The following is a 203,274-nucleotide window of genomic DNA, read 5'->3' on the forward strand; positions in this document are numbered from 1 at the left end:
CCATCTGAGTAACCCGTATATATTCGGGACAAGAGGCAACCGCAATGATCTTGATTGAGCTCGAACATCGCGCCAGCCTCAGTCCATTTCATAAGAATATTATGGTTCAGAAAAAGCTTAGGCCTATGGCTGAGAAGATTTGTCAGTTCCTGCCTTATTGTTGGTGATGTATTGTCAGATACAAAGTCAGTATATAATCTTAGATATGTCTAATTCTTACGATATAGAACAGCCTCTGTTCAGCTTCTGCTTACTCTAAGGCTTCTGTCACCGAATCCGAGTGCCATTATATAGGATTGAATCCGAAATGGCGGCAGCATCAGCACTGACTACACCCGGCGGCGCCATCAGTTGTGCGGATGTAATAACCGATATAAGGCAAACTGATATGAATGCACAAGATGTAATACCCGATGAGATGCTGGTCAATGTCCACACTTAATTGCTTTTGAATTGTAATAGCATATGTTCTCATTATCTATAGTCATATTCGTTGAATGGAAACAAACGACGACCGCCTGTGAAATTGGATAGATTACTGATGCAAGCCACTCAAGATACAGGACTAAGATATGCCAGTCTTAATTATTGACAATATGTCATGCTATAATCATATTCTACTGGCTAGAATTGAAAACACAATACAAGAGCACCAGTATGATGGCAGCTAACAGAATGTGCATGTGACTGTCCTGAAGCTAAGTAAATACTGATGTAACCGAGGTTTTTCTTGGGGAAGTTTCCCTTGATTTTTCTCCAAACGCCACGGCGATATGCTCCTTAATCGGTGCACCACACCACTTGGTTCTAGGCTTTTCCTGGGAAATCATTAATAAGAAAATCAAAGCTGTGTAGATACGTCTAGAAGTCTCTTTTCCCTTTTTAGCAATCTTCTGAAGCCGGTTTCTGGCATGCCATTAGTAACACTCCCTACCATTTTGTATATTTCAGATTTCAACAGTGGGGGCTCATTACAGCCGGATAAGGTAGGCCGACCCCAGTAACCCGGCCAGTAATTGGTTAGCTCAATGGTGGGTAAGGGCTAGGGTTATTCCAGGTGCAACGAATGTCCTTTATTTTACAATGATGGACAGGTCATGGGTTAGAAAAGATCGGCCTGCAAAGTTATTAGCACTGAAACAACGAGGCTTTTTTTATCTGAGGGGACGCAAACAGCTCTTCGAGGACGAGGGGTGGGCCTAATGGCGATGTGTCCAGGAAGCATATCAGAATCTCTGTCGCATGGTTCATGTAACTGTATTGTAAGTGTAACTCTACTCGTCCATGTCAGTGACTGGATGTGGGTTTGTTAATAAAGACTACAACTATTCGCGGAAATTAACGTTTTTTCCTTTCTTGATTCACTTGCCATCACTCAGCGTGGGATGGAATGCAAATGAACGACTGAGGATCTAACTTTACAGTAGAAGCTTTTCATCCTGAATTATCAGGCGATTTCACCCGATGAATCCTTCTACTCCCTCCCGCCCGGAAACATGAGAAGGGCGGAGTCCTGTTGTTAGAGGTTGTTTTTGAGAGGAAGCTTCAGCTAACGTTACATCAACAGACCACATACAGAATTCGGATCCTGTACAATGACAACCGTATATCGCCACAAGACCATGACATTCATCTCCCGAGCAAATCGAATCACTATTATCACCATGCGCGCCTAATTGTCAAAACCATATGTATAACAATTGCATTATGCGCGAAAATTGTGTGAGTCTGGAAACAGTACAGCCATAAAACTACACAATCTTATACAACACGATTTATTGTGCTAATGTGAAATAAATTTTCGTGAGAGCATGATCATTTGATCGTCATTTGCTTCCTTATTGGAGATGAATCTGCCAACATGGATTGGAATGACGTATGGCCATAGGACTAGGATGATGAGGCTCTTGTGTTGATACTTTTTCATGTTGATGCGGAAGCGGTTGATCGGAGGAAACGACCAAAAGCTTTCCGATAGCAAACCCTTTTCTTATTGCGACTGCGTAGGTGCTGCGCCTGGGCTAAATGCCACGGGTGCCTCGTACGTATCATTTGGCTTCTGGTCATACCTCCAGGGCAAATCGGGTTTTCAACTCATTACCCGTGATTTAGTCGTGTGGATTTGATCCATGTGACAAATCTCTCGGCTCGGCCGTAACCTGTTGTGATTGGCTGCCGTATTGTTGTTATTCATGTTGCAAAGTCGACATGAGATGGGCAGGTGATAGGGAACTGGATTCAAAGTGTAGCTTCTCGAGCCGTGACTGACTCTCGCTGGTGCCTGTGAGCGCATGCACAGAATGAGCTTCATTCTGTGTCTGAGACTTTGCAAGTTGGATTCGAGGCAGCTGTAGTTAAGGCATCACTCGTAGTTCTCCATGGAGCAATATTTCACCATGTGGTCATGATAAGTGTGCCCCATAACGCCTGCGATCTCGCCAAGACAATAAAACCTTTCGTGAATCAAGACATGCTGCGAGGGACGACAATAGTCGATGACATGCGAGCACTCGCAATGACCTGTCTCAACCGGTGATTATAGCTTTTATCCTCGCTTACAGACACCAGCACACACATAAAGCTTGCTTAGACGACATCCCCGACAATAAATCTGGTGATTGAAAAAGCAATTATTGCCGCCGAGATACGGTTACATAAAGATGCTGATTACGGGTGTGGTCGTTACGGTGAGAGTAGAGGAACATGAAGCGGAGCCCTGATCTCCTGGAACCAGCAGGTAAAATGGACCGAGATTACACAATAAGCTTATTCCCCTCCAAGCCCCCTTGAAAAGACATTAGCGACATGTGTATCTTAAATAATAACTTACTATAGTTGTATAGTTGTTAACATTGACAATATAAGCACTCTTTCTCTTTTTGAGAAGAAGTTTGATATCATGAGCAAATACGTTGTAGCATTAGTTCCGTGTCAAAGAGAAGCACTGGAAAGATTTGATTTTAACGACTACCTTGAACGAGATGCCTCTCTAGTTAAGATATCTGATCGACCATCGAAGTGATAACTTTCCAGACATATTTATGATAAGCCTCGCCCAGTATCTGTCACAATAATTGATCTAAGATACGACTCCATTCTTAGTGTGTGTAAGATCTCAATCAGGCGCTCATGTTTGGTTTTAATCAGGAATTAGAATACATGTCATCAGTGGAAACCCCGAGTATACTGCCGCTCTCTTATCTTGAATCACCGCATACCCGAGGCGGGTGACAATCTCGACTGAAATTTCTACAGTTTATACTGCCTTTAAACAAAGATTGATCTTTATTTCAGCATTGTTGTCGAAGTAAATAGTGCACTGGCACAGTGGCTGTCTGTGGTATGTTCTCAACAGCTCTGGGCTGAAAAATATCTCTGCAACCCGCCACTTGCTTTATGGTAAGAATCGCTTGTGGAAGAAGCTCATTCTCCGTAGAATGCCGAGGAAGTCGTAGCTGATTGGTTTGAATATTACCATCGCTGATTGGTCAAAATATCGTATCGACATGTCGACGTGAACGTCTTCATGACCGTACCCAACACGGGACAGTGGTGAATGTGTGTTTGTGACTCCACGCATGTGTTATTGCATATTGTTTGAATATAATGAGCCACAATCAGGCAAACTGCTCATCTCAACACAATTAGCACTAATATAATCCTGATACGATCTTTTTCATGACATTAAAATGCTTTCACTTATTTACTCCGCATCCCTTGAGCCAGTATATCTAATTTGGGATGTATAAACTAATTTTGGACGCTTTTATATTAAAGTTTCATCCATCGTTACGGAGGTGCTTTGATAAATGACGCACAACTCAATGATATTGAATGATGTATACATTGCGAGGTAGAGCACAAGATATTGCGCAATAGAGTCCCCGGGCGGAGGCAGGTGGAGCTGGTTCCACAATCCGTACGAATGATGAAGTAAGAAGTACAAAGTCCCATGCGGGTTCATTTGCGTGAAACTCAAATATCATCTTAGTTGTACGAGAAATCGGCTTCGTTAAAATGCATTTCGTTCTTTGTCGTTTGTAGCACTTGGTAATGCTTGTCAACCTACCTACAGCGACTTGACTCAGGGAACTGGCATATACATGTACATAAAGAACCTCGATGTAGGCCTGAACCTGCAACCTCGACACGAGTACGGTGGCCAACTGTAGTAAAGCATTCGTTGTGGTGGGCGCACTCAGTCCGGCAGAACAGTGCCCGACGTTCACCATTCCTTTGGTTGAGAGCAAGGGTCATTGGCCATCAGCTGCAGTTCCACCATTGAACGATGTCCTTCTATCGAGAAAAGAATCACATGGTCATCTCATTTGGTTTTCAAATTGAGTTGTTTGCCATCAGCCGCAGAGGGCGAATGATCTCGGCTGGCCGCCGTACAGCTACTTGATTCAGGATGTGATACTAATACTTGTGAGTATGAATTCTTAGCTATTTAGGTTCTATGTCAGCAATGAAGCCTTATGCGGCCAATCTGTCGACCAGTTCCCCGATGGGTGATCAGTTACCCGACTGGCCAATCACCCTTGCATTTTACTCAATGGCGCATCTTACTGCCTACTGATATTCATATTCTGCTTCGTCGGCGGAGCTCGCAGTCTCTAAAGCTTTAATTTGTCCAGTGATTATACATTCATGACTGACCAGAAAGCTACTTACACTCTCTGAATATCTGAAAAATGATCGCAAACGGAGTTGTTACCAACCGGGTGGATTGACAGCGCCACTCTTTTTTGTTCCAGCAACTAATGTAATGAGGCGGCGCAGACGACCCGCGGTACCACTGGCAACGTATAGCATTTCCGTTCACGTCTACCCAGAACAATACTCTACGCGACACAAGCACTGCCGTGAACTCGTGACTTAAAGGCACGATGTGGTTGCCGTGCACCCCAAGCACCTCCCAATGGTGTGCTGGGTTCAACTGCGTGTCTTGTCCGTCACTATACCAAACAGACAGAGAAGAACGAATATCATCTGTGACGCCATTAGGCGAGTTACAAGATTCGCGAAGATTTCCTGATTTCCTCTATCAGTCAAATAACTTTCGAATAATTGGGGTCGAAATCATTATCTTTGTTTTATGGTCGCATGTCAAGTTAGCAATTCTGCCATCAATCAATAAATAACCTCACTGGAGTGCATGCCTTCTCTAATTGACTCGGTGGCGTTTATCAAAGTCACGTCATGTCCGCCATCATATTGTAACTGAGGCGTGCCAGCCTTCAGGGTGAATTTAGAATTTACCATGGTCACCATGGACGCAGTGGTTTGGCCTCCTTCCTTACCCCTCAGCATAAGGAGACAGGATGACGCAATGGACTGTCCAGGAGTCCAAATTCACCATGGTGAAATAGCTGTCAGTTTACCGTAGTGAATGATGAATTTACCATGGTGAAAAGGGCAAACATTTCCTCTAAGGGTTAAGGCTCAGCCAGCGAATTACGTATCGGGCCGCAGAGTAAAGACATGTTCAGTCTCACTTTCCTTGGTGCGCCTACCATCATGTGTAACAACGGTCGAGAAGATTAGCTATCAAATATCGAATGACCTGTAAGCTCTATCACAATACTATGGCCTCGGCGTATCTTAATCTTTGCGACTATGTCTTACATTGACAAATTCGAACTAAAAAGGGACCGCCTTAAGACAGCCACAACACGTAGAAAATCGTAAGTAATAGAAAAAGTCGCCTTTTGAGAGAGTTCATCATCACTGCCTGGATAGATTGCTAAAGAGGTTAGCACGTTCCACTGGCCTGGGAGGAAACCCTTACCCCAAGCATCGTATATCAGCTCCAGGCATAAATGACTTGGTTACTTTTTTGATGGTCCCTCAAGCACTGAGGGGTGGGTGTGTTTACGATCGTATCATTTATTCAGTAATCGCTGTTTTGGTGATAATGATTGTTTTATCAAAATAGGGTTTACTAACTAATTGCTATTGACAAGAAGAAGATGGCGGACAAACTCTGGCAGTGGATTTCTGTGTTTTGTATATGTTTCTCTAAAGGTAAGAGACAGCGAGTGTTCCTGATCTAAAGCGAGTGTCCCCACTGCTCTTCGCGCGATCCGCATCCAATTGACGATGAGCTCCTGCAGTCACTTATGCGGTGTAGGTTGGAAGTTGAGGGATGTAGTTTTCATTTGGCTTACTTCAGACCATCTAATGGATGACACAAAGCAGTGTACTGAGGTACCGCCGTAACGTTACCTCATATTACTCTAACGTTCCGTTTCAGGCTACAGTACAGCACCAATAGAATATGATATCATAACGTCACGGATGATATATGACGACTCGGGATCCGGATACCTAGTAATATATAAGCCGTACAAAAACTTGGCATGGGATACTCGGGCACTGTTGATTTCTGGTCCACCTGTGACAGGGAAACATCTAAAATTCCGAATTGATCGGTATCAACTCGGTCAAGGCTGCAGCTTCTCGCTTCGTGATTCTGATACCTGTGATACTTCAGGCATAATGAATCTGGATACGACCAACCTGCCTTCGTACGCATTCGCACAGTCGTTCAGGATTTGCGCCAAGTACAATTCCGTTAAGAATCATGCCGGTCCGGACACCGACATCAGGATCTATTTCGAATGTAAGCAAAGTAACTCATCTATTTCATTTATCAATGCCGAGTAAAATGAACAGCATGGGGATGTTTCAGAAAATATGGTGATATCGCATACCATGGATTCTTATCGCCCGGGGCCATCGTCACCAGTCACGGGAACGAAAGGAAAAGCGCTGAACCTTCTGATCTGAAGCCACCCTAAGTTTATCTTCTTCTCTTTTTCAGATGTACACTTTGCTCTTGACTCTGGAACATTGACCACACGACAAGGCAACATCGTTTCTGCGATGGCCTACTCAAACAATTACAAAACAACGTGGACAGTAGACTTACCGGAGGGAGTCTGGCTCTCACTCAAGTTCCTGCAATTCAAGATACGACTGAACTCAGATGATAAAGTCTCAGTTTGTTATGGTGATATTAACGCTGGCACTGTTTGTGTGAATGAATACGAAAATACTAACTCTGACTCGGAATCCACACTTCTTGCTCTGGCACCTCTGATCGTGCCCCAGAACAAAATAACCATTAGATTTACAGTCGGAAGCTCGGGTATCAGCGGGGCTGGTAAAGGCTTCTGGATGGAGTACCAAGGTAAAAGACTTATACCAAATGATAGATCTGCTGAAGTTGCAGGTGATTCTTGCCAGACTTGCATCAATTGCATTATACCTTCGGTTAGTGGCAATGAACGATCGATCTACTGGGGTATTCACTATCGATGAAATCATGCATCGAACGACTGCGTTTACAGCAACTCAATAGCGGTATCTTCCTGGGTGTATCTGATCTTAATAGGTTGGGTAAAATGTTTTACGGTCACACTAACCCACCTAAACATATGGTTCGCTTCCAGCTATTGGATGTCCTTTCGCCCATCCGCTGGATCCAGCCCACGCTCATCAAGTGACCGCCGAACCAATCAACAAACATTACGATACCAATGATCATGTGACGTTTGCCTGTGATCCGAACTATGTCCAGACTGGAACCAATGTTACAACTACATGTAATGAGAATGGAGAATGGTCGACCCTGGATATGCAATGCGAACGTAAGTTCAAATATCGCTGATAACTACCAATACCTTGAATTAGAACTTTTGGTGGAGTAGTCGTAACGTTACTTACTTCAGGACTGTGGAGTGATGATAGCAAGATAGGGCTTGGCTTCATGTAACTCACAGTTTGTAAAGGAGGCCTTGGTGACACCCCAGTGGGCTTCATGGAACGGACAGTTGCCAAGACAGGCGACATCCTAATGCACTTCATGTAACAGAAAGTGAGTTCTGTGGACGTTAATTTCTTCTCTTTAAACTAACAGCCGCACCAACCACGTCGACGCTAGCAATCACCACAACAACTACCACTGCTACGACCCTAACTACCACTACCACGACCCCAACTACTACTACGACGACCCCAACTACTACTACCACGACCCCAACTACCACTACCACGACCCCAACTACTACTACGACGACCCCAACTACTACTACCACGACCCCAACTACCACTACCACGACCCAAACTACTACTAACACGACCCCAACTACTACTAACACGACCACAGCAACGACGACCCAAACCACAACCACAACGACCCCAACAACGACAACACCAACCACTACGACAATAATCCCAACTACCACCCCAGCCACAACGACGACCACCCCAACCTCTACTACCATGACTCCAACCACCACAACAACCAGCACTGCCACAACTCCATCTACCACAATCTCAGCTGTGACAACTACGACAACCCCGACTACCACAACACCAGCTGGTGCTACAACATTGCCTACCACAGCTCCAACAACCACAACACAGCCTACCACAGCACCAAATGCTACTACAACACCGACTACCGAAACAACAACGACTTCGACCATCCCCGCCGTGCCAACCTCGATGGCTCCATCAACTGCAACTGTCCCATCAGTAGTTGGCACATCATCGACAGCTACCACAGGACAGGCCATGATTAGCTCTTTCTCCAGCACATCATCAGCAGCAGTTTCAACGACTGAGAATGCAGTTCAAATGACCTCATCTCAAAGAACTTCCACAGGGGTTACTGGTACTTCGACAGAGGTTACTGCCACATCGAGTGCCGGTACTGATAGTACTTCGACAGGGGTTACTGCCACATCGAGTGCCGGTGATGATGGTACTTCGACAGGGGTTACTGCCACATCGAGTGCCGGTATTGATGGTACTTCGACAGAGGTTACTGCCACATCGAGTGCCGGTACTGATGGTACTTCGACAGGGGTTACTGCCACATCGAGTGCCGGTGATGATGGTACTTCGACAGGGGTTACTGCCACATCGAGTGCCGGTAATGATGGTACTTCAACAGAGGTTACTGCCACATCGAGTGCCGGTACTGATGGTACTTCGACAGGGGTTACTGCCACATCGAGTGCCGGTATTGATGGTACTTCGACAGAGGTTACTGCCACATCGAGTGCCGGTATTGATGGTACTTCAACAGAGGTTACTGCCACATCGAGTGCCGGTATTGATGGTACTTCAACAGAGGTTACTGCCACATCGACTTGTCATCTCTCTTGTCTCACCTCTGCTCTTACCAGAGAGGAAGGCTGTCCATTCAGCACAGATCAGCATATCGACATCTCGCATTGAGGTGGTTTTCTCTTGAGTCTCTGTGCCGAGAGTGACGGCTGTGTGCAAGCCAATCCTGATGGAAAACCAGATAAACTGAAAGCAAGAGACATCAGTAACTCGCCCGGGAATGAAAACCTTCTTTCACTGAATTAAGAAGTCTTTAATCATTTCTGCTTTATTTCAGCGTTGATGATGGAAATTGGGGGAGGAATAATTGGCTTTTTCCTCATCGTCATCATCGCCCTGTCTGTGGTCATCTGCCGACGCAAAAGGTAGGGCAACAGCGTGCCACTGGCAGCAAAGTTGTCCTCAATTCCCTTATTTCCTAAAACCTTATTGTTCGGATCTGTAGCTTGGTTCATTTTCCTTGCCGAACCAAAATACTGATAGACACAGTCTGGATTTTCATTCTTGACTGATTCCTGGTTGAACCTACTGTGATTTTACCTTTCCAACAAATGTAGGCCTATGAACGTCTTGCAAGAGCAAGCATTTCATGTCATCTTTTATCTAGGAGAGAAAGAGAGACAGAGAAGCTCCAGAAGATATTCGATTCGCGAAACGAGGAACCAGACTACGCCTTGTATGAGAACCCCCTTTACAACGAGGGACTGGAGGAGGACCCTTATCACTTTGTTGAGGCAAAACAAACAAACCGCCTATCGTATGGTAAGTACCAATGATTCAGAGTCAGTTTCTGTCATGCAAGAAGCGATCCGATAACTCTCAAGGATATAACTGGATTCAGGTCCAAAGCCTTAGCTTTCGGGTCGGAGGGGGGCATGGATGGTAAGGAACATGTGTCACCTGGATGCCATCACGGTTCAGACGTTCCGTGCCACAGGCGGCCATCGTGTTTCGCCTCGTGGAGAAGATGACAGGCGGGTGAAAACATCTGCCCGAATTAATTGATACACAACCTTCAGAAAGACAATACTCATAGCACTAGTGGACGCAACTCTGCGTCAATTGATTGGGGACTGATCAATCGCGAATTGGTCGGTTGGTACTGGTGTAGTGTCACACACCTGTATGACGTGGTGTAATGATAGTCTGTGTTGTACGAGAGAATATTCTTTGATCGATGAAGAATGGATTATGTGCTTGGGGAGAGGTTCGGCCTTGAAATAACAGTCTCCTTTCCTCTCGTAGGTTACGATCAAGACAGGACTCAGTCCCAGCGTGATTCAGACAAGTACTCGCTTTATGACAATCCCTTCGGCCAACGTGCACCTCCACGGAATGATACCAGGCATGAGGAGTCGATATACAGCATGTCCGGGAATATAAGTGACTTTCAGGGTATACCCAGGATCAGGACCACATTGTAAAGAGGAAATGCCAAACAAGGCAACTTCTCATGCTGACCAACGAAATATTGGTGGAAGGAGTTCTCCTGTCCCGCCATGGCTTCGACCCAGAGAAAACTTTGAAATTGCATCGGTCCCGAGTTGAAAAATCCCGTATTTGGTAAATCTGAATGTATCTTATTAATCCAAGTCATGTCTTTCATTGGTTTGTCACATGCGGCTTGTTTTTGCAAATTGTAGGAGTGCTTATCGTGTGTCGTATCGTATACATTGTTCTTAGAATGAAATAAAGCTGATTGAAATAAAAGGAGCGGAGCGTCAACTCTGGTGGTGCTTGCAGCTAATGATTTTAATACATGTCAATCTCAGTAAATAAGGGAGGCAGTATCACTCCGTCGTGCATTCGAATGGATTTCATCTGGGACTATCATGACGTCATAAAAAAAACAGACCAGTAGATATTTAGATGACACAATGTACATTATCTATGTGTTATCACTAACGGTCATTACGGTCGCATTAACACGGCTTATGACCTGGAAGGCAAGAAAGAAAACTTGATATTATCATATACATGGCCTTATTCTACCATGACTAACGATATAAAAAGGGGGCATATAATTATCGTTTGACGATGATGTTTTCAGTGAAAACAGACGAGAAAACCATTGGAGTTAGATCTCTGGATGAGCAGGCGAGTGCATGGTGGCTGCAGTCCTGCCATCAGCCGAGAGCAAGTCTGCATCAGACTCGTTCACGTGTTTGGCTTGGAGTGAGATCTCTGGATGAGCAGGCAAGTGCATGGTGGCTGCAGTCCTGCCATCAGCCGAGAGCAAGTCTGCATCAGACTCGTTCACGTGTGTGGCTTGGAGTTGGATCTCTGGATGAGCAGGCGAGTGCATGGTGGCTGCAGTCCTGCCATCATCCGAGAGCAAGTCTGCATCAGACTCGTTCACGTGTTTGGCATCCTCCTTCTTTGTTCGATTGCAAACATAGGTAGGCACCATACCGTCTCTCATAGTTACAAATGTCTTTCCCAACAACTGGCTACCGGTGTGGAGTAAAACCAGCAAGGAGACGTCACAACCGTCTAGCCGGCGCTCAGTAAAGGAGGGCGGTGCTTCCCCCGTACCGAAATGCTGTCACTTTGAGCGATGGCCCTTTAAGGGAAAGTAAGACAGCGACTGTCCGTCTATAGTTTTAACATGAAGAGAAGACACTGACGTGTGCGATGGCCCCTGCACATGTCCACTTATATATAGCCTGTATCGTTTGATCAAACTTTGTGTATAGATTTTAATGGCGTTACACAATGTCACAGGAAAGACAATGCGGGAAATAAAGCAGCTCTGGATTGTAATATGTTGTGTCATCGTCAACCAAGGTAAGCGATCAAATTTATTACAAAACAAGGAGTTGTCTTACTGAGTAGAGATGTACTTAGACAAAAACGATTGTTCCAAAGTAATGTCTGGCGGAACCGTTCATAAAATGAGTTTCGAAGAACCAATCGGTTGTCTGGCGGTTAGTTATTTACAACTACATGTATTGGTTAGGAGCTGGTAACGTTTTGAGGGAATGCTGGTCGAATTGATTTCAACACAACTGGTCACTTACCATTGATACCAGCTTGTTAGAAAGGAGTTTGTGATCTGACAAATAAGTGAAACTTAGAGGGACACCCACTCCCTGGTCTCTAGTTCCTGGTGTTCTCCTTTCAGCGACACATTGCGTGGGTACACCCTCTCTGTCATCTACAGCTCCCACCACCATTACATCTACACTGACAACTGACTCTACGGCAAACTTCGAGACGACTTCAGTACAGAGATCGAAAACGACCGAATTCAATGAGTCGACAATCACGACACAGCCTACAACATCTTATCTAAATACCACACATTTTAATGAGACAACACCAACAACGTCGTCTTTGAATACGACGGAATATAATGGGACGACTACCATGTCACTACCTACCATGTTGCCTCCAAATACGACATATTTTAATAAGACAACCACCGCATCACAACCTTCAACATCGTATCCAAATACCACAGATGTTAATGGGACAACACCAACAACACAACCTATCACATCGTCTTCAAATACGACGGAATATAACGGGACGACAACTACATCACAACTGACCACGTCGTCGTCTTCTAATACGACAGATCTTAACGACACGAGCACAGCATCGCCAAGGTCAACATCTAACTTCAACACAACACAATCCGCTAGTGATACAACACCGAACATACAAAACAACACAGAAGCTACGACTGGGGCTTCGGAGTTGCCTTCCGCGCCCACAGCAACGACAGAGGAGACAACTACCACCAAGAAGACGGATGCAGCCTCGACATTCGCAGACACGACGTCACATCCAACTCTGCCACCTCGTGTTTCTACACTATCTACAAGAACAACAACAACAACGGATCTGACAACCATCACCCAAGAGACAACTTCAAAACCTTTAGGTAATTTCAAGAGAGAATTAATTTATTCGGTCTTTCTGTAGATTGTCCTCCGCTTTTCTTTCATGTCGTCTTCTTTTATTCAGACTGTCAATTTCTTTATTTTCTAGCCTTAGGAGTTGTCCATAATAATGGTAAGACTTCCCACGGCCCCCCGGATCTCGGCAAATGAGAAGTTGTCCTCAAGCTCTTCACAAAGCATGAGTATTTGTTGAAAACTTCGACGTGAGATGGCAGCACTGTGAAATTGTAACGCCGCCCTATCAATAGTTAGCTGCAGACGGTTCATCTGCTGGTAATATTCACAGAAAACAAGCCGCTACACGTTGACATGGGCGATGTATATCAACTGCTTTCAGATTGACTCATAAGTCGCCTCTCGTCTTGTTCTTGCAGCTCTTTTGTTTGGGATCGGAGGGTTTGTTCTCGTGTTGGTCATCATCAGCGTAACCATCTCTTTCTTAATTTACCGCAGAAAACGGTTAGTTGATGAGGAACTATAGACGTTTACTGTAAAATCGGTCAGGAGCTCTCAATTGTCGCAGGAGCATACTACTGTAATGGTATGGTCCATTCTGTAATGGTAATTGTATGATGATTTAATAGTCCATTACAAGGCAGCTTTGTGTTAATCTTCACGGAGGAAAGAACCTTTAATTCGTACGGACAGTTACGTATGTTTGTCCGATACCCATCATATGCATCGACGAGCTGTTGTATTTAAACCTCTCCCGATTTCTTTCTTCAGCCGGCGCAACACTGGTGGGCATCAGCTCCTGACCAATTCCTGGCCTGCCGACGATGACTTCCCGTTGTTTGAGAACCCCAACTACAACCATTCTAGTGGCGGACCAATGTTCAGACGGAACGGGCCAAGTTATACCTCGGTCTCATCCATTTCAGGTAGGTAGGATGCACCCTGTTTAACCCAACATATCTGTTAATGCACAACCGGAAAGCATGATGCTACATTAGACAACGAGCCCAGATACCAAGGAGTAACAGCCGATCGACAGGCCGGGTGAATACGTCTACTGGTACAAAGTAACTGTCGCTCTTTTGGGAGTGGTCATATTACTAATATGTAAAGTCAAGGACTTAGTGAGCCCCCCTTTAGGTCGGGGGAGCTCCCCCGAACCCCCCTACGAGCATATGTTAAGTGCAAGCTCTAACAACTACAGCTGTTACAATGGGGGGGGACACCCCCCAAACCCCCCCTCCGTCGACATAGGTTTTTACCAGTGCGTTGGGGGGAAGCTCCCCCCAAACCCCCCCGGTGGACAGTCAACTAGCCCTTCTGTGTCATACTGCTGGAGGGGGGGGGGTTGCGATGGGACCATCCATATAGTAATTATAGTTCCTTCCGACACATTTTTGTTTTGGTAATGTAATACATTGTGATTGTCCTTATTCACGGGAATCGGGCGTTTCCAGTGATATACGACACTTAAATGGATTGTCCTCATGCATTCACTTTGGAAACGCATTTTAAAATAGATGTTACGTCCTGTTAATGGGGCACGTCATCATCGCGTACATTTGGGAAAAACTCCCTAACGAGACCGGAGCAGCCGGCTGAAAGTAGTTTATTTATTGGCCGCTAGGGTGCAGAATGTACGCCGCTCACCCGAATTTTTCACGCAACTATAGCTGAATAGAGCCAGTTCTAGTTTGTGATTCAATTTGATACTTCAGATTTGGGCAGTAGACCAATATAACTTAGTCGTCAGTAACTTAGTCGTCAATTTCTTAGGCATATGATGTAGCGAATTCCCATGAAGATTTAAATTAATTTAAATTAATTTCAAGCAATGGGATAGCAACCACCACCGGAAGATCGCGGAGAAATCGGTAAACTCAACGGAGTTAATTCAGAAAAATACCAAAAAAAATTGTTTGTAGGATATACAATCAATAGTTACTCTCTTTATTTCTCATCATTCATTTACATTATCTACTCCCGCACACACGTGTATCTTAAGAGCCCCTCCTAAGAGGGGGGCTTATCAACTCGACCAAGAGACATCCTTCAGGGTTGTGGCATTGTAAGTGGCCGATGGCTTCTGACCGGCAGTGTAGCGCGATGGGGGCAAAAGATATAAGTTTCATTCACACAAGCAAACTTGTTCTTCGTACTGACAAAAAGGTTTAATTCTCTCGTTCGATTTCGTTAATTGATATGTTGTTTATTCATTCCAGCGGATTTTGATTACTTCAGTGTATGACGGATGTGCCAAGGTTCGTGGGGATTTACAACAAACGGCCTTTATTGAAGAGATTGTTATCCAAGATCGTGGCATTGCTCCAAGATCGTGGCATTGCTCCAAGACAATTAAAAAAGTCTAAACGTGACCAATGATGTCTTTGATTGACTTACATGTTTGTCACCCGGCTTCCAGATAAGATTAGGTCTATTGTGTCCTTGTTACCGATCACCCGCAGCTTTGGTTTTAAGGATGAACACAATCTTATCCGACTGACAAGGCGTGACATCCATTCATTGTATAAAAATATAACAAATGTATTCAAATTCATGTTGATTTATTCTTACAACAAAGGCACATTGACGATAATGATACAAGGAACATGATAAAGGAAATAAGGTAAAGTCGGTCTCAGATAGAAGGCTTCCTGAGTGGTTTTGATATGGCTATGGATGGAGAGGTTCACCCTGATGCAAGCACAGCCCCCGACAGTCACCCGATAAACGTTACATAAATGCTAGATGAATGAAAAGAATTTAAACGGCGCACATCTCTAGCCATTCTGTTGTTTCTAATTAGAAATGCGATTCGACCAAGAATAATTATTAGTAACCTACTCCCTGGCTTGTCTGGCCGAGCAAGGATATGGTCAGGATCCCATTATAAACGCTCGGGAGAACAAAACAAGTTAGAAAATCGACATGGCCATTTCATTTTCATTCATATCCTGGTCGACCACAGTCCATTTAACTCTCGTTGAGGATGTCCTTTGAGATTGGTGGCAACTTGACCAGTACCCTTCTCGGTGTTGAAGGTGAATTATAAATGGGTGTACCAGGTCTTGGTGAAGTTCTTTGGCGCGGCCGCGTGATCTGCATCCGCCTCCCGCCACATAGTCTATTGTCACTTGTTGGCAGAGGGCTGAGAGAACGCCACTTCATGATCCTGTCCTCGTTCGGATTGTCACACTCACAGTCTGAATCAACAGCCGAGAGAATCAAGTCATTTTTGGAAACAAGGTTTGAAGCTTTATGTTCGAGTTGCTTCCGGTGGCGCAGAGGACTCAGTGATTTAGATCGTCTGCGAACGAACAACCGGTCGCCATGTTGAATGTGGTCTTCGTCATCTGAATCGGTCAGATTAATCCTTAGATTTGAGTCAACAGTGCTCTCATCATCCTCTGCTTCTGAATCGAGAATCTTTGAGAAGATGTCCGAACCCTGAGGCAAGGGTTTCCGTCGCAAACGACACCTGTCCAATGAAGAGTTGCTGCTCAAACACATGTCTATATAATCCGTTGATGTGATTGGTGAGGACCCCACCTCCAAGCTTGGTACGGGGCAAGACCGTGTCACACGGCAGTCAAAACTGCTTGACGGTGAAATGTCACTGTTGCTCGAATCCTCTCCGCTCCAGTCTTCGAAGGACACTTTCTTGGGGGATCTGCTGTGGTTCATTGCAGCAAGTCGATGGGGTTTGATAATCGGTCGGGGTGAACTGGGAGTCCCAGCCACGACGCGGTGTGAATCCAACACAGGATGTCCTATTACTGGTGCATTGTCAATGTTCACATCCGCCCCCACATGAGGAGAATTTCCACTTGTTTTGGATGGCGAGACGCCGCTGATGAATATGGGTGTCTGAACGTGCTGTTTGCTTCTCATTAGTGTTGGAGAGCTGGCAACATCGATGCATGCCCTGGTGTGGTCAGGGGTTGAACAGGGCGTCCCACCCACATTCCTCATGCGTCCCATCGGAGCACCAGGCTTCATCCGTCTCGTGTTAACCGTCCGTATAAGCTCTTGGTCGTTTTCTTTCTGCACTAAACTGGCTTACTTTGGTTCTATATCCAGATTTTTATAGATTCCTCTTGGTGGTGCGTGGGCTGGTCCTCTCGCTCTCACAGCGAACTTGCCTGATCTAACTTATCCTCTTGGCGGTGCGTGGGCCGGTCCTCTCACAGCGAACTTATCCTCTTGGCGGTGTGTGGGCCGGTCCTCTCACAGCGAACTTGCCTGATCTAACTTCGATCTCAGTCAGAGTGACGTATTATTTATACCACTGGACAAACACGTTACACACTGTATGATAATAGTAGCGCGAACCAAGTGCGACAAACACACTTCCAAGAATCATAACTCTTCCAAAGTCGTATATCTGAATATATCGGAATTGGCCTTGCTCAAATAATCCGCGGCACCAGGCCAATGAAATGGGTAATCCTAAACGTCAAAATGTTGACATGACGCGATTGAACTTTCTCTGCGAGTTATCGAATGGTTATTTACACTCGCAATCAACTCCAGATGGCGTAAACATATTGACGCGCTTTCCCGGTGAAACAGTAGGCAATGTCCCCCTGGAAAAAGCGTCGGGCTCTATTGTATTCGGACGGATTATGGTACATAGTTCTACAATGATCATCAATAACTCATGCAGAGATTAAAGGGCATAATAGAATCCTTTGTTCACCGGACAGTGTACTTTTGGACATTTCAAACTGGCATCGTGACACAGGCTTAACTCATTTCAAAGTTACGAGACCATGCCACTTGGTTGTATGCAGTGATCCGTCATGACGGGCAGACATGACGGGCAGCTTGGGACAACACACGTTTGGAAGGGTGGGTTGGGTATTATTAAAGGGAATGGTGTGGAACGAAGCAGCTATTGTAAACCCACAACCCTTTCCGGCAAGTTGTTACCCCGACGCCCAATATGACGTCAGGTGCGGATCAAGGAAAGATCAGAAGGAAGGTCGACAGTATTTTCCTCTCACGCGGCTGTTCCTATTGATCGATCTGATTATCGAGCGATCAAGGAAATCATGAAATATGCATAAAATTCGCGAGAATACAAACAGCCGTTGTTTTGGTGGACTCCGTAACATGTTGATACAACCGTAGAACTATTGTTGATATTAATTATTGTCGTCTGAATGAACGTCACACTATCCGGTGACAGGGCCAAACGCCTTTTTAGAATACGATAATGACCTCCTTTATAACCCTACAAGTGAAGTCAAGCTAAGGGCAAATCTAGCCAGATCTCAAACAGCAACAACATAGAACATGGAAAACAAAGACTACAGTCCCGTTATATCATCATTGTCACAACATAAGCTTGACTTTGGTAGTTACTCCATTGACCGTCCTAGACACAAGGAGATGAGACATAACGGCTCAAGATGACTTAGACAGTTTGATAAATACTACTAAAATGCGACTTAGGTAGTTTTATATCCGACTTAGCCAATTTGATGAAAGCTACGACTTCAGCATATCAAAGAGTCCAATATTGCTTGATGTAAAACTACCTAAATTTAGGCCCAAGTCCTCAGTATGCCTTGACCCAGCACATGACGTAGCTGTCTTGTTCTGTCCTGGCACAGTCAACTATGAATAAGACAGTTTCCGCCAGTCACAACCACTGTGAATAACTTCTCTTAGTACATCTTTGTCACAACCTATAATGGACAATGGTGTCCTTCACAGCCAGATAGTAGCTGTGTGAATCTGGACATGGAAGCCGAAATATTACAGATTGGATGGTTAAAAAGAAGTAAAATAACACAGCAGCTCCTGCAAGTCACATTTTATTTGACAATGTGATAACATTATGATTTATGATCATTAGACAAACAAGAAACAAAGTATAGCATCATTATATTACATATGTACACATAGGACGGAATGTCTCATCACAGTCATTCAGTATTCAGTGGGTTGATACAAAAAGAAAGAAATATGGCTCAATTAAAGATGCATTATACACGGACGGACATCACTGATTCCATTGTTTACCTTTTTATGTGAAAGGATCCAGTCTGAGGAAGACCTCAGTGGATTACACCTATAAACATTTTTCAATAAGAAGACAAGACCATTTTAATCAAACCTCTCCAAGACGCGACACTGCTGGTTAGCAATGCTGTGAGACATGCTCTCGTGACAACTTTTCAATGGCAATCTGTCTGGCAACAGTTGGGTCCATCTGCTGGGTCAGGAACTTAGTGATCCCGTCCAATGCCGTGTCCATTTCAGTCTGTAGGGAGACGAGTTTGGCACCATTTTCATAGGAGACCGTCTCAAGCCTGGCTAACTCCCCCTTGTTGTATGCCCCCCGATACTTGTAGTACTCAGCTAGGGCAAAGTGCATCTTTTGTTGAAGGCTCTCGAGCTGAAAGAGAGAAGTATAGCAGTCAACAATCATGGCACATTCTCCAATTTGATCAAATATGACATTCTGTTTCCCGTGGGCTACCTCCTGCTACTCTGGCTTACTACTCTACTCTCCATTCAGCATTCTCAAATTCAGCCACATTGTACAGACCAGCATTCCGTGAGCTTATCAGCATGTCTCCACGACGTCTCGAGAGAGAATACAACAAGCGGCAAGCAGCACCCTCTTGTGCTCCCCAGCAGCTCACCTGTTTGAGATCCTTCACATCATTCTCAAGCTGAATCCTCTCCTCATAATGGTTGAGCAGTTTATCTTTCAGGATGATGTACTGGTTCTGAAGGCGGCGGTATTTGGAGGCCAGCTCCTGGTTTAGAGTCTTGTTGGTTTCCAAATCGAGGTCATGTTGGCATGCCACCTGGTGTCGCACTTCCAGATAGGATTTGTGTTTGTTTTCATAATCGCGGTTACGAGCTGGCAATGGAGAAAGAACAATGATGAGTAACAAGACTGTGGTACACCATCTGAGGTTTTGACCAGCAGCTGTTCTGATGTCACCTACGGTCAACATATTGTTTGTCCTTGGACAAGCTGCTTTACCATGCCTGGGCTAACTGATGAAAGAAAACTCCATGTAATCACAGACGAGAGACTGATGTTTGTACATGTATGAAGAGCACCGCAATCAATACTTAGCCATGATGAATCCTACTCATTGCACTCACCTGTTAAAGCATTGAGTGATATTCGTAGTTCATCCTCAAGTTTCTGACCAGCTTCAAACTGGGTGGTCACCTCCTCGAGTTCTTCCCTGCAAGGAACACATTTGTGATGAATGAGTAAAGGAAGAAAAACTGAAGATTAAGACAACATGATTTAAGTTATATCAAAACAATTTCAGTCTTTTCATCACTTCTCTGTAGCACTGTTGGCACATCCAACAGATCCATGCAAATCTCCTGCGACTCTACTCACGTGAGATGCCTGATCTGTCTCTCGGTGGTGTGTGTCAGCCGCGTCATCATCCCCGCAGATGCACCCATGTCGTCCATCTTCTTCTGCATCATCTCCGCCCGCCATTCGATGTGGTCGATCTTCTTCTCATAGCTGAGGATGTCTTCCTGGATGGTGAAGGATAAAGCATATAAGACTGGAGTTGTGGTAAATCAAAGCAGTGGGTTAAGGTTATGGACAAACTATGCTCAAGCTCCATCCATTCTATGTTATGTGGGATATGAGACACAAGCAATTCTTTAACCTATGTGGTCTGTTATTACTGGGGATACTGATCCGAGTTATATCTATCATATTTAATAGTACCTCCATGGTTATATGTGGCCAGAATGTGATATTTTTATGTCTCTATGATAGGAGCTATTCACAAACAGGACATGACCCCAGCCCCTGACTTACCTTCAGGTGCTGAGCGTGCGGTTTGAGGTCAGACAATCGACCATTCAAGCTTCCCTCTGCCTCCTGGTGCTTGCCCTTCAGCCCACTGATGTTGTCCTGGAGACCATTCACAATCTGAAACATCAAACACAATCAGCACAAGGAAAAAAGTCAATGAATGAACTACCACACCCACTGCACATCTTCATACACTACCTTGATGGTTACACTAGACCAGACAGTTCAAAATGACACAAAGTGTTCGACATCAGTAACGTTGGTACAAGGCAAGTGAATCTTTTGTGAACTTACTGCACTTTTCTCAGCATGGATGTCCCTGAGCTTCTCCACCTTGCCGAGCACAGTCTTGACGGCTTCCTCGATCTCTGCTGCCACCTTCTTCACCTGCAAGACAAACACAATGGTCAGCACAAGAAACCAAGATTCCTTTCAAGTCACTCTGGTGTATGCAGTGGAATATAAACCTCAACAGCCCCGTAAGTTTGGCTGCCAGTTTGATGTCTTCTAGCCATACCAGGTACCATGCACAACAGGCAAGGCATGACACTTGAGGGTCAACAGTAACCAAGAGGCCAGAAACACGCCACCCTCAGCTATTCTGTTGATGACAAGAATCATACAGGTGAGCTTACCTTTTCCTTCTTGCCTTTGGAATCAGCTTTTGACTTGATCAACTCCTGGCCGTCTGAGCCGATTCTTGCCTGCAGCACAGTCCGAGCATGGATCTCATCTTTCACTTGCTTCTTCAAAGCTTCAGCAGTTTGCTGCAAGCGACATTCACATGATTCAATATGGATGAGATAACTTAGATATTGGACTAAGATGACCGAGGACAAACTAGTGACCAACCACGTGTTCATTCTGTTTGATTATGAAGGCCTGGAATCAAGACAAATGCTACACCAGATAGGAAATGCTAGCTGTGAAAAACCACCAGGATACCACAACATACTACAAATCAATCGTTTGCATGGAAGCAGTGAACGAGTCTTGACCTACTTTCAGTGAATCCTCAATGGCTAATGCCTTCTCCTCCTCAGACCTAAGCTTCTCCCTGATTGCGTTGTTAACAGCCTCGACCTTGATAAACTCATCCAAGGTCACCTTCATCTGTTCATCTGTCTTCTCCATTTCTTTCTTGATGCGGATCACATTCTTCTCGTCAGCGATCTTCTGCCGAGCACTGCAAGGATGACATTTGACAATTTGATCAGACACAATCATGGATATTCCTTCTTTGGCTTTGATCAAAGATATCACAGCCTTTTAATTCTCTCACCTGAGGTGAGACATAGCAATGTATCTTAGACATAATGGTGTATCACACTGATTACTTCATCTCATTGAAACTGATCAGTCTTCTAAGAGATGTAGACATCTAGCATCCATTTACCAAGGTTAAACAATTGAATATCTCAAATCTTTGGAAAGTCCACCAACAACAACACAACTGTTACTCAAATAGGGTTTTTTGAAAAACTATGAAGAAACCTCCAATGCTGAAGATATCAATTATCTGGTGGATTTTCTATAGAAGAGGCCAGTTGATATGTGAGTCACACAGAGGGAAAAATGTGAATCTCCCTGAAGTGAAGCATGCACCATATAAAGTGGAGTGTTTCTTTAGTTTGTTTAGGGTGACCTGCTGCTGTAACAAATAGTTCACCACAAAAACAGTGAATTCTCTTTTTGTGCAAGAAATTCTTCTTTTGAAAACCGTGGAGATACAATTTGTAGAAAACCATGCTAAGGTTGATGTAGAATCAGAGCGCATGCATTGAGGGTTACACTTGGAATGAGAACATACACAGGATCAGGCATTTTATCGTGGTGGAATAAATAATCAAAGGGGTTTTCTTGGGTTTCATCTTGTTTCCTGGAAATCAAACAGTGTGAGTTTATAACCTCCTACAACTTAAACAGGTGAAATGTGGTTGATATGCTGTGAACTTACCAGTCAAACTGAATGTAGACATTGGGAGAGGCTTAGTAGTTTGGCTACAAAATGATATTATCCACTTATCGTGTACCTTTAGCTAACATAGTTTATTGACATCTAACACACATTGAACGTACAGATCTGACATCAATCCATGCAAATGTAACAGTTACAGCTTCTTGCATAGAGCCCTCAACCACCTGACCGGCACCGACCTGGTACATACCAGTCTTCAATGATGCAGGACACAGGAGCCCTCAACCACCTGACCGGCACCGACGTGGTACATACCAGTCTTCAATGATGCAGGACACAGGAGCCCTCAACCACCTGACCGGCACCGACATGGTACATACCAGTCTTCAATGATGCAGGACACAGGAGCCCTCAACCACCTGACCGGCACCGACCTGGTACATACCAGTCTTCAATGATGCAGGACACAGGAGCCCTCAACCACCTGACCGGCACCGACCTGGTACATACCAGTCTTCAATGATGCAGGACACAGGAGCCCTCAACCACCTGACCGGCACCGACCTGGTACATACCAGTCTTCAATGATGCAGGACACGGGAGCCCTCAACCACCTGACCGGCACCGACCTGGTACATACCAGTCTTCAATGATGCAGGACACAGGAGCCCTCAACCACCTGACCGGCACCGACCTGGTACATACCAGTCTTCAATCTTCCGCCTCATGTCCTCAATATCCATCTCATTCTCTGCAGCAACATGTGACACCAACTGATGCTCATCCTCCAAAGTATAGATCTCCTTCTGAAACTCCTCCTCACGGTGCTGGAAGCTCTTTTTCTGCAAGGAAGACGATGAAGACTGACTGACATTATGCTAGATACACACTTACCCTTTTGGTGGATGTGGGACACTCATTTACAGGGAATTTCAGTTTTACATCTTATTCAAAGGATGAGGCAATCACAGTAAAGAGACTTCCCTGAGAAACAAACAAGGTGTCCACAACTGGTATTGAACTAATGATGTTCAGCTTAGGGGTCCAACACCTCCTACGAAAAGATGGCTACCCTAGCCTGACTGCCTCGGTCTTCATCACCTACCTGTATGACTATATCGGACTGTCTCTGCAGGTTTTCCTCCATCAGCCTCATGTGCTCCTGTTCCTGAACCTCAATCTTCGCTTGGAGGTCTTGCACCTAAAGAACAAGACAGGAACTCACAGCTTGAATAACACATCACTTGAAAGTGTGTCAGATTTACACAGCAATCAGAGATCTTCAATAACGCCAAGTCTCATAACAATAACGGTAAAAGAGTAAAACCAATTTTCGGTTGCAAATTGTTGTGTGATTAGGGGGGCAGAAGCCAATTTGGAAAACAGTAACACAATGGAATGAGCGACGTTTGATGAAATCACTACTGTCAACTGAATCACCAACCAACCTTGGCAGCCTGCATGGCCTCTTGTGTTTTGGAGTTCTCATTCTTCACCTCCAGGACAGTAATCTCCTGTTCACAGTTCTGGAGCTGTTCCCTTGTCGAGTAGATGCGGTGGATGTATGACTCGTGGAGACTGTGCGCGTCTGCCAACTCTTGGCTGCAAATGAGACAGTACATGTATTGGCTAATGTTGACCGTGCACACTGCATGAACTTTCTTCTACTTTCTCTCTGCAGCAAATGTGATAGCCACATTATGCCACTGTCTGCGACTGTGAGGGATCTTTCCATGGCATCGTACACAAAATCAAAGTTTTGTATCTCCATCTGAACAATGATACAATCAACTGATAAAGTGACTTGCCCAAAGTTTAGGACCAATTCCTCACTGAACCCCGCCCTTTACCTGATTCTATTTAATTCCTTTGTAATGCTCTCGATTTCTTTTTTCATCTTGTTCCTCTCACTCTCTGCCTTAGCGTGAGCATCAGCTGACTTCTTCTCAACTCGGGCACAACGTTCCAATGTCAAATTCAATTCTTCTGTAGTCTGTAAGAGGGAGAAAAGTTTCATTCACCAACTAGGTAAATTACCTCCAATGCCGATACTTTCAATGAAAGACAGAGATGAAGCTAGCCAATCACCACAAGGTCACACATCTCATGCACAAGTGCGTACAAGTTCTCACCTCTGTCTGAGCAATCTGAATGCGTTCCATAGCTTCTTGCTCCAGCTCCAGCTTCTCTTCAACAAGAGGACTGAAAGGGGAACATAATCAGGTGACAATATGTAATGTGAAGACTATCAAAGTTGGTAACTTGTTTAGTCACAAGAAGCACAGTGGACGAGCGTCCATCTTGTGATCGGGTTGAGGGTTCCAGACTCAGTGCCACTTGGTAAGCAACATATACTCTGCATGTGAAACAGCCACATTTAATGAAGTGGTTTTGATTTGATTTTGCAGGAACATTGCCTCAATCTAAGTACATTGTACATACCAGTGTCTACTAACAAATGCTATATCATCCTTCAGCTTCTTATTGAGAGCATCAGCGATCTCCATTTTGTTTGTGATTCTGTCCTCAGCTCGTCCTCGATATGATACGTGCCACTGCAGTTCATAGATGTCACGTGAGCAAGCCTCGTGTTCTAGAGGGACAGCAAGGAAAAGGAAGATGTTGTCAAAAAGATTGCCCCATAACAAAGTTAGTAACTGAACCACTGCATCCAGCACGTACTGCTTTACTCTGTTACTTCTTAACTGTGTCCAACAGAAACAGTGCTCACACCAACAGCAAGACACAATCCCCTGAAGATCTCACCTGACACCATAGTGCACTCAGAACAACAACATGTAAAAGACCGTGTTCATCAGACACAAGTCTAAACAGTCATTTTCAATCGTTACTTTGTAATTCTGCTGGAGCGTTCGAAATTCTGATCAAAGCTTACCTTTCTGCACAGCTTTTGGCAACTCATTCATCCGATGCTCTGCAATACCATCAATCCTAGCACCAAGGTTCCTCACAAGGTGGATCTGCTGCTTGTACTGCGTCATACTCTCAATGCGGTCTGTCTCAAGTTTACCAAGTAATGTCATCACTTCATCCAACACTTCCTCCGCACCAAGGTAGGGGATGTCCAACTCTGAAGCTGCTCTTTCAGCAGATTGTACATCTGAATCAAACAGCAAGAAGAATTAGTTAGGTAAAACTGATTAGCAAATAGGGTTCATGTCCAGGGCCCAATGTCGCAGGAAAATTAACAAACTTAGACAGATACTGCATTAAAATACAACAGAGCTTCATGCCCACAGAAATCATTCCTTGTTAAATTTAAACCATATCAACATCCTTCCAAGTTGAATTTTTTCATAAGTTCAAAATTCTGAAATTTTTTTGAAAGCCAAAACTTTTTGGGACTGTATAACCTCACCACGATCAGCTTTCCCACCAACACCTTCAACCCGTAATGTCGTCGCTGTGCTTCGAGACTGTGATGTGAAGCGGAGCTGTTTTCTATCAAAAGCACTAGAATCACCACCTGCAGAGAAAAGGGAACTGGTCAATTAAAGACAGAGTTTGAAGAATCCATATCACATTATACAGGTCTGTAAAAGAAGGTGATCTACCAATGTGAATTCAGAAGGTTTTTTTCTGAACTCGGCCCTAGCAACCTTAGTTTTCAAATCACCTTTCATTGAAGCCAACATGGATGCTCTTGTTGAAGATCTACTTGCCACTTGCAGATCAAACCACTCATCGATGATATTCTGTAACAGCTCCAGGTGAGAAGACGCCTTGTTGACGGATGTTGACATTGCTTTAGTGTATTCTCGCTTGGCGAAGATTTCAGGCAGTCTCGGCCATCCTTCTGGGAGAGGAAAGAGGATATCTGTAAAACAAGGAAACATTCAACTCATCATCAAACTTTGATCAGGGCCATAAATGCAGCACATTCCATTAAATGACTTAGGCCAACTATTGGTTAATTGTTCATTTGACCCACTTTCAGCCACATTTTTTTAGTTGCTGAAAAAGGTAAAAAGCACAAAAACTTTCATTATTTATATTATAGAAAAAAGAGTGCATTCACTGCATATTGTCTGGTTCTCAAAAGAAGGCGATATTATTTTGGAAAATCATATCAACTCATTGTTAATGTTATATCCACCGTCAGAGGGACAAATTTCTCTTGTTCTTACCAGCTGCCTCTCCTTGCAATGATTCTGCGGTGGCCGGTGGAAGTAAGCCATTCTGCTTGGAAGACTTCAGAGAACTTCGGAGGCTGCCTTCTGAACACAAAAGGAAACGATATTCATTCATTGTTATTCTTCCACTTTATTTTTATTCACTCTTGGTTGGAGTTATCATTCTCTTTCAACCATCACAACATCCAGGCCAAGTCATGAATGAAACCAAACTTTGCACAATCACTTAAAAATACAGATATTGTGACTTGCTAAGACACAGTTCCAGATGGGCAGAAGACATCATTGTAGAAATTGTACAAACTGCTTTACAAATATACCGGGAGAGTGAAGAAAACAGACCAGCCCAGGAACGAGGTAGTCAGAACAAGAATTACGGCACCTGGACTGAAAATACATCTAAATCAACATGTAGTCTACAAACCTGATTGGGTTTTTAACCTTTGCAATCCATTGAGGTCAGTGTTAAGTAGACTCTCTTCTCTATCAAGCCTTCCTTCATCACCATCTTGAAGTGAGTTCACATCTTCTAACTTGACAACCTTTGAAGTGGCCATGTTCAAAACTGTCAGTTACTCGTTGAATGAATTTCTCTTTCTCATCTAGGCAACTACATCACCTGCAAGTGAGAGGCTTAAATTCTACTAGTTAGGACATGTTGGAGTTTCCCAAATCACTGCAATTCCACTGTGACTGTTTACCAGAAAGACTTCCCCTCCTAATTTTGCCAAGCCCAAGTTGCTGTTAGGCCTAGGGAATAGATAGATTGTGGTCCAAAAGCCATTTACACATAGAAACACCCGATGTTATCAGTACCATTAGATTCTCCATATCTTAATTTATTAAACTGATGGATTTATTTTGAGAAAAACTGCATAAACAAAAGGAGATAGCGGCCAAAAGATACCTTTATTTATTTTTCAAGAAATGAAAACACCGTCCGCCATTTTGACGCCATCGCGAGTTTCCAGGCACGGAAATTGCCGAAGTGAGCGAAAGGTTCCGAAGTATGGTCACGTGACATTTCCAAAATGGCGATGAGACCGTGGGGTTTTTTTGTTGATTTTTCTGGAAGAAAGGGTTCAAAATAGGCTCTTTATTCTGGCAAACCCAGAATAATTCCTCATTGAACACGGTCTCATGAATATGGAGAATAATATAGAAAAGAGTACAACTAGAAATAAGTGCAGGAAATGGGCCGAAAAGGCCAAAACTGTGAGCATTTTGGCCACTGTTTTGATGAGCTGTCTGTCTTCACAAAGTCAAAATTTTTCTGTGTCCATCATCATAAGCATCATCATCATCATCATCATCATTCTTTGTAGTCTAGCTTATTGCACTTGTCAACTAAGTACGTGCTTTGTGTGTATCTTAAGCACCCCTGCCTTAGAAGGGGGGGGGTAATTGTAACTTTGCCATTTACCGCCCCGGGTAGACGTATAGCCTTAGTATAGGCCTAAGACTTGTTGCTAACACGGCGGCAGGCTTGCTTCTCGTTCGAACATGAGCATGCCCGCATGGGGCTGTCCATTCACTGATGATGACAGTAGCCTTGACGCGCCAGGCTGGCATCACCGTAGATTTTAGAACTAAGCAGGTTCATGTGACACCCTTCCATTTGCATTTAGCTGATTAGCATGATGATCTTGTCCTGTAGAAGTTTTTTCTTTTGTAGGTTTTAGAGCAAAATTGTGGAAAAGCTCTTGACCACAATGAAATTCTCCTGACTATTCAGCATGATGAAGAAATCGGGTAAGATTAATTCTTGCTGAGCACTCTGTGATATGTAAGATGAGCTCGACTGAGGCATCTCAATGATCCAAGTACACAGTGTTCTGTTGCCTGGTGGTATCTATGGTGTTTTCTCTGCATGTTAGTGTCACATGCAGAGAAGAGATGGAAACAGGGCATGAGACATGATTTAATGAAGTTCAGCCAATTGAGTTGCAAAATTTCATTGATTTATCCTTTAAAAATTTGATAGCCTAATGGGTGTTTCGTTTCAGTGATACTATTCCATTGGAATTCCTAGATGCTCTCCTTCATATCAATTCCAAGGGAGCAGATTGTGCATTCTATAAAGTCTTGGGAAGACGAGGAGCTTATGGGCTGATGGTAAGATAGCTCTGTTTCAGTTTATGAAGATGTTATGCAGATCAACACTTCAGGCAAACCTATCACAATCAGGTTTAGACCCTCCATAACGTTTTAACGATTAACCCCGTCACCTTTTTCACTTCAGTCTTTACCGACATAAGCAGTGTTCTATTGATTTTGAATTAAATGAATTTGTTCACTTCTCATTTCATTGTGTTTCACTTCAGAGTTCTGTCCCAGAAGGTGGGATCATCAGTGAAATGGAAGATGACTGTAATGTAGATACCACAATTGACGCCGAAGAAGAACTTGTAGATTTACAGGATCGACCAGCCAGGGATAGGAAAAATGAAAAGGGTAAGCTGCATGCTCGTGCCTGGCATTACTAATTGCAAAAACCATATTTTTTGAAGTACACACTTGCTCTGTAAGCACTTCACAACTGAATCATGATTGATTGTTATTTCAGTTGTGTTTGTCAAGTTGACGGACGATGTTCCCCAATCCTCAGCTGCTGATCTACCCCAAGAAGAAGTGAAAGCGCCTTGTTTAGAGACGATTCCTCAGCTTCCTGCTTCATCTATCGCACAGAATAAGCCTTCCAGAACAAGCAAACGCAGTCGTAAGCATTGTATATGGCAACAGAAACGTAGAAAGAAGACTAAAGTTGTGCCTAAGATTACCATCAAGCCTTTACCTCCACCGAAAGAAAGTAAACAAGGTACGTGATCATTGTAAACAGTTGTGTGCTGACGGCAAGTCAAACAAAACTTTGGCAAATTACAAATTAGTAACCTGATTGGTACTGATATTGATTTGTGTCGAGGGAATTACAATCGTGTTTTCATTCTTCTCCATTTTAACCAAAAACAAATTTAAAATGTAAAGCATTGGATTATAAATCCAAGGTAAATGCATGGCTGCTTCTCTCTTCAATCCATTTGATTGGCTCTCTTAGAATTGATGATTTCTTTTTTTCAGATCCAAGTTACAGTATGATGACTTCAGTCAATGTGCCAGAGACAAGACAGCGCCCCTGTTTACGAACTAGCACAATGTCATGTAGCCAGAAGCCAACACTTAAAGAATTATTGTCGTCAATTCCTGGCTTTAGTTGGAAACCTCGCAAGAGAACTCACAAGAAACTCAGCACTGCTGCACAAATTGCTCAAACCAAAGAAGGATGCATTGATTTGGAAACTCCTGATTCTATACTGGTGAATACTAACCTCAGGGTAAGAAACACTATTAGATCAGCATTGAGCAGCAGTTTGGGCCTCCCCATCTGTTGGGCTTGTTTGATGCAGAGAGCATTACCTTTGGGATTCTAGAGGAAGAATGTTGAATGGAATGGTTGCTGTCCATAAAACAACTTCTATAGAGGTGTTCGTTGGTCTTATAACTTCTGGTGTTCTCCGAGATCTTGCCTGCATGTGGACCTGTAGTTGTAGTAAGGTTATGGTGATGATATCTTCAAGTAAACTTCCATTCTAACCAGCTTTGTTTTCTGCTTCAGGCCTTGCTCAACAAGCATAACTTTGTTGAACTACCTGTATCATATCAGTACAGCCTAATCCAGCTACTTCCAGACTGTGATAAAATAGTCAGTGCTGATGCAAGTCTGAGGTAAGGATTGTGATTCACAGCCACAAGCCTAAACAGCTTCGAGCGATAGGTCTCGGTGGGATCCTGATTGGTGCTCCTTGAGAATTGGGAGTCCTTGTGATGTTGTTAACTTTTGCTCTTATAAAGATGACAAGTATGATTCTAACTCGTCTGATAACATTGGCCTGGTTACTGTTACGGTTGAGCACCAAGAAGCAGTGTGATCAAAATCAAACTCTTACTTATTTCCACAGGTTGTCGCCTTCAGCTTTAAATAATGAATTCTTCACCAAAGCCTGCAATGAATGGAAACAAAGACTGGCTGATGGTAAGTCACATTGGTTTGGGTTTGTATCTGTGGGCCTTAGAAATGTGGCCATTTTGGGATCATCATTTGAAATTGGTACACCATCCTTGATCAATGATGATTAGGATATAGTCAAACACAAGGACACAGTGAGCACATTGCTGAGTTGGTAGGTGAATCTGAGTTTGAGCCAGAATGATAACCCAAAGAGTTAATGTCCTTGTTTTCTTGGTTTGTGTTTGTTCATGCTGATATGGATTATAAATTGTCCTTTTAAGGTGAATTCACTCCCGAGAATCAGATCAGAATAAAGCAAGAGGAGGAGAAAGAACATGCTCGACTTGACCCGTGGAAGGTAAGAGCTGAAGGTGACGAGGCGTGTGGTAGAGATTACCTGGATCCCCTTGAATGAGAACTTGCACGTCTGCTCAATCAAAGTAGCCTTAGTTCCCTTGGCACACTCCTCTAACAAGATGGCTGTAAGCTCTCTGCATTTTAACTTTTCTTTCACAAAAATAGGTTGCTTGAGAATCTGTCGGTGAACGAAAATGCCTCATATTTTTCTATCTCCTCTGCCATTTTGACCAAAACTTTGCTTTCCTTTCCAGGTGAAACACTTTGAGCCAGTATGGGGTCAAAAGTAAGTTTGATAGTACTAAATTCATTATATTTTGTCTGCCCCTTTGTTGCAGAGATTGAGTCACAAATTGATGAAAAGATAGATGTCATTTGCGCTGTGAGAGAAGCTCACCTGAAGTCAATACAGTGGTGTTTATCTACTTGAAAAAGGTCTGAGAGGCCTGTCAACATTCCTGGTCACATGACCACTTTCTCCATCATCCCTCTAATCTTGTTATGCCTCCTCGTTTCAGAACTCTTACAGTGGATCCTGTCCCAGTGCCGAGATCGCCAGTGCTATCATCAATGCTACCATCCACGCCACCCAAGACTACCTCGCAGATATATTCTCCTCAGAGGAACCTCGTATCGACACTCATCAAACAAAAAACACTAGCACAGAACGTAGCGTCAAGTATAAGTCAGTCATCGTCAACTATTAGTTCAAAAAGTGAAACACAGACTTCAGGATTATCGAACATTGCTTCATCCAATTCGCTTGCTAATCCGATAAAAACCGAACCGAGACCGGTGATGAAGAATACACTGCTTTTAGAATCATTAAAACGGCCGATGGACTTGAACACGGATTCTTATATTCCTTCAAAACGTTTGAAGTCGGCTCCTCAGAAGTTTGTGCAGAAGGTACAGGGGCAGGTAAAGTTCCACCGAGCCAAGACTCTCGCCCAGATCAAAGCACAAACAGCAGAACGTAAGGCACAGACGGCTGCTGCACAAGCACGCACGGGACAAACTCGAACTCTTGCTCAAATCAAAGCACAGACTAAAGCTAAGTTATTAGCTCGTGCTTCAGCCGGAAGTGGAGAAGATAAACAGCGCCATCTGCCAAATATTATTCAGCCAAATCGAAACAAAACTGAAATCAACTTGCAACGTTCGTATCAAATCTGTCAGGCTGTGATTGAGAAGAGTATCAGCTCTGGTAACATGGTCTCCATCCTGAATAAGACCACACCGACGTCTGACAGTGGTGGCATGGCTGCGCCTGCTGGTGTTCAAACTGAAGGAGTAGCAAAGACGTCAGTGGCCACTGTTACATCTTGTTCACCCCCGAGTCCGTTTGTACAGCCAGCTTCGCCATCATCAATCATACAGATCAGGTCTCTGACGTCTCCACCTTCTCCTGCTGTGTCACCAAGGAGTCATGTGCCTATATCACAGCAGATACAAGTCGTACGAACTGTCCCCTCTCCAGTCACTTCAGTGCCATCACGGCCACCATCTGTCACTGCGCTCTCCGCTGCACCTTCTTTATCTCAGTCTGTGAATCTCCAGGCTATTCAGACATCTCGGCCAACTATTCTAAGGATCCGTTCTCCCAGTGCCACTTCCCTGGTCGCGAGTAGTGTTCCTGGAACCATTGTTTCAAAGACTGCGCCTGTGTCACAGATGGCGGTGGTTAAGACTGTCTACGTCACCCAGGGTGGAACAACAACTGCTAAATCACAGGTCATCAGCACAACACCTACCTCAGCGGCCTCACCTGTTGTACAGATCAAGTCTGTAGCACCCAGCTCTCCAGCAAGACCACAACCAACAACCTCACCAGTCATGATAGCAAGACCAGCACCGCCTAGCTCTCCGGCAGGTCGGCCAACGCAACCAAGCTCACCTCTGGCAAGACCTGCACCAACCATCTCTCCGGCAATGCTTCGACAGATACCCACTGCCCAGATGATTTTAGTTCCTGCGTCGTCCATCAAGACTTCAACCTCGCAGACTGTTGGTAACAGTCCAATGGTGAATGTCTCCAGTGCGGTGGCCCAGAGCATCCAGAGTCAACTAGCCAATGCTGGCCTTCTTCCTTCAACCAGTAAACTTGTCTTGGTGACCACCTCTCCCTCAAGTAACAGTAACCTCTGTGCATTATTACAACCGGCCAAACAAACTACTGCCTCAACCAGTGCATCTGAAAATCTCTCCAATCTCATAAAAACTATCAACACCTGCAACATCAATACTAACAAGAACATTAATACCGTAAAACCAAGTCATTTTTTATCATGTACAATCCTAAAGAATAATAATCCAAAGTCAAGGACTATGATAAGTCCGCCACCTGGTGTTGGGCCGCCACGATCATCGAGTGTTCCTCCACAGACTAATGGTGTTGGCCCACCACGAGCGGCCAGCGCACCACCGCCGGTTGATGATCAGAAATCGGACAGTCTGCTTCGTTCAGTAAGTTTGAATGGGAGTGCTTTTCCTTTGCCAGGAATGAATAAGGAGAATGACAAAGTTGCTCTTGCTGGACCGTCGACAATCAAAGCAGAACTCGCTACTTCCCTGGGCGTCACTGCATCCCAACTTATAAAGATGGCTTCCAAGCCTTCGATGCAGTTACCGCCGAGTATACAGACTGTTCAGATCCCTGCTACAGCAACATTGAAGCTTCGGCAGGATGGGACAGGTTACCAGGTGGTGAAAGCTAACCCGCTCTCATTGGCGAGTGGCATTGGTGTGAAACCCCACCTGGTACAGTCAGCCAGTATCATGGGTGCAGTGACCATCCCAACATCAACAGACTCTAGTAATGGTAACTGTCCATGTAGCCTCAGAGCTATGGTGATGTGTAAGAAGTGTGGAGCTTTCTGCCATGACGACTGTATTGGACCGTATATATTGTGTGCTAATTGTGTATCTGCCACTTAGCAATCAAAGAAGGCAAGATTGAGGGCTTCTTTAATGATGACTCTTTCCAGTTTGGAAGAGACACTCGTAAAGCTTTTCGAAAAGTTGGAATATTTTCAAACCAATGTTTTGCAAGCCCGATGAACAGCCGTTACTTCCAAGCGTTCGACTCTGACTTGATTAGTGTTGCATATGAGACTTCAGTGTTGCCCTGACCAGGTGTTGCATATGAGACTTCAGTGTTGCCCTGACCAGGTGTTGCATATGAGACTTCAGTGTTGCCCTGACCAGGTGTTGCATATGAGACTTCAGTGTTGCCCTGACCAGGTGTTGCATATGAGACTTCAGTGTTGCCCTGACCAGGTGTTGCATATGAGACTTCAGTGTTGCCCTGACCAGGTGTTGCATATGAGACTTCAGTGTTGCCCTGACCAGGTGTTGCATATGAGACTTCAGTGTTGCCCTGACCAGCTGCAGTTGCATATGAGACTTCAGTGTTGCCCTGACCAGGTGTTGCATATGAGACTTCAGTGTTGCCCTGACCAGGTGTTGCATATGAGACTTTAGTGTTGCCCTGACCAGGTGTTGCATATGAGACTTCAGTGTTGCCCTGACCAGGTGTTGCATATGAGACTTCAGTGTTGCCCTGACCAGCTGCAGTTGCTTGTCTTTCAAATTTCCTTGAAGTGCCAATGTTGGCCTCGTGGGAGATGATTGAGAAATTTTGTAGCAATGGAATTCATCAAGTGCTATTTTGCCGAACAGAATGTCTTAGTAATAAGCATGTGATGTGCTTTTGGAGAAAGCCTGTCTATGTTGTGACTATCTGTTCCCAGGATGGGGATGGGCTCGAGGCTTGTACTTCAGAAGTGGTATTGTTGATATGTTGCTGGCCACTCCAGTTCTGCATTGTATATAGTGTATATAACTCTTATGATCCATGGCAATTCATATTCTACTGGTGCATTGATTGGAAAGCTTGGGGTCTGTACCAAGGCTAGTTCATGCAAGAGAATAATGGAGGGGCAGTGGTTGACGTTCCTTGCGTTGGTCCTTGTTCTATGAGCTAGCTTGGGTAGAGTGCCTACTTCCATTCAATATATAGTAGCTATCCCTAAGATAGATCTGTGTGTTCATGCATTTAGCACAAAAGGTGTCCAGATTCATTGGGAAAATTTTGAAGATATTTCAGCAGATCATGTGATGTATGTTGTGTCAGAGTTACAGTACACGGCATTACTGTCCAGTTATCATGCAACTACCTATTTTCAATTAATTAAAAACATGTACATATTTCCCTAATCGCTGTCAGTTTATTTAGTGTGGTATGCTTTAACAAAGTATTTGATGTAACTTTCAGTATAACTATTTGAATTTTTCAGTTTGTAAATATGTCTCGGTGTATTTGGTTTAATGTAAAGATGTGATTATTTCAAAAGAATTTGTTATTTATTCTGAAATATCTCCATCTAAGACAGGAGTTTGCAGTTCTGTCCTGTGGGAAAGTACACACTGGTGTTGGTAGGATTTTGAAAAGCTTGAATCATGTTCTTGATATGTTCATATGGATTTTTGATGAACAATCTCTGGGCTTACGAACCTACATTTATTCTGTAGCCTTACTCAATTTTCTCATGCAGACCAATGATATGCTGTGTCGACAGGTTTAAGCTGGTCGAGAGGCGTAGTTTCCACATTGGCATCATCACAGTGTGTTCAAGTATGTGCCTTGTCTTGCATATGTACATGTAGTCTTGAGTGTTGTGCAATGTGACCCCAAGGCGTTACATCACGGCACCTCTGTAAGAATGGGTTGGTATCTGAATGAGTATTGTAGTGAAGATTACAATCAAGTCTATTGAAAAGAGGAGAACATTTAATGCCACCTGAGCATGTGCTCTTGGTCTCCACTGCTCTCTATGTATTTTCATTGTCTAAAATGTGTGTCTTGTTTTCAGTGTTATTAAAACAATTGAGGAAATGATTGTTCTGCCCTATTTGAGTCAAGGTTTCTGTTGCCCACAGAACATTAATTGGAACTTTTATGAGTTGCTCCATCATGTTGATGTGCCAGATTACTAACTGTCCTGTTGCTCTTTTAGTTGGTATTGTAACCATGGTAACATGCAATTACTATGAGAACTTGTAAATAAATAATGTAAAACGAAGTAACTGGCTGCACTTTAGTTATTTCTGTCGTCATTGGCAGTTGCTTGTTATACACCTGTGTTGCCCATGTAAATAGAGCTGACATGGCGCTCGCCTCTCACCTCAGATGTTATATCAAAAATATTGCAAATTTCCTTTTGTCTCAAGTTGGTCTTTTGAGGAAAAAGACACAACCAGAATGCACGGATAAGTTCACTTTAAGAACATTCCTTTTAAGATTTATCAAATCGAGACAAAGTTTCCCTCCAGGGCAATAAATATTATTCTAACCATTGCCTTACATGTTGCCATCATTCGTCTGGGAGAGACTGATCGAATGTGCCATAAAATGGACTTGGCACGATTCTTCTTGTACGGAATTGTACTTCTCGCCTGGTCTCTCCATCAAGCTGGTGTTGGACGAGGAGGACCAGTGTTCAAAAAGGCCAAGGCAGGTAGGTCATGATCCCTCCTTGTCCTTGACTCATGAACCTCTGAAAGAGCTACTTCCCAGGTTCCAGTTCAACTCCATTCCTCGTTGAAAGTAATGGTATGACATGGTCCTCAAACAGTCGGTTATGATAGTCCAAGCAAAAAGGTTATACATGTACATGTATCTATTTCAACAGTCTTCGGGTCAAACTGAGTCTGTTGGCCACATCCGACAGTATAATAGTAGAAAATTGAGACATAGGCACATCCAAAGGTCTTGTCGTTTTCGAGCTCCCACTCATAACAAACGCTACCAACAAACTATTTTCTCAAGGTAAAGGCAATACATTCCTCGAGAGGTTATCATTTTCTTTCTTGACAAACCACCCACTGTCGCTGGAGGGAATATATTGATACCTCGCTTGAATCAATGTCCTCCCGTAATTGCCTGTGGGTTGTCTTGACTTATTCTCTACTTCAAGTGAAAGACTGTGGCGCCCACCACCGCGCATGGTCCACAGGATGCAGCAAGTCCGTGTGTTTCAAAGCCACAAGTGGAGATTATATTATCAATCACAAGTAAGGTCTGAGTTTATTATTATAGTCAACAACCATCAGATCGTGACGTTCTTTTTAATGGAAAGGCAAATTACCTCATCGAATGATGTGAGACAACTGACGTCTGCTATTGTCCCGTGGGCTGTGTTGTTTCCCCCCCCCCCCCCCCGCTCGGCCTTACCATAAAGACGTAATTGCGAAAGGATCCTTATGAAAATATTGTTGCAGATGCCGTCCAATTGCCGAGTACGAGAACCCGGACCCAAAGAACTGTCAGGTTGTGTCCAACAGTTCCCTTGCCTTCCCTGCATGCTGCCCAAAGGTGGATTGTCCAGGAAAACAGAAACGGCAGCAGGAGCCCGTCCGAGGTACGCACGCATTATGTGTTGATCTTGTAAGATTGGTGTCAACTCAAGATCAACATGATGTTCGCCAGACGTCGTGTGGCAAAAAGTACTGTAAAACCGGTTGTGAACAGACTCGACTTTCTGATTTACAGCATATTTGGCTCAAGATGCTGACCCTGACACATATATGTTGCGTTTATATAATTATCATCCTCGTTGCAGATTGTTTTGACAGTGGATCCCCTTTCGCCTGTAAAGTGTGGAAGGAACTTCACGGATGTCAGACAACCAATCGGCTTTATAACTTCACCAGGGACCACTGTAAACTCACATGCGAGTAAGGTTCTATCAGTTGGAGACCAATGCCGAGGTACCGTCCGGATCGGGGTTCATGACTGAAAGCGAGAGACATGGTCGTCCGCTCGACGAGACCACTGACAGAATAACCAACAGAATTTGTAAAGTATTTACTCTAATTTAGTAAAGGGCTAAAGATGCTCCTTTCACTACATTGCCGCCACTGTCGAAGTGCATGATGCGACGGATGTAGTCGATTGTGACATTTTCGAGGAACTTGACGAATAGAAAAGGTTCATCTCTGATATTCTGTTATTCCTCTTTCCATTTCAGAATCTGCTTTCCCGTCACGTAGACATGGTAAAGAGGCAACTTGATATGTCACAGAGAGCAATCTATAGAGACAAGAATAGCATTATTATAGATGAGGAACATGAGACTCCGACTAGAGGATCCGTGGTAAGCGAAGTGCGGCCGTCTCGGCCTGGATGTGACTGTCGCTGTCTCGTCGTCCTGGGTCGTCCTGCAGTGTCGCCACCGGGGAAGCCATGGGATAATGGAACATATTTCATCTGACCAGCATTTGTTATCCTGGATCCAACGGACTGCTTCGTTTGACCACCTTACTTTGTAAAATCTGTCCATCCGTGTGTTGGTCTGACGATAATATTATTGTTTGGTCTTCAGTTCGTTTATCATTGGGGAAATTGCGTACCATTGTATTTCAAAAGAGTATGTCCCTCAACGAAGAATAAAATATACGTCTATTTAAGCTGCCTGGTCATCATTTTGTGCCCTTAATGTCTTGGTTGAGAAATCCAACCGATTCTACAAATTTTAGCCACTTAGCATGACGTCATTTGGCACAACGTAACAGTTATGTCATCAACTTTAAACTTGTCGGACTTGATTGTGCTTGAAGGTATGAGTCACAGTCGGACACAACGCAGCCAGTTCATTACAATGTATACTGTGTCGAGGGATGTATGGCGGTAAAAGAAGGTACATGTGAGACTTATAAATACCTGTGGCGATTAGGTAATGACCGATCGATTATTGATCCAAGACCCAGAAAGCACAACCTACCAATAACATATCCTACTGTGTGGGGCCTTATACATGATATATATTTGGAGAAAAACCGACAGCAATGAGCTAGCTCTGACATGGGACTGAAGAGATTCGCCGTGTTCGCTGTTGTCATGTTAGCTTGGTGTCTCTACCAAGCTGATATTGGACTGGGCGGATCGGTGTTGACGAAGGAAGAAGCAAGTACGTATACCTCTCCTGCAGGCCCTAACTGTAACCTTGACGGTCACATCACTCGCATGTTCTAAGCCTGTCACCGGGAGAATGGAGGTAACTCTCCTACACGGTGACACTTCGACCATAAGCACTCTGACAACCAGGGTAACATACGTGGTTGTTCCCTATACTTCAGTGTTCCCGTCTTTTCTTCAATAGAGCGTAACGCAGAAAAAAAACATAGTCTCTTACGTCCCATGTCATATTACATCTGTTTTGTGTTTTAATCTTTATCCGCATGAATCAATCCCAATCCAATGTAAGCGTGGAGGACACTTCTCTCGGGTGATGACACTTCCGATCCCTCACTCAACCACATCATTTTTGTTGCAGCAAAAGACTGCGGTGCTCATCTATACGAGTGGTATACAGGATGTTCCAAGTCTGTGTGTTTCAAGGCGACAAGCGTGGATTACATCATTCACCACGAGTAAGTTCAGCGTTACAAGTGCATCACCACTAGCACTGCTTTACTTTCGTGTCAAGCGAAATCATATGTCGACAAAGAACCATATTGCAGAATACAATAGGGCCGGACACTTTTTCCAGGGGGGACACTTTTTACTTTTACACCGGCTTTCACCAGGTTGATCCATCACAATCATATATCTTTTTCTCTTGGCAGTCAGATAAATAGATGATGGTAGTTCGTCGTCATTGAGCAAGGTGTGGTGATTGTTCCTTTCTGTCTCTCAATTTGCAAGTTTGCCTTGCAGATGCCGTCCAGTTGTCCCTGAGTACGAGGTGCCAGACACCACCAACTGTGCGGTTGTGTCCAACAGTTCGCTGACTTTCCCTGACTGTTGCCCGTACGTCCAATGTGATGGCGACCAGGTAGCTCCCACGGAGACTGGATTAGGTGAGAATAACAAGACACAACCATCCACGTCCATTATGTTACAAATTCATGTCACAAAAACTTCTTTATTTGATTTTCGGCCGCCCATGCATCTCGGCTTAGCTGACCTGTGATTGTTTCCATATTTGAATTCTATGTCATGACCTGGTGTGTTTTATTACCTCTCGTACGAAACAAAGTACATGTACAACGATGGTTGCGACGGACGAATATTGTACGCATATCGTCCCCTGTCCGAAGACAAATTCCACCTCTGCCGCACATTAAGCTGTAAGGTTCAGTGGACAATGCAACTTCACATGATCATATTATAATTCCAGTTTGCTACGACAGTGGCTCAGCCTATGCCTGTAACATTTGGCGGATCCTTAACGGATGTCTGACAACAAACGCACTGTATAACTTCACAAAGGACCACTGTCAGCAAACTTGCGGGTAGGTCCAACTGAGAATTATTAGTTCTTTACTGACAGGCCGCTGAATCGAATTTTCGCACCTCATCATCATCCAAATCATGTCTTATATTAATTGTCTTCTTTATAAATCTTGTGACAACATCTCTCTTCTGAAATAATTCCATCTCAACTTTCTTGTCTCCAACTTTTCAGATTCTGCTAAGATCCGAGGAATACACGATTGAAAAGACGCAGATTTCGGGCTAGGTTTGGCTGACGCCTCGACAACCCAACAGGTCCGACTCTTCAAACAGCCACCCAGTGTGATGCCGGTCCATCATCTGATATATAGTTGCACGTGTGAGACCGACACAAACGGTACACAAACTGTGTCTCGAAGGACAGTGTACAAAACCGTGGTCATACGCTCGGGATCTACTCCAGGCGGCAAAAGACAATGTTTCGAAGTCCTCTACTCACTCGTTATTGATAATGAGCCAGCTGGCTGGCGTTGTCTACTGTAACTTCTAAACGTTCTTTATACTCTCCAAGCAACATATCGTAGTTTTTATTTGAACTACATGTACTCTGTAAATAGACATGAAACTTTTTTGATTAAATGATAGGTAACTTGAACAATATCATTTCTTTGTCAATCCTGAAATGTTTTGTGACAGCTTGGTTGTGACAGTGTCTTGGACGAGTGAAGACGGCTGGTAACTAGGCTACTATTCAGATATTGGACATTGTAGCAGCTATTGTCATCAGATTGGTTGTGACATGGTCTCTACAGGGAGACATACAAGACATATGCCGTCCCAAATCAAATATGAGGAAAATGACTAAAGGCTGTACCCTAAGTATGAAAGCCCAGTTGATTGCGACAGTGCTCTGCCGTGTTTGTCTCTGCTTAAGGTGGCGTTTTGTATGTGTCTCTGTCGACATGTATCGGATACTTCTCATTCCTATACTCTGAGCTATGGGCTAGGTCTACCATCAACATCGAGGTAAGATTATAAAGTTGATGTTATCCGTTAGTGGAATACCAGTATTATCTCATCCAGGAGGGCTGATTTGCCTTGAGTGGGGACGAAGGATCGATGTTAATTCGTATTTCCCACGTTATGAACTAATGGTGGCGTCACCTGTTGTTTCCAGTAGAACTCGCTCCGACATCGCTCGAAGTGTACATCGAGGATGTAACATATCGCATTTCTTAATTTCATGAAATTTTTCACTTATTTGTTCAGTTATTCTGTCGGCTTGTCTTTTTCCCTAATTTAATGCACGATTCTAGGATGACTAGCTTCGGTACATTATGGATGGGTGATGTTAGTATGAAATTTGTTCTTAGAAATGCTGAAATCTTGGCCATTTTTGTTGTCACTTTGTTGGTGTGGAAGGAAATTGTGTCCCCTGGAGAAAAAATATAATGCTTTTGCTAATGTCGATGATGTGGAGAGATGGGCAAAGGACTCTACCTCCGATGTGAGACACCTCTGGTAGGAGACACCTCTGGTAGGAGACACCTCTGAGGGTAGAGTGCTTGGTGACTCAGATCGGAGGTTAGGGATCACATGGATGGATGGTGTCTCAGATCCGAGGTACAGAGGTAGGGTGCATGGTCTCAGATCGGAGATGTTTCATTGTTTGACCCATTGGTCATTGGTCATTCCATTGGTGTCTCAAATCGGAGGTGTTGGATCACATGGTTTCTCACATCGGAGGTAGGGTGCAGTTCCATTTGGGTGATTTGATTTTGACTTGTTTTTGTATATTAATTTTGTATCTAAGTTCTATAATGCTGCTATTCTTTTTCAGCTTGAGCCTTACATGGATGAGAATTTCATCATCCGTGCATTCAGTGAGCTGGGTGAGATGGTGACCAATGTCAAGCTGATCAGGAACAGACAAACTGGGTGAGGCTTCAATCCTAAAATGTCCAGGACAAATATATCGGTGAAATACTAAAATTCCTGACTGAACTACATACCTGTACTGAAGATTCATATGATACTTGATGTTTATTCTCTAGTTTTATATTCCACAGGTTCCCTCAAGGTTACTGCTTTGTGGAGTTCAAGAATAATGAAGCTGCTCAGAAAGCCATGCTCAGGCTCAATGGCAAGGTGGTACCATCCACTGCACCGGTGCGTATACTAGAATTCCCAAGGGAATGTGAAGGCAATCTTGATATCTTCCATGGTGGTACATGTATGACAAGTTTAGGAAATCCCCAGAAGAAAACCTTATTTGCAAACAACACCATTCCTGCTTTATCAAGCTCAGGATGTTGATATGCTGCTGCTCTTACAGCACTCTTACACCACAAACTTCCATATTTGTCAATTCAATTTTCTTGTCAGTCCTAATACTTGCTTTACATTTCTTTTCAGCCGAAGAGATTCAAACTTAATCATGCCAGTTATGGGAAAGAACACTTGTTACAGTAAGTCATTTAGAAAGATGTAGTCCATGAATCATGTTGGAATCTCAGTTCTTTCACTGTACATGACAAAAAGACCCTGTCCGAGACCCTATGCAGCTGATATACTTCTTGGTGGTCATTTACAAACAGCTATTCTAACATGGTCATAACCTCCACCCCTCTCTCTCTTGGTATTCATACCCGTTAAGAATCCTGTTTAGTTAGTTTTTGTCTTTGCCTTCAGGCCTGAATACTCTCTATTCATCGGTGATCTCTCCGAGGATGTTGACGACTACACTTTATTCAATGCATTCAAGCGTTATCCGTCTTGCCGCACTGCCAAGGTGGTCTTGGATGGCTCCGGACGCAGCAAGTGTTACGGGTTTGTACGATTCAGTGAGGAAGTGGACCAGCATCGAGCCTTACTGGAGATGCAGCACGAGACAGGCATTGGCAAGAAACCACTCCGAGTTAGTCTAGCTACGCCAAAGAGGTAAAGGTTCATCATCAAGATACTCATTATTTTATTTCCAAATCAACGAGACAGTTAACAAGAATTCGTTGACAACACCTACCCCAACCAGCACAAAATGATTGACCTTGATAGTACTGCAGGGTGACTGCATAAAACACCTCATGATGGAGGCAGACAAGACGGTGAATTTTAATCTCATCTTTTCAGACCTCCATTCCAAGGCGGTAAAGGTGGTGGTGGTGGAGGAGGCCAGTATGACCAGTACTACAATCAGTACAGTCAGCAGTACCAGAACTACCAGTACCCTAACTACTACACGGGTAACCAAGCCGGCCAGCAGCAGCAGCAACAGATGTATGGTGGCTATGGTGACCAGAGTAACGCTGGAGGAGACATGGAGGCACAGGATAATGGAGGACAAGTCTTTGATGATATGGAAGTTTTAGAAGGTAGGTTTTAGTATTCAACGTTATATTGCTGGTGAAAGATCAGTCGGTATTTAGCAGGTTCTCCTGTAGGTTCTAGTATAGGGATCTTTGATTGTAAATCCTAGTCTTAATTCTCTGGCAAGAACAAACAACTTGACATTGTGTGCTGTGGTGTCAGACATCTTGCAATATTGAAGTTTTGATCAAACTTCACTCCTGTTCTTGACGTTTCGACTGCGATTGTCATTTTGTGTTTCTCTCTTTTAGATCCTGATGAGGAGTTTGATATTGATGAAGAGAATGAAAGATATATTGAAGAATGTGAGGTAAGCTGCTTTTAGAAAGTTTTGAATGAAGCCCTATCATTTGGAGCCTTTGAAACCTTTTGATCTGGCATATTTTACACTCCCAATAGCAGTGGCTTAGTGTAAAGCATCCATCACTACATAGGTAACTTGGCTGAACCGTAGGATATGTCTGTCCGCAGTTTCCTACCAAACTCAAGTAGATGACCCTGTCAACCAGAAGCTGTTTCAGAGAAGCATTTTGAAACGGCACAAGTTTTCTGAGATATATTTCTCCTTTTAGGAGCTATTTGATGCATTGGAGGATTCAAGGTGGACTGGTGTTGACAACGTTCTTGCCCAGGTGGAGTCGGCTACATCATGATGAAGTGAACGGTAAGTTCTTCTTTGTCTGACAGATGGCAGCACAGACATCATTGTTACCTCAGACCTGAAGGGGTTAACACTTCTGGAACAGATGATGATAGCATTGTTTTAATGACTTCTCCCATGTATTGTGATTGATAGCGGTACCAGCTGGTTGGCAATAGCTTGCTCTCATGTGTAGAATGATTTACATTTCTGCTGATGGGTAGATTCATGCCATGCCAACTGGGCTGTTCGATACACTATGTGTACTGAACATTGTATGACTCTCTGCGATCAGGCTGGATGCAGTGCAGTGGTGCAGCCAGAGTAGTCTAGTTCAGGTTTGTCGTGAAGAAATATATGCAAAAACTAGCCCGCTTGGTTCCTCGATCCCTAGTTGTTTTTAGTTTGTTCATTTTACACTTGGTGTCACTACCGTCTGTCAGCCATTCTATCTTGGTGTTCTTGTTGAATGAGACTGCACCAAGGTCAAAGCAGTTGAAATAATGATCATTGATATCTGTTCCCAATTACAGATCTGAGCTGATCAGAGAGTGCTGTCTTTTCATGGATCTCATAGCAGACTTTGGAGTAATCATGCTCTTGTCAAGAGATATGTTCTCCAGTTCTTTGGTTGTTAAACCTTGACCGACCGGTGACCATTGGTGGAGACAGCCTGAACTGACTCTCAACTAGTGTGTTTTGTTTCTGTGGTGTTTGGATACTGCCGTGTCTCAAGAGGAGAGGAGAGATGAACTCACAGTCAGCATTGTGAAGTACTTTCTAGGGAATCATGATCTACTTGTCATTCACTGTCTTTGTTCTACGAGTCCACGGTGTTGTCTAAACAACAATGAATGGGAGCGGATATCAAACATGTGAAATTGTATCAAATCATTTGAATTAATCATTACTGTGTAAGAGGATGTGTATCTAGGTATAACTTCACAACAGTAAACTGCCAGACTTGTTCCTGAATGTGTTCCTTCCAGCTAATCATAGACACAGTAGATGTCAACGGAAAGCGTCTTTGAACAAGGATTGATGATAATCAACTGTTTTTTTAATGTCAATTAGGTCATCAATAAACAATGTAATATTCTTCATTCTGCTTTTATTTATTCGTTACTTCATATTTTGAGTTTCTCAGGTTGTTCTCGTCTAAGCTGCAGGACGGGAGAGCCATGGAGAGCAGGAGACGCTCACAGTATAGGAGACCAGGGCTCTGGGAGAACTCAATCTTGGGGAAGTCCCTAGATAATGTGAAGACACAAACTGGTCTCCACTTCGAGCTAAACAGCAATTGAGACACCATCTCGAAGACGGGATGGCTGACCAGATATTCTTGTTTCCCATTCGAACCATTCGTCCACTGAGATGCCATCCTGTATGGCTGCATGTTTGACCACTCTGGTCTCGACTCGGTCGTTCATGATGACCCAGTCTTGTAGGCAGTACTATGGCCAGGACGTTCTCGTCTTGGAGACGGTATTGTTGACGAGACGTTCTGGTCTTTACTTTGAGCCAAACGTTCATGGTGACACAATGTGACTGTTGTCTAGGCGTTTAGATCAAGGCAATGAAGCCTTTACAGATAGTTGGATGAGTAAACATGAAGAGAATGATTTGAACCAAAAAAGAATTACCAAGAACGAAACCCGAATCCCCGCCTTGATCATTTCACTTGATGGTCACCAAAATAAAAAAGTCCAATCCATAAGACTATGTACCAGAAGATGAAAAAGTTTCCGCCCGGTTTCGAACCGGGGACCTTCTGCGTGTTAGGCAGATGTGATAACCACTACACCACGGAAACCGTTGGAAAACAACCGCACATGTAACACACAAATAAAAGCTAGTCAAATGACATTTCTGACAAGCACCTCCCACAGCATGCCCAGTACTGTCCCCACCACCATTATCATGTAATTCTTATGCAGACACGTGTGACCGCCACCATTAGCGAACCCATTAGCATGCGAGTGTGGCCTCCCGTATAGCTGCCCATCTTCACATCCCTAGGCAATGACAAGGCGATGATCACATTCAACAATTGGCCCGGATCTTTGCAACCTTTAAATGACTGCAACGAGACCAGCGCATAATGCTGTCACAATCACAATATCACAATCTATGACAATACGACATTGTGCTTGTTCCATCTTCAGCATTCATATTTTCCTAACCTTGACAAAATGATATTCCCGTTGTAATGTCACCGCATGAGCGGGGCGAGCGGGTCTCCCATGGTGGACGTATGAAGGGATAGTTTCACATTCCCGCTCCTGTGTCCTGCAGTTGCGTCTAGTAACTTGAACAATAATGAAGCCGGTGACATTGCATCCAGTGGCGATTCCAATGAGGTGACCATGCAGACCTGCGTTGCGTCGTCTTCGAGTTCGTCGTTGACGACTGGGTGTGGCCCGAGAGCGGGATCTTTCCCAATGTTTTGTAGATTATAGCTCCTGGGATATGACAGGGCGGTACAAGCAGATACGGATGTTTCCCTGTGGCACACTCAGGCGCAAGTTTGTTAGTAGAAATGGCGACCGCTCCCTTAAAATTATCAAATATGAAGCAGTTATTGCAGTTTAGAAGCTGGCGCTCGTGTGGTTCTTTCACTTCCTCCTTGTGCCTGTGTCGACCATTCCTAGGGAATCCCCAAGGCCACGTGCTGGCACTCAAGGTTTCCGGGTGTTACATCTTCCTGGCTGCATGCAGCCCGACGCAGAAGCCGGATGGCGGGAAGCTCATTCGTGTAATTAGTTTCTGGTGAATGATTTGTTAATTAGGACAGAAGATTGGCAGGAAATGGAGCACAACATTGTGAATATCTCAATAGATATAAAGCTTGCTCTTCCCGGGTTGTTTTTTCTCGGGTTGTTTTTTCTCTGTGGGAATATCCTTCTGAGGATGTGCATGGGGTCCCGAATCCGAATCGACGCCCGCCCATCCCCCAACGATGTCCAACGTCTTGGTTAGTAGTGGCGGCCAAAGACAAAGAACGACCTTCCGGTTGCATTTGCTGACCCCCTCACTCACCCTCATATTCAATTGTCCTATTGGGTCAGTCCTTCTGTGACGGAATAACTACCTTCATGGAGCACGACTGTACCATTGTTTTTCGCCTATGAGTGCCAGCCCATGTGTTGCCGCGTATTACCACTCTACTTCATGTCGAGTTTATCCCTTGATTTTATACCCACAGCTGCATATTTATTCATTATTTTGTGAAATAATCACAATCGCTAGGACAAGCCAACACTAAAGCGGACAGTTCTTTTCATCTTATGAGTCTGGTCGATGTGTCTAACATGCTAAAGTGAACAGCTGATGCGCGCTTTTCCAGACGGCTCACGCCATCCGGATGTGACATCACACGCCACGTGTCGCATCCATTGTGCGCGCTTATCTGCACTTTTGTGTCTGTCACTTGAAGAGCGGAAGAGACAGTTCATTTGACTTTTCATACGTAATTACTTGATACATGTACCAGAAAACAGCTGGACAAGTATTGAGTACTGATATGATATGGTATAAGTTGTCATCTGAAATTGGCCCATGTCGATTGCCAATGGAAGAAACCTTTGGCAAGCTCTTTAAAATGTTATATCACCAAGTTCCGATAAAATGGGAAATCGGCGGATCTTGGAGGAAGCGCATTGAAATTGCTCAGGAAAAGCGCTGAAATTTCGAAATCGATCATAAATTGCCTGTTTTTCTGGAAATATCATGTTGTCATAAAAATAACAAAAAGGTCCATCTCTTAAAAATGACGACTTTCGTTGATGATATAAAACAGTGCTGCAAAAAAATGAAAAACAAGTTTCCGCCCGGTTTCGAACCGGGGACCTTCTGCGTGTTAGGCAGATGTGATAACCACTACACCACGGAAACACCTGAAAGTGACCCCGCGCCACTAACGACCAATTCAAAGTAGCGGAACTTGGTCGTACTATTTACCCAACATGCACTGACAAAAAGCCCGCCAAAATCAAAAGTCAAGACAACCATGGATGACCCTCAACTGCTCTGCTCCATCGACATACTGAGAGTAACAGGAGTTCAATGAGGTGTCGCTGGGGGGGGGGGGGGGGGGGGGCTCTGGCTACGACCCTGATGCAGTATCAGTCTGGAGCCGCAAATTTGTTGCGTTCTCATTTACCCCGTACCCGTACTCCCCCTCCCCACCCTCCCCCCCCCCCCCCCCCACCCCACCCCCAAAAAAAACCTCCCCATAATCGTCCGACCCAAGATCAGCCGAGGGCGTCAAACCCACGTGTCATCCCAGTCCTCGAGTCGTTGCCCCCTTCCTACCATTGTAGGTTCGTGTACTTGTACCAAGCCCTCACAGCTTGTCCCCAAACATCTGTTGAGCTAATACCATGTAATTATCCCCATTTTCCAAGCGATTGGTCTCAGTCGAGTCACCTGTTTGCCCTGGTATTGTCCCCACCATACTATGAGGACGTCGTTGCGTAATCCGTCGTAACCGTACTGCGACAGGTCGACTTGCGTTGTCTCCGGCGCCGTGATGATTACCGAGGTCTGGTGGACTTCTTGCTCAAATATTTGTTTTGGTTCTTTGAAATCACTCACACATTCCTTGTTGTGTCCAGTGCATGAGTCCAGGACTAGCTTTCCTTGTATCATGACATGGGGTAGTTGTCTCGCCACCCAACTGTCACAACCGTGCGCCAGTTGATCGGTTGCAACTCTTCGTTGAGTCAGTGAGCCATACCGTTTGCTGATGATACTGGAAAGCGTCATCACATGTCTTGACAGTACATGTACAAGCTAAGTATTGCTGACCATCAAATGAATATACGCCCGGGTATTCCATTGATTGACAACACCCAATTGGCATGATGAGGGCGAGAAAATGTACCCTTATCCTACTGGATTTCCAGTGCTTGCTCGATCCCCTCATAATGCTAATCTAATGAGAAACTATCCACGAAATCACCCATTCTTGACCGAAAATGGTCCTTTTGACAGGATTAGGCCAGCCTTCCGAATATGCACCCACCACCATATTACTATTGTCCCCTAATCCTAACCCAGTTTTTCTTTTTGTTTGACCCTTTTGACAGAGTATGAGAGCATGGAATTTCGAATCCAGAGCAGATTGAGGCAAGTGCATGCCAAGAGCACAACGTGTGTACTGTGTTCTCGACTAGGAACCGTTGTGAACGAGCTCATTAATGATGTGGTATTGTTATTCAGATAGTGACAACGGCTCCTGGCCGATTTAACAGTTCGCAGTGAAGATTACCGCCATTACTCCCCACTGTTAACCTTTCACCAAATGTGCAACTCCAAACCAAACTGGAGCCGTCGCAAATGACACCCTGCCGGGACATGACACTTCAACCACGGATGTATCCGTACCTCAACTTATCCACAGGTGTGCCATACCGCCGCCGCCGTGACTCCACAACGTGCCTCCCTATAAGTACCACTGAAATTAAAAGCTCACCGCATTCATGTCGAGTATTTCACATGTTCAACAAAAGAAGACAATGGGTAAATATAAAAAATATCAATATTCAAGCATGCACATTTAAACAACTGTTGTCCTTCCCTGGGAACGCCGCAGTTGGACATGATATTAATCAATGAGTGAGCTTAGCCTGCTAGTTAACTATTTGTCACAAAAGTGATAAGATTGCCCGACCCTCAGCTTATGTTTGTGCATCAATATCCCTTGGGTTTCAACTTGATCAAACATGTCATATGAAGATTTTAATTTCCTTTGTCCTCAGCTGATGACTTCACCATCTGAATGGCATGGACCACTTGATGCGTCATGTGTTTGTTCCTCCTGAAGCAGCGCCTGGCCTCTTTCCCTCCTGAATAAACATGGCATGGGTTTCATTGGAGCATTTCGCGGATCATTGACGGGGGATGAAACCAAACGATGGATTACAAATATATAATATTTTTAACGAAAATGTATCCCAAGTCCGAGATGTTGTTGGAAATTATTGCCCAAAGGTCACTGCTTGTGCCCGGAGCATGGTTCTGCCTCTGTCTCGCCATGAAGGAAAGGGCTTGAGGTTACAGAGGTCTGATCGGACCTTTTTTCTGTGGACCATGCAAGTGCGGAGGAGTGCGGAGGAGATTTGTCTCCACCCTGCAATCATGAGTCGGGTTCCTGTTTCAGCGTCCCGAGGGAGACCGAGCTGGGTTTCCAGGCGCAGCCAATTAAAGCTGTCATTAAATGGTGATTCTGCAACTCCATGGTAACCGAAGATACATTGTATATCAATTATCTCTCTTTGTTTTACGAAAACAGCTCATTTTGTGAACTGATGCGAGACATGGTTCGCTTTCGGACTAATAAACATAGTCTTTGTTGAGAGAAAAGAAATACCGATGATTTATAGCCCGGCAAAGAAGCGAGGCTAATTCTCTGTGTCAGGCATGAAATAGAACATTGGTAAACTTTGGCGGCTATTCATTGTTTAGAAATGGCGATTATTAATCTGTGAAAGTAAACAAACAAAGCAGGCTTGACCAGGTGATAAAATCTCCTGGCATTGTGACTCGTATTTGTCCTCGTCATAATCATGGTCAGTCCAGGACACTCCACAACAGACCGATACCTTGTATTTGAAGATAGGCTGAGGTTCAATATTGATAATTCCTTGGTTTGTTGACTGGCCGAGAAACATGACAGTTCTCATTAGAAGAAACAAACGCTAAGCCTACGCAAACCTGACTGTCACAATGCCAACGTCACAAGAACTGCACAGATCTGTAAGCCTACGAATTTCATGAAGGTCAAGCATGACCATGAAATGACACAGTTACAATGTTTACATAGCCCCCCCCCCCCTCTCCCTTTCTTCACTGTGTGTTGCTGGCTAATCAATTCAGTAAGAGGAACTTAATGATCAACCCTCATTTGGATCAAATTTAAATTAAGACAAGATTAATTAGCTGGAATATCACGAAGGACCTCTGAATGATCGATACATCTCCATAACGCCAGGCGTTGGCCGTTGGTTGGATGCAGAGACCATGGCCACGGACAATAGAGACTGACTATGTCACGCTGATGTTGCATCAATAATTTCACAATCTCCTCGACTCCACCCATTGTCAATATGTCGTGGATGGAATATTGTGTCATAAGCTGATGATGAAATGCGAGGATGGTGACGGCCTCCGAGAACACTCTGTCCCTGCTGTCGCCTATTCTGCAGAGACGAGCCATTCGCCCCATCCATCTCAGGCGATTGTGTAATTCATTCCGACCTGATAACATGATAACATCACTATCATAGTTATAGTAGGCCTATTCATACCTCAAACATAATTCTATAATCATTCCACACTCACGAACTTATGCATTTCAAAATGATGCCCTTCAATCTCAATACAATAGCTATTACCCGGGGGCTGTTACAAATATCGTTCCAATTGTCAAATTAGAATGGCTGAGTATCATTCTTTTTCGGGTTTGAACCTGCCGTGGGGTCATGACGATGCCAGTGTGACATAGTCTATGTAGCCTACCGAGAGACACAACAAAATATGCACTCACACTATAGGCTGCAAAGTACTGTAATTTAGGTCGAGTAATAAGTAAGACGTGAAATGTTCGTTTTGTCTTGTCGAGACTTTTAATATGACACATGACTGCAGTGCAGACGAATAGATACATGACATGTATAAACCAATGAAAAGGCTATATGCCTTTGTGTTTGCAGGTAGAGGCCAGGGAGGATAGTTGGAGGTTGAAGCCCCCCCCCCCCCCCCCTCAGAGGGGAGCCGATTGTTCTTCTGCCTTGACGTCTTGCTGCTGCGTCTGATCCTTATCACCAAGAAATGTTTGATTCAGTCCCATGCGTTCACTCCGTTCTCTCGGTGACCTAAAGCAAAGCAGTGTTAAATGAAAGGAAGCCGAAACTAAGTCGGGGTTAATGAGGCACACCTGGTCCGGACGGGAGGAGTAGCCCTGCATCTCACCCGCACCACAAGTCACCAAAGACACGAGGCGCTTGAGCTGCAATAAACAATACATGCAACAACTGTCAAATTAAAGCATTGTGTCACTAATTTGGGAACGCGCTATGATCATTCCAAATGCAAGTGTTTCGCTGATTAGGCTAAAATGCGCCCCACAGCTGCGGCTTTTCAGTACAATGACACGGACTTGAGTGCTGCGCAACTGTCCAAGCTGTTTCGCTCCCTTTTTATGTAAATGCTTCATCTCAAAAGCGTTCTTGGCGAATCTCAGGTATACTGTTGGATATGTATCATGTGTGCACAATGACGTCCCAAGCTTTTGTTGTAGATCAGAGCATCAAACACACATTGGTCACGAACTGTCAACGCCGTCAAACCCAGATTGTCAAATAAAGTCGAGATGATTGCAAACTAATTAAAATGGTGATTTTGTAATTTGGAATGGCCGCGGCTGTTATATATATACAACTTCTAAAATGGGGCCTACAACACCAACAAAACCAGAATCAATGAGCATGTCCAATAATGTGCCTTACAATCATAGGAGACTGCTAAAATGTGGAATCGGGAATGCCAACTGACAAAGCGAGGGTGAAGTTTTCTTCATCGGTCATATTTAGGTGGTGTACGGCGATGACGTCAGATCAACAGAAAATCAAAGGCCAATAAAATGATTGCAACCAATACCTCCTCTGACTGTCAAAAGTAATCACTCCTGCTGTACATTATTACCAACATTTCGACCCCCCCCCCCGCCCTTGGCATACAGAGGTTACCAACCAAGCGTGGAATGCAGCATTGTTGTGCTGGGACACTCACAGTATAAGTTTCCAGTTCGCCGTGAGGCTTCCACCTCACCCTGCACTGTAACAGTAGTGCAATTTGTGTAGATAATGTGTACTTATTCTAGCTCAAGATGTTTTTGTTGATAATAGTTTCTCCATTTACCAGTTCTTGTCGGTCTACCTAACTGTTCTGGCTCATCGCTATGCATGCTATGGATCACACCTCAAGCAGGGAGCACACAATGCAGATAGCTTGGGAAGTTCCAATATCTGCAAGTATGGACCTATACAAAATATATTTAATGGGATTTATCCTCATTATCACGTATCGTCAACGAGTTGATACTTGACCGTTTATCGTTTATCTGGGACAGCCCAATATAATATAGCATTAGACCAGCGAAGAACACAATAGACCGAGTTCTTTACGTACGAAGGCAACGTCCACCGTAACTGGGCGAGATGCTATTTTTATCCTTCCACCTTTTCGTGAGCTCGCTGAGCAATCGAAAATTTGTGATATGTCCAACTTGTTAAGAAGCGGGGGTGAAATTAAAATGTGCAGATAAAGTGCGATTATTCGCAGCAGCTGTCATTTTACAATTCACAGGGCATTGTTTACAGCCCGTATTATTTAGATCCGTATTCCAGTTGTAATCGCTCTTGAGTTCTCGTCTGCGATGCCCGGATCTGATTGGCTGATTCCCAAGATCCTGGACGCTACTAATTGCAATTAGACCGAGGGAAACGTCACCATCTGACAGTTGTACTCTGTAACCTTGACGTGCGTGTTTCGTAAAAAGCGTCGGAGACGATTTAGTGAGAAATTCCTTCTTACTCTTGGTCACTGAACAAATCTCGGACTTAGAACCCTTTTTGGCATAAATGTGCTTCAAAGCGATCAAGGATTAAGTTTCCACCCCTCCCCAGCACATGGACTCTCCCTCGGCTCAAATGCTCCCGTTCCACGTGGCTTTGTCAGCTGTCAGTTGAATCGTTTGCCGCGGCGAGTCACGCCAGTCTTTGCGAAGCTTGTCAAATTTTACCATTTTTGACAAAAAACTTGGATTTACAGTGAAATATTGTTGGATACTTCGATAAGAGAGCGAGATTCATGATGTACCAGCCATCTCCGGTTATTATGCGGACGAAAAGAGGTGAGTTTGCAGTCTTTTGATGTGAAATATGTTTGACGTTTCGAAATGACATGTGCTCTTGAGCAATCTTGGTCAAAAACGTGGTTTGAACGTTTCCCCGTATTCACGATTTCTGTCGTATTTGGGTATTACTGTCTTAGTGCTGTATTTCATCATTTCAAGTAGTTTTTATCAACTCGATTTGAACTGTTGATCTATTTTGGTCTACAACGTGTTTCACCATTGTCAGCCATTACTCCATACAAAAGGTTGAAGCTTGAACTCGTCAGCATGACTTTCATGGTTGAGTCAGTAGGCCTTGAATGGGGATTGTATAAGATCTCGAATTGGATTGTGGTCACTACCGGGCCATGGATCTGTCCATTAGGGACCATAAAATCAAGAAAACGAATCAAAAAGTGTATTTTGATCCGTGGAAACTTTGAAACGTGTAGGCTACTGGCTGCCAACTCCGACATGGCTTGTCGATCAGCCTTGAGCACATGGCCGTCTGCGCGGCCGAGCTGTCAGGCCGCCATTGCTGCCACATTTCAAATCTGTATCAAACCGTCTGCCGTGCTGTCCAAACCTTCGGATATATCGGCACTGGTGTGACATTTATGATCATTAGTGTCACCATTTCTCATATTCTACTCGACCAGGGGGGGGGAAATTTGACTTTTGAAGTCAGAAGTGGATTTCCGCCAAAAGTTTGGCATCAAAAGCTGTCATCAGCGTGGCCTACTTTCTCCGCGTGGGTCGTTAATTTTCGATGACTTACTACCGGCCGTTGAACTTGTGACAGGCCTGGCTATCTTTAATAGTCGTCTGTAATCAATCCAGCTATAAACTATGTATATATTATCAGAAGATGAGGTTGCAGATCTACGGGGCGAGAGCACGTGGCTTCTGTCAGTTGAACTCGGATGACATTGACAGCTTAGCTTGACCTTGTTCTTCCACGAGGGTGAGGTTGGGCTGGGCACTGGTACTTTATTAGCCTATTTATATTTCTGTCTTGAGTACGATCTTATGAGAAATGATAAGTCTCTCTGTTGAAGCATGAGATCTTAGTTTCCATGTTGAACTCCACTCATCCATCATAAACATAATCCTTGGCTCAGCAGACGATCGCCGCCTCCTCAGGTAACTTGCTTTACGAGTGGAGGATGCCATTTCTTCTCAGAACCACAATTTACAAGAACTGTTGATTTTCCGTTTAGTTGTACATGATTCTTGACCCAAGTTGGGATGAATTGGGTTAAACATGTGTAGACAAGGAGAAGTAAATATAGAGCAGAGTATCGTCTGCTTCTGTTGAGAAGAATGCAGTGCATGCTTTCATCTCATGTGAACCCGGGTTGATGAACAGTTCCAAAGACAATGGGAACAATATACAAAGCTTTGTCGAGGTGAAATTACCCAGGGAGAATGGCACTCGGCAAGATTCAAATTTCAATATTTTATGAAATAATTAGTGAGGCAGGATGTTAGGCTATGTTATAACGATTTTATATTGGACCATGTGACAGCATGGACGGCTGTTCCATTGCACGACCATTATGGCACATCGAGCCATGTGCGCCAGCCATGCGGCGTTGTGGCCCAGTGCCAATCGATGCGAATCATAACCATGTTTGTGCAATGTCGACTAGACGAAGGGGCATTGGCTTTGTTGTCACAAGTAATGTCAGAAATTAGACCCGAAGCTTATTTTGGTCTGGACATTGTAGGTCTGGTTCTAGATTCGAAGACCTCGCGACTTTTGACATGTTTAAGGTGACATCTTCTGTCCCGCGACTTCATAGGTCGTTATGTGAATAATGTCACATACAGAAGAGGTGCAATATACTTACTTACATACATGTACTTCAGATTGTCAGTTGCGACATCCCCTGACCCCCCCCCCCCCCCCCCCCCCCCCCCCACTTGACATAACAATTCACTTGCATTTTAACAGGTCAGTGTTACGCAACACGTCTTAACTTCTTAACGTTGCCTCAGTCATCCACAAACAGCAAGGACGTTGTATTGTAGAAGCAGGCACTTTACATTGTCGTCTTCTTTTGCTCATCATCGTTCTTCTTTTCTAATTGCAGTCCGAGAGAAGTCATCGTCGAAAAGCGCCATTTGGCCATACGGGTCGGACTATGATAGTTCGGACGAACACAGCCGTGATTTTGACAGCAATGATCAAAATGCTAAGAAACGTCGAGGTAACCTTCCCAAGGAATCGGTCAAAGTGCTGAAGAACTGGCTGTACGACCATCGATACAACGCTTACCCCAATGACCAGGAGAAGTTAGAACTGGCCGCGAAAGCCAATTTGACGGTGCTGCAAGTCTGTAACTGGTTCATCAACGCACGCAGGAGGATACTGCCAGAGATGATCAAGCGTGAGGGACAGGACCCTCTTCAGTTCACGATAACACGGAAACACAAGCAGCCACCGCCCATGAGGAAGAGTCTGAATGGAGCGAAACGTGTACGGACAATGTCTGGTTCAAGTGAAGACCAATACTTCCCTGAACGTCTTGGGATGGGCTACTATCCCTCCATGACGTCTAGTGTGAGTGACTACGTCAGTGACTATTCAGAGACCGGTTCATGCTCAAGTGACTATAGTCAAGACAGTAATCTGCCCCCGTCACCATCTTCAATGGACTCCGCTTATCATCATGATGAAACAGACAGCAGAGTAACATCCCCTCATTTCACCTCAGAGAAGTCACAACCAACTCCATCACAAAGCTCTCCTTCCACGAACTCTTCAGCTCCGAGAGATTCAGTATTCAGTTCATTCAATATTCTTGTTGACGTGGCCATGAGGCAGCTCGAGGTGTTGGAGTCGGAGAAGCGGTTACAGCAACAGCATATGCAACAAGTGCAAGCTTGTTAGAACTCAAACAGTGCATTTCCATCATGTCGTCTTTTCATACGAACCAACCATACTTAAACATTGTGTAAATATACTCAACACCGGCGTGGGATTCGAGAGCCCAACCCAACAAACGTTATTTGGTCAATATGCCCTCCCTTTTCCAAGTCTTTTGGCTAATATTGATTCTGTGAGGTGTAGATGCGGACTTTAATTAGCATTTCGTTGGGAACAAAGGATGCTCGATACCTGTAGTAAGTTGTGAGTTGAGGTGAAACCGATCTGCATTGATCTCGATTTTGCTGTGAGGTTAGGAACATTCACTGGAATCAATGACTCAACCAATAAGGTATTGATCGAACCTGCACAGAGACAATGAAGACGCATACTCTGCTGATATTACAGCCTGCTGTCATCACCATGGAGAATGATAAACAACATTGACCAATCGGAGTATGGTATTGTTTCTAATGAGTAGATAGATATTCTCAGGTTTTAGTCATCCAGGGTTTGGTTCCATGAATCTTGCATGTTCCATGTGTTACAATACGTGGCTGATGAAATGCCAATGTCACATCATCTTCTAAATATAACATGTGACACTGACACTAGCTTGTCAAATCCTAAAACGTCCGCCTGTCTTCAGAATCTGCAAGATGTTGCATTAGTATTGTGTTGCACAACCAATCACTGCCTTCCCACGTCTCATCATCTTGACGAAATCAGGGGTGAGGTTCGCTCTCCGGCCCTCCCATGTGTGGGGGCCGGAGAACCGAACATTACCCCTAATTTCCTCAGGATATCTTCTGAGGTTCGTGGAACCATGCCCTCACGTTGACACCAGTTGAAGCCAGCGTATCTCTTCCTTCAGGCAGATAGATGTACATGGCTAGTGCTTCCTATCTTCGTCAGAAGATGACAATGGGTAATCTGCTAGCATTTGATGCTATTCTCTCCAAGAGCGACACTTTGCATAACGTGTCGTCAATGAATTACTGAATGGTCCAAAATAGTACAATAGTTCTTTAGCTCCGAGCATGGAGGTTTTGTTACCAAGGGTGGTTCTTTATTATGTCCATCAGTTTGTGACGAACCAATGTACTGAGTGAAGGTGTTACCGGTATATAAGACTTGGGCACCAACTTTGACTTAGGGAAACTGCTTCATTTGACAGATCTTTCTGATTATTTCCACAACTCTTGTCACATCCTCGTTGAAATCCCAGCCGAGTGTAGCATGCTGTGCGTACTGATGTTACCTTTGGAAACACTACACATGTTCCAAACCGCTCATGCCTCGATTCTTTTGTAAAAGGTGTGTATTCGCGCCAAATGTTGGAATTTGTGTATTCAGGAGACCATTTGTACATTGTGTACAATACCTACTGCACATGTTAATCCAATGTTCTTTGTGCAAGCTGGTCAAGGCATACTCAGTAGCTTAACGGTCTAATACTGGTCTTTGTCACCGGGTTTCGAGCGTTAATTCGGTAGAATGGTCAACCAAAACTCAACCTGAATCATGAGCACCGTTCATTTGAATCATGAACTTCGTGATGATGTACACTTTTTACATAGCAGTCATGCTGTCATGACTAAGTCGGCCATTACTCTCCTGATCATGTACAACACCTCTATACATGGTAGACGCTGAGCAATACATGAGCAATGATAGATGATACCGAGTCAAAACATTAGCTTAATATGACTGCTATATCGGGTAATTCCATGCATTTAGCTAGCATTGGCTAGCAGCAGCTTTGGTTATTGGAGATGTTTGGGCTGGTTCAAAACAAGGCGATTATCATATCATATATACTGAGTTATGGGTGGACTCTGATGGTATCTGCTCCCGAATGCTAAATGTACCATTGACCCAATACCGGGGGATCATGCTATCTGTCTCCGGGCTGTTTCCCTATAGCTATGTCAGTTACTTAGTGCAAGACGCCATTTTTCAGTTGAATGCATTTAATTTTCATGTTTTTACCTGTTCATCGATAGATGGTAATAGTATGAGTCAATTTGACCCACTAATCCAAACTGGTGCTAAGTCTGATGCAACCAATAAGTCTGCAGTATTTAACCAACACCACAGGTACAGTGCCTTGGCACTAAGGTTGAATGATTACCAATATCATTGGTGTGAAATAAGTCTTCCAAATCCTAAATATCGTGTTTTTATTGGCGATATTGCATCAAATGCCAATGGTCCTTTCTTTGTCATTATGTGCTATAGAAGTTAACGATTGCTGAGCTGTCCCTCACAGTTCCACAGCAAGCTTTCTGTCACAGATGACGTTTCTCTCCTAATTGTCAATTGTCGAATTAGCCAGTCTGTAAATAATGGGTTAATACCTCCGTTCAATTATACTTTGTACATAACGACAAAACTACTAATATTGTTTTAATTTGTTCTTCGCCGGGGTAGCGTCCATTGCCCGCATAGTCCCCTGAACCCTTGAGCTGGTCGTTATTCATTATCCCATTTCCCCACAGTATGCCATCTTGTCCAAATGGATGTCCGCATTGTGACGTAGTGACACATCAAATGTTGCGCATCTCCCCACTTCAAATGCGGGACGTTAGTGTCATTGCGCCTGCGCTGGTTGTGTGCAGCTGTGTATCCTTTTGTGAGAGGAGCATTGCTTGCAGGCCCTGAGGCAGCTGATTCAGCCTTGTTTTAAACAATGCCGTCTGCCCGAGGGGGCTTTTGTGTATGGCAGCATCAACAGGTTTAGAGCTGTCAAAACGAGGTGTGGTGTCGTCCTAAGATCAGCCTCCCTGTCAGTTGGCTGTCAGACTGTTGGAGAATGTCTTTTCGAGAGTGAGGTATGTTGATACCATCATAATATATTGTGAACTGCTTGCGTTATGAAGGAATCGCCACACTCTAAAGACACGAAAGGCTTCGAAGCCTCGCAATGACACATTCTCCTCTCTCATATTGTCGCTATCTCCTGTTGTACCCGTTGTACCCGCTGATAACATTATTTAGGATCAAAAATGTGAGTGACCTCCATTCGCGCCCCTCGATCATCCTGCATGGCCAAGTGGGCTGTCATGACCGGCAAATTGTTATCTTTCCCGCCATGAATCGACACAAACAATACTGGGTTAAACCTATCATAATACAATTGATTTCAAACTAGGTCTGATACGTTTGTTTGATATTAGTATTGTAATCAGAGTGTTCTATATTCACAATGAATTACAACTGTCAGTGTCAAACGACCAAGCATGGGCTTGCCGTGAGATTTGAAAATCTCGCTCTATTTCTGATTTGGCCATTGTTGGCTAAATCTTCATTACGAAGTTCCCGTCTCTTGCCTGGACATGGCGCGTCACAAAAAAGGGTCATTCACAAACAGCCATAACAAAGGTTGTGCAATTTAGGTTGTTGAGCTTTGGCGCTAAAATTAGAGGTGATTTCCAAGCGTATTTTCTGTCCAAACCGCTCAGCTAACAGCCAAGGCATAAGTTGTGACAATGGCGAAGATAATACTAAAACACATTCGCGCATGCTACTGTGATCGTTTGACCGTAGGCCCCATTGCAGTGGCTCCTGGTGACTGATCGCAGCATGTGCACCTTGTCTTTGTCCTCGCGAAGGGTCTCCAGTCTTGGATGTGCCATAAATCATACCTGGAGAAGAAAATCAACGGCCGATCTTTTGAAGTCATGGTGATGGTGCCCTGTAACTGGTTTTAGTTACCACACCACACTACTTCAACACTGATCCTTCCCAACTCGAACAAGTGCAACTCTCAATAACCAGCCCCAGGCAACTCCATTTTCAATACCTTTTTGTTGATGCATGACTAAGTTAGGGGCCATATTTTAACTTTTAGACTCTGTATACATTGCATGAATAGGTTCATGTCCCCTTTGAGGGAATCTGGCCATGTATTGTGCCTTGTAAGGCGACAATGCTGTTGGACATTTTCACCTGTACATGCTTCAAGCTATGCCTGGATGATCAAGGAGAATGCATTCACCACAAAACTATTGCACTCACCCAGCAGAGTTCAAACTGTCACCTTATGCATACTGGCTTCATATTGTGACATTTCAAAAAGAGATAAAAGTACATTGACATGCTGCAATGTACATGCTCCCAAAGGCTTCCCTTCATGCCAAACCCACTTCCCAGCATTCCGCCTTCCAATATAATATTTTTTTCTCAATTCATTCAAACTTTTCCCTCCACTTTGACAGTTCTCTCAATGACGGTTCTGACCCACTTTCCCTTTCCTTTGTTGGCTGCATACAAACTCCAATGTTGCTACGAGTTCTGGCCGCCATGCATGCACGCCTTCGTATCATGCAGCTCATTTAGTCCCACTTTTATATTTCATTTTGTAAGATTCTGATTAAACAGTACATTTTGGTGCTAATAGCTTGGTGCTTGATGGTAGCTGCCGAGGTAATCAGGTGATGGCTCTCATTCGGACTGCCCTACAATCTCCTATCACATTGCGGTATGCACGATGTTTATTTTCAAATACGGGGGTCATGCTTGCGAATTCAAGCGGGGCGATTTAGTATAATTGTAATTACATATGATGGTAATCAACAACCGACATTTTCCGTTCATTAGTGTCACTGACATTATTGGGACATCCAAAGAGGCTTCTCAGATTATAAAAGTGTTATGCAGTGCTATCGATTTAGAAAACTACACACAGAAACATAATGTAAACAGAATATTACAAAATAAACTGTCAAATGTAAAGTTGTAAATGTCAGTGTTCTGGAGAAGTGTCATGTTGATAGCTTTTTAATCGAGCAGAGAGACCGCTCACCTCCCAAACAGATCTCGTCCTGGTCTTCAATGTCGGTCATTTTTTAGTCGGTGGAGTTGAAAGTCACGATCATCCTGCCATAGAAACAGAAAACCAACTCATGGTTTGTAAATAGTAAAATAGATGGTCTATTTTGTAAAGCTTTCGCATTGTCAAATGTCAGTGAAGAGTGTTATCCTCGTTGCTGTCACCAAGTGATGACAGTTGGGACGCAGTGGAGCGATTCTGCCAGGTTATTGTCCCGGGGTCGGTGTCACCCTGGGTAGGCGGCATTGACCTCACCCGACCGCCTCGACGGGAAATTCCAACACTTTGAAAAAATGTTCACCAAACAATATTCCCAGGTTTTGTTTGGTTAGTTTTTATCGTGGATCTTTTTATGATTGTGATATTTGACATGAGATAAAAATGGCCGCGATTACACTAAAGTTCCCAGAATTCTTTTGACAGTTCTGCCCACTCTAAAACACCTGTAGAATTCCTTTCCCATTGTCAAACTGGAGCTGTCAAATTCAAACCGCCAAGTCCAGTGACGCGCACCGGGTAACAACCAATCGCAAGCCATGGTTATGTAACTCGTATGTAATCAAATGATCGACTATTATCGACCTTGTTGTTTACAGGTTTGAATTAACAAAGGGTCTATTTAACATGGCTTAACAACTCAGCAGTTCTAAAGTTGGCGGGTTGGCAGGTGCCTTTTGGCGGTCATTACATTAGAACACATCCTTGTTTTGTCATGTCGAAGCAAGACTTGGGGGAGACAGCATGAATGTAAAATGTAACTTGGTTGTGACATTCATCGAGTACGTTATTTGAAATACCCCAGTCTGCAGAGCCTAATGATGGCGAGGATTCCATTTTGATGTCAATGACGTCACAATGTGTCATGTAGCTTCCGCGGTAACCGAGGCCCTGACTATCTTTATTGTTTACCCAGATAAACCCGCACGATATCTATCACGAGATGGGACGAGACTTGTCAAATCTCTTGTCTTGTTCTCTTTATTGTCACAACAACGGACAAGTTTAATGGCGACATTAGACCATGAAGCTCGATCAGACAGGCGTCTTTTTTATATTTCTGTATGTGCTGGGACTTGCAAAGGATGCACACCGAAATGAATTGTGTGTTATTAAAAGAAAACGCTTTTGCAATGAGAAAAAGTAAGAAACTTGTCTCTTTGTGTCTAAATTCCTTCTGACACTTGAGCATTTTGACACATTCAGTGTTTTTGGTATGTGCTTCTTTGCATGTCTACCGAGACCCCAAACTTATGGTGTTCTTGGAGTTTCACCCTTCCTGCGCCAGATTGCAAGAAAAACATGACGGGGATGTTATGCTTTCTCCCATTGGTTTTGTTCGCCCGGGATGTTTCCAGAAATCTCCTATAAATTGCTCCAAAAACACCACTAATTGAAATGCGTCGCTGTGGCGTTGGTCACAACCTGGGTGTGTATAAAATAGGGTCATATATTATTCCAGGTGACATTTCTGCCCAAAGTTTTAGTAACAACATCAGAAAGTTTCAACTCGGGTTATTTTGACAAGTGCTGCAGAGAAACGCACTTTCTCACGTCGTATGTTGGCTCTTCATTGTGTTTTATTTGGCAGGGCGATGTTTGAAAGTTTGACAGCTCTTTCGAATAACAGTTTGACAGATATCGAATGTGTACTGTATCACGTGTATCTGTACACTGGGCTCAACGTCCCGCATTTTCAAATCCATTTCAATGAACTTCGTTGTTGCATCGTCGTCAGAAATTGCCCTTCAGAGTTTTTTCATTGAATGGATGGTCCTCATTTGAATATGGACGAGTGGCATATTTAACACAGTTTCCTTTGTACTGGAGACCTTTGTGTTGGATGATTTGGGGACCGTGCGGCCCTCCACTCGCATTGAATCCGCCCGTTCTTTCTGCTGTCAAGTCTCGGGGACACCAAACCTATGTAGGTTGCTGACGGTGTCGTTTTCAAGTCGTGTTGAACTGCCAAGTATTTCACAAGAGTTTATGCAATGATAACCGTCCTTTCATATTAAATGTATATAGGAGATTATTACGTTGTTTGTTCCCACGATAATAAGTATTGAGTTGTCAATGTTGAAAGTGACACTTCCAAGGTCGTGGCACATATTGTAGAGTTTCATCCTTTTGAGTCCATGTCAGTCAAATCACAAAATTACTTTATGAAAATAAATGTATATTCTTACATAGCACTTGTAACGGGACGTCTGCTCGTGACAGATGACGCGGTCACAAGTAACGGTGACGTCACATCCTTTCGAAATGAAATGCCCGAATATTGTAAAGTGGTGGCAGCGTCTTCCAGTAAATGTAAGTGGTGCCATCTCTCGGATGCATTGACGTACGGCTCTTGACCAATTCCACACTGTTATTTTCCAGTTCAAAGGTCTTTTTCCTTTAATTTTCTTAATCGTTTTCTGATTGTCTCTATTGTACTGAATGTTGCGTCTTGTAATTCACCCTGGAAAAGGTATCTCTTTATGTTCATTATTAACTGTCCAAGTTGCATTTTATGTGTTATTGTTTTGTTGGCGAAGTTGTCGCCATGCCTTTTCGGGTTTGACGAATTTATGCCCGGGCGGTACCTTCTTGGTGAAATTATCAAGCAAGGCACCCTCTAATGAAGCTAGGGGCGAAAAGGTCATGGTCATAATCATATCAAAATGTGCAGCAGAATTATGGCGTTCAGGTGCCACTTGTGTTTTGTGTAAAAAAATGGAAAGATTAACTTTTGTAAATAAATTAAAATGGTCAAAATGTGACTATATTAAAATTATGCCAAAGACTTGGAAAAGTATATAATTATGATGGCCGAAAATTTTGTACATTTTTTGTTTGTTTTTATTTTGAATTGTCAGAAGAGGTATTTAGGAGTCAAATTTTATTGATGTGTGTGGCTACATTTCGAATGTTCGTGTTATGTTAGTACTTTTATAGTTTTTGTATAGACACGCAGTAATAGCATTGATGTAATGCACGGTGTGCATGTGTGCACATGTATCCTCATTTGATTTTTATCCTCTGGGTCGGTTTCTCAAAAGGATGGGGGAAATTACTAAAATTACAGTTATTATCGTCAAAAAATGTAATCTGAAGATGTTTCTGTCTCCCGTTTAGAACTACTAGAAACGATTGAATATCTGACTTTGACTGACCGGCTCCTGGGCGTGTTCGTAGTAATGTAGTGAATGGATGAGGAGGATACCATGATACCTGGAGAATCTTTTTGAAATAGTAACACTGCATTTAAACAGAGCTGAAATGTTGACATTTTGAATTTATTCGGGAAATTTATGACGAAAGAAGTATATACTTTTGTAAATAAACATGTAATATATATATATTGCCTGAAATCTACTCTTGACTTCGTTTTTCCCGGGTCTGACCTTAAAAAGTTAGACGCCGTCTTGTGACAGATCTATAAATGCCGGCTTCAAATGACGCGCCGGTTCCTGGCCGGCTTTACAGTTATGTGACTTTCCGTGATTGTGACGTAAGCAGACTGTCTACTTCCCCATTTGCCAATTTGATGTCAGAAACGTTCCCCGAATTGCTGTGACAATGGTGTTCATCACATCGACAAAGGCTTTCTGCGCAAGAAGGCTGCCAAAGGTATTTCTCTGTCGTGACGTCTTGTTCCTGTGTGCACATCATGAATGCGCCTTGTTGGTCCGGGAACAGCCGATTCCAGGAAGACCGGTGAGCCTCGTCCTCATTCAGTTGAGATGCTGGATGAGAGCCTGACCCGATTATTCGAAGAATTGCTCCCGCGCGTCATGATAACTCATTTCACCGTATCACAATATACTCTTCAATGGACGTTGGGTATTCTCCGCGAATTCTCCACCGACCCAGTTTAGCCGGTGTAACAGGAGATGGGTACCATGTATACTCGAGATTGTGCACTTTCTAATGACAGTATCTGAATCTTTTCGCTAAAAAATAAAGAAACTATCTCCCGCTGACAGAATACTCCCATCCGGTGTCGAAATGAAATATCTGAAAAACATTAGATGGTCGTAAACGAGATTCCGCCCGGTTTCGAACCGGGAACGTGATAACCACTCCACCACGTAATCAGTTCGTAATCATAGGTTTTGGCGCACTTTGGTGTCCGTATAGAATCGTAACGCCATGAGACATCGCATTGGAATCTAAAGCAAAAGATACTGGTCAATGATATCATCACTATCACCAGATCACCCAGCGCTATCACCACGAGAAGACAGATTCTTAGGCTTTCTCATTCACTCGCATTCATTCGCAATACTAAATACTTTATCAATGGAATGCTGGTGCAAATAAAGCGAGCATCTCCCCATGGCCCGCCCGCCCGCCCACGGAATCATCTTAATGAGGACAGGACTGTGGTCGTTTTGTCCTCCCCACCCAAAACACCCCAAACCCATTGAACACTTTGTCACGTACCAGGAAGTAGCGGTGGCTGGGAGAGCATGGGGACCATATTGTGTATGACATGATCTTCTAACGTTTAAGAGCGAACTGGACCGGGGTACGTGCATGGTGTCTCATCTTAACCCTCCAGTTTTGGACTTCGCTCACGCCGACTCTCCTCGTTACACCAACCAGCGAGGTGAAAGGAGGCTATGCCCTTACTTCGGACAAGCGAAGACACATGTCAAAGTGCCGCTATGTGACAAGTCTTGCAGGGCAAAGTCACCCAAGAGAGTCTCTTATCATGAAGACACTTTGACCGTTAGTACTTCAAAATTATTGAACTACACGTTGACCTTGGGATTCTTATCTCTGGTCAAGTATTTGGACAACGGCGATTTATGATATTTTGTCGCTATCCGCTTATACAATGTTACTAGTTCAAGTAGGCCCTCGTTATAACATGCTCCCGTTTGGCAGTAGAGCAGACTGGTGCAATACCGTAGAGCGTGCGATGACAGATTATAGAGACGAATGGACCTTGTATTATGATGTTTGTCAGAAGCATGAATGAGACTACAGACAATGTTGATTGAAATGATTGCTAAGTTTTGGACAGACTTTTTGTGGCATCATCAGTGCATGTGCTGTGAGCGACTCACTTGACCATGTGTTGCCTGGGTCTAGCTTGGCATAACGAGGACCAAACAACCGCTTCGTCACAGACATGCAATCAATTTGGAGAATGCTTATGATGTCAAACGCATCTGTCATTTTAGGTTTAACTCTTCGAAGTGAAGTCAACGAGTTGTATGCTAGCTTGTTGAATGGGAATGGCTTTCGATTGGGGCTGAAGTCATCCTTCGTTCAAATAAATTAAGTGCGATTCAATTGTGTAGGCTTCAAACCTTATTTTTGATACTAACTGAAAAAAAACCTTCACACTCGTATATTCAATATTGGAACATCAACTTATCTACGTTTCCCTTCCCGTGCGTGTGTGGCGAGTGAGTGAATCTACGTCCTGTAGGGGTAACCAGCTCAAGGAGTGAATTCCACTCTCCTCCACCTGTTGGCCCTCCGCCATCCAGTTGATATTGATCCCCGCCACTTATCCGCCGCTATAGCAGGCATACATTCAGAACTATTATCATGTAAAATACGACAGACAAGGCATGAAATTTAATTCGCTGAGTAAATATTGCCCGCATGTTGCAATCACACAGAATATCATAATGAATCGAACGCACTTATGGACGTTTTATATTTTCTATATACTATAATCTGACATGTGTAATGGTCACGTGTGTTTGTATGAACGGCTCTACTCTCCGAATAGTAAAACCTATGAGGTAACTGTTACAGTCTGTCGGTAGACAGTTGACAGTCTGTATGGCGAGCCAGAAGTTAGATTGTGAAGGCAAATCACTACGGCCATGACCCAGTGCAGTAACTGACCATCACGACATGACAAGATCCTGAAGGGTGTCAGTGCCTTCCACCATAAACCCGCGTTGTGACCCACTGAAGATTCGAAAATGAATTCTAATTTTCATGTCGCGCCATGGCCATTATAGAGAGTGCCGCCCCTTGGCTGGACGCTGTCTCTTTGGCGCAGGGTTCAATCTGTGTCCATTTCGGGGCAAGGGGGTCGAATCAGGTTGGAGAAGAAAAAATAGGGCGACGAGACCCTGTGACTGCATCCTTTATCAATCCATTGTGACCCCCTATTGCTTAGACACCGTTTTACAGCTCGCGCGTATTGTCGCATGATGCCTGGACATTTGCTTCGTCTCTTGTCTAACGATCTGACCGGTCACCCACAGCAGGGTCACAGGGTCAGAGTGTGAGAGACCTTTTCACCCAGTGGTTAATTAGTTTAAAAGTACTTTACAGGTAACAGGATAGAATAAAGTGATTAAGGTCCACGTCAGATTGGGATTAATATAAAATCAATGCCAAATCCAGTATAGGATTGCTGGATCCTCTCGTTGCACCAGATAACATCCTCCGTTTATATTCCCTCAAAATGTGCAGTATTGTATCTCAGTCACATTTCAGGTAAAATGGTAATGTACCCTAAATGAACACAAAAAAATAAAAATATACGAACAAAAAATTTTTGCTCACCCGCGTGGGGGCTCGAACCCCAGACCCTCAGGTTAAAAGCCTGATGCTCTACCGACTGAGCTACACGGGCTCATGCAGACCTGGCTCGACAATAACGAACTGATTGGCAAAGGTGTACAGGGTGTTCACACAACAAAGATGTGATGGTGCTTTTAGGTCCTTTGGTGGTTCTGGCATGCAGACAATCATGCTGAAGCTTGTCACAGATCGTTAGTCACAACCTCGGACGTCGACACAACCAACATCATTGAGGAAAATGGGCGTGGCAGGAACGTCTAAAGGGCCTGGCAAGAACAATGCACCTGATTAACAATTACCTAATCCTGCTGTCTCCCACAACGACATAGTTAGTGACGCCACCAACTCAAATGTGATCCGCACTGGTTAATAAAGGCTTACGTAACCATGTCAACTATCTGATTAAACTGAGCCCCGACGACATGATGATATCAATGAACTCACTGAATGGTTACCATAATCGTGCTGACCTATGGATTACGTTGATTAGTTTTTCTGATATCCCGGACTGATATTCATGATTGGTAACTGAGGAGTTCTTAGGGGGCGCAGGCCCCTCAGGGGTTTCTATCACCAAGACGGATATGAAGGTCCGTGTATCTACACACGAATAGCAAGGGAAGCACAGAAAGCTCTCTCAGGAATGAGACATTCAGTGCTGCAGCGACATGTAGCGACACCTCTGTTAGAAGAATAGCCTCTCTATTACGGAATCTGTTTTGGTCCATGTCTCATACACGAAATGAAAAGACTACTGATGGAGCTACGGAGGACTGGTGTGTATGGTCGTCAGACGGGTTGCGCCCTCAAACCAGAAAGGGCGGCGGCTCTGAGTTCAACTGGACTGCTGAGCTAGTCATCTCTACTTCCGACCAGATGATGAACTCAGCTGTGCCTACAGAGCCAGGCCTACACACGAGGGCACATAGAATATTGATCGACCATTGTCAGAATATGCATGCCTCCCCTCATATCTGAAGGTCTGACACATAGCTAGCTGTCAAGAACATGTGCCACATCCCACTCAGTCGGTGCACTGTTTGAATTTTTATTACTATCTTTATCAATGAGAAGGAATAAATTATGGCAAATATCTGTATGAACAGATGGCAACCGATATCAAAACTTAAATAGCCCATAAACAATAATATGAAACTAGGATGTCCATTTTGTCATTTTGTGTATTGCTAACGAAAGTGGCCTCCGGGGCCCTGTTTATACATGTAATGGATTCTCTCGTTTATCTCTTGCGTAAACGTCGAGCCACTTGCCTCCTTGGCATGCCATCGCCAGGAGGGAGTATTTAGTCTTTAAACCGATGTTGTGGTTGTTTCACAATGTTCATGATGTTGATTGTGACCTCAGTTGTTTTCGGACGGAGCGAATGTCCCCGGCCGCCTTACCTTGAAAGAGAATCATATAGCAAAGTAGAAGCCAGAGAATGATATTCGAAACTGAACAATGGCTGTTCTGAATAAAATTGATTGTCAAGGGAGCAGGATCAATGATCAAATTTAATTAAACAGGATAGCGATCTGCCAAGGTGTCCGGTGCGCGCATTCAGCGTCTCCTCGTTAGCCCAGCTGCTGGCACATGCGGCGGCTGCACACACTCAATTCATACCATCTACATTCAAATGTATAAACAGCCAATTTCGAGTCGCATATTCAATTAGATTATGAAATGAAGCTGACAATAAATTAAAACAAAGCGTGTTGTCTGTCCACTCAAAGCTAGCGTAGTAGTGGTGTTAGCTTCGCATTGACTCGGCCAAGCTGTGCAATTTCAATTGTTGAGTTAATTGGTTGGAGCTATAAACTTCCTATGCGGTTGACATCCCTGCTCGTGAGTGCGCTTCCTGATGTCTCCTACATGTGTTGACGGCGACGGCTGGTGACGAAACCCCTCGAGAAAAAGAAGGGTCGGGGGCCTCCAGGTACCCAGTCCTCATAGCCTCTGGGTGATAATGCAAGGTTTTATACCACATTGTGTTCATTTGGCAACAGCTTGTCGTCCAACAGGCTAAAACAAAGCCCCGCTGAATATATCCTAGTGTCGGCAGGATTGGCTGATGAATGATGCTTAGAAGCCTGGATGCCTTCAGTGTCTCTATCATCCACATCTTCATCACGCATGATGGATCCCTTGGTATCGAATTGGTTGCTCAGTATTGTCTGACTTGATATCGCAGTAACCACCACAGTTGACACCGAGATTGGGCGTGACAGCGATTAGTGACATCAGAGAATCAGGCAGAAAAGGCATTGCTATAGAATGACGTAACCTTTATAAAAGAAATTATTGATGAAGAGTTTTGGTGGAGGGATTGATATCAACGTGTTCTTGTTTGCTCACCTAATGTAGCTCCCATTAAAATAATACAATGGCAAATAACCAGTGTTGATATGATTTTGGTTTTGGTTTTGCCACGGGGCCAAATATCATCTTACTTTTACTTTCCATCGTTTGATCCATACAGTGTTGGCACTATAAAGTCGCTATACTGTGTCCGCAATACATGTGCTTTTCGTTAATTAAAATGATGTTGCATTATGGTTAGAGTCAGTTGTTTGCTTCATTCAAGAGCATTGCACGCCAAAAATATACGTTACATGTCGCTGAGAGCGAAAACAAGACTTTATTGAATACGTCAGAGAGGCTCTCATTGCTGCAGAAGTTGTCTTCCAGAAACAAGGATGTCCGTGCATTACAGTATTAGGGTTGACATCTTGCCTTCCTCGATACCGAGCCCTAGGTCAGACTGGATTTGTCTCCGTCTGCCTTATTCAGGAAGCATTATTTACTTTTTTCTAAAAACCGTATAGATTTTCCTCCGGTATATTTTCCGATTGACTCCAAAACAATAGGCCCTAATGTTAATGTATTCCCTGTTGTCGCAACTGGGTGCTGGAACTGATTGAAACAGAGCACACAGAGAACCACTATCAGCCTACACCACTTATTTTGTTGAACCAGCAGTTGGTGATGGACTCCCTGCTGCTGCATACTGGAAATATGTCGACATCTGGTGGTCAACTTACTGTGTGTTGCATAAGTTGTAAGCTAGCTCTAATAAAAGTGCATGCAGACACTTTGTCCTACTCCAATCATTGTCCTATTTCAAATGATGAATTGGCCGGGGCAAAGCATTTAAATATCTAACAATTGTAACATGTATATGTAAATTAACACAACATATTCCGTATGCCGGTATATACTGGCATCTGTTTTCTTCACTCATTTCCAGCAGGAACAACTTTTTTCTCATTTAGTTTAACTACCAACCGCCAACATAAGCGATGCGATTTTGTCCTATACCACTCGTCCCAACCGGTACACCGGCCATCCGCGACACTGAACACGTCTGAATACTGACCAAACACAGCTCGAAGTGTTCAGGAGTGTACCCATGATGATGTAAGTCGGCCCTTTTGATGTCAGCCTTTGTCCACGTAAATGAAAAATTACTTGCTTCACCTCGATTCTGACAAACTGGAGGAAAGCTAATTTTAACGTTTTAATTAAAGGGACTTACATTAATTCGGGACCGCGGACATCATATCCAATTTTATACCTTGTGATATGATATCTTGGTTGAGATCTGTCCATGTGTCCGCAGCACGTGGCCCCCGCCAATCCCAAGCAATGGCTTATTGATCCGCTCATTGATCTAAACTAGGCCTAGAGACATGGATGTGACATTCGAGAGAGAATCTAACACATGTGTAACTATACTCTGTTCCATTTTTGTTTGTGGAAAATCGTCTGTGGTGACTTTTTTCATATCGATTATACAGACTGCCTTACATGGTGCCTCAATCAGGGCAAGGAAAGAGAGGGACGGGTTAGTAGATAGCGAAATAACCATTGAACACGAGTCAGTATGCTTGTTGGCAACAGTTTCGTTTGTATCGATGCTGCTAGGACGTGTCGTCGGTGTCGTCGTTTGAGCATGGCGTGACATGAACTACCCACCTCGGTCAAATACCAAGACACCCTATAGAACCTTGTAGATACACGCAGTTTCGCCAGACAGTTCCGTTCTTGATCCAACTGATGACCCACAGGGAGACACATCAAAGTTGCTGAACAAGTCCACGTCCGAGGAACGGGCCTCCGGACAGACAGACGTCAGGGAGAATAACTTTCGCTTTGTCGATCTGTTTCAGAGGCAGCACTGAGAAAAGGACACCCACTCTCGCCACTTTGGAGTGTGTTGTACTCGTCGACACGACCAACACTAAAACAAGGGCCATTTAGTCTGCATTTAGCCTAATTAAGCCTAGATCTTGCTATGATTATTGTATGACGGTACTTGTCCTACATTGTTAATGTCCACATGATGAGTGTCTGTAGGGAACATTATCGTAATAGTGTTATTAGACATATATTCATTGTGTCTCGAACTAGGATTGAAGTGACGGGTGGGTAAAATTTAGACGGGGGAACTTCCCCACTTCTTTGGACAGGATGTGCTGCCGGTGTAACGCTTTTGGTTGTTCCAAAATATCTCAGTCCTTCCATTGAGCGACTGTGACGTTTAAGTAGGTTGATAGAGAGAACCTTTTGAGCTGTTTGCCCCTAGACAGAGATGATCTCTTCAAGATATGAACTCATTTCATCAGCCTCGCTGGGTCGACTAGCGTTCCTCAATGATACAGGGAACAGTCAGAAACAGAAGCACTCAAAAACGTTACACTTGCATCGGGTGCAGTGCATAGTTGGCACCACAAGAGGTTTTTCCACTGATTCTGCCGTATGTCTTTCAGGGTTATCGGTCCATGCAGCGGGCCCCATGCCTATCACTCGCCTGCACTATCACAATATCATGGTAAAGACAATGGCACAACCTTGATGATCTCGGCTTATTCGTCTTGACCTCCGAAAGACGACCAGCACCAGCTCGTCCTGGCCTAGTTTTCGTTTTTAGTATAAGAGGCACCAGACAGATGGCACCACCACTCGGTGCGAAGTTGCGGTAAAGACAGCAGTGTCCTCGGATTTCGTCATGTCACAATCATGGATGTCCTCAAAGACACACTCAGTGTGGCGAATCAAGAAATTTGGAAAAGGGGGCCGAGGCGAAGCCCCACCCAGAGAATGTGAAGGTGCACTCTTGGGCGCGCTGACAACTATGTGAACCGACATGTGGCCTATCTCGCGGGCCTTTATCCCTTGTGCCACTTATCTGAAAAACCTTGAATTCGACACACATCCACAGGTGTGTGTGTGCATAGTTAGTGGACATTCTCTCATTATCAAACATGTTGAACAACATGAAATATGATAAGGGGACTTCCAAACGTTAGGTTGGCAATTCGGTCAAAAGCATGTGTTAGAGAGAACCTGCACCCAATGTAGACTGTCTGCTTGCGCATGGGCCGACAATGTTCAACGACCATGTAGTGTATACATGAGAAACACTTCAATATCAATATCGTGAACCTTCATACATCCTCCCTGGACGACACCTGTTGATTATTACACATCCCACGTGATCCTCAACAGGTGTTTCATGGTAGATGATGGCGATTAACCTATTGGAGCAAATGATGTTAGCTCCTCCTAGTATCAGTTTAGCTACATGATATTTTGCCCGTTATTTGAGTGTTGGTTCTCTATCTGCCAAACCCCGAGTCTCGGATGTCTCCGAGACGATGATGTCTGGTGATTGGACGCGATTTGTCTCCAAGGCATCTTAAATATGGAAATGAAATGAATATGGTTGTGACTCATCTCCAAAACATCTTTTGATCGTGACTTGTCATCCAAGACGTCTTTTGTTTGTCTCCAAGATGCCTAATGACACAATCTTATGATAGGGAATCCTCGCCATGATCTTGTGTTGGTCTTCAAGACGTCTAATGATTGTGACTCGATTGTCTCAACGAAGCTTTTGTCTGTCTCTAAGACATTCCTCGTTTGTCTTGAAGACAACTCGTGATTGTGCCTTGTCCTCAATACATCCATTGATTGCGACTCATCTAAACGTCTTCTGACTGTCCTCAGGAGGTGAATGTGATATGTCACAGGGGTGTTCAGACCCAGGTTTTCTGACCAGGTGACTCAGTCTTTGGCCAGGAGAAGGGAATGCATTCCAAGCTGCCTATTTAACCTCAGTGAAAAATAAATGGTAAGGAGTTGTGATGTGAGAGAATAATCAGGGAAAAGAGACAATGTTAGAGGACAACATGATCCGGTCTGCCAGGAGAACCTCCATAGAATCAAATGAGAGAACTATTACACAATAAATATTGTAGTTTTAATACAAGTATACCAAACTTTACAAGTATTTCAAATTCCTTCAACACATACATGTCCATCCAAACACTGACCATCCCCCAGATTGATGCTGCCCAGGGTACGTCTGATACCAACTGACCGACCTACTCCAATTGCCATAGAGTATTTCTGATCACATTTTGAGGAGTCCATGAATACAGTCACCACAGCCGACAACTGACACAGAGGATATTTCAAAAGTCATCCAGATATCTGGCCTGGGTGTGTCATGTCCCATCCATCACCGCCAGACAGATACACAACTATAACTCCAGTATGACAGAACAGACATGACATTGTCATCAATATGCTGTCTTCACCTTGCACTCATAGCACCAATGACCTCTGAGGATGTGACCCACAAGCTCTCAGTGCATACACTCTGTCATTTGTCAAGTCTTGGCAAAACTGGCAGTATCAAGTTCCCAAAGGAAGAGTCCTGGGTGATGAAGTATCCAACAGAATTGGCATGAGCGTGCTGCAATGTAAAAACAAAGTTACTTGTTGTTTTTTGACTGGCATTACTATGAGAATGCAAGGGCACACAGAAAGACTATTCCCATCATCTCCAGACATGATGATGATGTACAATGTATACAAGTTTTGCTCCAAGTCTGTATATGGAAATAGGCTGTGACCCACTTCTTAGTTGAAAACGGAAGCAATAGAACTTATTATTCGAGTCTCACCTGCAGAGCAGTTCTTTGAGCTGGGGTCATATGTGAATCAGCACCACCTCCTGGCTGCAGAAGAAAAGGTTTGATGATACAGGTGTCTTATTCATTATTGGTAATGGATGTCTTTGATTTTCTTATCAAGAGGCATTTAAATCAAAGTAACCTTTCTGTTCAATGTTATATTCAAAGTCATTGTTGAGAAGCAAAAAGGTTGAAAGAACACACAGCAACTCTCTCTCAGGTGGCCTGATGATGAGTGACACCAAACTTACTGTCAGAGGTACTTGTGGTAAAGGAACAATACTTGGAGAACTGGTGGGACTGGAAAAGAAGAGTTTGACATTGTTTTAAAGACATGTTTGAAACTCAATCTAAACACACTTTGACTGAATGACTCTCACTGTATAAAATGATCTAGTTGACAGAGAAACTATCACTAATCACTGCATAGGAACATTTCTGATCCACGACTTGAACTGCTGTGCAGGTCATCCCTTGGCCTTACATCCCAAAGCCAGCATGCATGGACAAACCTGTTGTTTCCAGGCTGAGATTGCATTCGGAGTTGTTTCTTTCTTTGTTCCAATTCTTCAAGCAGTTTCTTATTCTGCTGACCTGAAAAGAGATGAGAGCAGTTGTATGTCAAGGTGAAGTGACCATGGTGACATGACATGTTCAATGTTGAGCGAGTTCGCTCAGTCATGACTCTTGATGCTGGTGACCGAGTTGGGATTGATGACAGCAGGCATAAAAACATTCCCAGACTCTTAGTCTTAACCTTATCCACTTGGTCGCATAATGCATGGGTGGTGATGGGATAGGGTAAGTTATATTTTAGTACGCCCCCCTAAGTCCTTGACTTTTCATATTATTTTTTCGAAGGCTATATATTGCTCAATCTATCGAGCATTACCTTGACCAGGACTGGGCGCTTGGAAGGCCATCATTTAGACAAGTTTGTTTGAAAAATGAGCAGGAACAAGTTTCGAAGAAGGTGCTTGTCGCTTACAACAATAACAAGTTCTGATACTTGGTCCGTTTGACATGCAACATACGCAAATGTACAGGAGCTTTACACTAGGAACCAGTCAGCAAGTGGTTAGTCTGGCGCAACTCCGTGATTCAACTTTGTGTAGAATAGCCTGCTTTGATGAACATTGGAAATATTATTCTGTTGAGTGAGGCTGTGTTTTGAGGAAGTGTATCAAGATGGAACCAGACGAAACTGATGTTCCTTCGATGGTTTCCTCCTCCTCGGCTGGTACAGAGGGTTATCAGTCACTTGGGGAGGATCTCAGTGATCATCTCAACTTCAGTGGCGTGTCCCTAAACTCCAGCACTACAATTGATGACATAAAGGAGAAAATAAAGGTGTGTTTTGGTCTGATTTCGATGACCTATTAGTATATGATATCATCACATGACATCATCTCGTATCATCATCGACTCATGCCAACAAATACAAGAGCCCAGCCCCTCATGAGCAATTGCCATTTAAATCTCGAGCCCAAGTTGGCCTACTATGTCAGTCGAGCCGAACATACAACTTTGAACTATTATCGTTCCAGGGCAAGCCAGATGGGTTCCGAAGATCAGACAGCAATGTGTCGAGTTCTAGCTTGTTGGATAGTACTCTTAAACTCGAAGATGACTTTGATACAGATGCAAAAGACTTGTTCGTTTCTGTTGAAAATCCAGAAAAACATACGACTGCAATGGAATCCTATATCACATTCAAAGTTTCTACAAAGGTACACATCCATATCCTCCGTCAGCTGTGTCACTCCGTAAACTGTTGACCCTGACTTGAATACCAAGTGAAGTATAATTTATCAAGACTTGTCCCAAAACTTTAAAATGGTGTCCTTGTAGTTCATATTATAAATAGGGGAGTGTTTCTCAGTCATTGATTATCTTGAACTATATGTTTAGTCGGAGTAACTGAATGTATGGTTGTGACTTGTCATCAATTTATTCTTCAATCAACTTGTTGTTTCAGACAACTCGTAGTGAATATAACTCTTCAGAATACAGTGTCAGGAGGCGGTACAATGACTTCCTGTGGCTGAGACAAAAGTTAGAGGTGACCAATCCATCACACTTAGTCCCGGTTAGTATGCTATTCATATCTGGGATCTGATACATAGTTAGTATGCTATTCATATCTGGAATCTGATATGTGGTAGTCAGTTGTGGATAGTTGAGGTAGCTGGGAACTGATGCGGGAAAGGTCAGAACATCATCTCAATGTTGCACTCAACAAATGTCACATTACCCTATTCATGTTCGCATCCCTCAATTTTCTAAACCCTTCTAATATTTTATTCCAGCCGTTGCCAGAAAAGCATCCTATCAGAAAATTGGACCGATTTGATCCACAGTTCATTAGAACACGAGAGGTTGCCTTACAGAAGTTTGTAAAACGCTTAGCAGACCATCCTGTGCTATCTTTTAGTAAACATTTCCAGATGTTCTTGACCTTAAAACATTATGTGAGTATGACTAGATGGGTCTACTTTGATCATTGCCTTGACTTGTCATATTCTTCCCAATTGCACACCATTCATGCCATTGCAATGAGACTGATACCACCTGACCTTTGAATGAAGCTTATCATGTTGTTGATATTGGATGTTGAGAATCCTGTTTGTTTTTCCAACAGAATATTGTGTGAAGTACTTTCAGCAAAACTTTGATTTGAAGGTCTACAATTTGTCATATTTTAATAACTCTGCTTTCAGGAATTCCAAGCCCATAAAAAGCAAGGTGCCGGCATAATATCGCGATTCACTGACTCCATTCACAATATGAGTGCAGCATATATGATAAAAAATCGCAGTCCAGAGTATACAATGATGAATGAATATATTCATACATTTGGCGACAAGTTAGGAACCATTGATAGGATTTCGCTTAGGATTCTTAAAGAACAAACAGGTGAGTTCTCTTCCAATACGTCACAATCATAGTCTTGGTAAAATCTAACAAGACCAGAGTTTGATTTCCAATAGTAGCAATGATCCAACCTATCCTATAGCAATTCTTATCATGTCAAATTGTATCAAATATTAGTGTCATTGGCTGATGTTTAGGTCAGCCCAAAGTATGTTCTCACTGTCAAGCTGAGATGGACAGCAGTATCCTACCAAGTCAATCACAACCTAAAGCTAAACTGTCCATTTCAGAATTCCTCAATTTGATGAAGGAACTCGGACCAATGTTCACATTATGGCAAGGCTCAGAGGACCAATTAGCGGGCGGTCTCGCTGGCCTGGCTACAGCTGTTGATAAATGTTGTGATGCAATGCAAGAAATGGTAGGTTGAACAATGTTGGGTCACCTTTTCTTCAAATAGGCTAGTTGATCTGGTGTCATAGCTAGCAATCGTCTTGCTTGCTAATCTTGTCCATGGTATGCATCGTGTCAAACTAGTTTACATGGTAACACCTGACAGGTGTTGGTTTATTAATGACTCGGAAGTGTCTAGCAGTTGAGAACTTTTAAATAGCTTAGAATATAGCACAGTCCAGTATGTGTAGTGAATGCACATGACCTAATGAGATTCATGACATAACAAAGCACTGCTTTCATTTTACAGATCTCTGCCACAGATAAGCAATTCTCCCAGCCGTTGCGGGAATACCTTCTATACACAGAGGCAATCAAGGTAGGTGGGGTCATGTTTGTAGATGTCTATAATCAAATACGGGACTGCCAACTCCGCATACCTGTCATGGTCATGTCAGGCAGCTTGCATTCGTACTTCTTGATCGAAAACCTGTTGATTTATGGCTTCTTCCACATGTAGTAGCTTGGCACACGGCTCAAAGTTCATGTCTAACATGATGATAACAACCATTGATGCATGTGTAGTGATTGACATTCTCCTATTTCCTCCATCTTATATTTGTTGTTCTTTCAGAGTGTTTTACGGCGGAGAGATGCCATCCAAATGGAATACGAGTTGACCTTAGATGAGTTGAATAAGAAAAAGGATGAGAGGGAGCATGTAAGTTGTTGACCGGTTGTGGTGTGGAGAGTGAAGCAATTGGTTAGCAGCAGTTGGTTGAAGTTAGAGAGCTTCTAGAGCTGCCAGTTTGTATTATGAGTCTCTGTACTCCATGTCTCTTAGATCGTTATTCTTATTTCAACCAGTGTGTCCATGGCTACAGATGTCTGGTTGCTTCAGGCATTTGGGAAGTGTATAATCACTGTGTGTCATGATAATCTGTGCTTTACTTGCAATGCCTTGAAGGTGCCTCTATTAGAAACCCATCAGAGACAGAGGAGTTGTTATGGAGTGTGTCTAGAGTGTTCACCCTTACAGTGTATATATTTTCACAATCCTTCTTCTGTCTTTTCATCATTGAAAGGAGAAGGTAAATGCGTTGTAACTCATTGTACCTCTGTTGTACTTGCACATGTGTTACTGATGTACATGTTTGTGTGGATTATGTGTCACAACAGCTTTCTGAGAAGAAGTTTCAGAGAATGATTTGTGCTACCCGTGGTTGTCCTGGGTGGGCAGAATCTCGCCCGTGCTGGTAGGTTCCTACCCGTGGTTGTCCTGGGTGGGCAGAATCTCGCCCGTGCTGGTAGGTTCCTACCCGTGGTTGTCCTGGGTGGGCAGAATCTCGCCCGTGCTGGTAGGTTCCTACCCGTGGTTGTCCTGGCTGGGCAAGATCTCGCCCGTGCTGGTAGGTTCATGGGTCAAGGTGAAGCATCATTTTCCTGTATACACTTGTCAACCCCTTATGACCTTACGAGTGTGCTGCTCAGGTTGAAACTTGATCGACAAAAACACAAAACATCACTTTAGCACTAGTGCAGGCTTGTAGCTTTCACTTATGAATATGAGGGTCGCTTCACCATGCTCTCCTCACTTTAGCATTTGTGGCATTTTTCAGGTAAAAATCTCTGACCAGACTTATTCATTTGGGGCATTCATAGGCAAAGATCCTGTCGATGTCAAACAGAACAAACAGGACAAATTAGAAAAGTCGGTCGAAGAGGTAGGGCTCTATCCTATTTGTGTGCTTTCAGTCTGAAACTGTCCATAGGGTTCTGGGGTGGTGTGAATGGTGAGGAGGGAGGGCAATGATTTCTTGGCATCAGTCAGTCCTTTGGACATAACTTTATAATACCATCTCTCAGCACAATGCCACTCTTACAGGCTGATTAGCAGGAATTGGTTTTCGTTTCTATGCATGTAAGTTGGTGTGAGGTAATGTGGAGGGAGTGTGTGGCTGTAAGTCACAACCTAGAGCCCTGTTGATATTTGGTCCTTTGCTACAACAGCACATTGCACCTGTTATTCTCCCAATGTATGTCATGTATGTTAAAATGGGTCAAAATTATTTCGGTGGAAGATTCTAATGTGACTAAAACATTTGGTTTGAGATTTTTTGAAGCATGGGGTTGGTATAGTATAAGATACACAGCTGTACATGTACACATAACAAACTAAAACAAACCAAAACAAACTGAAGTGGATTCCTGCAGTTATCCTCAGAAACCTTTATCAGAGTTACAGGTATTCAGAGTAGTTGTAATGGTATTATCAGACATGTGTCATTGCTACCCAGAACCTTATCGGCAGTTGATTGATTAATTTGCTGTGCTCTCTGAAATAGGGAGAGTTATAATTTCATTTTTGGAAAAACTACTCAAATGTTGACGATATCAGCTTTGCTTTCCCAGCATCCACCCATACTATGTAGTCTGTGTGTAATGACGTTGGGCTGTCATAGTCTTCCTAACACATGTATCTTTTAGTTGGATCGTCTTCTTCATTATGGACCAATTCTTTCGTTCAAAGCACTCCTTCATGGTCTGAACTAGTTCAAAGCACTCCTTCATGGTCTTGACTAGTTCAAACCACTCCTTCATGGTCTGGACTAGTTCAAACCACTCCTCATGGTCTGGACTAGTTCAAACCACTCCTTCACGGTCTGGACTAGTTCAAACCACTCCTTCACGGTCTGGACTAGTTCAAACCACTCCTTCATGGTCTGGACTAGTTCAAACCACTCCTCATGGTCTGGACTAGTTCAAACCACTCCTCATGGTCTGGACTAGTACATGGACTTGTTCCAACCACTTTCATGGAAACCTCCCTGCTAATTTGTCTTGTTTTGTACTGTTTGGCACACTAGCACATGATCCCCACACATCAACACTCATGCTCACTCACATGCATGTATAACAGCAATTTTAATCTCCTTGAGGATCCTAACATACATGTATTCTATTGCAGGACTTATTGTTGATAGATTGTTGTAGATATGCTAATTCCAATCTGTCTTGTGTAAATGTAGCTAGTTATTTCATTGCAGCCTGTCATTTCCAGTAGTTTTAACACTTTACTCAGATGATGGTTGCATTGGCACACGAAGGAATACTACAGCTCGAATTGCCTGGACTTGATAATGCTCCACCCCTTGAGTATCCCTTGAAATGGGCGAGTCATGTTCCTCTAACTGATCAGGACTTTGTCATTGATTTCTTGCAGCTGACGAGTCAAGTTGAAGCGTTGAACGACCGCAGTACGTGTGCTAACGCGGACCTCAAGGCAGACATGGAGCGCTGGCACAAGACCAAACGACGAGACTTTAAAAAGCTCTTTGTTGGAGCTGCTGATCGCCAAATTCGTTACTTCCAAAAGGTGAGGAACTATGATTTGTGTTGGATTGACATGCTCACCCTCAGACAGGCTTCAGGCCACTTCCTCACTCCTAATTCAGTACAAGAGACATACAGGGTCACCTTTGTTTACCTCAAGGCATATATGTGATGGCATCTTTGCTCCAGCATGTTTGATTTGTTTGTGTCTTTTCAGTGTTTATCTGCCTGGGAAGAGGCCATTCCCGCCATCCACAAGACAGACCAAATGGATGAAGTACCGCTACAAGATTAGACATCACACTTCCACGAAACCAATAATAGTTTCAAAATCCATTAAAACATTGATTGGCAAGCTTATGAGGTATTTGCTGTGAGTGCACTTAGAGACTTGGCAATGGGCAATGGTCACATTCTGAGTCTCTGTCCAGGATGAGTTACCTTGTGTGGCGAGACCACAAGTATTTGTTTTACTCAGGGTTTGGTTAGGTGCCTTCTTCTCTGTTAGCTTTCAGTCTGGAGTGCAATGTAAACTTGACAAAGTTGATAACCAGTGAAGGGACTTTTATCATCTGTTGGCCATTACAAATGTCTCTACAGTTCCAGCATGTAAAGGACAATGTATCCACCGCTTGCAGAGTGTACACGTGCAATGAGTTCAGTTTCAAACCTGACAATGTACATAAGCTAAGAGTTGCCAGTCTTTCTTTCTTACTTGCTATTTTCATTGGTTATTGTAGATGTTGTTCACTAGAGGAACAGTTCAGTTATTATCCAAGATAGGCCTATATTAGCCAATCTCTTCATTATGACTGCTGACAGCCTTATATAAACCATGTAATGGCTCTATCAACTTGATGAATTGTAAATACGTATTGTATAATGAGGTACTGTATGAGTCTAGTCTTGACAGTATTCATGATTTACATGTATAGTAGTAGGCAGACTGACATAGAATGTGTACATTTTCGACAAGTGGAATTGCTTGAATACTTTTTAGGTTTCCAAGCTGTAAATAATGTGTACATGTTTATTAGACTAGTAGAAGATGTTGATTTCTGTTATGTGCTGTGGTATTCAATGTTGCCATGCTCGTGAATTTCTTTCATTCACTATAAATGCCAGTCCTATGTAGAACGTTTGCACAGTACATGTTCAATGTATTCAGCCTTTCCAGTCTTACACTGAAAACACCTCACAATATGATATTCTGCTTTTGATCCTTTGTGAAAGTCCTTTATTATTGTCTTCAATGATCATTCTCTTTTGTCAATGATTACAATGATGGTTGCACATGTTATGATTAGACTGCCCGAGAGCGTACTAATCTAGACTTTACCGTAGCCTGGGGGAGGCCATGACACATGTAGCTTGCAACCATTGTTGCTTGTTGACGAGTGTGTTCCAAAATTGAGCACTACTGATAATCCCCCAGTGGTAGGGGATAGACATCTGGAAGCTGCAGGAACTCTGACACCGTCCAAACACCACAAGGATTCTTTTCTGGCTTCTAAATTGGCAAAAAATACCCCGTTGGCAATGTTTTTGTATATTTCTAATCATGCATTTCCTGTCCAAGTTAAATCCTATTTATTTTGTCGGCTTATTAAAATGAATGGATTCTATCCTGCTATGAAAATGGGGTTGTCTTTTTTTGCTCGAGTCCTTCAAGAGATGCCATAATAAGAAAGTGTTCATCACCAATAACAGCTGTCTGGGACAAGCTTGGAGACCGTGATGTGATATTGGCATGCACACAATAGGGTCAGTCACAACCAGTAGCTATCAGCTTGGACAAGCTTGGAGACCATGTGATATTGGCATGCGCAAACAAAATGGTCAGTCACAACCAGTAGCTATCAGCTTGGACAAGCTTGGAGACCATGTGATATTGGCATGCACAAACAAAATGGTCAGTCACAACCAGTAGCTATCAGCTTGGACAAGCTTGGAGACCATGTGATATTGGCATGCACAAACAAAATGGTCAGTCACAACCAGTAGCTATCAGCTTGGACAAGCTTGGAGACCATGTGATATTGGCATGCGCAAACAAAATGGTCAGTCACAACCAGTAGCTATCAGCTTGGACAAGCTTGGAGACCATGTGATATTGGCATGCGCTAACAAAATGGTCAGTCACAACCAGTAGGTATCATCTGGGACAAGCTTGGAGACCATGTGATATTGGCATGCGCAAACAAAATGGTCAGTCACAACCGGTAGCTATCATCTGGGACAAGCTTGGAGACCATGATGTGATATTGGCATGCGCTAACAAAATGGTCAGTCACAACCAGTAGGTATCATCTGGGACAAGCTTGGAGACCATGATGTGATATTGCAAACAAGACAGTGGTCAGAACCAGTACCAATCGTGAAAAGCAGGGGAGGAACAATAGGCTCTCTGGTGGGAGGCAGACAACCTTTTTTCTTGTCCCACAAGGACCCAAATCTGCCTCAAAGACTGAAGAAACTGAACAACTAGAATGATTTCAGAAAAGAAATGTTTTATTCAGCAAATAATGTACACGGGCATCAGACAGCCATATCACTCCTAAAACGATATATTCATAGGACTCCAGAAAAAAACATCTTTAAAACCTCGCCTTGGATAAGAAACTCCCCCAAAAGCAAAGATGCAAGAGTAACTCTGGCCCGAATTCTGTGCAAGTCGAATGAAAGATAACTGCAAAGGATTTCAGCACTGCTGATTTCTGCCCAGGTTCAGACCAGAGTCCCCATTGCTTGTCTGCACATCAAATCATTACCACTTGAAACATGGAAATACAAAATGTACCTATTGCCGCATCATAAAACTGATTATTGCAGCTTCGAAAACACATTGGACTGATGGATTTGGCTTAGTGCTACACCAGAGCCAGAAATCCCAGCCCCCCCCCCCCCCTTTCATTCAATCTCACCTTGAGCATGAGATGCTCCAAGGCTGAGTGAACTGCCTCCTACACTTTTTGTTCTATGTTTGCTTAGTAATTAAGTTGGTAGTTATAAAACATTAGCCCTGACCCTGTATGTGTACCATAATGTACCAGCATAACCACACATGTAGAGGCAGCTTGGACAGGCATATAAAGGCAATTGCAACAGAACAGTCAGCAGGACATTGCATAGTTCACAAAACATATTAGATTGTTGACAAGTGGGTCATCTGAGAACCATGAACACATTTGTACATCAGTGCCAGCTTGGCAGTTACTCCAGCTACTCATCCTCGAATAGTTTGACAAGAATCTGAATCAAAGATGCCCACGATGGAAAGGCAATAGCTCAAAGAACCGATTGGACAATTGAATATGGAAATGGTCGAACATGAACCCAAGAGACAATAAAATCAACACACATAGATCATTCAATGAGCCTCAAGGACTTCCAATACGACTGTAGCACGCCTTGTTGTAACTCCTTCAATAAGCTCACAAAGCAAACAGAGCTACACAGGTTTAGCAGACGATCTTGGACACACGCTTTGTAAATTGACTTGAGTCAACAGTGTCACTGGTCTGATTTCAAAATCTTGAAAACTGTATGGTTCCCACACCGTCACAAAATATTGAGCAGCCGGTATTTCCATGAAACGGAACAATGATCACAATTTTGCACATCTTGACCACCCTTAGAGAACAATGGCTACGTAATGCTGAGGAGCGATCAGTGTCTTCAAGGAAGAACCTGGAAGAAATTAAGTAGGATATCAGAATCAGAAGAAAGGAGGCATTATATCTGAGTGACAGGAGGAAACCACTGACCATATTCCATTTTAGAAGACGTTGAATTATAGTTACTTGTAGAGTAACAGACGTTATTGAGGAGGCCACTGTTGGTGAGAGCAATCCAATGAATAGAAGCTACCACAAGTTATTTCAAACTCCAGCATCCACATATCCTTTCTGAGGCACTGCAGGTCCAAAGATTATCAAACACATCTATGTGCAGGCTTCTGTTGTATTAGGTTATTAGCAGCGTCGTAACTCACCTTTGAATGTGGCTTCATTTGTGAGTGTGTGGGCTGATGTGTTGAAAGCCTGCGGAATGATACAGCCCGAGTGCTTCTGAACATCCCATCTCATTTCTGCTCCGGGACTCCACACTTTCCTACAAACAAGAACAGAAACAATTTATTATTCTGCAACAATTGTGCTAATGCCCAGAGAAACCTTTGAATATGCTCAAAATGAGGAACAACTACTGGTTGTTCATGGCATATTAACCCCACAAGAAGCATGGAGATAATGAAGGAACAGTTTCTTTGATACTGGGTCTACTCACTTCATACATTCCTTCTGATCCAACTCAACAAATTCATCAGTTTCAATGGTTTCATAAGTGCCTGGAAAAAGACATACAAATATTCATTTACAATGTGGTAACTTTTGAAAACCTCCAGGGATTCACTGACTGAACATTTCAAGACACAAAAGCTACATGCACAACTTCGTATGGGACCATTTTAGCCACCTTGCAACTGCTATCCCAACCACAGATCCGAGTCCTTGGACCTGGTGTTCTTTCCCCAGAACAAAACCACTCACAACATTGAGTTATATAACTGTGAATGAATTACTACTATACATATTACTCTCTACTTACCAGTTGTAAGATTCCATACAAACTTGAAACTTGTCTGGTACATCTTGACATTGTACCGATGCATTCGGGTATCGAGCTTTGTGGAAAGTGGTGGTCTGGCTCGAACCAATATCACGACCATGCCTATCACACTATTGGAATCTGGACAAACCTGAAAGATGGTGGAGAGAACGTTAGTGGAATTCAATACTGTGTAACATACACCTCACAGAAGCTGACTGATTGATCTGGTGATTTGATCTCCAAGTTTGTCTTTTGTAGAAGAACCAAGATCTCAGTATGGTAACTGTTGAAGTTTATGTTCGCTTGTCTCCCCATTCTAACTTTACAAGTTTTCAACTCACATCCAGAATTTGAGCATCGTAGTCAGCGAAGGAGTGATATCTGTGTCCTAGGTCCATGGTGCTACGGATCGCCTCATTGATGTACTGTTCAACATCAAACGTCAACTGCTTCACAACGAGGGCTGGCTGCTGCAAAATGGAACACGTTCATGTTGAAACATTACCCACAATCCTGAGATAGAAGGTAGTACATGTAGCATCCGTCACCGCACTGGTTCCACGACAAGACATAGTACCTATATGAACACCACAAGAGATTGTTGCCTTACCCCAGTTGCCTGTTCAGGCTGCTGACTAGTTATCACAGTCATATGGTTGTAGGCTGTCCCATGCACTTCCAGAGGTAACACACTGTGGTAGGCAAGGCTTAGATCATCTGGCATGTCTGCAATGGAAATAAGCGCCAATGACTAACAGAGATGGTCATTTGCTTTTCATGTCAGACTGTAGCCACAATTTCAATATCTCTCCTTGACTCCACGTTCAAGGCAGGACAAGATCTCATGATTCGCCCAAGCTCATTCTGTGCTGATTGATAAGTGACTTACCTTCTGGGTCCAGTGGCGATTCTGAAGGATTCTCAATATCTGCATATTTTCTCACAGAGTAGGTGAAGCACTGGGAATCGTTCTGAAGGATGATCGGGCTGCTGTAACACGAGCTCTCAGTACTACAGGTCCCATCATCAATCTTGATGAAACATGGAGATAATGTCACTTCTAAGCGTACCGTGTCAGGACTAGGCATTTTAGGATCCATTTTTGGATATAACTTATTCTCTTTCATATCTTCACGACCATGTGGCATAGGCTCTGGTACCGTGAAGGGAGAGTCTTGATTTTTCAACGGTGGATCTTGAGATTTCAAATCAGGTGATTTAGGAGCTGTATTACTATTGTTATCGCGGTATTCCAATGGTCGATGTGTGTTAGCACCAATTTGTGGACTTTGTTCCTGGTCGGTTGTTTCACTACTGAAACAATGCAAATGGCCGTATTTCTTGTATTCTGTAAAACTATGCGTATCCATCATCGGTGGGCTCATGATGTTTTCAGAATAGTCACTCTCGACCGATTTAGTGATTGTCTCGTTATATAATGTGACACCTGAAGTTTGAGCAAAGTTAAAATTTCCTGCTTCAGCACCTAGTTGCATATGTTCAGAGTCTGCAGGCACATCTTGGGATACGAGGAGAGTGGACTGGTTCAGGCCGTCCTCGAGTTCAACGCTCATTGCAATGAGCGAGTCTCCAGTATTCATCACAGCAACGCCATCTATCCTCAGGTGGGTTTGTGGAAAGAAAAATGGGTAAGGTGGAGCCAGCTCAAACTTGGTGTGCACCGTAAAGCCATGCTTCAGGCAAGCTGTCTCTCCACTGGACAAGTTGGCTGAAATGAGATAGAATGTAACATGAGGAAGGAGTTTGGGATTTGTTGGGTTGAGAGATAAGCGGAGAAGTTTGCTCAGAGAGAAGATTAGCAGATCATTCCTCGATCAACACCAAAGTGATATCAAGTCACTCAATCACTTCATCATTGCAAACCATTCAGCATCCATGTCTAGTTATTGAGATACTCACAATTCATATCATTGGCACACTTGATACATTCCTTGCATGGAGCCGCAGATGGGAATGCTGTAATCGTAATGTAACATTTCCGCTTCTCATCACCGTCTTCTGCTATGCTGTACCCGAAGATGAGAACCTTGCTGGTATCTCGTGGCCATTCACAGAATGCTAAGTACAAATCATGTGAAATCTCCTCTTCTCCAAAGAGACGCACCTCAGAAACCTGATAAACAGAAGTAGAACTTCAATCACATACATCCAAAGGGGTCTCACGACAGCGCTACTATTATTAGGACTAGCAATAGGTAAATACTGAGAAGTTACCATGTAAAAATGAATACATACAAAACGTTCTGACTCCAAGGACAAATATAAGTATTCACCCATTATGAGGGATGGAATCTTGAAACCCAATGAATTATTGAATAGGACTAGTTAACTTACCTGTCTAAGTGTTCTATTTGGCACAAAATGCCACCAGTGCAGTCTATAGACATACACAGGGAAGGCAGTGTGCTCATCAGCTTCAAGATGGAGAGAGTAGGACAGGACAAACTGGCCATTCTTGCTGAACCCAAGGAAGACATGTCTGAAAAGGCAAGGTTGGAAATCCGGTTCAATTTGAAGTTTTTACACAGATCTTCCAGATGGTTTTTGACAGGTGTAAATAGTGATTGCTCAACCTCAACCAACCCTATCAAAATCTCCTTCAAACTGCATTTGTAGTGTTTAGCATATTCAATAAAACCAATGATTAAAGAGCAACTGACACTTACCCTCCCTCTAAAACAAATTCACTAGCCAACGAGTTAAGGCGAAATCCAAGGCGACCAGGGATTTTATTGAAGTACCGGAGTGGTTTGGACCTTTTATGGTGTTGCAAACATCCCCTCGTCTGAAAAACAAATGGTATGAATGTCAAAGCCAAGCTCTTGAACTTGGAAAGTTGTGACACGAATTGGAAAAGTTTTTAGATGAGACACAGCAAACAGTATCCCAAAACACACGGCAGCAACAGACACACACGAAACTGAAAACAAATCAAAAACAAGGCAATTTTCGATAAGTTTGGAGGGTGCTATAGCACTTGTAAATGACTTAATCAGACAAAACTTTGGTTCTATGAGATCATCATTATGTAATCTACCTCTCTAAGGGATAAACGTGTCAAAATATTATTCCCATAGGGCGATTTTTTAGGGAAATTTCCCTTCGTATTTGAAGGCCGCGCGGCATTCGCCGCCATGATTTTTCTTTTGCAGAGTATAAGCGACCTTGACCTTTTTGAGATTCGACGCGTCTGGCCTTGAAAGGTCAACGACACAAAACATTTAAAAGGGATTAATTACGTAGATTAAGAATCATTGTGTTTATGAAGTGTGGACAACAATTAACTGAATCTTTTTAATTCACAATCGCCGTTATCTCTCCCCAAAAATTGATGGGAAAGAAAGCTTGGAAAACTTCCGGTTTGTAGTGCGCGATAGCCTTAGAAAATAATTCTGCTGCGCAGTTTCCGCTCTCGGCTTTTTCAGGGAATTTTTGGCTTGTAAATCTCACATTTTTCCTTATTTTGTAGGTTGAAGGACATTTTCGTGCGGTATATTATAAACATAAGTACTTATTGTCGTTGAAGAAATCTTTAAAAACATGATTCTGGCAAGCTGTCATCGAAATCAAAGCGTCGGTTGGAGCCATACGAGTCTTGTTTTGATTGGATAGGACAAAATGTACAGGGAGTCGCTGTACATTTTGTACACTGTACATAATGTACAGAGAGTCTTTGGCACTTGCACATTTTCTAGCATGTCTATCGGCCTCCGTTTAGTCACCTTCGGTTGTTCTGTTCTCGGTTACCGGCTGTACTGCTGTCCTCAAGGATGTATTACATTGAGTGGCTGAACCAAAGTTTTTTCCGGCCAACTATTTCTCTAAAATGCTTTATTTTTTGCAGATTGAGTGTCCACAATGGCTGAAATGAAGCGCCTCGTCTTTGCTGTCATAGAGTTCCTGGATGATCAGATTGTTTCTGGTGAACTCACTGAGGATGCTGTGGAAAGTTTAGAAGGTAAAGAAGACCTAACTGGCCTAATGAAATGCTAGTCTTCACAAATCGCAACTCTATTTATATATACTGAAAAAGGGTATTTCTTCAAAACCTACACTTTTGACTGAATCTATCAAAGCAGTGACTACAATTTACCAACATTTGTGTTTCTTTATTGTTGACTCTGCTTGTTCTTACATGACTCTCATCAACTTTCGGTTTTCAGTTGCCAAGCAATGCCTTGAAACAGCATATGGCTTGGATCTAAGCCAAGACACAGAATACAGAGTGAACCCGGGCTTGCTGGACATATTCAATGCTGTGGTTGTAAGTAGCTAGAATGGTAGTTGGCTGATAGGGGATAAAATATCAATTTTCCATGAGAGGTCTTTCACCCAAATCCCATATTGCGTGGTGAAATTCCCTTTAGCCATATAGACGTTTGTTGTGTTACCTGTTGTGCAAGTGTCTGAGGTCAGTTTCGACCTGTCTTGTTTCATTTTCAGGGAGCACCAAACATTGTCAAAAGGGCACCATCCGAGGAAGGAATAAAGGAAGCAGAAAAACTGAAAATACAAGGTAAAAATATCATTTTGGTTTTAGTCTCAAAGTTCTTGCATTGCCCGTGGCAAAATGAAGGCTGCATGATGCTTGGCGCTGTGTGAGGATATCGATTATTTACATGACAGCTCAAAGCTTTAAAGTCTTGACAGACAGACGGTCCTGGCATAGATTGACTGATTTATATTTGTGCTGTTACATTTGTAAGTGCATTATATTCCTGTCCATCAATCTCCTTTATTTGTGATCTTTTTCCACTTCCAGGAAATGAGTGTATGAAAGTTGACAATTACAAAGATGCTTTAGACTTCTACAGTCAAGCCATCAAGTTAGACTGGACCAAATCTGTATATTTTTGCAACAGGTGAGTGTTAATAACCAGTATCATCTTCAGCTTTGTGAGCCTGATATAGTATATGATTTCCTGAAATGTTAGTTGGTATTACATTGTGTTATAGGGGTAGCCCTATCCATTACTTTTCCTTCTCCCAGGATTAACTTTAACTTGAGAGATACAGTTGACTTGTTTAGTTGCGACTTACATTACTTGTCACTTTCCATATGCCCTGCTTATTTCACCTGTAGAATTTGAGTTAAAGCCATGATAAAGATTGGTGTAGCTCCATCACCTAATGACTTACCATCCCAGCTACGGTTTTTAGGAGGTCAGATGCAGACATAATGGGGTATTTGTAAGCAGAGTTCAGGTAAACAGGTACATGTAACTGGTGAAGAATCTTGATATCGTGCTTGTCAAGTTACTTGCAAACAGCTGGGTGTTTATTCAACAAGGTAGCTGCATGGAGTACTGGATTACAATGCCATGCTGCTTCATCCCATTTCACCCTAAGTTGAGAGGAGCTTTCTGTGTATCATCTCCATGTATTTTAATGCAGGCTCATTTCATAAGAACCGTTTGCCTTCCCTTGTCTTTTCCAGGGCTGCCGCCTATAGTAAAGTAAACAATCATTCAGCAGCAATATGTGATTGTAAGAAAGCAATAGAAATTGATAAAGATTATAGCAAAGCTTATGGCAGAATGGGGTGAGTTTGTTATGCTTTTCTTTCATCAGCAGATATTGATTGTCTCAAGTCGAGTGTTCTGTTCATCAACATGTTTTATTAACACCTGTCTGATGTAACAGTTGTTGAATGTATGACGTTCATGCATTCAAGGTGTCTCTGGCACAATCCACCTTTGACTGACTCCCTAATACTTCTTCACTAGATGCTGATGATATGTCTGTCTGCCCCTTTTCAGATTGGCATATATGGGTATGCTTGATTACACCTCTGCCAGAGAGTGCTATAAAAAGGCTTTAGAACTTGAACCAGACAACGAGGGATATAAGACCAATCTAGAAACAGCCGAGAAACAAGCAATGGAAGCTAGCAGATCAGTACGTGTTCTGATGTTCACCTTGCTTTTTGGTACTGAAAAATGCACACGTGATGCCACAGGTCCTCTTCCTGTGAATCATCATTAGAATCATCCAACTGTTGTCAAGGCAGGCCATGTGTTCAAAGTAGTAAAGCTCCTGGGCAGGAAAAGACAAATATTTGTGCACTTCATCACCTGTTCCAAATCTGGTTCCAAGTCAAAACTTTCCTGAATATGATGGAGGGTAACTGCCCCTCAGTGTAAGATTTCTGCATGGCGTCTATTTGTTGAAATCACCACTGCTTAACATACAGTTTTCTTTGTCTTCAGCAGGCGTTTGGTGGAGCCGGAGCAAGTGGTGGTATACCCGGCATGCCTGGAGGGTTTAATTTATCAGCGTTAATGAGTGATCCAAATATCATGAGTATGGTGAGCGACCCAGATTCTGTCAATATCTTCATTGAGCCATCGATGGGTTGTAATGCATTAGACTGAGTTTGAAGCCTTGTACAGCAGCTTTGGCTTGTCAACCAGTTCTGCGATGTTCTTTACCGGTTCGATCATGTGATGCTGACCTTCCGTCTCTTCCTGACTTAGCACTGGTTCATCTGCCAGTCACAGCTACAAACTTTTTGGCTAATCACATTCACATTTTGTAATTTTTCATTCGGATATTTCAGGCCCAAAATCTGATGACAAGACCTGAGATGAGGAATATGTAAGTATCAAACTCTTTGTTGGATTTGTCACAATCTTTTCCTTTTGTTTACATGTAGTTCTCACAGTCAGTTTCACTGAGGCCAAAGGCATGTGGAGGTGACTAATCACATCCATACCTTCACAGATGTGCCTTTTTGGAATGGATTATTTTCCCTCGTTTTGAAAGTTTTTTTGAGTGCTAGCTTAATAGATAGACCAAATACTAACACTGGTATCCTTCCAATAATAGGATGGCGGGAATGTTCTCGGGGCAGGCGAGTGGAGAGAACGCGGGATTGCAAGACCTCATGAAAAAGTAAGTAATGCTTGGTAGTTGCACACGCTCTTAAAGATTGGCGAAAATGATGTAATTTTATACAAGTCCTTTCCCTTAGAGATAATGAACACAAGACTTACAGACTAGACCGGGACATCTTTTTGGTTTTGATAGATTGAGAGAGTTCAATCCTTGGTAGTATTTGTTTGTAGGTGAAATGAGGAGACCTTCACCACAATCCACTTTCCTCACACTGCCACACATTCTTTTAGGACATATGACTTAGCCTCGCAGATGCAAAGTGAGCAGCCCGATCTTGTGGACAATTTACGCCAACAGTACCGAGCTCAGGGTGAGGCTGGTGATGGCAGTGCACAGGAGAAACCAGAGGAAAATGCAACGGAGGATTCCAAACAACCAGAGGGTGAGTGATAGGACCACTTTGCTTGATGTATGTTTTTGGATATGATTATTTTTGGTTTGATTATTTGGATAGAGAAGTACATGTTGCCCAAAATGAAATGACGCCTTTCATTTTCTCCTACCTATGTCTAATCATTCCATTTGTCTATTTGCAGAAGAAGACAAGAAGGACTCTTAGGGATCCAATAAAAACTGTGATACAATTGTTATTCTGCTGTGCACATGCAGTCCCTGGCCTCACCTGGAATAATGACAAGTCATATCAAGACACAGAAATGGATTGTAAGATTATTGACAATTCACAAATAATGCACATTTTGGTTCAGACTTATGAATCCTGAAGGAACAGGTGATTTTAAGTATAGAACAAAATATGACAACTGCATGGTATCCTTGAAGATATTGCTGTGGTCCAGAGATTAATTCAAGACATTCCTGGATAGCCTAGCATCTAGAAAGCTGTAATTTGGTCAGTGGATAAGTCATTCTAAGTGAACTGAGGACAATTTTATCAATAACTTATGAGGCAGTGACAAAGGTGCATATACATGTAACGTGGAACTATGGATGAGCGTGGCCTTTGTTGGAAGATCTCTTGAAGAAGGGACCTGCCTGGTCTTTCTTTGTACTGATCCATCTGCTCTTTCGAACTGCCTTATTTTATAATCAAATGGTATAAATAGTATTTTCATGCTAAGACTTGGTCCCTTTCTCATAAATCCAGTAAAATTGTCTGGCTGGGTGGTAGTAAAATGAAACTGGTGCCGTCGCGATAATCATTTAGTGTAAGTTGTTGAATTCTGAGTATACACAACATATAGGGGGAACCAGAAACTACTGGTTTCGAGTACATTTGACAGTATGACATATTTGGGCTTTTAGAAATGGGGAAAGTAGATGCACATCTTGACCACGAGATGTTTTTACACTCTGCCACCTATTGGATAAATGTTTGTAACTAACCCTACAAAGGTGCTCAGATTGATCCTATTTACAGAATTTGTAGATGTTTTTGTATAGACTCCTTATTGTGCTGCATGGAGTCAGTTGGGTAAATACATTTTGTTACGAGGAATTAGAATCAGTAAATGGGGTTTGTACCTGACAGTTACATAAAAAACTGAGGAAATACAATGTATTTTATTAGTTGTGGGTTTTGTGTGTCAGTGTTGTATAAAGATATCAATACAGTCAGGGAAATGCTTTTTGCCTTCTGGTTCGAGCTGTCTCTACTTCATGGCAGGGTTGTGACAGGTATACCGGAGATGAACAAGTTGAATGTCCCAGGCAGAACTTCTATAACATGATCAGGAATATTGTTTCCGTTGAAAATGTCGATTTCAAGTGGATGTTTGCTCCAACTTGTAACCTTTTCTGATATTGTCTAATGTGTAAATCCCCCCCCCCCCCCCCCACCACCACCAACTATCAGAATGTTAGGATGAAGTGAGTTGCACATTAGGTTCTGTATGACAGCGCATGATTTGTCACATTGTCAAGACTAGCACATTCCAGCAGCTCCCTGACCAGATTGATATGAGGCAGAAAATGGGTAAAGGAGAACTGTAGTGCATGATGAAAATCAACTGTCATGCTCCCCAAATCATGACAGTTTGCATTGTAGTAGGTCATTGCTAACTTGTAATAATATGTTTGGTAGATTTATTGCATCTTAGTTGCCATGTGATGCTTTTCACATCAAATGTGCTCTCCCTATGGTACATGAATGTATATTGGATCCTTTAATGAAGTTCTAGTGCAGACTTTTCTATAATTCAGATTTGTGGTACTGTTATTCTGGTACTGTTATACTCTGCTGTTTACTTCAAGATTTATTTAATTGAGGTTTTTGTTGTGGGCAAGATTGAAGTACCAAGGTATGAAAATAAAATGTCATGTTCTGGTAAAAAGGTGTCGTGTGTTTTTGTCTTAGAGAATTTCTGAACATCATGAAATGGCATTGGACAATCATCAAGATCAGTAAATGACTATATCCAAGAGAATGGCAGTCTAAGTTGATCACAGAGTTGTACTAGTCGATGACTTCCATCCGTGGCTGTCTGCCCAAATGTTGCAGTAGTTGCGAACATTCAGGCAGTTGGCGGCTCTGGGCTCTCCTTGAGAAACCATAGATTGGGATCAATACTATTTTACGGGTGGTGGAAGTTGCAGCTTTCCCGCATAGAGGTTGTAACTTTAATTTGTGACAATAAGTTACAGTGGGCCTTCCCTCTGACAAAACCCATACCAGGAGATGACTTGCAGAGGACAGCACGATCCTTTTCAGACAAGCAATGTGTGGAGCCGCGTCTGCGTCTAGTAATACTGTCTTCGGCGCGGTGCGCGGCCGCGACAGATTTGAACTGTTGTTGTTGCCAATTAAGTATAGGCGGCGCTGTACACAACAACATTTCAATCAATTATTATGACTTGGATTACTGAGTAAATTACAGGTAAGCAAAAGTGGTTTTTCTCGATGTTCCAGCAATCATGATGAGCCGATAAGTGTTCACCAAGAATGATAAGTGTTCATGAATTGATAGGATTATGATATATGGAGTATGATATCTTTCAAAGTGTGTTTTGTTTGTATAAAAACACCCCCACCGAGCCAACAAATCAAATCTGTGACTGTGTAATGTAGTGTAGTACAAGGTAGTAGTAGTACATGATTCATAGTGTCCATGCTTGGTGTACAATAGAAGAGACTAATTAAGGTGGCCGTTAGAGTAGCTGTAGCCAGCCTGTCAGGCTTAAGTAGAGACTTACAACTTGGCGTTGGAAATGGTAAGTAGCTCGAGCTCTTGGCTCTGATTCCGATGATTGTTATGAAATAGTTTTTACAGTCCATTTTTCATTTTCGGCATGATTTGTGACAGTGGGTGACGTCAAATGTCTGAGTCAACACGAGTGTCAGAGTTAGTGTTAGTGTTCGTGTTAACTCAAATTAACCAAGGGATTTGACCTCACCCAATGAACAGTGATGGTGCGTGCATAAAGTTAGTTGCATAGTTTGTCTTTAGTCTACATCATGGCAACGACGCTTTGCATTTGATATATTGAAGAGGAAGTACTTGTCAGAACCTGTGAAAATATTATAATATGTACTAGCCAACGCCTGTACCCTTATTCATCAAGCTTTTCACCAAAATCTGCTGAACGTATGAAATGATTGTGTAGTGAACTCATTTCTATTTTGCATCCTCAGATATTGTTTTGTTCGTCTCCATGTCACCACCATTTGCTTCTGTTCTCAACCCGGGTGTGAACCTCATGATGTCATTTAGAACCAATCAGGAGAATTTAAGTCAATTTTCTCCCTTATTATGGTGGTATTCAGGTTATCAGTATTTGACCTGCATTCTTCACAGTGCATGGCACCCAATAGGCTTTAGGCAACCTTTTTTTCACATGCTGGCTTTTATCATGTTTTTTGGTGTTGAAAGAGCAGGAATTCCATGTTGCCCCAGGCCAGACAGTGAGGTGACCTGTTTCTTTTGCAAAAAACTTTCACTGGTCATGCAGTTTTGTTTTGTCATGTAAGTTTCTCGCATTTAACTGCCAGAGGATAGAAAATGATCGTCCAAGGAAAAAATCCTCAGGAATTGTGTGTTTCTGACTGTGCTCAAAGTGTCTGAGGGTAAGGTCTAGTGGTCCTACACCTCCATTCATGTATATTGAACTTCTAGCTTCAAATAATTCTTGATTTTGTCAGCTGTGAACCCCATCTTCAATCAGAAAACTCAGAGGCACTAAAATGACATCTGTCGAAAACAGCTTTGTTTAGTTCATGTAGTTTGCCCATAGATCAGCTGAAATGGCAGTTGTTATGATGCATTTCCATCTGTTCCTTAGTAACCCTATGTTTGTCTTGGTGCACTTCAGGTTGAAACAAAGTGAAGTTCATTCTGACCTCCACAAAAATGCTTGAGAAAACCATCAATGAAGACAAAGTCATCTTTTTTTAAAGCCTGTATCATGTACTGAATCTGTCTTGGAGAGTCTGCTCAATCAGTGGGTTTGGTGAAATAGTTGTGAGACCAAAGGCCCCAGGCTTAACTCACTGGGAGGTGATGGGTTTGATCATCTCTGGGACAGACTGCTGGAGACCTCAAAATGGAAATCACTGTTTTTTTCCATACTGTTGGCCACTTCTCGTTCCCCTGTGAGTCTATTTGATACTACTTGACTTGGAGTGCATCACCTGATGTCACTTCTTATAAAACAACTGCAGCAATGTCAGGCATGCAGAGTTGTGTTGATAAAATCAACTGATCATGTTGATGGTGCTTGCATTTGATACATCGGGCTCCATGAAATTCTCAAGAATTAGTGGAATTCAGCAGTTGATTACCTTATCAATCAGAAGGCATGTGGAGAACACTTTTATTCTGTTATTTTTCAACAGTCTGTATTGGTTTTTGTTTTCTAAAGCAATACTGACAATGGGTTCCATCTGATTGTCCTACTGTGGCTTCAAGGGTGGTTATTTTTCAAAATACTTCCTTTTTGGAGGGATATTGTCCTTTATAATGCGTTTTTCCAGGGTCAGCAAGCACTTGCCAGTGACAGTTTACAATTCAGCTCACATTTGGCAGTAAATTCAGCTTTTTTCAAGACATTATTGATCAGTTGCTTGTGTTTTTCCCCACATTTGCTAAATTGTTGCTAATCGGCATGGAAAGTTGCGCTGATTAAGTTTTTTCTCTCACCTGGTGGCAAACTGATTACCGGCACATGGCGTAGATTTAGCACTCTGCAGATGTTGTCTTCATGGCGTGGAGAAACTCTGTCTGGTTACTCATCCAAGAAAATTGTGGTGATTGTCTTTCATTTTCACTAATGAATTGTTAGTGAAACCAATTTTACTGATAAAGTCAGTAATTCTGACTCTGCAGGTGAATTGGGTTTTTGTTTCTCATTCAACCTTGGTGGCCATTCCAAGGTTCGGGAAAGCGCACCCTTGCTCTTGTCATAGTTTTGGAGACGCTATTATGGAAAATGATTGGCTTTAGACTTGCCTCTTGTCTTCAAACATGTGTAAACTGATGGACGATTGACTGATGACCACAAATGTGTTTGCTCACTAATCTTCTTTTTGTGAGGAGGCTAGTAGCCTTATCCAGCAGAACACCTTTAGAAAGTCCAATGAATGCTGCATGTTGCTACAATGTAGCTTTCATGAGAGATCCTGTTCATTCTTTGGTATTATTCTGCATCAAGAACAATAGGTAAATTGATACATGTTTAACAACGCCTTCTGTCTAATGTTCCAACAGAATTGCAGGTTTAGTATAATGGTGACCCCACTCGGCAGACCAGCCCTGGCATCTCAAGGTCCATGAACCTTAGGTATACGACAGATATTGGTAAGGTTAGAGAGAAGAGCAAGAGGCTGAGGAGGATTGCAGAGATATATTCACAGTCTTCACAGTCTTCTCATCATCATCAAGTTGTTCATTTGTTTCACCCTCTTTCATTGCAGATCTCAATGAAGCCTCCCCTCCGAACCAGAATGGATTTATTCATCTGTAAAAAGCTATTTGTGTATATTCTGTGGATTACCAATGTGTTTGTGTTGATATCTGGAGCTGCAAATCAAAAAGGTAGGAAAAGTACACCTTCATGTGTTACGTTGAATCATTAGAAAAGTTGGGTTCGTCACACAAGGCATGTTATGCTGAGCTAAGCAATAGTCTGACAATTTGTTGCATGATTCACACGATGCCTGTCACTGGTTCATGTACTCCATGTCGTAGTGCCTGTGGCTGAGAAACCCCAATCAAACATCGAAATGTACACATGGAAGAACCTTTTGACCTGGCCTGCCTATTTCATGTCTAACTATGACTATCTTGTCTATTTCCAGTACCAATAGAGAGAAATGCGCTCGCCTGTGAAGGGGGCACGATGCCATTGCGATGCCCAGCCAACATGAGGATACACATCAAGTGGGCGAATTATGGTCGCTATAGTCTGTCTGTCTGTAATCAGCATCGTGTGACGGGAAAGTGGAGTACTCGATGCATGTCTGTCCGTTCTCTAAGCATCGTCTCAGAAAGGTGAGTCTATCAACAGCTGTGATTTCAATGAATTCAAATTTAAGTGACACAACTTTTTATTTCGGGCGTGTAGCATTTACTTGTCAAGCATTGTGCTTTGTGAGTTTGGTCATTCCAATGTTGAAAACTTAAATTTTGAAATGTTTCTTGCATGTTTCAGTCTTCATTATGTATGGGTATCTTGACCTTTTAGAACTGGCGATGAAGGGCTATTTCAGCAAATCCATCTTTCAGCCTTCTTGATAGATGTGTTATATATTGGTGATGATGTGAACCTGTCCATTTACCTGAAGTATTGGGGTTTATGAGCTGAAGCACTCAATACACGAGGTGAACTTGGTGGGGCTGGTTTGTGTCTCGCGTCTCCTTTATACACAACTGACTGTTAGAAGATTTCTAATAGTAAATATGTTGAGCCTGGTCTTCTTACTGTCGTGTAGTAGGCAGGTATCCTGCTCTCAAATCATGAACAACTGGTGCACAAGCCTCAAACTTGTTAATTTGTGAGACAAACATGATAATTTGTAGACACAGGTGGGCTATCATAGAAATTCATTATCCCAGGAAACAGTACGAGATCTAACCACCTGTGAGGCTACCATCAACAAATCCTCAAACAAGTGTTCCAATCATACTGGTACTAAATTGCCGTTTTGGATTCACTTTCGCAGGTGGAAATTAACCAGCTCCATGCATTTGGCATCTTCTTGAGTGAACACCCAAGAACCTTGTGCATCAAGTCTTAGCCTCATCGGTTTCACCAGAGTTACCTGATCAGTTCAGATGGCATTGTTTTGGCTACTGTTCCATTTGTTGCTCCATTATTTCTAAAGTGGATACTTCCTCTGTTTCTTGCTAACAGCAGGTCGCCTTACAACTACAAACCTGTGGTAAAATGCATGTTAAATCAAACATGTACAGATGTAAATCAGGAACATTTTAGAATACAATGACAGCTTACATGTGACAGGGAATGACCAAGCTCACAGGAACATGTATCACCAATGCCATTCTGAGAGGTTCTAAATTGAAGTACATGTACTTTTAAGAGATTTTCCAATGAATTCTTTGATTGATATTCACACTGCATTTAGTATGAATGCAGCTACTTCAAATGAACCCTTTAAATTTGATGTTGTGCTGGTAGTGTGTATTTTTAACATCTAATCAGTGCTGTAACAACCCATTTTACAATCGTTTTGTTGGGTATGTGATTGGTTTAGTGGTGTAAGGTGGCTGGTCCAAGCCAAGCACAACACTCAACCTCCATGGATAGTTGGCAAAACGGACTCAAGTTATACTTTGAACTTAGTCGTTTTGTAAAGTATCTGATCTTACTCAATGAAATGGATCACATTTTCTCCTTCGGTGTTGGTTTCTATAACATGGGTCAATTTCATAAGGTAACCAGTCAAACTGACTGCATGTTTGGAATTGAGCGACTTTGTCTCTGTGCTGCCAACATGCATCATCCAAGTGTGACTGCTGATACTGAAAGAAAGATGAAAGTCACTTATCAGATGGTTGGGTCACCCTTGAGATTTACCTCTGAAATTGGCCCAAACTATCCCAGCCTAGGTGTAGGTCACATTTTATGCTATTTTTCACATAGTCCACACACTCTTTTATTTCTGACATGATTTCCTCTGTTAACCTCACCAACAGGTGTGCTGGCAGGCAAGAATGTGACATACCTGCAACCAATGCAATATTTGGCGATAGCTGTTCAGATACTCCAAAATATTTGGAGGTCGAATGGCAGTGTGAGAAAGGTGAGACCTCTATTGAGTGGAAGTATATGGCATGTTGCCATAGCAACCAGCACAAGCCTTAGTAACAACAGCATGTTCCATAGCAACCAATAACTTGTGCTTCCTTTCTGGTGTTCATGCTGAAGGGCAGAAGTGTACATAATTGTCTAATTATGTACTTATTATGAATATGTACACTGGTTGTACATATTGTATAATCTGTCCTAATTGTACATTCTTTTATTGCCCAGTGAAATACTTATTTCAAATTGGCTGGTATTGCTGTGTTGATCCGATTGGATTCTATGTAGTTGTATTGCTGCATGACCTTGAAAAGATGGAACGACCTTGAGGCTTGAAACTGTACATATTATCAGAAGTCCTTTAGTTGTGCCTCGTATCTAAACTATGCCGGTTAGGACAACCTACTATATAGGGCATATTATGAGCTTGGTCTCCTGTATAGTAATAGTATGTATCTAGTAAAGTTGGACTAACTAACTGGTACACCAAAGAAATGAGAAACCTTGATCTAACATTTAAAAAAACATATGAGATATTGCTTGTCATAGTGTGATGAACAAATCAGTCGATTCTGCCCGAATTTTGAAAATGTAAAAATTGCAAGTTCTCCCTGAATTTTGATATTGCACCTTTCTGCCTTTTTGCATGAACACCATCACATGTTTTGATAACTAAGTAACATACGTACAAAAAGCTACTTCATTCACACACTGTACCATACTGGTTGAAACACCGTCTTATCTTTGCACTGACCTGGCAAAAAGTGCCAGATGAATGGAAAATCTATGATTTCAGATTTGTGTCCTTGAGTGGTCCAACTGTGCATGACTACACTACAAACAGCATGTGTACACCTCCAAGTGTTTGAATGAGCTCCTCTGTCTTTCACTCACAACTTGTTTGTTCGTTACAAATGAATGATTCTGAATTTTCAAGTGAGGGAAAATCTGAATTTGAAAGGGTTGGTCTATGGTGTGGGATTCCTAGTTACTCTTGGTCTGTTCTAGATTTCATTTTGGAATTGTCTGGATCTGGATCAAATAAAGGAACATCGACTTCTGGTTGACTAATGATGATTTCTAAACAAACGTATAAAATGTTTGCGAAAATTCAGAACCATTCTTCTCTAACTTGTCCTTTGTTTTGCAGATCCTTGCCCCTAACATGAATAATCATCAACATGTGTTCTATAACCTCCACTAATTCTGTGTTATTGTTGCAAGCATATGATTACGCATGTTCCTTTTAACAGCATCGTTTTGTATTTTCTCTTGCATGACGCTACAGGTGCCATGACCGACAATCGTGTGTTCTTCAAGTTCAGAATAATGTGTTTGGCGACCCGTGCCCAGATACGGTGAAATATTTGGAGGTTCGCTACTCATGCAAACCAGGAGGTATGGTATAGATTAAGTTTTCGAAATCATCATCATCATCATCGTTTTGAATCTTGCACAGTTCTTATGCGTTTCATTTCACTCAAATGTATGTATTTCCTTTAACTCACAATGGTGAGCCTTATTTTGTCTGGGACAAAATTCCTTAACCCCTGGACCATCCAATGTTAGCAGAATGTAGTTTGAATTTCTTTTGGGGGCAACTCTATGCAAACCTAACCAAACCTTGCATCAAGTGGGTCTTGTTACAAAGTAACTCTCTGCTGTACTGCTGAATCAGTAAACTCGGCCATGTTTTGTGGACACATTCGTCCCATTTGACTGATAATATTGTTTGGTAACACCAAGCCAGTGAGAGACTTAATACCCCTATTGTTGTTTTATTTTGGTAATTGCTCAATAATCACTTCTTAATCTAAAATGAATGGCCACCTATAGTGATCCATTGGCAGCAGTATTTGTCAAATATTCCAATCAGATTGAGGTTTATCCTTTAGCATTTGAGTAGCCTTGTTTATCATTATTATGACCTTCATGTGTTGGTGTTGGTGCTTTATAAATGGTGTATGGCCTTGTGGTGACTCCACATAACCGGTCCTTCCCGTGAGATATGGCCTTGTGGTGACTCCACATAACCGGTCCTTCCCATGAGATATGGCCTTGTGGTGACTCCACATAACCGGTCCTTCCCGTGAGATATGGCCTTGTGGTGACTCCATATAACCGGTCCTTCCCGTGAGATATGGCCTTGTGGTGACTCCATATAACCGGTCCTTCCCATGAGATATCACGTGCATGTTTTCATGTCCTTACATTACAATGCATACAAAATTGCTTTGGGTCAAAATAAATTTGCATCATGTTAGATATGGGACTTGTTTAGACACCCACAATGCATGTTGGTATGCCTATTTGCATAAACATTTTCAAGTATACCCTCATGTATGCAGTACTTGATGCTTCTTGAAGTACGGACCAAGCGTATTTCACTGGGTCACAGTGTGCAAAAACTCTGCATGTTTTCCTGAAAGTCGATACTAGGGTGTGGATTCTGGAAAATTCCTTCTCAATGTGGAGTTTTCAGAGCCACCCACCAACGAACGTTGCCATGAGAAATCCAAGATTATTTTCACCTTGGAAAATCTTATCTACAGAGCCGAGTCTGGAAGTCATGAGACATTTTCATTGTGATACAATTACAAAGATGATGTTTGCGACTCTTTGAAGAATGCCGCCGGCCACTAATCAATGTCCCTCTCATCTGGTCCATTGCATCACGCTGACTCATCCAGTCGTGAAAAACCTCTTGCTATTTTCATGGTAATTTTGCCTGACATAATCAGATCCATGATTTAAAATCAATCATCTGTTGAATTATTATGGTTTTGATTCAGTTATTGGTGTGCACACTCTCAGGCTATGTCCATTATTTATACTGTCTGCAGAGTCAAATGATATAGTGGTGTAATTATGACTCACCATCTCGACAAAAAATGCGTTGATCAGACAATTGGTAGCATTTTACTATTGAAAATAATGCCACTGGTGACTATATATCATGTTGGCACCAAATGAACATATTTCTCCACAAAAGCAGTGGGATGTCATTATGTGTAATTTCAACATAGTTAGCCCAGTTGGCATGGCCCCAGGTTCAAAGTACTTCAATCTCAACATCATTTTGGGTAATTATTGGCCTCCCAAGTTCTCAATGGCCGCCACACAGTGTAGAGATCGCGTCATTTGGTGTTGGGACAAACTCCAGCCGATATATGACACATATTAGGTTGTACAAATCACTGACAAATGTTTCCATCTGACATAACCTGAAGTACTGTGAAGTAACATTATTTGGGTCTTTGAGTATCATCAATGAAGTTTGTACAAAGTAATCACCTTATGAAGTTACGTATTATCTTGAAATGCTCACAATATCTTTGTGTCTTCTTCTCTTGCTGCATTAGACGAGGAGGAGATGGAACCAACAACAGGTATATACTATAGATGAACGTTGATGTTGTATTGGTTAGAATCAACCATTTCACCCTCAGGTCATTTGACAATCAATCACAGTCCTGAAATATCTGTTGTCATTCAAATCAAAGCTAGATTATAAGTTTCCCCGGATCTGAACAAAATCTCGTCTTTACAGCTTGGGTGAAATGGTTTATTCACGAAGCGTGGTGTTGTGTAAACGTCTTTGTGTGTTTTCTCTTTCACTCTCGGGTCGTCGCGTATCAAATGTCGGTGTCATATCTAACATCCGATCCAACACCCGACACCTGACACCCGATCCAGATGATTATCAAATTAGAACTAATTCGTACTCGTGTATCAAATGTAAGTAGGTGTGAATTGAAATAGGACGGACAGTATGGGACAATTTATGAATATAAATGGGCTAATTTTCCTCGTGGTCAGCAGTGATGACGGCGATCGTGTGCCACTTCCTCTCCTGAATGCACATGTCGATCCACAGTGTCTTCATGTCAATAAGTGCAATTTCAAACATGATGGAATTTGACATGTGAATATGAAATATCTTAATTGCCAGGTGGAATACCTCAACGTGGTTGATTGGAGAGGTTGAACAAGGGGTCAGCATATCACATTATAATCATTTCTTATGGTTTCTGAATACAAAGAAGGGAACACCCAAGCCACCATGATCGCCTTGCCATTGAACAGAGCTTTGTTCTTCAGGAGATTGACATTGAGAGTTGTTCAATGACGCATGATTTTTGAATAATGAATGTTACTGGTATATAATAACTGCTGGTTGCAGTACATACTGTACTTAGTAGTTTGTGACAATGTGACATGTTGATTTCTAATTGAACCATTTTAATGACATAATAATGAGTTCAGCACATAATACATGTATGTTTATTGCCTGTTATAGTTTTGTCTAATATCCTCTCATGATCCTGACATAAATGATTCGACCATTGTACTGTATGTACATGATGCTAAGTCCCACTTAGTGATTCCAATTATGATGGAAGTGAATCCTCTTGACCTTTATCTAAATAGTTTTCCATGATTTGCATCACAAGAACAAACTCGTGTCAGGAGTTGCTGACATGAAGTGATAATTGAACCCATTAAGTGTAGGAATCCACTGGTCACATTTCCTTCTCATTTTCCCCCGGCAGTTGAGCTGGGATTGTATAACACCTTCCTGGTCGAACCCATGTCCTACAGGGTGACCCAAAAAGTGTGTCGTCATCTCCTACAGAGATGTGGAAGGGTATTTTTTGGGATATCCCACAAAACTGAAGATGCACCAGAAAGTTACAAATATGACGTTTTAACATTCTCTGAGAAGAATCATGAATGCCAGTTGTAAAATGCATGCTCCATCATTGATTATTTTGTGTTACCTTCACACATGATATGTATACATGTATATATGCCGTAATTTCATTGTGTTCTGTCGCCACTGAGGTTACCCTTTACTAAATATGGCAGCCATTTGTTTCAGGAACCCCAATCAAAACGCCAGCAGACCTCGTCACCAACACCTCAGCAGGTATCCCGCAAACTTCATCTCTGTAGCATCGCATCAACATCATAATATTTCAACCCAGTTTGCCCGGTTTCTCACCACCCTCTCCCTGTTTGAATGAAGGTGACATTGTAAACTACCTGCGTGTTCTGTATGTATACATCCATCTGTTTTAAATGTACCTGCTTGTCAGAGTTTGGACATTTCTGTTCTTCCACTATTGGGACATGATGTGTCCTGTACTGTTTACGTTGAGAGCTTGCAATGTGCATGTTCTGTCACTTCATCCCAGTGCTGGCCGTGGTTGTCTTCCAAGAGATGATACCATTGTGTCATAGCCCCTGTCCCTCCTTAATGTAATGTGTCTTGCAGTTCATCTCGACCTTGACCTTGGGAATGATATGTGCTTGACCTTGATGAAAGTGAACATCAACAAGACCCTCTACATCAATATGCCCAGTGATGATAAATGATGATGGTGTTTGGTATTCTGAAGTTGAACACCATCAAATATTTACTACCCAAGCCACTGACACCTGAAGATGTTCAGACAAACATGACAAATCATGCATGATCCTCCATAAGCAGTTTGGCTTGCTGGTCAAAGTGTGCCCACCATTAGTAAACCATATTGAACTTTTGGTCTTCCATCGGAATGTAAATACTTGTCATTTTCTGTTGATTGGTGTGAAACATGAGGTTGTGGCTAGCAATTATAATAGCCAATGGATCACCTTCCTTGCTATAGAGAGGCCAACTCACACTTTACCTACCATTCCTGCAGTATCAGGGCATCATTAAAGTTGTCAGACATCCATTCATGTTCTCCTTGGTCTGTCCTATCAAGTCACTATTATATCATCCAATAGTTGACAAGCTCCTCATGTTCAGTCACAGAGCAGGCTCAATATTGAGCTTGCATTGGTTGACAAATGTTGCAAGGTGCACCAGGATGTCATGTTTTGCATTGAGGCTGTTCTCAGGGCCCAAGTTCTTGAGTTGTTGAAATTCTCATCGAATATGACCAACTGTTTTTCTGTTACACCTGTTGAACCTTGAATTGAATGCAAAAAAATGTATATCTGGGTAAGATAGGATACAGGATGAACATTTCACCAGCATTCCTTGACATTGCTTACCAGAGTTGATAATTTACGAGTTGATCAGAAATGTGGTAACATTCTCCCGTCAAGATTACGGTGGTGAGGCGAGCAAACTGGGAGTAGTCAGTGTTGTAGAGCTTCTCACAGCATGAGTTGGCTTCAAGTCATATTGCCAGAACAAGTAGTGCATTCTCTGTATAACATTGTACATGAATGTATAGGGCTTCTGGTTAATGTTGGGGTGAAGTTGACATGTGCTTTCCTTTCACTTCAACATGCCATAAGCCCCTGTGCATGGTGTACGTTAATGTGTGCGTTTTTCTGGTGAATTAGCCTTGAGCCAGCTTTCAGTTCACATCAATATGGGTAGGAATGGATGTTTGTGTGCTTCAATTAGCTTTGTTAACCGTCAGTTTACATTTAAAGATAAAAGGTGGACAAATACTTTTGAAATATTGGGCGGAAGTACTGTGTTTAGCCGAAAACAACAGAATAAAATGAGGAGAAAAATTCCCTTCTATTCTGGTCGGAATCTCAAGGTTCAGAAAAAATGTTGCCACTATGACTAGGAAAGAGCAGTACTCCAGAAGGCTGCACTGACTTATTATAAAAAGGTTTAAAAGAATGCTGACAATAACTGCATTTAGATTCATCTTAGGATGACAACTTATATTCGATTGACATTTCAAGGCAAGAATAGCTGTCCTCGGCCATCATTCAATCCTCCTTATTCAGCAAGCATGGTGAGTTTGGTATGAATGCATCTCCACAAGACCTCACACTATTCCTACCCAGCAAACAAAGCGGGCAATATGCTGTCGTCCTCTGGAGGCAGGCAATATGCTGTCGTCCTCTGGAGGCAGGCAATATGCTGTCGTCCTCTGGAAGCAGGCAATATGCTGTCGTCCTCTGGAGGCAGGCAATATGCTGTCGTCCTCTGGAGGCAGGCAATATGCTGTTGTCCTCTGGAAGCAGGCAATATGCTGTCGTCCTCTGGAGGCAGGCAATATGCTGTCGTCCTCTGGAGGCAGGTAATATGCTGTCGTCCTCTGGAGGCAGGCAATATGCTTTCGTCCTCTCGAGGCAGGCAGTATGCTGTCGTCCTCTGGAGGCAGGCAATATGCTGTCGTCCTCTGGAGGCAGGCAATATGCTGTCGTCCTCTGGAGGCAGGCAATATGCTGTCGTCCACTGGAGGCAGGCAATATGCTGTCGTCCTCTGGAGGCAGGCAATATGCTGTCGTCCTCTGGAGGCAGGCAATATGCTGTCGTCCTCTGGAGGCAGGCAGTATGCTGTCGTCCTCTGGAGGCAGGCAGTATGCTGTCGTCCTCTGGAGGCAGGCAGTATGCTGTCGTCCTCTGGAGGCAGGCAATATGCTGTCTTCCTCTGGAGGCAGGCAATATGCTGTCGTCCTTTGGAGGACTGGCCTCCTCTTGGTTTTCATTGGCATATCAAGCAGATATGCACAGATCATAAGATTGGTGGCCAAAATAGCAAAACATGATCGTTTCATCCTGACAGTGGGATTTTTGTCATGATGATGTCCAGATCTAACCCAATATACGGGTATTCATATTGAATTCTTTTATTAACTGCTTAGTTTGTTCTTATCATGTTGGTTTTGTATGCTATTTTGATTGGTTGCCTTACCAGCAGCATATGAGCACAATACACTGCTGCCTTTACACATGCCAATGAAAACCTTTATTAACCCAAGCTGGTGGTGCAGTGCAGTTGTAGAGCTATCCACTAACATATAGTAAACTTGGGAGAATTTGAGAAAATAAGGGTTATTGCCATAAGTAATAGTCAGTTTGTAACTGTGGTGGCCAAGTACCAAATGAGGTGTTTTAAATTGTGACACAAATGTTATTCTAATGTCAATGGGGTATGAGCCCCTTCTTGGCCCTCAAGCTCAGATACCTGGTGTCCGCCTTGCTTCTGTTTCAGTGTGGTCTCTTTGTTTTAGGTGTAGTTGTAGAGTGTGTAAATAGTCTAGTCTCTGACTAACAGTATGTGTGTGTATATAGTTATTGTTGTTAATCATTTTGATGTTGTGTTGTTTTCTCAATGATACTTCTCTTTCTAGAGTTTGTACTTGTATGTTGCTGCTGGGAGAGATTGGTGAAGATTCACACAAGTGTATTTAACAAAATGGTCTTTTTTTCAGCCCCTTCCCAAATAACTTCCTTTGATTTCAGCTTATAGCCTCATAATCGGGGCTTGATGACCTGCATCTTTGTTTTGTGTTAGTCCTCAAGGGGTTAAATCATGAGTCGACTGGTTTAAAGTCTCCTCCCTCAGGAGAGCACTGTCAACATGAGACTTGATCTAAACTCAGCGCTGACAGCCTCATTGATTCACTGGCAAATAATGACTTGATCACCTGTGATGTGACTGGTTCAGGTAATAATTACCTGTCCCAGTGGAGGGCGTGTCTGAAAACCATTGCTCTGAGTGAGTCACTGGCAAATTCCCATCTTGATCGAGAGAACATGTGGCTCCTTTGCTTTAAATGAGCCCAGGTTTGTGGATGTTGGCCTCACAAACATGAGTGGAAATGTTTCCACAAGTGTTGTGCACTTCTCAGGTGCTCAGTCATAGTTGGACCGATGCGCAGTGTATTGGCTGATCAAATATTGGGATGAAGTCCAGTCACACTGATTTAGTAGGAAATTTGAACTTTCATCCGTAAACATGATCTTAGAAGTCTTAAGCTTCTTCTCTCAATGAAGTGTCTAGAAAAATGATTGGAAACCATTTGATGACATAATTGTTGCTGTTTCCAGCTTAGCATTGTTCATTCATTTGTTTGAAGTCATGTCTCAGTGATTTCTGATAGAACTGTATTACACCAACAGTGGTGACTGGCCAATTTACCAATTGTTCATCTGAAGAGGTGTTTTGCATATTATTTGCCGAGCAAAGACCTCCATTGTGTGTCGACTCAAAAACGCCACACATTACAACATCCAAACTATCAGTCTGCATAATGCTTTTGTAGAAATTCATGGAAACTCCAATATGGCCACAGGCTTCAATCTCTTATGGGAATACTGTCATCGAGCGCAGATGGGCAGTGTGTAAAGTATCAGCTCAGTCTACAAGTATGCCTATGTGGTGGTCGTTATGATTGAGCACTCCATGTGTAGGCCAGCCATGGTCAGTTTTTAGACAGACCACTGAAAAAAGATGCAGTGATGTGCAGTTTTGTTCATGACTGTGATAGTGTCTGATTGTCGCCTTTGACAAATCACATCTCACGATGTCATATTGAGGGTGGTGTTTTTGAAGAGGGAATATTGGAATTGTCCAAGCTGGTCTGGATAAACAGGCAAACAGTGCTGCCCAAGGATGTGACAGTTTGTGTCAAATCACACCAAAGAACAAAGACTCCATGTTCATACTTATATGGCTTGGAGTAACTTCAGTACATACATAGATCATTGTTTTCCTGGAATCAAATATTTTTATTGTTGTGAATCATAATGTGGAAGGTATTGACCTTGACCATTCTTGTGGCCTTTGTCAGCCATACTGGTTTATGATCAGTGTTGACACCACCTTGATAATCCCATATAACAGCATTGTCATTGAACTGTAGGGGAAAAAGTGACTGTTGTCATGGTTTATATCAGGTTGTTTCAAACGAATTTGTCACCTGTGTCCTTTGGAAAGTCCCTTTACTTCTGGAGATGGAGCTGTGAGAGAGATTCTAGAGTTGAGGTCAAAACACCTCGGTAGGTTAATAACTCTTCAGAGTGTTCTCCAGTCCATGATCCTAGACTTGTTCTTGGACTGACTATTTTGTCGTTTGTGTCCTCATGTCTCCTAATAGTACCGTTAGAAACACTGACACATACTGTAGGTCTAGCGGTAGGAGATGGAGTCACTACAGCTTTGTATCGTTCTCCTCATTATGAACAGAACCTGACCTTAAATTACCCGACAATTGGAAAGGTGAAATTATTCTATTTAGAAAAACGACCCTAATTCACCACACAGACAGATGTAAGGGAAATCACCATGCATTCTTGCTGCCTCATTATTTCTTAATCGAGCAATTTGCTGGGATAAAAAACAGGCTGAATCTTTGAAGACAATTTGTAGATAATGAGTCTAATTATATTTGTAATTAGAGCAGACCACAATGTGCAGATGGAATGTCTTCTGACTTTTGACATCTCATCTCATATTCTGTTGTGAAAAAAGTGATGGAGTTATTAGAGTTTAGTAGAATAATGACCAATGGTATTTGCTTTTGTGTTTAGTTGCAGCGTTGCGGTAATGTACCCTGCTATGACCCTGCTGACGACTTGGTTTTCACACTTGCTATGACATCGTAGGGTTTTTAAATCTGCAAAGTGTCCGATATTAGAGAAGAAATGAGAAGCCATGTCTGTTTGGGCTTGCCTTTTCTGCGATGGTTGTCGTCAGGGATGTGGGTGGGTAGTATAAACGTTGGCCTGTACCACACTGATGACCCCCTCCCCCAATCCCTGACCTTCTATGTTCCAGATAATTCAGGTAATTGCCCACAGGATAGGTCTTAATTGCTAATTGTGAAATAGCTATACATCATGACTCTATCAAAGATGTGTCTTGTGATGGAGTGGGTACACAGTGAAGTTGGAACTGAGGCTTGGACCCATCACTTACACCTTTTTGTCATGCATTGCATGCCTTCCTAATGACTGTCTTGCCATTGGACTCACTGAAGAAGACTGTCTTTAATATGTCTTTATGAATATGGATAGGTGATATCTACAGGCTCGGCTACACTAAAATAGTAAATTCCTGGAACTCTTATTCCCAGGATCATTTTGAGTGGTTTTCAAGGTTACCAGATGAGACCTGGTCATAAATATTTAGAAAGTTCTCAGAATCTGTAGTCCCTTGGCCAGTTTTCCTGGTATTGGTGAAATTGTCCACTGTACCAGGATGAGAGTCATATGTTGTTGTTCAGCCTGGCCTGCTTGTTTTGGGCGAGTTGATCCCTTTGACCTATTGACTTCTCCCCCTGGCTGGGCGATATCACTGGTCCTGTTGGGCTGTTCACCTGTTTGGTACTGTAGGGACACAGGAATGAGTTAATTCAATTCGGTTGTATATCTGTGTCACTATTGGTACACGTGTGTATAGAGGGCCATTATTTGATTTGGAGAGCTTTTATGGAGTATTGGTTGTGTTGAAGTGTTCTTTGACAAAGTGGACTATCTCAACGAAGCTACTGAAAACCAATGCCATGTTTGAGGTCAGTGGGTCACATTTTTAACAGAGCATGTTCGAAGAAAATGGAGGCCAAAATTCAAAGTTTCGATTGCATATCACAGTCTGGGTCAGACACCCACTCAATCTGGCTTAAGTTCAGGTGATTCATAAGTAACTGAAAATTGCCCTCAAACTTGCTAATATGTCTGTAAGTGATTGGTCGCACTCTGTGACTTTTCCCTTCAATTAAGAATAGGCTGTGATGTAATTCATTTGTAGTACACTGACACACATACCTGTTACAATGGTAAAGAAAGTGTCCCATTGATGTGACATATTGACCGAAATTCACTTTCTTGAATGAACATGACCTCCTGCAGTGTAAATTGTTCATGGACAAAAAATGCCATTATGCATTTGGCCTTGCTCAGTTAAACAATTATATTTTTGGTAAACACAATTTGAGGTAAAAAAAACCTGACTGAGATGTCGTCTGCTGAACTCTGACCTGTTGCAAGCTGTGAGCAGGTATCAGGTGCTTAGAGACAGCTTCCACAAATACCTCAACAGTTTCTGTCTGTCTTTTATCATTTCTATTTTTGACTTAACTATTTTAATTGAGTGTAACCGTATGTGAATCTGATGACCAGGTTTCTTGGTCTTTAGATTCTCCTTTGGATGGTCCACATCGCCATCATTGTCCTCAAAATTAGCCAGTAGGCCCAACCATAGTCATGTATGGGGGCATATCTAGCTTGGGTGGACAATGTATATAGTTACCATCACAATGACTAATGAGTGATATGAAAACCCACACAATTTCATGGTTTGATAATGGATTAACTCTTGACTACCAGACCCATCAAAAAGGAGTTATTCCACTAACTGCTCTGAAGATGACTGTCACGACAAACACGTCTGGTTCAAAATCATGACACCATTCTCAATTCCACTAACACTGATGGTTAGAATCTTATCAAGTTGTTTTTGTTGATCTTATCTGAGATATGGCGATCCTTTGTTGACAAAAAAGCTGAGTTGATGTCTCCCATGCACATGCGGCTTGGTGCCCGACTTTCCAAGAACAGGGCAGTCCTAACCCGTCACTCCTGCCAACTTGACATCAATGTAGTCTACATGCTTTATCAGTGTCGCTTTATCAGTGTCTCGACCACTCTTGAAACGAATGCTTTGAAGTGTCCCCATTGACATGCTTGACTCACTCTATGGACAGTTGGAGAAATAGAGGGTGTAAAGAGTGAGTTAGGCATAACATGATGTCTTGGTGATAACTCATGTATCCTCTTACTGTATCAATTCTCCTGGCCTTGGCAATTCCTGATTAAATTACCGATGATAATTTGTGATAATTTAGAGTACATTTTTCTTCTGATATCAAATTATGGATACTTCTTATCATAAACATTGCATTCCAATTGTTTACAGAAGTGTAATTTGACCCTATAAATTGAGTGAACTCTCTGACATATTCCCATAATGTTAATGTGCATTTCAAGATGTATTTCGGTAAATTATGATTGGAACTTGACGTCAAAGAGGTCATATCCTGAAACACTCGATCTGAATAAAAGTGAAGTCTGTAATGATAATTTTCAAAAATTGTTGAGAGTTGTTTTCGAAACTCGGTAAACTTTTTTCTCACCATCTGAAACATGAAGCTAAGTCATTTCCAATGTTTCATCAAAGATGGAGCATTCAGTGTGGTCAATACACTTGACCTCTCAGATGAAATCTATCATACCTCAAGTGAGCCGTTACCACTTCTTATAAAAAGTTACCAAACCTTTGATTGATTATTCATTACCGAGATTGACTCATTCGATGGCGTCATATGCCAAGTCTTGCATAATCATTCGTCTTATATGGATCTTTGGCGAGATTCTCTGGAATGTGTTGCAAAGCTGGGTTTGTCCAAATTTGTAGAAACTGGACTTTATGAACCGGTGAGTTCATCTTGCCTCTCAGAAACTAGGGGCGGTCATGTCAGTTAAGAAAACTACATCCTTACATCACAGTTTGTCTTCTAACTCGAGAGAAACTGGTAAATTATCAAAGAGAGTGAAATGGTAAACCAATAGGTCATGACATGGCTGCGTGACTTCTGTCACCGTGTAGAAGTTGATATGGAAAATGGAAGATCGTCATGTTGTCTGGCCTATTCTGGGCAATGTGCAATGGAGAGGTGACTGGAGCAGGGTGATATCAACCGTAACATTTATGATTGAACACGATTGTTCTGTAGGTTTCTGTTAATACTCTCACATTGCAGCCCTGCATGTGTTGATGCATTTCAAGTACAGCCCTTGATTGGGCTAATTTATTACAATAGTGGCACCCATGTGACTAATTGAATACACATGCTTAATAAGCTGTTTCAATATATTGCCTACTTGTCTCACATACATGTTTCTTGCATGCTGAATAGGCTGCTTATAAATGTCCCCATTCTGCAATCATTCATGTAGGGGCTCAAACAGCTCATTTCATGTCACCTTTCATAGTCAAATTGTTTCTTTGTCAACACATTGTTCCATAAAAGGTGGCTGTTATTCCGCCATTTCCTGGAAATCATGAATATGCATGAGCTGGTTTCAGATCTTCCCGCGACCTGTGTTGTCTTTACTAGTTTAACCTTTACTCACATTGCAGGGTGGCACCACTGTATGCGTGTCCATATTAAACTTTATTCTTTAATTTTGTTGCAGTGGCTATGAATTCGTAAAGCATGATTCCAGTCATAAATTTAGTATCCGTTGTTGAGTAAATTTGTTCATCTCTCTTGTCAGTTGTCTCATTCATTATTCATATCATACATGATAAGTAATTTGTGTATCGTACACTTTGTAATGTATATCAAAGTTATGTTGAGTTTCAAACATTTAAGTCACTCGATCTGTATCATACTCGGGGAAGAGTACATGTAGCGCTGTTCATAATCCTTGTTATTGTCCCTTTCCAGAGGAGCCAACAACTGCAGCACCTGTAACACCCCCTACAACAACAACAACGACCAGAAGGTCAACTACGCCCAGACCAGCTACCACAAGGCGGCCAACACGACCAGCTTCAGTTGTTGTTACAGGAAGTCCTGCAGTAAAATGTGAGGCTCGAGTTGAGAGGGAGATCAATTGGCCAGAGACAAGACCTGGTTACGTTGTGCGCTCATGTCCTAACGGCATGACTGGTCAAGCTCGATGGCAGTGTGGCTTGGATGGCTGGATTGGCAGCCCTGACCTCAGTCTTTGTCAGAGTAAAGTCAGCGTGAATCTTAAAGAGTTGGTAAGTTAGCATCGGTCTTCAAAGATCTCACAGGGTGGTATGTTAGCTTGAGTCAGCAAGGATCTCACAGAATTGGTAGGTTAGCTTGGTTTAGCAAAGGTCTCACAGAGTTGGGAAGTTAACATGATTGAGCTGAATCTCTGTGTCCTTGAGTATGTCCCTCTATGAAGTTGGATAGAATCATGTTGTCAGCAAACCTGGATAGACCAATGACCAATATGTAGCCCTCTGTGCATGATCAGCTGCATTTACCATTTTAAATGTATTTTGTTATTTTCTCTTCAGAACGAGGAGGGAGAAAAGTCTGAGATCGTTGCCAAGGAGCTTGAAGAGGTGACGAAAACACAGCCGATGTATGGTGGTGACCTTGTGGCTATGACCAAGGTCATGCATGATGTGGTGAAGAACCTGAAGGAAGACCTCAAGGACACGACACCAACAGAGAAGCTGGAGATAGCAAATGATGTCAATTCTGTAAGTTATGGATCCCTTGGGGGCCTTGATGTGCTCTTCAGTCAGTGCAAGTCAGTCCCATTGGTGTTGTCACATGGTTGTGAAATCTCTATTTCTGTCACCAAACCTTTGAAATACTTATCATTTTCATCTGTTTCAGGCATTAGTGAAGAGCACTAGTAACATACTGTCAGAGAAACAGTCCAGTTCATGGAAAGATTTGCCAAAGACGAAGCAGACCAAGGTGGCGACCACGTTGGTCGATAGTATTGAGGAGAGCGGTTTCGAACTGGCAGAAACTATGGACAAGTCAACCAAGGTGACATGTTCCAGTGAGAATGTGTTGATGAAGGTTGAGAGAGTTGATAGCAGGTCGGTGACGCAAGACATGGTGTTTCCCGAGGAGGTGGATCATGAATTGCCCACACCGGAATCCAAACTGATGGAGGATAAGATCACTCTTCCTGCCAGTGCTCTACAGGCTGAGGCTCAAATGACTGGTGAGTTATCCTTGTTTTGGGCCATCTTTGACATCAAAATTAGTCTCATCAGATCCTGAGGGGAATGTTAAGCAAAGCCTGTAATACTTTAGGGCAGTCCCTCAACTCTCTGTTACTTGAGCTGCTATTTTGTCTTTTCAGGAAGAGTGACTGTTGTGTTCACCGTTTACGACAACATTGCAAAATACATGAAGACCAATGAGACGAAGAACTCCACCAACACGACTGTCATCGTCAACTCGAACATCATCTCGGCGTCGATCAACAGTGGAGCATCCATTAAGCTACGGGAGCCTGTTCTCTTCACGATGAAGCATACAACCACTGAGAATGTGATGAATCCCGTGTGTGTCTTCTGGGATTACATCGAAAAGTAAGTCTGAACTCTTGTTCAGTGTTGATTAGTTTGGCCCCAGACAAGGCAGGGTCTGAGATGATGGAGATGTCCAATTCAGATATCAAACCTTAGACATGATGTTCATGATTCACTTCAGGCCTTGATTTTCTGACATTCTCTGATGAGTTTCTACGTCTTCTTCCAGGAACATGGTTGGTGAGTGGTCTCCCCAAGGTTGCAGCCTACGCAGCTCCAACGTGACCCATACCGAATGTCAGTGCGACCATCTCACTAACTTCGCTGTACTTATGGATGTGGTTGGAACCAAGGTGAGGTTCTGTCTATTAAAATCAGGTGTACTCTGATATAGTGAGCCCTGTTTGTTAACTGTTAAAGGAATCACCCACTGTAGGACAGAGTTTGGACAGCCACTCAGCTGTAGATGACATTATTGAATCATGCCTGAGGATGATTGCACCTGTTGACTCTCACATTCTTCTTCCAGTTGGACCCTGGTCACGAGATGTCGCTCCAGATCATCACGTATGCAGGATGTGTTGTGTCTATCGTCTGCCTCTTCCTTGCCTTCCTCACATTCCAGTGCTTCAGGTAAGAAAACATCTCCCTGAATCAGCAATTGAAATCTATCATCAAAACTTTTGCAGGATCAGAATTATATACTTTGCACATGACTGGACTTATCTTACCAACTGCTTGTTTTCCAGAAACCTTCAAAGTGACAGAAATACCATCCATAAGAATCTGTGCCTGAGTCTGCTGTTGGCTGAAGTGATCTTCCTGGCTGGCATCATGCAGTACAGACATGTGGTAGGTTGAACGTCCTCTCTCCTACATTGTGGATTGTGTTCTAATAACTTGAGCCAGTGATCTAATGATCATGTAAACATCTTCCTTTCCAGATCCTGTGTTCAGTAATAGCAGGCGTGCTTCATTTCCTCTTCCTGGCTTCCTTTGCCTGGATGTGCCTCGAAGGTGTGCAGCTCTACGTCATGTTGATCGAGGTGTTCGAGGCCGAGCGCTCACGCGTCAAGTGGTACTACCTGTCAGGGTATGGCCTGCCTGCCGTCGTTGTTGCCATTGCTGCTGGGGTGCACCACGAAGGATACGGAACAGAGAGGCAGTAAGTTGACCACGTCATCTGTTTATGCACTTATCTCATTCAGTTGAGGTCATATTCATCAAAGACTTCATGTACCAGTAACTTTTTCTTGTAAGATATATGGGACTTGTTGTTTCCTGTCAGCTAAGTTTTGCCTTTGCTTCCTTGTAGTTGCTGGTTACGTACAGACACATACTTCATCTGGGCGTTTGTCGGCCCTGTTGCAGCTGTCATTACTGTAAGTAGACTTTTGTATTCTTGGTTGGGACCAGGGTCTGCCTCAGTGCACTCTACAATGGCTGTCACTATTGTTGGTCTTCACAGAGGCACTCTAGGGTGTCACAGCGCTCACTTGAGCTTGATTTGTGAAGAACAAAGCAGCAGCCTGACAGGTTTTGAACCCACGACTCTTCGAATGAGAGTGGGACATCTTTAACCTTCTTGTGGTTCTTGAATGGTTCTGATCTTCTTTTCAGGTCAATATTGTGATGTTGAGTATCGCCATCTACATGATGTGCCGCCACGCCAAGATGGCGTCGTCACTCAAGTCAAAAGAGAAGTCTCGCCTACAGAATGTTAAGTAAGTTCCGAGTCTTTATCAACCCGATGTTGCAATCATAACTAACCATTCATCAAAGTCTCACCAATGTCCTGTTGTAACAAGCACTTTAAGAGACGGCACCTTCCAGGTTTGTCTCTGTCAGTATTCATTAGTTCTATTGACAAAGGTTCAAGCTTTGGTTCTATTCATTTGCATGGGATTTAGTTCTTTACGAGTGCTTTGGCCTACCGTCACACTCATGCCAGCCCAGTCAGATTTGGCCTGATGCTAAGATACTTGGCTCAGGCAGCCGTGTGCCTAAACAGCCCAAGTTTCAACAGCCTTGTCCATTGTTAGTTGTTATGTTAGCACAACCCACAAAGCTTTTAGCCCAGAGATGTTTTGTGTTTTAAGCAGGGCTTAGATAGTCTCCACTCCTATAGCCTGTGGTCAAAGAGAGGCCAGATTGGCTGCCGTGGCCATGGAGAAGCTTATCGTAGCCAGTGTACTGTGTCATCAAATGACTCGGCAAAAGCATAATTTCCATGTCTTTGTCTTTCACGTCTGTAGTAGCAGCAAAAAGTGTCTTGTCCAGCAATCTAACGAGAGTATTAACAAGCAAGAGTTACCTTTCACTGTGTAAGCGTTAATCTCGTTTTCGCATGCATCTTCATGGTTTTCATTGAAGTTCGTTCCAAAAGCTTTGCCGGAATGACATGGTGAAGTATTGGTGATTCTCGGGGATATCACCTGAATCCTTCCACGAGGAAGACAGAAGTAGAAGAACAGAATATTCCGGCAAGCTTTGAGTTGAATGAACCATGTTTTTTAATCAGTGTTTTTGCTTTAGTTGTCTTCATTTGTCCCTTTTCTCAAGAACCTTGTTAGTGTTTCTTGATAATTGGATTCCGATGCAGTTGTGTTTTCATGTATTTACGACTTTTTCAAAGTTTTTGCCAGTCCATGTTTCAGTTTGCTTTTGGTGTGCCTCTGGCATGTGTAGGTGTGATTCAACGTTGAATTTTCATTGTGGCGATTTTGATTAATAGACCAGTTATGGGTAGCTGGAAATTGAGGATACCCTCACCGGAATCCTTTGTGGCTTGTCGAAATTGAAAGGCAAATGGATGCCTTTCACCCCTCATTGACAGGCAGCCTGTCAGCAGTATCTTGAATCACTGATCTTACTCACATTTTGTATATTCTATCATCATTTTGAACACACTGTGAATGGTTACTGTGTGGTATTATGGTGTGATCAATTGGTAGCTAGGCATGTGTGTGTAAACTTATTGCATGATTGGGGTTGCTTTTGAAATAGGCAGACAAAGAGCCTTCTCCAGTTTGGTGGTTCATTCTGCCAAAAGTGATCTTGAGTAATCTGTAGGTTTGTGGTCAGTAAGATGTTAAGTGTTGGCTACATTTGTCCGATGTTATCATTGATCAGTTCTGTAATGCTATCGACAATAAAGAGAATTCAGTGAAGCAACATGATTGATGTGTTGTTGGTACAAGAGTCAAGCTTGTTCATTGAAAGGCATTGAAAAAGTGATAAATGGTTTGGAGTTAGGATACTTGTGTTTCTGACTTTGATTCATTCACCTCTGTTATCATGACTGTATGTGTTCTATTCTTCCTTTCGTGCTCTCTAAAGTGGATCGAGTTCACACGCGACATCCAGTGGTGGGACAGACAGTAAACGTGTCAGTGTTCAAATGTCCAACAACTCCATCAACGTAAAGGAGACGCCAAAACGTTTAGCGTCGGACGCCTGGTATGATAGGTGTTGTCATCGTCTGCATGCCATCCATTCCACGGTTTTTTGTTACATTTTGGTTTAAATGTATGACGACGCATTATGCTTCATGTTCATTACAATATGTTTCGCTGGATTTGGCCTTGATGTTTCATTGAAGTCTGCTTACACTCTTCAGTTCTCCAACACCCAGGTGTTGAACTGTAAGATGGTGATCCCATCCATAAATCTCTGGCATTTCTGTTGGATTAACCAGTGTTATTTACTGTTAGCCTGAAACCTTTATAGCACTTTATACATAGTTCGTTTTTATTTTCTTTATTTTCTTTTTGTTTGAATTTCTAACCGTGGTCATTTTTGTTGTGATGCCACATGTTCACTCTAACATCTGTGAGTGTACAAAATGTTAGCAGAAGTTTTGGGGTTCTTTAAAACCACCGTAACCTGAATACCATTTGATTCCCATCTATATTCATGAGATCTCCGTCTCTGAAGAAGTATTTTCCTTTTGTTTAAGTCAAATTAAGAGATCTCCAAATCCCGAGTGTTAGTTATCTACTGTCTGCCTCGTCCAATGCTTTTTTGCTTTGTGTGTGGGTTTCAGCAGATTTCATTCCAACTACTGATGTCTGTCACCCTGGTGGTTGATAGCTTCCAAAAATAAGTTGATGTTCCCATTGGTAACCCAACTCTGGCCAGTTCCTTGCCATGGGTTCCTAAATCTCCACCCATAATCATGGCCTTATACTCTTGTCTATATATCCCATTAGTATCCCATATTTTGGAAGTGTTGTAATCATAATCATTTATTCCTTGATTTGAAAGCTGTTCGATGAATCCTGATGTTTGTTTGAGTCGTTTCTGTTTCAGGCCTGTTTCTGCAGATGCTCACCCTTTAGGAGAGCCAGAAGATAACCTCAAGGATTTGTCCATTGCGGAGAAGATTGATTTATCATGATGTTAGAAAGATACTTTGATGACATTTAAACTTACTTGTGCCCTTATCTAACTGTTTGACTGAACTTTGTTGCTCCTTTTGCATGTGCAGTGAACGAAGTCTTAGCGTCTCAGAAGAGGACACTCGAATTAAAAAGCGGCTAACCAAGACGGCGTAAGATGTTGTGATTCTATGCCAGTATTGACGCTACCCTTCCCATCCCCCATCCTAGAATGGAAGTCTCCTTACAGACTTGACCCACCCCTCGTTATTGCTGTGGTTAAACTTGCTTTCTTGAGCTTCAACATGCCCCTGGATAGGCTAACATGGACAATGATCTGTAGAGTAATAGTTCACACTAACATCCAAGGCTGATGACCAGCTTGGTTTCACTGCTTTACAAGCTAACTGTGTTTATAGCCAAACCCAGCAGGTTCTCTCCTTTGACGATTGTCAGACTGCGTTTTTGCAAAAGTTTTCCACTCCTGGAATCCTGCTAGGTCTAGGTGTAGGCGGTATGGCTTAGAAACCCTGGTTTATTGGTATGGCCCAACTCCTGCTTTTCAGATTTTCATTCCCCTGCTGTAAACTCTGCTCTTGAGATGTCTGAAGAGCATGTGGCATGAAAGTCACTTATGAAGACTTGTTTGCTGCTGTCATTGAGTTCTTCTTTTAAGTAATAGCCATGGACAACAGAACTCATTGATGACATTCAGTTTCTACCAAATTGAATATAATGTCATGCCAGACAGATCACATATCAACATGATATTCTTGTTTGCCATATCTTGGTCACACCGTGTTTGTCTTTGCAGGGCTTGGATCAAAGGTGCTGTCATCCTGGTGGTCCTACTGGGCCTGACCTGGTCCTTTGGCCTCCTCTACATCAGTGAGGACTCGGTCGTGATGGCGTACATCTTCACCATCTTGAATACTCTGCAAGGACTCTTCATCTTTGTCTTCCACTGTATCATGAATGATAAGGTAATGTAGATCACCCCTGACCACTGTTATCCCCATGTCACCATTGTCAGTCATTGTTGTGAAATTGACCATGTGCTTTATGTGATCAGTGAAGCTTGTTGTGTTAACATCTCTGGTTAATACAATGATGTGATTGAATTGGGTGCAGTGCAGTGTGGTTCTGAATGAACCTGAAATCGAACGCCACCAGTGGTTTGATCTGAGTATACAGGAGAGAGCATGAAGCTAAGATAATAGGTCATTAAGGTTGTAGTGTAATTGTACTTGATATGATTGTTTTGTGCAGTCTTTGTGTCCAGGTAATTGTATGACAAGTATGCATTGATTTGTTAACAGGTTCAGAAGGAATACAAGAAGTGTGTACGTCGTACATCGTGGATGCCGGAGTGCATCCGTGTGGCCTACGGGGGCCAGCCTGTCGGATACAACCCAGGATCGTCTGGTAATACACCATCAAGGTCCAACTCAACTGCTGGCAATGTAAGTATATAATCAAGCTGTAGGTTCAGTCTTGTTATACACTTCTTCACGATTGAGTAGCAATTATTAGATGCTGCATCATGCTATAAACAGTTGGTTTGACTCTGGTCTACCCCTTCCCTGTTAATACAAGTTCTCCTTCTTGTTCTTCTGCATTATTTCTCTCAATATGCACTCTCCTCTGTGTGTTCTCATCTTGGCTGGTCTTGACAATGCTGGTTTGTGGCCTGATTATCATCTGCTAATGGCACAACTCAGCAGTCAATGGTAATCTATGCGCTCTGTACAGTCATGAACTTTCTTAGACATGAATGGACCAGGTCACAAAAACAAAGACTAATATCTCTCTCGCATCTTTTGCAGAAACTGTTTAATTCTATTTTCGGTATACATGTATCAGACATTCTCCTCACCACTACGCACCTCTTCTCCTAAACACTTCATTCATCTATCTGTCTTGTACAATCCCCGATCATGGCCCCCCCCCCGAAAAGGTCATCAATTGATGAAATAAGTGCCATTTTTATAGTTGAATGCCGTCAAACTACATCATTTCTGATCGGGGATTGCAGATGTTAACCCTGTCTGCTCACATGCACCTCTCATTCAGTCATTGCACCCCCTTGAGAAAATGAATAATCACTACTCTGAACTTTAATGCAGTTCACTCTTGTGCTAGAAGTAAGTAAAGTTAATAGTACATGTCGTATGTGATCCTCGCATGTCACAGTCATATTGATTGTGGTGTAAGATGTTTAAAGGTATTCCTCCCATTTCCTGTGACTACTCCACATTGATCATCAAGCCCCTCTGTACGCTACATGAATGGTCTCCTCATTGGTCTCCCTCTCTGCATGTTCCAGCCATGTTTTCCATTGATTCAACTTCAGTAGACCCTAAAGTATAAGTTGCTTGATGGAACATTTTGAAGACGCCCATTTGACTTGAGCCCTTCTGAGGGTTCATCCCTTCATCCAAGTCTTGTCCCTGCACGTTCACTGTTGTTATTTTGACTGCTGTTGTCAGGAATGAAGCCCACATTCCTACCAGAGGCACCTTGCAGTCCATATACCAGTGGTTCATCACCCTCACCCCCTCAATGGCCATTTTCTCAGAAATCTTTGCCAACTTCATATCATCTCGTGTTGTGCAGTACGTGACAGTGATCAGTGAAATTGTCATTTTATTGTTGTTTTCAGTCTTTGGATCTTCAGACAACATGAATAGATGTGGTTTCCATTCATTTAAACCTTGTCTATTAACATCCCTAAACAACTGGCATCAAACAGAGAAGAAAGAACTATTCATTCTTACGGATTAGGCTACAAAAGTACGAGTCATGTATGGTTGTTTCTGCCAAGATAGTACAATCGTTGACTCCTTTGTTTCCTGTGAAAGAACCCTTAGAATGATTTGTTCAGTTAGATTATTAATCTTACGGTACAGCTTCATTGTCTTGACACTTAAAGTCACAATACTAATCCATATCCGTCTTGTTTCAGTATTTAACAAGATTCCTAAGTGGGAGACGAAGGAAGAAGTCGTCCACGACGTCACTACCTAAATCAAGTAAGTATATGCTCACATTCTCTTTATAGTATCTACACATATAAAGATGACTTAAACAGCCCTTCTATAAACTGCATATTCAATGTCAAGCAGAATGCACTCTGGTCCCTCTGTATTTATACACTCTCAATATCCTACCCGAGTATTAGAAAAAGAATGTTACACGTCTCAACACTGAGTACATGATAACCACAAACGAACCACACATAATGGAAGGTGTCTCTATTGCTCTAAACCCTCTGGTGGCCAATCGGTGAATTTCCCATCTCTGTCTTAGGTTCACATAACGTTACCCTTTTAAATTACTGTGAGTATTCAAGCATGGCATGGAAACTTCCTGCAATTTTTGTGAATCTTCTTGTGTCCATTGTGGTTTATGTGAGCTCTGTCTGTCATGAGGTTTGTCCCAAGTTTGTCTCTTTGATCCCATGTCGCATTCAGTGAAAGATACCATGAGATGTTGAACTTTGACCTCATCAAGGCTAGATTATCTTAAGGCTTGTGTTCAAAATCACCTCTATCCATCGCAAACTTCTCAAGCATTTGACATTTCCCAATCTTTTCCATTTCGCCACCAACAGACACACCGGAGAATGGCAAGTGTGATGGTAGGTTAGATGTTGTCATTTATGTCTAAAGCACAGTCTCATTTAGCTTTGCACACTCCGGGATGAAAGTTCTCTCCAACTATCTTGTGTTGTTTTATGTTGTTTGCTTGCAATGTCTATCCCAAAAGCAAAGTCAGAGACAAGGTTTCCTCAATAGTTCGTGGATTGTCAAAACTTTGAGTTGGGATTAAGCATTTAGAAGCATTCTGTTTGAGTTTTTTGCCCCCCTGACAGACGGTCCGGGTTATGACTTTTGTACCAGTGTTATCATATCTTTCTGTTATTCACTGGGTCATTTCATTCTGTTTCTGATAGTCAAAATGATTAATCTTTCATTTCAGAAAATATATTACTAGTATTCCAACATTTTGTACGTCTAACTTGTGTGTTGTTGTCTACTTGCAGTTGTCATCAAGAACCCCCAGGCTGATGACTTCTCAAGCGTCTTCCACGAAACTGACGGCTCGGAGAAGTGTCATCGTGTCCATCCACAGGACAATGCTGTCCGCAACGGTGACATCCTGGGTGATCTGTCCTTCATAGACGCCTCCATCGTCGACACGGATTTTGTGTCTGAGTATTGCCAGAACAACATGATGGTGGCCAATGATGGCATCAACACTTATAACAAGACCAAGATTCCACTTAACGTCAAGAACCGTTTCTCTGGATTTTCTGATCCTGGGGAAATAACGGAATCGGAATACAGTGATACCGAACTGTTCAAAATGACGGACTATGATTCAAAACCACGGAATTTCATTGATCGCAAGCCGAGTACGATAAAGGAGGAATTGGAACAGGATGGTTACGAGGTACCGAGTCACCTGAGGACGCCGTCGCAGCGGAATCTGGTGGAAAATCAGGCCCCTGCGGAGAAAAACATTGTTGACAAAGTCCTGGGGCCCTTGGGCCTTCTACACAAGAAACACCCTCCATCATGCCAAAACCTGAGTAGCATTACAGAGGACAGCATCCTCGACGACTCTACGTTGTATAAGAGTACACCAAACCTGCAATATAATCCTCCCGCAGCACCCCCCAAGGAACCAGAGAAAAACAAACGAGACTCTTTCGGTCAGAGTATGCCAAATTTAGCATACATCAATGATGCTTATGAGCATGATTCAATGGTGCCGAGCGATGCACAGAGACTCTTAGACAGGAACAGCATGCTGCGGAGGTCTGATTCAGATCCTGGCCGCAATCTCAACTGGCCAAAACGGGCAAGCAATTGCAGTGACTGTTGAATGTTGGACTCAAACCATTGTGTTGTGTTGTTGTAAGTATGCTAGAATTGACTGGTTCAATATGAACTCTAGCTGAGGAAGAGGTTTGATGCATTTCTACTTGATTGAGCTTTCCCCTGCATGTGGTCTTGATTCATGTATCAACTCAGTCAGGTGATCTGAGGTAAGGCTGGATATGAAAATTGTGGGGACAGGGAGGTTGTACTATGTGACAATGATATAGTGCCTGGCCTAGCCCTGCTGGCTTGGGGTTTTGAGGAGATTTGGTTAGAATTGAAATACTAGTCTGTATACTTGTCAGGAAGAACACTTTATTGTGTCTTCTTTGCGACTGTCATGAGACCAGGCAGTCCCAAGCTGCCAGCCCCGGGCTCTGAAGTCAGACTATGCAAGGACTTCCCAGTTGAGCTCTGTGGTTGGTAGCTATGGTTGTGCCATAGACTGTTCTATAGAGAAATCAGAAAGTTGTCTCAGTTTGATAATTATGTTTGTTTGTATGTGTATGTAAATGATATATCTGATGCCATATTTTGTACTGACCAATTTTGTTATAAAGATACCATGTTGAATATTTTGTGATGTATGCCTCAAGTGAATTTCTGTTGAACATTGCTATTAAAGTAACTGTGCTAATATAGATTCTAGTATGCTACTCAAAGATTCAAAGCTTGACCATAACAAATTTAGTGCAGCAGGGCTTTATAGTAGTTATAAGCAAAAAGAAGCTGGCTTGTCAATTGATTTGATTATGTCAGGCCAGTTTAACAATGTATTATCATTAAGAAGTCCACACAAAAGTTTATGTGTCAAAAAACTTTTCATATTCAAGTGTCATTGAAAAGATTTCTAGTCTGTTATGTTACACTTCAGTTTTGTATATGCTTAGATGGACTTCGGTTGAGCTCAAGTTGTACATGTTGCAGAAGAGTGATGGATTTTCAGTGAGATTCCATTATATCACTTGTCAAGTGAGTGATTAGTTCTTGTAAACAGCTTGAGGTGAGCTGTAGTAGACATCGGCCAGTGTCGCTTTCTTGTGTTCACAATACAATTGTGTAGCTTTAGGGTTTCATGAGATATTTAAAGAAATTGTTTGTTTTGATGATTTTACCTTTTAGCTGTGTATATTTCAGTGTTAACATTTCATGAAATTTGGGCTTAGCCTGAGTGATAGGGACATCCTGATTGAGATGAGGATTACACTCTTCTGGCAAAGGTACGATCCGCTCAGTGTCGGTTTGGTGCTTCTGAGGATGTTACTCTCGTGTCCTCTGCCACGATCTGTGCACTAGAAAACAGATGCTCTGTTACATTTGTAAGATATTTTTATACATTTTGATGTTGTGTTTTTTGATTTCGAATATGTGTTGGTATCCGGTCAGCTTGTCCTCCAGGAGGAAGCTGGAAGACACTTGGCTTATATTTTTAACATCCTGGTACCTGGGCAATCATGTCATGAGATAAAGACAATGTTCGGCATATTGCCTGCGATACTTTTTACACAGTTTGGGAATTTTTGACAATCTTTTTCGCTGAAGTGTACTTAATGTTAAGTGTCCTCATGAAATTGATGTCCATTTTCTTATTGCTTTTGTGTGAGCAGATTATATCGCTACGTAAAGCTCATTTTAACAAACAATTTAGTCCTTGTACATTTCCAGGGTCCAATACATCGACTTTGACAACATGTTTGAGGATGTCAACTTGTTTCTTTAGGTATAATCTTGTATCTCAACTTTGTAAAGTTTTTGATGGGAACAAGGGTCCAAGATGCAGACAGAATGCTAAAATAAATGAACATGTATAGTACGAGTCTGGCTTTTGGGAATAGTCCCAGGTTTTCAATGACAAATGCTGTACGACTCCAACAGTTGGTTTGTGAAGACAGAATGACCATGTTAGTTGGCTGGCATGGAATCCTGCGACACATCTGCTGATTGTACCACAAGAGTCAATACTACTCTTCAGAGCGCTATATTTGTATGATGATGTTCACACGATCTACATTGTTTATGTACATTATTCAAATTCATATTCGTATAAAAATTTTGAATAAAATATTTGTATCAAACCTGACTTGAGAGATTTCTGTTGTGGCTAGCATAGCATAAGCAGACTGGTTGTGACTTCATGTTTGGTACATCCATGGATGCTGGTGACTTCTCCAAAATGGTTTAGCTGGCCAATAGGCCTACGTGACCTAGAGGGGCCAAAATATGGCATATCGTCCAAAATTGGCAATCTGGGCCCCAGCAGGGAAGGAAAGGGATGTAATAGCCATGTGATGTCTCCCCTCTGTCATGTCTGTCTCTGTATGTCTAGCCTGGTACCACTGGCCACCGTCAGACGACGCTGTATTGATGGGACCGTCAATACAAAAGTCAAAATAGGTCAAACACAACAGCGTCGTCTGACGGTGGCCAGTGGTACCAGGCTACTGTATGTCTCCATGCCTTGGCCGAGAAAAGCGATTGTTTCGCTCCCTGACCTTTTCGCCCCCATTTTTTTCGCTCCAAATCGAAGTCGTTTCGCTCCCTTGGACTGTTGGGGATTGAGAAAGTACCCCGGGAAAGGACAAGTGGCAAAGTAGATGTGCTTTCCAGGGTTTTCAAATCTACAGAGAAGGAATCGTTTGGTCATCCGCAGTGTAATTGTTGGCAGGTCACTTGTCTTTCATTCCTTATCATTCGTCGGTCATCAAGAGTTTGATCCTCGGCAAGTCTATCTTCTCTTGCAGTCATATCATCAGTCATAAGCATCCATCTTTTGAAAAAAACTTTGAAGAAATCGGCTCAGTATTTTTTTCCAATTGCGGCCCAGAAGGACGGTGATATGGAGTGAAGAGTTGTTAAATCAGTCTTGGCTAATTATTGATGGTTACATCCACAGTCATGCTGAGGAAATCAGGGGTTAATGTTCGCTGATCGCTTCTCCGGCCCTTACCTCATAGATGGATCAAGTTTCTTACTTTAGTTGGGGCAGGTTGTAAAAATAGGCCTATCTGTGACAGCTAGGTTGTGAACTGTCGTTTGCGCGGCCTGGTCGGGATGTCTACTTTCAGACAGGCCGGGTGTCAACATTGTCTCTGTGGCAGGAAGACTGTGAAATGTCTTCTCTGTGATCACGTCGTCGAGGTGCCTCAACCTCAGGTAGGCCAGGTCACAATGATAGTCAGGCTATAACAAAATAATGTCAGGAAGGTGGGAGACAGAGTTGCCAATAAGCACAAGAAACTTTTTAACACACAAGACTAAATCTGAAGATCGAAGACATCTGTCCTCTCTGTAGCAGGGTCAGGCGGTTGTGTCAGATCTACATTGCACAATTCTAGGACGAGACGGCGAATTCGATCGACCCTGTTCTTATATTGAGTGTTGACTGGTTCAATATATCAGATCCAAGAGTTAGGCCTATCGGCTCAGTGTCAGCAAGTAGGCCCTTTAGCAGTTCAATGTGCTCATGACGTGACGAGAGCAAATCTCACGGGTGGGGCAGAAATTCGCCATATTGCTGACGTCATCGGCGCCAACAACTGTTTCTTTTGACCCTGCCGGAGTCTTTCAAACAATAAATGCTTGTGTCTGACCCTGCTGACCTCGATTTTGAAAAACTTTTAAAAAAAGGTCATTCGAACGTTAAATCAACTGCAAAGATAATCTTTTATATCACTGAGGTATATACATACGATATGTTGAGAAAAATCTGTACAACTATCGAAATATACGATTACTTGGAACTATTTCGGCAAATCACTTTGCCACCTGCGCGACCTTGTCACTATTGTGGCGCGCCCGTTTGCATACCGCGTATAAGAGGCGAATAAAATCTCCATTCCAACATGAAAGCCTTGACGGTTCAGCGCTGAAGGCGTTTGACTGTGGATCGGCTGGTCACGGATTCGACCCCCGGTGAATCTGCCGATTTTTTTCCCCCTTTTTTTCTTCTTCCTTGTCTTGTTATCTAATCATTCATGTACAGATGTAATCATTTTCATTATCATCATTATCATACCCCGCACCCAAACTTTTCAAACTCCAGAACATACTTATTCCGGGCGTTCGCGTACATGAATTATGAGGTAGATGTATTGTTTCAATCATCGCAAATCTGCCTAAAACGGCAAGTTTTCTCAGGTACGGGTACGGCAGTGGCGTGTGTCTTATTCATTGAAACGACCTCGCACGGCCGGCACCGACATATATCGTCGTTGATGATGGAGAGAGCGGTAGCCGGTACATATTGAGCACAATTCACTAGCAGTTCAGTGTGCTCATGACGTGACGAGAGCAAATCTCATGGGTGGGGCGGAAATTCGCAGCACATACTGATTATGGGCGTTCGAGTACTACCGAGGATGGTTCGAATCGGCAGCTGGTATTTTCGAGGATACATTGGGGAAAAATAGTATTAGTGTCGCCCGGAGTCAGTATGGGCAGTTTGAAAAGTTTGGGTGCAGGGTATGATAATGATGATAATGAAAATTTTGACATCTGTTCATGGATGATTAGATAACAAGATTAGGAATAAGAAAAAAAAGAAAAAACTGCGGCAAATACGGGAGTCGAACCCGTGACCTGCAGTGCCACAGTCAAACACTCTTAGCGCTGAACCGTCAAGACATTCATGCTGTACAGGAGATTTTATTTGCCACTTATATGCGGTATGCAAACGAGTGCGCCGCAATTGTGACAAGGTCGCGCAGGTGGCAAAGTGATTTGCCGAAATAGTTCCAAGTAATCGTATATTTCGATAGTTGTACATATTTTTCTCAACATATCGTATGTATATACCTCAGTGATATAAAAGATTATCTTTGCAGTTGATTTAACGTTTGAATGACCTTTTTTAAAAAGTTTTTCAAAATCGAGGTCAGCAGGGTCAGACACAAGCATTTATTGTTTTGAAAGACTCCAGCAGGGTCAAAAGAAATAGTTGTTGGCGCCGATGACGTCAGCAATATAGCGGATTTCCACCCCACCCGTGAGATTTGCTCTCCTCACGTCATGAACACATTGAGGTTGCACTGAGGGCCCATCACTACCGGCAGATACCAAAATGCACATGGGGTCATCTCGGTGTCCCCACTGTGTAGTGCCCCCTGAACTGCTAGTGAATCGTGCTCATTATGTACCGGCTACCGCTCTCTCCATCATCACCGACGATATGTGCCGGTGCCGGTGTAGAAGTAGAAAATGTCCCCCTGGAAAAGTGTCCGGCTCTATTGTGTTCTGCTTTCTGGTTCTATTGAAGCCATGACCGTCAATAGCTCAGAGATTGAAGCGCATAATATAATCCTTTGTTCCCCGGACATTCTATCCTAGGACTTTTTAAACTTCTACACCGGTCGTGCGAGGTCGCTTCAATAAAAAAGACGCACGCTACTGCCGTACCTGTACCTGAGAAAACGTGCCGTTTTAGGCAGATTTGCGATGATTGAAACAATACATCTACCTCATAGTTCATCAATTCTCATTTGACAAACCCAGTGGACACATAAACTCAACTAACATGCAGCAATCGGGAAAACTTATACACGTACCAACTGTATACAGATAGCGCTCGAGCGTGTGACTACTGACTATTGGAGTTGATTGGCGTTAGAAGAAGGAACTAGCTATAATTGGACCAACAGTAAATATACGTCAACGACCATGGCCAGCGTACCCCTTTAACCGACCAGGCCGAATCAGTCCTGGCTGCTCCACCGTGTTGACAACATGATGAGAGTGATGAGACAGTCACAGCCAGGCCGCATCAATCTTCGCCGCACTGCCTAGTTGTTAATATGGCGAGAGAGATGAGACAATCACAGCCAGGCCAAATCAGTCTCGGCTGCTCTGCCAAGTTGTCTACATGGTGAAAGAGATGAGAGACAGTCACAGCCAGGCCAAATCAGTCTTGGCTGCTCTGCCAAGTTGTCTATATGGTGAGAGAGATGAGACAGTCACAGCCAGGCCAAATCAGTCTTGGCTGCTCTGCCAAGTTGTCAACATGGTGAGAGAGATGAGGAAGTCACAGCCAGGCCGAATCAGTCCTGGCTGCTCCACCGTGTTGACAACATGATGAGAGAGATGAGGAAGTCACAATGATCTAGGCACCAGTGGTTTTCAATATTCCCCGCCTCTCGATATGACGAAGGAGTCTAAAAAGCCTGAAGCTCAGGATACCCTTTGACTAATTCTGATTGGAAAAGTCACGGTCCGACACTAATACTTTTTTGCCCCAATATATCCTCGAATACCAGCTGCCGATTCGAACCATCCTCGGTAGTACTCGAACGCCCGGAGTCAGTATGTGCTGCAGTTTGAAAAGTTTGGTTGCGGGGTATGATAATGATAATAATGAAAATTTCGACATCTATACATGGATGATTAGATAACAAGATAAGGAAGAAGAAAAAAGAGAAAGCTGCGGCAGATTCACTGGGAGTCGAACCCGTGACCAGCCGATCCACAGTCAAACACTCTTTGCGCTGAACCGTGAAGGCTTTCATGCTGTAATGGAGATGTTATCCAAACAATTCCTTCTTTGTAGATTTGACAACCCTGGAAAGCACATCTACCTTGACACTTGTACTTTCCCGCAAATTCAGTGAACTTTATTGTACATGCGGAGTTTATCTATGTATTTCAACAAATCATTGTACCGGGGTTGTTTCTCAATCCATAACAAAAAGTCCCAGGGAGCGAAACAACTGGGGCGAAAAGTTCAGGGAGCGAAACGACCCTTTAAGGCATGCCGCGGCCAATGTGGGATCAGTCCACAGAGGTTTATAAAAAAGATTTTAAAATGGCCTCAAAAATTTGGAAAGAAATTTGTCAATAATTAAAATACTATTTTGTGCTCCCAATATGTCGAAATCTAAGAAAGAGTCCAAAAGTGGTGAATACCACAAGATATATAGACTCGGTATATATCATTATATCTCCTCTTAAGTTTTCCTCGTCCCAGGAAAGCGTTTGAAATACTGGCCCATTGGCATTGAAATTTTCAGTTGTCGGACGAGGTTACCGAACTTACTCCCACCCTTGGCCTCGGACAGTCCGTGTGTTCATGATGTTAGATTTCTAATGCCGCGCTTCCGTGAGCACCGGATATCGCGCTTTGTATCGCATGCCCAGTATGAATTGAGCCCGAATACTCTCGTGCCAGGCCCGAGTAACTTTACGGTAAACATAGTAAAGTAGCGTAAAAAAGAATGCATGAATGAATGACCAGACAGTGAGACACACTATAGAGTAAATGACTACACCCACTGTACTGGGTGTGCGTAAACTACAAAATATCTGCGGACGTCATGGCCAATTTGTTAACATCGTGCGCGCGCACTCGCATCTCTTCAACATCCAAACTTCAGAGCTTTCGTTTCAATGTTTCAGTCTTTCTTTGATCTGTGGTGCAGGCAGGTCAACCCTTTGCTATTGAATTTACAATTGCCATCACTGTGATAACTGAGTGTTTTCTTCCAGCTCATCAGACGTTAGCAGTCACTGGAATCAACTTCGAGACCAAGTCGATCATTGTAAGTCTTCCTCATGTCACTGTTGCCATGGGTTGATTATCTTCACATGAATAACAAGTTTTAATCCATCAATCTTGAATAAAATATGTGAATCAATCAAGGTTGGTGGTGTCTTTAGCTTTCTCCGATCGTTATCTCTCTTTGTCAGATTTGATGTGCCGTCAGCCTAAAGAGAACTGCACTAATCAAATATTCTTTTCTAGGGTTACTGTGAGTTGACGATACATCCACTTCGTCCGGATGTGAAAAGAATCAAGATCAACTGTAAACAGAGTCGTATCTTTTATCACAATAAGAGAGGCCTACATGTACAGGCACATACACCAAGAAACAGCTGAGATTTTATCTGAGATTTTGTTGGAGAGACACAGTCATACTTAAATTGATACAGTAATACTTTGAATGTTAATCCTTAAACTATTGTGGTTGTGAAGTAGAATGATAATGATAGTGACACTGAAACTTTTCTAGTAGAGACGCAGGGAAATGTGTATTGGGATTATTTGTTGTGTGTTTGTTCCTTAACCCATGGCCAGGTGTCTATAGGATCTCTGTAAATGATTATCCCTGTGAGGTGTTTCTCTATAATGATCCAACTTTAGAAATCTGCCAAGGTGACTCAAAGCAGTAAGTTAAGGAATACTTGTTTTGCTCTAACATAGACTTATTAACGAGGAGCCTTGATTGATGGGTAGATTCTTGCTGCACTGATCTGATAATTCTATGGCATTCATTGGTTGTCAGTTGCGTTATCTTGCAGTCTTTCTCAGTTTTGTTCTTGCTATTGTTTCAGGAGGAACCTTGATTTCTTTGAGACTGCACATGCATCTGCCATCAGTGCAGTCGACCCTGACAAGGGCAATGGCGAGATTACCGTCAGGATGCCTAATGAACTTGGTCAGTGGATAGCAGGTAAGAGACCTCTTTGACCTGAGGTATGTTGTATGTCCAGCTGTGGACATAAGTTGAATGTTCTTCCTGACTTCTCTTTGAAGAAGGACAGTTTTCGGTTAACAGCAGAAAGTGTTCACTCGGCATACTGAATTACGCAAGTTTCTGTTTGTTTTTATTCAGAACTAAAACCATTGCGGATGACGATTGAGTTCTCCCTTGAGGAACCCCAAGGAGGTATTCAGTTTGTTGTGCCAGATGTGGAAGGGACACTTGCGGAGAGGAGTGCTCATCTCTTTACTTACGGATATGAAAACTCATCTAGGTATGACATTGTATACTTCGCATGTTGACCTCCATGCAGTTTTTCTCATTGATGTGCTTCAGAAAGTTCTTGAGGGCTGAAGAAACAACAGATTTAGCCAGTTGAGCCGTTTCTGTGAATGGATTACATTTATACAACTGATTGATTTAAAGAGCGTCTGTCTAATGCTACCTTTGCAAGTCAACATGTTGTTTTATACTTTCCTTCTGGCTGCTATTCAGATGAAGCTATTCTTGCATTTTCAGACTTTGGTTCCCCTGTCTTGACACTTTTTCCGAGCCCTGCACCTGGAAGCTTGAGTTCACTGTGGACAATGACATGACGGCCGTGTCTTGTGGTGATCTTATAGAGACCATCTACACACCAGACATGAGGAGGAAGACCTATCATTACTTCCTATCCATTCCGACAGCTGCACCCAATATTGCCCTCGCCGTTGGGTAAGCTCATTCTGAAACGTATCTGATCCTATTTAAGTGACTTTCTCTGTGATAATGCCTATGATCTTGATCAGGTTACCGAAATGTCCAAGTAGTGTACATGTAGTATTCAAATCTAAGCCTTGTGATTTTCAGGCCATTTGAGACACTGGTTGATGCCAACATGCATGAGGTAACCCACTTCTGCCTACCCCATCTCATGCCCATCCTGAGACACTCCACATCCTTTCTCCATGAAGCGTTTGAGTTCTACGAGGAGTTGTTATCCATGAGATATCCATACTCTTGCTACAAGCAGGTGTTTGTCGACCAGTGTTATCAGGACTCCTTGCCTTACGCCAGTATGACCATCTTCAGGTAAGGTCGCAACTTAGCTTCAGCACAACTGAGTATTTAGAGAAAATAGAAAGCATTGCCTACCTGTGTCATTGGACTTCTGCTTCCTGGCACTATGTTCTATATTGAAAGAGATGGCAGACGTGTTAATCTGGTGGACTGCTGTTGCAAAGAGTGACACTCCCCTGATAATACACAAGTTGGATGTCTGGATTACCTCTGACCAATATAACCTGCATTTGGGTATGTACCGTAGGTAATTTGGGCAATACTTCCCTTTCAGTACAAACCTTCTTCACTCGCCTAAAATCATTGACCAGACTATGAAGTCAAGGATGATCATGGCTGATGCCATCGCCAGGCAGTTCTTTGGGAACTTTATTGCCATGCAGTCGTGGTGCTCAGCGTGGCTCCCCAAGGGCATATCAGGCTATCTCTCCAAGCTCTATGTCAAGAACGCATTCGGGAACAACGAGTACAGATACAGCATTGCCAGGGTAAGCTGTGCTCGAGATCTTATATATTCAAGTCATGAAATAGTGGCATTTGTAACAGAACAAATTCAGTTGTCACGCCATTGTCGTTGTCTTACAATTACCTAAAAGCTATCAGTCCATGATAGGCATGACCTATTTATACTGGTTCTCAGTAACAATGAAATATTGAGGGAGAAAATGAAGGTTTATTTGTCTGTTTGAGTCAGTTGCCAACTCTGCTTTGTCACTCGTGTAGATGCTGAGAGAGGTACAGGGCTATGAACAGAATGTCTGTGCCGTTGTCCTTGACCCGACATCATGTAAGGAGAGCAACACATACTTCCCCATCAAGAACGCTCATACCGTCTCACCCAAGTATGCTGAGATTCTCACCAAGAAGGCCATCCTTGTTATACGCATGCTGGAGCTCAGGATTGGCCGCGAGCTACTTCTTCAGGTGTTCAACAAGCTGTTAGCTCTCGCGAATGCAGCATCTCAACAAAAGTATGCCAGCAACACTTGGAACAACATGCTCCTCTCCACACCATCTGTGAGTATTGTTGGAAGATGTCATTGAGTCTCAACAGACTTTGAAATGCTTGCTCTTGGCAATATCAGCTCTGTATCATACCTGTAGTGGCATAGGTTGTCCACGGAAATGTATTCTGTTGATTTCTTTGATTCCTAGTTAGTGTTGGATGAGTGTCATGTTTGGGTTAGAGCCACATTGGTCCTCGGCGTAGGGAGCCTAACTCAAGGTTCATCTCCTTGTTTTTCCACAGTGTGCTAGTATTAATACAAACCTATCTTCCTATTTTCAGTTCCTGAAGATCATATCATTAGTGACGGGAAAAGATGTGATGCCATTCATCCAACAGTGGGTGTATCCTTTTTATGAAGCTATTCAAACAGGTTGAGTGAATGATCAGTACACTTGTCGAAGGTGATCACAGATCCAAAGAGATTCAGGCAGCATTCTTTTCCTTGATATTTTTCTCAGAACACAAAGTGGCTGTGCCAGGTTCTTGGGGAACTTTGTCTTCAACCGTAAGAGGAATGTGGTGGAGCTTGAACTGAAGCAGGACATGATGGCCAAGGGGGCCATGAAATATGTGGGCCCACTCACAGTGACCATACAAGAGTTGGACGGCTCATTCAATCACATGTTTAAGATCGAGGAGAACAAGACCAAGTTTGAGATCACTTGCCATTCGAAGAGCAGACGGAACAAGAAGAAGAAGATTCCCTTGATGACTGGTGAAGAAGTGGACATGGACCTCAGTGCTATGGAGTAAGTGGGTTGTTAGCCATGAGTCTGCTCCACCTCATGTCTGACTGGTGAAGAAGTGGACATGGACCTCAGTGCTATGGAGTAAGTGGGTTGTTAGCCATGAGTCTGCTCCACCTCATGTCTGACTGGTGAAGAAGTGGACATGGACCTCAGTGCTATGGAGTAAGTGGGTTGTTAGCCATGAGTCTGCTCCACCTCATGTCTGACTGGTGAAGAAGTGGACATGGACCTCAGTGCTATGGAGTAAGTGGGTTGTTAGCCATAAGTCTGCTCCACCTCATGTCTGAAACAAGGTCACCATCTCCTGCTTGTTAATATTCTGCACTGACAGAGACTTTCTTTACATGTTCCAAATGTTTACTGTAGTTTTTTGTGTAATTCTTGTTTATTGTATGAGTCGTCCCCTTGCAGTGCTGACTCACCTGTTCTGTGGCTACGATGTGACCCCGAGATGGAGATCCTCCGATCGGTCTCCTGGGAGCAGCCTGACTATATGTGGCAGTATCAGCTCAGATATGAGAGGGACGTGGTCGCTCAGAGTGAGGTGAGACAAGACACTTTTCACATCTCTGAACATTTGGATGCAAAAATCAGCATTGGATAGTATAGTTCTCAGTCATAGCACATGTAGGTCCCTTTGGACACATTTTGATTGCACTGGAGTTCAATTGATATAATCACCTGGATTTATTGCTTCTGACAGTTCAAGAATTGGCCACTCTTGTTACGTGTATCTTGCTCACCACTAAACTCCTGTTGTATTCATTCCAGGCCATTGAGGCATTGATACGGTACCCCACACCAACCACCAGAATGGCTCTGACTGACAACATTGAGAATGAACAGTGTTTCTACAAGATACGTAATGAGGCGGCGATCTGTTTGTCTCAGGTAGGTGGCTTTCAGCATCTCACATGGGGAATCGCGGCCAACGGTCGAGGCCTTTTATGGTCACAGGATCTATTGGTTCAAAACTGTAGCTATTTCCTCTATTACAGGTTGCCAACTCAATGGTGTCCAGTTGGGCCGGACCTCCTGCGATGATGACCATCTTTAGGAAGATGTTTGGATCTCATTCTTGCTCAACGATAGTCAAACAAAACAACTTCACAAATTTCCAGCATTATTTTCTTCAGAAGGTAGGTATTTTGTTCAAATATTTCCAGATAATCTTATATTATAAAGAAACATGATGCTGCTCTGATGGTTTCCAGGTTGGAGGATACCTGCAAGGACTTTGCTTGTGACTTCAACGAGTAAGTTGTTTGATAATTGACTGGTCTTTCTGATGAGAGTTTAAGTCTGATTACTCTCTTACCTTGCATCTGTGTGTTCCTTCCAGACCATTCCACTGGCCATGTCTCGGCTGCGGGACACTCACGGCATCTGTCCACCTGATGTGGTCAACTTCCTTCTTGAACTCTTCAAGTACAATGATAACAGCAAGAACAAGTATTCTGATAACTACTACAGATCAGCTCTTCTAGATGCCCTCGCTTCAACACTCACACCGTCTGTCAGTGTGGCTGGACTCCCAGGGTAAGTCGGCGTTCTTGATTACACCTTATCTACCTTATTACATTATCCATTAGGACAAGACGTTCATCAGCAGTGATCCACCTGTCAACCAGCCACCATATTGCAATAACGTTTGGAAGTAGCTGGTTGATGATATCGGGATTTGAATATGGAATGACTCTTGAACATGGTGAATTTATATTCTTTTTTTCTATCAGCTGATATTTCAATTACAGGCAAGGCCCATCAGTTGACCACCTGACTGTTGAGACCAAGGCAATTCTGGATGAGATAGTTAGAAACATGAATCTAGAGAAGTTGATGCCCTGTTACCGTCTCAATGTCACTGTGAGCTGTCTGAACGCCATACGCAAGATGCAGAAGTTAGGTCATCTCCCAAGTGATAACACGCTCTTCAGGAGTTATGGCATGCCGGGAAACTTCACTGATGTGCGCATCACGGCTCTTAGGGCGCTTGTTGACTTTGCAAAAGGTCAGTGTGTGTCAAGTCTAACTTGGTGATAGATTGATGGCGAGGACTGTCATCTTACAGCTGGTCCTATCATCTCCACTTGACCTCAGTGTGTGTGAATTTAACCCTTTCTTACTTCTGACCAAGAAACAACTGTAGATTCTTTGATGAGAATGAGTCTCACTTGATGTTTGAAATATCTTCTGAAACATTTGATCCCGTACTCATCTAACCAAGTTACTGTTATCTTTCAGTTGAGATGAGTTCATTTGTGTTGTCATGGTTACTTGATATTGTTGAGGAAGATCCAGAGCCATACATGAGGTACATTTGTTGTTATTTTGCCACTCATCGAGAAAGTCTGTTATAACAAGGAGGATGGAGGTGGACAAGTAAAGACTGCTCTGAATGTCCTGTTCAATTCCCTCACTCACCAATCACTTTGTCTATCACCTTTGATTTATTACTTTTTTCAGACAAGTACATGTCTAATCTATCAAATACTGGCCCTCAGCCCACCAGACTGTCCTTCAAGGCTGCGCTCTCCAACATATGAATGTGGTGCTCTGGACCAATTGGTATTCTGAATTTTGAAACTTTTTCTTTTCATGTTTGCAGGCATGTGGTGCTTCGTCTGCTTGCTGAGAACCCACCGTTCACCAAGCAGGATGATACTATGAGCCCTCTCAACACAGATGATCTCGTTGAAAGGTTATGGAAACTAATGAAGTAAGCAAACTTGTCAATGCTTCATTGGTGCGTTATCGGTTTAGATAGGCCAAGCAAAGTTTGGAATATTTTGGGAATGTGGATTAGTGTTTCATTAATAGTTATCGTCCCTTATTATTCTCAAGCAATAATTTGATGATTTTACAGCAGTGGTTGTTCCCATGACAGCAGGCTCCGCTGTGATGTCGCTGATCTCTATCACACACTCTACGGCCGCAATCGACACTCTGTGGCCATTTCCGAGACAGTGATACCCTTCATCAAGGAGAAACAGCGTAACCTGTCTCTCTGGAGCTCTGCCACCCGCCAGCCCAACCCCCCCAGTCTATTCCGATACACCAAGTCGACGGGTATATCTCAGAGTCCGCCAACTGTCCAGTCCAGCTCACCACTGGCTATGCCTTCCACATCAACATCATTAGATGAAGTAAGTTACAACCTTTGGCTTTATCTTATCAAGAATTAATGAAGACTAGTCTCAATCAGTTGTTGATTTTATAGATATTGAGTACAATATGGTCATAGATTTTTCAGTTATAAACGCTTCCTGGAGATAAATTGTGCGTGTAGACCTTGTCACTGGACATCAGCCCTTGTATTGGATTCACCAGCCCTTACCGATGCTTCCCAAGTAATATGATCTGTTGCTGGCTTGTTCTGATGGTTTTGAAACTTTTCTAGGATTTCCACCAAAACATAAAGGATGAATTCCCTGAAGGCATGCAGGTGACGGTAGAGGATGTCAAGGTGGAGGTGACCACAACAGAAGTGGAGATTCCATTTGTGAGTGATGCACCAACCACTGAGAAGTCTGAGCTTGACATGATGAATCAGAGAGATAGTGAAGAGCCCGCAGTCATCACATCTAGTTCTCTGCCTGAATTCAAGAGGGAGCTACTGAGCCCTGTCAAAGAGTCCGGATACGAAAATGCATTTCTTAAATTTGTTGGGGTGGGTAAAGCGTCTTTGATAGTTTTCTAGTTTCATGTTTCGAACACCTTGGTCAACGGTATCAAGTTAACATGGTCTGTCTACTGTTTATGTCTTGTTTTGAGTTCTATTAATGTATAAATATTGGTTGGGCTACTCAACATATGTATCTAGAGAGCGAAAGGACAGTATGAGAACTTGTTTATTGTTCTGGCATTCTCTCAAGTTGCCAAAGGTTGCGTTCTCATTCCGGTGTCAGAGTGATGGATTCCCAAAGACTTATCTAATGTATTTGGTGGTCGATTTCAGGTGAGCCATGAAGAAGAAGTTTCCCAAGCAAAACCAGCCATACCTCATCCTGCTGTCTGCCAGGTGTCTCTCATGTCAAGCCAGTTAGAAGACAGCGTGTCGAGGCTGAGTGAGGAGTCAGCATCTAGTTCAGCACCAACACCACAGGGCTCAGGTAAGAGAAGTTTATGGGCCTTAATTCCAGACGTGGCATTGGACTCTACTCCATTGAGTTCTGCTGCAGCATCACTGATGCAGATACATGTAATCATTAGAGTGGTTTGAATGAGACATTTCTTACCCGAAGTGTTATGCCCTCATCTTTGTGCAATACTCGTTTGTTGTTTTCTCACAATATCATGTCTAACATTCATGATCTGTGTCTCCCCCAGGAACCGAATCTCGACCAACATCCTTTGATCCCTCCATGTTTGCATCTGGATCAACAATGTCTGACACCACAACCAAGTCAGATGAACACAAGAAGTCACACAAGAACAAGAAGAAGAAGAAAAAGAACAAACACAAGCATAAACACAAACACAAACACGATCATAGTGAGCGAGAGAAGTCATGGGAACCTCCTCCAGAGAAACAATCGAAGCCGTCATTTGACTCAATGGAATTAGGACATTTTGGTGGTGCTAAATCAGACTCTGGGCCAAGTTCTCCTGAATTTGGGGTCATGTAATATGACCTTGTGTTGGGATTATAGACAAACAGATAGATGTTAGAGGAAGGCATCAGTTGGATTTTCAGTCAGACCATGTGACTGCATACTCCGCTCTGTCCTACATGTAATAAGCCCTGATTAAAGGATAGTAAAGGATTACTTCAGCATTGTGTGCTTTGTCATTTGAACTGCCCCACAGATGTTGACTTTTATAAGGGATCAATCTTGGCCACAATGAAGGATGGATCATTTCCCCAAGTTGTTGGTTGAGACAGCAGTTTCTCTGCTGTGTCTACAAGTAAATTGAAGAGACCGACCGCCATATCATAACCCATAACGACTGGGGTGAACTTGGTATCTACAGAGCGGGGCAAATTCAAAATGAAAAGAGAATCATGTCCATTTATGTTTTCGTTGTGTATATATTGTATTCATATTAAAGCTTTAGCGATTGCTACTGATTGAAACATTCAATTTCAACTTCTCTGTTGCTTTCTTCATTGAAATCCTTGTTGAATTCCACTCATATGAGAGAACACATCCCACTCATATGGGACAGCATATCCCGCTCATACGAGAGAACATATCCCACTTATGTGGGGCATCAAAAGAGACAATACCATACTTTGATATTCACTTTTAGACAAACAAACAACTACTCGATTAGTTACACATTACAGGGTTTATTGCCAACAAAGCTAAACTTAAAGAGATGCAAATGAGAGTGTTACAGAAAAAGGAAGAGGTGCTCAGTACCTACTGAGGAATGACAAGAATCTTCTAGCTGTGCCAGGCTATTATATCAAGAGATACACACAGAATGGTAGTTGATTCACGCAGATATGCACATCTAACCAAAAGTTCAGTGCTGATCAACATTTTGCAGAACATTACGAACTTGACATGTACTGAATTTGGAAGTTGTGTTTGATGTGTGTAGAAGTTCACAGAGATGGCGCTGATTTAGTCGTCTGCTCCAATTACAGCGAGAAGCAGATCACAATAGTCGCCAGAACAATCGTCCTTGATCATTGACTCCATAAATGTGTTGTATTTGGTCAGGAAAGCTTTCTTGATCTGCACCATATCAATCTGAAGATGAAAATAAGGTCTTAAAGACAGCAGATCATGCAATTGTGATCAGTACCCCTATCTAGTCGTGCACGGCAGTAACTGACCTTGATTCCAAAGGCTGCCAAACTGCAGGGTGGGACTTGGACCCAGTCTTTACCGTTGGTGTCCTTCATGACTGGTGTCTGATCAGGGACACCCATAGCAATTCAGTTGCCCAAAATACCTTGGGCAGTTTTTGACGAATCATGTAGCTGACTAGAAGTGATCCTTCATGTGATATCTCCTTACCTCAGAGTGACTGACAATCAAGCTGATGAGAGAATCATCATCTGTGCCAAGACCTTTCATTGAGTTGTAGATCTGCTCAGCAAAGTAGGCTGGGCGGTCCTTCACAATCTTTACTGCAATGTGAAGGGAAGAGAATGTCAGGGTTAACTGGTGTGCATTCTGTATGTGTGATGGTGAAAATGGTTCTGGTTGAAACATGTGGACTTTTTGACAGAAACTCACTGTTTAATTGGTGATTTTAAAGAGCACTGGAATTGTTCCATGTTGTCAATGGATAGTACCATTTTGTCGGAGAAAAAGGACAAGCTTGGAAACGGGACTGGCTTTGTATTCCAAATGAAGAATCTGCTTACCAATGGCTAAGAGAGCTTTCTGAAGGCTACTGCTGGTCTCCCCCTCTATGGCAGTCTCAATCTCGTCCCCAGAGATCTTCTTGTAGTAGTAGAAGATATGTCGTAGATGGGCATAACTCCTGCTGCCAAGGATATGGTTGAAAACATCTTCCTCAGTACCAAACCGTCCCTCCCCAACCTAAGAAAGAGACCATATTACATCACCTATTTAAAATGCCATGATAAAACAACAATGTTAGTTTGATCTGGCTGAAGACTACTGGATCTTCTCTGACATGATCTATATATAAATCCACTCATTCATTCTTTGTCCTCTGCCTTTTTGGGTACTGAAGCGTAAACTACTGGTGTCATCTCTTCAATAGGACTCTTGGTTACCATGGAGACATGGTGTCTACTTACGTCGTACAGTTTCTGTGCATCCTCCTTTGATTTCTTGTGGTAGTGTTGTGTGCAGTCGTCACGATTACCAACCAGTTGTGTCAGGAGGATCCTCTGGAAGTGACCACTTGTATCGCTGTCAATATCAGCTGCTAAATCAACACCATACACTGAAAAAGCACATCAAAATGTTCAAGGAATTTCTATTGTCCATTCTATGTTTTAGATCGGAGGGTATTACACATTCAGCTCATGTCAGCGGGAATTGAGTGCAGAAAAAATTACCTAATGCCCAGCCAATGTGTGATTAACAATTGAAACCATGAACTGCTGGTATCCTTTGTTTTTAACACCCACTGTATACAGTGTTTTTCAAAGCATATGGAGCTAGCAAGCATGCATTGGTGTAAACTGTGATGTGACAAACAATAGCTCGCAGTGAAGGCCTTTGCTGTGATCACCCTGATGAATACAAACAATATCTTACACTCTCTGTACACTTCCTTCATTTTGAGTATTTTGTCATTAGATGCTGTGCATATAATGTCTATTAACCTTTGGTCATCTGTGCCAAGGTTTTTCTGTTCCAAATTATAAGAAAAATGTCGAAAAGAATCAAAATACTGTTGAAGAAAATACTGGAGGCAGAGACTGTTACAAATCATAAGTGAAGTCACTGCTGTTATCTTATCATACCTGCTTTACAGTTTACTCAAAAATCTAACTCAGCTCTTTAAATTGGCAGATTATATGTACAAACACAACGGTACGATGAATGGGACAAAGGGTATTGATGGTTGCCCAGGGTGATGACCACAGAAGCAGGTCATAATCAATCACAGAACTCCATTGTATTTCACCTTGATTTTCTCACATTTCAACAACCTGTGATAAATAACAAATAATACAATGATGAACTATGGCGACAATACAATGAGGGGCCAAAGGACTTACAATTGCTTGGTGCAGCAGTACTGCATCATACTCAGAGCTTGGAACCATCAATGCACAGCAGAGTTTCTCACAATCACCTTTTAATTCACTCTTCAGATCCTCAACCAAGTCCTGGAGAAGTAGAAGGAATTATTAAAAAGATGACACTGAAAATATCTTGATTGACCATTTGCATTGTTCATAAAACACGTGCAATACCTTCCCTCTTCAAATACAAGCTTCAGAGGTGTGTTTGTACCTTAACTAACAACAGTTCTTTGTGAAATCATAATCTGAACTAAATGACACTGACTGAGTGAGGATAGATCGTGACTTACTCTTCCAAACTTGGTCTTATACTCAGCTGCAATCTCCTGTCTCTGTGCATTACAATGTTGAGACAGTTCCCTCGTAATCCGTTTTTCATCAGTACCTATTTATTAAAAAGAAGAGCTCAATAGATTTCCAAAGGTCACAATTCAATCATTGACATATCACAGTGTTTTCCCCTTCTGACGCCAAAATACCATAGCAGCAACATATGGCAGACCTCAAAACCAGTGGTTACAAGAGTGGAGAACTGGTATGACTCCTATATCTGGAGTTGACTTTCTGTGAAGACACTGACTACCAAAGTCCATGACCTAAAAGTTGGTTTCGACATTTGTTTTTACTGAAGTCAAAACCTAAACCAAGTCCTCATCATCAATGCAAATTGACTCTTTTTGTTGCAAGAGAAAACTAGCCACAAAGAGCACGAGGTACCATTGCCGTTAGTAGACTATGAATGGTTGACGATTAGTTTTAATACCTAATCCTTCCATAGATTTTCTAAGAGAATCACTCGCCCTCTCGGCATCGAAGTCCTTCATTGGTAAAACAGTGCCCTGAATAGAAAAATATATGTTACTGTGAAGTAGACCAAGGCCAACACTAGGCATGCTGGGGAGAATGTATCAATGCATTTTTATGAAGTTTGTTTACATTGACAACCTCATCAAAGTTGGCTAAAAACTGGTCAAATGTATAATGACAACCCTTTTGAATGAAAGTAATGTTAAGACGAAATGTTTCTGAAACGAAATACACTATGACGATTTATAACTGCTCCTTTATTAATTAAGAAAATCGGAAAATTAGAAGGAATACCTGATAATATTCTGCCATAATTTCAGCTCTTTGTTGTTTGGGTGATCTTCGTTGAATGATTTCCAAACTAAGCGTGTGAGGAGGGCGTTGAGTACAAAATTCTATGTGGTTATTTTCCACTTAAAACAGTATGAGGACATTAGTAGCCTTGAAAATCACAAAATCGACTAAATAAAAAAATGTGTAACATTTTTATAATAAAAATATGAAGCAATTTTATAATAATTTTTTAAGCAAAAGAAAGTGCTTTTGCAGCGGATATAAAATCAACTGCTAGGCACTGTCTTGTATCCGTTGATTTTGTCTCCCCACCGAAAGCACTTTTTTACGTGAAAGATTTAAGACCAAATTGCGTCAATATTTTACATCTGAAATAGATTGTAGATATATATAATTAGATTCTGTAAAATTAATGGCTCTTCGTATCCTCAACTTGTTTTTTAGTGGAAATAATTGCATCGATTTTTGCACTCAACGCTTAAACCTATGTCTGTTATTTTTAGCTTCGAAGGTGATTTAGGGAATCCGGAATGATTGAACAATTAGCTACGCATGATTTTAGGTCGTCCTCCTTGAAAGTAAGGAATAAACATTGATTTTGCCGCGTTTTTAAATATCTTTAAAGGTATGTTTTATGTGAAGAAAGTACTTATTTGGTGGTCAAGAAAATGGTTGAGGTGATGATGGATTTCAAAATGACCTCTCCTGTGCATAAATAGATCTAAAGATGTGAAAAACGAGATGACCGTGATGACCTGCATTAATAAATAATTTAGGCCTAATACAAAATGAAAATCAAAATGAATAATAATAGGCCTACCATCCATACAGTCACAGTGCATGTCTGATCGCATCTACTCGTTTGCATGACAATGATCAGGATGAGTGCTGTGCATTTGTCTTTGAGAATATGCCATTCACACTTGCTTCTCATTGACATCAAACTCCAGTACATGAGAATGTCTTGCCTACTCATCAGTCCCAGGCACTGAGGCAGTACTCACTGTGAGTGTGACGTCATACGTGTCGACGTCATTGAGTTGCACTACGTCTGCAGTACCATTGTCTTTTTTGTACTGTCATCTAATCAGTAGAGGAATTCGAAGAAGTTTGTTTTGGCACTGACCATGTGTTTCACCTAGAACAAAGAATCGCCATTTCTCTAGGCATTGTCCGAAGTCGGCTTAGGCCTTCTGACGTGTTCTGAGTGTGCACATTTGATTTTTTTGGCGCTGATTCGTCTTCTTTGAATTCGTCTATAGACTTGCCACCACCACAAAAACTTTTAAGTCCTTGTGGTCACTGCATATCATGCATCATACATTCCACATCACTCTCCAACATTAACAAAGCCTTCTACCTAACCTCGCTGTAGGATCCAACTAATCATGCTAATCATTTCTGATTCTTGTACAATTGCAGGTGACACATCATTGCCATGTGAAGAAGCAACAGAAGTTGCGTTTATTTATCCAAGAATAGCATATCATTATCATTGTGAGTCCGAGGCCATTGAAAAGCATTGAGATGTGTGATGTTGCACCCACCGAGACTGCTGACAATGGACTGGCCGACTGTGCAGAAGAGGCAACCATAGCTCAGCCAGTAGAGGAAGACTCTCCCAACATCACAATAGCCATAAACAATGTCGTGTGCAGCTTCACTGTGCGGTGTCATCTTAACTTAAGGAAGATTGCCTCAGAGGGAATGAATGTAGAATTCAAAAAAGAAAATGGGGTAGGTGGTCTGTGAAAGTTGAAATCCAAGTTCGCAACAACCTGAAAACTTGTGAATATAATACTAGACATCATCTTTACAAGGTATGACCAAGGTTTCACATTTGCAGCAGCTTACTTAGAGACCCTATTGCAGTGGCAGATTTCAAATCATAATGTACCAGTTTTTACCAACTTACCAAGGACTTTGAAAATGTCTTGTTATACTGGGAAATGTTGAATATCAGGTCCTGAACACGTTGGGTTAACTATGTCTGTTACTTGCAGATGGTGACAATGAAGTTGAGAAAACCATACACCACAGCTAGTATCTGGTCCTCTGGCAAAATCACTTGTACTGGTGCAACAAGGTAGGTTACTATCGTATTAGATGGTGGACATGTCCTACAGCGTGGCATCCATTGGATGTACAGGAGCAATGAATGATTTGTACGTTCATCCCGTTTAGAATACATTGTATCCTGTGCGAAGAATGCCCTTAATCATGAATGTTTCCCGTTCTGCTGAGATTGGTTAAATGATTTGTTTTGTTGCGGTTTTCAGTGAAGAAGAAGCCAAGATAGCAGCACGGCGCTTCTCACGGGTTTTACAGAATATGGGATTTCGAGCTCGTTTCTCCAACTACAGAGTGGTAAATGTGCTTGGAACATGTTCCATGCCTTTTGGAATCAAAATTGGTCAGTTTTCACAAGAGCACAAGAAAGCTGCAAGGTGAGGCATTAGTTAGGAAAATATTTCTGGACACATGATCATCATAAGTTTTGCGTTTATTCAAGACCAAGTAAGATTGAAATCAACACTTACTAAAGTGTTTTGTGGAGAACTTGCTCATCTGCAGTGGATAGAATTGCAAATATTATCATTCATGTAGGAAGTAAATATTGTTTATTTCAAGGAATTCCTTATTTTTCAGCTATGAGCCTGAATTGCATCCAGGAGTCACATACAGAATACCTGACCCTAAAGCTACCTTGAAAGTCTTCTCAACAGGAAGCATAACCATTACTGGTAGGTCAATTAATGGCATCAAGAAAGATGAGATATTTCCAGCTTAGCTTTCACCTCCAACTGGATTCCCTCCTCGTCAGTGAAATGAAGTTGTGCTTGTATCTTGTCATCAGTCCACAATCAAATGTATGAAATACTGTTGGATTAAACTAAAATTAAAGGCAGTAAATGGGTTTGCTGTCGGCATCAGTGATGGACTCTGTGCAAAAGTCTTGAATTGTGTTACAGCATTATATTATATAGTTTTATTCGGAGACAGACTGTCCTCAGCAGCCAGACACAGTTGTGTTTTCATGTGTCAGTTGAAGATCAGATTAGATACGATGTGCCATACTCCTAGTTCTGAATTATCACCAATCTGTTTTCCATTTCAGCCCCTTGTGTTGGAAATATCCAGACGGCCGTTGAACACATTTTTCCACTCGTATACGCATTTAAAATGGATCGCATTGAGAGCCAGGATGTCAAACGTAAAACACTGCTCAATAAACTAAAGAAACGTCCACTTTCAATGAACTGTAATGGTCCAACCTTGAAGAAAGTGAAGTATGTGGAGGATTTAGATGAGGTGACTGATGAGTTTGATAGCATGTCTGAGGAGACTGATGATTTTGACACTGATGAAAGTTTTGATTGATCATATGATAGACATTGCACAATGGAGAGGTCATTTTAGGCTGGGTTCAGTCATATTGAAGCAATGAGCATGTCTAACATTAGAACGGCCATATTCAAATAGTGGAACACGTTGTGTGGCTGCATGTGTCCTACAAAAATGTTGTCACTGTGAAGAAATAAATAAGTTCCCCTTTGTCAGGAAGGCCAAATGAAAGTCATTTATGGTGACCTCTGTTCAAGGTTATCGAGGCCAGGATTTGCCAGTTGCAGTAGTCTCTTGTATCATGTGTAAGGGGTCATTGACCAACGAACCAGAATGAATGTTTCACTCACCCCTCTGAAATCTGTTTGTACTTGGCTGCATAATGTGCTGTGTTACTGAGAGAGTTCTTTGGTATTACTTTTCTACAGTGTGTCCATTGAAAATGGATTTTCGTCAATATGAAATGTATTGTAATTTGTGTATTAGTAGTTGTGGTTCAGTTGTTTACATGACGTGTATCCAGTGTGTATTGTATGTTTGTAGGTGCCATCATGGGCAGGGAGTGGTGTGAATACGGTCAGTGCTTATCTCTTCCACTTTCCATGTTATGTAAGTTGAGTTGATAGATTGAACATTGATTTCAACAAACTTTTTGTGTAGATATCTTGATGTTTTGGGCGGCCTTTGACAGGTTAGAGGTCTTCCTCTCTGCCGGTTTAGTCTTTTTTCGTTGGTGTAAACGTAAGTCATTTTCACTGTGGTTTTGATTTCATGTTCCTCAAGGCCTGCGTGTGATGTTTCAAGTACGGCCTCGTTATTAACAATGATAGCGGAATAAACAAGATCTTCTGTCTAATACTTGCCCTCTTATCCATTTCAACATAAAAAAAAGATGTCATTTGTTAGTTTCGTCTGGAAAAAAAAATCTCTTCCTCATGTGGCTCCTTCTTAAAATGAGTGGTCTATTGGAATGTGTCGTTGATTCTATTTCTATTCTCATCATCAAGGCTGACCCATGGCCATGGGGGGGGGGTCCTGCACTTTCATTTGACCTTTAAGATCAGAAACTGGTTTGAGCCATTTTGTTTGCATTCCGTACATTTTGTGAACTGGACTGGTTCAGAGTGTAGTCAGGAATCTCAGTTTTGTAATTTGGAGAATGCAAAAATATATGGACAATGGTTTCCAATGTACTACTTGTAAATACAAATTACAGTAAATTTTCATTTCTATATATTAGTTGTGAATTACTTCGTTCCTTGCTCAGTTTTACCTTCACATATTACTTGGCAGTAAATATCTCTGCCGTAGCGTTCGATGGCTTTACTTGGGCAGTGGTTCTTGGACACTAAGGAAGGAACAACCAAAAGAATGGAGGGGACGATTGTGCATCTCACTTTGGATGTGTCACAGTGACTCTGGCTCTGCGTGCTGGTTGCATTTGTATTGTATCGCGCTGTATTACCTAGTCCAGGTAACCTCGACCCTATCTGCTGGTGAATCCTCCCAAAGTCCTTTCTCTCATGCAGAACATGCCACCAAAAAGACATCAATATCTACATAAAAATACTTTATTTGATCAATCTGTCTACAGTGCAATTTTGGAAAGAAGCCCTCAAATTCGTCGTCAGTCCTTGTTTGCTTTTGAATCACATCGTCACAAAGTCCTCAAAGTATCTGATGACCATCTCCGCTGTTTGTGTGTCGTGGCTGCACTCCGTCAAAGACTTGTTATCAGCTGTTGCTATGGCACTGATGCTTCCTAAGCCATCGAGAAGGACTGCTCACTCTGACAAGATTGGATTAAGGATCAATCATTTTTCTCACCAAGATTTACCCAGGAGACAGGAGTGTTTAATGGACAACTCTACCAAGACGCCACAGGCAAGGAGAGACAATGGAACAAACAGCCTCTGCAAGCTGGTCATCGGATGATCAGGTTGGAAAGACCTTTTACACAACCTTAAAAGGCCCAGTTTTTCTGACAAGTTAATACTATTAGGCTAATGGAAACTACAGGACTCGCGATGGAACAACCACCCTCTGCCAGCTGGTTATCTTGTCAGGTTGGAAGACCCTGGCAAAAGACCAAGTTTTTCTGACAAGGTAACAGTCTTACAGTGTCAGTGAGTAGAGTAGGCTAATGGAGGACAGATCCATCTGCCTGTTGGTTATCTGATGAAATAAGGAAATCCACTAGTCTTCTAAGATGACTGTGGTCCCAAGTAGTACTCAAGTTGTACTTAAAAGAGTTGTAGGTAGATATGGGTACTACCAGTCTTGTGACATCATATAACCAGCCATGTGCTTTTCTAAATTTAGCATGTGCCGCCATGACACCTCCTTGAAACACTCTTGATCTAGCCTCACCCGTGAAAAGAGCGAGCATGAAAAGCGCCATCTGCGAGTCGAGCTATTCACTATTTTAGGGCAGGGTCAGTTCCAAAGGGTTAGACTTTAAAGACCTCGTTTTTTGGCTCTCACTTTTTTATTAGTGGATATTTTTAAAAAATCTAAAGTGATGTTAGACCAGAAACGGTTTCCGCAAATGCTCAGAAAGACATTTTTAAAAAAAAATAAATTTTAGTACCTTGATTTTGCCTTTGAAGTTGGTCTGTTTTTTCTTATTTAGAATTCTGAGAATTACAGACTTTTATTTCTTCAAAATCAAAGTACTAAAATTTAATTTTTTTCAAAAATGTTTTTCTGAGCATTTGCGGAAACCGTTTTCGGTCTAATATCACTTCAGATTTTAAAAAAATCTCCACTAATAAAAAAGTGAGAGCCAAAAAACCAGGTCTGTAACGTCTTTGGTCTGTAGAATAGACCCTGCCCTATTTTAGCCTCCATTCACTTTTGTCGGTACACTTTTGCAATTTACTTTTTCGGATTTTTGTCTTTAGTCCGAATGCTTATTGATTATGCGTAAGTTTTATGATTTATACTTTTCATTCTATGATCTGGCATTTTTAATTAGCATTTCTTCCTATATTTTAGCATCGACTAAAATTCGTATCGCGCATTTCGGACTCGTTTCCTCAATTTCCACGATGGCCGATTTGACAACTCAGCATCTCATTCATTAGTGAAAATACCTAATTTATAACCACATAATTGCGTTTTGAAGAGAATAAAACTTACTCCGACTAAAGCTTGTTGTGTAAACCCTATCTTGGTGTTAAATTAGTTGTTATATATCTGCTCGAAAAAGGTAAAAATGGCCAGTCCCCGCACCAGACGTGTCCTGAAAGAACTTCGTGTGAAAGACGAAAATAATGTGAGTGAATCATCGTGGATCATGTGACAATACGGTCGACCCGTCATCTTTCCTTGCTCATCAAAGGAGTTGTGTTCACTGGCTGGCTCTGATCGGATCAGACTGTTCTTAGTCCCTAGCCTACGTAGTAACTTATCTGTTTTGCCCCTCACTGCCGGCCACAGTCTCTGGCAAAAACTTTAAAAGACAAATTTTAAGTTGTGCCGTCGCGTTGCCATTTTGACCTTCCTTGGCCGGGCTAGGTTGTGACACATTTGTGGTGTGATATCACCAATGTACCGATAGACACCCTACGAAAATATACTTACGCTGCCTGTGAAAAGATGGCCGAAATTTATTTTCGCATACGGTCTATTTAGGCCGAACATCATTTGGCAAGAAGAGCCAGCTAGAGATTGGGAATCCCAAGTTGAATGACTATAAATGATAAGAGGTTTTTGCTGTTTGTTGCTCATTTTGTTGAGACGTCAAAAAGCCCAGGCCTACTAGTTCGGTTGAATACTTCCATTGCCAGGATCAGGTAGAGGCTCTGGCAGCTCATGTAACATAGGCTGGATGAAGTCTTTAGACACACGACCAGGGTGAGGGATGGATATAGCTTCATCATCACAGCAGTTGACATGATTGAAAAATACTTTTCTGTACCAAATGCAGATTTTTCTCAAATGTTTAATATCTTTGCAGTTCTGCTTCGAATGTCGTGCCCACAATCCACAATGGGTCAGTGTCAACTCTGGTTTATGGATTTGTTTGGAATGTTCGGGAAAACACAGAGGACTTGGTGTTCATCTCAGGTCAGTAATTATAGTTCATTAGCTCTGACGGGACTCACAACTTACACTTACATACAGTAGAACTCGCGTAACTCAACGTCGTATAACCCGTCACTGTGCACAAGTCGGCACCTGCCAGAAAGTCCCAATTTCATACAACATTAATTCCATTTAACAATTTGCATCCAAGTCGTCATTTAACATAAGTCGGCACTAATCTTACAGTCCCATGTAAGAGTGTAGATATTAATGCAGTACCTGACTGTCTTCATGAGTTCTTGTCAGCACACTTATCTACTTCTCCTTTGAATCCTTTCAGTTTTGTGAGATCTGTGACAATGGATAAATGGAAGGACCTCGAACTAGAGAAGATGAAAGCTGGAGGTAACCGCCAGGGAAGAGAGTTTTTCGAATCCCAGGATGACTATGATTCAAATTGGACTTTGCAAGAGAAATACAACAGTAGAGCTGCTGCCCTGTATAGAGATAAGGTAGGTTCATAATCACATCACCATCCTCAATACAGATTGTCTCAGTCATGGAGACATTGTCTCGGCATCTTTGGTAAAGACTGTCTCGGTTGTGTCTTTGTAGAAACTGTCTTCTGTCTTCAGTTAGTCTCACTGTCTTTGGTAAACACCATCTCAGTTGTGTCTTTCGTAGTGACTCATGTCTCCTGTCTTTAGACAGTACTTTCATTGTCCGAGTGTCTTTGGTAATGAATGTCTCAGTCATGTCTTTTGAGTACTGTATAAACTAGTTTGTTCAGAGATCGTATTCCTAGACAGAACCCAGAACTTTCAAATCCAACATTCAGACATTTCTCCCACTGCAGATTGCCACTGAAGCAGAAGGCAAATCATGGAGTATATCCTCGTCCTCCGCAAGGAATCACGTGCCTTTCGCCTCCAGCCGCAGCCAGCCGTCCAGGAAGACTAACAGTGTACCTGGGAGCAGTAGCTATAGCAACAGCGGTAGTAGTTACAGTAACTCGGCGACGGGGATAGGATCTGATGGAGGAGGTTACAACTCATACCAGTCTGGTGGTGGTGGTGGTAGTAGTGGTATACAACAAGTCCCTGGTTACACCAAGTAAGTTCATCGTTTCTTTACTCGACAGATAATGCTAATTCATTTCATAATTCACAAATGTCTTAATCATTTCTTTGTTGGTTGTATTCATTACTTTTTGATAGAAGAGTAAGAAGTGTTCTGCATATTTTCAGAGATCAGATTGATTCCCATAAGGAAGACTTCTTCTCCAAGCGGATGACAGAGAATGCTTCTCGACCAGAGTAAGGAAGATGGCGTGGAATCATTGGGACTGATGTTCTGACGATTTTGGTCTTTTTTAAAGGCTTATCCAACGGCCTTTGCCCCATGTTGATCAATTGGTCATAGTAATCAGTATCATGCAGTTAAATTTGTGAACAGTTTCAATCTACTACAGCTATCTGTATGGAATACTACATGAAACCGACTGGTTGGGTTGATGATATGAGATACATGAAACCGACTGGTTGAGTTGATGATATGAGATACATGAAACCGACTGGTTGGGTTGATGATATGAGATACATGAAACCGACTGGTTGAGTTGATGATATGAGATTCTGTTTTGTTGTTCTGTTTGTTTAGAAGTAAAGTGTTTAGAGGTGATGCTTTGCCTGTTTGGTTGAGTTTGTTCAGTTGACAGGTGACTGTTACTTTCTTGCAGCGATCTCCCACCAAGTCAAGGTGGCAAATATGCTGGTTTTGGCAACACAGCATACAATCCAAACAATGACGAAGATTATGACTCGACCTTGGCAACACTTTCTTCGGTGAGTGTGAAATATTTTACCCAAAACAACATTGTTGTGGAATTTCAGCAAGTTTCAAATATCTTTTAGGCTAGAAAAATGCATTATGAAAGTGTGTGTTATCTAAATTGTTTCATAGTTTTGACTATTGTCTCCTCACATCGCTGATTCGCTGAGCTGTGACTCATCACTGAATCTTATGTCCCCTGTTTGCCTTTCAGGGCTGGTCAACATTTGCACTCTCTGCTACCAAGTTTGCATCTAAGGCTTCAGAACAGGTAAGGCAGTTATTATTCATATAAGAGTCCACTTTGTTGGTCATATTTGATGTTGAAGTTATTTAATCTTACTTCTTGGTGTTCAACATAATAACCACATCTAAGCATGGATCATTCCCAACAGGATTTACGTCATAGGTTCCCAATTTGTGCACACCAACAGTCTGGAACACCCGAGTCCAGATTAAGAAATCTTCACCAAAGGCACAAATCGGGTAGGAAAACAATGGATGGGGAGCATGGTGTGGCCATGTCTCATCAGTCTCTGATATGCTTTCTCTTCATCTCCTGGCCCGTCTAGTACATGCTTTTCTTGCTAGGTGGCAGCTTTGCCAAAATGCATTTGAGGTGTTTGCCTCACCATATACTCGTCTCTTTTAGGTTGATACATTTGGTCTCTCTTACCACAGCTTGAGGCAATACCAATAATCAGCTGGCTCGAATGATAATGTATCATTGGTGGGTTTTCGCAGTCTCATTACGAGTGCTTGTTTGGATATAATTGATGTGATCAAATCACCAACACGTCACTCATACTTGTCTGCAGCAGCATTCTGCCAACATCCTGTAGCTACTCCAAAGAATCTTAGTACAACTGACAAAACGTCATGAAAGAGTCCACTGAGCAACTCATTTCAATGAAATTCCCAACCCCCAAATTGCTGATAATTGGCTCAATATTGAGTATACACACAGTTTGTATTGCCAGTTGCGCACCTGACTGGAAGCCTAATGCTTACATTGTTTAAAAGTACAATATTTTTCCTTTTTCCATTGATTGTATTGTCTACTGGGAGAACACGCAGCAACATTGGCATATGATGTGATGAATAATCCAATTAGATGCGGCCATGTTCCACATACTAATGGAGTGATGATGTCATAAAACCACCAGCCACCCGCTGAGAACATCTTATAATTCTATTACTAGAACCCTCAATGATTTTAGCGTTTGTGTCACTCTTTTGTGTGACTGGGGTATGCCAGGTCCAAATGGTCTCTATTGTGTTGGGCTGCTGGCGATTGTTGCTTCAGCGTGTATGAGGTTATTGAAACTGATGCTGGCTGTAACAATTTGTGGCTATATATAGAATTAGTCTCAATGATTTGATAGTTTCAATGCATACTAAGGCCAATGGAGATGGTGACCAGGCTCTGTTGAGGGAACTTTTCCTCTCCGAACTTGACTCACGAATATCATGTTATGAAACTATTGCAAAAACATACTGTGTCGATGCTGGCAGGTTGTGGGGTCTGATAGACTTAGGCCTATTACTGGTCAAATTGGCCTGTGTACGGGCGTCTTAAAACTGCCTGAATTACATCACACAGTATCTATACAAATATGATAATACTCCGTTCGTCCTATTTCTGGTCGTATATTAGCTATTTCCCAACAATTCTAACTGATAAGTGCAATATTGCATACGGGCACTGTTTACCCATAGTGGCATCAGACCACAGTGCTCCAGTGTACAAACATTGATTATCAATTGGTTGAGACTAGGTGATATTTGCGGAGTGTGTGCAGTTTAAAAGACGGCTCGGGGTCAGGTGGCATGTTCAGTCTCACGTTGTCTGCTACTTGTCTTCCAGTGTGTCGTAGTTACAAATTGCACCCGTTATTTTGAGGATTTTACACATTATTTATCAAATCAGGAGGTAAGCTTATGAAATATTTTTGAAGCGTTCAGTTCTTGTGAATCTTTTTGGGGGTTTCTCATTTAGTTTTGGTCTTTATTGCTGGAGCTGAGACATGAAGTAGTCTCAGCACCAACTCCTCGAGAAAGCGTTGTGCTCAACGGTTTTAAGGGAAGCCTTTGTTGTGTTGTGGGTCTTCTGATCACTTTGTTGGGATTGCCATCGATGTGTTTGAGGAAGTGTGGTGAATTGGTATGCAAATCATGCAGTTCTGAAAATGTTGTCTGAAATAACTTTTTGTGTCTTTGTGTAAAAGAGAGGTTTTTATGAAGTTACTGCATATAAACTGCAAGATGTTTACCATAACTGTGATGATTGCATACTGCCTAGGCATTCTTTGGGTATTTCGAAAGTCCTCTATCATATGAGATAAGAATGAGATGCTGGAAGAATTTGGCCAGTCCAACAAGCTCCAGAGACCAACATGCTCCAGTCCATCTGATGCTGACATTTTAGCTTGTTAACTTAAGTGTATCATGAGAGTTGCCTCCTGTGTATCATTTTCCACAAAGCTGAGTACTGACTAACCTATTTTTGATAGAGTACATCATCAGGCAGTTTAGATACAGTGGTTGGTATTGATTTTTGCCACAAAAACAAGATGGCTTTGTGTTCAACTTGTGAAGCCTGGGGGTTGTGCCATCTTGATTCCGATGTAAATACTATTACCGGTAACTTTATTCTTCTGTTCATGTTACCATGGTGTTTTGATTCACCTCAGGGGACAATAGTTGACCAGTAAATTTGGAAAATATTGCTAAAATATCATAAAAACTCAAAAATCTATAATATACCACAATATCTTTTTTTTAGTTTTGCTGTGAATGAGTGGTTTACAACTTTGTCTTTGTCATTGAATGCTATTTAAAAACAGGTTGTGTCTTATTGTTATCCTTTTTTTTCTTTCATTCTTCCTACATACCATTCGATATGCAAAGACCCCCCCCCCCCCTCCACCCCCCCCATCCCCCACCACAACCAGTTTGTCAAAACAAGAGACTCCTGACAACCTTCCCATTTCATCAGATACCAGTTATTGGCAAATCGAATTCAATAAAGGTTTCAAGCTAGAATTTGATAACCAACAAATTGATCTTGTAATTTGATATCTGTCTCTCTCGTGTTTTGTGTTTTCATCAGAATTCTAATTCACTGGTGATTTTATAATGATGTTGGATAATCACTAATCTCAACGATGCTGAAATGCAATATTTCATCAGCTATAGGAAATCTGTCTGACACAGATTCGATTCCAATATGTTTGGCATAAAAAAACAGAGTTCGAGTTCTTACCAGAAACAATAAGATCAGGTGGAGGATATTCGATTATATGAAATTGAAATGAAATATTACAAGGAACCTTCAGCGTGCTGATCTCTGCTGTCTCGAGTAAGAATCGCTGTGGTATCAACAGTACCTCAATGCCAATATCAAACATTATACTTATCTATTCCTCTCACAATCTCCCAGCAAATTTTTGTGGCAATCAACTCTTATCGGCCTGATCATATTTGCATTCATCTTACTCTCAGACTCAAGTGTTTTTTTCCTTCTGTGCAATATTTTGTATGGCTGCCATTTTTTTCTCCGATGTGAGATGATTGGATGTGAATCTCATCATAGTGTCGCAGTTGATCACCCGAAAAAACATTATAGTGGGCATGAGTGTCTCGCTGGGAAGTTGCACTAAATAAGGAGTACAGTGTAACATCTTATAAAGATAGAGTCAGGGTGGCCTGATGAGAATTAGAATAGTGTTCACAATCTCTCCTGTCACTTGTGCACCAAATCAATCCAATGGTTATATCTGCCTCTACAGTGCATATTGTCACCATATTTTTTCCGGGTCATATTGAATCTGCATGAAATATGAGCGGGATGAGTCGATAATGATATTTATAAGGAATGTGTGGCCGCACACCATAGAGGTCATGTGTACCGGCCAGGTAATACACGGACATGTGACAATCAATGCCTGTCATGAGAATACCATGATGTCACACTCAGTCATGGTTACCCCAAGTCATGGCACTCGATCTCATGTAAAGGTGCAGCTTTGGTGTAAGTTACTTATAAACTGCACTTACCGAAATCGAAGGTAGCAATTGGATAACCACCTTTGATAGTTAGACTTATGGTTAAGATGGTTCGCAACATCACCCGGGTTTCCTTGGTGATTAAATCCCAGGCCTCATCTTCCTTGGGGTAATTGAAGGGATGACCTTCTCACCAACACGTCTTGGTGGAACACAGAAAGCAACTAAAAGCTTCTAGAGGAGCCTTTTTTTGGGTTCGGCACAATAGGTAAGCCGCTTTGATGGTGACGATATCCTTAGTGATCAGCTTGTATGCATGTTGTCTTGGGTAAGTTGTATGTCACCCTGTTTGATGGTGACGATATCCTTAGTGATCAGCTTGTATGCATGTTGTCTTGGGTAAGTTGTATGTCACCCTGTTTGATGGTGACGATATCCTTAGTGATCAGCTTGTATGCATGTTGTCTTGGGTAAGTTGTATGTCACCCTGTTTGATGGTGACGATATCCTTAGTGATCAGCTTGTATGCATGTTGTCTTGGGTAAGTTGTATATCACCCTGTTTGATGGTGACGATATCCTTAGTGATCAGCTTGGGTTGTCTAGCTTATAGCTAATAGCACGAACACAAATTCTATAAGAAAACCGACTTGCCTTTGTGCTAAAGGCACTTTATGAGTCATGAAAAAACAAGATTATTCTGGTGTCTCTTCTGACAAGTTGGTGCACTGATCTTCTCGCCATCAGATCTAGTGTTGATTTTATGTGCTGATGCATGATAAAATAGATTGAATTTGCATTCTCATCCCCATGGGGCACGTTTGGGTCCGTAGGGGATGATAAAGGAACGTTGTTTTTGAGTTGTATGTAGCGTTGAATTTGGAGCTTGGGATTTCATCTCATTTATTTGTTGATGAAGCTTGTTGAATGGTTTATTGTACCTCTTCGGTTTGCCTGCTGCTCAAACACAGTTGAACCTAGTTCAGTTGTATCTAGACACGCTCATTCATGCCACTAATATCACATCACTCTTCAAAATAGCAGCAGCCCAATAATCTATCAGAGCGATATGTTCGAAGTCGTTACCATGGAAATTTAAAGAAAGTTGCCAAATTCGTCTCGATCAGTCGAGTGAACTGTTTGATTGAAACTATATCAGCTTGAGTTGATGGTGAGTGTGTTTGAGTAGAGATCACTTATGGTTCGATGGACACATTGGAGATGTCTGTGCGGAGGTTAGCATTGTACGTTGAATTCAGTGAAGATTCCACTTGGGTTTTATCAAGTTAAGCTGTTGGTAGTTGAACTTGCTCAAAAGCCAGAAATCCTTCAAGCAGGCAAGAGATATCTGACTGTGACATGTCTTCACATTCTGAGAGCAACCTTTATGAAAGAAATCCTACAAGTTTACAGCTGACAGTAATGGAAACTGATAAGTCAACAGAACATGAGAGTACATGCTAATACGAACCCTGGCCATTTCACTGACCGAATCCAATGCTGCAATGTAGCCTGTCTTTGACATCCGCATGATCTGAATGAAGGTGATTTGTTAGCCACCATATCTGATGTCTACTTTGTGTTATTGTGCCGCATGGTCTTTAAGCAGATGTTACACGATTTACTCCCCAGAAATTGTCTGCCTGCTGGCGTGTGGTGTTTGAACAGAGATCAAGATGAGACTCGCTTCAGTTGGTGTCCATCGAAATAGATGCTGGGTCTTAGTTCTCATAAGATCAATAATTCTGGCTCCCAACAAGTTGCGTCAATTACAGTGGAACCCCGGTAACGCGACCAGCCCAACAACCATGAATCGGCGGTCCCAAATGGATTCCTCTCTAATTACCATTATGTGGCCCCCGGTTAACATGACCATCCCGGTACCCAGACCACGACCACTGGATTGGGCGGTCCCAATGACCAAATTCACCCCTCTAACCCGACCAAAGGGCCTAAGTGCTGTGTCAGAGTTGATGAATACTGTATATTTGATGGCGATCTGACAGACCTTGAAACCCAACACTTCTTGTGTCGGGCTGATAACGCACCGGATACCGTAGGAAATTGACTGCTTTTTAATTTCATGACCAATAACCAAATTATTGGTGACTTATCTTGTGATGACATATGTTGAGTCCATGAGATGTGGCGGCTTGATTGTCCCGATTGTGATGATATGGAGGGATCTATGTGAGTGACAGGCAATCCCAGGATCGAGTCATTCAACACCACGTCTCCAGCATACTTGTACAGTGTGCAATAAGCCACTAGATTGATTCCATGATGGGAATTATAAGATGGATGGTTTTTCGTATTTTAGGATTCCAGCCTTGTGACTCGCTCTACCAAAACTAGACGCTTGTCGCATCTGAACTCGACAGGTTGATACGGACTTGTTGTTCATTTCCCTATTGTAGACCTTTTGTGAAATCTATTACAAACTGATTTGGTCACATTTCACAAAAGGTCTACATAACAATAGGGAAATGAACAACAAGTCCGTATCAACCTGTCAAGTTCAGATGCGACAAGCGCCTAGTTTTGGTAGAGCGAGTCACCCTTGGTGATTGTAAAAGTGACAGGGCTCGTTGGTTGATCCTGACTAGGGTTGAATCCAAAGAGGCACTTTATGCTGTGTCACTCGATGGCATTACAGTTTAGGCGATGAGCTCATGTGGGCAGGGTACCCTGTGGAGAACCCAGTACCACGTTGTTGTGAAGATGGGAGTGCTTCATTATTTCCAGTTGTTGAATTCCACATTACGAATTTCACCTCTGTTCTATCTTGATTATCCGACTGCATGCCGAATACAAATTGCTGTCTCGTAGGGAGATCATGAATACTTCATGAGATATTAAAATTCTGGATCTTTCAGGCACCTTATGTTTCCTACAGGTAATGATATTGAATTTTATGATTTGTATTCTTGCCTTGTCTGAGAAGCCAACAGATCCAGTCACAGCAAAATGGTGCTGATTTGTGTGTCTGCTCTCCTTGATTCAGCAGAGGGTCATCGCCACCATTATCCATGGAGATACTGTTGTGTGAACTGCTACTGAATGGTTCTGGTTTCATAGATACAATAAAACCAGTTATGTACCAGTTACTTAGACTGGAAATAGCACTTCAAGTGTAACACATTCAGAACTGACCTCAACTTATCTTGTTGATTTAACAGATGTGTTTGGCGTGTGATTGTGACCATCTGTGTCGCAACTCCCATAAAGAACTCAATAGTGAAAGCGTGAGATCAATACTCGGGTTGAGGAGTCCACACTCCTCTGTTACCTGGTGTCGTGATCAGACCTGTCTGATCAATGCAGTCATGGCATGGTCGTTCAGTTCTTACCATTAGAAAGACGTGATTTCTTGTGGAATATTGCAATGAGCATTCGTAGGAATCGACGTTATGAGGCGTCAGTGGTTGAAGGCGTTTGCAACAAGGTAAGACACATGTTGGTTCAGTGAATGGTGATGTTAATATCATTGCCTCAGCAGCAGTTCTGCAACGGAGATTGTATCCACGCTTGTTGTTGATTGCTCTATCGATGGCCTGATATCCCTGGGATAGTTGTCTTGTCTTTGTGGTCTTTAGTTATGCTAGTTGTTGCTCCTCAAAGGTGCTGGGAAATCAAACGTTGGTGAAAATGGTCAACGAGGCGATATTGGTGTGTTGTGATCATGTTATTCAGCTGTTACTGGCTCCCTATGGTACATTGGTGGCACCCCAGCCTCCGTCGTAATGGAACATGAGTCGAGGTAATGATTGCAGTTATTGCTTTACTGTTGATACGATCAGGCACACATGACTACTAATGCTATGTATTAGTGATGGACGTTACAAGGTCGCTGGTGGGTTCAAGTCTTTCCCGTGGAATTGGCAACAACATGGAGTGGCGATAGAACTGGTTACTGTTCAAACAAAATGGCAGTGTGTAGTTAGAGTGAACATCATGGTCTGTCGATGAGTGTCCTACATGTATATATGCCAGCTGTGGTACTTGAAGATCGATGGTGGTCATTCTGATATCAAGTGATTTCAAATTGACAATAGCTCCTCTTGAACTTGATTGATTTATAGTTAGGATTCTAATTTCTCCTGCCTTCATCAACTCCAGTTGATCTTGCTGATAGTTCCTCTACAACTTACGTATGTTCCATCCATCTTACATTCATTACAAGAACATGTACCCATAGAGCTATTGCGGATATTACCCATGTTCTACTCTAAGTTGTTATTATTGAGATAAATAGTCAGAGAAGCTGTGGCACTTGGCATGGTTGTTTGTCTTCTGTTAAACTGTCGAAGGATCTGATAGTAGTTCTGTAAGAGTACACATCAGAGTACGAAAGAAAATGTCTCTCGGCAAATATTTGCGGCTGACACATTCCCTTCTACACTCGTGAGGATAGGATGGCTGTGTATCATTTGATCAGCTGTAGGGCATGCTGAATCCAGGGGAGCTTAAGGTGATTATTTTGGTGCCTGATGTCTAGTTCCAAAGTGACATTGCCTTACTGCTGGTATCAACATTATGCCGCCAAGTTCATTATCTTGATTGCAAACTCATTAGGAGATAACGAGGAAATGGCGATACATTTTTGTTTGTGCTGTTCCTCGGGTCTCTTGGGAAAAGTGCATAATTGGTATTTAATCTGGAGGATCGTAAAGTGTTTGTATCATGTTATCCCATTTTGCTTCGAGTTATCTGAAAGTGGGAACTGAACACTTGACATGCTTGATATCCTTCGAGAGAGGCATTCTCTATTCAGGGATAGCCCCAATACTGACTGGCTTAGTTGGCTATGCAGCAGACCCAAAAACCCATTCATTTGATCAGACTCATAAAGGCAATGCTGACTATTGGCATTTGCTGGGATTGGTTGCTGACTGATGTTGAAATTTGGTAATGTCAATGCAGTGAAGTTAGTGCATCCAAGACTCAGTGCATTGATTTGGCCTTGTCTCTGCCCTTTGCCAGTGTCACTGGGTTCTCAGGTATCATTGGACAGCCTACAACCCTCCTGGTCAACTACTGCTTTGACTAGAAGCTTGTTGTGGAGAGATATTACAGTGCATTACAGTGCATTGCATTGATTTGGCCTTGTCTCTGCCCTTTGCCAGTGTCACTGGGTTCTCAGATATCATTGGACAGCCTACAACCCTCCTGGTCAACTACTGCTTTGACTGCTTGTTGTGGAGAGATATTACAGAGACCTGGAGAGTACCCAGGGACTTGTTCTGCAGAGGACAGTCATGACAGTAGCTTAAACTGCCTGCAACCAGAACTGCTTCTGTGGGGTAGAGCTACTGTGATGAGATTCTCTCCTTGTCTCCAGATGGTCCCTTTGTCATGCCTGTCATGTCCTGCTGGACAGAGATCTGCCTAATTGCTCCAGGCAAAATAGACTCAAATTGAATCTCACAGAGGCTGTTGCCTGTTCGGGCATGTAACAGGTTGGAAGCGGGAACCTCCAATCTCCGACACAGGCGAGAGTGTCCTTACAAGTTGTTTATTTGGCACACTCAGATAGCCCTTATGGCGAGGTGTTTCTCAAGTGTTCTTCCATTGATCTCACTTCATTTGTATGGTCCAGCCAGGTTTTAGGCTCCATTAGATGTTGTCCTGACCAAATCAATGTGGGCAAGGCAGTGACAGTGACAAATGGTGCCGTGTATTTCATTATGGAATTTCATCCCAAATGAACTATAAAGTGGAAGCAATCTGGGGAAGGGACCATGTTCCCATTTTAAACTCTCTTCAGCAGACAAGACCAGTCTCACCGTCGAATCTCCTGCTTCGTCTCAGGGGTTGGAGAAGGGCAGAGAGATATTCTGTTGTTGAGGTGATTTCATTTTACAACCCTAGACATAAGTGCTCAATCTTCTTTTCTATAATCCACCCATCATTTCTGAGCAGACATTTCTGGTTATTTTTGTCAAGCAAAACTTTGATGTGAGATGCCTCCTTGCTCTTCAGCAGCATGCCTGCTCCACACCTTTCTTATTCTGGTCACATTTTAAGATTGGCCCATTTACATTCTGTTGACATTTCGCCACAGGAAGATCATTTGTATTTCTCTTGATAATAGAGGTCTAATTAGCCTTGCACGGAAAGATAACTTGAGCATTTGGAGGCTATCAATTGGAGTGAAGAGGCTGCCAATCGGAATCAATGTCATAGGCAGGCAGAAGATTAGGGCATCATATGAAGGGTTGCCCATCATCATCATTATTATCAACATTGATTTAAAGAATCTTTAACCGAGCAACAAGACCGTCTGTAACTCTGTCTGTCACATGACCACTTTCAGACGTTGATCCAGAATAGTTTAAATTGCCTCTACTTTAGTTATTAGATGGGCTATTCAGGAAACTTTGAGCATGACAAATGTTCACTTCTTGAAAAAATGTCAAATTGAATCATGTTGGTGTTCTTATGCCATGATTTATTGGAGCTAATTTAATGAGATTGTCTTCTAAATGTTTCTACTGCTTGGTTTGGGGGCATTCTATGATGGATAAGTGGTGGAACTACTCATTGCTTGGAGGATTGTGGTTTTTATGCCATTGTAGAAGTCAAACATGAGGTGGGCTGTTCACCAACCAGCAATCTAGCCAGATTACATAACATGATGTATTCTTACTAAATCCTATAAATAATTGAAGCATATGTCACAATTTGGATCAATGTTATGTTATTGTTATGATGACTGACCTACCCCTTACCCATCACCCCTGGCTGCACACCCACAAAAGGCTCACCACGACAGGCTCCTTTTATGTTGTTAACCCATTGTGTGACATTTGGCAGTCATTGTGCATGGACCATGTATACATTGATCCATGAGCTCACAACTTGCATTAAACCCAAGCCTGCCAGTCTCACTTCATGTCTTTGTGAGTTACAAAACCTTTCAGTCTAATTGGATGTACTATTAGGTGCATGCTTGTCCTGTAAGGTAAGGTCCAACTTGTAATTGTTATATTGTTGTTTCTAATGTTTTCTTTCAAAACAGTGGCACATCAAGTGCAACCCATTCAAATGCATTAGGGTGAGGACCATCTTAGTCTCCAAATCTCTCGATGGCCACCTCTGTCTGGCACTCACAGGTGCGTAACAAGCGAATCTATCTGAGATGTCTTGAGAGTGATTGAGTAGCTAGCTCCGTCTTCGGGTGATGAGGTGAGGGGATGCAATCTATTGGAGCTCTATGCCTGGTTATCTTCCTCACAATTGAATCGCTTCAGTAAGGCAGAGCGGTGGCGTGTTGGTGAAAATGTGTCATGACCATGATTATCAAGATAATACCAATTGGTCTTATTCCATTGGTCATATTCGGCTAAACTTTAGAATCCCCGATCGGAAATGACGTAGTTTGATCGCATTCAACTAGAAATCCATTGAACAGTGGTGCTTGGTTAGTCAACCAATGACCTTTTTTTGGGGTGTGATCGGGGATTGTAAACTGGTTCCTCATATTCGATTCAGAATAGACATGATTAGGTTTTTATGGTTAAAGACGCTCGAGCTACATGTGGTTTGAATGGTTCTTCCCCCCCCCCCCCCGTGGCATCCTTGAGGCTGGTGCGAATGGAGAAGTGCTCTTTCCAACATCTGTGTCTCTACATGTTCACTTCTGATAGAGACATGACCGAGGAGAAGTCTAGTGAAGTAAGAGCACGGTTGATAAGCACAGGCATTCATCTCATGCACCAGATGGTCGGAAAATAACAATTTCCCCGATTCCAGTTGCCTAAGCAATGATCCTGAACTCCCATCAATAAGAGCGTGACTAGGATTGTATTGATGAATGCTCCGGTCTGCGTTGGTTAAGATTGGCACTGACCAAGATAAATGTCAGGCAAATAACCAGAGAACCCACCAGTTTCTTGGTTGGTCAGTCACTTTCTGGTGGATATCTGACAGCCATTGAAGATTAGTCAGTAATCCCAGACAGGAGCTTGAAGCGTCAAAGAGAACTCTTGGTTGTGTTGATGAAGATTAAACAGAGCAACCTGCGATGTGCGGAGGTGAGGGCTGTCTCGGAGTGCAGGTGGACAGTTTGATGAACGTTGATGTGGTCAAAAGGGAGTGTGTCTGATGGATTGTTCTGGTCACTGGTCACAGTAATCATGGCCATTCTTCTTGTGAGATAAGGGTTATAGGGAATGTTTGGATAGGATACCTATGATGTGCTCCAAATCTTGTACACTGACTTGGATAAGACACACGACTGTGGTGGAGTGCAGGACAATCGATGTTGGCAGACTTCATCTGATGACATCACCCAGAATGTTTGCTTAATTGGTTCTTGCATGATCAAAGATCAGTGATTCAGCACAAGTAGCGTGGTGCGGTCAGAGAGAGTTTATCAGAATGGGTAACTTTTTCAATTGGTTTGCCAAGGCAGAGTTGGAAACTTGTCCCAGTCAACATTCACCATGTGACTGCTGACCGTCTCACCTCCCATCCATCATGTCCGCCTATCATTACAATGACACTTCAGATCATGTCTGCCAAGGTCAGATTCACATAATGGCCAACTCTTCTTTCAATCTGGTGAACTCAGACCTTCAGGAAGAATGGTATGATATGATTGTTGCCTGCTTTGTATTTGACGTACCATTGGAACAATCTCTGGTGCCCAATCTCCCAATGCAGGTTCATCCAATCAGAGAGGATCAGTGAGTTGATTGGGAGACTCATTGCCTGATTATAAGGGATGAATGTTATAGCCTTGTGCAGACGCCTTCTAATGTTGTGATCCACCGTCCTGTCATGTCTCTCCCTTCAGGCGGGGGAGAGTCTCTGGGCTCCTCCCATTCAGCTGAGGAGGAAGTGGAGCTATTTCAACCAAATCAAAGCTCTATCTTGGACACTGTTAATCAAACTCTATCTACCACACATTGGTGCTTCTGTGATCATCTCATCTTTGATAATGGCTTCATCTTCTTCAACCATAGACCATAACAAAGACTCTCCTTTCTCTTTGCAGGCAACAAAGTTAGCCAGTAAAACTGCCCAGAAAACAAAGGAATTTGGTCAAACAGTGAACCAATCAGTCATCAAGCCGACCACGGAAAAGGTGGGTACATGATTTGTGTGGATATCTTAATGTCCAAGCTTGGGGACTTGGTGAAAGAACAAGGTATAGCATGTGGTGAAAGAACAAGGTATAGCGTGTGGTGCCAAGTTTCAACATCATACTTTTCATTCCATTTCTTCATTATGATAGTTTCCTTCCATCTTTCAACTCGTGTCCTTTTCCATTTTACTTTGTGCTGGGGTGAATATCCTAAAGCAACGCTTGTAAACAATACATTGCGATCTTCTAAATTGATTGAAGAACACAACCCTGGCTAAAGAGATGAGTGTTGTTTGATTGGGAAATGAATCCTCGACTGTTGCAAACCCTGTAATGAGAGAGGAATCAATCGCCTTTCCTGAGCCATCCTTGGGAGACACTCTGGCTAATCATGATCAGGTTGCCCTTGTTCACACTCTTGCCAACAACCAGAGATCACAGCTCAAGTGCGTTTGAGGGTTGATGAGACTAGTGGAATGCAAACAATTACCACAGCATTGATTCCGGGTTAGGTAGAAGTAGGGAATTAGCATCACAACAAGAACTACTGGCCAATTTTTGTGTCACTGTCATGTCAGAAAGACAATGTGATTGTGTGTTTTGCTCTCATGTTAAATTAACTTCAATATTGTGCTTGTCGTATCTGTTTTCTGTTGAGTTAATCCACCAACACATTTTAGATCAAGTCACTGGCACAATCAGACTTGTCACTATATCCTTGTCTCCACCATGTTACTGATCAACTGTCATTTGTTGTGATTAAATGAGAACTTCAGTGCAGCTCAAGGTGTCACTGCTAATGAACTGGAAAAGAAGCTAGTATGGTAGCATTTGGCCTGAGTTAAAAGGTGATTGAGCTATCCTTGCCACATTTAGCCCATCAGATCTGCCGTGAGTGGAGACAGGTTTGGTGACATGTCTAATGCTTCATGTTTTCTTCTCTCTGCATGTTGTCCTCTTCCTCTTGATGTGGTTGTTCCCTCTGTCTTCATGCTTGTCTAGGTGAAAGAGACCAAGGTCATTGATAGCATGTCTGAATCCATGTCCACTTTAGCTACAAGGGTAAGTCCACCAATTCCCACACCACCAATGGTCTATCTCATCCCTAAGAACTAACACTTAGCTGTAAGCCATCTTTCTCATCAATGAAGACCAGCTGTCACTTGAACATCTGCTGTGTTCATTGGTTTCATTTCAAAAGTCCCCCTGAATGAGTTTAAAAGAGAACGCTTTTGAATACCAAAACTGCTGTACTCTCAATCACCCTGCCAGGCATGAGGTTTGAATCTTTCAATTTTTGTGACCTTTTCCTTTGATAGAAGATGCTATTTGTGGACACAGTCATTCATTATTAAATACCTCTGATCTCTATGTGAGTCTCACTCTCCCCATTCTACCAGTGTAGCACTGTTGCTCATCAACATGTCAACTGTGTCTCAGTTCATTAATTACAAAATGTGACATCAGAGAACACTTTGGATTGAGCTATTGCCTTCCTGTGCTGAAAGAAAGGGGAGACGGCTTGCAGTAGAAGTCTTGTCCTCGCTATTGCCTTCCTGTGCTGGAAGAAAGGGGAAACGGCTTGCAGTAGAAGTCTTGTCCTCGCTATTGCCTTCCTATGCTGGAAGAAAGGGGAGACGGCTTGCAGTAGAAGTCTTGTCCTCGCTATTGCCTTCCTATGCTGGAAGAAAGGGGAGACGGCTTGCAGTAGAAGTCTTGTCCTCGCTATTGCCTTCCTATGCTGGAAGAAAGGGGAGACGGCTTGCAGTAGAAGTCTTGTCCTCGCTATTCACCACCTAACAACTTGTATTTGTAAACAATGATCCTCACTGCTTTGGTTTCCTCACATTTCAAAATGAATAATCTGTGCGGTTTCCCCTCAGGGCTATCGATGTTATTACATGGGGTTTGGTTGCAGTGATTTGATTGAAGACCTACCCTCCTCGCTTGCCGGGGCAGGTGATGCTGGCATTGATACGGGTTGATGTGCTGTAGAAATGCTTCCTTAGATTGGTGGAGGTTTTAGTGACATGTTTGATGAAATACGACCCTTTTGGACGTGTTATGTTTCAATTTTGATTAACTAGGGGGAATGAATTGGATTCAGTTCTGATCAACAGAGTTATAATTCAAGGACTGGTCATCTATTGACATTTAGTGAGGTTGTCTGAAAGAGCAACAAGGCGGGAAAATTATTGTGATACCATTTAAAAGTTTAAGTCTCCATTCCATTAGACCCAAAGTAAAGGTTTTCCTCAACTTATCAGTTTCTGATCGACCATCTGTAAATGAAGTAGAATCTTTATTTTCTTGTGATGTTTTCCGTTTTATCGAAATGAATTATCGTGATTTGATTCTGTTCTGTTTTGTTTTGTTGCTTTAGTTTTGTTGTTTGTGCTGCTTCAGGTCAAAGACGGTACCCTGATAAATGATGTCAGTTACCAGTTGAGCAATTTGTCTACCAAGGTAAGCTTGAATATGTTGATAGCCAGTGTGACTGATCCCTTCTCTCCTTAGTGTCAACTGGATCGTGTCTGATTCACAACTGCTCCTTGAGATTCCTGAATTCAGTCATGATAGACAGGTCTTTTTCATCAACTTGCTCAAACTTTGTGAACCAGTTGCCGCCAAAGCTCCAGTGAGCAAGTCAGTCCAGCTGTCACACGAGCAAGGGGGTGTATGGTTATCATTTGAAAATGAAGTCTCTTATGTGGAGCAGGATTCCGTTTAGAGTCCTTCTCATGTGCCTCGATCCTTCATCTTGTACAACACCATTTGTCTTGTTTGTTTTAGATGTCCTCAGCCAGTATGAAGGGCTGGCGTGATCTGTCTTCATTGTGGGGCGAACCCAAGGCAAGCATCGGTGGCTCAGCAGACACATCTCCTAGTGAAGGAACATCTCTCTTATCAACTGGCCGGGGAGGAAGGTAAGAAACATGCGACAGATATCAAAGGCTCAATTTCATATTCTTCTTTCTCGGAACTGCGTTAGTTAGGCATATTTCTCGTGGGGGGCCTCTTATAGGTAGTTCAACCTTAATCGGTTAACAATGCAGATGTGTGTTGGATATGTGTTATTGCAGCAGTTCCCCAAGATGAGCCAGCCACAGTAATATTCTGGTGATGTGCCACCTCAAAATTCACTTCACCTTTGACTTTCTCCTCCTAATGAAAATCCTGGAGGGCTTCTTGTCATAATCTGATGTGCGATGGATCTATGTTGACATCTTAACTTCACACAGAGCAAAATTTGATAACAATAGCAATTTAACGCCACGAGAGGTGTGTTTTGTGGAGACATAAGAATCTGTCTGCTTCATCGAGTTGGTGCTGCATGCCAGGCCCTCTTCACTTCCCAACTTGTTTCTAAGTGTTTGTGTCTCTTCAATTCCAGAGCAACAGACATGAATGAGACTCCCCTGCTTCAAGACTTCACGCCATCTGACAAGGATGATGACTGGAGCAACTGGCATGACGATGCTTGGGGAGAAGACGAGAACGCAGCCCCACCAAAAACTGACGAATGGGGCTCATGGGATAACGGTGTGACAGAAAAACAACCAAAGAAATCAACATCTAGTACGAATGATTGGGGTAACGATGAGGATTGGGGTACGCCAATCAAGACAACCCCATCACCGAAACCGAAAAAAACTACTAGTAATAAAAACAAGAAAAATATGAAGAACTCACAGAAAGAGCCAGTTGTTGGTAACTTGTTAGACTTTGATGCAGACATTGGCACTGGGCAGAAGACCACAAAGAATGATGAGAAATCTGATTGGGACAATGACGGCTGGGCGGTCGATGATGACGATGAGTGGGAGGCTCTCGAGGTCGAACGAGGATTAACTAGTCAAAGTTTATCTAAAGCGAAATAATGATCTAGTGTGCTCTTGGTGAAGTGGTGTAGGTTCATTGGCTGTCGGTGTCATGAATTATCAGTACAGTTCTAGGTATTTACAGGGATCTTTCACGAAGTATGTCAACAAGAAGGGCACGAAGCAAGATGAATGTTTGTGCTTTTACATTCGCTGTACATGTACATAGCGTTATTAGAGAGGTGAACATTTTATGGATTTATTCAGTCAAAACATACTTCTTGGAAGACTCCTCCAGCTGAGCAGTGCCCAGTCTGGACTTGGTATGGCTCAAATTTGTCTCAAGTCATTAGTTTCATCGCATGATTATGTCTTGATTTCTCCACATGAGGGGGGCGCATTACATCATATCTTCATTATCTTATCATGCATTTAAACATCTGTAGTTCAGAAGTAGCTTGTATATTTGTTAGTTTCATTGATCAGATGAGGTTTCAGTTCAAAGGACAAGCAAAACGGCATTTCAGGTACGATATGTACAAGACATGATTGTAAACACCTTCAATCGTTAGAGACTATGATGCATGACTAGATCAAGTCTCAAAGGCCTGCTGATTTCACCATTCCGTGCTCTCAGTGGCGCTATCTTCTGGATTTGGTGTCCTTGGTCTGATAATGAGACTGACTTGTATACATTGTATTCTTCCATTAGGTTAAATATAAGATTTTTGTCAGTTGAACATGATTTTGATTGATTTATAAAGAGTAGACTGCTGTATTTGAGACATGCTTGTTATCATCAATGATGTTCTCTTTCTAGAAACACTTGTTATAATTGACAGACAATCTTGATTGTTCTTTGAAGTTGTTGTGTCGACTGTATTGCTAACTTTGAAGTGACTTTTACTGTATGATATTCATTGTCTTTAAATCTTTGCAATGGAATGGTGGTACATGTCGAGTTGACTGACAGTGACCCTTTATTTGGTTCCATCTCTGCTCTCCTTCAGTAGTACAGGAGCAAATTGATCAATTGTTGGTTGATTTAAAAAGTCACAGTTGGCTGCCCTACAAGTCTACCTGTTTTTCATTTCATCAAGTTGGCTTCATTCACATCTGAATCGTATATCATTGTATATTGAGAAATACGCATGTGGTTTGGCCAAACTTGAATGAAATGGACTTCATATTTTGTGGTGCTATTTTAGTACACATAGCCGTTTAACTAAAAGAATCACATTAATATATCAATATTGTTTAGCCAAATCTAGTTGGTGTTATTGTGGGGATAGTGTGCGTTTATGGTACACACAAGTAATGGCCTCTTACAGAAGGCAGAGTCAATGAAGAATGGGGGAACAAGGTTGCATGGACTTGCATGGAGTATTCTCGACTTTAATGCTCATGTGCACCAGTTTGTCTCAATACACTCATTTCGTGCCAGTTGATTTAGTTGTCATCAGGGTCGGTGATTTACATCCAATTGTATAATGTTCACATGTATATAATCTCAAATCTATTGTATAGACGATGTGTAAAATGTCAAATGAAAAATGAAAACTAGAGTGAATCGAAGCATTTTTGGTAAAACAGCTCGTTCAAAGTTGTGCTTTTGGTTTTGTGTTGGTTTGATACGTTTATCGCTACCTTGAAAGAAAAACGGTCTGAAGTCCCAAATGAATACAAGTTGCCATAGCAACAGGAGAAGCGATTATATGTTAGGTAGTAAAACACCAGGGGAACCATCGACAAAAACGTCTTGTCGGTCTGGTGCTTCCATCTGGTGTCAGAAATAAAATGCACATGCCTGGATGTGGACCCCTTGGATAAAAATGTCATGGTATCTAAGAAACGTTGGTTTCATCAATTAATGGCGATTTCAGTAGAATTTTAAAATCCATTCTTATCAGATGAAAAGGAGCTGTCTTCAAATACTTGGTGGTAAGCATTAGAAATTGCATGAAATGTGTTATAAATACTGAGATGCCAATTTCAAGTTTGTGTCTTAATGAGGTTGATCATGAAGTGGGTGCCTACGCTGACAAACTCTTGTGTTAATGGCCGCGGCACATCAAGACATTGTCATTGGACTCATAATGTAAAGAACTATTTAATTGCAATAATAAAGATGTGCATGAGAATGCCTCTATATTTAGTGACATTTGATTATGTTGTTTCCGTGTCATTATCAAGGAAGAGATCTTAAGCGGCTGGAGACAGTTGTCCCCACTCCTGTGTTGTGCTATGGACACATGTGAACTAGACAGTTGGGACTTGTGGATACAGTGTTTCAAGTCAGTCCCTTCCAAAGACCATCATGGCCATGGCCTGTCTTTGAACAGAATAGTCCATCTGAATGACTTGATTGTCTCGAGACACTTGGGCCTCTGTAGATGGTTCTGGTGTGATTGTGACTGGCTTGTCTCTTGTTGGCAAGATTGTGGAGCACGCAGGCCCGATTGTTCTGGTTGTGACTGTCTCATCTTTCTCATGATGGAGCTACCAAGGCTTTTCCAGTTTGCCTGTTGATACTCTCTGGCTGTGTCGGTGACAAAATGCAGCTTCAACTTTCTGTTTGGTTCTGCTTTTGACTGATATATCTCTCTAGCTGTGCTAGCAAGTGACATGATTACATCTGGTTGTGATCCTCTCATCTCCTCTCACTCTCACGGTCTACATTGTAATTCTACATCAGGCTGACTTGATGGCTCAACCGGAGACGTCCTCCATGCTGGCATGTGCCACCAATAAATAGCAAATTATTTTTAGTTCAAACTCACTCTCACATCTCACTGTGTTGGCAAGATAGTGGAGCAACCAGCTCCCATTCAGTTGTCTCACTGGGTTGGCAACACGACGGGGCAACCACATCCAATTCAGTCTGGTTGTGACTGTCTCATCTCTCGCTGTGTCACCAATATGGTGGGGTAGCCACGGCAAAAGGACTTTACACATTGAATAAAGAAGTTCAAAATAATTTTACCATCTAATTTATTTACATAGCACAATGTAAAACAAACATTGCATACAAGTATTTACAATTTGGCATGGAAGTGTACATTTGCCACTCACACAAGACGGGCCTTGAACCCCATCTAATGAACCAATGAGCCTCTCATTGTATCCCTTTTCATATTTAAATTCCCACCAAAACACCACCACCATTCGATCATTGTGACCAATCTGGGGAGTCCTCACTAAGTCTCTTAGTCTCCACTGCTACATCCACAGCATAAACCATCCAAAACAAGTTCTTTCCAAACCAAGCTGTACAGATTGTCCTTGACTGAGCCTACCACCAACACTACTCCCATCTATCACCAGTAGAATGAATTAGTGAGGAAGCCAGCTGCCTTTGATAACCATCCATTGCCATTCTGTGGCGCGCCACCTAACCGTGTCATCGGTTTGGTCTCCACTCGTACTGGACTAGCTTCATCAGGGAGGTACTCCGGAAGATCATGGTTTTCTTTTTCAACTTCAGCAGCACATGCACCAAACACTATGAATTTCTGAAAAGGCAGAAAAGTTTCAAATAACTTGCTTTGAATCCTTTTTACCCGAACCAAAAGCCTAAAAAGTGGTACATCTAGAAGACCACAGTGGTCATTCAAGCAATGACAAACAGATATTTTTCAACAAGAAGCGAATCAGATTGAATGGTTAAAAGACAGAAGACCAATCAAATCTCAGAGAAAATGCCCCAACAAGAATGTCCTCCATGTGTTGTGTGAAACAGTTTTTGAGTCTGTCCATTCGATTGTGTTCTTACCTCTTTTCCCTCATCGTCACGCACAACTTGGACGGCAGACATGGTTCCACTCATTCCAACAGCATGAACAAGGGACTGGAAGAAAGATGGGGCTATTTGAAAACATGCTGCATATATTCAGTGCTTGTTTGCATTCCAACAGGGTCTTATGACATCGCACATCACATCAGGGTCGCTGAGGGCACAAAAACTGGTCGCCATGACAGAATGTTGATCAAGAACCATCTTTTCATTTGCCTCTTGATATAGTTACCTCAGGTGTGACTTCAGCTTTTGCTCTGATGATGGACCTCTTCTTAGACAGATCAAATGTGACGCTGATCAAGCCCTTGATTCGTAAGAAGTTATTGCGACACACTTCCAAGTCGGCTTTATCTGTTAATCCCTGAATCTGGAGGATGATTTTCTTAGACTTCCCAATCTGACCAGCGAAGAAGAAGTTTTTATTGTGTCTGCGAGATGTCTGTATTGGTGTGGTACGGATGTCATTTCCTGATGCAGTTTCTTTGAGAGGTGTGAGATGCCTTGTAAAGATGGTTTTTAGCTTCTTGGCAAGGTCTTGGACTTCGCAGTTGTAATCCTCCCTGGAAAGAAACCAGAAAGTGAATATCTCTCATGCACTCTGCAATGTTTATGAAGAATGTCCTCCTTTCAAACTTAAAACAAGCTGTCAGCTGGATGCATGCCAACTGGAAGTAACCAGAAGATGTCCATTTTAACTTGACCCTACACTTACTTGTCAATGACACTTTGTAACTGTTCATGAATACCCATGAAGCTGGAGAGGAAAGGCAGCTGTTCAGCACACTCTGAGAGAAGGTCTAGAGTCTGGAAAAAAAGCAAAGTTTTGACTTGGGACCACAGCAAATTAATCAATACAAAATGCACGAAGGCGAGCAGAATCATTGGCTGATACAACTTCCTCCTTTTTCTTCAATAAATTGGTAGATTTTTAAAGACATTGGCACAACCAACTTATTTTCAAAGCAGGAGTGGTTATGTTTCTGACATCTTCTTGAATGATCGTATTCTTCCATGCTATCAGCATATCCATGGACTATGACCATGACAAGGGATGTACCATATCAAAGAAAAGAGCAATCATACATGCCTCCAATGCCATTTTGACCACATTTACATCTTGGTTAGACAGCACCATCACAAGGCCACCAACACAAGTGGAATCCTGAAAAATGTAAGAGAGGTTATAAGCTGAAGCAGAAATTGGTAATGACAGCGAGTCCAAAGGTCAAGCAATTAAGTATAGTTTCCTCTCAACAAAGACACAATTGAAGCTATTTGCAATTGTTATCATGGCATGCATCTTCAGCTGAACACAGTGACAGTAGGCCTATCTCTTTTCCATCTTGATCTTGGTCAGGAGTCAAGTGTACTTACACTCGCCAGGAACTGCCTCTTGACTGGATCAGCAGCCATACTCTTGAAGCCGGTGATCATGGTGACAGCTGCTGATTGCTCCATTACTGTTGGTTAATACTGTCCTGAAATTGAAAACAGTTTGAGAAAAGGTGTAGGGCCTAGGCCTACAAAAAATAGATCATTTGTCGGATGATCAAAAAGGGAAACTTCCACCAGAACGATAAGGTTGTAAAGTGATCAGTAGGCAATAATCATTAAAAGCAAATGTTGAAATAGGATAAAGATGGAAAAATCGTTGTCTTACACCAATCCGAAAGAGATACAAAGAAAAATAAGAATAATTCTGATAAATTTCCTTTTAAATTTCCAGCGCAGAATTCTCGACTGTGATTGGCTAACCTCCGTCACCCAGTGCATTGTGGTCAGGTTTCCGGTCTGGGAAGTTTAAATTGAAAAAATACACCTACACCAAAAAAGCAACCAAAAACATTTTTGTGATAATTACCCAACATCAGAGGTACATTCATACAGTTGTTCATACTTGCGTGTACATTTTAGCGTGATATTGTTATATCCAAGGCCAAACTTTTATCAAGAAGTTGTTCTCAAAAGTTGGCATTTTCTCATCAAATACAGTATACAGTACACTACACTAGGCCAACAGTACAGTACACTGAATTACTGGCACTGCTGAGTGATTCACTATTATTATGGTGTCCATGCAATGCGTCCATGCTGTGCTTGTTGCTTCACTCGGATTATCTTGGATATCTTGAACATGACATCCACATCGTCATGTTTGTTGTAACTGGATTGTGTAGTCACATTTATTGATTTAAAACTAAACGTTTGTAGGTTGGTTCAGGTTAGGAACCCACCCCCTGGTATTTTTCTGAATAATTCTTTTTTCTTTACAGATCATTACCATTTGCGTTAACTGTTGTGTTGTAGAGCTTAACGAGTGTCCCTTAATGAATGGATATTATTGATGTTATCCGAGTGGTGATGGACCTACTCGGCCTAGACCTTTTCCAGCTGGTAAGATACATACATGTTTCAACAGTCCTGCAAGCAGAGAGAACTGAGTTTCTTTACAAACAATTGAGTTTAAGATGGATTTTAATGGTTAACATTAAGACAGTCCCTGCCTTTTTTTATTTACTCACCTAAGGGGAAAAGACTCACTTGCTGTTTCGGAAATTCTGTGAATATTGATGGTTGTAATTTGTTTTCCTTTCTTCTTCATTTCACTTTCAGCCTGTCTGGGATGACGATGAGAACGATATCCGGCATAGGAGTTTTGTTAGAAGGATAAGTTCAAAACTTCCTTTAAGGCCAGCCAAACGGCTCAAATTTCAGGTATTAATTGATTTTATGAACTTGAGAAACGCCTTTTTTTCAGGAGCAGATGTAATCCATATTGTGAAAGCATTCGTCACAATGACAATGGCAATGTACATGAAGGACACAGCCTAAGACAAAAAACAGCACAGCGAAACTGTTCCTGTTCTTATTTTGGGATTCTATCTTGGGCTGTAGTTGACACCAGTGTCTTGTGATATTGGGCCGGTCTTAGCTAATTGTTCATTCACTTCCAGAAAGATCTGCTGTCTTTAGCAGCAGCAGAAGAGACAGAATCGGAACAAAATCTGATCCGTAATTTAGAGTGTGCTAGTTTGGCGGATGTTGGATGGCTCAATGAACAGTCATTTTACAATGGAATTGAATCAAGGTATGTACCCACTGCAGTTCAAATCTTGAATCCATTTTGAAACATATGAAGTTGACTTTTGTGTTGAGCATCAATGGGGTAGCTCTTTGAAAGTTATGTGAAATTTGGAATGTAAGAGAAGAGGACTACTTTTAATCTATTGAGAAAATCAAGCCTCCATCATATTTAGACTAAATCCTTATCTGAACAGTATTTACCTCGAATTCAATCTATGTATAGCAGCATGCGAAAGATTATTCAGTTTTGTTTCTACAAACCTATCACTTCTACAGGTATCTTTTCATTCTTCTTACAGATCTGATGGATTAAGGAGAAAGAGTGTGATACCTAAATTCTTTGTGGCGAATTCATTAGAGAGCAGTCTGTCAATGTCAGATAGCCAGCTTTCATCCCCTATGAATAGTGTGTCACAGTCTGCATGTAGTATTGGGCCAAGTTTCTCAACACCGGATCCTGTGGCGCTGCAAAAGATCAGTGATCTGGAGGATGAGCTGGGCAAGTTACGCCAGCAGATCGCATCAATTGTTCTGTCGCAAGAAAATTCAAATAATTCCAATGGTAAGATATTAGTGTCTTCTTGTATTTCTTCCACAATAATCAGACCTTGCATAGACTTAGCTAATCCTGAAAAGCCTCATCACTGATATATTGTATGCATACTTTCCTTATTTTGACATTCTTTAATTGCAGGTTCTAGTGGAGAGCCAGTGCCCCCACCTCCTGTGCCACCATGTGGGATTCCTGCTCCTCCCCCACCACCATGTGGAGAGCCACCACCACCCCCACCACCACCCCCTCCAATTCCAATTACAACCCCAAAGAAATCATTAGCAGAGATTATCAAAGAGGTGAGTTTGATTTTGTGAACTGGTTTTTGCTATTTACAACTATGGTTTTAAAAATGTATTACACTGTTAATGGAAGAATTGAAATATACCCCTGAGTGTCAATTGAACCCTTCTGAGCAATGGTGGCTGTTTAAGACAGAATCATACATTAACATCTTTCAATGTGACATCTGAAAAGTGATATTTTCGTTGTCAAAACATAATTCCCAAGTGCGAAGAGTTGAGCAGAGATGATTGTTTTTTCAGAATAAACGTAAATTAGGGAAAGATGTGGATGGATGCAATGCCACACCTAAAATACCCTCCAAAAGAATGGACATGGCTGAAGTTCTTAAAGGATTAAGTTCCGTTAAACTGAAGTCGGTTGAGAGGTGAGTTCATCAGGGATTTCCGGTTTTCAAAGTTCTTGTGCACTGTACTGAATTCTGGTAACCATGATTTGTTGCTGTGTGATTGTTTGGTGCTGAAGTGTAGTCAATGAATACCTTGCACCGAGTGTAAAGGATCCTTGCCAGTGCATGTCTGCTTGTTTTTTTCCAGGTCACCAGGGGGCACCCCAATTAGGCGCCAACCCAAGGAATCTGACCCCTCTGACGCTGCGTCACTTATTGCCCATGCTTTGAAGAAGAAGTTTGCCAGGACGAGACAGTTTTACAGTCCAAGTAAAGAGAACATCAGCAATCGATCTTACGAGTCATCTCCTGACAACAGCCCTGTTGTAGTAAGTACATGATTGCAGCAATCAGATGGCAGCATTACTTCACCTCTTACTGCATCCCTGGTCATGAAGTCTCATCTGATTGATTACAACTATATAGATCACAGATATCATAGGACCTACCTCACAGAGGCCCCTACGGGCTCCAAGCTCAAATTCTGGGCAATTTATGAATCAACTTCAAGAATAAACTGCAGACTTTATTTCACTGGTGTTTTCTCAACTCGCGTTGTCAAGTGATACATACTTTCATTCAAGCCAACTCATCGTTATCTCCGTTTTGTTACAGTGCGCTCCAACACTGCTGAAGCCAAGTCAACTTCGCAGGAAATCCGGCCTGCTTCAAAGTAAGCAACTGGTTGCAAGTCCCCTGGTGGAAAGTTGAGGGGTCAACATGATGATTCTCTGAAACAAGATGGTGCAATGACCTCTTTGTGTAGAGTTCATGTTTGAACAGCTCCACTCTACTTGTTGGTAAAGGATGGGAAGGTTTGTGAGAGGTGAATCCTTGTGGATTGGAGCTGGGGAGATCTCTCCTGTGTACATATGAAAGAAAATAGGACAGCATTCTTGTATCATGGAAACCAAAAGAACTCTGCACATTTGTCTTCAAATTCCTGACTGTTGATGACTAAGAACAGTGCATGCACACTTGTATACTTGCACACAGATTGTATATATCACTTATGTTATGCAGTGAACCACAAATTTTTAAAGGTTTTGCCATCAATGATTGGAGTATAGAATGTGATGGATGGCCAAGTGTCATAAGGCTAGGGAAGATTCACCATCTATTCTATAAACATATTTTTTGCCTTCTTGGCAGTAAATAGCCTTCAGATATTCTAGTCCAAAGCATGAATTGGACTGCAAGTTCAATAGAATGTGAATTCCATATCATGAAGACTTGAAGACTTGACTTAAAACAATGTGGTTGGCTGTTTAACCCTGTGTTAACTTGTTTGCATGACAAAGTGTGTAAGTTGGCAGTAGTGGGACTGGAGTTTCACTCAACGTACTTGGTACTACTTTGCTCATTGTGATGAAGAGATTTGTAGGCCAGATTTGTTATTGAATCAAATTAGTGTGTGAACTGTGAAATTGATTCTGTACATACATCTATCTTGTTTTATTACTATAAATAAAAATATGTATCAATGGTCATGGTGTCTTCAGTTTATGCACACTGATCAGCCTTCATTCCACAGTGGTCAATTTGAATAAGGCTCCATCCCACATGCAGAAGGATTCCAAGGCTTGCCTTGTTTGTTCCAAGGCGTCTTGATGACCAGATGATTGTCCACAGTGATCTGTGTGTACAATGTATGGTTGTGACATTGTCTTGATTGGCTCTCTAATGTGAGAATAGTGGAAAATATTGCCACATTATAACAAATGGTTACCAATGTTCCGGATCATTTGATATACTGCAGTGTACTGACTCATGATACTTGGAAGTATCCTACCAATATATCTCATTCTCTCATAACATGCCTTATATACTGAAGTATACTGTGTCATAGAAGTCATGATTTCAAGCCATTACGTGCAGTGTTGGCGAGATGATAGTTCAGTGTTACGGTCTCGTCTCCATGTGTGGGCAATACGGTAGCCTGTCCAGAAGTTGATTTGGCTCGTTGGAAACAACTTTAGAGATCAGTTTTAGTTCCACGCACCCCTCAGTACTCGAGTCCTCATCCTGGTCAATGAGTCACGACATTTTATCGATTAGCATTTGACAATTAATCAGTTCCTGGTTAGATAAGCTTAGTCGTGTATGTGTGCGTTATATGTCCTTGCTCTGATGTAGATTAACATGGTCTCCTGTCAATTACGATGTATTTAATCCTTGTTATTCAAGGTGTAGTCATTCGGACTCATACCATCCAAATTAATTAGGACTGTATAGGAGTGTCCCCACTCCTGGGCCGGGTGGGGGTAGGTTTTCAGCTGGCGCACTTGTGACACAGTGGGCCTACTTTCCATAGTCACCCTTACTGATTAAAAGTCCCGTTGGTCGTTTGCGGTTGGTGACCCCGCCTGATTATTCACTTTAACTACGGGCTGTTAACGACACCGATATAAGTCAAAGACACATTTACTTGCTAATTTCATTCGGCATGTGATATGATCCGGCGGTGCCCGAGGCCATCTCGCCGGTGCTCAGATACTGTTTCTTTAAGAAATAGTAACCCGACTCCAAGACAATCTGCATGAGAACCTCTTATTCTGGACGGGGTCACGAAATCTGGTGTGACAGCCAACCAGTGTATCTCCCGGAAACGCACGGGGACGGCTACCAACCAGTTCTCGATCTCAGCCTGAGCGAGGACGACAAGTTGACAGGTTGGCTATATCCATGAACTGGCACCAGAGGCCGCCACTACTCCATACCAGAGACTGACTCGAGAGTTAGAAGACCATGAATATCGTTCAAGAAGAAATACAAAGATATGATTAATCGCTGAATACATTGGTTTATTTCTTAAATGATTCTTCTTTATCTTTCTACTTGTACAAAACACTCAAATATCACGCACGCAGCCACAAACATTGGTGACGCTGTCCATTCACACAAGTTATAAAAGTATAAACAGTTTAGTGTACTTCAAAAACACTTTGATTTACGGAAGGAGCACCCATCTCAACAACAACAGCGGCAATAGCCGCACCCTTGTGGACGAGCTTGATTTCTTACCGCATGCAGCCAGGCTCTCAAGCCAATCAAGTCCTGTTCAGGAGTGGAACAAACAGCTAACAAAACATTTCCGACCATTGATATGTCGTAATAATACGTTTTTTGTGTGTCTTTGTCAATGTGTACAATGTATATGTCATTGATGATTGACAGCGTGGTTGTGACAATGTCTCGGAATAATGGAAACTTTACCGATGCTTTGTCCCCCATTATTCTGACTTCACGATGAAATTAATCGACTTATGATACATATTTCTTATACAAAAATGGAGAACCATTGGAGTTGTGAACCCACGTCTCGATCATGGAGGCCATTCATGTTACAAGAGGCAAACTAAATGGACAGTGCTAGTGGGCTTTCGTCCACGTATCTGGCCCTTGTAATGAAAGGACGTATTATGAGTACATGAAGTTGTGAGATGAAATTTAATAAATACATTATGCTGTGACAACAAGTGATGAAGTCTAAAAGAAAGAAAAATACAAAATAAACATTAATTGTAATGCTGATTTTCAACAAGAGAAGTGTTGACTCAAAGTGGAGAGAAATCATCTCGACTTGGGTTTATTACAATAGCCAATGCATTTATAAACTAATATATCTCCTTCATATCTGTACAACATGGCCAATGCACGGAGAGACATAAGAATTATCATCAGTTTAGTGGGAAAGTCGGAGAGAAAGTGTCACCCAAGTGCTGGCCAAACCGAGACAAGACTTCATATAGCGGCCTACTTACTATAGAAAGAAAAGCCGACGTCAGTAGTTTTTGATATAAGTAAGGCTTGATAATTAGAGTAATTAACATGATGTGGTGGCTGACGTGAACGCAGGAATTTCCAACTGTCTGGTAGTGATTAACCCTCTCGGATACACGGCATACAGACCATCAGGCTCGAGTGGACATTATAGAGAGGTTTAGGAATACACTGAGTGACTAGTCCGAACCCGGATCGGCACTAACTTATGACTGCTCGATAATAATGCAGTGGCACAAGTATTGAATAAAATCATAAATATTGCACGAAAAAACCCAGTTAATGCAAGACGAATCGGAATGTGCCGAATGAAGACCGGGTTGAACCTATTAATGTTCATCTTATCTGTTTTATCTTGTTTCTAATAAATCATGTAACCACACCTTGTCTATGTCTCAGTGCAATTCTATCAACGTGATTTACATTCAATGTGAGCACATACGCCTATATGCCTGTTAAGTTGCAAGTAGGCCTACCACATAAAAATTCAATTTAAAATCATGCGGAGTGGGGTCGGGTAAGGAGAGAAGGTCAATCTCCACATCTAGAGCAATGGAAACGGCATGAGACATACTTAATGATGGTTTACGATTTCGGGGTCGATTCAATTACAAGATTAAATCAGCTACCACTGAGCTTGCAATGTATAAAAACAGAAACGAACTTTCAAGAATACGAACATCCAATACAATGTATGATGGGTCCGATGAGCATGGTTTATACTAGTTCTTGTTGAAGCATGGTCTTCTCGAGTACAGAAGTCCATGTTTGAAGGGACCCTCGTACTAATTGAGCGATGTTTTACTTTCAGAGGAAATAAGAAGGATATGTCTGCTGCACTAGAATTCCGTCGCCTACTGGGACTCTACAGTCACTTAGTAGGCAAAGCTAACAGAATGAGTTGCATAGGTCATAGCAACGGTACATTCTTGAATATTCAGACTTGGTGAACCTGTGAACTCATACCCAGGGTTGATATCCAGCATGGAAATTACTGCTTGATTAACATGCCATACGGCTGTATCGGAAATCACCCATGCAACTCAAAAGGTAACCTACATGTACACAATGTAGTTACCTTACCTTAGAAAAAAACTCATGAACTCTGCTTTCCACCTTCTGAACCTGAGAAAAGAAGCCCACCATCACCCTGCTGGCCGAGAACCAGCGACTATACCGGTATTTGTGGCAGCTTTTTCAGTACGTGGACAGCTTTAAGGGTGACATAACCAGAATCAATAAACGAAAATACATTATTTGCCGTCTTTACCCAAGTAAGACACTTTGAAAACAAGTCGAATTACTTCTCACTCATAAATGTGTTAATTAATCAAATGGTGACGATGACTCGGTCTTATTCCCACGACCAGGGTATTCAGACCATCAGAAAGTGTGACTTCCGAGACGACTTCCGATCTGTGGGGAAACTTCTTGCCTTGCTCTAGATTATTGGTTCAAAAGAGCGCTCTGACGCAAAAGAAGAGGCGGCCCAAAGTTCCCAGGAACTAAACTTGACATCGTGCAGGCAGATTCATGAGAATTCAGTGGTATGGGCTTACATGTATCAATATCTCGAAGCAGGCGTGCGTCATCTCTGCGTAGACTTCGCTGACGGAGTCGCTGATGGTTTCGGGAAAGAACTGCATGTGGTGACCCCATTTGTTACCAGCTGATCGTGTTATCGAGACCTAGAAACCTCATTTTCTTGAAGGCCTGATTGGATTTATCAAGGGCCTGGTAATGACGCAATGGAAAGTGGGTTAATCCAGAAAGTTCCCAATCCGAAGCTGTTGATTACTCTCCTTCGACATACATGAACTCGTCGTCAAAACCTGGCCAGAGAACACAACTGTGCACACGGTTTGACACTCTGCACAATTTCTCCTTTGTACATTGTTTCTTTCCTTTATAGAAAATAGTTGAATGGTTTCTGTTCTTTGGCTTATCCACGATATCAGTTACATTTGTTTACTGGCCTAAAGTCACACATTTTTAATAAATGCAATCAAAATATCACATTGAGATTTCGATATCTGCTCACCAAAAAATAGAAAAGCCATTCATGACAGTTCCTAGAGTATCACCAAGTATGGATTCTAATCTATACTTGGTATTATGCATAATACATGTAATAAGAACGGAAACAACCTCACATTAAAGTAAGATTGTGTTAAAAGTGATGGCACTCATTATGCTGAAGACCCCCTGTTCAAAAGATGGCCACCACTAAATAGATTCTTCACTCTCTAAATATGCCACCAACCTTAAACAGTCTTGACCGTTTAGCGCCTATTTGATACAAATAAGAAAACACATTTAAAACTTTGTGATAACATTTTGATATTTTTGGCTTTTTGAGCTGAAAGCAGAAGACTCCGAATCGGCTACTTTGATGAACTTAACCTCCAGAACTGTGATGAACAAGATCACCGTTTGTTCGGACATGCATGGTATGTCAAGTCAAATTTTTTTCCCGCTGAATCTGATCAGGGATCAATTTGTCTGAATTGGAAATCATAATTCTGGCGTCAAATTCACCAAAGAGGCCGCCCGACAGTGACCTTTTTTGAAGGTCACGATGATGCTATAGAGACTGATCTTATCCCGTTTGCTCTGTGTTCTATCATTCTCCAAGTGGCTGAATCATCAACAAGAGGTGACTCAGCCACCCACACTTTGCTTTATCCAGCCTTGACCAGTTTCAACGCACCCGGTTGGCGAGGTACGCCGATGAGGTCACTAAACCAGGTTATAATCAGGTCTAAGTGACAGATAATCAATAGTTTTCCTGCAAAACACTTGACATTTCTGCCAAATCACAGTTGCACTTCCCCAAGCAAGCACAGTAAACTAGGTCACTTGCTGAGATCAGCAATACCTGGTCTTTGTCAGCGCCGAGATCAGACAGGAACCACCGTCGTCGATGTCGTAATTGTCACTGTAACCCTCAGGGTTGTACATTGTAAATGATTCATCGTCATAGTTACTGCTTTGATTATAAACCATTGGATTCTGAGGAACTTTCGCATTGTCATCCTGGCATGACGGCATGTTGTATTGATAAGTTTGAGGCATGACCTGACTGAAATTGTCCAATCCGAAGTATTGATCAAATTCCTTTTTGTCTACGTCATCGAGTTGTTCCGCTGTTGAAAACTGTTGTAATACTGTCAGATCAGGGGTATTCGTATACGTACTATCCTGTGATGATGTCATATCGAAGGTGTTGTGGCTTTGACCCTGTTTTGAGCAACTGACTTGGGTGAGATCTCCGTTACCTTGGTGATAATTTGCTGGCATACTCACTGTCCGCCGATACGTCATCTGGTCGTGTGCCTCCATCTTGGGTGTCGTCTGCACAGTGGATGTCTTCTGCATGGCATTCTGCATGGACAGACGTGTAGATGTCAGGAGGGTAGGGCTGGAGACGAGGGCTCTCAATGTGACAAGGTTCTCTGATGAGGTCGTCAGATTGGTGCTGGTGGGTGTGTACACCCGACTGAAGGAAGTTGGGGTTCGCTTAGAGCCGAACATGCGTAGGAGGTCGCTCACCGGTGGTGACTTCTTTTGGGCAGATGGGAATTGGAAGAAGTTGTCTTTGCGTTCCATCGGTGACATCTCAGGTGTGAGCAGCCCAGCTATGCCTGGAAGCTTCTCCAAGGCCCGACTCTGGCACCTCTGCTGGACGTCTGGGTTAGGGCTCGTGCACGGGGATGACTCTGGCGTAAGCATGGTGGACCCCATGCTTGGACTGTATTCCTCTTTCACCATGATGCTAGGGGAAGGGACGGGACCTTTTGATTCGACCTTGCTTGACATCCGCCTGGACACTCTCTTTGGATGCTTTCGTCTGCGAGGCCTGTATTTGTAGTCGGGGTGATCTTGGATGTGCTGCAGGCGAATCTGCTCAGCTTCCTCTATGAACGGCCTCTTGTCTACGATATTTAGGTTGCGCCACTTCTGACCTGTAACGAAAGAAATGGCAGACATGACAGCACCACCATCAATTTTGTAGCAACTTATAATACGACCACCTGCTTCCTGTAAGGACAAAAGAAAACCATGAAATAGATTCAAGATGGCTGCCGTCGACGCCATATTAGATCGGTAAATGTATTGCTTTTGACTGAAGTGGTTAATTTATTCCGTTTTGGTGTTGACTTTTTTGGCTTCGATTAAGTTTGATATGCTATCGATTCATCTGAGATAGATCACGTCGAGTGTGGGTGTCCTGGTGACACGCAGAGCTTGTTGACTTGGTGTAATCACTCCCGGAATCAAGTCATTAAGGCTTGAGTGGTTTGGACGAGGACCAGTGCAGTTTTCCTGGCATGTTTTCCCAGGCCTGATGGCGCAGAGAAGTCATCCATGTGACGAATGTGGAAATTCATACAGGAAATGATCAGGGGAAGTGTTGCACAACTTTCGCAAATCTTGCGATATCTCATGCTGCAATATTGCATAAATGTACGAAGGACTGGTGCTTGTCGTTTATCATCATTTTTCTAGAATCAATAAAACATCCACTTTTGAAGCAGTGCAAGTTCGGCCCATCTTCCTCTAAACACAGAACCAGAGTAGGCGGCGTGTGGGAGACGATTCTTGACCTCTCTTACAAGCGCACTGTACAGATCGAGAGTATATCTGATATATATCAACGATTGCTTGCCAACATTTAGATTGAGTTAACCCGGCCACTTGTCGGTAGGGGCCTGCCTGTAATGTCCTTATTTCTCAACTCGATCGATTAAAGTACAAGCCAAGATAAGCAATGCCAGCACTTAGTCCAGATCTGAAAAGCAGCCTGCCATGCCATGAAGCGCACCCACAACATACTTCTTTTGACTACAGCTTCAAGACACGAAATGGGTCACCAAATTCTTAACAGAAACATGAAGCAAAGTAGCTTTTTCTGGGTGGATACTTAATTGCTTGCTGGCTTGTTTCCTTCCCGCCTACATCACCACTGATTAACACTGATTATAGGGTCTGGTACCATTTCCGTGAGCCACAGGTTTCCCGATACTGAGCACACGGTTACCAGCTGACTGCCCAACTGCATCGACGGAGCGTTCTGCCCGCCGGGTTTATCGAATGATCTATCATCACCAGACACGTCAACATCATCATGCACCTGCATAGTTTGTTGATGTACCGTCAACTACAATGACGAAGACTTGAATTATGACACTTGTTTGTTGATAATACTATGACAGACCTACATGTAATTTAAGACGAATGTCTAGAGGTTCTCTTCATAGCGGAGTTCAATAGCAAATTGCCCGAAGAAGTGACAGTTCACCAACCGAGTCAGTTTTATGCTCCTCCCCTCGCTCGCGCACGACCGTGAGCTCGGTAAGTGCCGAGTGAATGGCCCTTGAGCGCAGGATTGGGCAACGTTGGCTTGCTGGGCATAAAAAGAACAGTAAGAAATTTGCAGAAACCAACTGTTAGTTCAATAATTCCATGCGAATGCTGAACATGTGACACTATTTTGGAGGAAACATGCATAATGCAGTCATTTAGTAGTATGACCTCTGCCATTAACTGCTCTCATTAAGCTATTTTCGCCAAAGTGGCAGATCTGGGGCTCAGAATGTGGTCATATGCCTTCGTTTCCTAGAACTCAGCAGCATCCGGGTGTTTTTCATTGCTTAATTGATACCATAAGCATCCACATGGCAGTTGACAAGCGGACTTGTCACATGGTTGGGCTATTTATATCTTTCTGTGGGAGGACAAACTTTGGCCCCATCTTTTTTATCTCATCATCAGCTGAGCAGATGAGTAAGCACTTGTAAAAGTGCTTTCCTGCTTTTTCCAAGACTTCTAAGGTTACGTCGGTTCTAGTTTCGTCAGAGACTCTTGCCCACATGAAGCTCCCGATTGGCATGCAAACCAAAATGCTTTCATGCTTTATTAAGTTACCAGTATAAAGATTTTATGCTCTGCACATCAAGCAAGTGACGAATTCTGTATCAAATGGTTATAAACTATATTTAAAGCAAGTTTCCACTCCCACGGGAAACTGTCTGCACAACCCCACATCCCCTGGGCATGGTTGCACCGTATGGTGTCAATTTTTCTTGATTCCTCGTCGTCTTGCTTTACCACTAATATGAAAAGAATTTCCACCAGAGCAACAGGAGACGTCAGTGCCAACGTGACACCAACCTCGTCCAAGTCATCTTACCTGAGGAATGTGAGTTACATTTATATGTATTTTCAATAGGAGTTCGCAGAAGTCGTGAGCTTGGGTCCAGGGTAATAGGGTAATGGTTCCCCCACTCAGAGCTCTGTGATATGTAGGTTATCATCGGACGGGTTAAAGGCGACTTTCCGGAGTCTTTCCGGTTGCCGCACGTCTTCGTGACTTTAGTTTCATAGTCATGGATACTTGAAGCGGCCTGTCTCGTCTGCTTAGTACACGTGGCCGGCCTTATTGTAAGAGTGCATTGCAAACTTATTTGTCGATATGAAATGATATTTGCCCGACTCGGCCATCTGACTTCCAAGTTTGTTATTAACTTAGCCACCTGTCACCTAGATTAATCAGCCCTCTGACCTGTCGTTCATAAGGGCGAACGCACACGAAGGACAGATTTGACCAATTTCTGACTCAAGTCGAAGTCTTTTTTCTTGACTAACACTTGGCTACTTGTTCCGTCGCCAAATTTGTCAAATTATAAATTTATAACTGGCCTGGATGACGCATGCAAGGCCGGAGAAGCGAACATTTACCCACTGATTTCCTCAGGATGGGATGACGTCATCATAATTGTGTCATCAAACTTGTCATGAAGGCCATGCTTCTACAGTTTTACTGGCCTTCGTGATATGTAGGCCCAGTTGTAAATCTTCACCCTTTCCAACTGAAAACCATTTTGCAAAATTTTCAATTTATAGATATGGCCCACGTCATCTAATACATGTACATTCCAACCAACTTTACCCGACTGCTGATGGCACGTTGATACGATCCAATTTTCAAGGTAAAATTCCTTCTCCGCCTTCATCTTGTAACCATGCAGAAGGCAACCTGTTTGCCCTGATTAGCAAGCCAGGTAGGTTTCTGCTGTGTCGAGCTGTGAAACAACTCAACTGCCAACGTATACATTCTTAGAGAAACCAAGACATGCATTGCAAAGGAACCTCCTGCAAAAACTCTTGACGGTAATACATGGTAGGCAAAAGTATGATAAAACGTGGTAATAAGAAGTAAAGGCATCAATGGAAGTGTATTGTACGCGCCGGTCACCGATCCAAAGGTTGACCGCGCTCAACGTTGCTTAACTTTCACTCTGGGGCCAACGCGCCAACCACTGGGCCATAAAGGAATTTCCTCATGGCCGGCGGGTTAAGCCGTGCCATATACCTGGGGGTTCTATACAGGAAGTGAGAACTAAGAAAGGCATCAATAAAAAAATTGTTGCCAAAACTATGATATTTGCTGAGAAAGTTTTGAATGACCAATACCACCTCTTGTCTTTAACTTGCTGATTCGTCTGATGATGGAAGTGATCACGATAGATTGCCAGCAGGGCCATCATGATCGTGAAGGCCAAGTGAAGAAAGAGATCATTACTTACCTAGCATCTTGCTAAGATCAGCATTGTGTATATCAGGATTCTGTGAAGCCAGCCTCTTTCGCTCTGACTTTGCCCAAACCATGAATGCATTCATGGGTCGTCTGACGTGGTCCTCTCCCCTGCGTGTCCGTCTTCCGTCGATGGAGCAAGCTCTCATTCCCGCCATCATCCAGCGAGCATGCCGCGACTCCTGTGTCGTGTAAGGGGCAATATCGTCCATGTGACTTGGTCCAGCCATCCGCTCAAGTTCACTGCTAAGTGAGTCAGTCATTTGGCCACAAGTTAAATCTAAATCGCAATCCATTTCGTTCATAAGTTCTTCTCCCATCTGCTTCGATTTCCTGATGTAATATATAGAGGCTATCAACGGCTGAACTTTTGAAAATGTCCGAGCTGCGCTTATGACACTTCTGTGCGCCACGTGAGTCGATTTCACTTCTAGCAATCGGAGAACAGCTGACTGACAAAACTGCCATTTATCTCGGTCAACACATTCTCAGCCAATCAGAATGATTTCACTCTCAGATTGACATGACCTACTCTGATAGAGCTTCATGCAAATTGATAACATCGCCTAGGTAGGCTTATAAAGTTTCGGTAATAATTCCCGGTACCTTGATTTATATTTATGTAATCTTATTTTACCATTGCCTTGTGACCTCAAGTCATCTAAACACTTCTGCAAACATTTTCAACGATTTTGAAAGTAAAACCACTTGAGAAGTAAAAGCATGGCCATGACATCTGATGGACTTCATAAACCCACCCAAAGAAAATAAAATCATCGCTACATCGATATACAATGTACAACTGAGACGCAACAGATAGTATGCAGTCTGAACCACCATCACGAACATCAAGGAATAAACGTCTTTGCACTTTTAAAGGGAACTGCCCGGGAAAAAAGGGGAGTTTTGCACGGCCCGGTCAAAACCTTAGGCGGGAATAAGGTTTCATTGATAAATATAAGGAGTTTCAAGGCCCCCAAATCACTTGTAAGGTTCAATAGATACTAGCCTTTCATTGGTTTACCGTTTGCGTATCATTTACATACTCTCATTTTGAAAAATATGACAATATTTACGATCACGTTATTGATTTTTGCAACATTTTCGGTAACGCGCCCCTTGCGGATCTGTAAGGTATCATTCGGATGCTTGAAAAATGCTTCGTCTCGTCGATTCGCTCGCGGATAAACGCATCAGGTTGACTGCAGCAACTTTTAATTGTTGGAGACAGAGAAGGAAGGAATATGATTATCAGTTTGATGAAAACTTTGCAAAGTTTCTTCTTGGGACTCGAAATCCATACTACTATTCTCTCCATTTTCCATTTTCTCCTCTCTCCAACTCACTACTATCGCTATTGACTGCGTAACATACACTAACATTCTTTCGCTATCATTGCTAACTTCATTTACTAGAACACTGGCCTCTTTGTAGCCGATTATGTAACCCATAGTGGAAACACCTGACAGCGCCGCCCGGCATGATCCACGTGCTGCTGGCATATTTATAACTCATAGTAAATAAGGTTGTAAAAATATGCAAATGAGATGCCGTATATGGAAACCATGACGTCACTAAGCAGTTCTTATTTCTGCTACGGGTGACGCTGTTGCTTGCTTCTGGAGGCGCTATTCAACCTCTTTAAGGTTTCCACTTTGACCCCCTGGTGGCCAAGTCAAGAATCAGATCGGCACAGTAAAGTTGCTTTGCAGTGATGTCACGTCCCAGCAAAGATTGTTCCGTAGTTACATGATTTCCGTTATGGTCCAGTGGTCGGAGTTGGGCCCAGAGCTGGAAGTGAAGCAACGTTGAGCTCGGTCATGGACGGGTGACCCGCCTCGTAAAATACAAAGGTGCTTTGCAATGAGGTGATATCTCAGTAAAGATGCTTTGCAGTGAGCTAATATCTCAGTGAAGATCCTCTGCCCCTAAGATCTTCACTTGGTGCTTTACTGTGTCATGGCTCATTTGCCAAATAAGGAGATTGTGGTGGTAATGCCAGGGTAATATTCCGCTCTGTATTTCATGTTGAATCTATCATGTCAGCCACGTTTACCTTTGACACAGAGGAGCAATACAACATTGCAAATTAATTCAATTTTCAAGCGGATGTGATATGATTTGTTTACTTGGGCAAAATCCGGTTACTATTTTGGGTCAGAAATAATTTTGAAGTAATTTGGGATTACGATTATATTTTTCACGTGCGTTGAGTGTTTTGGGAGAAAAACGCGTTTTCTTTCATGTGTTAATGGTACTGTGCCTAATTGCCATACTATAGTGCCTGGTTTAATTCGAGTGGTTTGCCAAGGACGGTGTCCTGGTTCTATTTCCGGGTACAGAATGAGCGATCCTGGCCAAACCTATCCCATCTTACATGCACATGTATGTACATGATGCATAATTAAGGTCCCGTGTACCCATTCGTAGTTTCTTAACCTGAGACGGGATGCGAATCCTGAAGGCAACTCGTAAAGCCGTCATACAATATCCATATGACATGAGGATGGAAAGCACTGTGAGAGGTCCTTATACTGTTATATGTCACTCTCTCTTGTAGCTGACTGGTATGGCATGTAAGTCCAGGATGCCCCTTATCACCTCCCACCAACCACGATCCCGCTGGATCTCGTTATTTTCCCGCCATCGTCATTTTAAAACGAACAAATGGGGCAAACTAGGGTCGATTTTGGTTGAGGCTGGAGCTAAAAATCCTAGTTTGTTTATTTTGGTGACTGGTACGAGTTATATATAAAGATGTTCAACCACCCATTCCCACTCAAACAGTTGATATTACCATGACAAGGGCCCTATACAAAGGAATAATCAATCCTGTGATTCAGGCCTACCCATATGCACTGTTGGTTTTAGAAAGCCTGACCTGAGAATGTGATAAATCAAACTGGACCATTAATCATGTGAAAAAAGTCCTTTACGAATTGACATTGGCGATATTGACTCGATGTGGACGTAATTAACCGCGGAAATAATTAGTCGATATTTTTGTCCGTGATTACCGTATTTTGACCAACTTTTACTTTCTTTTTCAGTTTACGTTGTATCTTGTAAATGTATCTTCGTAAAAGTCTTCTTGGGCGAAAAACCTGTTGATGTCGAGACGGTAAACGAATAAGCTGGGTGTAATAATCTCCAGAGAAGAGACAATTAACATGTAGGCCTACACAAAAAAACGTTAGGAAGTTTTTGCAAAGACCCCTAAACGCCAACGCGAACATTAGGCCTATCAGGATGAAACAATTGAACAGATCTTTCGCGCGGGCTTTTCGCTTTCCGAGAAGTCCCTACTAATATATAGGGACCATGTATGGAGAAGGAGGAGGTGATCGCTGTGTACAGCTGCAGCTTCGACAAAGACTAAAACAGGTTCCAATGGCACCAATTCGATGACAGACACTATTGGGCCATTCAACACGATGACACAGCGCCAAACCAGCTGCAGCCACTCTCCACACTAGACATCTGGAGATTCCGTGCGTGGCAAAACACTCATCTCTCACATTCCTTCTCGGTGATGTCACGGTGAAGGTTTCACCATAACCATACCAAACGTCTCCGTGCATTGCTATCTACAATCAATGCACCTGAAACTGATAATGGTCACATGTCGATAAGAGGTCTCAATTCAAGTACATGTATATCAATGTTGGTTTAATTCTTGACATTTACTTTTTTAGGTATACTTGATTAGACTCTTGAGCTTTTTCGACGCTCAATGTCAACAACATTCTTTACAATCCCTTCTAGAAATGTCTCATGGAGAGAATGGATTAAGGATCTCATGGTCCATGGAATCAACAATGCTGCTGTATTGACCGATATAGAAACAGTATCCAAAAACATTTTTCATCGCGCTTGCCTTTCGTGTTACTGTAGGCCTACTACGCAATACATGTATTTATTTCTAATTGCCAATTTGTTCCCAGGTAAACGGTTCTCGTGTATGATCTCAAACTCTTCTGCCTTTGAACGTGGAGGGGTCGAGCCGTAGCAATAATTTCCGTAATCAGGCTACCCATTGTGGTGCACCGTCATCAATAAAAGGGCTGGAAATATTCTCCAGATGAGCCACATTACTTTCACACGAAGTGTCTCTGTGTCAATGTGCGAAGACCTGTATCGATTCGATTCACATGTGGTTTGGAAATCCCGACGGGAGTTCTGAGGTGTGTTGTAATAGTGTTGGTCTTTTTCCCTCTCCGTCGCTTGACAGTTGGCCACAATGGGTAGCCTGATTACGGAAATTATTGCGACGGCTCGACCCCTCCACGTTCAAAGGCAGAAGAGTTTGATAGTCCTGAAATATCGACTGATATACCTAATGTACACCATGCGGTATCGGACAAACATCACGGGGTCACCTTGACGGGAAAAGAGAGGGGGGAATACATTACGGCATTCGATCAGTGGCTTGCGCAATATAATCTTTAGACAGAGGGATATATAAATATCAAGAAAAAGAAAATCGAAACTAGATTTGCTGCACTAAGTTGACCCATTGTTTAAAGGCCACTTCTGGGTTCGATACTGAAACGGCTAAAAAGATCTCATTCCAAAGTTATCGTTCATCAACCCCTGATAAAGCTGAAGCAGTTCATCATGGTTTAGTTTCTCTTGTTTATGGACCCACGGAGTGTGCTGCTTGACCCCAGGCCAAGTTCATTAAGTGGATTAGTTAACAAATAAATCTGGAAACTTGGACCTATCCTATACATAGGGCAATATCAGTATCCATTACGTTATAAACGGGTAAAGAGTTTCTGCCTCTGACTGTTTGGCAGATGGTGGTGGGATTGTTCCCGGTCGCACCACGGTTTAGGTGGAAGCAATGACAGCATGGGATACACGTACTTTTGTACTCGCTCGATTGCACATCACTGAGACAAAAAGTACATGCATTCTTGCTGAACTACATCCTTGTGACCATAGGATCATTCGCCATAAACTCCCGCCTCCCCTCGTATGGTTACTCGTTGTTCCAACAACCTTCACGGCTAAGCTGTTTGGTCTCTGATCTGTTCCAACCAGCATGACGGTTCTTGCCTGGTCGATGTTCTAACCACCGTGGCGGCTCTGCCTGGTCGATGTTCTAACAATCGTGGCGGCTGAGCTGTTTGGTCTCTGATCTGTTCTAACCACCATGACGGTTCTGCCTAATCGATGTTCTAACAATCGTGGCGGCTCTGCCTGGTCTCTCTTCCAACAACCGTGACGGCTAAGCTGTTTGGTCTCTGATCTGTTCCAACCACCATGATGGTTCTGCCTGGTCGATGTTCTAACCACCGTGGCGGCTCTGCCCCTGGACTCTCTTCCAACAACCGTGACGGCTAAGCTGTTTGGTCTCTGATCTGTTTCAACCAGCATGACGGTTCTGCCTAATCGATGTTCTAACCACCGTGGCGGCTCTGCCTGGTCACAGTTTACCAACCGTGACGGCTTTATCTCTTTCCATTTCTTACACTAATGATTTGGCATCAAGCACTCCTTTCAAAATCGTTTTTACTTTCTTTCTTAAAGATGACATCGCTTGATAAGCATTTTGAATTGTCAAATGAAAGATAGAGGGAGACACTCGATTACAAGTACATGTAGGTTCTCTCTGGGGGCTCCGGTTTCTTCCTCCAACGTTTCTGTTCTCATCTCTATCTAAGTTACTAATGAGAGAATAACTGCGTTGATTTTCGCAATGTTTCATAGCGACCCGTAATTATGATCAGTAACTCCTTTCTAAACCGTTTACAAGACAACACATACATATAGAAGTTCAAACAGTAGTTTAAACTTTCCATGAAGATGGCAAAATTGGCAGTCAGGACTTGTATATGAAATATAAGTTCCGAAGATGGGTCATAATTGAGATACAACCAGAAGAGTTGCTCAAATCTATTTGGTATAATACTTATGATAAATATACATGTTACCATTAGAGTGGTATTTGTTATAGATGTTTCTATAGACGAAGGTCGTTTTCTTCTTGACAGACTAGTATCTCTTGCGCTTATGAAGATAGCACGAATGATGCCGATGTTGCAGATGAGAAGACATACAAAAGGTATATAAATGATGATTGCATTAAACACCTGGTCAAACACAAGGTGGCCAATGAAATGATACGTGCAATACCATGATCTTAAATCTTCATGGTAAGACCGAAAGAGTTGTGCACACCCCAGGACTGTGCCCAAGGAAATGATCACAAATACAAGTTGTTTCGACCGTCGCATCGTGCAGACGGTTGCAGCCTTCAGTGGCCAGGTTAGAGCCACGAATCTGTCGATTGCCATGACGGTCAATAAAAGAGGAGACAGGATTAAACCAAAATGAAACATTGCGAAGTAAAATAGACAAAAATATGTCTTGATGGATGGTTCCAATAGAATGTTCGAGGCGACAACGAGTAGATACCGCTGAATCATTCGGCCAAAGATGTAAGCGCTGTCAGATATCGCGAGACATCGCATGTAAAAACACGTGGTTGATTTGCTGTACTTTGATTGGTTCATGAGAAGGAAGCTCAGGATGTTGCCAAGCATTCCGACTACCACAAGAATGGGTGGCAGGATGGTTACCAGGGTGAAGTTGACAATATTGAGAACAGGGATATAAGAAATGGACTTTTGAATGACGGGAGAGCTTACTTCTTTTGAGATTGTGTGTGTTTCCTCGCCGGCCATGATGCGGATGTTTGAATCTGCGTATGTTTCAGTCAGAATTAGGAAAAACTTTATTTGCCCCGCATTAGGGCCCCTCTGTCCTCCAACTTGTTGTCACAAGTAAACCTACACGAAAGAAGGAATTTGAGCGACGACTTAATACAAGTATCCAATTGTGGCATGTCCAACACTGTTTCAAGGGTAAGCTGATGTTGAACTTGACGCTCTTCCTCATGCGAGCATGAGCAAAAATATGCATCTTTTTCGAATTCTACAAGAGCGTCATTTTTAAAAGATCAACGACGGAAAAGTGGATTAAAATGGAAGGAGGGACAGGTGAAGGAAACTCGTCGTTTCCAGCTTTCGAGGGACCGTCCGTTCTGTAGATCTGCCAAGTTGACAAGGATTCCAACTCCTCAAACCCGACCTCGTCATCATGATGGCGTAATTGCCGTCATTAGCACAGGGATGAGATATTTTGAAGCCGTAAATCCCTGCACGAGTTAAACATTATGTGCCTTTGGGCATTGTGTCGAAACGAGCTAATCGAGCAGGCAAACATATTATTTTGAGCATAACGTTTTTGCTTCAGTCCTAATGGCTTTTGGCCATCGATTAATGACGAATTGGGTCGGCATCTGAAAGATAAAGGGGGACACTAGATAGGGTTTTGTCTCAGCTGCTCCGGTTTCCTCCTCCAACTCTCTAGTTCTCATCTGTATCTAGGTTACTGTTGAGAGAACCTTACTCCGCGTTGATTTTTGTGATGTTTTATAGCGACACATTATTATGATCAGTAACTCCTTTCTAAACCGTTTACAAGACAACCCATACATATAGAAGTTCAAACAGTAGTTTAAACTTTCCATCAGGATGGCAAAATTGACAGACAAGATTTTTAAATGAACTATAAGTTTTGATGTAGGGTCAAAGCTATTGTATGACCAAAATGAATCCTCAAATAACATTGGTATTTTGCCTATGATGAAGATACATGTGACCGTCACGGTGGTGTTTGTAATCGATTTCTCAGTCGATGAGGACCGTTTTGTATTGGACAGGTGAGAAAGCTCCCGTTTGCTTTTGTAGACGGCACGGATTATACCAAGGTTGCAAAAGAGAAGACAGATGATAGGGATATAAACTGTAACTACATTGAACACCTGTTCAAATACTTCTGCGGCGACTTTAAAATGGTAAGGACAGTACCAAGATATAAGCTCTGGACGGTGAGACCGAAGGAGTTGTATCAACCCCAGCACCGCACCTAAAGACGTGGTGCCAAACACCAGCTGTTTCGACCGTCGCATCGTGCAGACGGTTGCAGCCTTCAGTGGCCAGGTTAGAGCCACGAATCTGTCGATTGCCATGACCGTCAATAAAAGCGGTGATAAGACATATCCGAAATAAAAAACTGACAAGTAAAAAAGACAGAAGTATGTCTCCACCGCTTGTTCTAGTAGAATGTTCGAGGCGACAACGAGTAGATACCGCAGAATCATTCGGCCAAAGATATAAACGCTGTCAAATTTTGCGAGACATCGCATGTAAAAACACGTGGTGGATTTGCTGTATTTTGGTTGGTTCATGAGAAGAAAGCTGAGAAAATTACCGATTCCTCCAACCACTGCAAGGACTGGTGGAATGATGATTACGATGATGAAGTTGACAACCGTGAAGACAGAGAAAAGTGTAGATGTTTCTTCCCGACGACTGGCGGTAGAACTTTCCAAAGAGATTGAGAATGTTTCCAGGGTCATAATGCTGGGCAAGTTTATCTCCAAGCAGCTGTAGTGACCCGGCCAGATTTTTCCGCCGAAACATGAGTTACCCTTCAAACAGAGAAAAGGGAAACAGTGAAGATGTCGAGTCCCGATATGTGAGTGAAGAACGGGGAGGAGCTGATGACACTTATTCACGCGCCTTCGGCGCAGGTTTGTATCCACATCATTCATATACATTACCAGAAAGCGTTCTAATATGTCGATTGGAAGCGTTTGCCTCCCTTATTGACAAATTATAAAGCAATGGGTTGATGCACACTCAAAACAGCAATTCACAAGAATTGCTCAACGGATGGGGACCACGCATTGGCCACAGGCGTTTGTTATCGTGTTTTGTGGACCTCGCAAACTGGCTCAACAACGATACTTTTCTGTCAGGTGGTGTCGTGCTGTTGCTGTGACTGGTTCTTACGCCATGAGCAGATGCCAAAATTCCTTTAAATCCATTCTTCTTGATATGAGACCACGCAAGTAACTAAAGGGATTTGCAGCAAACTAAATGGATGGATGGAAAAAGGTTAGTTAGCCTTGCGCTTATCTTGAGCAGCATCGGTTCCTGGTTCTATACAAGTGTCATTTGGCTGATTATGGCAGGTCTGAGGAGCTTGTAGAGGACGTTAGTATGAAAGCTGAGGAGGGGTCATCGAGAGGTTCTGTCTTCCTGCGGTGGTGCCATTTAGCTGAATAAAACCCTAACTTGAGTCATACTATATCATAATCATCCAGACCATTACAAGACCCGTTGGGACAAAACGAATGCATCTCCTGTGAGAAAACTGTGTTTTTTATAGGTCTGTCAGTTGCCTGAGGCAACCTGCTAATATTTTTCATGTGTCGTTGCGAATACGAATACCGCCCGGGGCAGCTGGACGATGAGTGTTTGGAACCTACAGCGTAGCCATCGAAAGCGCAACTAGAGGCCTGGCGGCTGGATAGCTACGCTGCTTCTTAGTGGCCTCTTGTCTCTCTGATCATTGTTAACTAGAGGCCTGGTGGCTACGCTGCTTCTTGGCCTCTTGTTCTCTCTAATCGTTGATAACTAGAGGCCTGGTGGACTGAGTGGCTACGCTGCTTCTCGGCCTCTTGTCTCTCTAATCGTTGATAACTAGAGGCCTGGTGGACTGAGTGGCTACGCTGCTTCTTGGCCTCTTGTTCTCTCTAATCGTTGATAACTAGAAGTTGTCGTTCATCAACCCCTGATAAAGCTGAAGCAGTTCATCATGGTTTAGTTTCTCTTGTTTATGGACCTATGGAGTGTGCTGCTTGACCCCAGGCCAAGTTCATTAAGTGGATTAGTTAACAAATAAATCTGGAAACTTGGACCTATCCTATGTACAGGGCAATATCAGTATCCATTACGTTATAAACGGGTAAAGAGTTTCTGCCTCTGACTGTTTGGCAGATGGTGGTGGGATTGTTCCCGGTCGCACCACGGTTTAGGTGGAAGCAATGACAGCATGGGATACACGTACTTTTGTACTCGCTCGATTGCACATCACTGAGACAAAAAGTACATGCATTCTTGCTGAACTACATCCTTGTGACCATAGGGTCATTCGCAATAAACTCCCGCCTCCCCTCGTATGGTTTATACTCGTTGTTCTAACAACCGTGACGGCTAAGCTGTTTGGTCTCTGATCTGTTCCAACCAGCATGACGGTTCTGCCTGGTCGATGTTCTAACCACCGTGGCGGCTCTGCCTGGTCGATGTTCTAACCACCGTGGCGGCTCTGCCCCTGGACTCTCTTCCAACAACCTTGACGGCTAAGATGTTTGGTCTCTGACCTGTTCCAACCAGCATGACGGTTCTGCCGAATCGATGTTCTAACAATCGTAGCGGCTCTACCTGGTCTACCAACCGTGACGGCTCTATCTCGACAGTCTTTCCATTTCTTACACTAATGATTTGGCATCAAGCACTCCTTTCAAAATCGTTTTTACTTTCTTTCTTAAAGATGACATCGATTGATAAGCATTTTGAATTGTCAAATGAAAGATAGAGGGAGACACTCGATTACAAGTGCATGAAGGTTCTCTCTGGGGGCTCCGGTTTCTTCCTCCAACGTTCCTGTTCTCATCTCTATCTAAGTTACTAAT

The 203,274-nt window shown here is 42.5% G+C and overlaps 20 protein-coding genes, 1 long non-coding RNA gene and 4 other non-coding genes across 47 annotated transcripts; 14 read left to right on the forward strand and 11 right to left on the reverse strand.

The window, feature by feature from the left end:
- The first annotated feature begins 2,294 nt into the window (after positions 1 to 2,294).
- LOC135485967 (mucin-2-like) lies at positions 2,295 to 10,850 on the forward strand. Its single transcript, XM_064768399.1, has 12 exons — positions 2,295 to 2,737; positions 3,295 to 3,399; positions 4,045 to 4,428; positions 4,758 to 5,687; positions 5,939 to 6,027; positions 6,257 to 6,625; positions 6,827 to 7,195; positions 7,458 to 7,655; positions 7,925 to 9,166; positions 9,419 to 9,506; positions 9,749 to 9,903; positions 10,387 to 10,850. The coding sequence occupies exons 5-12, from the start codon at positions 5,973 to 5,975 to the stop codon at positions 10,563 to 10,565; spliced, it is 2,655 nt and encodes an 884-aa protein (XP_064624469.1). The 5' UTR covers positions 2,295 to 2,737; positions 3,295 to 3,399; positions 4,045 to 4,428; positions 4,758 to 5,687; positions 5,939 to 5,972; the 3' UTR covers positions 10,566 to 10,850.
- Positions 10,851 to 11,817: 967 nt separating this feature from the next.
- Positions 11,818 to 15,557, forward strand: LOC135486166 (uncharacterized). Of its 2 annotated transcripts, XM_064768750.1 has the most exons (6): positions 11,818 to 11,928; positions 12,266 to 13,030; positions 13,138 to 13,161; positions 13,424 to 13,508; positions 13,776 to 13,930; positions 15,227 to 15,557. In XM_064768750.1, the coding sequence occupies exons 1-6, from the start codon at positions 11,844 to 11,846 to the stop codon at positions 15,250 to 15,252; spliced, it is 1,140 nt and encodes a 379-aa protein (XP_064624820.1). In that variant the 5' UTR covers positions 11,818 to 11,843; the 3' UTR covers positions 15,253 to 15,557. The 2 variants fall into 2 exon arrangements, with proteins under 2 accessions (XP_064624820.1, XP_064624821.1); XM_064768751.1 differs by lacking the exon at positions 13,138 to 13,161.
- A 3,253-nt stretch (positions 15,558 to 18,810) lies between these two features.
- LOC135486900 (coiled-coil domain-containing protein 178-like) lies at positions 18,811 to 27,856 on the reverse strand. The gene is made up of 20 exons (XM_064770068.1): positions 27,800 to 27,856; positions 27,317 to 27,511; positions 26,887 to 26,976; positions 26,376 to 26,576; positions 26,118 to 26,225; positions 25,635 to 25,859; positions 25,181 to 25,331; positions 24,871 to 24,940; positions 24,589 to 24,731; positions 24,187 to 24,340; positions 23,844 to 23,939; positions 23,444 to 23,580; positions 21,823 to 22,006; positions 21,456 to 21,587; positions 21,115 to 21,207; positions 20,824 to 20,937; positions 20,386 to 20,531; positions 20,136 to 20,221; positions 19,661 to 19,884; positions 18,811 to 19,410 (listed from the first exon to the last, which is right to left on the reverse strand). The coding sequence occupies exons 2-20, from the start codon at positions 27,447 to 27,449 to the stop codon at positions 19,153 to 19,155; spliced, it is 2,745 nt and encodes a 914-aa protein (XP_064626138.1). The 5' UTR covers positions 27,450 to 27,511; positions 27,800 to 27,856; the 3' UTR covers positions 18,811 to 19,152.
- Positions 27,857 to 27,933: 77 nt separating this feature from the next.
- On the forward strand, positions 27,934 to 36,339 carry LOC135486448 (putative Polycomb group protein ASXL3). Of its 2 annotated transcripts, XR_010446706.1 has the most exons (12): positions 27,934 to 28,107; positions 28,568 to 28,644; positions 28,899 to 29,007; positions 29,217 to 29,346; positions 29,459 to 29,710; positions 29,971 to 30,224; positions 30,506 to 30,615; positions 30,849 to 30,922; positions 31,180 to 31,256; positions 31,510 to 31,541; positions 31,774 to 34,354; positions 34,754 to 36,339. XR_010446706.1 is itself a non-coding variant. In XM_064769239.1 (11 exons), the coding sequence occupies exons 1-11, from the start codon at positions 28,033 to 28,035 to the stop codon at positions 34,190 to 34,192; spliced, it is 3,609 nt and encodes a 1,202-aa protein (XP_064625309.1). In that variant the 5' UTR covers positions 27,934 to 28,032; the 3' UTR covers positions 34,193 to 36,339. The 2 variants fall into 2 exon arrangements, 1 of the variants encoding a protein (XP_064625309.1); XM_064769239.1 differs by having other exon boundaries at positions 31,774 to 36,339.
- Positions 36,340 to 37,550: 1,211 nt separating this feature from the next.
- LOC135487314 (uncharacterized) lies at positions 37,551 to 38,693 on the forward strand. Its single transcript, XR_010446813.1, has 3 exons — positions 37,551 to 37,677; positions 37,879 to 37,993; positions 38,287 to 38,693. It is a non-coding gene; the product is annotated as an uncharacterized LOC135487314 (long non-coding RNA).
- A 374-nt stretch (positions 38,694 to 39,067) lies between these two features.
- LOC135487096 (uncharacterized) lies at positions 39,068 to 41,109 on the forward strand. Of its 2 annotated transcripts, XM_064770457.1 has the most exons (5): positions 39,068 to 39,225; positions 39,592 to 39,688; positions 39,975 to 40,117; positions 40,438 to 40,552; positions 40,726 to 41,109. In XM_064770457.1, exons 1-5 carry the CDS (start codon positions 39,120 to 39,122, stop codon positions 40,733 to 40,735), a joined length of 471 nt encoding a protein of 156 aa, XP_064626527.1. In that variant the 5' UTR covers positions 39,068 to 39,119; the 3' UTR covers positions 40,736 to 41,109. The 2 variants fall into 2 exon arrangements, with proteins under 2 accessions (XP_064626527.1, XP_064626528.1); XM_064770458.1 differs by lacking the exon at positions 40,438 to 40,552.
- Positions 41,110 to 41,708: 599 nt separating this feature from the next.
- Positions 41,709 to 45,602, forward strand: LOC135486246 (tRNA selenocysteine 1-associated protein 1-like). The gene is made up of 9 exons (XM_064768911.1): positions 41,709 to 41,843; positions 42,334 to 42,431; positions 42,563 to 42,662; positions 42,909 to 42,961; positions 43,185 to 43,433; positions 43,623 to 43,864; positions 44,111 to 44,169; positions 44,432 to 44,523; positions 45,033 to 45,602. The coding sequence occupies exons 1-8, from the start codon at positions 41,796 to 41,798 to the stop codon at positions 44,510 to 44,512; spliced, it is 930 nt and encodes a 309-aa protein (XP_064624981.1). The 5' UTR covers positions 41,709 to 41,795; the 3' UTR covers positions 44,513 to 44,523; positions 45,033 to 45,602.
- Positions 45,603 to 46,239: 637 nt separating this feature from the next.
- On the reverse strand, positions 46,240 to 46,312 carry Trnav-aac (transfer RNA valine (anticodon AAC)). Its single transcript has one exon. It is a non-coding gene; the product is annotated as a tRNA-Val (tRNA).
- Positions 46,313 to 48,320: 2,008 nt separating this feature from the next.
- Positions 48,321 to 48,393, reverse strand: Trnav-aac (transfer RNA valine (anticodon AAC)). The gene has a single exon. It is a non-coding gene; the product is annotated as a tRNA-Val (tRNA).
- Positions 48,394 to 54,260: 5,867 nt separating this feature from the next.
- LOC135485897 (homeobox protein TGIF2-like) lies at positions 54,261 to 65,456 on the forward strand. The gene is made up of 2 exons (XM_064768261.1): positions 54,261 to 54,415; positions 56,494 to 65,456. Exons 1-2 carry the CDS (start codon positions 54,373 to 54,375, stop codon positions 57,291 to 57,293), a joined length of 843 nt encoding a protein of 280 aa, XP_064624331.1. The 5' UTR covers positions 54,261 to 54,372; the 3' UTR covers positions 57,294 to 65,456.
- Positions 65,457 to 68,625: 3,169 nt separating this feature from the next.
- On the reverse strand, positions 68,626 to 68,698 carry Trnak-uuu (transfer RNA lysine (anticodon UUU)). Its single transcript has one exon. It is a non-coding gene; the product is annotated as a tRNA-Lys (tRNA).
- Positions 68,699 to 74,907: 6,209 nt separating this feature from the next.
- On the reverse strand, positions 74,908 to 76,603 carry LOC135486862 (SOSS complex subunit C-like). The gene is made up of 5 exons (XM_064769974.1): positions 76,519 to 76,603; positions 76,139 to 76,220; positions 75,878 to 75,926; positions 75,618 to 75,671; positions 74,908 to 75,406 (listed from the first exon to the last, which is right to left on the reverse strand). The coding sequence occupies exons 1-5, from the start codon at positions 76,550 to 76,552 to the stop codon at positions 75,314 to 75,316; spliced, it is 312 nt and encodes a 103-aa protein (XP_064626044.1). The 5' UTR covers positions 76,553 to 76,603; the 3' UTR covers positions 74,908 to 75,313.
- A 172-nt stretch (positions 76,604 to 76,775) lies between these two features.
- LOC135486574 (sorting nexin-30-like) lies at positions 76,776 to 83,427 on the forward strand. 2 transcript variants are annotated; one of them, XM_064769457.1, is made up of 11 exons: positions 76,776 to 76,976; positions 77,174 to 77,356; positions 77,605 to 77,715; positions 77,936 to 78,097; positions 78,347 to 78,542; positions 78,791 to 78,921; positions 79,204 to 79,272; positions 79,528 to 79,614; positions 80,513 to 80,617; positions 82,117 to 82,269; positions 82,444 to 83,427. In XM_064769457.1, the coding sequence occupies exons 1-11, from the start codon at positions 76,815 to 76,817 to the stop codon at positions 82,519 to 82,521; spliced, it is 1,437 nt and encodes a 478-aa protein (XP_064625527.1). In that variant the 5' UTR covers positions 76,776 to 76,814; the 3' UTR covers positions 82,522 to 83,427. The 2 variants fall into 2 exon arrangements, with proteins under 2 accessions (XP_064625527.1, XP_064625528.1); XM_064769458.1 differs by lacking the exon at positions 80,513 to 80,617.
- A 1,298-nt stretch (positions 83,428 to 84,725) lies between these two features.
- LOC135486157 (DDB1- and CUL4-associated factor 15-like) lies at positions 84,726 to 89,994 on the reverse strand. The gene is made up of 11 exons (XM_064768725.1): positions 89,896 to 89,994; positions 89,525 to 89,643; positions 89,193 to 89,337; positions 88,758 to 88,971; positions 87,727 to 88,566; positions 87,448 to 87,563; positions 87,179 to 87,307; positions 86,835 to 86,985; positions 86,514 to 86,574; positions 86,221 to 86,339; positions 84,726 to 85,916 (listed from the first exon to the last, which is right to left on the reverse strand). Exons 1-11 carry the CDS (start codon positions 89,992 to 89,994, stop codon positions 85,861 to 85,863), a joined length of 2,049 nt encoding a protein of 682 aa, XP_064624795.1. The 3' UTR covers positions 84,726 to 85,860.
- Positions 88,638 to 88,719, reverse strand: LOC135487345 (Z30 small nucleolar RNA). The gene has a single exon (XR_010446839.1). It is a non-coding gene; the product is annotated as a Z30 small nucleolar RNA (small nucleolar RNA).
- Positions 89,995 to 90,084: 90 nt separating the features above from the next.
- Positions 90,085 to 96,046, forward strand: LOC135486158 (small glutamine-rich tetratricopeptide repeat-containing protein alpha-like). Of its 4 annotated transcripts, none has more exons than XM_064768728.1 (12): positions 90,085 to 90,217; positions 90,703 to 90,816; positions 91,022 to 91,122; positions 91,302 to 91,374; positions 91,621 to 91,720; positions 92,296 to 92,400; positions 92,618 to 92,756; positions 93,068 to 93,166; positions 93,418 to 93,455; positions 93,687 to 93,752; positions 93,986 to 94,137; positions 94,292 to 96,046. In XM_064768728.1, exons 2-12 carry the CDS (start codon positions 90,717 to 90,719, stop codon positions 94,312 to 94,314), a joined length of 996 nt encoding a protein of 331 aa, XP_064624798.1. In that variant the 5' UTR covers positions 90,085 to 90,217; positions 90,703 to 90,716; the 3' UTR covers positions 94,315 to 96,046. The 4 variants fall into 4 exon arrangements, with proteins under 4 accessions (XP_064624798.1, XP_064624797.1, XP_064624796.1 ...); XM_064768727.1 differs by lacking the exon at positions 90,085 to 90,217 and adding an exon at positions 90,239 to 90,297; XM_064768726.1 differs by lacking the exon at positions 90,085 to 90,217 and adding an exon at positions 90,258 to 90,323.
- Positions 96,047 to 96,538: 492 nt separating this feature from the next.
- Positions 96,539 to 129,097, forward strand: LOC135487240 (adhesion G protein-coupled receptor L2-like). 12 transcript variants are annotated; one of them, XM_064770750.1, is made up of 24 exons: positions 96,539 to 96,589; positions 99,622 to 99,742; positions 100,006 to 100,198; positions 103,261 to 103,370; positions 105,335 to 105,361; positions 106,855 to 106,902; positions 116,172 to 116,491; positions 116,777 to 116,965; positions 117,105 to 117,444; positions 117,586 to 117,817; positions 117,987 to 118,110; positions 118,287 to 118,390; positions 118,507 to 118,609; positions 118,702 to 118,922; positions 119,073 to 119,139; positions 119,378 to 119,481; positions 120,013 to 120,081; positions 121,097 to 121,216; positions 122,247 to 122,309; positions 122,951 to 123,119; positions 123,456 to 123,599; positions 125,102 to 125,168; positions 125,750 to 125,776; positions 126,182 to 129,097. In XM_064770750.1, the coding sequence occupies exons 2-24, from the start codon at positions 99,628 to 99,630 to the stop codon at positions 127,024 to 127,026; spliced, it is 3,801 nt and encodes a 1,266-aa protein (XP_064626820.1). In that variant the 5' UTR covers positions 96,539 to 96,589; positions 99,622 to 99,627; the 3' UTR covers positions 127,027 to 129,097. The 12 variants fall into 12 exon arrangements, with proteins under 12 accessions (XP_064626820.1, XP_064626819.1, XP_064626829.1 ...); XM_064770749.1 differs by lacking the exon at positions 96,539 to 96,589 and adding an exon at positions 96,850 to 96,923; XM_064770751.1 differs by lacking the exon at positions 96,539 to 96,589 and adding an exon at positions 97,634 to 97,776.
- Positions 129,098 to 133,790: 4,693 nt separating this feature from the next.
- LOC135486594 (transcription initiation factor TFIID subunit 2-like) lies at positions 133,791 to 143,391 on the forward strand. The gene is made up of 23 exons (XM_064769524.1): positions 133,791 to 133,935; positions 134,496 to 134,548; positions 134,752 to 134,824; positions 135,085 to 135,175; positions 135,342 to 135,460; positions 135,623 to 135,764; positions 136,010 to 136,204; positions 136,340 to 136,561; positions 136,824 to 137,037; positions 137,273 to 137,566; positions 137,838 to 137,899; positions 138,017 to 138,307; positions 138,719 to 138,851; positions 139,079 to 139,198; positions 139,306 to 139,446; positions 139,650 to 139,846; positions 140,062 to 140,318; positions 140,552 to 140,621; positions 140,916 to 141,026; positions 141,174 to 141,453; positions 141,708 to 141,977; positions 142,266 to 142,419; positions 142,637 to 143,391. The coding sequence occupies exons 1-23, from the start codon at positions 133,878 to 133,880 to the stop codon at positions 142,933 to 142,935; spliced, it is 3,846 nt and encodes a 1,281-aa protein (XP_064625594.1). The 5' UTR covers positions 133,791 to 133,877; the 3' UTR covers positions 142,936 to 143,391.
- Positions 143,392 to 143,872: 481 nt separating this feature from the next.
- LOC135485968 (annexin A5-like) lies at positions 143,873 to 147,120 on the reverse strand. The gene is made up of 9 exons (XM_064768400.1): positions 147,096 to 147,120; positions 146,758 to 146,833; positions 146,285 to 146,379; positions 145,968 to 146,078; positions 145,501 to 145,594; positions 145,035 to 145,183; positions 144,633 to 144,810; positions 144,280 to 144,392; positions 143,873 to 144,009 (listed from the first exon to the last, which is right to left on the reverse strand). Exons 1-9 carry the CDS (start codon positions 147,111 to 147,113, stop codon positions 143,881 to 143,883), a joined length of 963 nt encoding a protein of 320 aa, XP_064624470.1. The 5' UTR covers positions 147,114 to 147,120; the 3' UTR covers positions 143,873 to 143,880.
- Positions 147,121 to 147,613: 493 nt separating this feature from the next.
- LOC135486220 (TATA box-binding protein-like 1) lies at positions 147,614 to 151,672 on the forward strand. 2 transcript variants are annotated; one of them, XM_064768879.1, is made up of 6 exons: positions 147,614 to 147,673; positions 148,518 to 148,832; positions 149,099 to 149,181; positions 149,375 to 149,542; positions 149,745 to 149,839; positions 150,214 to 151,672. In XM_064768879.1, exons 2-6 carry the CDS (start codon positions 148,623 to 148,625, stop codon positions 150,474 to 150,476), a joined length of 819 nt encoding a protein of 272 aa, XP_064624949.1. In that variant the 5' UTR covers positions 147,614 to 147,673; positions 148,518 to 148,622; the 3' UTR covers positions 150,477 to 151,672. The 2 variants fall into 2 exon arrangements, with proteins under 2 accessions (XP_064624949.1, XP_064624948.1); XM_064768878.1 differs by having other exon boundaries at positions 147,624 to 147,720.
- A 1,822-nt stretch (positions 151,673 to 153,494) lies between these two features.
- Positions 153,495 to 175,377, forward strand: LOC135486223 (ADP-ribosylation factor GTPase-activating protein 1-like). 3 transcript variants are annotated; one of them, XM_064768880.1, is made up of 12 exons: positions 153,495 to 153,717; positions 154,402 to 154,511; positions 154,810 to 154,981; positions 155,326 to 155,582; positions 155,717 to 155,785; positions 156,208 to 156,313; positions 156,514 to 156,570; positions 169,308 to 169,397; positions 170,400 to 170,459; positions 171,804 to 171,863; positions 172,191 to 172,324; positions 172,792 to 175,377. In XM_064768880.1, exons 1-12 carry the CDS (start codon positions 153,658 to 153,660, stop codon positions 173,276 to 173,278), a joined length of 1,662 nt encoding a protein of 553 aa, XP_064624950.1. In that variant the 5' UTR covers positions 153,495 to 153,657; the 3' UTR covers positions 173,279 to 175,377. The 3 variants fall into 3 exon arrangements, with proteins under 3 accessions (XP_064624950.1, XP_064624951.1, XP_064624952.1); XM_064768881.1 differs by lacking the exon at positions 170,400 to 170,459; XM_064768882.1 differs by lacking the exons at positions 170,400 to 170,459; positions 171,804 to 171,863.
- Positions 175,378 to 176,272: 895 nt separating this feature from the next.
- Positions 176,273 to 178,748, reverse strand: LOC135486413 (armadillo repeat-containing protein 1-like). Of its 2 annotated transcripts, XM_064769175.1 has the most exons (7): positions 178,675 to 178,748; positions 178,389 to 178,492; positions 178,102 to 178,176; positions 177,727 to 177,818; positions 177,244 to 177,574; positions 176,991 to 177,065; positions 176,273 to 176,730 (listed from the first exon to the last, which is right to left on the reverse strand). In XM_064769175.1, exons 2-7 carry the CDS (start codon positions 178,470 to 178,472, stop codon positions 176,536 to 176,538), a joined length of 852 nt encoding a protein of 283 aa, XP_064625245.1. In that variant the 5' UTR covers positions 178,473 to 178,492; positions 178,675 to 178,748; the 3' UTR covers positions 176,273 to 176,535. The 2 variants fall into 2 exon arrangements, with proteins under 2 accessions (XP_064625245.1, XP_064625246.1); XM_064769176.1 differs by lacking the exon at positions 178,675 to 178,748 and having other exon boundaries at positions 178,389 to 178,500.
- Positions 178,160 to 182,821, forward strand: LOC135486412 (mitochondrial fission regulator 2-like). The gene is made up of 10 exons (XM_064769174.1): positions 178,160 to 178,185; positions 178,741 to 178,887; positions 179,288 to 179,408; positions 179,628 to 179,729; positions 179,969 to 180,102; positions 180,398 to 180,660; positions 180,793 to 180,950; positions 181,197 to 181,321; positions 181,491 to 181,671; positions 181,958 to 182,821. Exons 3-10 carry the CDS (start codon positions 179,346 to 179,348, stop codon positions 182,051 to 182,053), a joined length of 1,122 nt encoding a protein of 373 aa, XP_064625244.1. The 5' UTR covers positions 178,160 to 178,185; positions 178,741 to 178,887; positions 179,288 to 179,345; the 3' UTR covers positions 182,054 to 182,821.
- A 1,304-nt stretch (positions 182,822 to 184,125) lies between these two features.
- Positions 184,126 to 193,161, reverse strand: LOC135486114 (transcription factor Sox-18A-like). Its single transcript, XM_064768643.1, has 2 exons — positions 192,715 to 193,161; positions 184,126 to 189,090 (listed from the first exon to the last, which is right to left on the reverse strand). Exons 1-2 carry the CDS (start codon positions 193,040 to 193,042, stop codon positions 187,994 to 187,996), a joined length of 1,425 nt encoding a protein of 474 aa, XP_064624713.1. The 5' UTR covers positions 193,043 to 193,161; the 3' UTR covers positions 184,126 to 187,993.
- A 5,027-nt stretch (positions 193,162 to 198,188) lies between these two features.
- LOC135487257 (G-protein coupled receptor 183-A-like) lies at positions 198,189 to 199,490 on the reverse strand. Its single transcript, XM_064770781.1, has one exon. It carries the CDS (start codon positions 199,412 to 199,414, stop codon positions 198,395 to 198,397), a length of 1,020 nt encoding a protein of 339 aa, XP_064626851.1. The 5' UTR covers positions 199,415 to 199,490; the 3' UTR covers positions 198,189 to 198,394.
- Positions 199,491 to 203,274: the final 3,784 nt, after the last annotated feature.

The sequence above is a fragment of the Lineus longissimus genome, chromosome 4 (genome assembly GCF_910592395.1).
Source record: "Lineus longissimus chromosome 4, tnLinLong1.2, whole genome shotgun sequence".
Classification (NCBI taxonomy): Eukaryota; Metazoa; Nemertea; class Pilidiophora; order Heteronemertea; family Lineidae; genus Lineus; species Lineus longissimus.

What these genes read in the sequence shown, in the direction of transcription:
- LOC135485968 (XM_064768400.1), bottom strand. An exon ending in GAAGGAAGTGTACAGAGAGT is followed by an intron (nt 145,184 to 145,500) that starts GTAAGATATTGT and finishes GTGCTTTTTCAG; the next exon opens with TGTATGGTGTTGATTTAGCA. An exon ending in GAAAGCTCTCTTAGCCATTG is followed by an intron (nt 144,393 to 144,632) that starts GTAAGCAGATTC and finishes TTCACATTGCAG; the next exon opens with TAAAGATTGTGAAGGACCGC.
- LOC135487257 (XM_064770781.1), bottom strand. Translation starts at nt 199,414, where the DNA reads ATGGCCGGCGAGGAAACACACACAATCTCAAAAGAAGTAAGCTCTCCC.
- LOC135486223 (XM_064768880.1), top strand. Translation starts at nt 153,658, where the DNA reads ATGGCCAGTCCCCGCACCAGACGTGTCCTGAAAGAACTTCGTGTGAAA. An exon ending in CTGCCCTGTATAGAGATAAG is followed by an intron (nt 154,982 to 155,325) that starts GTAGGTTCATAA and finishes CTCCCACTGCAG; the next exon opens with ATTGCCACTGAAGCAGAAGG. An exon ending in CAAGTCCCTGGTTACACCAA is followed by an intron (nt 155,583 to 155,716) that starts GTAAGTTCATCG and finishes GCATATTTTCAG; the next exon opens with AGATCAGATTGATTCCCATA.
- LOC135486166 (XM_064768750.1), top strand. Translation starts at nt 11,844, where the DNA reads ATGGCGTTACACAATGTCACAGGAAAGACAATGCGGGAAATAAAGCAG. An exon ending in GACAACTTCAAAACCTTTAG is followed by an intron (nt 13,031 to 13,137) that starts GTAATTTCAAGA and finishes TTTATTTTCTAG; the next exon opens with CCTTAGGAGTTGTCCATAAT. An exon ending in AGGAGTTGTCCATAATAATG is followed by an intron (nt 13,162 to 13,423) that starts GTAAGACTTCCC and finishes TTGTTCTTGCAG; the next exon opens with CTCTTTTGTTTGGGATCGGA.
- LOC135486594 (XM_064769524.1), top strand. Translation starts at nt 133,878, where the DNA reads ATGTCGAAATCTAAGAAAGAGTCCAAAAGTGGTGAATACCACAAGATA. An exon ending in GCCAGTATGACCATCTTCAG is followed by an intron (nt 136,562 to 136,823) that starts GTAAGGTCGCAA and finishes CTTCCCTTTCAG; the next exon opens with TACAAACCTTCTTCACTCGC. An exon ending in CATCAACATCATTAGATGAA is followed by an intron (nt 141,454 to 141,707) that starts GTAAGTTACAAC and finishes AAACTTTTCTAG; the next exon opens with GATTTCCACCAAAACATAAA.
- LOC135487096 (XM_064770457.1), top strand. Translation starts at nt 39,120, where the DNA reads ATGGGACTGAAGAGATTCGCCGTGTTCGCTGTTGTCATGTTAGCTTGG. An exon ending in GATTACATCATTCACCACGA is followed by an intron (nt 39,689 to 39,974) that starts GTAAGTTCAGCG and finishes TTTGCCTTGCAG; the next exon opens with ATGCCGTCCAGTTGTCCCTG. An exon ending in TCCCACGGAGACTGGATTAG is followed by an intron (nt 40,118 to 40,437) that starts GTGAGAATAACA and finishes TTATAATTCCAG; the next exon opens with TTTGCTACGACAGTGGCTCA.
- LOC135486900 (XM_064770068.1), bottom strand. Translation starts at nt 27,449, where the DNA reads ATGGCCACTTCAAAGGTTGTCAAGTTAGAAGATGTGAACTCACTTCAA. An exon ending in AAGGAATTAAATAGAATCAG is followed by an intron (nt 24,341 to 24,588) that starts GTAAAGGGCGGG and finishes TCTCATTTGCAG; the next exon opens with CCAAGAGTTGGCAGACGCGC. An exon ending in TCCATGCTGAGAAAAGTGCA is followed by an intron (nt 20,938 to 21,114) that starts GTAAGTTCACAA and finishes TTGATGTTTCAG; the next exon opens with ATTGTGAATGGTCTCCAGGA.
- LOC135486412 (XM_064769174.1), top strand. Translation starts at nt 179,346, where the DNA reads ATGGATATTATTGATGTTATCCGAGTGGTGATGGACCTACTCGGCCTA. An exon ending in AAATTCAAATAATTCCAATG is followed by an intron (nt 180,661 to 180,792) that starts GTAAGATATTAG and finishes CTTTAATTGCAG; the next exon opens with GTTCTAGTGGAGAGCCAGTG. An exon ending in AAACTGAAGTCGGTTGAGAG is followed by an intron (nt 181,322 to 181,490) that starts GTGAGTTCATCA and finishes GTTTTTTTCCAG; the next exon opens with GTCACCAGGGGGCACCCCAA.
- LOC135486157 (XM_064768725.1), bottom strand. Translation starts at nt 89,994, where the DNA reads ATGGCGGCGAATGCCGCGCGGCCTTCAAATACGAAGGGAAATTTCCCT. An exon ending in ATCGCCACTGGACCCAGAAG is followed by an intron (nt 87,564 to 87,726) that starts GTAAGTCACTTA and finishes TTTCCATTGCAG; the next exon opens with ACATGCCAGATGATCTAAGC. An exon ending in ACGATGCTCAAATTCTGGAT is followed by an intron (nt 86,986 to 87,178) that starts GTGAGTTGAAAA and finishes ACCATCTTTCAG; the next exon opens with GTTTGTCCAGATTCCAATAG.
- LOC135485897 (XM_064768261.1), top strand. Translation starts at nt 54,373, where the DNA reads ATGATGTACCAGCCATCTCCGGTTATTATGCGGACGAAAAGAG. An exon ending in TATTATGCGGACGAAAAGAG is followed by an intron (nt 54,416 to 56,493) that starts GTGAGTTTGCAG and finishes TTCTAATTGCAG; the next exon opens with TCCGAGAGAAGTCATCGTCG.
- LOC135486413 (XM_064769175.1), bottom strand. Translation starts at nt 178,472, where the DNA reads ATGGAGCAATCAGCAGCTGTCACCATGATCACCGGCTTCAAGAGTATG. An exon ending in AGAGGCAGTTCCTGGCGAGT is followed by an intron (nt 178,177 to 178,388) that starts GTAAGTACACTT and finishes TACATTTTTCAG; the next exon opens with GATTCCACTTGTGTTGGTGG. An exon ending in TGGTCAAAATGGCATTGGAG is followed by an intron (nt 177,819 to 178,101) that starts GCATGTATGATT and finishes CTTTTTTTCCAG; the next exon opens with ACTCTAGACCTTCTCTCAGA.
- LOC135486220 (XM_064768879.1), top strand. Translation starts at nt 148,623, where the DNA reads ATGTGTGATGTTGCACCCACCGAGACTGCTGACAATGGACTGGCCGAC. An exon ending in AATTCAAAAAAGAAAATGGG is followed by an intron (nt 148,833 to 149,098) that starts GTAGGTGGTCTG and finishes TGTTACTTGCAG; the next exon opens with ATGGTGACAATGAAGTTGAG. An exon ending in ACTTGTACTGGTGCAACAAG is followed by an intron (nt 149,182 to 149,374) that starts GTAGGTTACTAT and finishes TGCGGTTTTCAG; the next exon opens with TGAAGAAGAAGCCAAGATAG.
- LOC135486448 (XM_064769239.1), top strand. Translation starts at nt 28,033, where the DNA reads ATGAATATGGAGAATAATATAGAAAAGAGTACAACTAGAAATAAGTGC. An exon ending in GAGGAGCTTATGGGCTGATG is followed by an intron (nt 29,008 to 29,216) that starts GTAAGATAGCTC and finishes GTTTCACTTCAG; the next exon opens with AGTTCTGTCCCAGAAGGTGG. An exon ending in AGTGCTGATGCAAGTCTGAG is followed by an intron (nt 30,616 to 30,848) that starts GTAAGGATTGTG and finishes TTATTTCCACAG; the next exon opens with GTTGTCGCCTTCAGCTTTAA.
- LOC135486114 (XM_064768643.1), bottom strand. Translation starts at nt 193,042, where the DNA reads ATGGGAGAAGAACTTATGAACGAAATGGATTGCGATTTAGATTTAACT. An exon ending in TGATCTTAGCAAGATGCTAG is followed by an intron (nt 189,091 to 192,714) that starts GTAAGTAATGAT and finishes CTTTCGTTACAG; the next exon opens with GTCAGAAGTGGCGCAACCTA.
- LOC135486246 (XM_064768911.1), top strand. Translation starts at nt 41,796, where the DNA reads ATGCACGATTCTAGGATGACTAGCTTCGGTACATTATGGATGGGTGAT. An exon ending in GTACATTATGGATGGGTGAT is followed by an intron (nt 41,844 to 42,333) that starts GTTAGTATGAAA and finishes ATTCTTTTTCAG; the next exon opens with CTTGAGCCTTACATGGATGA. An exon ending in GATATATTGAAGAATGTGAG is followed by an intron (nt 44,170 to 44,431) that starts GTAAGCTGCTTT and finishes TTCTCCTTTTAG; the next exon opens with GAGCTATTTGATGCATTGGA.
- LOC135486574 (XM_064769457.1), top strand. Translation starts at nt 76,815, where the DNA reads ATGGAACCAGACGAAACTGATGTTCCTTCGATGGTTTCCTCCTCCTCG. An exon ending in TATACACAGAGGCAATCAAG is followed by an intron (nt 79,273 to 79,527) that starts GTAGGTGGGGTC and finishes TTGTTCTTTCAG; the next exon opens with AGTGTTTTACGGCGGAGAGA. An exon ending in TAGAAAAGTCGGTCGAAGAG is followed by an intron (nt 80,618 to 82,116) that starts GTAGGGCTCTAT and finishes GATTTCTTGCAG; the next exon opens with CTGACGAGTCAAGTTGAAGC.
- LOC135486862 (XM_064769974.1), bottom strand. Translation starts at nt 76,552, where the DNA reads ATGATGGCCTTCCAAGCGCCCAGTCCTGGTCAAG. An exon ending in TCTCAGCCTGGAAACAACAG is followed by an intron (nt 75,927 to 76,138) that starts GTTTGTCCATGC and finishes CTTCTTTTCCAG; the next exon opens with TCCCACCAGTTCTCCAAGTA. An exon ending in TACCACAAGTACCTCTGACA is followed by an intron (nt 75,672 to 75,877) that starts GTAAGTTTGGTG and finishes TTTCTTCTGCAG; the next exon opens with CCAGGAGGTGGTGCTGATTC.
- LOC135485967 (XM_064768399.1), top strand. Translation starts at nt 5,973, where the DNA reads ATGGCGGACAAACTCTGGCAGTGGATTTCTGTGTTTTGTATATGTTTC. An exon ending in CATCAGGATCTATTTCGAAT is followed by an intron (nt 6,626 to 6,826) that starts GTAAGCAAAGTA and finishes TCTCTTTTTCAG; the next exon opens with ATGTACACTTTGCTCTTGAC. An exon ending in GGTTACTGCCACATCGACTT is followed by an intron (nt 9,167 to 9,418) that starts GTCATCTCTCTT and finishes GCTTTATTTCAG; the next exon opens with CGTTGATGATGGAAATTGGG.
- LOC135487240 (XM_064770749.1), top strand. An exon ending in GGATACGGAACAGAGAGGCA is followed by an intron (nt 118,923 to 119,072) that starts GTAAGTTGACCA and finishes GCTTCCTTGTAG; the next exon opens with TTGCTGGTTACGTACAGACA. An exon ending in CGTTTAGCGTCGGACGCCTG is followed by an intron (nt 121,217 to 122,246) that starts GTATGATAGGTG and finishes TTGCATGTGCAG; the next exon opens with TGAACGAAGTCTTAGCGTCT.
- LOC135486158 (XM_064768728.1), top strand. Translation starts at nt 90,717, where the DNA reads ATGGCTGAAATGAAGCGCCTCGTCTTTGCTGTCATAGAGTTCCTGGAT. An exon ending in TCTGTATATTTTTGCAACAG is followed by an intron (nt 91,721 to 92,295) that starts GTGAGTGTTAAT and finishes TGTCTTTTCCAG; the next exon opens with GGCTGCCGCCTATAGTAAAG. An exon ending in GGATTCCAAACAACCAGAGG is followed by an intron (nt 94,138 to 94,291) that starts GTGAGTGATAGG and finishes GTCTATTTGCAG; the next exon opens with AAGAAGACAAGAAGGACTCT.